This window comes from Perognathus longimembris, chromosome 13 (assembly GCF_023159225.1).
Source record: "Perognathus longimembris pacificus isolate PPM17 chromosome 13, ASM2315922v1, whole genome shotgun sequence".
In the NCBI taxonomy this organism is placed as follows: Eukaryota; Metazoa; Chordata; class Mammalia; order Rodentia; family Heteromyidae; genus Perognathus; species Perognathus longimembris.
Window position 1 is genome coordinate 16,960,053 of NC_063173.1, and position 284,273 is coordinate 17,244,325.

Sequence of the window (284,273 nt, forward strand, 5' to 3'; positions counted from 1 at the left end):
AGGACTGGCACCCATCTCCCCACCCCCAAAATAAATAAAATTTTTAAAAATACTTAAAAAAATAAATACAAAGATTTAATTTGGGATCATTTTTTTTAGAAGAGGCGATGGGGGTGAACAGGGACCCTACCACTTCCTGCATCCCTGCCCTGTTGGCCTGGAACACGGGCCTTCCTGCTTAGGTCCGCGCTCCCATGCCTCCCTGTCGTCTCCATGATCCTGCGCGGCCACACTGCTCACCAGACAGCAATCCCTTCTCCCAAGGCCACCGCGGCAGCAGCACTGTGCGGCCTTCCTTCGTCACCTCCACAGGCAAAAGTGGGGCGGCCTGTCCTTCCTCGCCTCCACAAGCAAAAGGGGTCTCAGGAGTGGCGTTACTCCCAGAATGTGGGCAGCAGAAAGAGGCCCTGGAGGCTCCCAAGGTTTGTAGCCCAGCAAGAAACCAGCGAACTTGACACCATGCTCACCAAGCCAGACTAGACGGCTAGTAAGACTTCAAAGGACCAGGCCCAGCACGGGAGGTCTTTAACTCAAACCCTAGCGCCCCGCAATTTGCCGCCAAAAACGCCGAGGGGCGGGGATCGTACGCGGGAGGCGTGGCCTAGACCCTAAATCCCGCCCACTCCTCCGCCTTCCGCCAATGGCCTGCTCGACCCTAAACTCCGCCCACTCCCCCGCCTTCCGCCAATGGCCCTTAGCGCCAGTCCCTGCCTCCTTCTCCGGGAGCACTGGACGCATGCGCGGAACGGAGCTGGCCGAGTGAGAGGTTCCCTGCCCGGGAGGTGGGGGGGGAGGGGAGCCGCCGGAAGTGGTGGGCGGGGCGCGGGCTGGAATGCGCGTTGGGGGCGGCGGGCGGGCCGTGGGGTCCGGCCAGGTCCTGGCGGAGACTCCCGGTCGGAGCTGTGCCGGGTCGCGGCGGCCCTGCTGACCCTCGGGTGTCCTATGTGTGTGCCTTGCCCTGCCCAGGGAGACAGACATGGAGAACTGCTTGGCGGCGGCGGTGCTGAACGGGGTGGACCGACGTTCCCTGCAGCGCTCGGCCAGGCTGGGCCTGGAAGTGCTGGAGCGGGCCAAGAGGAGGGCGGTGGACTGGCCTGCCCAGGAGCGCCCCGAAGGCAGCGCGGGGCGCTCTTCCCGGGGGCCAGCCCCCGGTCCCCACGGCCTTCTCCCCGGGGAGGTGAGGACCCAGGGCCCGGCGAGGCCTGCTGGGAGCCAGGAGCCCCGAGGGGACGCTGCCCTTGGCGGAAAGATGGAAAGGATCAGACGGTGAAGGGGAAACGCTTGACTTTTGACAGGTTCTTGTTTGGGTAGCTGAAGAATACAGTACTAGATCCTGGTTTGCTTAAAATACAAAACAAATTTGAGCAAACCTATATTTTAGATCCTGGATCAATGGCACATCTGTCTTACTAAGTTGAAAACTTTTCCCAGTAAGATCCTTACAACAGTTCATTTAAATAATTTTTAAAAAACCCTTTTAAAAATAAAGACTTTTTTCCAAAATGCTGTCATTCCCCAGTAAGGAATCCTGTATCTCACCTGTGCCTTGCCATTTATTCAACTAGAGAGAAGAAAGGCAACCAACCCTTAGCACTTCCTTCAGAACAATGGCTGAATTCATGGACTATGCTTCAAGTCAGTGTGGGGTAAGTTGGTGTGAACCAGAAGCTCTGCCTCTGATCACCTCCATTTAGGGAGAATGGACTTACTCCTGCATCCTCTGCCTTCATGAGCATAGTAAGAAGTGGTCAAACCATGTATGTAGTAAAACCAAGTTAGAATGCATCCAACAAATATTCAGTGAATTGCTAATCCTGCAATCTTTGAAGACACAAGCAGTATACAAGCCAAAGAAGGTCTCTCCACTCATTTTCAGTCTAGTGGGGGAAAATAACTTATTTGATGAATTCCCCAGTTAATACTAGGCTAAAAAACAAAACAAAAACTTTAGAACCACTCTAAACTGGAACTAAGCCTCAGTACTCAAGCAATAGTGAAACAAAAGTTGAAACAGTAAAACAAAAGGTTGAAATAAAGATCTAACATAGATCTTCTGTTTGTCTCAAGTTCTGATAATACATAGTGTTTATATCCCTGTGGGTCCATAAACAGTTGTAGGTGTGACGAAGATGGTCATGTGAGACAGATGGCTGGTCACTGGTCAGGGATGTGTGGTTTACTGGTGGGAGCTACTGCCTGGCAATCCATTCTTATTCTCTGCCACTTCCTAGCTGAGATGTCTTTGGCCCAGTTATTCTCTCTGTCTTACCCAAGGCATGTAACCAGAACAATGAGAAGCCGAGAATGCACTGCAAGACATAATGGTTAATGATGTATTTTAACTTTGTGTTGTAAAATTAAGATTTCTGAAGTCCCAGTATGTATAGCCTGTTTCTTTGGTTTCTACTGAAAAATAAAGAGCAGCATAAAATTTGCTTCCTTTTTAGTACCATAAATGCATTGATAGGTGCACAGAGGTTTTGAAGTTCCTCTCCTGAAATTTATACCCTTAACATCTTTAAGTACCCTGAGGGAAGGTTGATCAAGGCTAACCAACATTGTAGGAAAACACTTTGCTTCAATGGAAGGTAAGCTCCCTCTTGGTCTCACACCAGATTTGATATTTTGTGAGACCATTTTGGCTGTCAGGATACTGTCTTATATGGGAAGAGGAAAAGAGCTCTGTTTTTGCCCTGCTTTTCAGTTTCATATGCCAAGACCTCAAAAAATTCTAACCTTTTCCCATCTTTTATAAAAAATCCCTATGATTCCAACCAGTGAGAAATGGCTTGGAGTATATTTTTGTTTTTATTTGTACCAACGTTGTTGTAGAAAAATCTGTGACTTTAGCTCTACTGTAAAGTGATTAACTTACCCACTTGGTTCATGGTTTAGTAAAAGGAATAATATTTGTCTTTGGTTTGAGGTTTAGCAAAATTGGTGTTGTTAGAGTTGGTTTACAGTCATGCATCAATTTAAGTCTGTTATGAAATGGAGCCTCAGAACCCATTGGCTTTCTAAAGCTGTAGAACAGAATTCTGAGTTTGCTTCCACTATTTTGAACCAGTCTGTAAAATGTATAATAAAATCTATGTCCTGGGTGCATTCTCTGGCTTCTCATCCTTCTAGACGCGCATGCCTTAGTCCTACAAACATTCAAAAACAAGCAGGCTTTTGATGCTTTCCTCATTAGTCATACTCAGGGTAAATCCCAAGGTTAACTTGGGACAGAGAGGAAAAAAACAAGAAAAATATAACTGATCTTCTGATCCTTTGGATTATTCTTCAGCGAGATCCCTCTTCTACTCCCCTGCTTGGGAACCCTGGGGGGAAGGCCTGTATAGATAGCTCTTGGGTTTATATTTCCTGTCCTTCTGTATTTTTGTACCTTATGTCCTTATCTGAGACTTGGACAGTAAACATCAAACTGTTCATCAGAATTTCTCAGGAGGAAATAAAAGGGTATGCGTTCTTGACTTTGGGGTAAAGATGGACAGATTGTTTTATCTAGCAGAGAACGTGGGCCCTGCCCATCTTTAGTTGGCCAGAGTTCTTGCCCTACAAAGGCAGCAGGTGGCAGCAAAGCCTTGCCAAAGGCAGTTTTTTACGTCCCCTTCCCACAGATGAAGGCTTGTTCTTTGACTTCAGAGGTCTGTTAAAAGGACAAGTAATTTATCTTTGCTCTTTGGCCTCCCTCCTTAATCACACTTTCTCAAGTGTCAGAGGATATTTTGAAAATGTGACCAGAATATCTTGTTACTCTACTGTCTTCCACATTACTTTTCTAGAAATATTCTTCATCTAAGCCAGAGGAAGGAGGGGCAACCCATGTCTTTCGTTACCACAGAGGGACGTCAGAGATACAACTGTGCACAGATTTACACCATGGTCAGGTGTGTATCTTCACTTGCCCTGTACTGGGCCTGCAGTCTCTCAAGATTGAGATCCTGTGTTTGAAACGTGTGTGTGTGTGTGTGTGTGTGTGTGTGTGTGTGTGTGTGTGTGTGCGCGCGCATGCTCCTGAAACCTGTGTCCTGGGATCCCTTTCCAGGCCTGGCCTGATCACTCCATACTTCATTATGCCTGACCTCCAGGGGTAAGAAAATTGGCCCTGTCAGTCAGTACAGTCCTTTCTAGTTCCCCCACTCCTAGGAGAAGATTATTTTATTTTCTGAGAGACTCTTAAAAGTCATCACTTTCTCACTTTAAATCTTTCCTAAAAGCCAGTAACCCAATTCCTGTTTAGAAAACCAAGGCTCAGAGAAGTTAAGCAATCCCTCTTGGTAGGTAGCAGGAAATAGGATTTAAACTCAGGTCGTCTGACTCCAAAGCCTGTGTAAGAATAAGTAGTAATCATGGGACACATGACTTAAAATGCCTCTAAATTTACCAAAAAGAGCCTTGATAACTTAGATGACAGCTTTAAAAAACTTAGAAAGCCAGGCACCGATGTCTCATAGCTGTGATCCTAACTAGTCAGGAGGCTGAGATCTGAGGGTCATGGTTCAAAGCCAGCCTGGGCAGGAAAGTCCGTGAGACTCCTATCTCTACTAAACTACAAGAAAAGGCAGAAGTGGAGCTGTGGTTCAAGTGGCAGAGCACTAACCTTGAGCACAAAAGCTTAAGGACAGCCCCCAGGCCCAGAGTTCACGCCCTAGGACCAGGAAAAGGGGGGGGGGGGCACTTAGAGTCATTTTAATGAGATAGGAGAAAAATTCTTTGCACTCCAAAAGTCAAAGCTTGGGCCCTACTTCATCAGTATTTCTACTTGTCTCTTCACCCTGTCTCTTAGATAAAAGACAGAGAAAAGCCACCCCTCCATGCAGAAGGCATCCATCAAACATCAGAGCTTGCTTCAGAGGCATCCCATCTGGTGAATGCAGCCCGGGAGTGTGCTGGGCTTTCCCACCGTTGTCATCCCGTGACTCAGGTGACCTGCTGACTACAGAGCTCCCTTCACTAGATCTGCAGTGCTTTTCAATTGGGATGTTCTTACACATGAGGGGAAGAGTACATTTCAGTTCAGTGTAAAGTTGTTTTCTTGGTATCCTTCCTTCACTTGAAGCTTAGGGATGCTCTCTGGGCCTGAACTCATAGTTGTGGTTGGAAAGAATGTGAAGTATTCACATTTCTGTTCCTGTAGCTCAGCTGGGCTGGCAGTGGGTCCTGCTAGAATTCCACCATCTGTTCAAGCAGCAGGAGGGCCTGACCCTTCTGCTTGTAAAATGCAACCATTGCTGAAATTCTGAAACATATATATTTGGTGAGGTATCAGATTCCAAAGCATTTGGAGGTTATTTGTTCCCATTTTCCACAAATGTTATTTGTAAAAAAAAAAAAAAAAAAAGTTATGAGGTTTTCACCTTTAGGTTAAAGTATTCATTAGTTCATGAGCCCAGAGGATTTTCAGAACTTGGAAGGACTGGTATTTTGAGGAAAGGAACTTCAGCAATAAATTCCTTACTTTTGTTTATATACAGGGTAATAAAAGGTGCCAGGCTTTGGTAGTTTTTAGTAGGCTTAGATGCCACTAAATTTACGCTAATCTTCATGATGTCCCATAGTATTGGAGTCATAGATGTTTGTTCAACACATCATCTTAATGGAGTATCCTTGGCTTTCCGTTGTCCACCAATAGTGTGATATTCTGATATACATTCATATCAGTTAAGTGTTAATAATTTTGCAAAAGCTGGGCATGAAAGTGTAAAACATAAAGCAGCTTTTGAAAAAGAATGGCTTTAAATCTGGAAGACCAAGTAGAGAGGGAATTTCACAAAAGTTCCGGTGTTAGCACTTACTCCACTCATGGAGTTTGCTGGCCAGCGGTCCTCATTTCGTCCCATGTGTAGTGTTAGAAGTGACAGCTTCTGCCTGTGGCTCCTTCTGAGCGTTGAGAGAGCAAGCGTGTAGAGGCATTCAGCTGTCACTTTGGCTCTTAATAGCTTTTTCCTAATTTATAACTTTGCCCTTTAACCATTTGAACTGAGACCCATCCTCTGACTGTGTTCTTGCTATGACCTTGGTTCCCAGCCATAGGAAAGTATAGCCTTAGAGGATGGTTTGTGCTCACTTCAGTTCTAAACACAAATCTTTCAATTATCTCCAGCTTCCTCCAAAGAATGGCTTTTGCCAGCTACCAGACTGCCCACTTGTATGTTCTTAGCTTTAGGAGAAAGTGCTTCATCTTTCTGAAAATGAATTTACCTAGCAAAGCACTAATAAAGAGTAGTTCTTATCATTCTAAGGGACACTACCATTGGCTCTAATGTCTGCTCACAAGTGCTACTGTCTTACATCTGATCCTCTAAACAAGCAGTTTCCTCCCTTTACTCCAATTAGTATTATTTTTATTAATACCTCATATTAACACTTGAGCATTTACAAAGTATTTTCACAGCTTTTGACATAAGTCATCAAGCATAAAGGCTTTTTTTTTTTTTTACATCAATGACAGCTGCTATTATATGACCAACCAGAGCCTTGAAAACAGGGTCCATCTCCCTCATTAGAACTGCATTCTTTTTTTTTTTTTTTTGGTCAGTCATGGGGCTTGAACTCTGGGCCTGGACACTGTCCCTGAGCTCTTCCACTCAAGGCTAGCACTCTACCACTTCAGCCACAACGCCTTCCATTTTCTTGTGGTTAATTGGAAATTAGAGTCTCACAGACTTTCCTGCCCAGGCTGGCTTTGAACTGAGATCCTCAGATCTCAGCCTCCTCAGTAGCTAAGATTACAGGTGTGAGACACCAATGCCCAGCTTAGAACTGCATTCTCTCTTACCTCTGGCATGTATGAGAGGCCTGGTAGAGGTGCCATGATGGCACTGAGATATGAAGTGTCTAAACTGTGGTATCCTCTTTTTCCAGGCTGAGGACGTCTCTAAGGACCTCTACATAGAAGTATATCCAGGGATCTATTCTGTTACTGTGGGCTCCAGTGCCTTAACCAAGATGACTCATGTGGTAGCAGTTGATTCAGGACAAAGTGTGGACTTGGTCTTCCCTGTGTGATGCTGCCATCACATCCTTGTTTTTCACAAAGCAAGAATAGTCCACCATACGATTCTCATCATGATGACACATTAGGCCTGCTTTTAGTACTGACTGTAGAGGATCGGACTTGCTGGGACCTGGAGTCTGTTTTAGTGCCCATTTTAACCTGAATGTAGACAAGTCCCCCATCCGCATTTGCCTGAAAGCAATAATGTGATCATGCTGTCTGAAGAATTTTTACTGCTGGCTTCCTAAGTAGAGGTTAATTATGATAATAAAAGGAGAAATTTGAAAACAATTCATATTTACTAGTACTTAAAAATGGAAAACACAGTGACCCTCCTGTTTAGGCTCTCTGAAAGATTGGAGAAGCTATAGACACATGGGCCCAAAGCTGGCCACGTCACCGTGCTGCCAGCTTCTGGGCCTCTCCTGCTCATCTGCTGGGAGGTCTTAATGGGGTAAAGATGCTGCTGCTTATTGACTGTCACGTGACCTGTGCTCTACCTCCCTCCACCGAAGGCCTTGTCAACCTCTTTTTGTAATGCCTCCTCAAGTATTTACCATTATAATCATTTAACTTGCTATAATAAAAAAATGCTGGGTGTGTCATTCTGGCTGTAATCTTGAAAAATCATTTGTTTTAGCTGGGTAGAGTGCCATAAACCTATAATCTGTTACTCTGGGGCTGAGAAACAGGAGGATCATGGCTCAAGGGCTAAGCAAGGCAGTTAGTGAGATCCCAAGAACAAAAGGGCCATTGCGGTAAAACACTTGCCTAGCCAATCCAAAGACCTGTGTTTAATTCTTGGAATTGGGAAAGGGGGGTGGAAATCAATCATTTTTAACAAATCACTCACGTGTCCCAAACTTTGTTAAAGCTGTTGCACCAATAGTACCTCCAAGTTAACTCACTTTGAATTGAGCAACTCTTTCCTCAGGAAAAATCCCAACATAAGACAAAACAATTTTTGTTGTGGGGCTGGGAATATGGCCTAATGGTAAAGTGCTAAAGTGGTAAATGAAGCCCGGGGTTCGATTCCTCAGCACCACATATATAGAAAAAGCTGGAGTGGCGCTGTGGCTCAAGTGGTAGGGTGCTAGCCTTGAGCAAAAAGAAGCCAGGGACAGTGCTCAGGCCCTGTGCATTTCCCCCACCTCAAGTCCTCAGCTCCTCCCATTATCCCCCAGATCCACCCATACCTAAACTCCCTGCCAGAGCTATAATGGGCCAATCCTATTCACCTACTTCTCTTTTAGCCCCAGAGCTATATAATTAAGCTACCACCTGGATAAGGTGCAAAGGCCAGCCGCCATGTTGCAACCTCTCCCATGGGAGATATGGCCCCATTAACAAACCTCCTTGTAAACCTTCTTCTGTCCATGGCTATCTCCACATGGTCCCAGGGATGGCTGGGACATATTCTTTCAAAGAGAGCATCCTGAGGGGCTGGGGATATGGCCTAGTGGTGAGAGAGCTTGCCTTGTATACATGAGGCCCTGAGTTCGATTCCCCAGCACCACATATACAGAAAACGGCCAGAAGTGGTGCTGTGGCTCAAGTGGCAGAGTGCTAGCCTTGAGCAAAAGGAAGCCAGGGACAGTGCTCAGGCCCTGAGTTCAAGGCCCAGGACTGGGGGAAAAAAAAAAAAAAAGAGAGAGCATCCTGAGTATTTATTTATTTATTTAGCCAGTCCTGGGGCTTGAACTTAGGGCCTGAGCACTGTCCCTGGCTTCCTTTTTGCTCAAGGCTAGCACACTACCACTTGAGCCACAGCACCACTTCTGGCCGTTTTCTGTATATGTGGTGCTGAGGAATTAAACCCAGGGCCTCAGGTATACGAGGCAAGTTCTCTTGCCACTAGGCCATGTTCCCAGCCCATCCTGAGTAATTTTAACTGACTATTTTGGGGTTGGTTGGTTTGTTTTTTGTTTTTGCCAGTCCTGGGGCTTGGACTCAGGGCCTGAGCACTGTCCCTGGCTTCTTTTTGCTCAAGGCTAGCACTCTGCCACTTGAGCCACAGCGCCACTTCTGGCCGTTTTCCATATATGTGGTGCTGAGGAATCGAACTTAGGGCTTCATCTATACAAGGCAAGCACTCTTGCTACTAGGCCATATTCCCAGCCCTTTAACTGACTTTTTTTACCTTCAGAACTGAATTATCACATATCTAAAACCATGACCCGAAAGTCCAGAAACAGCCCAATTATCAAACCTCACCCTATAGAAAACTCAAATTAGCTAGAACATAAATTTCACAGTAGGGCTGGGGATATAGCCTAGCGGCAAGAGTGCCTGCCTCGGATACACGAGGCCCTAGGTTCGATTCCCCAGCACCACATATACAGAAAACGGCCAGAAGCGGCGCTGTGGCTCAAGTGGCAGAGTGCTAGCCTTGAGCGGGAAGAAGCCAGGGACAGTGCTCAGGCCCTGAGTCCAAGGCCCAGGACTGGCAAAAAAAACAAAAAAACAAACAAACAAAAAATTTCACAGTAGTCAAGTCCAGATAATTAAACATAATCCTTTATTCTAACAACTTTATATTAATTTTTTAAATAACAGTTATTAATATTCTTACAAGGAACAGTAATCCCATGAACAGAGGGCCTCATAAAACAGACCTGTGGGCTGGGAATATGGCCTAGTGGCAAGAGTGCTTGCCTTGTATACATGAAGCCCTGGGTTAAATTCCCAAGCACCACATATAGAAAATGGCCAGAAGTGGCGCTGTGACTCAAGTGGCAGAGTGCTAGCCTTGAGCAAAAGGAAGCCAGGGACAGTGCTCAGGCCCTGAGTTCAAGGCCCAGGACTGGCAAAAATAAATAAATAAAATAAAACAGACCTGTGCCCACAATGTAGAGCAGTGGGTCCTTTAAATGGGAATCTTCACACACACACACACACACACACACACACACACACACACAGCCTATGGTGAACTTCATGGATTCGGTCAGCTTTCTAAAATTGTGTGCAAAACTGTGGGTATATACAATTTTCTGGGAAAGGGTCTTACCATTCTCAAAGGGTAAGTCTGAAGATCCTGTGTTGCCTGGCTCTACAGGGGTTTTAGTGTAAGGGGAAATCTCATCCCTCTGATGCTTCCCCCCTCTTACTTTCGATGTTCAACTTCCTCGTGGCTTCACACAGTTGCTTTCAGGACTAGCTCGTGTAGCTCCCACTACCACAGTTAGTACTCTCTCCTTTTTGTGCTTCTCTTCTTTTCAGATGTTAGAACATCTTGTTCCTGAACACAAAATCAGTTATGTGAGTATGCCACTGTAGTCCCAATAACAAATGACTAAATCAATGATCATTCAATCTCTTAAGTATCTGAGAATGCCTAGCATTGTTCTCTGGTTGGTTTTGTGTGTGTGTGTGTGTGTGTGTGTGTGTGTGTGTTTGTGTCTGCCTGTCTGTCTGTGTATGTCCACACACACACACGCCCTGCTGGTCCCGAGGCTTGAATTCAGGGCCTGGGAAAGCTAGTGCTCTACCACTTGAGCCACAGCTCCACTTCTGGAGATAGGCATGTCATGGACTTTCCTGCTCAGGCTGGCTTTGAACCATAATCCTCAGATTTCAGCCTCCTGAGTAGCTAGAATTATAGGCGAGAGCCACTGGGACCCAGCTGTTGTCTATTTTTCTTTTAAAGGAAAGTTTGTGTTTGCCATTTCTCACCATTATGTTTTGTGGAGTTATTTATCAGATACTCCAATTTAGAGTTGAGAACAAGTTATCGCGTATTTCACAAGTAGCCAGTCGGTAAAGCAAAGGAGATCAGCTGCCATGTTTAAGGAGTTTCTCCTTCAAAAGAAGAGATAGTAGGCTAATGGAAAAATAAGTTTTAAGAAATTGAGGAAAAGAGAAAAATAAAAGGAAATAGGACTTCTATGGGATAGGAGAGCAATCGAAGGAAGGACATAAACGTGTGGTGGTAAACAGGCACTCTCAGCACTAAGAGGCTGAGGCAGGCGGATTATGAGTTCGTGGCCAGCCTGGACTACATTATGCTACCCTGTCTCAAAGAATACAAAACGAAGGAATACTTCAAATTGTGTTGTTGGTTCTAAAGTTTGAACTCAGGGCTGAATGCTTATAGGACAAATACTCTACTGCCAATCCATATCTCTACCCCTTGTTTGTGCTGGTTACTTTATTTTTATTTTTATTTGTGCCAGTCCTGGGTCTTGGACTCAGGGCCTGAGCACTGTCCCTGGATTCTCTTTGCTCAAGGCTAGCACTCTGCCACTTGAGCCACAGCACCACTTCTGGCCATTTTGTATAAATGTGGTCCTGGGGAATTGAACCCAGGGCTTCATATATATGAGTCAAGCACTCTTGCCACTAGGCCATGTTCCCAGCCCTTGTGCTGGTTATTTTTGAAATAGGATCTTGCTTCCTATCCAGGCACATGCGGTGACTATAGTCCACCTGAGACTCTTATCTCTAATAAAACATTCAGAGAAAGCCAGAAGTGGAGCTGTGGCTCAAGTGGTAGAGCGCTAGACTTGAGCAAAAGGAGCTCAGAGAAAGTGCCCAGGTCTGAGTTCAAGCCCCATGACCAGCCCCTCTTCCCGCCCCCAAATGAGCTGGAAGTTGAGCCTGAAATGGTAGAGCACTATCTATGGGCAAGAATGCCAAGCAAGCAGGAAGTCTTGAGCTCAAGGTCCAGTACGAGTAAGGGGTGAAAAAACCCTACAGCTTGAATCCTGTTTTGGTCATAGACAAGGCAGCATCATAAAGGCTGGCAGCCCACAGTCCGGCCTTCCGGGGGCTATCGGGATCAGTGAACATACTGAATAGAACGAAAAGTATGGAGGGCAGAGGACCCCCACACAAGCTTTTTGTTTCACAAGAGCAAGAACTCAAGATGGAGAGTCAAACTTCAGTACTTGAGAGAATTGACACCAAGTACTCCCTTATCAGGTACTGCTATCTAGTACCGATCAAATCCCAATCATATTTTGGAGAAGCAACACAGCACATTCCCTGGACCAGAGAAAGGAAACGCTCTGTTATTTACCATTGTTTCCAGCCCTGCCTCACACTGCGTTTTGTCTTTGTTACTGCATCTGTGACAAGGGATAGGGAAGGCCCCTTGCTCCACACCCCATCTTTAGCATAGTTCCCATAGGCTGGGGAACATGTCTGGTGATGTCATCCCTAGCAATTGACCTTATGCTGGAGTGTAACAAGATTCTTCACCTGAAGATCCTGTAGATCTTTGTAGCCAATTATTAAAACTTATTTTTGAAGAGTTGACTCACTTTGGAGTGAGTCAATTTAAATATGAGTAGTGTATGCTTAGGGCCACGGAGAATGTTGTTTGGATTTAATTGCTATGGAGCAGGTTGTAGCCATGGGACACAGACACGGTATTGGGGGCGTGTCTAACCCCATGTCCCCTCAGCTCTGGTGCTGTCTCAGTGGCTCCCACAAACTCCCCTCTGGGGGACAGGTACAGCTTCTCATTCTCCAGCCTGTGCTATGAGGCACCAGAAGCTATGGAGGGGGTAGCACACATCACCGCCAGTTGGAAGGGCAGCTCTCAGAAGCAGCTGCTTCCAAGGCTTACCATTGTGAAATCCAAGGGACCAATGTCACAGAAGCCCAGGAATTTCCCCTCCACTTTATATTTTTAGTTTTCTCATTGAGGGGCAGGAAGAGGTCAGCTGTGCAGAGATGGGTTCTTGTCCTTCTAAATATTTCCCTATCATTAGTGGGGGAAAGATCCCTCATCTTGGAATCTGGGGAAACCCTGTAACCCCCATATGAAATACCAATGCATGCTAAAGCTCAGCAGCCCAGAGGAATCCCCCAAGCAAGTGTTCCACTTTTGAAATAAGTACACCATTTTCTGGAACTGAAGACCAATAAGTCCTTATCCCCAGGACAAAAGTGAAGTCATCATGGGCTTAGCACACCTCCTGGTTGAGCAGCGGTCCCAAACAAGAACCTGAAATGGGGCTGGTGCCTCATACCTGTAATCTTAGCTACTTAGGAGGCTGAGATCTGAGAATCATAGTGCAAAGCTAGCCTGGGCAAAAAAAGTGTGTGACTCTTATCTCTGATTAATCTGCAAAAAGCCGGAAGTGGCTCAAGTGGCAGAGCGCCAACCTTGAATGAAAAAGCCAAGGGAGAGGATGAGGGCCAGAGTTTAAGCCCAAATAATGGCACGTGTGTGCTCATGCACCACCCTCCCCCACCCCACCCCCCCCAAAACCCCATGCAATGGGTTTGTGTGACTGTGACTTAGTGATTCCCAGGGAAGACACTGTCTTCCACCCCTAGCCATGGTGGTCTCAGCACTCACGTCATGCTTCCCCAGATGTCCTTTCTCTGAACCTAAACCAGTGACGGGGCCCCAAGGCTGGGCTTTATTCCGACACCTTCTTCATACTCCTCTGCCATCTGACCTCGGAGTCTTCTCTTTCTGAGCCCCACTGATAAGCTTGGCAGCAGATACTTGAAAAAGGCTGTTTCCTGAGAGCCAGGAGGAGAGCACGGTCCACACAGGCTACTTGCAGAACCCACCAAGGCACGTTTGTCCCATGGTCCTCTGCTCCATGTAGAGAAGCGTGAGGATGGCTGCCAGCGCGGTGCAGCACAGTCCCTGCAGGCAGGGCCTGGTCTCCCCACGCCAACCCACGTAGAGGTCCATCTGCAGAGCGCAGCCTGCTGGCCATTGTTTGAGCAGCAGTTCTCTGCTTTGCAAGACTGAATTGGCTAACTCCGTGTGCCCTTTAGAGAAAAATCAAAGCTCTCAAGATGGGGAGGAGGGAGCATCCACAGAGCGTGGCAGTGCCCTGTCTGAGCTCAAAGGCCAGCCCATCCTTCCTGTCTTGTTCGTAGCTTACATGGAAGCCTGTCACTTTTCTCAGCTGCTCCTTTCTTATGGCCAGCTCTCAGTTATCACATCTGAGCCCCAAAAGAGCACAGGTGCGTCCGATTCCTGAGGGCCACACGGAAGGGAGACAGTGGCCTTTGCCTTGGAAGATAGCCCAGGCCCTTGATTTACCTGGCTTCCCCCGAACGTGGCTCAGGCCCAGTTCTTCTCCAATACCTCCACGGGGGCGGGCAGGGGCCACGCTGCCTCACAGGCTTCACGGGAAGGACAGGGTCAGTGTTGACTGCTCTGTCCACCATGGGTCTCTGGGGAAGGCCCGTCTCCAGATTATTCTCAGAATCCTCTTCCTCCCCGGAAGAAGAGGACAAGGAAGGGACAGCCATGGGAGAGTACTCTGCTCTTGCCTCATCGTTGGGACCCTCTAGGGGCAGGAGCTGTGCCTTGGGCTCCCGTTCTGAGTCTGGGACTTCTCTAGCTGTGAACGCTGGCGTCCTAGTTAGAGGCCACCAGGTAGGGCCTGCCAGGGGGCACCGGCAAAGGCAACGCTGGTACAGCCGCTGGCAGCAGGCATGGGGGTGGCATGAAGGGCACAGAAACGGAGGGTCCGCAGGAGGCCCCTTGGTGGGGCATCCAGGGACCGGCCTCAGCAGGGAGCAGCAAGGGGGCCAGAGGGGTTCGGGGTGCTCCTGCATGCAAGGCTTCTGCAGCCTGTCCACAGCCCTCCTCCAGACCGCGAGGGGCACCCGCTTGACCCCAGCTAGAGGCACTTGAGCTGTCACGCCATTCCAGAAGTAAACGGTGATTTCTTCTTCCTTTGGTGCTATAGAATGGAAAAGGGAAACATTTTGTTATAATATCTTTTTAGGATGAGGGATCTCCTGTCCCTAGAGCCAAAGCTTCAGCCCCATCCCTCTACCTGCCTGGCTCTCACAGGCCCCCCTCTTCCTGGGAGAGCCTGTGGGAAGAATCTTTCCCACCTGGGCCACACCGACCACCACTTCCCCCTCCCTGTCTTCCGGGCTACAACATGGCGGAGGGACCCATTTTTCATGGGAAGCCAAAAAGCTGCCACAATAGAAAGCTCCTGTCATTCTGTGAGTGGCACTTGTGCTGCCTGGCATCACAGAAACGGCCAGGCGGGCTTGCGTGGTGAGGGACGGGCTCTCGTACGAGCCCAGGAGAACCCCGCCATACTGCAGTTCAGCTAGCCAATATAGACATGGTAGTTTTAGGTCATTTTCTCTGATTTGAAAAGAATTAGGGCTAGGAGTATGGCTTCGTGGTAGGGCACCTGCCAAGCAAGCATCAAAGCCTTGAGTTCAAACATCAGCACCACCAAAAAAGAGAGGGGAAAAATGTTCATGTTATAACCTGAAGATACAATCCCTGCATCTGTTGCCGCCTCAGAATTAAGATGTAAGTAGGTGTGTACATTTTTTTTTTTCCTTTTTCTGACAGCGCTGGAGATCAAGCCTAGGGCCTCATGCATATCAACCACGTGCCACTGTGTCAAAAGCCCAGGCCCAGAATTCTTTCTTCAATTGCTCTAAGATCTGACAGCTGTGGCCCAATCGCCAGCCTGGCTCTTGGGAATGGGTTGGTGAGAGCAGTTTCCTTTACCTCTCTGTGAGTCTCCTCTCCTCTCCAAGCCTGAGAGAACAGTGCCAGGGCCATACTGCTGTCGGTCCGGTCCCCAGGGAGCCAGCACTTTGTCCCCGGGTTGCAGTGAGTATGCCACAGATGGTGAGAACCGAATGACATCTTCTTCTAACACTATACTATGCCACTGGGCTGGCAGCTTTGGGCCTGTGGCAAGGGGAGCCTCAAATTTCACAACCAGGCCCCCTCGCCTCTCTACCTGTGTGTGGGAAGGAAAGCAGAATACAGTCTGGTATTAGCCAGAACCAATGCTCCAGAACAAGGCTCTGTGTCTCCATTATGAAGAGGACCCTGAAAAGAAGGGAAGAGGCTGGGAGGTGGAGAATGCTGCTTAGAGCCCGTTCAAGCAGAGATAAACAGCCTGTTGCGGTTCTAACTCCTTGCCACCTCCATCTCTGGTTTATCTCTTTCTGCCTTTCCTTGCCATTCTCTTCCTTTTTCTATTTTTCTTTCCTCCTACCAAATTTTTGAGCTGAAAAAAAAAAAGCTTCTTCTTTTTTTTTTTTTTCTTTTTTTGGAGTTACTGGAGATTGAACTCAGGGCCTCAAGCTCTTATCATCCAAGCCACATCTCAGTTCTTTTGTTCTTAATGTGTTTCAGAATCCATGCTTTTGCCTAGACTAGCCTAGAACTGTGATCCTCCTATCTCTGCTTCCTAAGTAGCCATGTTTACAGATATGTACCGTCACACCTAGCTGTAATTCTTGAGAATTCATCTTCCTACTGCTGATCCACATTCACATAATCTGACTCTGAAAAGTGCTGAGATCTGAGGATCAAGGTTTGAAACCAGTCTGGGCAGGAAAGTCTCTCTTTTCTCAAATTAACCACCAAAAAAGTAAGGAAGGAAGGGGGGAGGGAGGGAAGGAGGGAAGGAGGGAGAGAGAAAGAAGAGAAAAAAAAGAAGTCTGAAGTCGAGTTGTGACTCAAGTGGTAGAGCACTAGCCTTGAGCATAAAGCTCAGGGATAGTGTCCAGGCCCTGGGTTCAAGCCCTAGGACAGGGACTAAGATAAGAGAGAGAGAGAGAGAGAGAGAGAGAGAGAGAGAGAGAAAGAGAAAGAGAGAAAGACAGGTTTCTGTCCATTCCATTTATAACGCTTTGTTATCCTGCCCTAGCAAAGTAATCATCTCAGTGATGCTCCGTTCTCACTTCTACAACCTGGCCGGGGAAGATCTGTTTTGACCTTTGGCTGCACACCCACAACAAACCAGGTAATACAGGGCCACCCAGAGGAGCACTCCAGGGAGATGCTAGGAGCCGGGGGCTTACCTCTGGAGTGGCTTTTATCTGAGCCAGGTAATAAAAGCCATCTGGGTTCCTTCTTGCCAGGACCCAGTTTCCAGCAGCATCTCCAGCTTCTCCTGGCTGGCTGAGCCCCTGCCATGCCGAGTCAGCAGCGTGGAGACCAGGGTGATAAGAATCATTCCTGGGAAAAAAAATACAAACATAAAATTAGCTGGGTGCTGGTGGCTTACGCCTGTAATCCTAGCTATGCAGGAGGCTGAGATCTGAAGATTGTGGTTTGAAGCCAGCCTGGGCAGAAAAGTCCCTATGAGACTCTTATCTCCAATTGACCACTCAAAAACTGGAAGTGGTACTGAGGCTCAAGTGGCAGAGCACTAGCCTTGAGCACAAAGAAGCTCAAGGACAGCACCCAGGCCCTGAGTTGAAGCCCCATAGCTGACAAAACAAAACAAAGCAAAAAAAAAAAAAACCATGAAATTAAGCGGAGGAAACACAAGCCCTAGAGACATGGAGCAACTTGTTCCATACTTACATCTGAGTAGCACGATGTTCATGTGAGGAACACACAAGCTTATGACTGACAGAAAGCCATGTGGCATGAGATGAGTAAACTTGCAGGCGTAGTTGAAAGTGACGACAGGGAAGTAGACAGTTGTTTGGTTTTTTTGTTTGTTTGTTTTTTGCACTGGGGGTTTTGGTTCAAGGTAACCAAATGTAATTAGCTCTGATATAGTTAAGTTCATTAATGCTTGCTCTGAGATCGGACAATACACCAAGAAAAGGTGCTTGGCTAGGAGTCCCCAGGCAGTAGGTGAGATTCCAGGGTGCGGCATAGAAGTGTGGATGAAAGTGCCAAAGGAACTCAGTGGCAAGCCTGGGGCTGTGAGGCAGAGGAGGAAGTGCTGGAGCAGGGTCAGCAGTGCAGAGGAGCTGGCTAAGGGTTTGTGGAGCAAGCCACGGAGACACCCCTTCTGGGGAATCACGTGGACAAGGCTTGCTGGCCGCTCCCGCTAGAAGAGCTGGAGATGGAGGGTTTGGGTTTTTGAAGAAATTATTTTGTGAGCAAACATGTACAAAGATGCTTAACTTAGCCTTCAACAGGATGGTCCAATAGGTGAATTAAGGGAGCAAAGTGGGGGCTGGGAATATGGCCTAGTGGCAAGAGTGCTTGCCTCATATACATGAAGCCCTGGGTTCAACTCCCCAGCACCACATATACAGAAAACGGCCAGAAGTGTCGCTGTGACTCAAGTGGCAGAGCAAAAAGCCAGGGACAGTGCTCAGGCCCTGAGTCCAAGCCCCAGGACTGGCAAAAACAACAACAAGGGAGCAAAGTGGGTGCTAGTGGCTTACACCTACTGCATCAGCTACAAGGGAGGCAGAAGTCAAGAGGATCACAGTTTGAGGCCAACTCAGACTGAAAGACCCTATCCCAACCAATAGGTAGACACAGGTGTCTATAAGCCCAACTACATCAGGACACATAAAGAGAAGGATCATGATCTAGTCTAGCCCAGGCCTTAGAAACTGAGCCTCACTCTGGAAAATAACCCGAGGAAAGAGGCTGGAGGTGTGGCTAGAGTGGTAGACTGTCTACTCAGCACGAAAACCCTGAGTTCAAACCTCAGTGCCACACTCAGGAACACCTATATAAAAGGAGCAGTTAAGGACCATCGTTTTAGGTGGAATTTCCCTTCCTTGGGGAGACTGAATAAAATAGTAGCATGGACCTGATCCCAGGAACTCAACACAATTCCTGTGTGCTGCAGGCTGAGGTCCCTTCCCCTCCTCTAGTCATATTTTAGACGGCTGACTGAGAATACTAGTCGGGAAAATTGTGGGCAGTTGAAAATCCTCAGCTGCCATTTCGGCTTCGGGTCAGGACGCTGATGGCTGTGAGCTCACTTAGCCTCTGCGCGTCGGTTACCACTTAGCCGCGAAGAGCTGGAAAGCACCTGGCACATGCGCAGCTCAGTCTATGGGTGTGTCCCTCGCCCCCTACAGTGTCAGGGATTCCTGAGGGGAAGCCATTCTTCTCTCTACAACCTCCCAGCTTGATGACCACTGAAGTTCATATGGAATAAATGCCCCACCTTAGCTGAGAGTTGGAGAAAGCCTGATTTCTCCTGTGTACTACAGCGTGCCTCATAGTGGATGCCAAAATGAGCTAGAAACTGCCTGACTGCTCATCCCTGCCTGCCTTCTCTCACACAGGCCAGCCATGCCAGCCACAAATCGCCTGCATACAAGTGGGACAAAAGCCCCATCGCCTGGGGGTATGGTATAATCTGTGCTAACAGACTTAACCCCCCACTTAAATTATAACCCAAACAGTAGAGACCCTTCGGCCTTCCCAGGAAGCAAGTCAGCTCGCTCACGGAGCACATTTAGAAGCAGGAACACAGGAAAATGGGAAAGGGGGGGCAGAGGCTGGTGAGCGTGTACCTTGTGAGCGTGTAGTGCCTGGGGAGGCAGGGCGCTCGCAGGGCCAAGGGGCAGCTGAAGGAGAGGTCCCAGGGCGGAGTGGCCTTCAGCGTCCTGGCCACACTGCAGTATGTGGGCAAAGGCAGCCCAGCCTCAGCGGAGGGTTGCATGGCCTTAGGAGAAACCACCTGGAAAAGCACGGCCATTATCAGAGCGGCAGCCTATGGTCCAGCAGAGGGCGCCTAGGCGGGCGGGCTCCGCTCTGGGTTCATTGCATCGGGGCCCAGGCCTGTCATCCCCACAGACACCCAGAGTTTCCTCTTTGGATCATCTGCCTCAGAGACCTTAGGTCAGGAAGTAGCAGAGCAGAAGCTGTGGTTTTCAGAGAAACCCTGCTTTAAGTCCTTCTCAGGCTGTGTGCTCATGTAACTTCTAAAGCCCCCAAAGTTACTGCTTAGGAGATAGCACACAAGACACCTGGTGGATACGTAGGACAGTAGTCATTAGGCTTTTCCTCCTCCCCAGCAGCAGGGACTCCTGGAAGCAAGCCCATTCTTCTCTCCACAAACCCTAACCCATGCTTCAGACCCCACTCCCAACCCAGTCCATCTACGGGACTAACTCTGGCCCCAGACTCCACTGAGATCCAGGGCCATTCCCTCCACCGACTTGTTCACAGGTGACAGCTGCCACCCACAACCCAACATGACACTCAGCTGTGCTAGCCCACCAGAGTCCTGTTTGGGGTTGCCCCCACTCAAGTCTACAGACCTGACCCCCTAGGACTTACCCACACCCTCAGCTTGACCTCCTCCTCAGCCTCCGACCCTTCCAACGGTCAGGGCTCAGGGCCTCAACCCAACAGATTCCTGGTTGCTAAGCAGGGTGCCAGGCAGGTTGCCACGGCTGCTAAGCAGCAGGGAACACGGGGATTATGCAGGCGCTCGGCCGTGCAGAGGGGTGGCAGGAGGCTGAACATAGTCTCTTCCTTCCTTTCTGGAGAGAGGAAGAAGGAGGGAAAGGCCAATCAATGTACCTTCAGTTTCCGAAGCTCAGGCTGCCTGAGGAGGTGTTGAGATGTGTCAGGAGGTCCACAGAGACTCAGGGCTGTTATCTGCTGTGTGTTATCCGCCCTGTGTGGCCACTAAGCTGGGGTGGAGGGAGCCCCTGCGGAACCTAGAGACTCTAAGAGTTTACCCTACCTTAAAATAGAGAACCAAAGGGACTGGACATGTTCACAACAGAGAGAGGACTCTACTGAGGATCAGAGATGGAGCGGACCCCAGAAGTGTACAGAGGGGACACTGGTGAGCAAGGGAACGGAAGTCTAGATGGTGTGACTATTGGAACATTCAGGAGAGGAGGCTGCTATTTGAGGCCCCTGAAGTTTACACTGCCCTTGGAGAATACCAGAAAACTATGTAGGGATATTTGTAGTCTCACCCACATCCATTCCCTTCTTCACTAGTTCTGTGTTGAGATCCATGTGCCAGCTAGACCACCAGCTCCAAGGGTAAAATGTATGTGAAGCAGCATATCCCATCCTCCTGAGGACAGGGACTCAAGGCCTGGGATATTCCTGAGCCTCCCCAGTCAAATTAGTTTTATTTTATGTATGTGCCTATCCTGGGGCTTGAACTCAGGGCCTGGGCACTATTCCTGAGCTTGTGGGCTCAAGGCTAGCACTCCACCACTTGAGTCACAGCTTCACTTCTGGGGTGTTTTTTTGTTTGTTGTTTTTTTTTGGCCAGTCCTGGGCCTTGGACTCAGGGCCTGAGCACTGTCCCTGGCTTCTTTTTGCTCAAGGCTAGCACTCTGCCACTTGAGCCACAGCGCCACTTCTGGCCGTTTTCTGTATATGTGGTGCTGGAGAATCGAACCCAGGGCCTCATGTACACGAGTCAAGCTCTCTTGCCACTAGGCCATATCCCAGCCCTTGTTTTTTTGTTTGTTTGTTTTTGGTGGTGAGTTGGAGATCAGAGTCTCACAGACTTTCTTGTTGGGGCTGGCTTTGAACTGTGATCCTCAGATGTCAGCCTCCTGAGTAGGTAGGATTACAAGTGTGTGCCACCAGCACCCAGCAAGTCTCAAGACTTTAGCTGAGAATTTTGGATTATAGACTTTCTCTTTGTTTCTATGCGTAAAGAAGCATATACGTCTAAGAGGTTCTAACAGCCTTTTGGGAAGCGTTTTCCAGATAAAAGTCATAGAGGATAGACCTAAAGAAAACAGGTTGTTAGTATTAGTGTTGAATCCTCAATTGTGTTAATACACTTCTTTCACTGTGTGTGTGTTTTGTTTTTTGTTTTTTTTTTGCCAGTCCTGGGGCTTGGACTCAGGGCCTGAGCACTGTCCCTGGCTTCTTTTTGCTCAAGGCTAGCACTCTACCACTTGAGCCACAGCGCCACTTCTGGCCATTTTCTGTATATGTGGTGCTGGGGAATTGAACCCAGGGCCTCATGTATACGAGACAAGCACTCTTGCCACTAGGCCATATCCCCAGCCCTCCTGGCTTCTTTTTGCTCAAGGCCATTTGCTCTGCCACTTGAGCCACAGCGCCACTTCTGGCCATTTTGTTTTTGTTTTTGTTTTGTAGGGTTTTTTTTTTTTTTCAGGAAGAATGGGTGTCCTGGGAAAATTGAAGTGTAAATATTTGAGATAGGATAGAGAACTTTGAAAACTTAAGTACAAACATTTAAGCAACATGGCAGTCCAAAGGAAGTAAGAGGCATTTTGGCAACAAAGTGACATGAAGTGACTTAGAAAGAGCATCGTCTGGAGACATGACTCAAGTGATAGAACACCTGTCCAGCAAGCACAAGCCCTAAGTTCAAGCCTCAGTACTGCCAAAAATAAATAAGTTAGGAAGAGAGAGAGAGAGAGAGAAAGAGAGAGAGAGAGAGAATCAGATAATAGTGCTGGCAAGAACAGAGCCCAGGAGTTCAGAGGGAGATGGTTAACAATACCCAGACACACCCTGTAGAAAATGGAATAGAAAAGTAATAACAAGGCCCAGCACCAGTGGCTCATGCCTGTATTCCCAACTATTCAGGAGGCTGAGATCTGAGGATCATGGTTCAAAGCCAGCCCTGGCAGAAAAATCCCCGTGAGACACATATCTCCAATTAACTCCTCAAAAACTGGAAGTGGCGATGTGGCTCAAAGTGGTAGAGTTCTAGCCTTGAGCAAAAGAGCTCAGGGACAGTGCCCAGGCCCTGAGTTCAAGCCCCAGGACCACCACTACCAACAACAAAGAAAAGTAGTAACCCAAAATTTACTGACAACTATACCTAATTTGGGGCTCTTTGCAGGACATGGGGAATGTAGGATGAATAAGGATGATATCCATCTACTATATGGCAGAGGGGTATGTAATGTGTATAAAGATAGCAAGATAGGAATCACAAAAGATTGTATATATATATGTACATATATATATATGAGAGAAATATATCATATGCAAGTAATGGCTAGGGAGGCGGATGGGAGAGATTTCAAAGAGACCTGACAGTGGAGATGAGTGTGACCGGCAGGGCAGGGCGGAGGAAGTCCTGACTGGCCCTGGTGACAGATGGGCCTTGGCAGTTCAGGGAGAGCTGAGTAGCCATGGCAACAGAAACATTTTTTTTTTTTCTTTTGGCCAGTCCTGGGGCTTGGACTCAGGGCCTGAGCACTGTCCCTGGCTTCTTCCCGCTCAAGGCTAGCACTCTGCCACTTGAGCCACAGCGCCACTTCTGGCCATTTTCTGTATATGTGGTGCTGGGGAATCGAACCCAGGGCCTCATGTATATGAGGCAGGCACTCTTGCCACTAGGCCATATCCCCAGCCCAACAGAAACATTTTTTTTTTTTTTTTGGCCAGTCCTGGGCCTTGGACTCAGGGCCTGAGCACTGTCCCTGGCTTCTTCCCACTCAAGGCTAGCACTCTGCCACTTGAGCCACAGCGCCGCTTCTGGCGGTTTTCTGTATATGTGGTGCTGGGGAATCGAACCTAGGGCCTCGTGTATATGAGGCAGGCACTCTTGCCACTAGGCTATATCCCCAGCCCCAACAGAAACATTTTTGACGGCATCCTGCCAAGATGTGAGGTGGGGACTCTCCGAGGCAAAGGAAAGGCCTGAAAGCTGGAGGTTGCCCCTGGCATAGAGAAGATAGAGCTTGGAGAAGCTATGCACACCTATGATAAAGATGATGACGAAATGAAAAAAAAATGAATGGCTATGATTACTCACGAGGTGTCAGGCACAGTTAATCCTCAAAATAAACACTTGGGGAGTTGTTTTATTGTCAGTTTTGTGAGTGAAGAACCAAGACACTGAGAGGAGTAGGGGGTGATTCTGCCACCTGAGGCAGTTAGATTCCAGTTTCCCCTGTAGTAAGCTATCCTAGGATGTCTGCATGCAGGGAAAAAGATCTTCAAATGACAAGTTTTATACACTTTTGCCTTCACTGAGATGCTTTCTCCCCATGACTTCTTGTCTACGCCAAACAAATAAAATGCACCAAGCTGACAAATCAAGCAAGGTTCATTTTGATAGCTTAGCGCTGTCATGCCAGAGTGTCCCAAGCTCTGGTCAGACTTGTCATGCTTTGGGGAGAGCTTGTCACAGCTCAGACACTGGCCCAGTGGTGTGGGGGCACGGTGAGGTACACAGAACCCTGAAACTCCCACTCCCGTAGAGTTCTGGAAAGAAAGGAGCAATAGAACCAAATTATATTAGCTATATGTGTGGAATTATTGCAATGAAACCCTTCACATTGTACAACTACTATGTGCTACAGCAGTGCATTTTAAAGAAATGAGAAGAGCCTTTCCCCAAACCCATGCAACCCATACTTTAGCACATCTGAAAGGCAAGCAGGTAGTAACAGGCGAAGCTTAGCATGGCAGTTACTCTCTGCCCATCTGGAAATCCATTTAGAAGAAGCTATGGAATAATGGCGAAAGAGACTGCATTTTGTGAAATTACTTGTTTGGGCTTGGAAATGCTGACTCAAATGATTCTAAAAAGAGGGTCGGTGTGATGGCTGGAGGTGGCCATTAAGGAAGAGGCAGCCCCGGGGCGATTCTTCGCCTCGGCTTCTGGGTAGAGGAGAGACTGCAGGTGGTTAATGTACTTGATTGCAGCCCGGAGGGTTTCCACTTTGCTGAGCCGCTTCTCCAGATACTCCTCCGGCAGGTGATGTCGCAGCTGGGCGTAGCCTTCATTGACACACTTGACCCGCTGCCTCTCCCGCTCGTTCCTTTTCCGGATGAAGGCGGGCCCGTAGGAGTAGTCACACCTTCTGTAACTGGGATAAGGCATTGGGAAGGGGAAAGGGCAGGGGTCACAATAATTCTCCATGATCAGGGAGTCACTGGAAAAGGGCAGTAATGGCAACTCCTCTGGGTAAGGTGAGGGCCCCTGGGACTCAGGATAGAGATGGAGAGTGACCAGGGGGTCCAGGTACAAGGATCTGGACAGTGGCAAATGGGCAGATTCAGAGAAGACAGAAAGTTTGTCTGGCAGGTTCGAGTAGCTTCTATTGTCCATCGCTTCCTCTTTAACCTAGAAATACAGCCAAAGTTATTAAGTTTACCAGATCAAAAGACAGCAGATGTTTACTTCCTTGGAGATCAGTATTTTAAAGACTTCTGCGTTGATAGTTTGTGAACTCCTTTGGAAAAGCAGATAGGCAATATCTATATATCGACACACGAATAAATGTACTCACTGCTTATACATATGTATATGTGTATACACACGTTTATATGTATATATGTATATATATATTTATATTTGTGGAGTTCCTTTGCTAGTCCTGGGGCTTGAAGTCATGGCTTAGGCTTCTTTTACTCACTCTACCACTTGAGCCACAGTGCCATTTCTGGCTTTTTCTCTTTATGTGGAACTGAGGAATCGAACCCAGGGCTTCATGCATGCTAGGTAAGCAGTCTACCACTGAGCCACATTCCCTACCCTCGTTTTTGTTTTTAAGACAAGGTTTTTACTATGTGGCCCAGTCTGTCCTACAATTCATAATGTAGACAGGCTGACCCTGAACTCACGATCTCCTGCCTTAGCCTCCTGAGTGCTTGGATTACAGGTGGGAACCACAATACCAGAGGTCCATATAACCAGCAGTAAATAATATCAAATCACCTGTGAGAAAGTTCTTGCCCTTCCTGTCATCCTTCATTTCCCATAACTACAAGGTATAGCGTTTGTCTGATATATTTTTTTTTCCTCAAATTTTTATTATCAAACTGACGTACAGAGAGGTTACAGTATCATACGTTGGGCATTGGATACATTTCTTGTACTGTTTGTTGCCTTGTCCCTCATATATTTTCCACACCAATGGAATGCCTTGTAATCCTCCTGGGACAGTAAGCAATGTTATGTAGCAAGTATCTAATATTAACTTCTATTTATTGTGAAGATTTACAATAGTGATATAAAGTTCTATTTCAAACTGAATATCTGAGTGAAGAATGTGAATTGCTTAAAGAAAAATAGTAAGTAAATAATAATAAACACTACACAGATATACCAATGATCATGAAGCTGTATGCAAATAACGGAAGTTGGGAAATACTAAAACTCCACAATACTCAAATTATGGGGCAAATGATGTGCTAACTTCAGAGGCATAGCTTTCTTAAGTAATATCTGACATGCTGAGGTAATAAAAATAAGAAAGGAATTTTATTTATTTTTATTATTTAGCCAGGGTATCACTATGTGACCCAGGCTGGCCTTGAACTTTTGATCCTCCTGTCTCCTTCTCCTGGCTGCTGGGATTACAGGAATGTACTACTATGTCCAGTAGGAATCAGTTACTCCTAAAAATTGACTATAAAATTCCTTTAGGTGAGAACATATTAAAAACAGTCAAGTTTTTACTTCTATAGAACTTTAATTTTATTGGGTAACATGGTGAGCTATATTTAGGGTTTCATCTATTTCCTCTCACCCTACCCCATGGAATATGGTCTCTCTCTCTCTCTCTCTCTCTCTCTCTCTCTCTCTCTCTCTCTCTCTGGAGAGGCTTGTGCATAGTAAGTAGGTAGGTACTTCACCATTGCTCTACGTCACCTACCACACTGCATTTTTTCACACACACACCCTTTTTAAACTTATAACAGTAATAAAGTGGCCACAATAGATTTTCCAGGGCATCATAGTTACGTAGGAGATACAGTGGTATCATAGAACATTTCTTTTCTTTCAAGTACCTTTGGGTATTTAGTTTAACTTTTTTTTGGGGGGGGGCAGTCCTGGGCCTTGGACTCAGGGCCTGAGCACTGTCCCTGGCTTCTTCCTGCTCAAGGCTAGCACTCTGCCACTTGAGCCACAGCGCCACTTCTGGCCATTTTCTATATATGTGGTGCTGGGGAATCGAACCCAGGGCCTCATGTATACAAGGCAAGCACTCTTGCCACTAGGCCATATCCCCAGCCCCATAGTTTAACTTTTTCTTTGCTTTATGTTTTTAAGCAAGCCTCTTAACTCTCTGAGCCTCAGCTGCTTCCTGTGTCCACTTGAGATAGTACCTAACCAGGAGGGTGGTTGTGAAAAGTAAATGAAAACAAAACCCAACCATTTTGGAGTGAAGTAGCAAGTAGTAGAGTCCTTGTCTAGTAAGCGTGAGGCCTGGAGTTCAATCCCTACTACCTCCAGAAATACACACACACACACATACACACACACACACACACACACACACACACACACACACACACGTTGATACACCAAGCACATTTTCCTCTTTATTTCTTCATGGGTGAGTACTTTGTACAGTCTCCCTTTCTCTGCACCTATAGAAAATGGTTTTACATTTTTCCTCACTGTGGAGAATCAACACATTTGTTGAGCTCTGAAGAACACTGCTAAAATTGAAAAACAAAACCAACTTAAAATGTATGGACCCCCCCCCCCCCCCATAAAACAAGGACATATAGCTTTCTGTTAATTCCTGGGGGAAAGAGGTACTTTCCCGTGACAGGCATATTCAAAGGAAAAGAGGCAAAATGGGCTGGGAATGTGGCTTAGTGGTAGAGTGCTCGTCTAGCATGCATGAAGCCCTGGGTTTGATTCCTTAGCACCACACAAACAGAAAAAGCCGGAAGTGGCGCTGTGGCTCAAGTAGTAGAGTGCTAGCCTTGAGCAAGAAGAAACCAGGGACAGTGCTTAGGCCTTGAGTTCAAGCCCCAGGCCTGGACAAAAAAAAAAAAGGCCTCCAAAGCAGTGCTACCACTTATAAACAGGTCAAGATTAGATAACCGGGACACAGGAGGAACTATGAGGGCTGCACTACATAATGGGAGGAGAAGTTTCCAGGAAAAGCCTCTTTCTAAACCAGGATGGGGAGGATAAGTAGAATAGATTCAATTAAAAATAAAAACAGAGCAACAGGAAATGAAGAATTCCAATTCCTGACCCAACGGCCTAAAATAAGTCAAAAATCTCTAGAAGAGATTCTGTCAAAAAAAAAAAAAAACATTGTGAGAGAAACTAGTTAGGAGAAATTCATTAAGTCAAGAATTCTTTGCAGCAAGTACAAAATGAGGAGAAAGGGGACTGCCTGCATCAGTGCACTTCTAACCGCCTTCCGTCTCCCTGCAGCTGACAAGCCAGAACTGAGGAATGTCACCAAAGTCAGTTATGGGAAATGATTATTTTACGAAATAGTTCTACCCTGGAAACTACTTTAACTAGTATCTTACATCTTCATCTAGATGAAACTTCAACAATTTTTCTATACCACAGTGATTTCGTTTCTAAGTTTTAACAAGATAGTCACACAATTCAGTATCTTGTCCCTGGAGACACATTAATAAGAAGCTTTTTCTACTGGACATTTCCAATAAGCCCATCAGTCAGTAGCATTTAAATATGATCACCTTTCGATCAAACAAGAGAATTCAACCACCTGAAAAAAAAAAGATTAAAAGAGTGGAAAAAATTACAGTGATGAAGAAGGAATCGAGATAGGAAGTCTTGTTGAATCTGCAAGTGTTTCTGTGGGAAGTGAGTACACATTTATTTTAGAGGAAAACAACACAGATCACTAGTGCTGCAGTGTGTAGCTCCAGATACAGGGAATGCTAACAAACATACTATCTGGGGGAAAAAATCTCAGGTTTCTGTCTTCAAGCTCTTCTGGGAAATAATGAGGTCTTAATGATAAAAATCCTAAGAAATTCTTGATGCTCTACTGAGCATAAAAAGTTCAACTTTCATAGATTAAAGACCATATCTGGCATGTAAAAAAAAACAAAACAATAAAATGCTACCTCTGCACATGTAATTTAATTATGGAATGTTAGAGCTCGGAAGAAGTTAAAAAAAAAAAACAAACCTCTTCCCCCACCACTACAGGTTATGATAAGTTGCTAAGGTTTAACCAGAACATTTCCCACTCTTCCAGATGATTTAATCACCGGTAAATCTGTACTTTCCATGGCCAATAACTGATATCTAGCTAGTAATCAGGTTGATGATAAATTTAGCTTTTGTCAATTATGCCTATGGATTTTCTTTAAAGACCATGCTCCCCACTCCTCACAGGCCGCTCTGAAGTGTGTCTTACCTGACTTTTGTCGATCAAGGTGCTGTGTTTGGGGCTGAATCAGATTTAACCTGATTTATAAGTGGTCATTTAATAACAATATGCAAAGTAGCTTATAGTTAAACAGAACTGCTTGGTTCTGGCTGAGCTTTTTTTTTCTTCTTCTAATACATAGATATGACAACCCATAACAATACTAAAGAGAAAGGTTTGATTACAAAACTGGGAACTTGTAACACATTCTTTTGTTTAAAGAAAGCCCAATTCATTTGGGTTATACAGTTTTATATAAAAATGCTTATGAAAGTATTTTTAATAATATCAATATGTAAATACTGTCAATAGTCTTTTAGATAGATAAGAGATTAAGGCCAGAACTAAAAAAGTCATCATGAACTTACATCTTAGTGTGTGTGTGCGCGCGCGCGCGCGCGCGTGCTAATACTGGGGCTTAAACTCAGGCACTGGGTTCTGTCCCTTAGCTTTTATACTGAAGGCCATCACTCTGCCACTTGAGCTCCACAGCTCCACTTCAGCTTTTTGCTGGTTAACTCAGTCTTTCCTGCTTGAGCTGGCTTCAAATCCTGATCCTCAGATCTCAGCCTTGTGAGTAGTTAGGATTACACTAGTGCTTGACGTACATCTTATTTAAAAGTCCCACCGGTAGTATTTTTAAATGTTTAACTAGTTTTGCATGTCTGAGATATATTCTCTTGATCATGGTTGACTTCTTCCTTTGAGAGAGTGCCACTATGCCGGCTGACCTTGAGCTTGTTACGTAGCCCAGACAGGCCTTGAGTTTGTGATCCCTCTTAGCCTCCCAAGTGATATGATTATATGTGTGCACAACTATGTCCAGCCTAAAATTAACAATGAAAACAATTTTAGTATGTTTGTGGATGTTGGAAAACTCCATTTTTTGGGTCTTAAACCAAGCAACAAAACCATTAGCAGTTCCCAAACCTTATCCCTATGAACTTAATTGCAGTGTGTGTGTGTGTGTGTATTGGTTCTGGGACTTAACTCAGGGCTGGGGTACTGTCACTGAGCTTTTTTTGCTCAAGGCTAGCACTCTACCATTTGAGCCACACCTCTACTTCTGGCTTCTTGGTGGTTAACTGGAGATAAGAGTCTCATGGACTTTGCTGTCTGCACTAGCTTTGAGCTACAATCTTCAAATCTCAGCCTCCTAAATAGCTAGGATTACAAGCATGAGCCATAAGTGCCAGGCTGCAAGACAATTTTTGCTAAGAATGTCTTAGGACAAGTACTCCTTTAGGAATTTTAAATCTCAGTTTATCAGAACATTTGTAAACTTTATTTTTTTAAATGTTATTTTCTTTCTTTTTTGGCCACTCCTGGGGCTTGAACTCAGGGCCTGAGCACTGTCCCTGAGCTTCTTTTGCTCTAGGCTAGCACTCTACCACTTGAACCACAGTGCCACTTCTGGCCTTTGCAGTTTATGTGGTACTGAGGAACTGAATCTAGGGCTGCATGCATGCTAGGCAAGTACTCTACCACCAAGCCACATTCCCAGCCCTTAATTTTTTTTTTGTGCTGGTCCTGGAGCCGAACTCTGGGCCTGAGCTTCTTTTCCTCAAAGCTAGCACATGAGACACAGCTCCACTCCTAGTGTTTTTGCTACTTTACTAGAGATAAGAGTCACACGGATTTTCCTGCCTGGGACAGCTTCGAACTGTAATCCTCAGCTCTCAGCCTCCTGAACAGCTAGGATTACAGGCATCTGGCATTGGCACCTGGATTGTATACTTTTTAGAGACCCACCTATGAATCTATACATTCTTTTTTCTCTCTCTGTATATGCCCACACAGGGAATTTAGTGACAATACTTTATGATTAAACAGGTGTATACCAGGTTCACAACAGAGTACAAAATGTCTTTGTATTTTCAAGCTCACTGTACTGCAGAAGGAAAAGAAAGAGCCAGAGACATGGACACATTAATAACTGTTTCAAAAATTATTTTTATTATTACATTCCCAAGAGGACATAGGAAGAAAAAAAAACCCAGTTATTCAGTAATTGTTATGCTTTTCAGAGAGGCAACCAGAACCCCAGTCCTAGTTCAAAGCTGCACTCATGAGAGCTCCAACAGCTGCCTTTCAACATGACTGGAAATGCTGACCAATATGAGTATATCATCAACCCAGGGAGGCTTGGGTTTAAAAGGAAATTTCTTTATTGCAAGTGTCCAAGTCCTTAAGATACTACAAGATGAGGAAGACCACACACACCAAGACTATGTTTAGTCATTAAAGTAAACTAGCAAATGGCTAGTTTGTCCTGGGATGCATTGTATCAGACGTCACAGTACATGAAGAAAATCTGCATTTTGTGCAGTGCCGCCAGGCATTTCAGATCCAGTTTACCACGAAATGAAGCCACAGGCCAACCAGATACCTAGATAATATAGTCAGTGCAAAAGTCAAACGGGTAAGTCAGAGCTTCCGTGAGGTTGGCAACATCGGAACGTTACCAATGAATTTGAAAATAGAAGGTACGAACTATTTACAAAAGTTTAGTAAAGTGACTTAAGAAACATTTCATCAAGCATGTCCACACATCCCTCCTTTTGCCACAAAAAAAAAGAAAAAAGAACACCACCAAAAAAACAAAAAAAAAGCACCCTGAAAATTATCTTGAATATCAAGTTAAAACTATGTGGTGAAAAAGAGAGTACTTGTTTCAGATACTGGACTTCAAGATAATTTACAGGCAGATTTAATTTTATTAGTAAAAGTCACAAGTAGGAAAAGATTTATAGACTTTGAAATGTGTGCTTTTAAAAATGTCTTCATTAATACATTAATGAGAAAGAAATACTAAGCATAGTTTTGCTTTCAGTTTTGGGTCTTCCAGTACTTGGTGAACTCAACAGGTCACTATAACAAAACCCAGGAAGCTCAATTCTTTCTAATTGTCTGCCCCTTTTTTTTTTCTGGTCACTTTAACTTTCATTCCGAATTAGCTGAGGACAACATGGCGGTCAAAGACAGATTTTCGCTGTTCTTGAACTTGAAGCTTCCAACGCTGCTGGGCATACTCTACCTTGTTCAGAACATTGGCTCGACTGCGGGAACGGGCTAGCACATCGTGGGCGTTTGCAAAAGGCTGGTGATCCTGAAAACCCGGATGGAAAGCATCAGAGCCAGTGATATACAAACAGATACACAAAACAGCTGCTAGCGAAGCGCAGGAACAGGCACCCGTGTGACTAAGCACTCCTAGCCACTCCGCTATAGAAATAGGCTGATTCAAGAAACAAGCAACAAGGGAGGTTTTGGGAAAGAAATGTTTCCATGGGTCATCCTTAAGCAGAGACCAAGGCAAGAGCGGTGGTCAGTGGTCACTTGTGCTAAAGAGATATCTTCCTTTTTTTGAGACAGGGCCTTACTACATACATGCCTTACACATCATCCTGCCTTATAGGTACCCACCACCACACAAGTCGCGTGTGGTGGTGAATACCTGTGGTCCTAGCACTGGGAGGGCTAAAAAAGGCTATTTTCATAATTAATGTCTTCACATTATAGGAAGTAGGGTTTTTCCTTCTATTAATCAGCACTATAATCTGTGGCAGAGCAAAGATCTGTCTTTTGATTTTTTGACTCATATTAGAATTGTCTTGGGGCCACATTTAACATAGCAGATGAACTGAGATGGTTTATCTTGGTTTTAATCTCTCATCCACACATATATTAAATGAACTAGTTTCCAAGGGTTGTCTTATTTTCCCCCTTCTCCAATCATCTCAAGTGCTACAGTTACCCTGTTACTAAGAGGAGGGAGGAATGATTTACTTCAGCATCCCTGTTCCACAAAGACTTGAATCTTTATTACTGCATAACTGGAGGCTTCACTGTAAAGTATGCTCTCAGGAAAGAGGTTACTGAAAGGTTATTCTGAGATCCTGGTCAACTAATCTCTCCTAGTCAAAGTAAACTAGCACAACTCCATGTTTGTAGTCATTACACAGGAAACCACCAGGCTAATCCATCTATGAATGAGATATAAACACAGCTGCCTAAATGACAAAAAAGCATTCAGTAGTAATTGATTGTTTTTGTTTTGTCTTTTCCTTGATCTCTTTTTCCTGCACTCCATGTTAGCAAAGTTTCCACATGTTCTAATACTTAAACTTTTACCTCTAGGAAAGAAACACGGTTCTGCCATTCATGTTCAAAAAAGCTTTATCATACATACACCCATGACAGGAGTCAGCAAGTATGTTTACTGCTTTGCATAACCATATAACTCTGTATACAAGTCCAACTTGTTTGTGTAGTAAAGCATCTATATTTTCAAAGGGCTTTCTATAAAGAATCTTTTCTTGCCTTCTTAATAAAATGTTCTCGACTTTTCACTTGACTTAGGTAATGGCTTGTGAAAATTCCATTTATTTTTATTTTCAACTTTACAAATAAAAACAATACATAATATACCATTAGGTCCAAAACGTTCAAAGTTGTAAGAAGGAAGGTAAAAAAGGCAGAAGGCTAAAGTTGTAGGAGGACTTGATTTCCCATAAGCTAATAAACTAATGGAAGGTCATTTAACAAATGAGCACAAATACTAACACTTAGTTTGCCTAACCTTGACTTGTGCATCTTCTGAACACATTTTATTTAGGTAGATTAAAACAACACTACAGGGGGCTGGGGATATAGCCTAGTGGCAAGAGTGCCTGCCTCGGATACACGAGGCCCTAGGTTCGATTCCCCAGCACCACATATACAGAAAACGGCCAGAAGTGGCGCTGTGGCTCAAGTGGCAGAGTGCTAGCCTTGAGCGGGAAGAAGCCAGGGACAGTGCTCAGGCCCTGAGTTCAAGGCCCAGGACTGGCCAAAAACAAAACAAAACAAAAAAAAAAACAACACTACAGGAAAGTAGTGCTCGGATAAACGTGCGTATAAAATATTACCATTGTTTTTTTTGTTTTGTTTTTTTGCCAGTTCTGGAACTTAGACTCAGGGCCTGAGCACTGTCCCTGGCTTCTTTTTGCTCAAGGCTAGCACTAGCACTCTGCCACTTGAGCCACAGTGCCTCTTCTGGCCTTTTCTATATATGCGGTGCTGAGGAATCCAACCCAGGGCTTCATGTATATAAGAGGCAAGAGCTCTTGCCCCTAGGCCATATTTCCAGCCCCCTATTGATTTATTTTTATATAAACAGTACCGAAGACAAAGGATGTATTTTATCAGCACAGTACAGTTTTGTAGTCCTGTCATCTACTCTTAAAGATAAGAGGAGAAAAATATCTTAAGGAACAAGTTCCAAAGACTAAACAAACCAGTTAATCCTCTTGGTCTGTTCTCCACCTACTGGAACAAGATTGAACTAGCTGCTCATGGTCATGGATGCTGGGAGAATGCAAATAGAGCTTTACCCTTTTTATATGTTTGTTCTTTTTACACCTGATAACATTTCAATGAATACAAAACATGTTTTAATGTAATGCTTTGATAATAGTGATGATGTGTCATGGTTATATGATATGGTAAATATTATGACTATTTGCAATGAGCTTTTTAACTATTTGTACTTTTATTTGCCTTAAGATGCTCTATACTAAAAAATAGTACAAATGAAATATTAAAAAATGGTTTAAAAAGCATTATAAAAAGTATATAATGACGAACTCACATCTTAAATAAGCATCAAATGTAGGAATTTAAATTTAGCTTCTTTTTGTATAGTACCACAAATTTATAAAACCTTTCTCTGCCAAGAATCAGTTTCACAAATATCCAGGAGTCAGCAAGGCCTCAGTATTCTCAAATGGTCAATGTGCACGAAGAATTAACCACTAGCGGGCAAAACAACTACTGAGCACATGACCCTCTCAATCAAATGCCTATCCTATGTGTGTTTCATCTATACAGCTGTGCATCTTTTATGTTAACACGGCCTGTTTCCGAAATCAGCAATAGATATGTAATGTTGGAAAGGATATAGGTGAAGTCAGACTCCCAATCTATATGACAATAATGAAAATGGTTTATGAAGCTTTTGATACACAATGTTTCATGTCAGTAGTTCTCAAATGATTTCGTCCCCCACCCAGTAACATTTGACAGTGATTGTGACATGATTAGGGCAGCAACCTAGTGGTATAAACCATCTGATATCACTGGATACAGGCAAGGGATGCGACCGAATATTTAACAACTAAAAATTATTCCTAAATTACTTGTAGTGTTAAGGTTGAGAACCCTCATTTATAAGTGAAAATTAACACATAAGCAGTATTTGAGGCTCTAATACTTCTGATACATAATCTCTTTTTTTAAGGGGCTGGGAATATGGCCTAGTGGTAGAGTGCTTGCCTCGCATACATGAAGCCCTGGGTTCGCTTCCTCAGCACCACATATATAGAAAAAGCCAGAAGTGGCGCTGTGGCTCAAGTGGTAGAGTGCTAGCCTTGAGCAAAAGGAAGCCAGGAACAATGCTCAGGCCCGGAATTCAAGCCCCAGGACTGGCAAAAAAAAAATTAAAAATTAAATCTTGCTCAAATAAGTTGAATATGCATAATTGATATTCAGGAGACAATGTAGCATTGATCACTGGTTTGTAGTTATAACTAAAGCTATCTTTGGAAATAATCTCTCTCCTTTCCCATTTTTCCTAGTAGTTTACAAAGGCATTTTAGAATAAAAGAACTTTTGATTAGTTGGCAAGCTTGCTCTGAGTTTGGCTTTCACAATGTATTTTTTTAAGTTATAGTAAATTTTATCTACTTTCTGGAATAAAGCCCAAGAAAAAAATTCAAAAGAAAAAATATAAACAGTAACTATATATATTAATAAAATGAAAAATTCAGAAATAATCCCCAAAAGAATAATGATAAAACTAACAATATAAATCTTCAGCTATATTAAATAACAAGCTTGTGGACTATGTCAATTTCCAGACATTTTAAAATAATGTTAAAATAAAACAACAAAAAAAGACCACAGCAATTTACACAACTATACGTATAAATATGTGTTTTAAATATGATAAGAGGACCTGGAGGAAAACAGGAACACACGAATAAGGAGAGAAAGCTGTGTCTTCCCATACTCCTTCAGTAAGCCTTCTTTACCCTCTATAGTATTAGGTGATATTTTGGGAAAGGTTTTCAGGAGATTCAAGAAACTGAGGGGAAAACTACCTCAGATGCTTTTCTCAATGTAAACAGGGGGGCTGGGGATATGGCCTAGTGGCAAGAGTGCCTGCCTCATATACATGAAGCCCTGGGTTTGATTCCCCAGCACCACATATACAGAAAATGGCCAGAAGTGGTGCTGTGGCTCAAGTGGCAGAGTGCTAGCCTTGAGCAAAAAGAAGCCAGGGACAGTGCTCAGACCCTGAGTCCAAGGCCCAGGACTGGCAAAAAAAAAAAAAAAAAAAATGTAAACAGGGTAAAGTCTTACACAGCTCCATCACCAAGGAACATCATTTCCAAGTGCCACATTAATGACTTTTCAGAACAGTTCCCTCATATAGAGATATAATTGAACATTAAAATTCTCTTTAGCTTCTCTGCTCCAGCATGTGAATACATATATGCAACCATTTTTCATTTGCACTTTACATGACAAGACAGACTGGCTTTAAGCAGCTAGAGCAGGCTGGGAACTTACCCCAACATCATCATCACTCTGTATCAATTGTGAGTGTCCAAAGAGGCGTCTCTTCAGTATGGGCTCAATCAGTGTAAGATACACCATATACAGAAGTAGCAACCCCAAAATGGAGAGGTAAATTATAATGGTAACCTAAAAGAAATTAAAAGTAAATTACATTACATCTCTGTTCAAGCCAAGAAATCAGAATTTTGTATAATAGTAAAGCCACAATGGAGACTGATTCATCTGTTAAACTATTAAACAAATCCTATATATTTAATATAGGATATTTCTGTATCAACCAGCTTCCAATATAAGAGAGTCAACTTTTCACCAGAGTATTAGTGAAAGACTAAGGATCTCTGGGATCTTCTTATGAGTCTTCAGGACTCCATCTTCACTCATTGCTAATTGTCTGTCACCACCGCCAGTACAGCACTTCCTATTTCTGTTGAACAAGTGTTCTAGACTCAGTAGCAGTCTGGACCCTAATAAAAATGCAATTCAAGTGAATGGTAACAGACTACTCCTTTAGATCAACTTAGGGCTGCAAAAACAGATTTGGGCTAGCTCTTGTGATATTTTAATTCATATGTTAACTAAAAGTATTGCATTACACATTCCTTAGGATAATACACAATAATAAAACACATTAAATTGCTGGCATGGACATGGAGAAACAGAGCTTTCACATACTGCTGGTAAAATGGTACAACTACTTTAGAAGGGGAAACCTATCTACACAAAGACATGCATGCAGATATTCAGGCCAGCATTAATCAGAATAAGTCTGGAAACAATCCAAGTAGTCATCAACAGATGGTCATATAACGGGATACTATTTATCAATAAAATGAAGTAGTGATACATGCTACAACATAGAAAAAAATAAAACATTATGTTAAGTGTTTTCACTGGCTTCTTTAAGCCAGTCACTGACCACATAAATTCTTCCATTTATATGAAATGTTCAGATGTACAGAGACAAGCTGAAATAGGGATTGTCTGAAACTAGGGACTGTTTGGACAAGTTAAAACTCAATTTTAGGGGCTGGGAATATGGCTTAGTGGCAAGAATGCTTGTCTCGCAAACATGAACGCCCTGGGTTCGATTCCTCAGCACCACATATATAGAAAAGGCCAGAAGAGGTGGTGTGGCTCAAGTGGTAGAGTGCTAGCCTTGAGCAAAAAGAAGCCAGGGACAGTGCTCAGGCCCTGAGTCCAAGGCCCAGGACTGGCAAAAATAAATAAATAAAAATTCAATTTTAACCCAATTTCTTTTAAAATTTGATTTTAACCTGTAATCCTAGCTACTCAGGAGGTAGAGACTGGGAATACTGTAACTCAAGGCCAGCCAGACAAAAAGCAAGACTTCATCTTAACAAACTCTGCATGGTGATTCAAGCCTCTAATCCCAGTTATGCAGGGATGTAGAGGTAGGAGATCGTGTACAAACACAGCCTAGCGCAAAAAGCGCTAGACCCTATCTAAAAACAAAACTTAAGGAAAAGCCATGCGCTAGTGGCTCACACTTGTAATTCTAGCTACTTAGGAAGCTCAAAATGTGAAGAGAGCCAGTTCAAGGCCAGCCCAGGCAGTAAGTTGGAGAGCTCCCCTTCCTATGCCATACTTGGCTGTGATGGCATATACTTGGTATCCACCCTATGGCAAAAAGCCTAATAACAGAGACATGCCTGGGCAGGAATTAAGATCTTAACTCAAGGGCTGGGAATATGGCCTAGTGGCAAGAGTGCTCGCCTTGTACACATGAAGCCCTGGGTTTGATTCCTCAGCACCACATATATAGAAAATGGCCAGAAGTGGTAGCCTTGAGCAAAAAGAAGCCAAGGACAGTGCTCAGGCCCTGAGTCCAAGGCCCAGGACTGGCAAAAAAAAAAAAAAAAAAAAGATCTGAACTCAATAAAAGGACTGGAGGCATACCCAGCAGTCTAGTGCCTGCCTAGCAAGCACAAGGCTCTGAATTCAAGGACCACCACTACCACCACCACCACCACCAAAAAAAAAAAAAATCAGATTTAGAAAAATTGCTTCGTTGTTGCTTTTTTTTTTTTTGCCAGTCCTGAGGCTTGGACTCAGGGCCTGAGCATTATCCCTGGCTTCTTTTTTGCTCAAGGCTAGCACTCTGCCACTTGAGCCACAGCGCCACTTCTGGCCGTTTTCTGTATATGTGGTGCTGGAGAATTGAACCCAGAGCCTCATGTACACGAGGCAAGCACTCTTGCCACTAGGCCATATCCCTAGCCCCCGTTGTTGCTTATTTTTTGAGACAGGGTCTCACTATGTAGCCCAGGCTAGTCTCAAACTCACAATCTTCTTGCTTCAGCCTCCCAAGGGCTAGAATGACAAGTGTGTTTCATTATGCCTGGCTAAAAATCTTTTAAATTTACTTGTAGAACTCTAGACCTAAACAGAGTGAATTTTGATGTATATAAATTTTAGGACATGTTTATTATACATCCAAAGATCTGTTAACCCAGATGCTTATGGATCACACTTGTAATCTTAGCTATTCAGGAGGCTGAGATCCGAGGATCATGTTTTGAAGCCACCCAGTGAAGAAAAATCTGAGAAAATTACTTCCAACTATCAAAAAAGTTGGTCTGGAGGTGTGGCTCAACTAGTAGAATGGCTGTCTGAGCAAAGAAGCTGAGAGCAAGTCCTAGTACCAGCACAGGCACGTGCACGCATGCACACACATACACACACACACATACACTCACCCTCCCTCCCTCAAAATTTGTTAAAAACCTGTAGTGGTAGAACACTGTCTAGTACACATAGTCTCTGGATTCTATCCCCTACACTAAAAATAACTACAAAAACAAAATAACTCAAAATACAATTACGATTGTACTTCAGAACCACACTCTATTCAAACAGGAGCTTTCCTGCAAGGTCAATCAGAAAAGAAATCTTTTGCGACTCTTTAGACCACAAAGCCATTTTTTCTGCTCACGGGAGGCACCTAGCGTAGTCATGTCTCCCACCATTTTTTTTGGCCAGTCCTGGGGCTTGGACTCAGGGCCTGAGCATTGTCCCAGGCTTCTTTTTGTTCAAGGCTAGCACTCTGCCACTTGAGCCACAGCGCCACTTCTGGCCATTTTCTGTATATGTGGTGCTGGGGAATTGAACCTAGGGCCTCATGTATATGAGGCAAGCACTCTTGCCACTAGGCCAAATCCCCAGCCCCCACAAAGCCATTTTTTTTGAGAAAAGGAATGGGAATCAGCATATAAAATATTTATGGGAAAAAGCTAGGTGCCAGTGGCTCATGTCTGTAACTCTAGCTACTCAGGCTGGGATCTTAGACTAGCAGTTCAAAGACATCCTGGGCAGAAAAGTATGAGAGACTCTTATCTGCAGTTTACCAGCATATAACCATACTAACTGAGATATGGCAGATTCAAGGGAGAATTCAAGTAGAATAATTCCTTAGAAAAGGAAAATCAAGGGGAAAGGAGTATGTAAATGAAGAGGAGATGAGGAGAATACAGTGAAGAATTAAATTTATATCCTACAAAATTAAGAAAAGTGAGGGAAGGGGTGGGGTGGGAGAGCCGTGTGAGAATGTCGAAAGGGGTGACATTGATCAAGATGTATTCATGAAAAAAGAATGTGAAATAGTGTGGCAGACATGTCTGCCATGTAGTTAATTGTTTCTTGTCAATAGTTCATTTTGTTTCAAACAAAATTATTTGCAGTATTTTTTTTTTTTTTTTTGGCCAGTCCTGGGCCTTGGACTCAGGGCCTGAGCACTGTCCCTGGCTTCTTCCCGCTCAAGGCTAGCACTCTGCCACTTGAGCCACAGCGCCGCTTCTGGCCGTTTTCTGTATATGTGGTGCTGGGGAATCGATCCTAGGGCCTCGTGTATCCGAGGCAGGCACTCTTGCCACTAGGCTATATCCCCAGCCCCTGCAGTATTTTTAATAAGCTGAACTACGAGCTGGGCACTAGTGGTTCACACCTATAATCAGGAAGTGGACATCTGGGGATCATGGTTCAAAGCCAGCCTGGGCAGAAAAGTCTGTGAAACTCTTATCTCCAATTACTCATCAGAAAACCATAAATGGTGCTGTGGTTCAAGTGGTAGAGGACTAGCCTTGATCTGAAGAGCTCAGGGACAGTGCCTAGGCCCAGAGTTCAAGTCCCATGACTGACAAAAAAAAGCTGAACTAGAGGCATGGTTCAAGTGGTAGAGAGCCAGTGTTGGGTGAAAAATCCCAACCAAAGCATGAAGCATTGTTTATACAATTTTGTTCTTCAGTACTGGCACAAAAAATAATTAACCAAAATAAGATGTGTGTGGAGAAAATAACCATTGGACACCATAACAAAGTAAACAAACTCATTAGAGATCCAAAGTTGATGAGATATCTACATTCTATTTCCTACACTATTACAGAAGGGAAATCTTAAAATCCACAAGTAATACTTCTAGAATAGTTACTGTAAATATAAATTTATTCAAGCTGTTGGTGGGTAGGAAGAAGAATGCTTAATCATACTTCTGTCTCACTATTAGCTTATAAAGAGAGAAACTAGGATCTCTTTCTGGAATGTTCTAGTTAAATATAGCACATTTTTATGCAAATTCATAGTTCTATCTAACATATCCTAAATAATTTGGAAAGCATCTCAACTAGGCAGAAAGAAGGCCCGTTATTCCTTTTGGGAGAGAAGTCCATAATATTTTCTTACTTGAAGAGTGTGTGTGTGTGTGTGTGTGTGTGTGTGTGTGTTTTACCTTGATCGTAACAGAGCTTCTTTCCTCATATTTGCATTCACAGCGCAGACAATATGCTTCTACGTCAGGCCCCCGCACAGGCATGGGCTCCACAACATGGAGACAGTCACTGGAGAAACAGGAAAAAGAACTGCTTTAGCCTTGCTTGATGTTCGACTTTCACTGATCAGAAGTTTCCTGAAGTCCAGAATAATCCCTGGTTGTACCCAATAAAAAGAAAATTGTTTCCTATCTCAACAGTAGCAGTTTGCTAAAATCAACAGTCTAAGAATCCATAAAGACAAATATGCAATAGCTATTTATTTTCTATTCGTGTGTGTGTGTGTGTGTGTGTGTGTGTGTGTGTGTATGTGTGTGCTAGTCACGAGGCTCAACTCAGGACCTGAGCGCTATCCCTGAGCTTTTGTGCTCAAGGCTAGCAGTCTATTACTTGAGCCCAGCTCCACTTTTGGCTTTTTTTTGGTTGTTAATAGAGGTAAGAATTTCATGGACTTTCCTGCTTATGCTGGCTTTGAACTGCAACCTTCAGAGAACTCAACCTCCTGAGTAGGTAGGATTATAGGCATAAATCATCAATGCCCAGTAATTCTCAAATTGCTATTGTTAACAATTGTTGTTGTTAACACTTGCAAATAACTGGAAAATGCCAAGTGGCATAAAAAAACTAAGAAATCAACTCATATTTAGACTGTCTCAACTACCAAGTAAAAGTACTTTAAAGGATTTACAATGACAATGGAACATTGTTTAAATATGAGATTATCTCCTTTGTGAATTAACAACATTCTTAAGTGTCACAATACACTTAACAGAAGGCAAATTATGAAACTCTGGAAGTTGAATCCTTGAAGCCAGAGAAGGAATAATTGCTTTCTCAATGAACAAAAGACTAGAGAAAGAACAGGAAGTAAAAACAGGACAATAAACGCATTTTGACTTTCCACCCTGAAGGATATACAAAACAAGGATGGTATGTATGATGTATGTACATACATACGTACATGCCCAGATCCCGAGTTCAAGCCCTAAGACTGGCAATAAATAAATAAATAAATAAATAAATAAATAAATAAATAAATAAAAAGAAAAAAAGAAAAAAAACAATCTCCACAGGTAGAATTTTAGATAAAGTCTCACAATTCATGCCATAGGAGTGTGGTATCTGTCTCAGTAATACATGACCAAGCATGTATCTACCTCATTCAAGCATAAAATGTACAGAGGAAGGAAAAGTCTCTAAAAGACTCTCCATTTCAAAATCAGAGGGGTCATTTAGATCAACACCTGTACACAGGTACAAAGTAAATCAGTAGCTCAAAAAGGACAAAGATCCAGGTCTCCTGTATATAGGTAAACCCTTCTTATCTCTCTGAACCTCAGGAAAATGACACTTTTTTCCTATTTGTTCCTTATCCCAGATTCGTAAGTCTCAACAGCAATACTTATGGATTACTTACTAAGTGTTGAGTAAGTAGTATTTCCCTTGAACAAATACATTTTAACATAAAAGTTGTACAGGAGACTGGGGAAGGAAGATTGAGCTAGTTTTGACTTATAGAATAAGACTGTCTCAGGACAAAACAAAACACACACATACACACACACGCACACGAAAAGGAAAAAAAATTGTGTAGGGTTGAAGAGGCAACAGAAGGCTTGCTAAGACTGACTAGTCACATATACATCGCAACTACGTTTAGGAACTAGGCAACACCTCCCCCTAGTGCCAAATGGAAGACATTTTCAGCTTTGCATCCCAACAAACCAGAAAACTAACTTTTCCTGTCTTAAATTATCCAAAATAGGGCAGTAAAGAATTAAAGCTAACAATCGGAAAAATAGAGGGTCTTAGGAAACAGAAGGTAAGATGTGCTAGATTGATGCATCTGATAGATGAGGCGCAGCCCCTCCCCGCCCCCAAGCCATAACATGCTGATTGATCATAAATGCTCTGCCTTTTTTTTTTTTTTTTTTTTTTGCCAGTCCTGGGCCTTGGACTCAGGGCCTGAGCACTGTTCCTGGCTTCTTCTTGCTCAAGGCACTCTTGCCACTAGGCCATATTCCCAGCCCTAATGCTATGCCTTTCTAAAGCCAGTTAAAAATCTCCAGTATCAATTGGGAACCTACTCTGGTAAAAGGCTAAGTTGGAGGAAAGCAAGGGAAAGTGCGAAGGAGGGCAGAAAGATCCCTAACAATGCTGCTTAAGTGTTTCTTTTCAAAGCTCCCTATTCTGACTAATAACTTGACATAAACAACATATGGAAAATATTAGCATTAACCACTTGAAAAGTGAGTTCATTTGCCACTTGAATAATAGCCATCATATTTTATTTAGTGATAATAAAATAAACTGATGGGCAGTATTCAATATCTTTGAAAACTTTATAGAGGTAATTTGTTTTTTGGTGGTGTGTTTTTGTTTTTGTTTTGCCAGTCCTGGGGCTTGAACTCGGGGCCTGAGCACTGTCCCTGGCTTCTTCTTGCTCAAGGCTAGCACTCTATCACTTGAGCCACAGCACCACTCCGGCTATTCTATATATGTGGTGCTGAGGAATCGAACCCAGGGCTTCATGTATACGAGGTGAGCACTTTACCACTGGGCCACATTCCCAGGCCTATGGAGGTAATTTAAAGATTTGAGATCTAGGGATGTAATTTAATGGCAGAGTGCTTAACTAGAATTTGCAAGGCCCTACACTCTATCCACAGCAACACCAAAAAGGAAAAAAAGGAAGAGCATTTGAGCTTTATTTTTCATTATATACAGTAATTTGTTGATATAAAACCTATATAGCCAAATCACTTTGAAATATAAAACCTTTTAAGCTGGAACACAGAAGTCCACAAGAAGTTCTTAAGAACTAATAGATTGAACCTAAAATGCTTATCGTGGGGAGAATAAACAATGGCATCAGAGAAATCAAATACACTCATAGAATTCAGCGTTTTTAAAGTTAGTTTGGAATACTGTAACTGAAATCTTGTTTTGAGACTCTGCTGACTACTGAGTTGTAAAATCAGGTATATGTAAAAAAAAAAAAAAAAACAACCTAGCAGCATTTGGGGCTATTTTCCTTGGATTTCTACTAATCTTCCATTGTGATTACAAATCACTTATCACCCTAGTTCCACAGGAAGGAGCACATCCATCCGGCCATAACACAACTGGTTCCCAATTGTTTAAGGATACATATAGGAAAAGCTACCCTTTGTAAGGTCCACTAGAATGAACAAAGAAGGCTATTGTGGCTGGATAGCCAGTCAGGATTCCAGTCATTACTTGTCTGTCTGATTGCTTATGGACTCAAGAGATCACTATCTTTTTTTTTTTTTTTTTGCCAGTCCTGGGCCTTGGACTCAGGGCCTGAGCACTGTCCCTGGCTTCTTCCCGCTCAAGGCTAGCACTCTGCCACTTGAGCCACAGCACCGCTTCTGGCCGTTTTCTGTATATGTGGTGCTGGGGAATCGAACCTAGGGCCTCGTGTATCCGAGGCAGGCACTCTTGCCACTAGGCCATATCCCCAGCCCAAGAGATCACTATCTTGGCATACCTATAGCCTGTTTATACACATCAAATGAGAAACTCTGACAAATATAGTTAATTTCTTGACCCTCCCTTGTTTGGTAATATGGTGGCCTATGCCTATAATCCTAGTACCCTGGAGGTAGATGCAGGAGGACTGAGAATTTCAGGCCAATTTGTACTATATAGTGAATAACAAGCCAATCTGAGCTATATATCAAGACCCTATCTCAAAAAACCAAAGTAACAGCTGGGTACTTACTGGTGGCATGTGCATGCCTGTAATCCTAGCTACTCAGGAGGCTGAGATTTGAGAATGATAGTGTGAAGCCAGACTGGGCAGAAAGTCCATGAGACTTTTTTTTTTTTTTTTTTTGCCAGTCCTGGGGCTTGGACTCAGGGCCTTAGCACTGTCCCTGGCTTTCTTTTTGCTCAAGGCTAGCACTCTGCCACTTGAGCCACAGTGCCACTTCTGGCCTTTTCTATATATATGGTGCTGAGGAATCGAACCCAGGGCTTCATGTACACGAGGCAAGCACTTTTTGCCACTAGGCCATATTCCCAGCCCCTCCATGAGAGTCTTATCTCCAATAAACCACACAAAAAATAAAAGCCAGAAGTGGAGTTGTGGCTCAGGTGGTAGAATGCTAATCATTAGCAAAAACCACTCCATTTGTAGGCCCTAAATTCAAGCCCTAGAAATCAGCAAAAAAAAAAAAAAAAAAAAAAGAATCACACACACACACACAAAGAAAGAAAATAACAACAAAAAGCTGAACAAATAATACCAAAACAAACAACTCTAGAAAAGTTACAAACTGTAAAAACAAATTATAATAGAGCTGGGAATATGGCTTAGCGGTACAATGCTTGCCTTGCATGCATGAAGCCCTGGGTTCAATTCCTCAGCACCACATAAACAGAAATAGATGGAAGTGGCATTGGGGCTCAAGTAGTAGAGTGCTAGCCTTGAGCAAAAGAAGCCAAGGACAGTGCTCAGGCCCTGAGTCCAAGGCCCAGGACTAGCAAAAAAAAAAGAAAAAGAAAGAAATCTTCCATACCTAGGATTTATGGTTTGAGCTAACATATTCCTTTAGGTCTATATCATGTATTCCAGGCTTTACGCTCACCTTTCCAAATAGAAATTGAACTTAACACTTTTGATTAGAAATATTTTACAAGAATTATAAATTGGATGAATATTCTGGATTAAAAGGACAACCACAGAAAGAAATTTGGCAGGTAATTTAATGATCCAGAATACTTACCAATCTTTTTGTGATATGTTCTTATTATAAATTTGCCCAGAATTCTCTTTATAGGGAGGGCAGATACATTTACACCGGACATCCTCAAAATTCTGTAACCAAAACAGAAACAGTATAACTTGTTTATGGTTTATCACCATAATTTATCAGGTATTCTAAAACTTTATGTTTCTAATGATTACAAGTCTTGACCAGTGACTTATTAATCATATTTATGGATCACATGGCAATCAAATTGTGTTATCATTACCATCCACCTGCCAGTAGAAAGACAGATAGTTGACAAATAATTGTGCCTATAAATAAAGTTGATTAGTAAAGGATGAGGAAGAATCAAACTACAAATGACTCACAAGTCACAATTCCTGGGCTAGGAATGAACATGTGCTTAGCACACACACACACACACACACACACACACACTCCTCTACCACTGTTTCATAAGGTACTGATAAGAATTTTTTTTTAAAGGCTGGAGTTAGAACACCATGGAATGAGTAAAATTTTAGAGCCGCTTAACTATCAATTTCTAGTTTTTGTAGTAAATAGGATAAGTTGCTTGATTTTTAGCAGAGATCAGTCTGGTCTATTCCCAGGAAACTCTGCTTCTATTCCCTGGTTCATAGCTAAGATAACTACCAGCAAAACCAGTTTCAGGAGGCTGGGGAGGAGGTGATTATTTATTTGGATTGAGCGAGTAAGAGAAGCTTCCTTGGCAATGGGAATTCAAGAAGGCACTGGCTCAGTCCATACAGAGCCATGCGCACTGCTCCTATACGCAGAGCTGTTGACAGTTCATAAGCTTATTCATCAACCCCTTGCTCTGGGCCAGATCTTGCGTTCAGTGAGGCCGACTTAAGATAAGCATAAGGCATAGTTCCTGCCCTAATTTGGGGTACGCCCTACCGAGAGGAGACTTGACAAATACATGATGATGATATACTATATAAAATGATGGACAATAAGCAGAAGGTGCTGCAATGATTTTTGAAAGTCATGAGAGGCAGGCGTCATTACTGTCCCTATTTATGGTAGGCGGTCAGGAAAATCTCTAAAGAACCCGTCAAACACATCTGCCTGCCGGTAACCTGTCTTTCTCGGCCCTTGTATTTCAAGGCATTACGGATAAACGCTCCCCACTTTAAAAACTGCAATAGCATGTTTTCCGGTGATAAGTGAATTCCTCTATGTTGCCCAATCATGAGTTAACTCATCAAAGGAGAAGCACATTTGTACCTAAGAGTCAGGCACCAGAGAGCAGCATGATAGGACCAGCAAGTTAAAGAAATAGACAGGGGCAAAGACGACAGCCTCACTTCTGCAGTTTGGGTCTTCCTTTACTCCTTCAGTTACCAGCAAGAGGAAGGCGAGACCAAGCTGGTGAGACTCTGTGGGTCCTCTAGGGAAGGAGGGCTGGCCGGGGGAGGAGGCCCCGACCGGGAACGCGTTGAGGGGCGGGAGGTGGGGTTCGTTTTCATGGGGAAAGACGCCAGTGAGGTGGGCGCTTCCTGGGAAACGGGGGCGGGCGCGGGCTGGGAGGATGATGGAAGGGGTGCTGGGCTGCGGGGACGAACGGCCGCAAGCTCACGGCCCCCAGAGGCGGAACGCGGTGGGGTGGGTCTGTGGGGGCCGGGGGACCGGGCGGTCCGGAGGGCACAGGCAGGACCCGGGGAGGCCGTGGGGGGCTGCCGGCCAGGCGGTCCCGGCCGTGGGGAGAGCGCGAGGCGGCACTGGGAGGGAATGGGCCGGGGGCTGAGGGGAGCTGCCGGGCCTGAAAAGCCAAGGGGGGGTCGGGGGGATCTGGCTGCCGGGACTGAGGCGAGAGCTGGACGGCGGAGCAGGTGGGCTGCCGCAGCTTCCGCCAAACCGAAGGCGAGGGAGGAGCTCCTGTCAGCAGCCACGGCTGGGCGGGACTCACCTTGGCCGCGTCTGTCAGCTGCACCAGCAGCAGCAAGGAGAGCGCCAGGCGGGGCAGGCTGGACACCGAGCCGAGCCGGAGGAGGTCTCCCCACCACAGGGTCGCCATGGCGGCAAGCCGACCAGCCCCAGCCCGGAGCCCAGAGACCCGCTCCCGGCCCCGGGATCCGACTCCCGATTCCCCCGCCCGCACTTCCGCCTGGGCCTCCGCGTCACCCGCCCCCGCCGGGTCAGCTGCAACAAGTCTCCGCCCCGGAAACGGTTCCCGAGACGCCAGGCCCGGAGGCCGCGCGGTCCCGGCGCCCAGCCCGACCACAGCTCGCAGCTCGGCCCGGAGGAGTCCGCCCTAGGGTGACAGCCGGGGGGCGCTGGGGTGTCCTCCCCCCACCCCGCGCCGAGGCGGCAATTCGCTGGAAAGTTCTGGAACGGAGGGCGCCCTCAGTAAGCTTGGGGACGGCCAACCCGAGCTCTAGCAGGCCGTGCGGGGCCGGAGCCACTCGTGCCCCGCCCCTGGATGCGGGGTGAGACGTCGCTCCCCGGGCATGGCTGCGGGGACCGCGGAGGCCGGACGGAGCCCGCCTGGGGGACGCGGCTGGGACTGGCCGGGCGTCCCTTCCCGGGGAGCCCACCCCGGTGTTGGGTGGTCTCCGGCGCCTTGGGTACTCACCTGCCTTCCCCCCCCCCCCCCCATGCAGCTCCCCGCGAGTTCCCGGCCGAGTCCGTGAGCCGCGCGCGTGGGTGTGGCCTCCGCTCGGGCTGAGCGCCGCAGTCCGGCCCGCAGCCGGGAAGGGGCCCGCCGCGGCTGAGGCCCGAGCTGGGCTGGCCCGACCCAGGTCTGCTCCCCACGGTGCGGAGTTGGCCAAAGAACCGCCCGTCAGTATCCTCCGCCCAGGACTGCAGCTGGGGGCCGCTGCGCCCCAGAAAGGCAATGCTTGCTTAGGGCGCCTGACCCCTAGGCCAGCTAGGAGAGCGCCGACCTGACCTCCTCAGGGTGCGATGTCCCCTCAGGTACCCCAGCACCCTGGAGAGGACACGATGCCTCCTCCGGTTAAGATGTTTTTCCATGAGTGGAGGCGGTGGGAGGGATGGATGCGTGGCTCCTCACAACCTCTAGGGATTTTCCAAATGATCTTGGTCAAAGCACTACCCTTCAATGGGCCTCTGGTTTCTGGCTCAAAGGGAGGGGATTGAATTCTATGAATTTCAAAGTGCCCCATAACACCCATGTTTCTTTATTTCTCTTTTTACAAACAGGTGTTAAAAGTGATTTTCCCTCCCCTGGTCTGGCATGGTGGCTCAAACTTGTAATCCTAGCTACTTGGGAGGTGGAGATTGGGGAACCCATGGTGCCATTATCTCTGCGACTGAGGAAACCCAATGGCTGGGTGCTGTGGCATGTGCCTGTCATCTCCTAGGAAGCACAAACAGAGAACTTGCCTAACAATGTAAGGCTGGCAGTTCTATCTCCTGTATTTGTCCCTCCCTTCAAAAAATGTGTTCCTTTTCTAGCTTGTGACAGTGTTTTAATTAACACGTAGAACTTTCTCAGTAATTTTTTTGCCTCCCATGTGATTCTTTTTGATGCTTAGGCCAGAATCTAACACAAGGTGCTATTGCACTAAATATATTTGGCCGGTTTCATTCCCAAAGGACAATGGCAAGCCCCAACCAGAGCTAGATCAGCAGTGTTCAGTGCTTTCTTACCTTTTCTTGTGAATATGTGTGACATCTTGTGGTATTCTGCTGGTTCAAGGACTACCTAGAGAGACTCTGGGTCAAATGTTTTGGTGAAGCCCCCCACCCACACCATTGTGAATCTGATTGCCAAAATCTGATTTGGTAACAAATCTGTTTGGGATTGTCTAGAATCTCCTAGGCTTTCTCTTCCTCCAAAACTGTTTCCAGAGCTAGGTTCTAGCCTAGGTTCGTGAGTGTCATTCTAGCTACTCAGGAGGCTGAGATCTGATGATTGCAGTTTGAAGCCAGCCCAGGCAGAAAAGTTCAAGAGAATCTTATCTCCAGTTAACCAGTGAAAAGCCAGAAGTGGAAGTGTAGCTCAAGTTGTTCTAGGAACACCAGCCTTTATCAAAAAAGGCTAAGGGGGGCTGGGAATATGGCCTAGTGGCAAGAGTGCTTGCCTCCTACACATGAAGCCCCAGCACCACATATATGGAAAACGGCCAAAAGGGGCGCTGCGGCTCAGGTGGCAGAGTGCTAGCTTTGAGCGGGAAGAAGCCAGGGATGGTGCTGAGTCCAAGGCCCAGGACTGGCAAAAAAAAAAAGGCTAAGGGAGAGTGCCCTGGTTATTAGTTCATGCCCCAGTATTAGCACACAAGTTTTTTCAAAGTATTATTGGAGGTACAGAGGTTCACAGGGAGTAATGCCTCTGTTAAATGGGCCCATTCATTCATTCATTCATTCAGAGAGGAGGTCTGTGTTGCCCAGGCTAGTCTCAAGTTTGTGGGCTCAAGAGATCCTCCCGTTTCACTCTCTTTAATAGCAGGGACTACAGGCATGAACCACTATGAAAGGGTTGACCTCATCTGTTTAGTGGAGAAGCACCAAATAAGAGCTGCACTGTTTATTTCTTTAGGAAAAAAAAAAAAAAGAGCTGCACTGTCCAATTTCCATGCAGTAAAAGTGAATAGTCTAAGTAGGACTATGCTGTAAATGTAAAGTTATGTATGGCTTTCAAAGTCTTAAAGCTTAGACTTTAAGCTTTTAAAGACTGTGTAAAACTTTAAAATGCTGATTAAAGCATAAATATTTTGGAGATGTTGGGTTAAATTATTAAATTTTAGTGTTCTGACTTTTCAAATGTGGTTCTTAGACAACTTTATATTAGGTAGTGCTGTTCTAGAATAGATAGTGTGGCTTCCATTAATGAAGTGTGTCTATAAGATGACTGCCTCACTTCAGACTAAGTGAAGATTCTAGACAAGGTGGAAAAAAAGTTACAGGGAGGAACTGACACAGGTAGAACAACAGGTTTGAGGGATCTACATCTGCCCAAAATATGAGTGTAATTCCAGGTGACTGGATAGAAGTGGAAGGGTTGGGTCCTGTTTATACTTTCTGCTTTAGGCCAGTCATCTCTGAAACCAGAAAACCTTCCTAACAAGCATACTCTTCTGTACTAGTACAAATCTCTTGCCTAACTTAACTCTATTATACTAAAATTAGGTTTTCATTTATACCTTTGTATTCTCAATTTGCACCAAATATTGCTAGCTCTTTGAACATTGAGATCAAAACAATAGATGTGGAGAACAGGGAAAAGGAAAAGGAGTGGGAGACTCCTCTAATCAGTTTCAAAAAAAGTATCAAGCACTTACATGATTCATTTCTTTCTCACTTGATTCTTTCTAACCATGGGAGGTGAGACTAAGGTGTCCAAAGTACAAATGGTGGAATCTGGAACATGGCAGACAGTAGGTAGGTGGTAAAGATTACTGACCTAGGCTCAATCTGGAGTTTTATTTGTATGCTTGACTGGCTTTGGTATCTATTCTCCCTGTTTTTCTTGCTAACTTGTAACTAAGTTTCCCTACTCTATTTTTTTCTCTCCCATAGTGCTAAAGATCAACTCCAAGGTCTTGTGTGGTTTGACTTTAGCAGTAAAGTTGCCTCTCCAGCCTACTCCACTTCTCTTAAGTGACAGTGGTCCAGGTGTACCCTCTCACCTGGCCTGGATTCTCTCACTTTATGAGGTCAGAGAAACTCCTTTGTGGAGATTAAAAAAAAATGCTTTCTCTAAATTTAAATGAAGTGAGAAGGTTAAGCCAAAGTTACTGTAACACATACACACAGACAAAATTCTGAGACAAATGTCTCTGGGACCAAGGCTGTCTGCAGCTACCTTCCTCTCTAGTGATTACTTAGCTCCCTGCATGTTCCTTTCTTTCTTAATTCTCTGCCCCATCCTTTCTGATCTACCCCATACACACCAGTCCAGGAGAAAAAAATGGAGTCACGTATAGCATCAGTGATGATAATTTCTTTGAATTGTGTCTCCAGTAATGACAAAACACACTCCCTAAATACATATTATGGGTCAATCCCATAAAATAATTTCTTGTGGGTGTTTTTCAAAAAAAATAAATTTGAAAAAAGTACCACTTAGCATGATCAAGAAATTTTCAAGTGGGGCTGGGAATATGGCCTAGTGGTAGAGAGTTCACCTCGTATACATGAAGCCCTGGGTTCAATTCCCCAGTATATGGAAAACGGCCAGAAGTGGCACTGTGGCTCAAGTGGCAGAGTGCTAGACTTGAGCAAAAAGAAGCCAGGGGCAGTGCTTAGGCCCTGAGTCCAAGGCCCAGGACTGGCAAAAAAAAAAAAAAAAAAAAGAAAGAAAGAAAGAAAGATAGAAATTTTCAATTGTCAGGAGAAGGTAGGTCTTTTCTCTTGGAAAAGGAGATACATTTCTTTGGAGAAAAACTGTCAGAATTTCTAGCTGCTGGTCAGTAGCTAGTGTTCATTCAAATATTTGTTGATACCTCTGAGTACTGGGTATGGATCAATGACCAAACTGTGTTGGGAATAAACAATAAGTATTCTGTATTAACAGTAACAAAAGGAAAACAATATATGTATACAGATGCTAGTAAGAGGGCAGATTTTTATGAAGTGGTAAGTATTCTATTTCATGAATGAAGCTGAAAGCAAGGTTATCACAGTGAGAATTGGGAGGGAGGTATTAAAATCTAAGGAGAAAAGAGAAACTGAATTTAGAACATAGCATGGAAAACCATATAGCCTATAGCCAAATCCTGTTTCTGTACAACTCACAACCTAAAGATAATTTTAATACTTTTAAATGGTTGAGGCAAATAACATAATATAACATGTAAAAGATAGATATGGGAATGTAAATTTACATATTGCCTGTGGCTATTTATTTATTTTTTCTTTTGGCCAGTCCTGGGGCTTGGACTCAGGGTCTGAGCACTGTCCCTGGCTTCTTTTTGCTCAAGGCTAGCACTCTGCCGCTTGAGCCACAGCGCCACTTCTGGCCATTTTCTGTTTTTTTTTTTTTGTTTTTTTTTTGGCCAGTCCTGGGCCTTGGACTCAGGGCCTGAGCACTGTCCCTGGCTTCTTCCCGCTCAAGGCTAGCACTCTGCCACTTGAGCCACAGCGCCGCTTCTGGCCATTTTCTGTATATGTGGTGCTGGGGAATTGAACCTAGGGCCTCGTGTATCCAAGGCAGGCACTCTTGCCATTAGGCTATATCCCCAGCCCCCTGGCCATTTTCTGTATATGTGGTGCTGGGGAATTGAACCCAGGGCCTCATGTATACGAGGCAAGTGCTCTTGCCACTAGGCCATATCCCCAGCCCTGCCTGTGGCTATTTATGCTACTGTGGCAGAACTGAATAGTTACCAAAGACTGACCCACAGAGCCGAAAATATCTGGCCCTTTATAGAAAAGGGCTGTTGACCCTTGATCTAGGAAAATGGACTGGGGAAATAGGATTGCCCTTTGCTTTGCCTGCTGATATTGAACCTTGCCATTTCTGTAATTCTGTTCTTATGGGGTAGGCCCATCGAGATCCTCCTGCCATTCCTCACACTTCAGAAACAGGCCCCTTTCATAGACTCATGTGCTCCTCTTGGTCTTAAATGAAATCTGTTCACTTTAGTATACTTTCTATTTCCCAGTTGTTCCTGTTCACCAATGAGAAACTAGTATGAGTTCAGATTTGTGTGTGTGAGGGGCCAGCTTCTGTAGGACTTTCAAAAGAGGGTCATTGCTTCCTTAAACAGCACCAGTTCTCATGTCCATACCCATTTCTAGAATAAGCAAGATGAAAATCACTATAGCATATACAAACTTGTTCTCCAAGTACAAGGTCATTCATTGTATCCAGGGAGCCCAGATTTAAACAAAGCTGGGTTAGATGTCTGTCATCCATGCTCATGGTAGAGAAGATACCCTGGCAAATACAAGTATCTGTACTAGGTCAACAAAACCTATTCCTTTCCAACCTATTTCTCTCTTTAAAGTAATTGTCAGGGTTTGAAACTGTTAGTATTTGAATATCTAGGTTCCCTGATTAGGTTTTGGGTGGTAATTTCAAATTAGGGACCTACCGTGGCTTCAGTGAAAGCAATTCAAGACTGAAATCCCATTTCTGAGTATTACAGTGCTTGGATTTGCCAAAATGATATTGATAGGTCCAAGAAAGAATGTGAAAAGGTGCTGCAGTGGAAGAATGAAGCATATAGCCATTAGACTACTAGTACCATTTGAAAAGTCACCACCTAACAGCAGGCAATGACTTAGCCTTTTCTCATCAAATCTGGCAGTCTCAGCCCCCCTCCCCCCCACCCCAGTGCTAGGAATTGAATTCAGGGCCTTGCATATGCTATGAAGGTGTTCTACCACTGAGCCTATCACTAGCCTTAGGAATATACCAAACCCTGAAATTAAAGAGTTGTTGAGAAAAGTTAATTAAAATTTTTTTGTTCTTTTGAGTTGTGAATATTGTTTAAGAGACACATCAGATAAACCTGATATTTTTCATGATTAGAATAACTGGACAAAAAATAAAACTTTCTGAGACAAAAATAACAGTATCTTCTGAGTAGTAAAATTGTAATTCTAGACTATGATAGTCACTGTTAAAGAGTGCTGCTTGTTGACTTCTTTACCATTCAACGTTCACATTTAAAAGATAAGCTTCTATTATCTGTAAAACATGCTTATTGGGAATGCCATTTGGACAACTTGTCTCGCTTTTCCCTTTGAAGCTTCTCAGAATTGTTCAGGCTCTCCCACACTGTTGATTGACCAACCATAAAATTGTTCTTATAAATGAACTTGGGTGACTACCCATAAGCAGACCACTTCACTATCTCATTTGATCTTGTGGGTCCAGCACTATTATCACTTCTGTTTTGTAGACTATAAAACCTAGTCAGTGAAGTTCACTAATAGCCCCAAAGGTACAAAGACAGTACTTAGAGGGAGCTGCAGAAGTAGCAGCTAGGGAGGAACCCAGCACCTACAGCCTTGTGTTCAAATGATCCTAAAAGAGAAGTGCTGATGCAATTCACAACCTGGACGGTTGGGGCCCACCCTGACACAGAGACTGTGAGACAGGCACACAGAAGGGAATATTTCACTTTATTGTTACATCAGTCTCACAAATAAACTAACTCAACACAGCAGAAAAACTTAGCAGATAAAGTGCCAATGCAGAGAAGCCTGGTAACAGAAGGAGGGAGGAATCCAGTTCATCCCCTCCATGTCTCCAGACAGAAAAGGTATTTCTGTTACACAAGAGTGAGGGTGGTTGACATACTGGATAATCCATTCTATACACACTCATAGGGAATAGAAAATCATACCAGGTAGGGTTGGTACAGGACAAGGAAATAGAAAAGTTAGAATATTCATTCCTCAAATAAGTCAAGCATAGAAATACCAATCAATAAAAATATTTTTCAAACTTCTGTAGTGGAGATGGACATCTAATAAGAAATAAGTTTTCTAGTACTTCTTGTACTGCCTGTCATCATAACTATGACCTGGGTAGACACTTTGCCACACCCTCAGAGGCACTAGAATTTTCTAAGAATCAGGGAAGAACTAACTTCTCCCCCAAAGGTGAACCTTTTGATAGAGGCTACCAAAGTAATCAACCTGGCAGCATTTAAAGAAAGTTATGGATCTTAAGATCCCTGTAATTGTCTTTAGATATTTTTGTGTGCCTCTATCAAGTCTGAATCTTGATCTTCAATTATTTGGTTAGAGAATTTAAGTGATCTGAATACATAAAGTGAAACAATGGTGTCTGAAACCTACTTTACCCAGCTGCCTTTATCCCCAAACTAGAAAATCACAGAACAATTTCCAGAGAGCAGAGGAACACTAATGGTCATCTAGATCATTCCCCTAGTCCATACAGTCCTGAACTCCAAGGGCCAAAGTGAGTTCAAGCTTCCTAGAACCTGAGATTCCTTTTTTCCTTTTTTTTTTTTTTAATTTTTGGTCAAGGGGCTTGAACTCAGGGTCTTGGTGCTGTTCCTGGCTCTTAGGCTCAAGGCTAATGCTCTACCACTTTGAGCCACAGCTCTACTTCCAGTTTTCTGGTGGTTAATTGGAGATAAGAGTCTCACAGACATTCCTGCTAAGGCTGGCTTTGAAATGTGATCCTCAGATCTCAGCCTCCTGAGTTGCTAGAATTACAGGTTTGAGCCCCCAGTGCTCCCTGAACCTGAGATTTCTTAGCTTTATTTGGTCCTCAGGGGATCTGAGGGTTAAACCTGATAGAGCCTGTGCCTCACTTGTGGCCAAGAGTCAAGGCTTAGAGTAGAACTTTCAAGTAGGGGAGGATGAACTATTTCAGCTCTGTACTAGGATAAGAAGCAGGTCAGTGATACTTTGATAGACAAAGAGTATAGAGAGACCTTAGTGGAACAGGGAGGAGTGTAAGAGACTTCATGAGAAAGAAGCAGTTCCTCCAAAGTACGGAACTAGGTGTAGCTGGTGTACCAGCTGGCAGTCCAGGGACCACACCTACTGAGCATCAGGATAGCCTCTCCTGTGGTAGCTATGGTCAGCTTTCCATCTAGCTTCCTTTGTAGAAGCTGACGGGAAGGCAGCCTGGGGAATGACCCAATAACTGACTGCCTAGTTGTTCAAATGGGGGTTATCAAGTTCCTGGACTTTAGGGAGCTTCTGCAAGGCCAAAATGTTCAGAAGGCTTAAGTTTTCTGGTAGAGGCAGTATCTGGACATTAATTAAGATAATTGGTGCCATGGTTCAAAGTGAGATTCTTTAAATACCGGAGAACTACTGCTATGAACCAAGGATAGACTTGGGAATATACCAAAGGGATACTCACAGCTGGCTATTTTTCTGACTTACGCAAATATTTCTATGACCAAACTAAACAGGACATTCCACTGTAGGTACTTATATCCCTAAGTTGACAACCTGCCAACAAATTATTTCAAATCTTGATTTCCCCCACTCCATTAACAGGAATCAGGAAACACTGGGCAGTTATAAAAGGTTGTTCTTACTACTACTAGCTGTCCTGCTTCTTTCCTTGCATGGGGACAGAACTGAGGTGTTTTCTAACCTTTAATCATCTGCTTGGAATTCACTCCCTATCTCTATCCCAGGAAAGTTTTCCAAGGTAAGCCTGCCTCCCCACTAACTGGTTCTATTCAGTCTGTTCTCTTTCATTAAGGCCTTAGAATAGTATTTTTCCATTTCCCTTCCCTATCCCTATTTCCAGATACCTGAGCTTTTGTCAGAAATATAACAAGCTAGGCAGAATTGGGGAAGTAATATTTCACAGTGGTGTCCAGATTATTTATTGAAGTTTTAAATTGTATCTCAGGAATTACTATTCCTGTCTGTGATATGTTTCTTTGCCTTCCTCTTATTAGAGAAGTTCTAAGTGAAAAGACTATCCTATTTGTCTTTGTTTTGTTTTTGCCAGTCCTGGGGCTTGAACTCATGGCCTGAGCACTGTCCCTGGCTTCTTTTTTTGCTCAAGGCTGGTACTCTACCACTTGAGCACAGCGCCACTTCTGGTTTTTTCTATATATGTGGTACTGAGGAATCGAACCCAGGGCTTCATGTATACGAGATGAGCACTTTACCACTAGGCCACATTCCCAGGCCTCCCATTCGTCTTTGTACCCTCAATGTTTAGGCACCAAGATTTAGGGTCTAATGTATCATTTTAGGGCAGGGAACTTCTAGTGGGATTGGCACACAGAAAAGAGGACTACCTGCATCCTCTTTCCCTTAACATGCCTTTCCCCCCCTACTCTGTCACTTCCTTGCCTTCTCAAAACTTGGCAACAAATAAGTCCGGTTTGAGTTCTGGTACCTTCTGCCACTGATTTATTATGACTTTCGATTATTCACTTGCTTCTCAATGGTTAAAGAAAAGATTTGTACCAAATGATCTCTCTGGACTCTTTAAGATCATCTTTCATAAAAGATCTCTTTCATACTAGAGGAATCAATGATTCGGTTAGAAAAGATACTTCCAAGGTACTGGTTTTCTCACTTCTTGGAAACAGCTGAAAGGAGGTAAGGTCAGTTGCTGTTTAATATACATTTAGCTATCAGAAAGGAAGCAAGTATTTATTGAGAAATTGAAGCTGTATAGTTGACTAAAAAGCAAATTCTTGGAAGAAGCAGAGAAATAGGCCACAAGTGAGACCTGGCAGTGTTAAAAGGGTCTATGACCAAAGGAGTAAAAAACAATGGCTATATAACCAGACAAGATCTCTAAGCACAGAGTATAGTCTAGAAAGGTCTGAGTCTGAAGGAGCTCCTAGAGTATCTATTGGAGGGAAGGACTTGGTCCACAGCAAGTTGCTACTAAATTTGGTTCAAACCCAGTTTTCTCAATCTGTAACCTGGTATGTATGCTCACGTACAGACGTGCTGCAGGCTGTGGTTATGCTTCTGAAGTGCTGAAATGAGAAAGAAACACCAGAAGAAATGATACAAAATTTAAAGGAGTTATGCTGGGTAAGATCATTGCTGCCCATTCTAAAGTGTGGACTATACAGTTTTGTGGAACAGTAAACTCTGGGACTAGAAAGGGATAGACTTATGTATGATTTAAAACTGACAGCAGGATAAAATTTCACATGGTATCGAAGAATGTCCAACTCAGAATAAATGGATTTGATTTCACCTGACTACTTGGGCTACTCACTTGTCTTCATTCAGTGAAATTGTCTCCACAAAAGGGATTTCTTCTTTGTCTGTTTTCCCCATGATCAGCCGGTGCTTATCCAAGTTTATGACACACTAAAACAAAGGAGAACCATGGTCAATGTGCCCATTGACCTTCAGGGGAATATACATATAAAAAATACCAAAGGCTCACTTCTTATTTTTCTCCACGTAAGAAGAACCCAGCCTCAGAAAGGACATATCAAAAGGAAAAGGCAGTTAATGTTACCTTCAGTGATCGGAGTGTCTGGAGACCAAGAGATAAGTTTTTCTCATTATCATCTAAATAAAAAAAAACACACCAAAATTAAGATCCAGCCATTTTCATGCAGTCACTTAGATTCATCCATTCATTCATCCGCCCCCAAAGTATCTGTTCTGCATCTCTTATTAACTTTAAATAGATTATTATAGTTAAGAGCTGGTACAACTAAAATCCCAACCCAAGTCTTGTCATTCTAGTGAAATTTTTTTTAAATTAAAATATCTTGGGATAGCCTGGTATAGAATGTGTGAAAAGAAATGTAGGAAGAGAGTATAAATTATCAAGGGATTCCTGGTAAAGGAGTAGTAGATAGATGATCCTGCCCTTTGCCACTAGCTACTTACTTTATGGAAAGCTCTCATGGACATTTTTACCTACATATAAAAATGTTCTTCTCGTTTCATCAATTGTTTTGAGTTCCAATTTTTTTTCTGATTGATTCTCAGCATGTCTTAAATGTAGCTCAGAGCCCATCTGGTATGGGCAAAGTTGGGACAAAGTTTCTAGCACAGAAAAACGGGAACCGGAAATTTTGAAGAAGTCACTATTACAGATATGAAACTTCGTGAGGGTCTACGTTAGGGGCCATAGTTGCAGTCCCCAATTTTACTCACCAACCACAGCTGCTGGCAAGTCCAGGCGGAGGGAGCCCACTGTGATCACCAGGTGCTCAATATGGCCCACTACTTTGAGATGCCGGGGTAGAGAAAGCTTTTCTCCTTCATGCTTATGAGATTTGACATGTTCTTTGAGCCTGCATCAGGAGAGATCATATTCTCAGAATCTCTTTGGCAAAAGTTTCTGACCCACCACTGAAATTCCTAAGGAATTTCCTGGGATTTTATCAGAACATACAAGAATAATACCAACAAAAAGCCAGAGCTAAATAGCCTATGCTCATTTCAGCACTGTGTGCTAAACATTTCAGGGAGATATGTATAAAAAATACTAAAGGCTGACTTCCTATTTTTTAAAAAACTTGTGTCACTACCTGCATTGGTTAATGAGGGGAACTGATGCATTCTGTATTCTAACAGCCCTACTTTGTAAGTCAGTTGAGTTGACATATCTTCTTACCCATCTGTAGGTAAAAAACCACCAAACATGGCAAGTTAATCCTAATTTTAGAAGTTGCTTTATTCAATGTCTAATTTTCTCCTCCTTTCCATCTTGGCCTATTCTCGTCTGTCTTAGGCTATAAAGTTAGTGGGGGCAAGTATTTATTTGATAAAGCACTAATATTGGTATCATCAATGAATATTATAGAGAAAGCCCTCCTTGATTTGCCAGAGGAGGAAGAAAAGGAATAGCACCAAGGTTTCACATAATTATGTAAGCTGATTGGAATAGCTAGAACCAAGCTATTATGGGTTGGTGGATAAGTACTTAATTATGGACTTTCTGTGCCAATACTTCTGCTTTCCTCCATTTCCTCTCTTTTGGTGTTACAGCCCATCTAAAAGAAAAATAATTGCAGTTTTACAGATGGTTATTAAATCCTCTGGAATCATGGCATGCCTAATTACACATCGGGACATTATTAGTCTTTCTGGAACCGTCCTATTGCATCATAGCTCATCTCTTCACTACATAAAAAAAAAAAAACACTCAAAGGTTTTCCCACAAGAACACTTGAGTCTTAAGACTCCCCATTTACTCTCACCAACTCCCACCCTACATAGCAATCACAAAACCCATACAGCCAACTTGAAAGAGTCACAGTAGTAATAAGGTGTGAGATAGGACAGACACAGAAGAAACAGATCAAGTGGCATGGTCACTGATTATGTAACTAAAGCCCTGTATAACCCACACAAATGGATGCTTTGACAGTAGCTCAAAATGGGCCACTATGTCTATCTTGATGATTATTTATTTATAGAGAACTGGTCTGCCAAATAATTTATTGTACTTTGGGCTAGAAATATGGAAAATGACATTGAGTTGTTCCTACTGATTTGGGCTAGATCTCAGAGCCCAACTGATAAGTTTCCATGAGGAAAAAGAATAATAAGAAAAAAGTAGGGCTGGGAATATGGCCTAGTGGCAAGTGTGCTTGCCTCGTACACATGAAGCCCTAGGTTCAATTCACCAGCACCACATATATAAAAAAGGCCAGAAGTGGCGCTGTGGCTCAAGTTGGCAGAGTGCTAGCCTTGAGTAAAAAGAAGCCAGGGACAGTGCTCAGGCCCTGAGTTCAAGGCCCAGGACTGGCCAAAAAAAAAAAAAGTAGAAATGGAGTGAAAAGAAGTTAAGATATGGAAGTGGCGCTGTGGCTCAAGTGGTAGAGCCAGAGGGCTGGAAATATGGCCTAGTGGCAAGAGTGCTTACCTCCTACACATGAAGCTTTAGGTTCGATTCTCCAGCACCACATATATGGAAAACGGCCAGAAGGGGCACTGTGGCTCAGGTGACAGAGTGCTAGCCTTGAGTGGGAAGAAGCCAGGGATGGTGCTCAGGCCCTGAGTCCAAGGCCCAGGACTGGCCAAAAAAAAAAAAAAAAAAAAAAAAAAGAAGCCAGAGACAGTGCTTAGGCCCTGAGTTCAAGCCCCAGGACCAGCAAAAAAAAAGGAAGTTAACATACAGAATGGCCTTTTTGACTAAAAATGGGCCAGTCCCAATATCAGCTGCTGGAAGATCTGAAAACATTTAATATACTAAGTATCTGACTCATATTCAGTCTCCAACAGGGACAACAGTGGGATCAGATTGTACATTGTTCATACAGCAAGGCAAAACATTAAGAAACTCCTAGGTAGTCACCTCTATGAAGCAGTCCCAGTAGCCATAGCAGTGGATTTCTCTGTTCTGACTAGTATTTCTTAAGGATAGCCAGTGTGTCCTCCAGAATGACCTTGAATGAACTAAGGTCAACCACATTTCTGCTTTACTCATCAAAGGTATAACAATGGGACAATCACATCCAGTTTGCTGTCCTGGTGAATCAGCCAGTAGTCTCACACTCTTATCCAGAGTCTAGAGAGCGTTTCCTCAAAAGAGTTTTAACAAGAAAGTGTGTGGCTTTCTGCCTTACTGATTTCTCCCAGCTGCCTGATAAACTGTCACCCTCCCTTCATATGAAGACCCTGCTTCCAGCTGAGATCTGGGCTCTTTGTGTTTATGTGGTGACCCTCACCACCTGTAACCCCAAAATAGAGTAGAGAAAAGTGTGCATTCACATCTGACTTCCATCTAGCATATGTGGCTACTCACCCCAATCTGTCCACACAAGCTGAGGAGATGAGATTGTATTGACAGCCTGTGTCAACCAAGGCTTTCACATCCTTTCCACCACACTGTGGGAAGGAAACATACAATTCAAGAGAAAGACAGGTAAGACAGGAAGAGAGATGTAGAGAGCAAGTAGCAGTTATCAAATGCAACATATGGCTGGAAAGTATCTTTCCAATTAGATGGTAGTGTCCCATTTTTACCCACTGATAAATCTGCCTTTGACTACCTCTTTTTTTTCTACTGAATTCAAAGCTGTCACAATAAATCCAAAGGACTTTGGATTGTGTGTGTGTGTTGTGCGCGCGCGTGTGAATGTGCGTGTAGGTGCTTGTCCTGGGGAATCAACTCAGTGTCTGTACACTGTCACTGAGCTTTTTAACGCAATAGCACTCAACCACTTGAGCCACAGCTCCATTTCTGCATTTTTTGTGGTTAATTGGAGATAAAAGTCTCAAAGACTTTTCTGCCTGGGCTGGTTTTGAACCTTGATCCTCAGATCTCAGCCTTTTGCATAGCTAGGATTACAAGCATGAGCCACCTAAACCCAACTTAGGACTCTGGATATTTTCTATAGCATACAGCTTTTAATCTTTTTTTTTTCCCCCTAGAGATGGAGTCAAACCCAGGCCTTGTGCACATTAGGTATGTCCTAATATTTAGCTATATCTTCCAGCCCTTAATTTTTAAAAAATCATATACCAGCTTGTAAATCTAATAAAATTGTTAGTAATTCTTCCCATAAAGATGTATATGCACACAAATTATATTCACTTCTGGTGTATACAATAGAACTTTTTTTTTTTTGCCAGTCCTGGGCCTTGAACTCAAGGCCTAGGCACTGTTCTTGAGCTACTTGAGCCACAGAGCCACTTTTGGTTTTCTGTTTATGTAGTACTGAGGAACTGAATCTAGGGCTTCATGCATGCTAGGCAAACACTCTACTACTAAGCCACTCTACCAGATTCTCAGCCTACATACAACTTTTTTGAATTCCATAAGAACCACAGTCCATGAACTTTGGAATAAAGAGGTATACTATTGGAATAATAAAGACCCCAAAATCTTACTTCCCAGAAAACCTTGACAAAGCTCTTCTTTGAACATTACCTGGCAAGAAATCAAAATCATGTCATCATCTTCAGACTTCTTTAGCCCCTCAGACTTAGACTGGCTGAGTTTGTTGGTCTTGGAGGCCCATGGAACACGAGTGCTTCGGAGCTTAGACAAGTTGGTTTCCATGAGGCGCCTTTGCAGGATGTTATGAGGTTGCTTGAGGAATAGAAAGCAGAGGCTTCTTAGGAGTAGGCCACCTCTTCCGATTTCCCACTGTCTCCCAGGTGCCACAGAAATAATGAAAGAACCTCATACAACTGAATTCTACCTTTTTTTCTTGCTTGTTTTTCCTTCAGGTGGGGAATTCATTGGTATTTTCTGAGCAGATATTATAAACCAGTTTACAATAGGCCACCCTGAATGAATGAAAGAGCAAGGTAGGTAGGATATTGTACTGGGAAATGTACTGGACCAATGACTATTCTATGGCTCAATAGAACTCAATGGCTTTAGTAATATGATCTGTTGCCATCCATATCTTTCCAAAGGAGATTTGGAATAAAAGTGGCTTTCATCTTTCATATTTTTTAGATAAGCTAGTACCTTATAGCAAGGGCAGGTAATTCTCATAGATTGGAGAAACTTTTACACACTGGTAGTCAGAAGCTCTGTTTGTTTCTATGTCGTCTCAATTTATAGCCCAATCTTTTACATTTAGATTATAGATGCTTTGGTGGCCTGGCTCTTCTGGAAGCTCAGTCACCCATGGGGTCGCTGGATGGGATAAGAAAGGAATTCATACCTGCTGAGTAAGCCTCTCAACAGATACGCTTTGGAACCTGACAGAACCCACAGGAATCATCCTCACTGACATCATCTAGACCTGAAGCCACTGGCTCCTCTTGCTCTATCGTGTTGTCAACTCCCTTTTTCTTCTTCCTCCTTCCACCCCTCCCCCTTTTTCTTTCTTTCTGCTGAGGATAAATGCAGGATCTCATGCATGTTAGGCAAATGCTCTTATCACTGAGTTACAACCCAATCTCCCTCCCTCTTTAGTGGGCCTAAAAGTGGCAATATAAGAAGGCCATATATTGACCAAGAAGACCAGGACTTAATTAGACTAAATAGATGATTCCAGAATACCTAATGTAAAGAAGCAGAATAAAGAATATGAATTCAAGTCTGACCCTTGATAGAACTTATGAGTGTTTCTAGGGCAGATATATCAATGCTCTTCTGTTCCTACTCAAAGTAGCTTCTACAAAGTTTAAGACATTTCTTGAAAAGCTGTTTAACCCCAAAATTTTCTACATGTAAACATCTTATGTTTACTTTACAACCACATTTAAATTATCTCAAAGGATAGAGCTTATTGTTTATATCTAATGCATTTCATATTCCTACTCTGATTTTAGGAGGAAAGAACCACTCATAGAAGTCCAGTTTTTGGACTGTTCCTGGGAAAGAGTTAGTTTTCATAATATTCTACCTCACAGATTTCTAAGGAAGGAAGTAGTCAGAGCCATGACTCATGTAACCCTACTGAGGTGAAGAAATAGTTGCTCAAAACACACTGCTTCTTGGCAAAGCTGTTCTAAATTAGTGTCCTTGGGAAAAGGAGTGGGAGAGAAGCATTTAGTTGATAAGGGGCTAGAGGAAGTGCTAATTCTATCAAATTTTGTGCTGCAATACTGGGAGAATGTTTTGCTCTTCAAAAGAAGGAGAAATTTTCATTCTCACACCTCTCACCAATAAGCCCAGATTCCTAGCTCAAAAGGCATAGTTAAAGCACAGTGCTTATTTGTGTCAAGTCCATTCTTATCAGGACCAACTCAGACAAAGTAGGTTTGTAGAAGTGAAATTGTGTTCATCTAATCAAAGTCTTCTCACCTAAAGCTTGCTTCTTCAACATTGGTTTTTTGAACAAAATGTTTGCTTGTTCCTCTTAATCTTCCAGAGGACTTACTCATTAATAGACAGGTGAGACAAAAGATGAAATTCTGTAATCATTCTTCTTGAGGCCATCGCTCTCCAGTATTTGACTCTATTTATTCCTCCATAGACTAAGGAACATACTCAAAATTCCCAGATATTGGGAAGAAAAGTCACCCATAAAACTTCTGGTTCTCTCTTCAACACTTATTCTCTTCTAATTACATCCTTGTCTAGTCTTCTGTTTTTTTAAAGTCTTGTCTAGTCTTCTGTTTTTTTCTTTTTTTTGGCCAGTCCTGAGCCTTGGACTCAGGGCCTGAGCACTGTCCCTGGCTTCTTCCCGCTCAAGGCTAGCACTCTGCCACTTGAGCCACAGCGCCGCTTCTGGCCGTTTTCTGTATATGTGGTGCTGGGGAATCGAACCTAGGGCCTCGTGTATCCGAGGCAGGCACTCTTGCCACTAGGCTATATCCCCAGCCCCAGGTCTTCTGTTTTTTTAAAGTTTAAACCATTATGTTTATTTTCCTGACATCCTATATTTTCCTCACTGAGATAATTTTTGATCCCCTAATATCAGTTATGATGCCCTAATTCCCAAATCCAGTAAAAAAATATATTAAGCTTTAACTGACTTCTCCACTATTTTTGGCCTTGTAACTTTTCCTTAAATTGTTCAATTTGATATTGACTAAAAGAATGTTCAAACAAATGTTCAACATAAAGTACTAAAATATCAATGATGTATATAAAATTAAAGGTGAAAGCCACCCCATTACAGTAAATATATATATTTCCAGAAAAAACCAACCTTAATAAACATGTATAAACACAATTACAAAATTCTCTATTTTCATTTAACATACAAAAGACATTTTCTATGTCAGGACATATAATTCTCCTCATTCTCTTTCCATTGCTAGAGTAGAAATGGCACATTGGCTTCAGAACCATTTGAGTATATAACCTGCCTAAATGCTCCCCTATATTTTAAATAATCTCTAGATAATGGCTAATAAATGCAAATGATGTCTAAATAATTATACTGTATTGTTTAGGAAATCATAACAAGAAAAAAAGTAAATTTCCAATACAGACACATCTTTTTAGAATATTTTTGTCCCAGACTTTGTTGAATCCATAGATACCAAGAGCCAAATTATATTGTTACTTAAGAAGAAATAAAGTATTGTTTGGGCTACTATGAATATCTATAAAAGCAGTTTTCTCACTCAAACTAAAATTTTGGAAAAGCTGAGAACCTTTTTTTCCCCCAAAAACTTGAGGTATTTGGGTTTCAACAGTCAGAGGGTGTGAGTTAAGACTGGAACCAGTAGTTTAAAGCCTTCATGAGACTCTTGCTTTACTCAGACAACTGGGAAGAATTCCAAAGTTTATTCTTTTTGGAAGAGTAAATCAAAAGACTAGTTAGTTGGTAGTTTGGTTAGGTTTTCAGGTTTCTAGAACAGCAAAAAGATAGTATGGCATTCCATATTAAATCAGAACTTAAGGACATTAGCTTAAAGACTGGAAGGGATCCTGTAGAGCCTACAATAAACAGGAAAAAAGACCCATCTCAAGATACTACATCACTATTCAAAAATCATAGATAACAAAGATTCCAAAAATTTCCAAAGAGGAAAAAATGATCCAAATACAAAGGATCAGGACCCAGAATGGAAAAGACTACGAGAGAGTAATAGTGAATGTTAAAAGACAATATTGTATAATAATACCTTTAAAATCTGGCAGTCCAAAATTTTTACACCTAGTAAAGCTATCAACGAATATTTCCCATGCATCTTCAAGAAACTACTGAAAGGTATCTTCCACCAAAATGAGGGAAACAAACCAATAAGGAGAAAAGCATGGGAATCTAAGAAATAAAGGAACCAACAGAAGAGAGAAGCAAAAAAAAATCTGAAAATTGTAAAAAAAATCCAAGATATAATTTGTTTATTAAGTCTGAAGATCAGTTGGTCCAAAGTAAACTAAGAGGACAGAATCTCTAAGAAGTATGTCTCCAAGAAAAAAATGGACTTGCTAGATCATCTGTAGTTTTAAAGTACTGGGAGGTTTAAATTTTATGTTGGCAATTGAGTCAAAGAAATTAGTTTTGAGAAAAGCAAATACTTGTATGAAAAAAGAAACAATGACATTTGAGTTAGCTGTGAATAATATGACCACAATCATGATTTGACCCAAAATAATTATTTAGCAGAATATTAGTATAATAGGAGAAAGAATATGATGAGATGGTTTAAGAAGGCAAAGTCTATCTATTTTAACAAAATAAATAGATCAAGAAGCAAGAGTTAGCTGGTTATGGTGACATATGCCTACAATTCCAGGTGCTTAGAAGGCTGGGGCAAAAGCATTCCAAGTTTGAGGTAAGCCTAGGCAATACAGCAAGACCCTGTTTGAAGATAAAATGTAGCAATAATCGCCACTTACTTTGCACAATTACTCGAGATAGATAATTCCCTAACTCAAATAATAATTTTAAGTTTTAGAAAAGTTTTAAATTATATACATGTATATTTATGAAAATAAAAAATACATACTCCCGATAATAGGAAGGAGTACATCTACAAGAAATAATAGCTTAAATGGAGGATTTTCATACATAGCAAGAGTTTTGGAGGTAGGCATTACACACATTAACTCAACAAATTAATTGCTTCAAGGCTACCATCTTTGTAATTCTTTTGCACATTTCCCATGGTCATAAGATGGCTGCCCTAGGTCCAGATATAATAACCATATTTAAGAAATGAAGGAGGTAAAAGGGATTTTGCTAGGCTACCTTTTATCAGGAAAGCAAAAGCTTTTACAGAAGTTCTTTAAGCAGTTTAATGACTATATCTTCTTGGTAAAACTCATGTGGCCATATGTAGCTGCAGGAGTCCTCAGAAGAGAATTCAGCTTTTTAAATCTCTACAGACGAGTGAGACATATGAAAACAACTGATGATGTAGACAACTAACAATGTCTGTCAGGTCATGCAAAAATAAAGAAAGGAGAGAGAGGGAGGGGGAGAGCAAGTGAGCAAGAGACAGAGCATGCACACATATAAACAATTTAATTTAGACAGGTAAAAGGCCCAATTGCCCTAAAACCAGTTTAGTACCTATTTTTGCACATTTTCCTTACATAATGCTTCTTACAGGGAGGCATACTGGGAACTGAGGGCTTTGAGTTTGCTATATGAGTGCTTACTTTATATATTTTAAAGTATCACACCACTTACAGACATTTTAGTTTGTTGTATAGAGAGATCTCGATTTAACTCCTAATGGACATTCAGATTTTCTTCCACTCGTTTGTAATGAGAAATAATGCTACAATGAACTCAACATTTCATTTATCTTAAAGTTCTCTCTCAACTGACTTCTATCCCATTTCCCCATAAAACTTAACATTTTCTCCCTTATTCCCTTATCTTGGTAAGCAAAATTCTGCCTCTTTAATTTATATATAACCTCTTCATGTCTACTGTTAGTGATAGAAATGGTAAGCATCTGTATTCCTAAAACATTTTCATGGTCCCCTTCTCCTATAGTGGTTCTTTTGACAGCTGGATCAAACAAAAGCTCACCATTTAGCATTCAAAATCTCCTATTAACGGGGCTGGGGATATGGCCTAGTGGCGAGAGAGCTTGCCTCGTATACATGAGGCCCTGGGTTCGATTCCCCAGCACCACATATACAGAAAATGGCCAGAAGTGGCGCTGTGGCTCAAGTGGTAGAGTGCTAGCCTTGAGCGGGAAGAAGCCAGGGACAGTGCTCAGGCCCTGAGTCCAAGGCCCAGGACTGGCCAAAAAAAAAAAAAAAAATCTCCTATTAACTACCACTCCCACTTTCTTTTTTTTTTTTTTTTTTTTTTTTTTTTTTTTGGCCAGTCCTGGGTCTTGGACTCAGGGCCTGAGCACCGTCCCTGGCTTCCCTTTGCTCAAGGCTAGCACTCTGCCACTTGAGCCACAGCGCCACTTCTGGCCGTTTTTTTCTGTATATGTGGTGCTGGGGAATTGAACCCAGGGCCTCATGTATACGAGGCAAGCACTCTTGCCACTAGGCCATATCCCCAGCCCCCTCACTCCCACTTTCTAATGTCATCTGTTTATTCCTCCATATAGGTGTTCTACTCTTTGAAATTTACCACTTCTTACAAATTACTTTGAGCAAACCACTAATCTCCTGAGCACTGTTTTTCTCTCAGCCTGTACTTCATCAGTAATAAAAGAAATTAAGCTCCAAGTCTTCCTCATAATATTCAGGGTTACCTCCTCTCTGCCAACCTTAGTAAATGATACCACTATCCATTCATTTTTGTTTATTTGTGTATTTTTTAGTTTATTTGGAGATTGGAGTCTGGCTATGTTGCCTAAACTGGTCTTGAACTTTTGGACTCAAGTGATCCATCCCAATCTCCCAACTATCTGGGACTATATGTGTATGCCACTGTGCCCAGCTTATATATTCATCATTGATTCTTAGTCTCCTAACACAAGTACTGTTCATTTTGTCCTCCAAACCATATCTAGAATCAATCTACTCCCCATCTCTACTACCTCCAGTCTAACTAAACCACCATCACTTTTTGATTTTGTACTGCTACATTTTCTTTTACCCTTCAATGCATTTTCTGCAAAGCAACCAGAGTGAGTTCTTTAAAAATTCAAGTGAGAAAATATGCTTATTCAAAACTCCTCAGTGGCTTGCCATTGTTCTTCAACAAAACTTAAACTTCTTACCATGGTCTGTAGGTCTATGCGGCATTTGACCCTGGTCCTCTCTCCACCTCCCACATACATAACGTTCTCTCCTGTCCTTCCTTCTTTCCACTCAATCCACATTCCCTTTCTTGTCCAAAATCTTTTTTTATCCCAACACTTTCCACCTGCTGAAGTGCTCTTCGAGTTAACTTGCTCTCCTCTTTCAGGTCTCAGCTCAAATGTTACCTCCCCAGAGACTCTTGCCCTAACTGTACTACTCTTGCCCTAACTGTACTATTTAAAGTAGATACCTCATTTTTTCCCCTCTATATTTGGAACTAAACTCATGGCCACAAACTTGCTAAGCTAGCATTTTGTCATTTGAATCCCACTCCTAGCCTCCCTTTTGCTTTTAGTATATGTTTGAGATAAGATCTCCAGCTAACTTTCCCCAGCTAGCTTTGGACCTCAATTCTCCTACCTTTACCTACTGAGCAGTTGATTTCTGGGGTATACCACCACAACCAGCCTCACCTCACTTCTTTAGTTACTAAAATATTCTAGTGTAGAATCTTATTTGTTTACTGTTTCACTCTCTTCACTGGAATGTTCATTCCACAAGGGCAGGGACCTTGTCTTTGTGAATGTATGTGTGTGTACGTGCTGTAGTGTTCTTCCTCTGAGCTACATCCCAGCCATTGGTTGTTTCAGATGGAGTCTTGTTGTGTAGCTCAGGCTGGCCTTGAAGTTGAAATACTCTGCCTTATAATTCTGATTGCTAGGATTACAGAGTTGTGACACCATGGATGGCCTTAACTGTCTTGATCTCGGCTATACCCTGTGTCTTGAGACAACACTGTGTGCATAATATTGCATCAACAAATTGCTACTCTTTATTTCTTCAAAAAGCCTTTCTTCCATTTGCTTGTTTTTGTTTTACATGGTGTTGAGGATCAAACCCAGGTTCTCACATGCACTAAACAAATGGAAAAGCCTTTCTTGAGTACTGTCATCTAGTTCATTATTTTGGGACATAGTTTGCATTATATTTCCACTATTTGCTACTTCGTAAATGTGCACTATATTTCCACTCTTTGCTATTTCGTAAATGTGCTTAAGTGGTTTTCATCCGTTTAACTGGAATATTGACTTTCTGAGGGATGTTCTGATGTCCTTCAAAATACACAGTACTAATTTTCTAGATGTGTGTTACAGGTACCCTAAAAGCCTTTGGACATTCTTCTCAAGTCATCTTCTTGGACATGGATTTTACTTTATGCTAAACCTCAACAAGCAGTTACTAACCCAAGTAGTCCCTAGTCCTCTGTTTCTGAATGTGGCAGTTAAAAGCACCTAAACCCTAGTTCAATGTACTGCTGCCATCACAATCAAGAGCTTCTGAAGGAAATAGGTACTGCAGTGTTGCATTCTGGGTAGACATAGCTGAGGTTCCTTAACCAGGCACATACACTGCTTAAAGACCTCTTCCACCCATGCTTTTGAGAGCAAGGAAAAGTGAGGTGAGACAAAACATATTATACTGCAGGGTGCCACTGAGTCACAATGTGAACAAAAACTTTTTATTTCTTTTTGTTGTTGTGAAACTAGAACTCCAACTCAGTACCTGGCGCTTTGCTTATTGGCTGGTACTCTACCAACTGAGCTATACCTCCAACCCCAACGAACAAGAACTTCTAAAGCTGCTTTCTCCATGTAAGTACTAACCAGGCTCAACCCTATCTAGCTTCTAAGATCAGAGGAGACTGGGTACATTCAGGATGATATGGACATATACCAAAGCCGCTTTGTCAGTCCTTTTACCTGCCACATTGAACCTCAAATGAAATTAATGGATGTCTATAGTCCTCAGAAGAGTCCACACCGGAAAATAGATGACATGAACTATGAGATCAGAGTTAAACAGATGAGACAGAGGCTGTTCAGCTTGTAAAGCTGAAAATATTTGTTATCTGGTTCTCTATAATAAAAGTTTGCCACTCCTCATCTCAGGGTAGTGTTTAAAAGCATAAGTTTAAAAATTCAAGTTAGTCATTGTCCAAAAACATGTGTACTCATTACATGACTTATGTAATAGTAACTCCTCTGTACAGCACATTTACAATAGCAGTCCCAAAGGAAAAATAAATAAAATGAAATAGAAAAAAATTCAAGTTAGTAAGTATATCATAGTGTTGTAGTGAGAATTAAGTGAAAAAATATATTTAATACCATATCAAATATAAAGTAATAACTCAGCTGGGCGCTGGTGACTCACGTCTGTAATCTTAGCTACTCAGGAGGGTGAGATCTGGGGATTGTGATTCAAAGCCAGCCTAGGCAGAAAAGTCCCAGTGAAACTCTTATCTTCAATTAACCACTCAAAAACTGAAAGTGGCGTGGCTCTAGTGGTAGAGTGCACGCCTTGAGCACAAAGAGTTATTTAAGGACAGCACACAGGCCCTGAGTTCAAGCCCCACAACCAACAAAATATATAAAAATAAAATAATAACTCAAATGATACATATATATTCATGCATAGCCTAAAATTGAAGCTAGACTCTATTCTTTTCCTTTCTTTTCTTTAACTTCTATCAAAGTCTGTTGTAGTCCTCTAACTACATTTTAGTCCTCTGACCTTAGAAATCTAAAAGGACACTAATACTCATGCCTTCTCTTTCTTTACTTGGTGGCTGGATCTACAAAACATGACTCATTCTACCCTATGGGAACACAGACAGACTGTCCTTGGCTTTGCCATTGCTCAAAAATATTTGAGAATCTACCTAAGGCAGACTGTCAAACTGCCCTAAGCCTTCTGTGTTCTGCTTCTTTGCCTCTGCCTTGCAACCCAACAGGCATGTTAGCAAAGTAGCCTTTTTCTCTGATTTGTGCATTGGTCTGAGATTGGTCTCGGCTACACATGAAGGCTACATTTTTTTTGTCAGGAAGAATTCACAAGAGTAAGGAGCTGGAACAGATAACCTGTAAAATTCTTTTTACTCTGAGGTCTACAGAGCACATTCTGGAAGCAGCCTTCTCTTCATACCATCTCAGTCAACTGCTCACAGGGAATGTGTGAAGCTGTAATCAAAGGCTGATCTGTTTGTCCTTACACTAGACCAGAGTACTGACTTTTTCCACTGAACTATACCATTACATTTATTGACTGTAACATCTTGGCAACTAGCAAAGGCTGCCTAGTTGTGCTATTTATTTTCTAATGGAGTATCTGGTCAAAAGCTACATTTGAATAACGGGTCCCAAGTTGAACTTTTTTTTTTTTTTTTTTTGCCAGTCCTAGGGCTTGAACTCAGGGCTCAGGCACTATCCCTGAGCTTCTTTTGCTCAAGGCTAGCACTCTATCACTTGAACCAAAGCGCCACTTTTGTTTTTTCTGTTTATGTGGTACTGAGGAATCGAACCCAGGGCTTCATGAATGCTAGGCAAGCATTCTACCACTAAGACAACTTCCTACCCCTGAACCTTTCTTTTAATGAGTTTTTTTCTAGGTATATTGGCTCCTAGATGTAATCCCTATTATTTGGAAGGCAGAGATAGGAAGGATTATGGTTCAAGGCCAGTCTGGGCTAGAAGTCAGTGATATCCCTCCTCCCTCACCTCAACAAACAAACTGGATACAGTGATATATACTCTAATTTCAGTTCTGCAAGAGACATAGGTCGTAGCCTTCTTGGATGAAAATGAGAGACCCTATTCTGAAAAATAGGCTAAAGTAAAAAGCAAGTACACAGCTTAGAGTTTAAACATCAGTACCTCCAAAAAAAATATATCAACTCCTGGTTTTTTAGTCTTTTATTCCTAACTTGGTCCTCATTTTCTTTTTTCTTTTTGGCCAGTCCTGGGGCTTGAACTCAGGCCCTGGGCACTGTCTCCGAACTTCTTTTGTTCAAGGCTAGCACTCTGCCACTTGAGCCACAGCGCCACTTTTGTTTTTTTCTGTTTATGTGGTACTGAGTAATCAAACCCAGGGCTTCATGCATGCTAGGCACGCACTCTACCACTAAGCGACATTCCTAGCTGGCCTTCATTTTTTTAAAATCCATTTCAGTAAATGACAACTGAAGTCCTCCAAATGCTAGGTAAAAATCCTTGAGGTCATCCTTAATTATTCTTTCTTTTGGATTCTTTAATAATCCATCATCTGTTGGTCAGCTCTGCTTTCAAAATATAACCAGAACCTGGTCTTGTCATCTTCATGGTTGAAGATGAAAAGGCATCAACCGCCTTACCTGGAGGACTGAATAATAACCACGTGTTTAATGTTATGTCCTCTCTCCATCCTCCACCTCTGTATTGATTTTGCTCTATCCACAAATCTGCTGATAGAGTTCTTCAATCTTACCAAGCATACTGACTCCCAGGTGTTGTACCTGCTATACCTTTTTCCTAGAAACTCTTTCCCATGATATCTTTTTATATGTGTGGTGGGGGGGGGGGGGCTGAGGCCTGAACTCTGGGCTTGAACACTGTCCCTGAGCTCTTCAGCTCAAGGCTAGTGCTCTTATCACTTGAGCCACAGTGCCACTTCTGGTCTTCTGGTGGTTAACTGGAGATAAGTCTCACAGACTTTCTTGCTTGGGCTGGCTTTGAACCTCCATCCTCAGATCTCAGCCTCCTGAGTAGCTAGGATTACAGGCGTGAGCCACTGGCACCCAGCTTCTCATGATATCTTATACCCTCATTTTCAGTATCTCCTCAAATGTAATCACATCACAGAGACCTTCCCAGACCATCCTGTTAAAAAAATAGTAATGCTCCAGTCACCCCAACCTTGCCACTGTTCTCGTTACTCCCCTTACCTAGACCTATTTTTCTCAGTAGTATTGAACATTTCCTGAAATATATGTACTTGATTTTATTTTTTAAATTATCTTCCCGCAAGAATACAATTTCTATGAGGTCAAGAACTCATCTTTGTTCACTATTATATCTCCAGTGCATAGATTATTGTCTGACATGTAGTAGGTGCTCAAAAATATTTATGTAACATATTAATTTATCTGTCCTATCTTTCTCCCTCACTTACACCTCTCTCTCTCTCTTTCTCTCTCCCTCTCTCTCTGTCTCTCTCTCTCTGTTTCATTTTCCAGTCCTGGGGCTTGGACTCAGGGCCTGAGTATTGTCCCTGGCTTCCTTTTTGCTGAAGGCTAGCACTCTACCACTTGAGCCACAGCGCCACTTCCGGCTTTTTCTGTTTATGTGGTGCTGAGAAATCGAACCAAGGGTTTCGTGCATGCAAGGCAAGCACTCTACCACTAAGCCATATTCCCAGCCCCTCACTTATACATTACTTATAGAAAAAAATATATTTTCTATCTTTTCTTTCATGGCCCTAACACCTAGACTGAATTCTAAACATAGAAAATATATTAACACAATGAGAAGAATCTTTATGAAATAACAAAATGGAAGTCTGTTGAGATGGTTTGAGTTCTTACTTCAAGTAAGAACTATTCAATTAGTTTTAGCATTTTCCAAATTTCTATTCTAATGAGAAGAAATAGAATCAATGCTGGCCTAACCAACTAGATATATGTATAAACTGAATTGATAAGAATATATTTCTAGACTTCTGGAGTGGCCATGGTGGCTAATGCTACCTCTAACCCATCACAGCTGCTGCCTCTAGAGCTCGTGGACAAATGAATAGGATCAAGAATTCATATCGCGATGAAGAGTGACAAGGAAATTGTTGGCATAGGTCTAGGATTCGACAACTTTGTCAATATGGTGCCGGAAGATGTCACAGAGTTTGAAAGCACACCAGAAGGAAGACGGATTACTAAATTGGATCAGATATTGCTGAATGGAAATAATATAACCATGCTGGTTCCTGGAGGAGAAGGACCTGAAGTATAAATAGATTTCCTTGACTTACCTAGATTCTGTTTTGTCTTACAATGGCAAGCAAATGGGTTTTTTTTTAATCTTTCAATGTTTATATTCTAAAATGTTGTTTCCCGTTGAAGGGAAATGGTGTGACAGTGTATCATATGCCATTTTTCTAAGTTAACCATGAGTAACTTGGTAAAAGAATAGTTTGCTTTTTGAAGACTACAAAATAAAGATGTTTTTGGTTAAAAAAAAAAAAGAATGTATTTCTAGAAGTCAAAGGCAGGATGATCATCTATTTAAGGGCAGCCTGTGCAAAGTTAGTGAGACCACATCTCAAAAACAAAACAACATAAAACATAGCCAACTCTCATGCTTGCAATCCCAACTCCCCAGGAAACTGAGATCAGGGGATTAAGATTTGAAGCCAGGGGCTGGGGATATAGCCTAGTGGCAAGAGTGCCTGCCTCAGATACATGAGGCCCTAGGTTCGATTCCCCAGCACCACATATGCAGAAAACAGCCAGAAGCGGCGCTGTGGCTCAAGTGGCGGAGTGCTAGCCTTGAGCGGGAAGAAGCCAGGGACAGTGCTCAGGCCCTGAGTCCAAGGCCCAGGACTGGCCAAAAAAAAAAAAAAAAAAAAGATTTGAAGCCAGCCTGAATGGGAAGTTTCCAAGATTCCATTTCCAAAATAACCAACAAAAGTCAGGCTAGAGGCATGGCTCAAGTGATAAAGTCAACTAATCAAGCAAGCCACATAAGAATGAGACCCTGAGTTAAAGTCCTGGATAAACAACAAGATAAACAAAACCCAAAAGGGCTGGAGATTTAGTTCAAGTGGTAGAGTGCTTGGCTAAGAAGGCATGAGGCCCTGAGTTCAAACTTAAGAGACAGGAAAATAATGTACTCCTAAGGTCATTTCTAAGATTGCAGCTTCAGGCTCCAACATCAGATTCAAGGGAACTTATACAATGCTGTCTCACCCAGCACTTGCAGTTTGCTAGCCCTTCCTCAGTCTGCCTTGGTTTCTGTGACCTTTTCTGGCTCTTTTGTGCAGTCACTTTCACATTAAAGGTGTGAGAACAGTGAGAGAAGGAAATTAACTCCACAAAAATGGAATACAGAATGTGTGAAATGTAGTTCAGGGCTTCAAAGTCAACTGCTATGTATCACACCCATGGCAATACCCTGCTCTTCCAGGATGCTTCCTTTCTGCATCCTACCACTGTGTTCTATGCTATCAACTCCTTTGCCTTAACTGTGACAGACTGGAGTTAGAAAAGCAGGTGGAATTATCTTTTATAGCATGTCATAATATAAGGATTCCTTGGAGAAGGGGATCTCCTTAACCACCTAGAACAAGCAAAAGTTAATACCTCAAGTTCATCAAGGAAAAAATTTAAAAACGTAATTCTTCTAGTATCTGCCATATTGATTTTTTTTTTTTTTTTTTTTTTTTTTGCCTGTCCTGGGCCTTGGAGTCAGGGCCTGAGCACTGTCCCTGGCTTCTTTTTTTGCTCAAGGCTAGCACTCTGCCACCTGAGCCACAGCGCCACTTCTGGCCATTTTCTATATATGTGGTGCTGGGGAATCGAACCCAGGGCTTCATGTATACCAGGCAAGCACTCTTGCCACTAGGCCATGTTCCCAGCCCTTGCCATATTGATTTCTGAAGCTTCCAGGATCTAGAATTATTTTGGTTTGCAGGAAAGAAGTCTTGTATCTGGTTTGCTATGTAAATCTAGTCGATTTAAAAGTGAAAAAGGGGAAGAAAATTTCAGCCACTCATTATTCTGGATTAGCTTCAGGTTTGGTAGAAAAATAACTTTTTTGTTTTTTGTTTGTTTTCTCTGAGATAATCTCACTATGAAGCCTACACTGGCCTTGAACTAGTTATCCTCTTGCCTCAGCCTCCCAACTGATTATTTTACAGATGTGTACCACCATGCCTAGAATTAGGGGGGGAACCAACTTTTTAAAAAAACAGTGCTACAATTCACAATAGCTAAAATATGGAAACAACCCAGATGCCCCTCCACAGACGAATGGATCCAAAAAATATGGTACTTATACACAATGGAATACTACATAGCGATTAGGAATGGTGAAATATTGTTATTTGCAGGGAAATGGTCGGAACTCGAACAAATAATGTTGAGTGAGACAAGCCTAGAACACAGAAAACAAAGGGGCATGATCTCCCTGATATATGACTGTTAACAAAGGGAGACGGAGAGACAGTAGAGACCAAGTCTGTGAATACTGTATATGTTCTTGATACATTGTATATTGCATATATGTCAACCTGACCTAGACAAGGGATAGAAAAACAGGTTGTAAGATATCATAAGAAATGTACACACTGCCCTACTATGTAACTGCACCCTCTTTGCACAACACCTTGTAAAAAAAATTTATGTCCAATTAATAAAAAAAAAAAAATTAAAAAAAAACAGTGCTAGATGGGCTAAAAGTATGGCTCAGTCATAAAGCTCCTGCTTAGTAAGTGTGAAGTCCTGAATTCAAATCCCAGTACTCCAAACAAATTAAAAACAGAGCAATAAAACTAGATCTGATATCCCTTCACATAAGTAACAAATGGGTTGGGGAATAGTTAAAGTGGTAGAATATTTGCCTAGCATTTGTAAGGCCCTGAGTTCAACCCATAGTACTGGGAGGTGTGTGTGGGGGGGAGTTATGGCACAGAAGAAGAAATCTGATATTTATATTAATATGTTTATCCTTAGAGCTGCTTAAAAATAATAAAGACAATGCAGATCTATCTCCATTGCTATTCTGGGACTAGAAATGGGATTTTTAGTGGACTTGGGTCAAAATTCACATCCAAAATTAAACATTCCGAAAGTGTAAAATACAAAAATACTTTAAAAAATGTGTAGAACTCTTCATTTGTTCCTTTTTCTTTCTCCCACCTCCCTCACCCCCCCCCCCCAGTACTGGAGTTAAGAACCTAGAGCCTTGCACTTGCTAAGCAGGTGCTCTACCACCTACTGCATTTATAGGACATTTAATTGGTGTTTAATAAATAGCCCCCCAGATGAATTAAGTAATTGTGAATTAAAGAAAACTACAAAGTTATATAAATTCGACCCAGCAATCACTACAGTGATTGAGGAATGAGAATCTTATACAGTTCTTTGGCAACCCTTAGTCATCCATCCCCACTCTATAGCTAGAAGGTGGTCTTTGAACTCAGGAATCCATTCATCCTGGGCTTCTCCTACTTAATACCAAGAACAATTTGGATAGAGGGAAAGGAAAGAAAAGAAAAAAAAGACTGCATCAGCACAGCTCCAACCACATACACTCATTAGCGGGTCAGTGAGATCAAGACGTCTGTCTGGCTTCCTCCCTCCACCCACTCCGAGAGGATGATTGTGATAAAGAGATACATGGGGTTCAGGAAACCATGTTCGACCCATTTTCTCTCTTTCTTCTCAGGATGGAAGGTCAAGGGCAGATCAAACGGGGCGCGGGAAGGGGGAGGGGGAGGGAGGTGGGCGCTGGAGTCAACACAAGTCCTTTGGATGTGGGGGCTGTCAAGAAACCTCCCTTTCTTTCCTTGGCGCTCACTCACAGGGAGTCACCTCTGTCGCGGTCACAGGACCTGCCACGCAGGCTGTGAGGCAGCGGGAGCTGTCCTCGCTGCGAAGCTCCAGCCCACAAACCAAATCGGGTGTAAAGAATGAGCGCGAGGAAAGGAGAAAAAAGCACGGGGCAGGGGGCTCTTCTTTCTAGGGGAGAGGGAGCCGGGAAGGGGGTTAGGAATGAGGGGGAGAGAGAGGCTGGAGGGAGGAGGAGAACGTGCCCCGAGGGGGAGGGGGAGCCGGGAAAGGAGGGGAGAGGGAGAGGGGAAGGGGGTAAGGAAGGTGAGGGAACCGGGAGTGGGGACGCAGCTGGGAGGGAGAGAGGGAGCTGGAAGGGGAAGATGCAGCAGGGAGCACGGTAGGGTCGGGAGAAGGAGACTGGATGGGGCGCAGGCTACGAAGCCAGACAGACCCTCGAGAGGGACCAAAGCCCCGAAGCGCGGCTGGATGGAGAGGAAGCCCAGCTGAGCACCGGCAGGCAGTGGAGAGCGGCGGCGGACGGGGCCGGGCGGGTGACTCAGTGAAAGCGGCCGCTGTCGGGCCTCCGGGCAAAACCGCGCGGAGGTGACAGGGCGCAGAGGGCGGGTCCCAAGGCGGCCGCGGCCGCGGGGGCCTCACCGTGTCCTTGGACGAGCCCAGCTTCTTGAGACCGTCCAGGGGCAGCAGGTCCGCGGAATCCTTGTGGATAAACTGCACCGCCTGCTTCATCCGGCGCTGCTGCCTCAACGACGCCGCCTCCCGCATGTCCGTCTCTTTGCGGCCGCCCTCGGTGAGGAGCCCTGAGTAAAACATCGCTGAGGCGTCCGCGGCCCGGCGGCCCCGTCGCTGCAGCGGACGGCCAGCGCGCTCAGCCTCGAGCTCCTTCAGCGCCTCCCCGGCTGCGCGCCGCACCTTTTATAGCCGAGCGTGACGTCACGGCCCTTCAGCCAGTGCGCGCGCAGGGGGCGGGGCCAGCACGGCGCCGGGGTGGGCACAGCGCCCCGCCCCGCGCGCGACTGCCTTCGGGGTGCAGCGTCCGCCGCTCAGCGCCGCACCACCACCTGCCCTGGGGGAAAAGCCACCGAGGAGGGGACCACGCCGGCGGGGCTGACCCCGAGGGCCGAGGATCCGCCGCGGCCGCTTACCCCAGCTGTCTGCATCCTGGGATGGGCTAGCCTCTTCCACCTGAGCCGCCACCCTGGGCTTCCCACTCACCTGTCCACGCCACGGCCGAGCCGGGGACCACTGACAGCTGGGCCATGCCGGGAGGACAGTCGCCCGCACCGGTTCTCGGCTTCGCGGACTCCCACTTCGGCGAGTCCCTTTCCCGGCGTCCCAGAGCCGGCCGGGGACCGAGGGAGGGCGGCGCGCTCCGAAGTTGGGAGAGCTCAGGATTTCTCCAACTCCAGGTTGGTCCCCACCCACAGGGCCACGTGACCACGGGGGGGCCGCCCGTCGGGCCGGCTGAAGGAGACCTTCCGGGACCCTCCCCCCACTTCCCTTCCCCGGGCACCTCTGCCATCAGCCCATCAGCCGTGCATCCTAGCCGAGGAGGAGGTCCGCTAGAAAGCCTGAGGATGGGCCCTGAATTGGGGAGTGGAGAGGGTCCCCGCCTCCGTGGGAATGGCACGAGATAGCCCTACCCACCTACTCTTTGGAACAGCGACAGGCCAAATGTATCTGTCTTTTTCAGCAAAGTCTAGGGCTTTCGATTGGGTCTGTTTGTTGGGGGCCGGGGGTTCACCTATCTTTCCAGCAGTTGTTCTCCTGGGAACAATTGGGACTCGTTTTTTCTTCGTGAATCATCACACTTTCAATCCATTCTGAGGGGGGCCTTCTGACATTCTGGGTTTTGATCATAACGTTATAACTTGGTACAAACCACTTTTCCACCCTGGAAACCACCAGAAATACCCTTGATTCCATCTCACAGAAATAGGCACAGAAGGATCTACACCCTGACAGGAACCAATAATAAAAAGTAACAATACCAATGTGTATTGAATCCTTACTACAAACCAGGTCCTGGAAAAAATACCTAAAATCTAGTATCTCACTGGTTCTGGCAGCAGTTTGGGAGACAGTATTATCAAAACCTTATTTTTTTTTTTCCTGGCAAATGCCTGAAACCTCCTAAAGGGCCTTCTAGCTGGCCTGAATGCCCACTCTGCTTATCTGTTGTTCATCAGGCTAGCAGAGTAATCTCAAATTGCAAATGCTATGGTCCCCTCTCCCAGATAAGAGCACCTCAAAAGGCACCTGAGGGTTCCAGAAAGATGGATATTCTTGTGTCTCCACCTTCTCCTGCACCCTGACCTTCAGCCTCATGAGCATTCTCTCCAGTTCATGGAGGAATCATTCCCTCTCTTACCAAATGACTTGCCTTTGAATTTTCCTTCATTTGGAATGATCCTTCATACCCTCTTCAGACCTCAATTGCATACATATTATTTATTTAACAGACCCATTTCTAACCTTAGAGAGAGGATGAATAGACCTTGGTTATATATGTATCTCTCTGGGGTGTGTGTGTGTGTGTGTGTGTGTGTGTGTGTGTGTGTGTGTGTGTGTGTGTGTGTATTGTTTGATCAATATTTTTCCCCTTCATGAGTGCAAACTCCAAGAAGGTGACTAAGTCCGGTTTTGTTTTGTTTTGTTTTTGCCTAATATTGAATCTCTAATACATAGAAGTCTGGCAATGAATACTAGCAAATGTTTAGCAAAAGTTAAGGCTGTGTGTAAGAAAAGTAAGCAATAGAGCTGTGGGATCTGCCCTTAGAACTTGTGCTGCACTTGACAGGTCTAGAAGAGCTATGTTTGATTTCACAAGCCTGCTTCTCAACCTCTGCTTCCTTCATTATGCCCCAGTCTACCTGTGGGACAATGAGTCCAGAAGACTTTCCACCTGGCTTCAGGAAAGTCCCAGGAGCTGGAGTCTTCCTCTGTCCTCCACTATATGGAGGGCAGGGATTTCAAGAAAATGGGTTGGATTGGTGCCCATCTTCCAGCCCCTAGCATACCTCCAGTAGTGAACAGCAGTGGCTGTCCTGGTTCCTACTGTGGGTTACCCAGGGAACCACAAAAGGCAGCTTTGCCTTGTCTCTCTAGGACAGGTGCCTTGAGCTTGGCAAAGCAACAAGGCCTGGTCCTCACTGGGCTAGGACAAATGAGTCCAGAAGACTTTCCACCTGGCTTCAGGAAAGTCCCAGGAGCTGGAGTCCTCCTCTGTCCTCCACTATATGGAGGGCAGGGATTTCAAGAAAATGGGTTGGATTGGTGCCCATCTTCCAGCCCCTAGCATACCTCCAGTAGTGAACAGCAGTGGCTGTCCTGGTTCCTACTGTGGGTTACCCAGGGAACCACAAAAGGCAGCTTTGCCTTGTCTCTCTAGGACAGGTGCCTTGAGCTTGGCAAAGCAACAAGGCCTGGTCCTCACTGGGCTAGGACAACTACTTCCTTCAGGAGGGAGCCAGAGAGGTAGAATCTCAGGAGGGAGGTCCAAGAGGATATTGGGAGAAGGTGGAGAGTTGGAATCTCTGCTGCAGTTTAGCTTAACTCTGCAGTCTTTTCTTTCTTTTTACTAAGGATGTCCTGACAGAAGAAAGGGACTCTTTATAGCTAGACCCCCCCGGGAATACCAGGAAGCTGATTCTCGATGGCCAAACTGGAATCTGGCCCTATCAGGTGTTGTTGAAAAGTAAATGGGGCCTGGCTGAGCTGGGAACCTCTTTCATGAATTCAGAGCTCTGTGCTATTGTGGATTTGTTTCTGCAATCAGATCTGAGGCCACAATACTAGTTGGTCCCCTCACCTGTGAGAGACCTTCCTTCCCAGGCTGGTACTAGCACTTTCCTAAAATATGGGTCAAAGTGGTCAGGAGACCTACTTGAGCATGCACACCGCCCCCCCCCCCCACCCCACAGAGTTTCTGCAGACTGTAGAATGGCTGCTTGGCTCTGCTTGGGTCACTTCTGGGTAGTGTATCCAGCTTACTCAAATGCTTATCCGTTGTTCATCAGGCTAGCAGAGTAATCTCAAATGGCAAATGCTATGGTTTCCTACAGTGAAAGTGCATATTCAATTATGCTTTGTAAATTCTCAAGGGCTATACCAATTTTTTAAAGGATTATTATTCTCTCTGAGGACTGATGGCTCACACCCATAATCCTAGCTACTTAGGAGGCCAAGATTTGAGGACTGAAGTTCAAAGCCAGCCCAATTAGCCATTAAAAAGCCAGAAGTGGAACTGTTGCTCAAGAGGTAGTACCCTAGCTTGAGCAATAAAGCTTAGAGACAGTGCCCAAGCTCTAAGTTCAAGTCCCAGGACCAGCACATGCGTTCATGTGTGTTCATGCACGCGCGTGCGCACACACACGTACGATTATTATTCTCCACATGACTGAACTCACCTTCTCATTGAGCCATCATGGAGGAAGTCTAGAGTAATTTATAAGCAAAGATTTTGGAGTCCAGTGAATTAGATTTAAATTTTGCTCTGCCACTCACTAGGGCCTTGGTATTTTACCACTATGGCATTTAATTTCTCAGCTAGAAAATAGTGCCAGAATTATCTCTCTCAGGCTGATATGAGGATTAATTGAAGTAATCTACATAGCACATTGGTCAGTAGTGGAGCTTGCTAAGAGGTAGCTAACAAGCATAACTTGGGGAAGCCTCAGAAATACCCATAGATTTCCCCAAAGTGAGACTGGTCTGTGTTTCCCTTACAAGTCAGATCTCAGCATTTTCCTCAGTCTCTGGGGCTGAGGCTTCCTGAGGCAGGGGCCAGGCACTTCTTTCCCTCTCTTCTATGTCTCCAATATTTAGATTTACTTCGACCCTTAGCTTTATTGTAAAGGCCCTGCATTCTCCCATAGTTGTTGTAGATGGATCATGCTTTAAACATGCTTTACACTAGATAAGCCAATGCTATTTCAGTTAGTATTGTTTTCTCCTCCTCTTCCTCTTCTTCCCCCACTCTCTCTTCCTTCTCTTCATTTTCCTCCTCCTCCTTTTCAGTACTCAGGGCTTTGTGCTTGGTAAGTTTTAGGCACCCTACATGTCCGTAGCCTTTTTTGCTCCGGTTATTTTTGAGATAGGGTGTCGCTCTTTACCCTGGGTGCCTGGAGCTTGATTCTCCTATTTATGCTTCCTGCAATAACTGGGATGACAGGTGTATACCACTGTACCCAGCTATTGATTGAAATGAATTTCTTGGCTTGTCTCAAATGTAGATAGGATTACAGGTATTGACTCTCTCTCTCTCTCTCTCTCTCTCTCTCTCTCTTTCTCTCTCTCTCTCTCTCTCCCCTCCCTTTCTCTCTTTCTTTGTGTGTGTGCTTGAACTGGGGCTTGAACTCAGAGACTGAGCCCTGTCCCTGAGCTTTTCTGCTCAAGGCTAACACTCTACCACTTGAACTACAGCTCCACTTCCAGTTTTCTGGTGGTTAGTTGTAGATAAGCACTTCATGGACTTTCCTGCCCAGTCTGGCTTTGAACCTCAACCCTTGGATGTCAACCTCCTGAGTAGTTAGGATTACAGGTATGAGCCACTAATACCCAGCTCATATTATTTTCTATACAGGACAAAAACCCAATTGCAAATTTCTTAAGCACAAATGCAAATTTGGGGTTCTGTTCATTAAAATGTACAGAGGCACTGGCTAGATGCAAGGACTCAAATGGTGTCCCTGTGTCTCAGCTCTGCTTGCTTCTGAGATGAGCTCCTAATAGGCAGGCTATTCCTCTCTTACAGCTGTCAGCAATTCTGGGTTTACAACTTCTTGTCTTAGAAACCCTCCAAGGTATTAGATTTGAGCTAAGGAGCTATGACCTTGGCCATACCTGGGAAGGTAGAATGGCCACTCCTTGGAGCTCTCTGCACAGCACCCCCACAACTTTCTTTGGTAGGAAGATCCTTTGAATGGTTGCCACTGCAGGTACAAGATATGTGCCAGGATCTCTGCACAACACTTGGCACCTAGTCCTGAAGACTGTGATACTTTGGTAGCATAAAGTAGAGATTTTTCTGTCTTTTTCCTTCAGAGGGAATTCCGGGCATCACCTTGGCCTCAAAAAACAAGGCTGATGGCAGCTCTGCTAGTGTTTTCCAAAGTTGGCTGAGTCTTTTGGATCCATTCCTGTTAGCAGTGATTTGATAGGACTTCATTTCATTTCCTGGGATAAGGACAGATTTTTTGACCTCAAATCAGACAGCAAGAAGTGTGTGGAGGGGCAGGGGGTAGAATCTCAGTATCTAAAGCAAGTGTCTGTAGACCTAGTAGGGAAGAGGTTTGGCTGGTTCTGAGTCTAGCTCACCCCTTGCTTATTGTGTGTGGGACCTTGGTCAAGTAAAACAAGCTCCTCTGAGCCTGTTTATTCATCTCACAGGGTTCTGTGTGATTCATTAACACAATATATAGCTAGCACTGATGCCTCATTCCTATAATCCCAGCTTCTCAGAAGGGTGAGATCTAAGTATCGTGGTTCAAAGCCTGGGCAGGAAAGGCCATGAGACTCTTATCTCCAGTTAACCAGCACAAAGCTGTAAGTGAAGTGTGGCTCAAGTGGTAGAGTGCCAGCCAAGAGCTAAAACTGAAGTGAGATCATGAGGCCCTGAGTTCAAGCCTTAGTAAAAATAAAATAAAAAAATAACTTTAAAAGATAATATGTAGAACACAGAATGGACCCTCAGTAAACGAGTCCTGTTCTTTCCTCATCTTCTTCAGCTCATGTATGGAATCAGACTGATCCTCTTGAGAACCCTTTGGTATAAAAATGAGAATCCAGAGATGCCCAGGCTTGACCCGCCCACCCCACTTCACTCTATCAGCCCCAGAGTGGGCATAGCCAGCCAGGCTGCTCACCTTGCACCAACTGCCCACCTGGGATCACAGACTCCACCTCCTTCTCCCACAGAAGCATGGTGCCAGGGTATAACTATGAGTGGGTATAACCATTTGCCAATGGTCCTCAAAGGGTCTGGGGAAATGCAGCAAAGATGCACCAATGCACTCTGTAGAACATGTATAGATTCCTAGGCATGTAGACATAAACACATACTCACTTTCAGAGTTCACTTTGACCTATTTTCACACAGCTCTACATTGCCCTGCAAGAAAAATAATTCACATATATATATGGATTGAATTCAGGGCCTAGTGCTTGCTAGGCAAACACTCTACTACTATTTTTTTTCCTTTAGTTATTTAGTTTTAAGATAAGGTCCTGTATTTTTGTCCAGGATAACCTTGAACTATGATTCTCTGGATCTCTGCCTCCTAAGTAGTTAGATTACAGAAGTGAGCCACTATGTCCGGCCTTAACATTTTTTATTTTGAAATAATTTCCAAAGTTGCAAATAAAAACACTACAATAAATTCTTATAATACTTTAACCCAGATAACCTGCTATTAACATTTTACTCCATTTGGCATATCATTTTCTTACCCCAATACATGCACACACACACACACACACACACACACACACACACACACACACTTTTTTCTGAATTATCCTTTATTTGAGGATAAATTACATAAATCTAACTCTTTAAAACTAATATCTCATTTTGTACTTACTAAGAATAGGTATTTCTCTTACATAACCACAGTACAGATATAAATTTCATAAATTTACATCGATATGGTATTTTTGTCTAAATTACTATTCATGCTCTGATTTTTGTCAGTTGATGTGAAGAAGTTTTTTTTATAACACATTCCTCCAGTAACTGAATCCAGGCTATCATCAGGTAGAAGAATATTTGATTGTCATGTCTCTCAGTAGTAACTGTTTTATTGTGAAATACTATATATATATAAGTCATATGGTCTGCATTTACCCACTTTAAGTGCACAGTTTGATAACTTAAAAAAATACACTCACAAGCTGGATATGAGTGGTTCGCTCCTGTAATTCTAGCTACTCAAGAGGCTGAGAACTAAGTATGACAGTTCAAAGTCAGCCCCAGCGGGAAAGTCCATGAGACTCTTATCTCAGATTAAGCACCAAAAAAACTGGAAGTGTGGCTGTAACTCAAACAATAGAGTGCTAGCATTGAACAAAAAAGCTGAGGGTCAGTGCCCAGCCCCTAAAATTCAAGATCCAGGACCAACACACACACACAACTCAGGGAGCTATACAACCATCATCATAATCAATTTTATATTTTCCCAATACTGCAAAAGAAACTTGCATTTTCTCCCAATTCCTGAGCCCTTGACAACTTTTCTGTCTCTATGGGTTTACCTATTCTAAATTTTTTTTTTTTTTTGGCCAGTCCTGGGCCTTGGACTCAGGGCCTGTGCACTGTCCCTGGCTTCTTTTTTTGCTCAAGGCTAGCACTCTGCCACTTGAGCCACAGCGCCACTTCTGGCCATTTTCTGTATATGTGGTGCTGGGGAATCGAACCCAGGGCCTCATGTATATGAGGCAGGCACTCTTGCCACTAGGCCATATCCCCAGCCCCTAAAAAATTTTAAATTATTGGAATTATATGATGTATGGTGTTTTGTGATCCTTATTTTACTTAGAATAATGCTTTCAAAGTTCATCTATATTATAACATACATCAGTAATTCATTATGGCTGAATGTTTCATTGCATGAATACCTTGTTCTTGTTTAACTACTCATCAGCTGATGGGCATTTGTTTCCACATTTTATTTTGCCTCAAAAAATACATATTCCAGTCTGGCCTCAAATTCACAATCATCCTACTTCAGGTTCCCAAATCCCTACCTTTTGGGATTAGTTGGATTACAAGTGTGATTAAAGGGATTACAAGTATGTGCCATAATACCTGTCTGGTTTCCACCTTTTACCTAGTACAAAAAATGTTGCTGTAAATGTTCATGTATATGCCCTTTTGTGCCCATCCATGCGTGGCTCTTGGAATAGAATAGTACTTCTTTGTTTAATCCTGTGGGGAGTTCACAGACTGCGCGCCAAAGTTGCTCCATTCTCTCTCTCTTGCAGTGGTATTTGAGGGTTCTGTTTCTCCAAATCCTAGCAGGCAGTCTTTTGGGTGGTAGCTATCTCAGCAGTGGTGAAGCCGCATCTCACAAGGATGTTAAGCATCTTTTCAGGTCTATTGGCTATTTTGCCTTTAAGAAAAATCTATTCAGCTTTTTGTTTATTTTAAATTGAGTTTTCTGTCAGGCGCCAATGGCTCATGTCTGTTATCCTAGCTACTCAGGAGACTGAGATCTGAGAATTGTGGTTGGAAGCCAGCTGGGGCAGGAACGTCTGTGAGGCTCTCATCTCTAATTAACCACCTAGAAGCTGGAAGTGGAGCCATGGCTCAAGTGGTAGAGCACTAGCTTTGAGCAGAGAGACCCCTGCAATAGGTGAAAATCTGTGAAGTAGCAGTGTTACATAGTTGTCCCTCACTATATTGCAGTTCATTTATTGCTTCTTTCTAGACAGTGGTCAGGCCTGCCCTCGCCAGTCCTCATGTTTCAAAAATGAGTGTGCTGGATATAGTGGCACAAGCCTGTAATCTTATCACTTGGGTCACTGAGGCAAGAGGATCTTAAGTTCAAGACCACCCTGGTATACATGTCTCAAAAAAGTAAAAACATTTAGGATGAGGGTATCTGTTAATCTGTAGAACGCCTGATTAGCAAGCACAAGAGGACTAAGTTTAAACCTCAAATAATTAAAATTATTTTTTTGCCTACTAACCATATGACGTTATGCAAATTACTTTTTTCTGCTAAAATGACTCTTCCCTGACCTTACCTTTATGGCAAGGAGCCAGAAATTGGACTTGGTGTGGAAACATCCCATTTGAAATGGAATTTTGAGGATTTTACTGCCTGGTTGGCTTCGTAAATCAATCTTCCAGATTCCCAGCCTGTAGCTAATACTATATGCCGTGAGCCATCCTGACTCAGTCTACCCTAGTGCCTACACCTTAAAAGGGAATGAATGAGTATAGTGGTTTTTTTTTGTGTGTGTATGTGTAGAAGAGACAATGACAGAGAGATTCATGGTATTGTTGATAGTTTGAAATCACTTAAATCCATATCTCCTTTGTCATTTAGCTTTTAGGCTAAGCAGAGAAAAGAAATGATCTGAACAGATTCTCTCTGAGGGATGTGTCAAAAAAAAAACAAACAACAAACAAACATGCAATAAGCCAGTTGTCAAATGACAGCCCTGGTCCTCAATGCCCGCCCGCTTAGGTAACATTTTGTTTTGGATTATAGGTAGGTAAACTCCCAGGCAATTAATAGGATTTGTGATTTAAACATGAGTCTACTGCACTTTACTATCACCAGGTGGCGCCTATTCTAAGAATTACTCATTCACTGATGCCCTGGTCAGCCTAGTGGGTCAGGCAATGCCAAGCTTGCTGAGTGAGCAAAGGGGGTTGCTAGGGTCTTGGCTGTCAGGCTTGGTTTGAGGAACCTTAGAGTAGCCTACATTTATGGTTCCAATGATAAGGCCACTCCTACCACTTCCTCATTTTTTTTATCCTTACTTCCACTTTCTTTATAACAATGCCACTTAACTTTATATCAGACATTTATTTCTTTATTGTCTCCTCTGACCAATGGAATCGAAATTCTACAAGAGCAGGGACTTTATTTTTCTCATTGCTATATTCCCAACTCCTACAATGTCTAGCATTTAGTCCTCACCGAATAAATGTTAGCAAACACATAACAAAAAATTATTAGTAACTAAGGACTATAGTCTTATCTCCTTATAGGATATCTGAAAACCAAGCAATATTGAATTGTGATTGTTTAGAGTAGATGGTTTCATAGAGTAGTGGTTTCATTTCCTAAATCTATTTTGATCTTACTGCATTCACTGAGAGGAGATCGCCATACCTCTATAGCTACCTCACCATCTTCCCTCACTGGAGCAGCTTTCCAAGACACTCCTGATGGGAGGAAGACCATGAGAAGCTGGGCTTCCTCTCCTTGATGAGAAACCACTTGACCTCAACCGATCCATTTGCCTGCCCAACACTGCCTAGAAGGAGTATAGACATAGCAAGGCTTTGAGGACCATCCCCCTGCAGGGTAGGAAGCACAGATGTGCAGTGTCCTAAGTGAGAAGCTTCAGAAGATTGCAGCTGGGCCTGGCAGGGGACCCGTGGGCTTCCCCCCAGCATGGGCCCATCAGCTGTAACATCTGCAGTAGCAACAGCCCTGGTCCCTCTTCTCAGAGAGATGTGCCAGAGGGCAAGTGAGCCTTTGCTTCATGCTGTGCAGAGAGCACAATGCCTTTCCAAGTTATCACATGACATTTGAAAATCACCTGCAAACCTAAATCCAGTGAGTGCCTACAGACTACGCACTTAACAGCTCAGAGGATGATTCAGAGGAAGCAATTTTCCCAAGTGAAGATAATCATCTGTTAGTGTGAAAAGGCAGACTCTTTCATTAGCATTGGAAGCTCGGGGGAAGCAGTGCTAAATCCATAGATACAGCAGCACTTCAATAAGTGGTTAGAACAATATCCACAGCTGGAAGGAAGGGCTGGCCCAGCTTCCACCCTCCGGAAGCGCTCCCCCACGGAACACAGGAAGGAAGGTGGAAGCTCAGCTCTGGCCTCTTCCTGTTTCCTTGATCCACCAAGTCCTTGGTTCCTGGAAATCTAGAATTCAGTTTCACTCTTTAGGGGGGAATGGGGAGGGCAGGGTCCAGCAGCTTGAATTCAGGGCCCTGGGTGCTGTCTCTGAGCTTTTGTGCTCAAAACTAGTGCTTTACCACTTGAGCCATAACTCTATGTCTGGCTTTTTGGAGATAAGAGTCTCTTGGACTTTTCCTGCTCAGGGTTGGCTTTGAACCTTGATCCTCAGGTCTCAGCCTCCGAGTAGCAAGGATTACAGGCTTGAGCCACTGGCATCTGCTTCCCTAGTCTTTTTATCTATGACAATCCTCCCTTATCCTTGGGATATATGTCCCTAGATGTCACACAGATGTGACAGCCACAGTACTAAATCCTATGGAGATGACATTTTCCGCATTCATATGACCTACACACCAATGGTGAACTTTACTTTATAAATTAAGAGCTTAGCAACATGAATTAATAGTAAAAATAGAACAGTTATAATAAAACTTACTTTAAAACTATTTATGATTTCTGGAATTTTCCACTTGCTGTTTGGGGACTTGAGGGGATGTGATGAGAGGACTATTGTGCTTTTCTCAGGTGACCTTAACCTAGGAAAAGTCCCATAACTTTATTTTGTGACACTGAAATTTATATTTCAGCTCTGATCTTTCCCAGGGCTTCATATAACCACTCGCCTATCTTCTGGATCCATTCCACTGAGATGTCTCATAGTTTCCTCGAACCTAGAGTGGTCAAAATGGAGCTCAGTCTTCTCCAGTGTCCCATGGCTTCCTAAGAAATCTAGAACTTTAAAACAATGATAATCACTGGTTTTGTTCACAAAGTTAATTTCTGTGTGGCTCCATGAGGACTGCTCTGCAAAATGCCAACTGGGATGGCAGGACTAGGGGATGGACAGTCCATTTCTCAGATGGCTCACTGGCCATCTTCTCGACACGCAGCTTGGCCTTCGAGGAGGGGCTGAGTTCCTCCGCACAGGCTGCTGCGGCTTCCTCTAGGCCTGGTGTCTGCACTGAGTGGGAGCATCCCAAGGAGGTGAAGTAGATGTGGCTGGCACCTTAAATCCTGGGCCTATAGCAACAAGGGGTTCCTTCTGATATGTGCTCTCCATCCGGCAGTTACAAAGCCCAGATGTGGGGACAGAATCCACAGCCTCTTCTTGGAAATAAATTTAAAAATTTGAGGTAATAGTTTAAAATTAGCACAAATCCTAAATCTGTTCCTGTTCCATCTACCAGTAGTTCAAGCAACTAGGCGTCATCTCTGACTGCCATCTTTCCCTCACCCTTTCCATCTAATCCTTGTCAGAAACTTCTGCTGCAGGTCCAGAATCCTATTTCTCTCATCTCCATTACTGTCACCCAAATCCAGATATCCCCGGCCCCCAGACCTCAGGTTGAGGTCTTGATCTATGTTAACAGCTTGTCCCTTGCCTGGTCACCAAGTCTGTTTAAGCCCATCTAAAACCTCACGTGTATTGGAATTAAACCCAAACTCCTCCTTGTGTATCCCAGAGCCAATGGATTCTTCCCTGTGTGGCTTTCTGGGGCATCTGGTGCCACCTGCCTTCTGACTAGACTTCAGTGCACACCCAGGCCTGCCCCAGTCCATACTTCAGTGCTGGGATGTCCTTCCTCCAGTCCCCCCAGGTTGCTTCTTTCTTGCCATGTAATTTTCAGTTGAAATGTCATTTCCCCATAGAGCCCATCGATAGCCCCTAAATCTAAAGTAACCATGCAGCCAGTGGGTTTTAATTTTCAGCATAGCATTTACCAATCCTTTTTGTGTTGATTTAGTTGCTCATGGTCTGTGACTTCCTATTAAAGTGTCATAAGGGCAGCCACCCTGTCTTATCTTGTCTACCTAGGGCCTAGAATAGTGCCTGGCACAGTGGATGTTCAATTAAGATTTATTAATTTAGTAAGGAGCGACCGTGGCCACAGCTATTCAGTCTTCCAGCAGGACCATTTCTGAAGGTGATGGACAGAAAGAGAGAGGAAGCTGGTCTTAGGGACTCAAGCGTGTACCAGGAGCACAGCTCTGGGGCACAGGCTATTCCTGGAGAAGGCGACTTCAGGACTATGCCCACTCCCTTCAACTCTCGGTGTGCCACCCCCAGCCTTCTGAGGAACCAGCAATATAGAACCTCACCTCATGGGCATGGTGTTATTACTGTGCTTAGATAAGTGGCATAGCTCAGCCCACGTCACCTCCACAGTAGTCAAAACACTAAGTCAGATTGGGTTACACTGAAATCATCGTGTTTCCATAAGACTCAGAAAAACAGGCCAAGTTCCAGGATAACAAATTCCAAGTCCTTGTTTTAACGATTTTTAAAAAATGTTCCCACACTTGACACCTGAGAAGCGGCATTTAGGACCCATCCAAATAAAGAAGAAAAGTTTCATTCGGGCTTTAACAGCTCAATGTTATTAATAGATTACAAACAACATTGAGGTGAAAAGCAAGTTCAATAATAATAATAATGAAAGTCCTTTTGGTTGTTTTTTTTTTTTCCAAAAAGCTCTTGTTAGGCTTTTTTTAAAGTACTTTGGTGTAGAGAATTGGTTACACAATTAACAAAATATGAAATAACAAAACCCTGTGTCTATGTACAGTTAGTCCCTCTGTTAGGGACAGGGCACTTATTTTTTTTTTTTTTTGGCCAGTCCTGGGGCTTAAACTTGGGAGCTGAGCACTGTCCCTGGCTTCCTTTTTTGCTCAAGGTTAGCACTCTACCACTTGAGCCACAGCACCACATCTGGCTTTTTCTGTTTATGTGGTACGGAGGAATCGAACTCAGGGGTGCATGCATGCTAGGCAAGCACTCTACTGCTAAGACACATTCCCAGACCCCAATGGCAGTTAATTTTAAGGGATTCTTTTGTCATTCATTTAACTTTTTTTTGTATGTGTATGTATGTGCTGGTACTGGGGCTTGAACTCAGGGTCTAGTGCTCTCTCTTAGCTTTTTCTCTCAAGGCTAGTACTCTGCCACTTGAGCCATATCAGCACTTCCAGCTTTTTGCTGGGTTTGTCATGGATTTGTCTGCCCAGGCTGTTTTGACCCTTGATTCTCAGATCGCAGCCTCCTGAGTAGCTGGGATTACCACCATGAGTCCTGGGTGGGATTACAGTCATGAGCCGCTGACACCTTACTATCGATGTCGATCATCGATACTAAGAACTCAAATTCATGCAAGAAGGAAGGATGGAGAGGTCCCACAGCGTGAAGCGGTCATAACCGTGTGGCAGAGGCCTGTGTGTGGCTGCTTCCCACAGTGGTGCCGCCATCAGAGTATGAGGCGCTCTGAGCAGGGCTACTCACATCTTGGAAGCAGTCAGCTCTGTTCTTGGAAGTGGGGAAGGAAGGCACACACAACAATCTCACCTACCAATCCCACCTGGACTTTGGCCTCCCCCTGGGGTGAGAGCCTCTTGGTAGACAGGCACCTTGGCCGGACTAACTCAAGACGGGGCGAAATGCTTTTCCGTTGACGGATGAGTGTCATCCACCACCACAGGCAAGCAGACAGACCTGAGTCTGGGGAGGTAGGGAGATGAGGGAGGAATTAGCTCTGTACCCTGGGAGGGTACCAGCTGGTGACAAGGAAGACCGGCAGCGTGTGTACATTAGTATGTCTTCAGAAGGGCTTCATTTTTTAAATCTAATTCTTTCTTGTTTTAATGGTCACTGCTTAGAACTCAAGCTCACTGCTTAAAATCAAACTGACATCACCAGGCTATGGGGAAAGTCCTCCAGGTCAGAGGCTGGGCGAACGATGCCTGGGGGTTACCCCACTCCCAGCTGTTCTGCCTACAGACAAGCAGCCCCTTCTGTGACCTCTTTTCCTCTGCAGGCTCTGGAGGAGGTGTGAGAACCAGGAAGGACAGACAGATGGCTGAGTGTCATCTACACAGACTGAGGTCCAGCTCAGCTGGCCGGCACTGTATCCAGCACATCTGCCCACTGCATCCAAGGAGCCCGAGCCACCCAAAGCCCTTCTCAGTCTGCATCCATAAGGCTGGGAAAGAAAAACCAAGTTCTGTTTACCAAAATATCTGTATTATCTATAAAAATTGAACTCTGACGAGTCACCACTTCTGGAGGCGGCGATATCCAACTGTGCTGGTGTGCAGAAGGCAGACAGCTGCAGCCCACTGAGCCCACACCACGACATTCACACGGAGTGGCACACGGGCACAGTCACTTGTAAGGCCTCAAAAACCTGGACACTTTGGAACGTAGCAATCGGATGAAAGATCTTGGAAACATCTCTCGGGACTCTTGGGCCGTATATTTGAAATAGTTTTGGGGATGGGCCAGGACATCAAACAGAGCCTTGATCAGTTTCTTATCCTAAAGAGAACAAAACTTTGTTACCAGGCCAAAACATTGTTTTAAACATTATTTAAACATTCTGACATTGTGCCAATGGAAAAATAATGACAATAATGACATAGTATTAGGCAGGAGGTTGACTAGCTAAAAAAAAACCACTGGTGTGAAAATTATTTCCTCTGATTTTTATCTTCTTTCCAGTTTTTCATTTTTCTTAATTATCCATAATAAGTATGCATTACTTTTATAAAAAAAATAATATATTAAAAAAACTGGGATTTTCTTAACCAGCAAAAATATCTGCAGCACAGGAGTAGAAGTATTAATATGGGAGGTAGTATTGTTAATTACTTATAGGAATTTAAGATTTGGTGGACTTTAAGCTTCAAGGATAAACAAGGAACTGAAGGACCAAAGGTCTTTTACTATTTAGAACTTATTAATGTTTATTATTAGCATATAAAAATATTATATGTCCCTGGCTTGGATTTTTTTTTTTTTTTTTTTTTTGGTGCTAGTACTGGGACTTGAACTCTCAATTTCCCTTAGCTTTTTCCACTCAAGGCTGGCTCTCTATCGTCTGAGCCACACCTCTACTTCCAGCCTTTGGCTAGATAATTAAAGACTTTTCTGTCTTAAAAAGAAAGATGGACTTTTCTGTCCAGGCTGGCTTTGAACCATTATCCTCAGATCTCAGCCTCCTGAGTAGCTACGATTACTGGAGTAAGCCATTAGTTTCTGCTCCTGGTTTGGATTTATAAGCAAGTCCCTCCTCCAACCCTGTCCCTCCACAAACTTCCTTACTTGGAAGTCACAAATTCACTTGATGACACTAAAGACAGAAACTTGATTTTTCTTTTTCTTTTCCTGTCTTTTCTTTCTTTCCTTCCTTCCTTCCTTCTTTCCTTCCTCCCCCTCCCCCCTTCCTTCCTCCCCCTCCCCCCTTCCTTCCTCCCCCTCCCCCCTCCCCCTCCCCCCTTTCTTTCTTTCTTTTGTTGATAGTCCATGGAACTTAAACTCAGGGCCTGGGCCCTGTCCCTGAGCTCTTTTTCGCAAGGCTAGTGCTCTACCACTTGAGCCACAGCTCCACTTCTGGTTTTCTGGTGGTCAATTGGAGATGAGTCTCATGGACTTTCCTGCCCAGGCTGCCTTTGAACTGTGATCCCCATATCTCAGCCTCTGAAGTAGCTAGAATTACAGGAACAAGCCAACAGTGCCTGGTGATTTTCTTGTTTAAAAAATTAAGTTTGGGGAAGGGGCAAAGCTGACCCTGGCTGGGGACAGACTCAGTGACTGAAAGGTGGCAGTAAGGAGCAGGTGGAGAACCTGCTCCTGGCATGAGGAGCTCAGGGGCACAAGCCCGCCTCACCTAAGTGCTCACCTTAAGTATCTCCTGATGGTTCTCAGATGCATAGAGCCTTCCATCTCGAACTATGTCTTCAATGAGTTCCTGGTAGTCTTCTGTTGGAATAAAGGACATGTGATATAAACCTCATAGTTTATTTCCAAACTGACTCATTTTTGATAAGCTTCTGAAAAGGACCCATCTATGAGTGTTTCAAAATACTCTTAATCAGCAGAGAACTTCATATACTTCTCACCCCAACGTGCACCCAACTCTGTCTCCTAGTTCAGATGAGCTCTCTGTGGGTTCCCTCGGGGCCTGCACCTCTACTGGGCATGCCAGATCCATCTGCTCTCTCCAGATCAAGGGCAAAAGTGCAGATGTGCCCGCATTCCACACTTTTTCCTATGAACATTTTATCTCTATTGAGCATGTAAGCATAAATTCATGACTCTGATTTTTTTCTTAAAGGCCCCCATCCACCGTGACTTTCATCCCTCCTGCCAGTTTCCATCCTATTTCTTTGCAAAATTTTATAACCAAAGTTTTGAGTTTTGTAGCACAACTCAAAAGAATAGTCAATGCTTACTGTCTCCGATTCTTTCTTTTCCTCCTAGCCAAGTCCAAACCTCTTTGGCCCCATCCCTCCCCCCCACCAAACTACTTTTTGTTGGTAGGAACTGAAGTCAACTCTGTGTGTGTGTGTGTGTGTGTGTGTGTGTGTACGCGCGCACGCACGCATGCATGCATGCTCATAATGGGGCTTGAACTCAGGACCTGGGTCCCATCCCTGACCTTTATAGCTCCAGGCTAACACTCTACCATTTGAGCAACAGCTCCATTTTCATCTCTTTTGGTGGTTAATTGGAGATAAAAGTCTCAAGGACTTTACTGTTTGCATTGGCTTTGAACTTTGATCCTCAGGTCTCAGGATCTTGGGTAGCTAGGATTACAGGTGTGAGCCACCCATGCTCAGCTAAGCTCAACTCTTGGTTTTCATCCTCCTAGACCCATCAGTAGCTTTGACGTGACTGCTTGCCTGGTCCTGCTCTTAGCTTCCAGGACACTGCTCTTTGGTTTTCCTCCTATTTCACTGGCTGTTCCATCTGAGAAGTCTTCGTTTATCTTCCTCTCCCTGGCCTTTTACAGAGAAGGAGGCTACTTCTACAGAGCAGGGGCCTATGGCTCTGTCCTGCTCTGCTCTGTCTATGCTCATTCCCTTGTGAGCTCTCCCAGGCTATTTCTTTCCTTTCTATTCCCTGCTCCCCTGGTCTATAAAATAACCAAGCCTCTTACCCACCAAGCAAGACTTCTTTGTTTGAACAGGGATATGGGTGAAGAATTCGGTTGGCTAAAGAAGAAGAAAGCTGTTCATTCACTTTCTAACAGCTTTTGCTTTTGTTGTTTTTTGGGGGTTTTCTGAGACAGAGTCATATGATGTAGCCCAGGCTGGCCTCACGCTTGCCATCCTCCTGTCCAAGCTTCCTGTGTTGGAATTCACAGGAGCTCGCCCTCATGCTAGACTTGTTTATAGATTTTTGTCTTGACTTACACATTTAATGCTGAGCACATAGTATTCCTTCTCCAAATTCCCCACTTTCAAGTCTAGTCTATTTCCCACAGTCATAATTCAAATCAAGCATATGCAAAACTCAAATCTTTTCCAAATCCCAGACACATTAAAAACTGCCTCTTTGTATGCTTGTCATGTGCTACAAAGCCACACGAATTATGAGAACATTGTTAGAAGTGTTTGGGAGGAGCTCTGGGAAAGTTTCTCCAGTAAAGAGATGACAAATAGAAATTAATACTATCCTATTCATAATGACTCATTTAATACATGGACAAAGTCACTGGTACTCTACTAATGTAAGTTTTTCTTATTTTTTTGTTTTAATCAATATAAAATGAGCAAGGATACAAGTCTTAAGCCAGGTATAGTCATACATATTTGTAATTTCGGTCCCTGGGAGGCTAAGTCAGGAAGATTTTGAGTTCAAGGCCAGCCTGGATTATACAGTGAGACACTATCTCAAAAAATAAAAATGAAAGAGTACAAGCTTATTTTATTTTTAATCTTGAATCCCTATGGTACAATGTGTTTACCTTGGAGCCTGGGCTCCTTTGCATGATGAGAGATTAGCAGTAGAAACTTACGTCGCTATATACTATGGTATAATAGAAAACAGGACAATAGTTTGCCACTACAATAGTTTCCAAGCTACTGGGGTGTGTGTGTGTGTGTGTGTGTGTGTGTGTGTGTGTGTGTGTGTGTACTTATGCTGGTACTGGACCTTGAACTCAGAGCCTCATGCTCTTGCTTGGCTTTTAGCTCTACCGTGTTAGCCATGCCTCCACTTCTCGCTTTTTGCTGGTTAATTGGAGAGTCTCATAGAAGAGTCTCATTAATAAGAGTCTCATAAATCTGTCTGCCTGGGATGGCTTGGAATCAGCCTGGTTTGAGTCCAGTCCAGGCAAAAAGTTAGTGGGACCCCCATTTCAACCAGTAAGTTGGGTGTGGTGGTACATGCAGAAGACCTAGTAGGAGGACTATAATCTGAGTCTAGCCCAAATGAAAATGTGAGACTCTACCAGATAAAATAACTAAAGCCAAAGAGGGCTGGGAGTATAACTCCAGAAGTAGAGCATCTGCCTAGCAAGTACAAGTTGCTGCATTCAAACTCCATTACTGTCAAAAAGAAGAAGGTGGAAGAGGAGGAGAAAGAAGAGAAGAAGGAAAGAAAAGGAAGGCTATAAATGGTAAGCAATATACACAAATCACAGGAGAAATAATAGCTGTGTCCGTGTTCTCACCCATCAGGCTCTGCTTGCTTTTATAGCTTTCCTAAACCATCTTTTCAACCCTATAGTCAGTGTCCTCAAATGCCCCTCTAAAACGTGGCATGGTGAAGTCAGTGATGTCCTTTCCCCCCCTGCCCGCCTTGCTGAGCGTGAGTACTTGTCAGCAACCACCAGCTGGCTCTGAAGCTGGTTCTGTCCAAAGCAGAACTCGCCCGCTGTGGGCCGCTGCCAGCGCCTCACAGACCTTACCATCATATGTCACGTAGGGGACCTGGAACCCACGGGCGCTATTCCCTTCGTTGGACTTAAACTGAATCCACAGCTTCTTTGACCTGGAGGTAAAGGCGATGGGCCGTTCGTAGGTCTGGCAGGTTTCATAGGTTGTCACAGAATTGGATGAGGCTGCCAAGAGAAGTTGGAAACAGTTGGGGTTCAATACACATCACCAAAACACTCAAACCATAGAACAAGTATGCTCAAGAGCTTTTCCAACCCAGCTGATCCATCTGAACAGTGAAAAGTCCTAGAAATAGACAAGATCTGGCTGGGAATGGTGCGCCCCCAGGGAGGGCTAAGCCAGAGGAATACGTGGGCAGGCAAAAACAGCAGCCCCAATGTCCTCCTTGTGGGGGCTGGAACGCCACAGCCAAGATGCTGTCACCTGACAATCATCACCACTGAGCACGGCTTCCTAAATCTGCAGTGTGCTGAAGATTTGGGCTTAATCTAAGTCCTCCATAAACCACAGAAAGCTGACCAGGCATTGCCTCTTTTACATAGGCAAGAACTTGTCTAGAACCAGCCAACAGTCTGTGGGAAGGCCAGGATTCAAACTTCACGTGACTTCAAGCACTTTAATAACTGATATAAAGAGGATAGACCATATATGTGTATATGTATACATAGAGTAAATATATATGTTTGTATATGTGTGTATGTATGTATGTATCTATCTATCTATCGCAGTGGCTCTACGTGGTGCCCTGGTTATTCTAAGTGCTTTACAAATCGGAACTCCTAATAACTCCTAATAACTACACAGTAGCAACTTTTATTTTCCTATTTTGAAGTCTAAGATTGCAATCCAGAAGGCTTGAAATGTACACCCAGGATCATAGACTCAGAAAGCAGTGCAGCTAGGATTGAGCCCACTCCTGGCGCTGCCATTCAACTGTATTGGTAGTAGCGTCCCCTTATGGACACTGGACCATAAGGCAGACAGAGGCTCCACGCCCCACCCCTCCATCTCCCTGATCCCTACCCTACCAGCCCCGCTTGAACCATGGATTTGGCCTTGTAGGTCCCAAAGTCATGAAGCTACCCAGTCTGGAGCCAGCACTGTCTCACCCCAGTGGACTCAGGAGAAGGCTGCCCTGCTGGCAGCCCTGACTCTAAGACTTCACTAGAAGCTTCCATATGGCTTTAGTCTAAGTTTTGTTCCTTGGCAACTCTATAACTTCATAATCCATCTCTGTTTTAACATAGAGGTGTCAGTTGAGGCCTGCTCCTCACGTGGAAAGCGTGGGGAGCAGGTTGGCCAGCTCCCCAGCTGGCCATGGAAGGGGACAGAAGCAGAGTGAGACGCACAGGTTTTCCGCATCACCAGGTAGTCTCCACAGTCGTCCTCTATGGGCAGAAAGATCTCAGGGACCACAATCAAGATGCGGCGCTTTGGGGGCGGGTTGATGGTCCAGGTACACTCAGTATTGGCTGGGTAGTTGCCTGGGTAGTTTGGGGATTCAATGTATCCTGTGAAGTCTCCCAGCTCTCCGCCGCATCTTCTGTCTGGAAAGAAAGGCCCATGCGTGATGAGGAGCACACCAACCTGTCATCTCTCTGTCAGGGCCACTGCTAGCTTGGCTGAGACCTGCAGCACCCGCCCACTCTCAAATGACACCAGCTCAAGGATAAGTGTGTCCTATGCCAGGGCCCTCTCTGGAGTCAACCTAAAGGAACTCTCCACGTAGCCCACCCTTTTCTCATTGGCCTGAAGGCACTACACTCAACAAATTTAGCTTTTGATATTTTGTCCATGTGTCAGGGGAACCCATTATATAGGACTTCTAGGCCTGTCAAAGTTGGGGAAACAGAGCAAAGTTGGGGGAACAGAGCTTGTTGCTCAGTAGAGAGACTGAGACTTTTGAGGAAAATAAGACAAACTTTTTTTTTTCACTTTTCTCTAGTTAGCAGTATTTTAATATTATTTTATCAGTAGTATTATTATCATTAGCAGTATTGGGATTTGAACTCATGGCCTCATGTTTGCTAGGTAGGTACTCTACCACTGAGCTATGCATCCAGTAGCACATTCTATTTTTAAGTACAGAAGAGTTATCAGGCAATCATGGGCATACAGGGTCTCTGGCACCAAAGGCGAACAGTGCATGTGCAAACATATAGTCCTCGGCCCTATCTTTGTTTGCCCAATTCCTCCTCATCTAGTACATGTCACCCAAAGCAACAGAAGCCCAGAACCAAGAAAGACAGAGTCTTTGCTCTCAAAGAGTTTATAGTTTAACACTATTAGGTAAACCTGTACAAAAGAAATTCAATGGTTCTGACCCCGGTTCCCACATATACACTCTGCCCACACTGGGCCCAGATACTTGCTCTCTAACTCAGACTGTGCAAAGCCTTCAGGAGAGACCTACTTTTACACTGTGTTATGTTTGTGGCGCCATCAAAGTCAGTCGTAGTGTTTCCTGGGCAAGAAACACAGTTGTTTTTTCCAAATTCAGGCTGGTATGTCCCCGCTGGACAACGGATACATCGGTGAGTGGTGGTGTTGTAGAAATGACCAGGGGAACACTGAACTGTAACCCAGGGAAGGGGACAAGAATGAAAACAAGAAGACTTCTTTTAAAAAAGCAAAAAAAAAACCAAATGCAACACAAAAGCTTTCAACGTTTGTGAAGTAAATTAGTATGTTCAAGCGAAATAATGCTTTCCTATCAATCTGGGGCTGTCAACCCTTCCTTCCCTAAACAGCCTGTGTAGGAGGGACTTCAACACTGAAATCCAAAGGAACAGGGAGGCATGTGGATGGGGAATTGTGATATCAAAATACATTGCGCCTAAGAATGAAGATGGCAAAATGAAACCCACTAAAGCTACTGAATAACGTGGGGGGGGGGGGGTGAGAGTAAATGAGAGGTCGGTCTGATGATTACTGTATATGTATATGTAAAATAACAGTGAAACCCCTTTGAACAAGTAGCATACACTAATATGTGTGTGTGTGTGCGCACACGTGTGCATGTATATGAAGGACAAGAATGTAAAACATCCTTCTGAGATGGAGATATTAGTAGTGGGGAGGGAAAGTGGGGTAAGGTGAATATGGTCAAAACACTTAATGTGTGAAACGCAATGAGGAAGCTGAGGTTGGTTTGGAACAAAGGGAGGAGGGAAAGGGGTGAGTGATGGAGGGAGGGAGTCTGTATATTGTATACATGTATAGACATGTCAAAATGAAACTCTTTTATAACCGATGGATGTGATAATTAGTTTGTGTGTGTGTGTGTGTGTGTGTGTGTGTGTGTGTGTGTGTGTGTGTGTGTGTGAAGGGGGGAGAGAGAGAGGGAGAGAAAGAGAAGAGCTACATGTCTTCTAAGAGCCCATGTTCAAGCAGCAGCAGTACACTGAAGCAGCACGAGTAAGTGGATCTGAGTGGAGAGGGGGGCACCAGGAGGTTAAGTTTGGACTTGGGCTTCCTGGAAGAAGCAGTGGTAGGAAGGTTCTGGAAAAGGGGTGGGAACTGAATTTGGAGCTCAGAGCTCTAAGCCAGAGCACTGAAATGGAGGACGGTATGAAAGCCCAGGGAACCAGTATGCAAAATCTGCACAGCTCTCCCTGATTATCCTTACTCGGCCCTGTACAAAGGGGCCAAGGTGGCTGGGGAGATCTGTCCCAGAGTCCGGGCAATCCCTGTAGGGACCTGAGTCCTTTGCCCCTCGGGTGCCACACATGTTCTTATGGGCTGGGTTGACAGAACTTTCACCAGACTCCCATGGCACTCAGAAGGAAATTCAGTTCTACAACAAGGCAAGCAGCCAAGTGCTCACCTCTAGTCTCACAGTCCTGGAAGGATGTGGCTCCCAGATGTTTGGTGGGGAGGCCTCCTCCACAGGGGAAGCAGGAAGTACGGCCAGTGTCGGGCTGGAATGTGCCCAGGGCACAGGGCTGGCAAGGTGCAAAGCCATCTGCAGAATATTCACCAGGCTGGCACAGACCTGTGGGGGATCAACGGTCTTAGGTACGTGAGATCGCTGGGCAGACCTTTTCCCCACCTCTCTGCAGATGAGGTCAGCCAACTGTGGTGAGCTCCGTTACCCTGGGCTAACCTGAGATGTCATGTCAGCGAGAGAGGCACAGAGACAGCCCTGCTCTGCCACTGCCTCAAGTAGGAAGCAGGTAAGCTGAGGTATTCTACACAGGGATACATAGTACTACACAGTGTACACCAAGGAGTCAAGTGACTCATGCTTCCAAAGCATGGGAACGGCCCCCGTATGGTCTTAGGTCTACGCCAACACCCTGTCCAGAGACCTTTGCCAGGAAGAAAGCTTCTGTTCTGGAATCAATTTGCTAATTAGGTCCACAAGTGTGCCCTCATCTGGCTGATTAACTCCTAGTGACAGAAAGAGTGACTCGAAGAGTGCCCTGTTTTAACCAATTACTTTGACTATGTTATCGCACTGTGGTATACCCTGGCATACCTCAATTAGGTTACCAAATACAACCAGCCATGGTGCACATCAACAGAGGGACCTAGTGATGTTCACTTTAAGCACTGAATTACTTTTTTTGTTCAGTGTTAGGAAAGAAAGTATAGTCACCAACAAAAAGATTCCTAAAAGTACATACTTAGGAATTATCATGGCATTGGCAAGGTGCTATAAAAATCTGTTCTCACCAGGCATCAGTGACTCATGCCTGTAATCCTAGCTACTCAGGAGGCTGAGATCTGAGGATTGCAGTTCAAAGTCTGTAAAATTCTTTTCTCCAATTAACCACCAGAAAACTGGAAGTGTTGTCACAGCTCAATGTGGTGGAGTGCTAGCCTTGAGGAAAAGTGCTCAGGGACAGCATCTAGGTCCTGAGTTCAAGCCCCAGGACTGGTAAAACAAAACAAAACAAAGACCTGTTTTCACTTATAATCCTAATCATCTTGCTTCTATTTATTTATTTTTTCTGTGTGTATGCTGATCCTAGAACTTGAAATCAAGGCCTGGGTGCTGTTCCCAAGCTGTTTTGTTCAAGACTAGCATTTTACCACTTGAGTCACAGCTCCACTTTCTGGCTCTTTCTGGTGGTTAATTGGAGGTAAGTTTCATGGGGCTGAGAATATAGCCTAAGTGGTAGAGTACTTGCCTAACATGCATGAAGTGACCATGTGGCTCAAGTGGCAGAGTAGAAGCCTTGAGCAAAACAAAGCTCAGGGACAGTACCCAGGCTCTGAGTTCAAGCCCAAGGACTGGCAAAAAAAAAAAAAAAAGAGTTTCATGAACTTTCTTGCTCTAGCTAACTTGAAACCATGATCTTCAGATCTCAGTCTCCTGAGAAGCTATGATTATAGGCATGAGCCATTGGTGCCTGGCAACTCTATTAATTGGAATGGTCTTTTTACCCATACGTTGTAGGTATCATGGTATCACTCAACGTAGGATCCTGGAGGTGGTCAGATCTGGGGTCTGACTCCAAATCCTTTGCATTGCCGTGTGATCTTGAACCAGTTACTTTATCTTCACAAGGATGATTGCAGTAATTCAACTACCTCATGAATAACTCATGTTATATACTTGGCCTGGCAAGTGTACATGTTCAATCAAAATTACTAACATTACTACACATTTTCTTATTGCTGTAAGTATATCTTAATAAGATCACATATAAGGATCAACTGATGCCTGAAAGTTCACTCTTATCAATTTTGCAGTTGGCTGTGAGTTTCAGAACAGATTTAAGATATGGTAGGAATACCACAATCAAAGACCTTTTTTTCGGTCAGTCATGTGGCTCGAACTCTGGGCCTGAGCACTGTCCCTGAGCTCTTCAGCTCAGGCTAGCGCTCTACCATTTGAGCCATAGCCCCATTTCCAGTTTTCTGGTGGTTAATTGGACATAAGTGTCTCACAGACTTGCCTGCCCAGGCTGGCTTTGAACCACGATCCTCAGATCTCAGCCTCCCGAGTAGCTAGGATTACAGTCATGAGCCACTGGTGCCCAGCTTATGGCCTTTTGTTGTTGTTCTTTGTGTGTGCTGGTCCTAAGGCTTGAATTCTGGACCTCAAAAGCTCTGGCTTTTTTTGCTCAAGTCTAGTACTCTACCACTTGAGCCACATCTCTACTTTCAGCTTTTTGGGTAATTAATTGGAGATATAGTTTCATTGGCTTTATTGCCAGGCTGGCTTCAAACTGGGATTCTCAGATCTCAGCCTCCAAAGTAGCTAGGATTACAGGTGTGAGTCACCGCCACCCAGCCCAGAGACTGATTTTTTAAGCCAGAACTGGGCCTTCCCTTGAGTTTGGAGTCCTTTTAGTCATTCAGTGATTTGGAGTCATTTAGTCATAAAGCTGAGGCTGAGAAGCACTGGAAGGAGAGCCAGGGGGCAGTACAGGAATTGAGCCAGCTGCTGTGTCCACCAGCTAGAACTGCCATGCAGATCACACTTTTCACGGAAGCCCATAGGGTCCAGACAAGCCAGCTTCCACCCACTTAATAAGTAAACAGAAACAGCCCACATTATCAACAGAATGGCTTCCAAATTAGCATTGCAGAAGAGATCATTAGAAACGCTTCAGAGGAGGCACTAGTGTAAACAAAATAACCAGAAGGATAGATTTGTTTTAGATAAAAGAGCTCTGAATTTGAGACCAAAGCTGGAAAAAAAAAATCACTTACTTTCTCTGTTTGATGTTTTCAGAGTCCCTATAGATTGAGAGATCATTCAGGTTTAATTTGTACATATTTAAAGCAAAGAAAGCATGAAGTCGTTAGCCTTCTCTGCTATTATATCCTTCCTTCCTTCCTTCCTTCCTTCCTTCCTTTTTCCTCTCTCTCTCTCTCTCTCTCTCTCTCTCTCTCTCTCTCTCTCTCTCTCTCTCTCTCTCTCTCTCTCTCTCATGCCAGCCCAGAGGCTTGTTGAATTCAGGGCCTCATGCTCTCTCTTGGCTTTTCTCCTCAAGGCTGGTATTCTACCATTTGAGCCACTCCTCTACTTCTGGCCATTTGCTGCTTAATTGGAGAGAAATATCCATTATGATTTGTCTTCCTGGGCGGGCTCCGAACTGTGGTTCTGAGATTTCTGCTTCCTGAGTAGCTATGATTACAGGCATGAGCCACCAGCGCCCTGCTCTATCCTATATTTATTGCACAGCATGAACATCAGCCCAGCATGTCCGGTGCTGATCTAGGCACTGGAAAACCAAAGATAAACCCAGCATGGTTGCTATCTGTAGGAAGCCCAAGATGTAGTGTGCATCATCCAGTGTCCCTGAGCTGCCACCATGTCTTAGCTTCAACAAGAGCAGTGCAGACGAGAAGCGTAAGCAGCGGCGACAGCATCCTTACCTCCACAGTCAGAAACATTCCAAGCTTCTGAGATCTTCAGAGCCCCAGGATTTTCTGGTCTTGGACAAGGTTCACAAGTGAGTTGTCCTTCCTCATTATGGAAGGTTCCATTTGGACATAAAATACAGCGTTCTTGTGCTCCATCATTGTATGTCCCAGGCCTGCAACTGACTAGCCAAAGGAGGGACAATCTGGTCAGTGCAGGGGCAATGGCCGAGGAAGGATAATCTGAGTGTGAAGGGAAATAGATGGTTTGGACACACGTTCCCCATGCAAACCCTCTGTATATGGTCTAGTCCGCACTGTCTCTTGGTTCCTGATTGCTATCACCCCAGCTCAAGGCATTTACAGATGTCTTTCCCCGTGCCACGAGCTCTCTGGGGGAGGGATCATAGGGTTCTAATTATTTTGTAGCAGAAGTGTTCAATGGTTGAAGTGATTGTTTTTAAATCCCCGAATCACCCTATTATACAGGACTATCAGAGAACTATAAAGATGAAAGCCACTCATTGAACATAAGCTTAGTGCTAGAAAAACAGAGAAGAGACTGTTATTAGTTCTGGCTGGCAGCACCCCTAAGGCTTCCTACAAGAGCAAAGGAAAGGAAAGAAGGTTGAGAATAGTTTGCAAAAGTTCTTTTTTTTTTTTTTTTGGCAGTCCTGGGGCTTGAACTCAGGGCCTGAGCACTGTCCCTGGCTTCTTTTTTCTCAAGTCTAGCACTCTGCCACTTGAGCCACAGCGCCACTTCTGGCCATTTTCTGTGTATGTGGTGCTGGGGAACTGAACCCAGGGCTTCATGTATACGAGGCAAGCACTCTTGCCACTAGGCCGTATCCCCAGCCCTGCAAAAGTTCTTGAATGAAAGGTATTTGGATTTTATTCTGCAGGTGAAGGTGCCACTGAGCTGGGCGCTGGTGGCTCACGCCTGCAAGCCTAGCTACTCAGGAGGCTGAGACCTGAGAATTGCACTTCAAAGCCAGCCCAAGCAGGAAAGTCCACAAGACTTTTCATTCCAATTAACCACCAAAAAGCAGGAAACGGAACTATGGCTCAAAAAAATAAGCTTAGGGACAGAGCCCAGGTCCTGAGTTCAAGTCCCAAGACTGGAACAAAAAGCAACAGTAACACTGTCCATGTGTCTCCATATTTATATAAAATTATATATATATAATAAGATATGGAAACAAGAGATCTCTCTTTTTTAATGTTTATTTTTTGATGATTCTGTCTTCTTTCTTTTATGTATGATGTATTCAAGTGTCTATCTTCAGGGGGAGGGTACAGAACTGGAGCGAACTGTAGGAGATGGGAGGGAGAGACGGGAAAAGAGGGAACAAAAGACACTGTAGGAAAGGAAATGTACTCATTACTTGTGTAATTGTAATCCCTCTGTATATCATCTTTATAATAACAATAAATTAATTATAAAAAATTGACTTAAAAAGGCAACAACAAAAACATCTTATTTGTAATAAAATTTCTTTTTTTTTTTTTTTTTTGGCCAGTCCTGGGCCTTGGACTCAGGGCCTGAGCACTGTCCCTGGCTTCTTCCCGCTCAAGGCTAGCACTCTGCCACTTGAGCCACAGCGCCGCTTCTGGCCGTTTTCTGTATATGTGGTGCTGGGGAATCGAACCTAGGGCCTCATGTATCTGAGGCAGGCACTCTTGCCACTAGGCTATATCCCCAGACCCTGTAATAAAATTTCTTACAAAGAGCAAATCTGTCTAAATGTCTCCTGAAAGAAGAAATAGACCATTAACAAACTGTGCTTCTGGTTGCATTTCCGATGTCATTAGTAAAACAGAATTTATACTTTATTTTAGGGTGTGAGCAAGAAGTAAATGTATTGACTTTGGCCTCAGAACAGCCGACACTTGCTGAGCGCTTACAATGTAGCAGCCACTGTGCCAAAAGCTTTACCTGCATCATTTCATCTGATCCTTGACCTAGCCATAAGGAGCGGGGGTGATGCTGTTAGCTCCATTTTACAGAAATAGACATTTAGGGAAGTTAAAGAATTTGGTCAAGGCCTGACTGCTGATTTGTGAAACATACTGATGGTAAGATCAAGAGCTTTGAGTTTAAAATGGGAGAAAAGGTTATGTAAGCAAAGTGCAGACTAAAGCACAATTCAAGGCTTTGTCAAGGATTCTCCCTGGGGTTAGAAGAACTTGACTGGAACAAACATACTCTCTTTCATAATTAGCTGCCAAGAAAAGAGGGAAGAACCCACATTATAAAGGTGGCTGCCATATCTCTCACAATGTCTATAAGGGAGATCCTTTTTAATGCTATCCTACAAATGCAATTTGCATATGAAATCTTAAGGTGAAACGCTGCCAAGTTGTCTATCATCAGTAATAAAAAATGTGTTTTCAGTTGGGGTGGGCATTGGGAAAAATGTGTTTTTGCTATTCACTCTGTAGTCTTTTGAAAATGAGGTGTTTTGAGGGGCTCAAAATGAAGAAATGCCATGATTCGAATATTTCTACAAGTAAGTCACTCAGCCAGCTCTCTGAGCTAATGTCTAAATTGCATTGCTTTTCTGCATTATTTGGATTTTCGTCTTCTACTTTTCTATTAGCATAAACTGTACAAAGGGGTTTCATTGTGATATTTCCATGCATGCATACATTACTTTGATCAAATTCATTCCCTCTATGTTACTCTTTCCTACTTCCTCCCTCTCCTTTTAAAGTTTTTAGTATGCTTCATCATACTATTTTTATCTATATATCTACTACTATGCTATTCATAGCCCCACAGTCACCTTTTCCTTTTCCCTTAGATTTTCTTTTATAATATCCATGTATCATTTTATACAATTTTCTAATTTTTCCAATTAAATTATTTAAAGTGGGAAACAATACTCAAACGAGGAGGATATATATTGGTCTATGGCAGACAGAATTATTTCCTCTAAATACAGCCCTGTGGATAATGGTTTCTATTCTGCTTCCAGCCCCTATCCCGTGAAAAAGTCAGGCTGAATTATGTACTAAGAAGTCATGACATGTCATGCTGTTTCACCTGTCCATCCCAGTGCCTATAATTACTCGCTAAAAGAAAATAACAACTCCTTTATGGCTCTCATGGGCCAAGCTGTCATAATACTCATTCATCTAAACGGAAATTCTTTCCATATGGTGACTGTGACTCCAGGAAGCCCAGGAATCCTAACACAGAGGCAGATCATGGGGACCTCCACTTGGCTCCTCCGGCAGAAGAGGCCTCCCCTCCCTGGTGACAAGCCCAGACCCAAGGATCCGCAGGGCTTGGGACTGCGATTGGTGTTGCTTCTCCTTGGAACTATTTAAACCCTGCAAAGCCTTTTCAAGAGTCCATTTTGAGAGGCTTCACAATATCCCACATCTGCTGCAATTTCTTAAGTGATCAAAGGGCTGAAAATGCCCCTCCGACTGCCCTGTGCACCGTTCATTTTCCCCCACAGTGAAAAGCCTGCTTCACATAAACCACCTCATAGTGTCCGTCACAATCTCCATTTTCCTTCCAGAGAGAAAGACCTATGGAAATAATTCATGCCAAGCACTTTCCAAAAATGCATTTGTTTCTTTCGCAAGATAAAAACGAGCTGAACACTAAAAACCAACTCTGAATATCATGAAGAGATGTCTGGAAAACAGTCCTTTGCAAATGTTCTGGAGGATCTGGCCTCAATCACACGTTCCAGTTGCTTTTCTCTTCTTGAGCAGCCAGCTTGTGCTGCTGCCCCAGACAAAGGAGGCAATTGCCCCCAGAATGCTTCACTATCACAGCGGAGCTTTTGTGCATCTGCAGTGACCATTAAAATCCCATTCTCAAATCCTGCACAGCTGTTTTTGCCTTCTCTTTAAAAAAAAATACAAGAAAGCTTTTCTAATGCAAAAGGGAGAAACCAGCAGGGACCAGGATTAATGGTGACAAAGAGACCTAAAGGCTTGCCCTCTTTTCAGCACTGTGGCCTTTGAGTATTCCAGGCTATGGACAAACTCTATGGTCTCTCTGTGGCTAAGATGGTGAGCCTAATAAAAGGGGTCACTCTGGAGCATTATCACTGTTATCTTAAGAATTGTGCCTTGACTTCTGAAGGAGAGCCATCAGCGGCCCCTGCGGATTCCCAGGGTGTCCTGTGGCTGTTGCTTTGTCAGCTCAGAGGACACAGAGTCCCAGGACGGCTGTGGCCCCAGGATCCTGATCTGAGCCCTCTTTAAATGAGTGCCCTCAGAAAACAGGGGACAGCATCTCCTTAGACTGAGAGGTTGCTTTTTCATTGTTGCCCAGGGTTTTGGTGTGTGCTCAGGTTTGCTATTCACAGACGTGCTTATCATTGGGGTAGAGAAAGGAGCCCCATTTGACACTTTTCCTGGCCCTGTTTCCAAATGTGAGTGATGTTGTCTTCATGCCAAAGGGTTAACTGGGGCTCAAATACCAAGGGCCTTTGTGCCCTCAATTTCAATATTTCTCTAAAAATTTGTGCTTTGCCTTCTGGCCTTCTGTTCATCTTCTCCAAGTTCCTTGGGATTTTGCCTATTGTTCCTGTGAAGATTCATTCATTCCTTCATTCAAGCACTATTATTGTTCTTGTGGAGAATATGAGCCAAAGATGGGCAAGCACACCAACACATAGTAGAATGTCCAAAAGTAGTGTGATAGAGAAAATAGGGTAGCGGGACAAAGTGATGGCTTGTATGCATGTTGGTTCAGAAGAGTGACTACAAAAGGCCCCTCTGGTCAGAAACCAGCACAGAATGAGGGAAACAGCCCCACATCAGGTCTGTGTCACAGGAACATGGCAAAAGGTGATGCGAAATGCATTTTTAAAAAGCAAGGAAGGGCCAGCTTGTGCAGGTTCTAGAAAGCTACAGTGAAGAAAGGCCTTGTTAAGTGTTGGAACTTAGGAGATCTGAGGATCATGCTTTGAAACCAGTCCAGGAAAGAAAGTGTGTGACTCGAATCTCCATGAAACTACCCCAAAAGCCAAAGTGGAACTGTGGTTTCAAGTGACTGAGTGCTAGCTTTGAGCACAGCACACAGGCCCAGAGTTCAAGCCACAGGACTGTCCCCCCAAAAAACAAGTGTTAGAGGTGCTAAATGAGGGAGCAATGCAATATGATCTGTGATTCTAGGGGACCTAGCTGCTGTGGGAAAGGGACGAGGGCAGACGAGAGGAAGGACTTTCAGAGCCTGTCACAACAGACAGGCACAGAAGGAAAAGATGCTGGTGGATTAGGTGAGAAACGTGGTGAAGGAGCTGTCAAGAAGATGCCAGGGTGCTCAGCCATTCAACGAGCTTTCATGCTCAAGGCCACCCTCACTCATCTTTCATATCCTTTCTTGCTCTCTCATCTCTCCTTCCTCCCCTCCTTCCTTCCTTTCCTCCTTCCATCTCTTCTTTATTCTTTTCTCCTTTCCCTCTTCCTCTCCCTTCCTTCCTTCCTTCCTTCCTTCCTTCCTTCCTTCCTTCCTTCCTTCCTTCCTTCCTTCCTTCCTTCTTTCTTTCCTTCCAATGTGTAGAACAAGAAATTATATCCAATTTTCTGGCTACTTCAAAGCGCTTCTTTTTCCTAGATTTTTACACTTTCTGTCTGCTTTGTATGCCCAACTGCAAATCCACATGCCTAATACCTATTGATTGTTGTTCCAAGGCTCTGCTCAACTATTTCCTCCTTATAGGAGCCTGCTTTTATTATTAATTAATGTACTTATTTATTGTCAAAGTGAAGTACAGAGAGATAACAGTTTCATATCTAAGGCAGTGAGTACATTTTTTATCAAACGTGTTACCTCCTCCCTCATTTTTCTTCCACCTTCCCCCCTCCCCTAATTTCTTCCTCCCCCACCCCCATTTGTGCATTTGGTCAGTATATTGTCTTGAAAGTATTGCTGTTGCATTGGTTCGCCTTTTACCCTTTGTCTCTCCATTTTGATGTTCCCCTTCCCTTCCCTAGTTCCAATAAACAAACATATTTACAATTAAAAAAAAAAAAGATGCCGGGGGGCTGGGGATATGGCCTAGTGGCAAGAGTGCTTGCCTTGTATACATGAGGCCCTGGGTTTGATTCCCCAGCACCACATATACAGAAAACGGCCAGAAGTGGCGCTGTGGCTCAAGTGGCAGAGTGCTAGCCTTGAGCAAAAAGAAGCCACGGACAGTGCTCAGGCCCTGAGTTCAAGGCCCAGGACTGGCAAAAAAAAAAAAAAAGAAGATGCCAGGATTTGGGCGGAAGCAAACAGAGGTATCTTGTACTGAAAGGAGAAGACAAGAGGGGAGGTCTCCCTGGGAGGAAGGACAAAGGCAAAAATAGTGAGTTTGAGATACTTGTTGGTCATCCAAATTCACTGCTGTGTGGAGGAGGCCTCTGAGATAGAACAGTGTACACTCGGGAGTTCAGACGGTGGCTATCTGTGTGTATACATTCTTACATCTACAGGTATTCACTTCTGCCTAGTTAAACAGGAGCCGCACGAAGCCCCACTGGTAAGAATATGGTCACTCGTTCTACTTCTCTACCAGTCAAGGAACATGTGTGGGGATGAAAGATCTCCAAGCACAGAGAAGGTCTGGCATCCTACAATCCTGGGGGGGTGGTGGTGGTGTGTGTGTGTGTGTGTGTGTGTGTGTGTGTGTGAGATGATCCTGAATAAAACACTTCCACCAAAGGTTGCACCAGCAGTGTAAATAAGCACGTGGGAAAAGCACATCATAAGAAAGAACCTGGCTGATCTCAAACATGAGATCCTCTTGCTGCAGCCTACTAAGTGCTGGGATTACAGGTATGCACCACCACGATTGGTTTAAAATCATTTTTCAAGTCCTCATTGCTTTTGGAGTTTTTACCTTGAGATAATAGATGTACTTTGTGTATGTGTGTGCACATGCATGTGTGTGTATGTGTGTGTGTGCTTAAGGTTTTAACTTAGAACCTTGAACTCTCTCACATGGCTTCTGTGCTCAACGCTAGTGTTCTACCACTTGAGCCATACATCTACTTCTGACATTTTGCTGGTTATTGGAGATAAAAATCTTACGGATTTTTCTGCCCAGACTAGCTTCAAACTGCAATCACACGGGCTGGGGATATAGCCTAGTGGCAAGAGTGCCTGCCTCGGATACACGAGGCCCTAGGTTCGATTCCCCAGCACCACATATACAGAAAACGGCCAGAAGCGGCGCTGTGGCTCAAGTGGCAGAGTGCTAGCCTTGAGCGGGAAGAAGCCAGGGACAGTGCTCAGGCCCTGAGTCCAAGGCCCAGGACTGGCCAAAAAAAAAAAAAAAACAAACTGCAATCACAGCCTCTGGAGTAGCTCAGATTACAAGCTTGAACCACCAGTGTCCGGCTATTTCTGACTTCATTCTTTATAAAGAGCGCCTGTTACCCTAGCTAGCTCCAGGTAACAATCTCTGGTTTCCTCCCTGCTCCATGGCTCAGCTCTAGCATCCTTAGTTGTGTGTCCTTCCTATGCTCGCCCCCCACTCCCATTCCTCATCCCCATGGCACATGTCCCCGAGCTCCTCACCTTCTCTTATTTGTATTATTTCTAGAACTTTCCATTAGTCCCCCTGCTTCAGGTTCCTCCTGTCTCAGCTCTTCACAGCCTGCCATGGGATTTACCTTTCTTCCATGGTTTTTGGCTGCCTTCACTTCCTGACTCGATTCCCTGCACTCCTCTCCATTTCTTTGACTCCATCTTCAGCTCTCTTTCTGTATTTGAGATTTCATTTTTCTCAGGCTTCCAGAGCCTTTCTCTTTTTTTTCTTCTTCTACTTCTTCTATAAATCTCTTCTGATTATTTCTTCCCCAGTGATCACATTCATCTCACCATTCAATCAACCCATTGGCTTTTTCTCAGTGCCTTTCTCTTGCATATGAAACAGGGTGGGAAGGCAGGGGGAAGGATCAGAGGCCAAGGCTTCTGAGCTTACTTCAACATGCCCTTCATTGTACGCCCTGATCCACATTACCTAAAGGCTGCTTATCTGCCTCCTCCATGTTTCTCTGACCCACTGCCTCCTGTCCACTCCCACTAGGGGCTTCATGGTGTCAATGTCCCTATGTGACACTCTCAAAAGCCCCTCCCCTCACCATCGGTCTTTCTTGTTTCCTTTGGGAAGTCATCTCTGACCTGCCCTACAACTTCAGAGATGGGTTCTTATTTACCCAGGGCAGGGCTGGGATGTAGCTCAGTGGCAAAGTGCTTGCCTAGCAAGTACAACGTCCTCGGTTTGATCCCCAGTACCAAAAACAAAACAACAATAAAGAAAAACAACAAAAGACAAACAATACCCAGGGCTCCTCAGTACCCACCAGAGCTGGCCCACGGAGGGCTTTCCATCTGAGTGCAGGGTATAAGAAAGACCCCAGGAAAAGTGAGAATATATGCACATCTCACAGGAGAGGTAAGATTATACTCAAATTGAGAGTTAGAATGAGACTCTTGAGTCAGATCTGGATTCAAATTCTGCCTCTCATTTAATTCCTGGGTAACACTGGGAATGCTTACTTTCCCATGCCTTAGATTCCTTTATCTGCAGGAAGACATATGTGAAAGGTATGAAAAATGAATAAGATACTAATACTAAGGTACTTAGGATAGTGTTGAAGTACTCAATACACGTCGATATTTTACTCAATTACGTTTTGCTGTAGTGCTGAGAGAGTATCTCACTATGTAGACTAGGTGGGCCTCAAACTCAGCCTCCTACCCCAGCCTCTCAACTGTGTTGGAAGTATAGACCTGTACCACCACATACAACTTTTGTTATTTCGTTATTTAGTTGTTGTTTGTGTTGGGCTTTCTTTGTACATGATAAGCAGGTAATGTGCATTAAGCTATATTCTCAACCCTTCGATTATGTTGTTGTTGGTTTATGTATGTTGTTGTTAGTTTAAACTCAAAGCCTCTCACTTGTTGGTAGGTACTCGACCACTGAGCAATGTCTCTATTTCTTTTTTGAATGGGTTATTTTCGTTTTTGTTTTTTGCCAGTCCTGAGGCTTAAACTCAGGGCCTGAGCACTGTCCCTGGCTTCTTTTTGCTCAAGGCTAGCACTCTACCTCTTGAGCCACAGTGCTACTTCTGGCTTTTTCTGTGTATGTGGTGCTGAAGAATCGAACTCGGGGCTTCATGCATGCGAGGCAAGCACTCTAACACTAAGCCACATTCCTAGCCCTGAATTGGTTATTTATAAGATAGGGGCTCCCGTCCTGCTTAGACGCACCTGAGCTGTGATCTGCCTATTTTAGGCTTCCAGTTGTAGCTAGGATAACAGGTGTATGCCACCTCACCTAGCTGTTTGTTGAGATAAGATCTTTTGAATTGTTCTGCCAAAGCTGACCTCAAACTGTGATCCCACAACCTCAAGCTCTTAAGTAGCTAGAATTTCAGGCATGAGTCATCTGTGCCCCGCTTCTTAAATCATATTTTAAATAATTTCTATTGTTTTTATTAGCCTACATTAATTATACAGAGGAAATTTCATTTTATATTCCTTTTTTTCTTTTTGTCAGTCCTGGGTTTCAAACTCAGGTCCTGAACACTGTCCCTGAGCTTCTTTTGCTCAAGGCTAGCACTCTACCACTTGAGCCACAGCACCACTTCCAGCTTTTTCTCTTTATGTGGTACTGAGGAACTGAACCCAGGCCTTCATGCATGTTAAGCAAGCACTCTACCAAGCCACATTCCCAGCCCTCATTGTTATATTTCTACACATTCTTATAAACAGATTCCTAATGAAATGGATGAGCTACTCAGTCTATGTAATATGTATTACACTTAGAGATAGCTTATTACTCAGTGTGTGATAAATATATATTTGAATTTATGGACTAGTTTTGGTCTATACAGCCAATAAAGAGTTCATCATTTCCTTAAAAAAGAAAATTTTCTCCTGTTTGAGTCCATCTACTTTCTCAATTTTGGAAGAGCAAGAATAGAGTGCCCAGCTCATTCCTCTCTCCCGCCCTCTGCATTTGCTGTCCTCTCTCATCATGGAACTCCCACCGCCATCAGGGCTTCGCCAAGCCAGTTCTTCCTCACCCACCCAACCCACTCACCAGCTCCTGCCCTTCCAGCCCTCTCAGCTTTATTATCGTCACAGCACATAAGCCTTTGAAATTATTTCTTTGACTTTTGTGTGTGTGTACCTGCACTGTGGCTTAAACTCAAGGCCTGGGCACTATCTCTTAGCTTTTTTGCTCAAGGCTGGCATTGGAGCCACAGCTTCACTTCTGGCTTTTTGCTGAGTCTCCTGGACTTTCCTGCTCAGGGTGGCTTCAAACTGTGATCTTCAGATCTCAGTAGCCTGAGTAGCTAGGATCATCGGGATGAGCCATCAGCCCCTGACTTTTTTTTTTTTTTTACTTTTAAATTTCCATCTCCACCTCCCTGTAATTCAGTGTGATAATAAAAATAAAAAATAAAAATAATAAATTTCCATCTCCCTGTTAAAATGAGAACTTCATAAGCACAGGCCCCCCTGTTCATTATGTTCCCACAGCTTCTTCTGAAGCACATGGAGGAGACAGAATGGTAGTTCGATCAATCCTGGTTGGATTTGTTTTCCAAAGTTGGTATTATTGTTAAAAATGGAACTAAACTTCCTAGCCCAGGCACTAAAAATACTTCTACCAATTTGCCAGTTATGTGGCTTGTATTTAAAAAAAAAACTCTCAGCAAGTTTTAAGAATATAAAAATAGATATGCTATCAAGTAGGATATATGTAAGTGCATATACATCTCTCTATATTTTTTGAGACAGGGTCTTACCATGTATCCCAGGCTAGCCCCAAACTTGCAATCCTCACGTATCAACCTCCTAAGTATTGGGATTACTAGCATGAGCTATCATTATTTCTTAAGTAATTTGTCCTTTAGCCTGATATTGTGAATGTATAGCTAGAAATCTATGTCATAGCTAATTATGCTTTAGCTATGAAGGATTTCCAAGTGCTGTGGAGTTTAAGGAAATTGTTCCTTATAAAATAGAATAGCATTTTCCCCCATCTTGCTAAAAAATCCATCACAGATGGTACAAAGGTCCCTTGAAGAACAGGCTGTTCTCAAATGCCAAATTAATTAGATTGTATTATATACAAATGACAATAAGAAAGTTCTCAGTTTGATCAGAAGTAATTTTTTTATAAAATTTGAAACTAGTGAAACATGTCTTGTCTAGGGTAGTGGGGCTAATGGGAGAAGGGGCGAACAAATGGAAGGAAGGAGGGGGGGTGAATACAGTCATCATAATGACAAGCATAAAATGAGAGACTTGAAAGAGGTTGGGATGGGAAAGGTGGGGGGATGATGGAACAGGTAAGAGCAAGATGCCCTTACACATAAGTTGATGTGTTAAATTGAAACCTCCTTGTACAAATTATCTGAACAAAAAGTAATCTGGGACTTTAGTTTTTTTATTTTTATTCATTTTTTGGCACTGGTCTAGGGCTGAGGAATAGCAAAAGATGGAGAGTCTTTTGCTCAAGGCTAGCACCCCACCACCTAAAATAGCTCCATTTCTGGGTTTTTGGTAGTTTTAGGGGAGATAAGAGTCTCATAGACTTTCCTGCCTGGGCTGGCTTTGCACCACAATCCTCAGATCTCAGCCTCCTGTGTATCTATGATTACAGGCGTGTGCTATTGGGTACCCAGCTACATTTTATTTTTAGTGATGTTAGAAAGACAAATAATGCAATGGGAAAATGGAGACTATGGATACTTTCAGAAGAAATCCAAATGACTACAGAACTAAGACAACATGCTAAGTCTTACTGGTAATTAAAAGAAAGCAGGCTGAAATCATTTCTTTTTAACTTTTGCTTCCCCATTTTACAAAATTTCCAAGGATCTAAATGACAAATAATTCATATTAGCAAGATGTGGGTCAATAAGCAGTGAAATATGATGTTGGGGAATACACACTGATATTGGTTTTTGAAAGATAATTTGGCAGTATCTTAATGTTTTGCATAGAAATGTTCTTTGTCCCAACAATTATACTTCTTTAAATCTAGCCTTTATACATAGTGGCATGTACACAAAAAGGATATTCACAAATACCCTGTTTATAATAGAAAAATAAGGAATAACTTCAATTTGAGTAATAGAGGTAAGTCTAACATAGACAGATGTCTTAAAAATACAGATATACAACGTAACTCAGTGGTAGAGCACTTATTCAGTATGTGCAAAGCTCTTGGTTTGATCTCCAGCACCACAAAAAAGGGGGAGTAAGCCCTCAAAAACCACAGAGTGGGACAGGCCAATGGCTCATGCCTGTAACCCTAACTACTCAGTAGGCTGAGATCTGAGAATCACAGTTCAAAGGCAGCCTGGATAGGAAAGTCTGTGAGTCTCTTATCTCCAATAAAACACCAAAAAGCCAGACATAGAGCTGTGACTCAAAGTGGTAGGGTGCTAGCCTTGAGTGAAAAAGCTCAGGGACAGTGTCCAGGTCCTGAGCTCAAGGCTCACAACAGACGAGAGAGAGACAGAGACAGAGACAGAGACAGAGAGACACACAGAGACACACAGAAAGAAAGACAGACAGAGACAGAGAGGAGAAAGAGAAAGGCTAGAAAAAGAAGAGAGAAAAAAGGAAAGAAAGAAAAAGAAAGGCAGGAAGGAGAGAGAAAGAAAGAAGGAGGGAGAAAAAATGAGAGAAAGAGAAAAGGGAAAGAGAACAAGAGAAAGAAAGGCAGGCAGAAAGAGAGAGAGAGAGAAGGAAGGAAGGAGGGCAGGAGAGCAGGCAGGCAGGTAGATCTCCCCTGTTAGCCTGATGCCATCTGTGATATATCACATATATCACACAACACTAAGAAGTAACTAAACATAATACACGAACATATTTAAATTAGGTTAAGATATTTTTCAAATAGATGTACCTCTATTTTCCACATAGTAGCCAGTTGTTCTTTTCCCAACCTAAGTCAGAACCCTGTTGCTCCTCCACTGGCTTCTTTTCTCCAAGGGGAGTCCAGTCCTCACTGCCTATTCCCTGAGTGATCTGGGTGTCTGCTACTGCTCTATGTCCTGCTCCCCCTCCTCCCTCAGCCCTCATTACCCTGGGCTTCCTTCCAACCTTCCAATACCTCTGGGCTGGGAATATGGCCTAGTGATAAAGTGCTTGCCTTGTAGACATGCAGCCCTGGGTTCGATTCCTCAGCACCACATCTATAGAAAAAGCCAGAAGTGGCACTGTGGCTCAAGTAGTAGCATGCTAGCCTGGAGCAAAAAGAAGCCAGGGACAATGCCCCAGGCCCTGAGTTCAAGCCCCAGGACTGGCAAAAAAAAAAAAAAAAATCAATACCTCTGGGATTTTACTTGCTGTGGTCTTTGCCTGGAACTCTCTTCCCTCATGGCTTGGTCCTCTTTCCTTGACACTTTGCGATGAGGCATTTCCTAACCACCAGGGGCATCCCTTCCTCTCAGCCTTCACCTTGCCTGGGGACTTTCTAGTCCACTCTGCAGACTTGTCCTCCCATGCTTGTTACTCTCTACCAATGATATGTGTTCTTACTTCCAGGCTAGCTACCTTCTTTCCTCCTGAAGAATTAAAAGCTCTGCAAAGGCTAAGATTGCTTGTTTTTCTTTTCATTTTATTTATTTTTATATGCGCACTGAAAGAGATGTGAAGCTGGGTGCCAGTGCCTCATTCCTGTAATCCTAGCTACCCAGGAGCCTGAGATCTGAGAATCATGGTTCAAAGCCAGTCCAAGAAGGAAAGTCTGTGAGGCTTTCATTTCTAATTGACCACCAAAAATCCCAAAGTGGAACTGTGGCTCAAGTGGTAGAGCACCAACCTTGAGCAAAAAAACCTAAAAAACTTAGGGACAGTGTCTAGACTCTGAGTTGAAGCCCCAGGATTGGCACCAAAACCATTTTTTTTAATATTTAAAGAGATTAACATAATGGTTCTATTTCTCCTTCTAAGTCACTCAAGACACTTTCTTGGGACTCTGCTATGGCCTGGATGTGTTGTGTCTCCACACGTTTCTGTGTTGAGTTTAATCCTTATCATGAGATACTACGAAGGTGAGAACTTAGGTGAGTGTTTCCAGATGGGCCTTTGGGAGGCGATTGAATCCTGAGGGCTTCAGAAGAGAGGACAGTGTCAGCAACTCAGAAGGCCAAGATAGGAGGATCTCCTGAGTCCAGGAGCTCAAGATCAGACTGGGCAACCCAGCAGGCCCTACCTCAAATAAAACAAGAAAAAGGGGAAAAGAGCAGAAACACATATGTGTGCCATCTCCTCTCACTGTGTCATGTATTGTGCCATCTCTAGTCTCTGCCAGCAAAGAAAGCCATCACCAGATGAAGCCCATTAACTTTGAACCACCAGAACCAGGAACCAACATAAACCTCTTAAAACAAAAGTTACCCAACCCCCAATACTTTATAGTAGTAACAAGAACAACAGACACTGAGAATCATTTTCAAAAAGAATCAAGAACTCTCCTAGGCTTGTGTCCATTATATGAACAAGTTCAGAAAATACCAAATAAACTACAAATATAAGACGTACACCCTCCACCATGTGCCTTCTGGGTAAAAATCCCCTCTAATTTATATAATTAATATACCTGACGCTTCTTTGTACCCACTTCCTCCCTATAGCAGAAAGAAGGAATGTCACTAGCAATCCCTACACAGTATAATCTTAAACACTTCTGTCAGACGGGGTGGACCTGATGTGGTCCCGTGTGGCTCTTACATTCATCTCGTGTTAGGGGGAGCTCTTGAGAGAAGACATATTGTCTCTCTTAGACACAGAACCACCAAAATGAGCATGACAGGCGTCTCCAGGACACATTCACATACCACAACAGTGACGTAGCCCTCCATCCTCTGCCCACCACAGGCTGTCATGGCCACGAAGCCTCTTGCAGGTAACTCCTGCTCCTTGTCCTGGGCATTTGCTCCCCTGCAGCAAGCCTGCAGTAGTGCTGGTAACAGCTCCCTGGAGGGGCCTGTTGTCCCTTACTACTTTTCCCTTTTAAAAAAAAAATACTAACCACAAAGACTTCTTGATGCATCTGCAAAGCTTCACCGTAACAAGAAAGCAAGGTGAGTGCAGGTTAATTCTGAGCGACCAGAAGGAGGGTTTGCCTGCCCCAAGAGTTTCTTAACTCACCCTAGAAAGTAGGGCAGTCACAGTCAGCTCGCACAACTATTTTGGTAAGATAAGAAATCTGGAACTCTTAAAATTTTAAATGGGAACAAACCAGCTCTCTTCTTCCTCCTCCACTTCTTTCTTCTCCTTCCTCCTTCTCTTCTCCATCTTTATCTTCCTTTACTTAACAAAATCAGCCAGACTAAAAGTCAAAACTAGCCAGGCACTGGTGCCTTATGCCTAGAATCCTAGCTATTCAGGAGGCTGAGATCTGAGGGTTGTGGTTTGAAGCCAGACCTGGCAGGAAAGTTTGGGCGACTCTTCCCCCCCCAGATCTAAGGACCAAACTCCGGGCCTTGCACTTGCCAGGCAGGTGCTCTTCCGCTGAGCTAAAGCACCAGCCCCTGGGAGACTCTTATCTCCAATTAACCACTAAAAAAAAGCTCAAGATGGCGCTGTGACTCAAGTGGTAGAGTGCTAGCCTCGAGCACAAAAAAACAGGAATAGTGCCCAGACCCTGAATTCAAGCTCCGGGACTGGCACCGAAAAAACAAGAGTCAAAACTATCCTGCAGGGGCTGGGGATATGGCCTAGTGGCAAGAGTGCTTGCCTTGTATACATGAGGCCCTGGGTTCGATTCCCCAGCACCACATATACAGAAAACGGCCAGAAGTGGCGCTGTGGCTCAAGTGGCAGAGTGCTAGCCTTGAGCAAGAAGCCAGGGACACGGCTCAGGCCCTGAGTCCAAGGCCCAGGACTGGCCAAAAAAAAAATAATAATAAAATAAAATAAATAAAAAAAATAAATTAAAAAAAAAACTATCCTGCAAACAGACCCTTGTGGATAGTTACACCTGATTACCACTGAGCTCTGGCAAAGCAACAGCTCTGGAGCTGTGGCACTGCAGGTGACAATTCTCCAGATCAAAGCTGGGTATGGCGCTGCTTATTCAGAAACGCTGACTTATTACTCCCACTTAAGCTGCATTTTTTTCAAGATTTTAATAACTCTTCAGAAAAGACATTTATTTCCTCTGGAGAAGTCTGATTATTAAACTTTCCATTACTTGGGACCAGAGTACAGGCTTTAGAATTGTATCAATGACATCTTGAGCAAGGGAACTTAGTTCTCTGGGATTCAGTCTGTTCATCTATTAGATGCACATAACCAACCCTGCCTGGTGAGGTCACCATGAGAATTAAATAAGATAATGCAGATACAGAGCTTAGTGCTGTGCTTCTAATAGATTAAGTACCCAATAAATGACCAATATCTCTATAAAGTGAGACCCACCTAGCTTTCCTAATCTAAAACTTCCATAATTGCTCAGAATAGTCTCTCACAACAAAGCTCACAACTCACCACTCTCTTAAACACACACACACACACACACACACACACACACACACACACACACACTAAAATGGACCACTTCAGAAATCTTGTTCTGGAACCACTTGCTGGATTTATCTGATGTATAGAATTGACATTTGCTCTAAAACACGTACACACACACACACACACACACACACACACATACACACCCCAATAATATAGCATGAAACTGATGTTACTAGGAGCTTTGGCCCTCACAAGGCAACTGAGTAACCCCCAATTTTGCCTCTTGTACAAAACGATGTCCAGAAATTTGTTTATTCCCATCAGCAGTCAAGCAAAAGGGAGATGACTGACAGGAACGGTAATAATAAAGTGTGGATAAGACTTGGAGTTGCTTCCTAACCCCAAGTACTGCCTGAGCCTAGGAACAGTGATCTAAAGGTTCTCAGACCTTCACAGGGCAGCATTTTTCTCTCTAACCCTGCCTCTTCCCTTCTGTCCTTCAGGTCAATAAACACTGACTTCAGTGCCCACCACAAGTCAAGCATGTTCAGCCTAGCCCCGGTGGATATGGCATGACAGTGACCAGATGCGAAAGGACATGCAGAATGTTCTCTGGGGTGAGCCAGAAGGAAGAAAAGCTGTTAGTGACCTTTAGTATCTATGGAGCTCAAGGCAAATGTCGCACAAGAATGGCCTGACAACTCACCACACTGGTTCTCTGCGTGGCCCTGGCCCCCTCCGCACGACTCTGCCCGCTGTTCAGATGTTTTGGGAGACTTTTTAGCCACATCCAGGTCCATGCCTGAGAGCTGGAGGTGCAACTGCTCCCTGTGAGCCGCCTTCCGGAGTGTGCGGATGGCCTTCCGCAGCCGCTTCTCCGTCCGCTTCGCCAGGCAGCTTAGGTCACAAGACGCTGCGGAGACGGGAGGGACGGGAGCAGGGACCCAGGTCAGGCCGCAGCATGCCAGGGTGCCCAGACCAGCCGCAGGACCCACCGCCACCCTGAGCTCCCGGTGCACCGCAAGGGGAGAGGTCTGGAGGTAGACACCTCGCAGGCTGGGCAGCATTTGATTCAAACACAAATTTGTGAACCCAAATGGGAGCTTTGGGTTTGGACAAAGAAGAGAAAACCACTAGGTTGTAAAAATCAATTCAATGTAGTTGGGGGGTTGTGTGTGTGTGTGTGTGTGACAATAAAACAGGAGATACTTCAGTGTTTGTCTTACACCCCCCTTCCACCCCCAGGAGCGATGAAACATGAAAGGCAAAGACAAAAGGAGCAACCTGTGAGAGAAGCCTGGCCACTTAGACACCTTTCAGACCAACCTGTCACCTCCTTTGGGTAAGTTTCCCGTTCAAACTCAACAGTGAGAAACATTTCCTTAGGGGCACTCAGCCGGCCAGGGGTTCCCGGGACTTGCTTGCTGGAGATGCATGTAAGGTTTGCGTAGCGGAAACTCTCTTTTACTGAGCTGTGCTTCTCTGTATGGAGAAACAAAATTATCGGAAGCCAAGTCCTGGCAAAGCACTCAGTTGAACATTCGCTAGAGCTCAGTAAACATTTCATTAAAACAATTCTCCAGGGACTACATGATGAACTCCACATGCTGAGCCGCTCCAAGTCCCCCCCCCCCAACCCAGCTTGGAGCCTGATGACATGTTCATTTTGAAAGGCCCGTTTTGCCTCCTATATAACTTTATAAGTCAGTGCTTGAAAATTCTTTTCATGGATAAAGGCTGGGTGTGTTTCTGACTGACCAGCATATATATATATATATATATATATATATATATATATGTGGAAGACAGATTCCCTGCCAATGGTGCTGCTGAGGGGCACGTGTGTTCGCACAGTTGGTTTTCCTAAAGCTCGGCTGTGATGGCCCAGGGCAGGGGCTGAGGCTTCCAACAGGGAAGGAAGGCAGCAGCAGAAAGGAACTCACTCCTGCTTTTAGGCAAATGGTTCTTGGTGCAATTCCAACTCAAAGGGCAAGCTGGAAAACACATCAACAGTGATGTGTCTTTTTTCAAATAAGCAGGAACCAGAAATAACACAAAGAGTCAACAAAGTCAGGCGCTGGTGGCTCACATCTATAATCCTCGCTACTTAAAAGGCTGAGAGGTGAGGATTGAGGTTTAAAGTTAACCTGGGCAGAAAAGTCCAGAAGACTCTTATCTACAATTAACTAGCAAAAAGCTAGAAGTGGAGCCGTGGCTCCACTTTATGCCTTGAGAAAAAAAAAAATTAAGCAGAAACACAAGACCCAGCACTGGCACCAAAAATTAAAAAGAAGTAACAGAACCAGGCAGTACTATGAATCCATCTCAGATGACAGCAGGATGTTTGGTAAGATGCAAAACAGGGCTTTGTGCAGCCCTGTTCCTGACTTTGGCTTTCTCTTCTTCCCTGTGACTTCCAGGGAATCTAATGACTAAGGATTGTCAACAAACCAGACCAAACTGAACCAAAGAGCAGGTCCCATATCCACACAATTAGCTTGTCTCTACCTTAAAATCTCACTTTACTAAACGGAAGAATTATTTATATCACAGTCTTCCTTAATATTACAAGTATGTTCCAAGCAACCAGTAATCTGGGGCCAAAGGAAAGAAGAAAATTTATTTCCTTACTATATTTTCCCTCAAAGATCTATTTTTTGCCTTTTCCAAAAGCTGACTTCAAATCTTAAACTGATATTCATTTTGAACTTTTTAGTTTTTTCCATCTATTCTCAAAACATTTTTTTTCTGGGTGGTACTGGGATTCGAACTGAGGGTCTTATGCTTGCTTGATAGGCTAGGACTTCACTACTGAGTCACGCCTCGTGTGTGTGTGTGTGTGTGTGTGTGTGTGTGTGTGTGTGTGTGTGCTGATATCTGGACTTGAACCCAGAGCCTCCAGCTCTTCCTTAGCTTTTTTTTTTTTGCTCAAAACTGCTACAGCTCCACTTGTGGGGTTTTGGTAGTTAACTGGAGATATGAATCTCTTGGATTTTTCTGCCAGAGCTATTGTCAAACCTTGATCCTCCTGAGTAGCTAGGATTACAGGTATGAGCCACAGGTGCCTAGTAGCCCCTCATCCTTTTTGTACTGATCACCTTCCCCCGCCCCTCCCCCTTTTCTAACAGCTTTAGCAAGGATTTTAGAATAGAAGGGCTACAGTAGGGAGAAGTAGGAGAAGAGAGAAACATTTTACTCCCCACAAAGGAAACAGGCATCGACGACCTGCCCTGGTTATCTTGAGACCGGGTCTTGCTTCCTGCCCAGGCACATGCCCATTCCACAACCCTCCTGCTTTTTGTGTCCTATTGTAGCTGACATGACAAATGTTTGCCGCCATGCCCGGCGTCTTCTATTCAGAGGAACTCTCTCAGGCTTTCCTTCCCTGGCCTGGCCTGGCATGGAACCCCAGTTCTCCCAATCCTAATCTCTCAAGTTGCTAAGATGATAGGCATGAGCCACTGACACTCTTACCTTGGAGAAAGTAACTTATAGAGGAGTGGCTTAGAACAGTTACCCTACGCCTTTCACTCAGTTTCCTTTAAGGTTCACGTGTTACATTAACATCAAATTTATCAAAACTAAAAAATTCGAATTTGGTAAAATCCCATCAAGTAAGCTTCTGGTCAAATCTTGGTGGGTTGGCTGGTTGGTTGGTTGGGTTTTGGTGCTGGAGATCTAAGAGCCTTGCACATGGTGGACAAGTGCTCTTCTGAGTCAACTATATCCCCAGACCCCAAATCTATTTTAAAATAGTATTTTCCTCCAAATTTAAAAGTGGAAAATGCAGAAAAAGTAAAGTTCACTCATCAGCTATAACCAATACGAATGAGCTGTCTTTTTCTACTTCCTGCTTTCATACACAATTTGCATTGTACTAGACATAAAAATATTACTACCACTTTTTCCTTCTCAATAATATAACAAAAACATTTTCCTATGTCATTAAATATTGTTTGAATAAATATAGCCAATAGCTGGATAATAGTCCATCAAATGGAGATACCAAAAATAAGTTTAATAGTTGCAAGTGACTAGAGTCCTAGCTACCCAGGAGGCTGAGCTATGAGGACCACTGCTTGAAGCCAACACAGGTAGAAAAGCCTTTGAGACTCCAAACTCCAATTAACTACCAAAAAGCCAGCAGTGGAGGTGTGGCTCAGGTGGTAGTGACAGACTTGAGTGAAAAGGCTAAGGAACAGTGTCTAGACACTGAGTTCAAGCCCCTCTGGCATGCAAAGAGAAGTAACTAGAGAGCTTTAAGCTTATTTGTATGATTTGAGAACAGATTGAGGAAAAAAACTTAACATATAAATCTTGACTTTTTTATCTCTAAAATTATCTCCTGAAATTGATGAAATGTGAGCTAAGGAAGAAAGAAGAGGAATGGATTCTGCTTGCTTCAGTCAGGCCAGTTATACTTGGATGGTATTCATTTTGCTGAAGCCAATGGAGTCCCAGCTTCCAAAATACTAGGCCAGGAATGCTGGACATACACCTTGCTCATCAAAGCTATCATTTATGAGCCAACTCCCTTTTATTTCCATTTCTAAATTCAACCCAACATGACTGTGAGTTGCTAATTTGTTCTAAGTTCTTACTGACTCCTGTAAAGTCACGTTTCTTGAGAGCGTCACCAACTACCTCCTAAAGGAAGCCCCCCCGCCAAGTGACCCCAGAATTACACAAGTGTGCAAAGTCAAGGTCTGCTGCCTCTAATGAACCAAGTCCTGGGCATTCTAAATGGTTCCATCTCATCTTGAGTGCGTATGAGTCAGCCATCAGAGCACAAGTCACGGGCCCCTTTCCCACGTGGCGAGGATGCTTCCTATGCCAGCCGGCTGGCCCCATACCTGGTAGTACTGGTCGCAGACCCTCAGGAAACAGCTCAGCCTTTTTCAAACTACACTTGCCTTCATTTAGCTTTAAGGTTACACTTGTCCTGATGGTGGCGACATCTTCAGAAAGAAATAAGTAAGAAAAGTTATCTTCAGAGCAAAGGAATGGAAACACTAGGTGGGTGGTGGTGAGCTAGCCATTGATCGGGGCCCTCCATACATCTCCTACCCAAGACCGAGAAATGTTTGGATCATGAAGTGCCCATTACCCTGGGCACTGGGGACACTTAGAGTCTCTTCAGAGTTATTCTTATCCCCTCATGGGACAGATAAATTGAATGTTCAAATATAATAATAAAAAAGAGGGTCCCAAAAGTGAAATCAATGATTAAGTCATTGTTGTGTCTTCTTGAGAAGGAAGGCTAAGTGTCCTTCAAGTGTGGGTAAACTCGAAGGAAAGGGAAAGAGAGGGAAGGCTTGTATACCTGGGGTTGGGGAAGGACAGGGCTGAGGAAGCTGCCTCTATATATGTGGTTAGGATTTGCAGGGTCTGAGAGACAGCAAGGGCCCCACTTTGAAGGGTTGATGTTCTTCCAGGATCAGTGTTAATTCTATTTTAGGTTCTGGAGCTCATGCACCAGATTGGAATTCAAGGGCTTTGCATTGTGGTAAGCAATTTCCTTAATTTCCTACCTCAGTTTCCTCATCTGAAAATAATTAGAATAATGCAGTGAGTGAGAGAGAGAAAAAAAAAAGGAGAGAGCTTAACTTACTGCCTACTACATAGACAGAACTGGGTAACTTTGAACTATTTGCTTATCCATTCTTGGGGTATCTCAAATCACCAAGGAATCATCACTTAGAGATTTGATTTTATGCACCAGGTTGTTCTTTTTAGCTTGATCCATTTTTTCCCCCACAAAAATGGCAGTGGAGAAGAGAGCTTTAGACTCTGAATCTAGACTGTTTGGATTCAAGCCCTGGTTCATCTGTTTCTTACCTGAGTCATTTTGAGTAAGCTGTTTCACCTGGTTGAGCCTCTGTCTCATTGTGGTGTTAATGAGGATAATAATAATAAAATTGATCCAGGTGTTGTCATGTAGATTAAATCCACACATGCAATATGATGGTTGGTATATTTTCATTACTCAGATATAGTCTTGCTTTGAGTCTCTACCTTGCACATCTTTTTTGTGTTTTGTTTTTGTTGCGTGTGTGTGTGTTTTGTTTTGTTTTGTTTTTTGCCAGTCCTGGGCCTTTGGCTCAGGGCCTGAGCACTGTCCCTGGCTTCTTTATGCTCAAGGCTAGCACTCTGCCACTTGAGCCACAGCACCACTTCTGGCCATTTTTTATATATGTGGTGCTGGGGAATCGAACCCAGGGCTTCATATATACAAGGCAAGCGCTCTTGCCACTGGGCCATATTCCCAGCTTTCTACTTTGCACATCTATGTGATATGTACATCAAGATATGATGTGGAGGGGGGAGGGGGGAATGAGGGAGGAGGTAATAAACAGTACAAGAAATGTGCCCAAGGCCTAATGTACGAAACTGTAACCTCTCTGTACATCACTTTGACAATAAATAAGAAAAAAAAAAAAACAAAAAAAAAGATATGATGTGGACCTCATTCAAACATTCATTCTCATGACATAATGGCCAAGATCTCCTGAAAACTGTGGATTTCCTACTCGATCTTCTGACAAACTAGAAAGGGTTTGGGACCCTCTCTTAAGACATGATCAGGGCTCTTCCCTTCTGCCCAGGCCCATTTCTATGAGTTTCTTGTGCCCCAGGCACATTTCTTTTTTTCCTTTTCTTTCTTTCTTTTTTTTTTTCTTTCAGTCTTGGTGCTTGAATTCAGGGCCTGGGTGCTGTCCCTGAGCTTCTTTTGCTCAAGGCTAGTGCTCTACCACCTATGCCACAACTCCAACTCTGGCTTTTTCTGAGTGGTTTATTAGAGATAAGAGTCTCACGGACTTTCCTGCCTGGCCTAGCTTCAAACCATGATCCTCAGATCTCAGCCTCCTGAGTAGCTAGGATTACAGGTATGAGCCACCAGCACCCAGCTCCCAGGCAACATTTTGGCTGGGTGTTTGAGGTGCTCTTGGGTGCAGAGAGTTTAGGAAACCCGAGTCTCCTGTTTCCAGAGCTCTGTGAGGCTCTGCCCAACACCATGACCCACTGTGGCTGCACAGGGCCTTGGAGCACACAGTGGACACTCCATATATGTCTGTTATACAGGCGAGTCAGATTCCAGGCACCATGGCTACAGGCAAGAGCACGTTGTGACATGCTTACAGCATTGAGATTAGGAAAGAAGAAAACAAAGCCCGGGCCCAGGAGCCCCTAATGAAGCCCGCTGCATACAATAAGCTCCAGAGAGGTCACACAGATTTGTAATTACCCCCAAAAGCTGAGTCATTTGTTTTTTGCAGTTTGCTCCTGGGAGGAGAGGAAGAGCCGCAGGTGACAGAGTAGGCCTCTTGCAGTCCTGACAGACAGAATGTGGGTTTTCAAATGAGTAAGCAAATTATAGGCTATTCTGGTAGCAGCTAAAACCACCCCCACCCAACCTCACTAGAGAGGAGCCCATGACATGAGCTCTCAAAGCCTGGGCCTCTGGTATCTGGCCAATGTCCTGAAATCCCTTTGAGTGCACCTGATACCTCTAGGCAAGGCCTGGCCCTGGCATGAGGCTCTGCCCCGGGACTGGGCCCCACTCACCTGAAGAGAGGTGAATGCCAGAGTGACATCTTAGGAAGCACCTGTCTCCTCCACCACTCTTACTGCAGTGCAGGGATACGTGGGGTGACACACTAGTGGGCAGGAGCCCCTTCACTTCTAGGTAGGATAAAACATAGAAACTTACGGAAAGAGAAATACATTTCCAACTTGGGAGAAGGATGGCAAAGTCCTATGTACCAAAAACCTCAAGAAAAAGAGGCAAAGCTGACACCCGGACAGAAAAGATTCCAGGCCTCATTTCCCACCAGGGTTACGAAAGCCCCTGTCTCCTATTTATTCATGCAGAAAAGCAACCAGGAACAGAGAAGCAAATTTCAACCTATGCAGAAGCACAGAAAGAAATGCTAAAGAGCCTGCAAAGTATCTCCTGTTTTTAGACTCTTTAAAGAGCGGTTGCTGCCACGGATGGAGGGGAGGAGAGCTCAGTGAAGAAGGTCAGGTAGGTTCAGGCCCAGTGGGAGGTGAGAGCACCCACAGCCGTGAACTCTCTGGCCCCACACTGAGCCCCAGGGCTGGGTCTACCCCCACGCAATAGGCTGGCGCCCCTTACCCACACAGTCTTTTTTATTCCAGTGGAGCTTATACCCTGGATGGCACTGGCATTCGTAGCTGCCCACCGTGTTCACACAGACCTGCTGGCAGCCCCCGTTGTTGATGCTGCACTCGTTGGTATCTGTAGAACAAAATGGTCCCCGTCACAGCAGCATATCATGGGCTGTCCCATCTTCCCTTGAGGAAGGAGTCACACACCTGGTTGGCCTTGAGTTTCACAGCAAACACTTGGCACGGGCTAGTTACGCATCCCACTCCCCATTGACATAAGCCCTGCTAGGGAGACTTCAAGTTCCACTCATCGTCCCTGAAAGACCACTCAGAGGGGACCAGCTACACTGTACTTTCAGATGTTCAAACTTAGACAATACATAGGCTTCTAATTTAAAACTCTACCATCCTGTGGGCTCCACACCAAAGTAGACAGACAAACAGAATAAAGACTTCAGATTGGACCATTTCCACAGCTGAGATACAGAGAAGGGAAATGGTGTACACTGTCCCCGTCAACCTGAGACTGAGCTCAGGTTGGAAGGTGTTTCCTACCTAAGTCCACACTCACATCATAATGGGTCCCTTCTCATTGGGGTTTCTTAGTAGAGTGTGTTTTCAGCCATGCTGGCGATGTGTGGAGAAGGGAGACAACCTGATCTATAACAAAGCACAACTATCCATTCTGCTTAAACTCAGGACATGAGAAGAGCAGGAAGTATTCCAATCAGTGGTTCTACCTCCTTCAAATCCTTACAATCACTTTGGAGGCCCTGGACAGTTTGGACTGGAGTCTGCAACAGTATCCTCAGTGATTGTGGGTTTGATGATTGAGTGGATCTGATGGATAGGAGAGAGGCATGCACATTCACTTGACATCAAGTCGGATTTATGCCAAACAACCTTCTCAATCATAAGGCTGTAAGACAGAGGATATAAATGGACTGAGAGTGGAGGGAGAAACTCAGCTGGTTTCACTTCTTGCTCCAAAACCTGTGGGGTTGAACTAAGACTTTGTAGCCATAGCCCATTCACAAGAGGGCTGTGAATTTGGAGGTGCCCTACCAATGCTCTCCGAGGACTTTACCATCTTTGGGGAAGGCCAGATAAAGTCTCAGCTCAGAGACACCCTTCAGTTCTCAGAATACAACTGCAAGTCAGTAAAGTCAACCTATAACACCTCCCTGTTCCATCCTTAACATGTTCTAAAAGAACAATAAGCATGGGCTTCCCTTGAGTCAATAGACTTGTAGTCACTGGACAGAATTTTATCTTTCACCCCATTGTAGGAAAACAAAACTCAAGGAGGACCATGGTTCCTCCAGACCCAGCCTCCACCTCGAGGAGCACACACTCACCTCCACAGTGGGTGAAGCCATACAGAGTGTATCCTAAGTTGCAGGCACAAGCGAATGTCCCCTGGTGGTTGATGCAGCTGTGGTCACAGGTCCTATCCAAAGAGCACTCATCCACATCTGTAATTGCCAAAAGGAGAAGCCACTTCTGATAGGTGAATGGAGAGGTTTATAATAAATATTAGTTGCTGACTGGTATTTAATCCTGGGGTTTAATACCCTCTGCATTAAAAAAAAAATCCATGAATATTGCTGTCTTCAGTACTTCTCTATGGCAGACATTGAAAATAGGCGGTTAAGCACCCAGCTGCTCCACAGTCAATCTCTTGGTTTTGTTCCCTTGCATAGCACAACCCCACAAGTCCTCAGCCTTCCTTCAGTTGGATGCACTGCTGGCTACAGTTTGGACTCATGCAAATTAACCTCTGGAGGCTACATTACCTGTCTGATCCTGTTTTCTTTCCTGATCTGGCCCTCATGTCTATCCTACAGATTAGTATTTCAAACTCTTCAGGGGGTTTTAATAGTTACAACTCGTGGCTCCAAATGGACAGGCCGGGACCAGGGCAGCACTCAGTTGAAGCCTACCAGATCATTGCTACACCACTTTTCCAACACTGAATGTGCTACAAGAAACTACATTAATAAAAAACAAATATTTGGATGGATCAGGAAGAATGAAAAAGCAAAATAAAAAGGGCGAATTCTTGCAAAACCTCTTCATTCCTAGCTTTTCCCAGAAACCCTGGCAATTTCTTCAGTACATTTCTCCTATGCAAATATTTGTTCTACTAAGACTGATCACTAAAAAATGAGAAAAAGTCCTTTTCTTTCCTGTTAATTGATGCTATTCTACAGAATCTGTTATTAATATCAGCCTGTTGCTGAGAAAGTGGACGCATTCAGTAGCTGACTTTGGCTGCTCACCATGGGTGCTTGCTTTGCCAAAAATAATGAGATCACTTTCCTAATTTCTTTTTAATGTGTTTACACAGCTTAAATATACTGCTGGCTCTATACATTATAAAACACTATGTGGAACAGCAAATTTGCTTTCCAAGTCAAACTGAAGAAAACCACGAAATAATAATCTAGAATGAACTCAGTGGATTTAAAGGAAAATATGCTTGAATTGCCTGGAAAATTATGTGTTAAGGAGAACAAACCATGAGGAAAGAAAAACCCAATTCATAACATAAAGTATACTTAAATTGCCTGGCAAATTATTTATTAAGAAGAATAAATCAAGAGGAAAGAAAGTTCTCACTCATACTATAAAGATAAACATATATATATATATATATATATATATATATATATATACATATAATGTTGTGTTGTGTTGTGTTGGTGTTTATTTGCTTGTTTTTGCTTTCTGTCATTCATAGGTATTTTTTTTTTTGCCAGTCCTGGGTCTTGGACTCAGGGCCTGAGCACTGTCCCTGCCTTCTTTTTGCTCGAGGCTAGCACTCTGCCACTTGAGCCACAGCACCACTTCTGGCCTATTCTATATATATGTGGTGCTGAGGAATTGAACCCAGGGCTTCATGTATACGAGGCAAGCACTCTTGCCACTAGGCCATATTCCCAGCCCCTCATAGGTCTTTTTTGACTCAAGGCTAGTGTTCTACCATTTTGAGCCATAGCTCCATTCCAAGTTTTAGATGGTTAACTGGAAATAAGAGTTTCTTAAGGACTTTCCTGCCCAGGCTGGCGTTAGCCATGATCTTCAGATCTCATCCTCCTGAGTAGCTAGGATTACAGACATAAGGCACCAGCACCTGGCTCAATCCTGTATTTGATGTGTGAGATGAAATCAGATTTTATGTTATGATTTTGATCTAATGCTAAGATTCCTAAAAAGAGGAAAAATAAAGTGGTCTTCATTCTCAGAAATGAGATAAAGGACAGCCCATCTTTCCTGACAGCTTCTTTCTACGTATCAGTAGAACATAAATGGTGCTCATCTAAAAATATAAATAATGACATGCCTCCAAACAGCTTCCAATCACCACCCAAAACAGTTGTTAATAGCAAGTCACACAGGGAAGTCCCTTTGCTGCCCTCCCCCTTGTGTGGGAAAGATGAATTTTTAAATGGACAGGTGGTCCTGACTAAGGATCAAACAGCATCCCTTTCCCATCCATCTTTCTCCTCCTCCATCCCTCCTTCCACCTAGCATCAGAGGCTGGTTATTCGAAAGAAAGTCTACAAGGTGGAAAGGCCAATTGGTCCATGGTCTTAGAAAACTATGTTATCTAAACCTACATATTTTTCCCTCTAATCTTGCCAAGTAGTCAATGCTATTCAAAGACTTTTTATTTATTTATTTATTTTTTGCCGGTCCTGGGCCTTGAACTCAGGGCCTGAGCACTGTCCCTGGCTTCTTTTTGCTCAAGACTAGCACTCTGCCACTTGAGCCACAGCGCCACTTCTGGCCATTTTCTATATATGTGGTACTGGGGAATCGAACTCAGGGCTTCATATATATGAGGCAAGCACTCTTGCCACTAGGCCATATTCCCAGCCATCAAAGACTTTTTAGAAAAGGAAAATTATTTATGATCTTAGCCCCATTCCCCAAATGCTTTCATTCTGTGTTCTGTTCCAATTCTAAGCAGCAAGCTCTGTTGCAATCATGCCTCCTCATGGGTTCTTTAAAGTGTTCTCTAATTGTTAATAGCTTAATTTCCAAAATATACCTTAGTCCAAGTTGGGCTGGATTAATGACTGCCTCTACCACACTGGTGGGAGGTAGGGGGAGTTTCATCTTGTCTCTTCCAACCAGAGGGTCCTACATAGCACAGCTATCATTTTGGCACATACCTTGACAAGACTTCTCATCAGTTAATAACTTAAATCCTTTTTTGCAGCCACAGTCAAAACTGCCCACTGTGTTTTTGCAGAAATGGTCACAACCTCCATTTCGTGTTTGGCACTCATCAATATCTGTAATAAGCAAGAACTAGTAAATCAAACAGCAATGGTTGCTTTGAGATTCACAAAACCCTGAAATGCTTTAGCGCATGTGTTCATTGTTGTTTGAAATAAAAACAGACCCATAAAAGCATTTAAGAATGTTCACTGATGGTTCTAATATTCTACTTTTTCTTGTCTGGCTGAACCAGTTTTTTTGTTGTTTGTTTTTTTTAAAGACATGTGTCCCATACAGTCGAGAACTCTTGACTTCCACCAATGCCCTGGATAAGCACTAAGGAAACACGCTGGGAAAGAGTGGTGATATCCTGTTATATTCTCATCCTGTATGCTCTCTCAAGATAAGATAGCTCCCATTAGTATACTTTCTATTCTAGCTTAATGATTAAAGCTATAAGGCGTTAGAGCATTTGTTGGCAAATCACACTATGATCAAATAGCCTCAATGTTTTCTCAGTGATTTCTTATACTCAATCTTATCTTTTCTGTTTCATCTCATATCTGGTTAGCTATTTTTTTTTATCATGCTAAAGAGCTAATCCTTTGTACCCTTGCCCATGGAATACTAGCAAGTCACTGTAGTCTGTCTTCATCCAGTAAAAGTTAATGGTACAGTTATTCATTAAGGGTTCTGGATAATGATCTTGGCTGTTATTTACATAATAATCTGAAGGCTATTATTTATGATAGGTTGATAATATCTCCTGCCAATGCATGTTTCCCTGAACCCTTTTTCTAATAAGGCCACTGCTTGCAATGGTTTATTTGATGCTTGTAGAGGCTGACCTTCTCAACAGTTAGTGTAATTATGTTTGTTCTAATTAAGCTTACTCAATTATAACCGTCCACTAGCCCAGGGAAGAAAAATCCCCATCACTATGAATCACAGGCAAATGCTGAGTCATTCAGGAGGTACAGAGAGGAAGAGCTGCCTCTGCCCCACACATCAGCAGTAGGGGGCTCCCACATGCTCGACAGGTGAAAGGTACCTTTGCATGTCTTCCCATCCAGCTGCAGTGTGAATCCAACAGGACAACTGCAGTGAACACCTGTTGAGGTATCCTTACAGGTGCGATCACAGCCTCCATTGTTGACAGCACATGTTTCTGACAAGGAGGGAGAAAGGGCAGTCAGCTTCCTAGAGACATGCTGATACAATTGTTAATATTTGACAAAGTTCATGAAAGCCAAGAAGCATGGTACTCCTGGTCACACCCTAAGTCTCTGCCACCTGCAGATGAGATAGAGGGAGAGCACATGAAGCTCCTATCCATCGAAAGGGGTTGTATTTCCAGAGGAAGCTAGTTACCAGGATCAGAGGGGTAAAGATGTCTTCCAACTTCCAACAGACCAGAGTTATTCACATACTCTCACAGAGAGACAAGTTTAAATTCACTAATGGTTCGTGTTAATCCACAGCAAGCAACCTGCTACGTGTGATCATGTTTGGCAGGTTAGATCGAGTGTAGACAGGGCAAAGGAGGATGTTCCCTTCTTAATCCTGAACCACCTTCTTTCAGTCAGAGTGATGAGCATGCTCAAGAGAGTAAGAATTGCCCACCACAGTCATTCTTGTTTCAGACTAATGACTCCTTTGTAACATCCAGTTACTCGGAAGTTTATCTTTTTTGAAAGCTAGAAATGCCTGTCATAACTACATGAAAAAAAATACACCCCACAGTTGTTAAATTACAAGCATGGAGATGAGGAACAATATACAGTTGCCCTTCCAGTTCTTCATTTCATACAGTTATTCCAAATAATGGGCAAGGCCTATTCCCATTGTTAGCACCTAGACATCCAGAAGCTTCCATGGCTCCCTCATTTTATAGTCTGGAGAAATGAGGTCAGTTCTAATGAGATATGACAACTATAATATGTATGTTTATCTATGCTTCCATCTCATTAAAATAAGAGAAAATATATTTTTAAATGTGAAAATCCTTAAGGACAAAAAAACACAAGCAGATAAAAGATGTCAAATATTCTGAAACTGGCATATAACCAAAAGAGCAGCAACTCACATAGCAGAAGCTACATCTTAAGGGTCTATAGAGGAGCTACCAATAAGTAGTAAAGCTCATGTGAATCACAGAAGCCCAGGAAGCTCTCAGCAATTAGAAATATCAAGTTACTCCAGGGGAAAAAAAAGGTGAGGTGAAAAAGATTGGTTAAGAGCTTGTATAAGAAACAAATAAGGTTATCAGTGGCTCATGCCCGTAGTCCTAGCTATTCAGGAAGCTGGGATCTGAGGACAATGGTTCAAAGCCAGCCTGGGTAGGAAAGTCTGTGTGATTCTCATTTCCAATTTACCACCAAAAAGCCAGAAGGAGAGCTGTGGCTCAAGTGGTAGAATATTAGCCTTGAGCAAAATAGCTCAGGGACAGTGCCCAGGCTATGAATTCAAGCTCTAGGACCAGCAAAAGAAAGAAAAGAAAAGCCAAGAGAAGAAACAAGAAAAAATGAGAAATGAGGAACAGAGAGAGAGAGAGAGAGAGAGAGGGAAGGAAGGACGGGAGGGAGGGAGGGAAGGAAGAAAGGAGGAAAGGAGGGAAGGAGGGAGGAAGGGAGGAAGGGAGGGAAGGAAAGAAGGAAGGAAGGAAGGAAGGAAGGAAGGAAGGAAGGAAGGAAGGAAGGAAGGAAGGAAGGAAAGAGAGAGAGAGGAAGGAGAAAGAAAGAAAAAGAGTGGAAGGAAGGAATGAAGGAAGTTAGTTCGTCCTAATTCTATGTACCCATATGACTACCCCTTTCCTATTTTAGCTGCAGCAGAGAAATTTATACTCTGAAGAAGTTGGACTAGAGAGGGGCCAAGAATAGCAGAGTAGGATAAGAGACAAAGTCATGTGGAAATGTGACCCCTGGCAAGAAAAATCTCAAGTCTATCCCCCACAACTGCAGCTTCACAATACGTGCAGCTGAGCCTATATCCTACCCAGGCAGAAGAGTGAAGGGTGCCTTTCCAACTGAATGACCTGCCCAGGTGAGAACACCTATAGACACTGGCATCTGAAGATCTCCAAGTGAAATGGCTAGGTCACCGCCACTCACCCAAACATGAAGTTTAATATATTATCCAACTGGCCCCTCACTATTAAATATGAAAAACTAGTCAGGAAATCTCTGGCTGGGTGCTGGTAGCTCATGCCTATAATCCCAGCTACTCTGGAAGCTGAGAGCTGAGATTGCAGTTCAAAGACAACCTGAGCAGGAAAGTCCCTGAGATTCTTATCTCCAATTAACCATTAGAAAACCAGAAGTGACTCAAAATGGTAGAGTGCTCACTTTGAGCAAAAAGAGCTCAGAGACAGTCTCCAGACCCTGGGTTTAAGTCCCACAACTGGTTTTTGGTTTTTTTTTTGCTAGTCCTGGGGCTTGAACTCGGGGCCTGGGCATTATCCCTGAGCCTCTCCATGCTCAAGGCTAGTGCTCTTCCACTTGAGCCACAGAGCCACTTTTGGCATTTTCTGTTTATGTGGTACTGAGGAATCCAACCAAGGGCTAATGCATGCTAGGCAAGCACTCTACCACTAAGCCACATTCCCAGCCCACAATTGATTTTTTAAAAATGATTATCTGGTATTTTAAGGAATCCCTTAACATGAAACATACACACCAAGTCAAAGAGGCAAAAAGAAACTAGGAGGGAGCAAAAATAATACATAGACAAAGAGAAGTTACAACCTTATAATTAATTTCCTTGGGAAGTTAAGGAAACACAAAATAAGAGCAGGTTTCTACAACAAAAGATCAAAATAAAATTCTGGAAAAATATAAAAACATATTTTTTTTAAATCCTGCAAAGATTAGAAGAGAAAATGAAAAATCTCCTAGAATGTACATAGACAAAAAGCACAAAGATAAAAGAAAATAAAATTAGAGGATCAATTCAGTAATTACAGCAGCCAACTAACAGAGGTTTCAGATAGAAACAGAGAAAAGAATAAAAGAAATTATCAAAGAACCAAGGGATCTGAATGTCCATCTTGAAAAGATGTACTGAGTATCCAGAACAGAAATAGCATCACAGTGGATATTATTGTGAAATTTCAGATCACCAGGGACCAAAAAAAAGTCCTAACAATTTCCAGAGAAATTTCCACCAGTTTCTCACAATGAAAACAGTGTTGGGCATTGGTGGTTCACATCTGTAATCTTGGCTACTCAGGAGGCTGAAATCTGAGGATTGCAGTTTGAAGCCAGCTCAGGCAACAAAGTCTGTGCGACTCTTAACTCCAAATACCTACCAGAATCCAGTAGTAGAGCTGTGGCTCAAGTGGTAGAGCACTAGCCCTGAGCAAAAGAAGCTCAGGGACAGTGCCTAAGTCCAAGCCCTAGGAGTGGTGTGTACACACACACACACACACACACACACACACACACACACACACACACGAGAAAACAGTGGATCACTAAAATCTAAACTAATAGAATATTCTTTACAACTTGGAATTCTGAGTCAAATTCTCAATGAGGGGTGAAGGTAGAATATAAAGACATTGGGGGCATGCAAAGCTTTTAGAAACCTGTATCTTGTTCACCATGTAAAGTGACAAAGGACAAGACATGGGAACGAACCTCCCTCACATGAGAGTAACAAAAGGAATTCCCAGGCCCATGAGAACAGCTCAACGGAGACTCTCAATTGAGCTCTCCTAGAGCTGCAGCAAGCCTCAGAAGAGATCCATCAAAGAAGAGAAGTTGAGAAGGGCCCTGCTGTATGTATCCGATCACACTGGAAAGGTTTTAGAGAGTTCTGGCACAGACTTGCAAAAGAATTGGTAAGAGGTACTTAAGAAAACTAAACAAAGAAAATATATTCAGCAAATTATGTAATACTAGGTTGAATCATATATTGATATTCATAGTTACAATAATGTGAACATATAATATTGATTAAATGGTGATGAAACTATATTAAGGATACGGAGGAGAAGTGAGTGCGTATGTGCTGGGAGAAGGGGATCAAGAAGAGATAATGGGGCTGGGGATATAGCCTAGTGGCAAGAGTGCCTGCCTCGGATACACGAGGCCCTAGGTTCGATTCCCCAGCACCACATATACAGAAAACGGCCAGAAGCGGCGCTGTGGCTCAAGTGGCAGAGTGCTAGCCTTGAGCGGGAAGAAGCCAGGGACAGTGCTCAGGCCCTGAGTCCAAGGCCCAGGACTGGCAAAAAAAAAAAAAAAGAAGAGATAAAACCTAGACTTCCATAGTCGGGAATCAAAAGCTACTATCTAAACAGATATGTCAAGAAACAGTTGCGAAAGCTGGGTGCTGGTGACTCACGCCTATAATTCCAGCTACTCAGGAGGGGCTGAGATCTGAGGATTGCGGCTGGAAGCTAGACCAAGCAGGAAAGTCTGTGAGGCTCTTATCGACAATTTGCCACCTAAAAAAAATGAACATGGAGCTGTGGCTCTAAGGGTGTACATAGAGCATTAGCCTTGAGCAAGAAAGTTCAGGTACAATGCCTGGGCCCTGAGTTCAAGCCCAACAATCAACAATAACAACAACAAAATGTTGTAAGCTAGGGTTATAGCTCAGTGGTCAAGCCACTGCCTAGAAAGAGTAATGAAAGAGAAAGAGTAAGGTTAAGAGTTTAAATCCCAGTATTGCCCAAAGAAGGAAATAAATAGGTGGATGTACTTCATTTCTCAGAAATATGGAGGAGGGTTAGCAAAAGAAACAACCGGGAGAGTTGAGAATCACGGCTTCTGGTAATGGGAGGAGGAGATGGGACCTTATGAGATAGGGAGATGACATAGCCACTGTAAGCTAGGTGGTGAGTGCTCCTATAGTATTCATATGCACAGTTTTAGGTCATTAAAAAAATCACTTTTAAAAGGGAGACTCGGACTTAGAAAGGTGATCTGCTTTGTGATCAATGGTTGCTCAGTATCTTACCTGACTAGCAAACCCAGAAGCTTTTCAAAGATGATTTTTATTCAGAATGAGCCAAAATCTCTCTAGAATGATGTGTCAAAGGATCTGTCTGGTCGTACCCCATAAGCCCTGCCTCGGCTCTCTCATCTCCAGCTCAACTGTCAGGCCTGCTGGCCAGCCTTGCCATATCCACGGCCAAGTGCCACTCTGCCCCATTCATCCCTAGGCTAGCATTTGGCTGAGTCAGAAATGGAAGACACGGTAAGTACAAAAGTGGACGCATCACCATGTTAAGCTGGAGGCGACCCAAAGTGCTTGTCATTACAGTGACTCAGAAAGAAGGGAACTGACATTCTCTGGCCACCCACCACGTCCCAGGCACTAAACTCTGGTACTTTTGCACATTATTATCTTTTTGTGTGTGTGTGCCATTATTCTATGTGTGTGTGTGCACGCAAGTACTTGGGCTTAAACTCCAGTCCTCCAGCCCTTCTTTAACTTTTTTGCTTAAGGCTAGCACTACCACTTAAACCACAATTCCACTGGCTTTGGGGGGATTTCAAAAAAATAATTGATTTACTTTATTGTTTTTATAGAGGTGGTGTACAAAGGAATTACGATTTCATGAGTCAGGTAATGAGTGCATTTCCTTTTGTACAGTGTCTTCTGTTCCCTCACTGTCTCTCAGTCGCTCCCTCCCATTCCCACCCACGAACCATACAGTTCACTTTCACCAGTGTCCAGTGAGCTCCACTGCTGTTTGCTCATCATTTTTCCCTCAAGTTCTGTACACTTCTGGCTTTCTAGTAGTGAACTAGAGATGAGTCTCATGGAATTTCCTGCCCAGACTAGCTAGCTTTGAACTGTAATCAGATCTCAGCCTCCTGAGTAGATTAAAACCTTCCTTCCTTCCTTCCTTCCTTCCTTCCTTCCTTCCTTCCTTCCTTCCTTCCTTCCTTTCTTGCTTTCATGCTAGTCCTAGGGCTTGAAACCCAGGCCTGGGTGCTGTCCTTGAGCTCTTTTTTGCTCAAAGCTAGCATTCTACCGGTTGAGCCATAGCTCTACTTCTAACTTTTTAAATTGGAGATAAGAGCCCCACACTTTCCTGTCAGGGATGGCTTAGAACCACAAACCTCAGATCTCAGCCTTCTGAGTAGCTAGAATTACAGGTGTGAGCCACAGGTGACCAGCTGACACAGATTTTATTACCCAATTTCCCCTGATTATTCAGATAGATGGCCAGCCCTCTTGCACAGTTCTGGGGTTCTTGGCTGGCAACAAAGCAACAGCAGTGGGTAAAGAAACCACATGATCTGCTTCCAAGAGCTGTTCACCCCAGTCCCGCTGGCCTGAGGACATGTGGTCCCCAAGCTCAGGCCTGGCGCAGTGAGCTGAGGAGATAAAGGGACAGTGTCAGGGGTCATGGCAGGGAGAGAAGGTGCCTACCCATGAGCAGCCGCCGTTTCACCCGCTTATCCCCATCTGCCACTGATGTGGCATTGCTTTCTGTCCCCTCTGGGGCAGTGTCCTCTCGTTCTGTAAGGGAATCAAAAGATCTCAGTTCTCAGTTGCATGAGTCAGATCATTCATTGCCCACATAACCCTTTCTGCTGAAATCCCAGACTGAAAACAATGTTAAGATACGTGACTGCTCACTCAACCAAAGTGTATCCTAATGAAGCTCTGTAAGAAACAGCACATTAAACCGTGGCCAATCCTTATAAACATTAAATACAGACATTTTTGGAAGTACATTGCAATGAGACACTAAGGAATGCAAGCTTAAAATTCACTCTTAGGTTACTCTTAGGTTAGGACAAAAGGAAGCTAGGCTTAGAATCCTCTACAATAAAGTTATATATAAATGGCTTGCCACAAAAGGCAGGGCATCCCAACAGGAATACTTATCTGTTGACTACAATGGCTGCTGTGTCATCCCAATCAGCTAGCCTTAACTTCTTACCACCCTGGCCCTTTGGGAACGTATTCTCCCCATCTCCAGAATACCAGCCTGTCAGACTGGAAAAGAGGGACCTCCGTCCCCAAATTAGGGCCCTCCCATAGCAATATGTGAAGTGTATTGCTGGGGCCTGTTTGGGAGCAGAGAAATCAGCAACCCCGGTACCTGGGGCTAAACACCAGGAGGGTTTTAAGATTCGGGTTTGAATTCACAGTGGATAGGCTGGAGCAGATCCTCATCCAGAGTGAGGGTCACCACTCACCAAAGCAGCTTCTTCCATCTGTGTGCAACTTATACCCCGGATGACAGCTACACTCGGGGCCTTCCGCTGTGTCTTCACAGGAGTGCTGACACCCGCCGTTTCCATGGTTACAGGTCACTGAGTACAACATGAATCAATACATAAAGCATCACCGAGGTTTCCACAACCTGGAGGAACTGTGACTTTTTCATTCAGAGAGCATTTGAGTGCCTAGAAGATGCCAGGCACTGTGCATACTAGATAGAAGTCCCACTCAGACCCTGACCAGGTCTGTGTAAGCAGACAGGCATACTATAGACAGCAGAGATTTAAACAAGATTCTACAGTAGGATGGAGACAGGAAAGTTGAGAGTGGGGCAGATTCTCATGATTTAGAAGGGATTCTAGACTCCTTTGCTCTATCTGGAGAAGTTTCCAGTAGCACAACTTGGGGAAATTCTGTAGTACTTCATGTCTGGAAAAAATGGACAATATTTCACTTGCACATATATACATATTAGGATTTCTCTCATCAGATTCCATCTGGATTTGTTAAAAGAGAACTTAACCAGAGGAACAGCTAATGCAACATTAACCAATAATTATGAAAACGGTGTGTGAGTGCATTGATGAGAGGCCAAAACATAAATTTAAGAAGCCAACTATAAAGCTATCTACTCATCAAACTGTTAAGAGTTACCTCTGGCAAGGGAAGTGAGAGGAGGAGATTACATGTTTTCTTTACATACTTCCGAGTGTTTGAATTCTTACATAAGCCCTTGTAATTTTTCTAATTTGGAGGAACTAATTACATATTTGCAATGTGCGAAAGGAGCTGTTCTGTGATTATACTTACATAAAAATTGTATATATGCATGAGTGACAACTAAATAGGAATGTGAAAAAAAATCAGAATAGTTGGTGGTGTGGTATAATTCACCTTTGTTTTTCTTTTTAATGCTTCAACTATTATAACAATTTTATTTAAGCAATAATATCTTTAAAACATTTAATTTTCTAAACAAAAGTAATAACCTATGCCAGGCACTGGTGGCTCATGCCTACAATCCTAGCTACTGGGAAAACTGAGATATGAGACTCGTGGCTTGAAGCCAGCCCAGGGAAGAAAGTCTGTGGGACTCTTACTTCTAATTAATCACCAAAAATATGGAAGTAGATGTGCTTAGCACTAGCCTTGAGGAAAAGAGCTAAAAGACAGTTCCCAGGCCCTGAGTTCAAATCCCAGTACCAACACACATACACAAATAATAATAATAACTTATAAATGTTCTACCTGTATCAACTGACACCTGAAAAACTAAAATTCTAGAAGTTATGAGGCTGGGAATGTGGCCTAGTGGTAGAGTGCTTGCCTAGCATGCATGAAGCCCTGGGTTCGATTCCTCAGCACTGCATACACAGAAAAAGCCAGAAGTGGTGCTGTGGCTCAAGTGGTAGAGTGCTAGCCTTGAGGAAAAAGAAGCCAGGGTCAGTGCTCAGGCCCTGAGTCCAAGCTCCAGGACCGGCAAAACAAAACAAAACAAAACAAAAATATGTTAAAAAAAAAAATCTTGCTCCACTAAGTCTTGGGAGAGCCTGGGTTCTCCTTTCACGGTCTAAAGGCAGAGGAAGTGTCTGTGCTCTGCTCAGCCCCATTGAAACCCCAGAGACAGTCTTACTTGGTGGGGAGGGGGTAAGAGCCTGTCAGACTATTGTTTGAAGGTGACAGCCATGATTTGGCAGGCTTAGAGGCTGCCCTCTGCTTCAAGATGGAAATAATGGAGAGAAGTGTCTCACCACGGAACCATCTTCTCACTGGAAAGGAGGAGTTGCAGCACACTGCAGGAGTGTCAGGCCATGGCTTTAGGAAGAGATCCTAAAGGAAAATCCTGTGGTGTGCATGTGGTTTAGAAACCACTCATTGCCAGTTGTTTCTTGTTCCCTATTGGGGTTTTGTTACCACTGTCGTGTGGCAGCTAAGTCAATTCTGTGTACACCTCCATTCAACCATTCCTTGAGCAGCGGACATGAGGCAAGGACTGAGAGGCAAAGACAAAGTTCCTGACATGGAACTGCTCATAGAATCAGACCCTTAATCATACAATCTACCTCAGAGTGTCAGGCACTGTGACTAAGGGATAAACTGTGTTACAGAGCCAACACACAAAGTGGCTTTTGAGGCAGTGCAGTGTGGTGATGAGGAGATACAGCTTTAGAGTTTGGCCTAGGGTAGAATACTGGTTTGCTACTTCCTCCCAGTGTGACCTTGTTGCTTTACCTTTCCCACCATTTGCTTAACTGAAAATGAGAATAAGAATCCTTAGCTCAGAGGGTGGTGCTTATAAGAACTAAAGGGGACATGGTACATCTTGAGACAAGCCTTTGGCACATAACAAATGCCTCAGAAAGGGTAACTGTGATCCTTACCATCATTACCTAGAAGTTAAGTGGGATGTTGAAGGCTGAGTAAAAGCCACCATGCTAAGAAAGTAGGAGGGCCTGAAAAGCCTCAGAAGCATCAAAGGACATGGGGTGTTCCCTCCAAAAGACAAGGAATTTAGTGTTTGGGAAAAGGGGGGAAGATAGGCTTAGAAAGGAAGCAGAGATCAGGTAGCAAAGTAGCTCTGATTTCCAGATGAAGAAATTCGATTTTCCTCTGAGGTCTAAGGGAATCTCACCCTCCCAGTGGTCATACGCTACTTCCTTCTGATTAGTTCCTTTTAAAATGTTTAATTACAGGGCAACGCATGTAGCTCAACGACAGCACTCGTATAGCATGTGCAGGACTACGTTAAAGCCCCAGCACCGATAAATAGACATTATCAATGCAGATTATTATACAAATTATTGTACAACGCGTATTATGGTACTGTGACATTTCTGCATATGCATAAGTCATCCTTTGGTGGCATTTTACCCTCTCAACTACCCACTCTTCTCCTCTCCTCTCCCTACCCCAATTAATTCCCTTGAAAATGTCTCCCTTCAGCAGCAAAGTAAGCACTTGGCCCACAGTTCTCATGCCAGATGCCTTCTATGAGCTGCTGCTGTGCCCTGTGGTGGTGTTTCTATAGAAAGCAGTGCAACTAAATACCCGCCTATACTTACAGACGCAGTCTCTCTGGTTCTTAGCCAGCTCAAAACCAGGTCTACACTCGCAGGCAACACTGCCCCTTGGGGCCTCCTTGCAGATGTGACTACAGCCGTGATCCTTATTCATACAGCTCAGGCCCTCTGCAAAACAGCAGCATGCAGCAGATGACCAGGCTGTAGTCAAGAGTCCTGAGCTGCAGGGGAGCTGCGAATGGTAGGGTAGAACACAGATCTGTCCTATTAGGTCCCCATCCGCTCCATATGTCATTACATTGAGATAGGTCCATTCATAGAGACAAGAGAAGGTTCTTGTATCACTCAAGAGCTATGATGCCTCAACTCGCCTAAAGAGTAGAGAGCCTTCCCAATACACGGGAGCTCTATGCTTGCTGTGGGATCAGAGCCTGCCGATTCCAGAAGCAGGGGCCCAAGACTTTTGTGTTTTCCATACCTTTATTCATTCACTGCTCAAGAATCTAAAGAGACAAGGAAAATCCCTCGAAGCAAATTTACCAAGTAAAGGATGGGGAGTCCCAGCCTTTTCTCATTCTCTTCTCTTGAAGGTCTTTTTCTAAAAACCATCAACCTTCCTTTCCACCCCTACCCTTCCCGTACTTTGAAGGTGAGTACAACGTCTTTCTCACCACCCCGACACCCTCAACATTACATGGACAGGGCAGTGTATTCTCAGAGCAGACAAAACCAAAGTGGAATGCTCATTTTGAGAGCCTGAGTGGCCATGAATAGGAACAAAGCCAGGCTGGGAGTGATGGGCTTCTCTTAAGCCCATACCTATTACATGGGTGAAAACACACAGCTCCTTCCTTAGAGCTCGGAGACCTCTGAAGGTTTCAAAAAAAAATCAATGGCTGGAGCTTTCCCTCGGAATCAGTTATTATGATCTCCTGTATTGAAGGATGCTTAATAAATAATATTTTTAAGCATCACTAGAAAACGCTTGCCTGAAGGCATCGGCTTCTTTTAACCATTTTTAGAGTACCAACTATGGGTTTTAATTCCTTAAGAACTTAATACATGAAGATGGAAGAAGTCTCAAACACACTCTTTATGGGTTGCTGTAGTTGAAGAACTAACATCCTGGTACGGAAGGGGTCACCTCTAGAAATTGCCACAATCTGGTAGCTCAAACTGACATGCATTTGCCAAGCAGTCAGGTTGAAATGCAGCAGAATATCACAGAAAGAACTTCCAGACCACAACTTAAATTCTTGGATTTTGGTTTTTACCTCCAGACGAATATGTTGATTTTAAATACTCTTCAGGGGATCCAAGAATGTCTGAATTGTAGAAAATTTAGAAAACACAGCTTTGCAGGAAGGAACTGCATTGGTATTTGCCTCTGTCTAAGGAGCCTGGCTCTCTAATCAGTCTAGGGGCTGATGGGGCGGGGGGCGGGGGGGAGGAGGAGCCAGGAGCCAGGGGTCTGGAATACAAGGCTAAGAGAGAATATGAATTTTGCTCAGTAAGGGTGGGAGGGAGGGTCCATAGTGGGGAGGTTCAAACAGTAGCTTTACCTACAGGTCCCTTTCTCTCTCTCTCCAGCCATGAGAAAAGAAAGCCGGAGCTATTTACCATGGAGGGCAACCAGAAGGAGAGATTCCCTGAGATTCAGTTCACCCTCTGCTATTGGCAGCCCAAGTCATTTCCACCTCTGTTCTGGTTGCTTCAGAAAAGACTTCGGTACACGCCAGAGTCCAGAGAACCAGGCAGGAAATGAGACCCAACCACCATTCTATCAAGAGCCACACCTAGCAGAAGATAAGAAATCTGGGTGATTAGACCTGGTGCATAGGACACTTGGTCCCCCAAACACTGAGAATGAGCACAGTTGTCATAAGGACAATCAAACCTGCTGACCTCTGGTGGCTTCTCTGACCCTATTTACATGCAAGCAAGCATTCTAATTTAGAGGTAAGGGATAAGCCATCGGTCTCAGAAAATGAGACAAAAATAATTGTCCCTGAAGAAATCATTGAAAAGGCACTAAGACCATGATAAACACTGAATCTATAAATTTTTGGATAAATAGTAGAACTTAAAATGATCCCACCCTTGAGTTATGGGAATGAATACAAGGCACTGCTTAAAAAAAAATAACTTAGTAGGTTAGCACTTAGGGCACTTGTTCTTAAAAAAAAAAAAAAAAGGAAAGAAAACATGCAGATGCAACCCCCAAAGAAATATCACTACCACCATGTGGCTCTGTGGCTTAAAAAGGGCAGAGAACTATTAAAAGGATGACAGTTAAAAATAACTGATTGGCCACCTGCCCTAATGCCTCTTCCTTCCAAGACTGGGACAAAGTAAAAGGAATAAAGAAAAAAAGAAAGGTATGAACTCAAATCAAAGAGAATGAAAGGGAGGCCATTAGAAGGGTTTTCTGCCCATTTGCAAAGGACTGCATGTACATAGTGACACAGATGAAAGAAACCACAGCACAGAGCCCAGCTGAGGGAGAACCAGTCCTCCCTCCTCCCTCCTCCCTCAGCCCAAAGACTTGGAGATCAAAAATGCAAAACACAGAGAAGGGCCAGAACTAGCTCAGGGCTGAAGAAAGAGCAACACGTGGCCAGCCTCCTTGGGAAGACCCTGCCCCCTCCCTGCCCCACCTATACAGCGAGGGACAGGCAGACCCGGGGTGGTGGTTTTCAGTACTCTCTGGGGGGGGGGGGGGGGAACTTTGGCAGATCCTCCAACCATCTATGTCTCCAGAAACATCTAGACAAGTTTGAAATGCACTCTATTTACAGAATTAGGGTCAGAGAGTGCAAACACTTGCAAGGACCTAGCAGTACCCCCAGGTAAAGAAGGTGAAGTCTCCCAGCAGCAGGGTCTGGACTTGTCCCCTGGCCTCCAGAGTTTCCAGAAGCTCCACTTCCCTGCAGAAGTCATTATGAGTGCGGGGAGGGGGAGGGGAGCTCTCAGATGCCACTCTGCCCAAGGCCCATCCCCCACAGCCCAGGTACCTTCCAAGCGGTGAATGCACGTGTGCTGATTGTCACTCAGGAAAAAGCCCTCCTTGCAGCGACACTCGTAGCTCCCCATGACATTGACACAGGTGTGCTGGCAGCCGCCATTGTTGTCCAAGCACTCGTCCACATCTGGAGGGAGAAGAGGATTGGTTTGTACAGTTATTTCAAACACCCTGTCCAGCCCTGAAACTGGGACCCCTGTTAAGCAGAGATGAACCTCCCCGCCACCCACCCCAACTTCAAATCACAAACATTCTCTAAATCAAAGTCCCCTGGCACAGGCAAACTATCATCAGTTCAGTAACACTGATGAAATACCTTCACTTTCCAAAGTAGCGTGAGATGGCCAAGATACAACAACCCCTCCCCAAGAGCATGCCCTTCACAAGAGGGAAAGAGACAATATCCAGATGATTCTGAGGTAAGGTGAAAGGTAGATGATAGAGAGGTCACATCTGGGTGCATAGCATCAGCATAGGTTTCTGGGAAAACTGATAAAAGATAGACCCCTTGGATTTCTTCAATTATAAACCAGGGGAGGCAAGAGAACAAGCCAAGGGGTGAGCATGGGCTCTTGCTTAGAGGGAAGAAGGGAGCATACTTGGATAGCAGTGAGTCATCGCATTTGGCTGGAGCACAGGGAACGTGGAGGAAAAGCCAGGAGATATACAGCTGGGAAGATAGACTGAAGTCACACTTCAGGTTCTTTGAGTTCCAGGCAAAGAATCCCTTCAAAATTTGGGAGGCAGCTGCGAAGTACTGCAAGCCGTCGATATATTCAGGCCCTCACTTTGGGAAAGTAATGGCACAGGGAAGGGGAAGAGAGAAAGCCTGAGAAGCCAGCTGCACACATGCACCTGAAACAGCCCCACCATCAGTAGTGCCCCGGTGTAGTCCAGATTGGCTGGTAAGGTTTGCTGGGAAAGCAGACTTCTGTAGAAAATTACATGTGGACAGGGCTCATGTCATGTTTCATTATTCCTAAGAGGAGGGAAAGTTGACACTGAGGACTTCTAGAAAAAGAAATGTGGGATGTATCTCATTGATGTAGAAGTGGGGAGAAGACATGATTGGCCTCTTCCCCCCAAGGCTGACATCCTGCAATTCAAGTCCAGCCAAAAGAAAGAAAGAAAATAAGGGGCAGGTGAGCCTCAAATAGTGGTGTTAGCACAGCTTTGAAAGCCATTTACTTGGCAGATGCCATAAGAAGTATAGCTATAGGAATTGGAGGCATGGCTCAAGTGGTAAAGCGTTAGCCATGAGTAACAAAATCTGAGTGTTCCTTGAGGACCTAAGTGCACACCCCAGGACTGGCATAAAAATAAAATAAAAGGAAGAGAAGTAGTGGCCGTAGATGAGAGAGACAAAAGCAAGAATGTGAGGAAGCAGATAAAAGAGATGTCCAGAGGTAGAATTCTGGACAGTATCGGGTACACAGAGGAGGTAGGGGAGACAACAGGAGTCCCAGAGCCCCCAGGAAGGAGCTGTCAGAAAGGCAGGGATAGAGAGAAGCTCTCCTGACCTGCTCTTGCACTCAATCCAGGCTGACCTTAGTGGCTCTTCCTTCTCCTATGGTCACGAGACCACATGTTATGATATGTGCACAGCTGTAGTGATGATACACACACCCTTCACCTAGCCATCTCCACTAGATTACAAACTTCTTGTGAATAGGGGTTTTTCTTGTAATTTGCACATCACATCTCTAGAACACAGCACATGCTCATGAACTGGTCAAGGCATGAATAAACAAGCAGGAGAATGTAGATCACCAGAGACAAAGAAGAAACTTCCAGAAGAGTCTCGGATATCACAAAGACTTAAGGAGATTTTTTTTTTAAGCAATTGATTTTCTCTAACCTAATTTCTTGTGTGCCTATCACTAGCTCCTGGGCATATCTGGAACCAGAAAAAAATCACATTTAAATATCTGTTAACTGGTTTCAAGTCTCAGATCTTAACAGGCATTGGTCCTCCCACACTACCAAGCAGATGTTTGCTTAAACTGATGGGACTCCAGCCATCCCCTAAAGCCTAACAAACTCTCACCCTTGTCTTTGCCAAAGGGTGAAGGAAGCACATTCCAGTGGGTGCTCTGGGCTGCACCTGGCCTCCGTGTTGTTCCATGAGGAAGACACAAGGTGAGCAGGAAAGATGTATTTCCCTGAGTGTCACCTCCTAGACTGTCCGTGAGCTACAATGTCCATGCCCCATGTATAACTTATGTCTTTTCTCTAGAGCAATCAGCAATGTGTGTGTGCGCGTGCGTGAAAATGCTCCTCTGTCCTGGGGCTTAATTGAACTCATAACCTGGGCACTGTCCCAGAGCTTTTCTGCTCAAAGCTAGCACTCTCCCACTTGAGCCAGAGTTTCCACTTCTGGCTTTTTGGTGGTTAATCAGAGAAAAGAGTCTTATGAACTTTTCTGCCCAGGCTGGCTTTGAACCACAATCCTCTGATCTCAGCCTCCTAAGCAGCAAGGATTCTAGGCATAAGTCACTAGTACCCAGCTAGCAATGTGTCATTAAGTTGTGTGACAGATACACCATGATTGAGTAAATACAATAGTGTGTGCTCACATCCACATACATGTGTCACCAGGCTGGTGACTTTCTCTAGATCATGAGACAAGGATTGTCAGCCCTGCCAACATTCGTTATGGTGCCTAGAGGCCTCCCCCAGAAATGCAGATATAAGTAGGCTTGAGTAAGGCCTGGACAAGGGTGTTTGTTGAAATCTCAGGAGATTCTCATGTGTAGCTGTGGTTGAGAATCACTGCTACAAAGCCAAATGGCTGTGATGAGCTCTCAGATCCTCCATAAGCAGGAACGGAGCCAGTGGGGTGGGCTGTGCAGAAGTGCTGCTTTGGTTTCCCAATCTGCAGGCATTCTGGACATGGGAGCACCCTGGGTATAGTGCCAGAGCTGAATGGTGTTTGTACTCCATATTCTTGCTGATATATGAGGTTAGGGGGCTAACCAATTAAGAGACACAGGAAGCCACCACTCCTGAGGAGCTTCTTTCCTGCCGCAAAAGGTGCCAGCCCTTCCAGTCTGAATGGCCGGTCCTGCTTTTCCAAATGGGCTTCATCTTCTCATGCCTTCCTTTTAAGAAATACATACAGACATGCGCAGTGATTGTGTAGGGTCTGTGCAAGGCAGATTCTTGCCACTGAATCCACAAAGAGGCCCGAAGGAGGGGAGACAGAGATATTAAGCGGAAATGTCTGTGCTATCCATTATAAGGCAAGAAAAGGCTCTAGACTTCTAGGCTTCTGAGGAGGCCTTGACTCACAAAACCCACCCAGGCCTGGCTCACACTTTCCCCCAGGCTGTGGAGCACAGAGCCACAGTGACTCCTCTACCATATGAACCCTCAAAACACTACTATTGACAAACAAAAGGGATTTTTCCCCCCTGAAATTGAAATTGGAAATCAAAACAGAACATATAGCAACAGCAACAACAAATAACTATGTCACACACCTGCCAAGAAATTGTTCCTGTGTTTAATTCATCACCTTTCTCTCTCTCTCCCCCCCCCCCCCCTCTCTCCTCTCTTGTGCTGGTCCTAGGGCTTAAACTCCAGGCCTAGCTGCTGTCCTTGAGCTTTTGTGCTCAAGGCTGGTGTTCTACCACTTGAGCCACAGCCCCACTTCTGTCTTTTTGGTGGATAATTGGACATGAGTCTCACCAATTTTTCCTGCCCAGGCTGGCTTTGAACTGCAGTCTTCAGACCTAGGCCTCCTGAGTAGCTAGGATTACAGGCATGAGCCACCAGCAATCTGGCTCATTGCCATTTATCTCAACTCTCAAGATTGTCTCTTGACAGCAAGTCTGCGGAGGGGGCCATTCCTCCCCTAGCCATGAATCAAAGCCTACTAACAGCGGCAAGCTTGAGAGGCCACATTACCTGTGCATCCACAGCCTGACCTTTCTACAGAGTTCAGATAAGAACAAGACTTGGTCTGGGAATATGGCCTAGTGGCAAGAGTGTTTGCCTCATATACATGAAGTCCTGGGTTCGATTCCTCAGCACTACATATATAGAAAATGGCCAGAAGTGATGCTGTGGCTCACGTGGCAGAGTGCTAGCCTTGAGAAAAAAAAAAGAAAAAAAAAAGCCCTGAATTTAAGGCCCAGGACTGGCAAAAAAAAAAAAAAAAAAAGAACGGACAGCATGATACCAGGGTGGAGCTCCAGGTGATCGTGAAGTGGGCAGAAAGTCACAGAGGGTTGAGTTCCAAATGGAAACACTTCCCTCCCCCACTCCACAGGCCAACCACTCAGATCACAAGTTCTGTCTGGACTTTTCTAGGGCCTTTCATGCTGATCTCAATCATTTGATTAAGTGGCCATTCCTATCACACCATAAACGAGCAGTTGAATAGCTGTTCCTAGTTGGCCAGGTAGACTTCAGTAGATCAACCAGCCACATGTAGGGTCATGAGCATCAGAAGACCTTGAGTACCATGTGTCCCCCATAATGTCCCTTCTGTATGACAAATAACACTAGCCTTAAAAAACAAACCACATGCCATTAACCAGAGCTACTTGGGAGAACATACTAGGAACTGGAGTTGAAGGTCAGCCAAGGCAAAAGGCAGCAAGACTCTCTCAAAAACAAAATCCAAAATGTCTTGGTAGTGGGCAGTGGGGGTGGAGTTCAAATGGCAGAGCACTTGCCTAGCACACACAAGGCCCTGGGTTCAATCCCTACTATTGAGAGAGAAAGAAAGAGGTGGGGGAGGAAAGAAGGAAGGAAGGAATAAAAAAGAAAAAGAAGGAGGGGAAAGGAAGGAAGGAATGAGAGAGAAAGAAAGGAGGGAGAGAGAGGGAGGAAGAGAGAGAGACCTACCTGCTTCTTCTAGGTATGCTTCATCCTCTAAGACTATCCAGCACTCATTCCTTGCCAGCTGCTTCCTATTTCTAAGCTCTGTTTGATTCCTCACATAAGGAACCAATGAAGATAATTCTCCTCACAGCCTCTAATTCAGGGATGGGAACTCCAACTCCAACAGATGTTTCTGTTTCTGTGGAATCCAGGAGGATACTCATGGAAAGTTTCTGTTTGATTTTCTTTTTCAAGAAAGAAGAGGGGGATCAATATGGCTATGACCCAAACATACATCTGAGGCTTTAAGACAAGAAGTTCTAATTAATTTCAGAATAAAGACACCTATAGCATTAAAGAAATGATTATAATTCAAGATGCTTTCAAACACAAGACCTAATATTTAAATAGTGAAAAGTTAAGGCCAGAAATTCAATAAATAGTAATTGATTGATATGTCCATCCATTTCCTTGCATTGATGAAGGATTTGTGTAAATCCTTGTTTCTCTGTCTGGTAATCTGATTTCTTTTTCTTAGATTTCTGAGACAGAATCTCTACATAACTGAAACTGGCCTCAAACATGTGATCCTCCTGCCTCAGCCTCCTGATCCCAGGAGTAGTCTGCCCCAGCCAGAGTAGTCTGAGTGCCAAGGAGCCAAAATCATAAGTCCTCTTGTCTTCAGATTACACCAATAAGGGGTGACATTGACCAAGATGCGTTAACTGCTGTGTTAAATGCCGACTCTTTTGTACAACTACTTAAAGAAGAAAAAATTTTAAAGATTTCATCAAAGGAAAGAAAGAGGTAGACATGCTAGGTAGGGAGTGGATAGAGAACGGTATCATTTCCAAATGTTTCTCTTACCCAGACAGTTATGACCGTCATGAGCCAACATGAAGCCATCAAAGCACATGCAGCGGTAATTGCCTGGAATATTCAAGCAGTCATGGACACAGCCTCCATTGAATTCATTCTCACATTCATCAATGTCTGAGGACAGAACAGAGGTAAACCAGAAGATGGGTGCTGTTTCTTTGGGAGATACATGCATATATCTTTTATCCAGCTGTTCTACATCTCAAAATGCACCTCAAAATGAGGAAATAAATATGCAAAAGGATATTCATGACTGCATTGTTTGAAATTACAAACGACTGGAAACAACCTCAAATCCTATACATAGGAAAGCAGTTTAATAGATATGAGATATATACTTGGCAGAGTACTATGCAGTTGTGAAAAAAATAGAATGAAGAAAGTCTCTATCTGATTTAGGGTAATTCACTTATGGAACAGAGTATTATATGGAAAATACCATAGTGTACAAAAAAGATCTGTAATGTATTGTATAAAGGATATGAAAACACACTAATTTCAGCATGTTTTTTTCCCAGAACTTGAAAAACTATAATTTATAGGAGAATACAAATTACTCAGAAGAGCCAAAATAATTTGGGAGGACACATTTGGAGGAATTTAACTTACTAGAAAGCTGTACTTACCAAGAGAGTGGGCAGGGTAATAAAGACATATATAGATGAATGGACCAGAACTGAGAGTGCAGAAACAAGCCTTTTGTTTGTTTTGTTTTGTTTTCTCCCAGTGCTGGGGATTGAATCCCAGGCCTTGCACATGCGAGGCAAGCACTCTACTCTGAGCTCTTAAACCTTTTATTTATGGTCACTTGCTTTTAGACAAAAGTGCTAGGGCAATTCATTGGAAGAAATAATAGTCTTTTCAACAAATGATGCTGGGATAATTGAATATCTGTATTCAATAAGATGACTTTAGACCTAGACCAGAGTCCTAAACAGAAGAGCTAAAACTTCTTAGAAAATTTTTAAGAAAAAAATATAATAGAGAGGTCTCTGAGACCTTGGTAAAGATTTATTTGATTACAATACTAAACACGCAATCCATAAATTTAGTGTACTTTATCAAAATTTAGAACATTTACACTTCAAGAGACATCATTAAGAAAACAAAGACAAGCCACAGACTGGCAGAAAATATTTGCAAGCCATATTCCTTATAAAGGACTTACAAAGGACTCCTACAACCCAAATACAAAAAGACAAACAATTCAATTTTAAAGTGGACAAGAGATTTACATAGATAGTTTACCAAAAATACTATGCAAATGACTAATGAGCACCAGGAAAAATGCTCAACATCATTAGAAGTTAGGGAAATTCTAATAAAAATTACAATGAGCTAGGCACTGGTGGCTCAAGCCTGTAATCCTAGCTACTCAGGAGAATTGAGATTTGAGGATTGCAGTTTGAAACCAGCCCGGATATTCATTCAGGAAGGTCCATGAGACTTTTATCTCCAACAGACTACTCAGAAAAAATCCAGAAGTGGTGCTGTGGCTCAGTAGAGCACTAGTCTTGAGCACCAAAGCTCATGAATAGCACCCAGACCCTGAGTTCAAGCCCCAGGACTGGTCAATAAGTAAACACATACATACATACATAAATAAAATTACAAAGAGATACCATTTCATAATCACTAGAATAATAATTAAAACAGACAATAACCAATGAGTATAAATTGCTCATGGGAATGAAAAATGATACACTTTGGGGAAAAAATTGGTCATTTGTTTTTCAGTGCACAATTCAGTATTATTAAATCATTCATAATTATCTGCACTCATCACCACAATTTATCCCCTGAATTCTTCATCTCGTAAAACAGAAATGCTTTCTTCATTTTCCCCTCTCCAGTCCCTTAGCAACCAGCATTCTACTGTCTCTTTGGTTATGACTAAATATTATATGACATATATACTTACTGTATTTTTGTGACTGGTTTATTTTATTTAGCATAATATTCTTAAGATTCATTCATATTGTAGCATATGACCAGATTTCCTTTTCTGTTTGTAATTAGGGGAGGCCGTAGTAGGGTTTGCACTCAGAGGCTAATACTTGCTAGGCAAGTACTCTATTATCTGAGCTATGTAGCCCCCACATAAGTCTTTCCGTTTGTTTTTCAGATGATCTTGAGCTTCTACCCACCCAGCCTTAGGCCTTCATCTTCCTGCCTCTACTTCCCAAGTAGTTGGGTTTACAGCCATGCACCCACCAAACCACCCAGAATTTCTTCTCTGTGAAGGATGAGTATTATTCCATTATCCATATTTGCTACATCTTGCTTACCTATTTATCCATTAGATGGATACTTCAGTTGCCTTCCCTTTTAGTTACTGTGAGTACTGTTGCAAATCAGGGTTTAAAACTATCTTATTAAGAGTGAAATGGAATACAGTGTGGAGATGCAATCCCATCCTGTATAACTGACACACGCCAATGAAAAGCTCATCAAAACTCTTCTGCCTGTTCTTTGAGGTATATACCAAGAAGTAGAATTGCTGGACCATATGGGAATTGTTTTTTATTTATCTTATTTTTTGTGTGGTACTAGGATCTGAACTTAGGGTCTTGCACTGGCTAGGAAAGCACTCTATTACATGAGCCACATCCCCAGCCCTTTTGACTTTAGTTTATTCTTTCAGTAAGGTTCCAGACTTTTGCTCAGAGACAGCCTTAGATCTGTTTAACTGGGATTACATGTGTTTACCATTATACCTGCTTGTGTTTGTGTTTGTGTAACCTGTTATTTGACATATACATATGCAGATGGAATAAAGAATAATGTAGATGCACATATGTGTGTTAGTGTGTGTGTGTGTGTGTGTGTGTATGTATGTATGTATTTCCTAGCTCTGTTCACTGAGATGTACTAGGAACAAGGACAGTAGTAGTGAGAATGCCAAACATCATATCTTGGTTTCTACATAATTTTCCAACCAAAGGAAAAAGACTCACTGGAGAAATGGTTCAGTCCTTTCCTGTTCTAGGGTCAGAGAACAGAAATTTTGTTTCTGGAGCATCATGTGGTAGCAGAAAATCAGGACTTTGTTTAAAAAAAGGAAGGATGTCAGAGCCAGCACTGGTGGCTCACACCTGTGATCCTGGCTACTTAGGAAGCTGAGAGCTGAGAATCAAGGATTAAAGCCATCCTGGGCAGAAAAGTCCATGAGACTTAACCATCAAAAAGCCAGAAGTGGAGCTGTGGCTCAAGTGGTAGAGCACACTAAGAGAGAATGCCCAGGGCCTGAGTTCAAACGCAGTATCAGCAAACACACACACATACACACACACACACACACACACACACACACACACGAATGCTAGGATGACAACAGGAAAGACCTCCTAATGGCTAAAATTTGAAACAATTTAAAAAATAAATAACGTCTCCGTACTACCAAAAAGAAAAAAAGGAGATATAATAAAACTAACACCCTAATACCCATAAGTGTATCGTGGAAGAAATGAGTAGATGGATGAATGAGAAGGTGCAATTCTTCCTTACAGAAGAATCCTAAGTAACAGATATAGAGGGAGTGATGGGAATTCAACATTCTCCTCAATAATTGTGAGAAAGATGCACAGTTGGATGCTAACACCAGTAGGTGAGGATATTAGGGGAAATGGAATATTGGCATGACCTCAAATTATCCTCCCCCAAATATATTTCCATTGTAAAGGTAAGAGAAAAAAAAAACCACCCACAGAGCCCGTCTGAACCCAAAGATGAAGGTGACCAACACCAGGCATGGGCCCTGGTGCCAACATGGCCCCCTGCTGCAGCGCACCACCAAGGAGGACATGAGCGTGCTACCGTGACAGCTTTAGCAAAACCGCCCCATCATATCGTGAGAAAACACAAGATTGTCTCTTATGTCAATTTGGATCGTGGGAACCCTAAGGTAATTGAGCACAACTCCTAAAAAGGGTAGATGTCACGAAAAAATAAGGAAAGACTGAGGCAGACAGAGGAGACATGACAGATGAATTTAATGTGGACCTCAGACTGGATCTGGAACAGAAGAACATCAGGGGAAAAAAAACTGATGAGATTTGAATAGTGTTTCCAGTTTTATTAATAATACTGTGCCAATGCTGATTTCCTGGTCTTGGTAACTCTAGTGTGCTTTTATCAGCTAATACCTAAGGGTAAGATAAAGGAAGAGCATTTTTGAACTCCAAACTGCTTTTGCAACTTTTCAGAAGTCTACAATTATTCCAGAATAAAAAGTGATTTTTAAAATGAAGACATACAGCTCCTTACACCAAGGCTAAGTTTAGATTCATCTTTGTTAAACTTGATTTAGTTCCTTAAACCTAGAAATAAAGATATATATGAATGTTGGCCACTGAGTTCCTCTGAAAACACTCATTAAAAAGAAAATATTTTACCTAATGCCACTTCTAAATCACATTATTTTTTAAACTACCATTTCAGGGCCCTTACTTTCATTTCTCCAAATTGTGGTATAGCTAAATTTTTGGAGGATAAAATTCTTGGTCACCCTGGGCAAACCCAGTTCCCATCCTTGAACTTAAATGTTCAGTGACACTGACAATAACAATCACAACAAGGAATAACACAGTTGGGTCTCAGAGGCTCAAAATTTAATAAACTGGGGCTAGGAATATGGCTTAGTGATAGAGTGCTTGCCTAGCATTCATGAAAACCTGGGTTCAATTCCTCAGTACCACATAAACAGAAAAAGCCAGAAGTGGGGATGTGGCACAAGGTCTAGAGAACTAGCCTTGAGAGGCTCAGGGACAGAGTCCAGGCCTTGAGTTCAAGCCCCGGGACTGGGAAAATAGCAACAACAACAACTGCAACAACAATAAACTGCTAGGTGCTGGTGGCTCATGCCTGTAATCCTAGTTACTTGGGAGGCTGAGATTTGAGGACTGTGGTTTGGAGCCAGCCTGGGCAAATAAGTCTGTGAGACTCTTCTCTCCAATTAACCACCAGAAAACTGGAAGTGGAGCTGTGGCTCAAGTAGCAGAATGCTAGCCTTGAGCAAAAAAAGCTCAGGGACAGCACCCAGGCCCTGAGTTCAAGCCCTATCAGCACAATAAAATTTAAAAATTACTAAGCTAAGGGTGGGGATATGGCCTAGTGGCAAGGGTGCTTGCCTCATATACATGAAGCCCTGGGTTCAATTCCCCAGCACCACATACATAGAAAATGGCCAAAAGTGGTGCTATGGCTCAAGTGGCAGAGTGCTAGCCTTGTGCAAAAGAAAAAAAAAAAAAAAAAAAAGAAACCAGGGACAGTGCTCAGGCCCTGAGTCCAAGGCCCAGGACTGGCCAAAAAAAAAAAAAAATTACTAAGCTAAGAAACACAGAGAAAGGAGTTATGTGTTTGAATCTTTACAATTTTAATTTCTTCTCCTTTGCCTTCTTGGAAGAAAACTTCCTTTAGCAAGAAATCCAAATTCAGATCCTTCTTCACTAGGCTAATATGAGTATTCAGAAGACAAATTCTTCTAGATTTCAACTGAAAATGACAGTACAAAGCATGTGTGTTTGCTGCTAACAGTAACTGTAGAAAAAAGGATAAGAGACTCTTTCATTTTCTCTTATACATTTTTGCATTTTGACTTTTATAACAACAATCATATATTATTTTTAAACAAATTTAAATATATAAAAGCAACAATGCCAATCATTTTTGTTTTGTTTTTATCAATTGTTATTTTAAACAATAAACTTTTCATCTGTAACAAATCAATTTTATTTATACTATGCCAAATTCAAGGACTCAGAATAAGGAAACACTTGCCAGTTGTCAATCAACATTGTTTACATATTTATCTACAAGAAATCAGTGGCATAGCTTTGTATCCCCAAAGTTGACTTCAGCAACTGGAGACATGAAATATCCACTTTTTTTTATTTTTTAAGTGAATTTTTGCCAGGTGTGGTGGCACAGGCCTGTAATCCCAGCAATTGGGAGGCTGAGGCAGGAGGATTGTGTGAGTTCAAACCAACCTGGGCTATATAGGCAGAACCTGTCTCAAAAAAATAAGATGAAACTCTTTTGTCTTCAATCTGAGTGCCAGCATATATAAACTCTAGCATGACAGGAGGGAAGGAGGAGAAAGAGAGAGAGAGAGACAGAGAGAGAGAGACAGAGAGAGAGAGAAAGAGAGAGAGAGAGAACACACAAAAAGACAAAGCAAGTGTGTGGAAATATGGCTGCCTATCTGTCTCTGGAAAAATCTGAACTTGGCTTCTGATACACAAGAGTTTCCGGAAGAACTACCAACCCACTGGCTGTGAACCTGAGCAGGAGCACAGCTCTTCTGATGGGACAGGCAGGAGCTGTGCTCCTCTGGCACAAAGCAGAGCTTCCTGAATGATTTCCCAAGGGGTGTCCTTTACCTACCCCAAGATGCAAATTCACATGTTATCCTCCCATATTCTCCTCATATTTGCTGCTGATATTTTCCTTTGCTCCTCTATTCTCTTTCTAATAAGGTTCATTTTTTTAGATCCTAATAAGTGTCATTCAGTGGCAAAGGACCTGCCTAGCATGTACAAAGGCTCCGGGCACTGAGGGAACAGAGAGGCGATTGGTCTTTGAAAGCCAGGTACAGTGGCACAATCCTGTAGTCCCCAGCACTTGCAAGGGTGAGGTGGGAAGAACCCTTGAAGCCAATAGCTTAAAATCAACCTGTGCAACATAGTGAGACCCCCCATTTCAAAAACAAACAAAAAGGGGCTGGGAATATGGCCTAGTGGCAAGAGTGCCTGCCTCGGATACACGAGGCCCTAGGTTCGATTCCCCAGCACCACATATACAGAAAACGGCCAGAAGCGGCGCTGTGGCTCAAGTGGCAGAGTGCTAGCCTTGAGCGGGAAGAAGCCAGGGACGGTGCTCCAGCCCTGAGTCCAAGCCCCAGGACTGGCCAAAAACAAACAAACAAACAAACAAATAAAAAGTTCAGCGGTTGTTGGAAATGAATTATACAACTTGGGGGGAAAGGGAAGGAAAAAACATGGGAGGAAATGAAGGAGGTGACATTGTTCAAAAAGAAATGTACGCATTACCTGATTTATGTATCTGTAATCCTGCTGTCCATGAGCTGTAGAATATTTTTAAGTAAAATAAATAAGTCCAGCTGTCTCAACTGTGCTAGGAAGACAAGGAAATGGGACTGAGGAGACGGGGCTATTACTCCAACAGTACAAAGCCTGACAGTTACCCACCTACGTGGTCAGTTACACAATGTATAGCTAGATATTTCCCTTGTATTTGTAAGACATTGAGACAGGGGCTGGGAATATGGCCTAGTGGTAAAGTGCTCGCCTCGTATACATGAAGCCCTGGGTTCGATTCCTCAGCACCACATTAACAGAAAAAAAAAAAAGACATTGAGACAAAGTACAAGTGATTGAGCTCATCTCTCATAGTCATTGTGTGTGTGTGTGTGTGTGTGTGTGTGTGTGTGTGTGTGTATGTGTGCACCAGTCCTGGGGATTGAACTCAGAGCCTGGGCACTCTTTCTGAGCTTTTTTGCTGGAAGGTATACCCTACCACTTGAGCTGTAGCTCCACTTCTGGCTTTTTGGTGGTTAACTGAAGATAAGAATCCCACAGAACTGAGACCCTCGGTTCTCAAACTCCTGAGTAGTTAGGATTATAGGTGTGAGCCACCAGCACCCAGTACATAGTCATTTGCTTAAAAAAAGAACCAAAAACTAGACACCAGTTCACACCTCACACCTGTATCCCTAGCTACTTGGAAGGCTGAGAATGGGAGGATCAAGGCTCAAGGCAGGCCTGGGAAGAAGTTTATGAGACCTAATTTCAACCCACAACTAGACACAATGGTGTGTACTTATCATCCTAAACTACATGGGAGGATGAGGATGGGAGGGTCACAATTCCAGCTCAGCCAAGTAGAAAAGGACTTTTATCTCCACTAACCTAACAACAACAACAACAACAACAACAACAACAAGCCAGAAGTGGAGCTGTGGCTCAAGGAGTAGGATGCTAACTTTGACAAAAAGAAGCCCAGAGACAGCACTCTTCAGTCCCTGAATTCAAGCCCTAAGATCATCAGATTCTCTACTGGATCAGCAATAGAACACTTGCCTAGCAAGCAGGAAGCCCTGAGTTCCAACTCCACTACTACCAAAAGTAATAATAATAGAAAGAAAGAAAAGAATGAGTTTCTACCACATAGCAGACAGCACTAGACATGACACACTGTTCCAATACCAAGAATTTCATAACTCAGAGGCCACAAGATGAAATAGTAGATAGATATAAACACTAGGTTATTAAATATCCCCAAAATAGCCATCTATTAAGTTTCCCTCCTGTCTAAAGAAGTTAATGTGTTTTTCAAAGTACTTGGATGGGATTTTCTTACTCTCTATGTAGGTTTAGGTTCTGCAAGTACTCAGATCAATTCGCACCAGAAGTAAGCCCAAATTATAAAGAGCTTAAAATCTGTTGGAGTGAAAAGGGACTATCAACATGCTTATCAGGGGCAGGACTGAAGGAAGGAGAAAAAGGTAGAGATGAATTCAATGCACCTCACATTTTAAACTCCTGGCACAAAAAGGCCAGCAGTTGGCTTCTACAAATAGGATCGAGGAGGTAGAGTTGGGATCAAGCTGGGACAGACACCTGACTTTCTTTCACCTGCAAGTTATTTGTATGATCATGGCCACAAGTCCTATGGGGTTTAGTGTCCACTATCTGTAAAATGAGTGATGGAATTGACTCCAACGTGCTCTGGTTTCCATGATCAACTTCCTCCTATGAGGGCCTCGTCTCCAACCACTTTTGAACTTCAAGATTCGAACACTGAGCTGATCCCTAGTGGGCTGCATGCAGACTTTGGGCTCCCAGATCTGAAGCACGAAGTGCTAGAGTGGCCCTCTATGCCTGTCTTTCCAGAGGAAATATGCAGCTCAAATAAGGCAAATAGCTCTAAATGCCAAGTCACCCCAAGCGTTGGAAAGGATGGAGCTTCCAGAGCTGCAGCCGAAGGCAGGGTCGCAGCTCCCAGTCTCCAGGGTTGGTGTACAAGCTGCACCAGAAACTCAGGACCAGCGCTTCGGGCAGGTATCGCTCTCGATGAGATGGCCATTTCTGCCCCCAAACTGAATGGGAGCAAAAGAAACTAAAAACATCTCTTTTTCCTTTCCAGAAGCTAGACAAAAGACTATTCCAGATAAAACTGTAGGGTCAGTTCTGGAGAAGACCTGTGCTGCTTGTCCTTTAGGGATCTGGGATGTATCTCAGAGAGCAGGGATGGGAATTGGCAGTCAGGGCAAGCCTTTCACCATCATAAGCCATCGCCACAGAGCTAATGGGCTTGGGGAGCTCCTGTGGTCCTCAGATCACTTACCTTCACAATGCCTGCCCTCTCCTTGGTAGCCAGGCTTGCAGGAGCACTTGTAGGAGGAGGGGGTGTTCTGACACAGAGCATCGGTGTGGCAGTCATCCAGCCCTTGGGCACACTCATCCACATCTGCAAAAGAGCATGGCAAAGCCCTTGGGGTGCTTCCCAAGTTGTGTATGACCTGACTTCAGCCTTCTCCAGTGTCACCTCCAACCAGCTCACCGGAAGAGGAGCCATACCTTGTCCAAACCCTTTTCCAGGTATAGCTTGCTAACCCCCCCATCAACCAGAATTACCCCCGCCATTACCAACTGGCTTTCATGACTCAGCTCTGATCACTTCTTCCTAGGAATCTACCAGAACACCCCCCACTCCCCACTCCCCCCCACACACACACACTGGATAGGAGAGCTGCCCCCACCCCGTGTTGCCACCTAGCCATCTTCTTTCCTAGCACATCTCATTTCCAGGCTGTGGCTGTCTTATCTCCACTAGACAATATCCTTTCAACAGCTCATGCCCTTGGATGCCAAGCCAGTACAGTGCCGGGCACATGAGAACAGAGTTCGTGACTGATATTTAAAAAAAAAAAAAAGGAGAAAGACCCGGGTTAGAAGAAGAAGAAAAGAATATAATCTGAAAGCCAAGTGTCTGTCTCTCGGCTTTCTTCGGTTTGCAGGAATGGGGGTAAAGCTGGCCCGGGGCTCCGTGCAAACTCCATCTTCAGCTCCAAAGGTGCAGCGCGGGAGCAGCGTGTCCGCTCGGCTCCCGTGCCCACTCCTGCCCACCCTGGCCACCTGGAAACCTGCCTGGCCCGAAGGAGCTCCCGAGTGGACCCCACTCCGCCATGTTCATTAAGACAAAAGAGTTTAAGGATCGCCAGTCAAGTGAGTGCAGCACGTCCAGAGTTCGGAGCCCAGGCCGGCGGTGGGCGGGCGGACGGACAGACGGACGGACAGGAGCTGGGGCGGGGGGGGGGGGAGAGGCTGGCAGAACTTCGCGGAAAAGAAGGGGGCGAAGCTGCCAGGGTCTCGCGGACGGACCCCCCCACCAGCCCAGCCCTCAGTTTCCCCATCCACACAATGGAAACTCTACCGCGAGGCCCCTGGACCACCAGACCTGCAGCCCCCACTCCACTCCGGGAGATCCCGGACGGCCGGGGCCGGGCGGAGCTGTCACCCGGGCCGGGTCCCCCGCGGGGCCGCACGGCTCGGGCCCCCACGACGGTGGCGTCTCGGCCTGGACGGAGGGCGAGGGCCCCGGGGAGCGAGGGGGTCCCTCACGTTCCAGCGGCGACCCTCACCCCGGTCCCGCCCGGCTGGCTCGAGGGGTGGGGGGGGAACCCCCCGCGAGGGGACCCGGCCGCCCTCCCCCGGCACGCACGCACGCACGCGCCCTCGCCCCCGGGGCCAGGTGCGCCCCCGCGGGCGGCCGGCCACTCACCCTCGGGCGGCCCGGCAGCGCGGCCCCGGCGCGGCGGGACGGCGGCCGCCAGCAGCAGCGGCGGCAGCAGCAGCAGCAGCGGCAGCAGCGCGCGGGCCGCCCCGGGACGGCCGCGGCCCGCGACCCCCATGGAAGGCGCGGCGCGGGCGGGCGGGCGGCGGCGGCGGCGGAGCGCGGGCGAGCGCGGGCGAGCGCGGCGGCGGCGGCGGCGGCGCGGGGAGGTGAGTGCGGGCGCCCTGCCCGCCGCGCGCTGACACCCCGGCCGCGCCCCGCCCGCCCCCCGAGCCCCGGCCTCATTTTCACACGGTCCTCCGGGTCGGGCAGTGCCGCCCCGCCCGCCCTGCCCCTCCCCGTCCCGGGAAGAGGGGGGCGCGGCCGCCGCGGCCCTGAAGGGGCTCCGGTCACCTCCCTCCCTCCCCCGCACAGTCCCCGCACCCGCCCCGCTCTGCCCTACAACTTGACCCAGCCCCTCCCGCACGGCCCGGCCCGACCACCGACCGGGGTTCCCGCCAGCCTGAAGTGCCCCGTGACGGGGCGGCCAGCGGGTCCTGCGTGGGACCCCAGCGCCACAGCCGGCTTGGGGCCATTTCCACCCACTTCTCACCCCCACCACGCGTGGACACGGGTAATTGAGTGGAGGGGGCCACCCCAGTCTCTTGCTCACCCCCACCACACTCTCTGTGCCCTTCTCCTGAGTGTGCCCGGCCCAGGCCCTCTGGGATTCCCCACGCCCCCCAGGGCATTGGACCCTTGGCCCACGAGTGGGGCACCCCACCCCTGTCCCCAACACTGCAGGACTCGGAATCCCTGCAGAAGAGTCTCGTCCCTCTGAAACCCCAGGTGAAGGACCTTCAGAGAAGCCTCAACCATGGGGGCGGGGGGGGGGGTGGCAAAAGGGTCTAGGGGTCAAGGGTGCGCCACCAAGGACAAGAGACAGGCTCCAGCTTTGCCTAGGGCACGGGGGACAGTTAGGACCACCTGAACTCCTAAACACCAGGTTTGACCAGGAGTGAAAAGAGGCTGGGACCTGACACCTGGATACAAGCTACACGCCCTTTCAAGGTCACACAGCACACGCTCCCCTAGGCACAGGTGGCCGGAGCCCACAGCCCTCTGCCCCCCTCCAGAAGCAGAATCAATACCATACTCAAGAGATATCAGTGTTCTCTAGTGAGCTTCTCTATGCAGCCGTTATTCCATTTTCACCTATGAATAGATACATACATATTCATGTGTGTATATCTATATACACAAATTCCTTTGGTGATTAGAATATAATCTATATTCTGAATCATCTAAATATCACACTCACACATACAACCACCTAAGCCAGGCCTTGGTGGTCACTCCTGTAATCCTAGCCATTCAAAACGCTGAGATCGGAGGACTGCAGTTTGAAGCCAGCCCAAGCCATTAGAGTCCAGGGGGTTCTTATCTCCAATGAACCAGCAAGAAGCCAGAAATGAAGCTGTGGCTCAAGTAGCAGAGCGCCAGCCTTGAGCACGCGCATGCACACACACACTCCACCTAGCTAAATACAAAAACACATGTCTTCTTGGTCCCTCTCCTGTAGCTCCCAGCCTCAGCGCCTCTGTCTGCAGCCACAGCCTGTAGATTGGCCAAGCTGGCCCAGCGGTACTACTTGGGCCACTGCTGCTTGTTGGCGAATCTGAGAAAATCACTTTTCAGTGGTTGTTTTTCTTGTGACCTTTTCAGCCACAGCAAGGCAAGCAGGTTGCATCCCTTTTTCTGTCTTCAGTTCTTCCCTCCTACCCTTTTTGTGTTTGGTAGGGAGAGAGACACTCAGCTATTTCTAGTCATAAGGGTGTTGTGTTTTTTTAATACATTTGTAAATCTTCACTTAGTGAAACCTTCGCTCCGCCTTTGTCTTTGTGTCCTTAATGGTAGCCATAAATTACTGCCTTCTTTTCTTGCTGCTGCATCAGGCTTCATTGCTTTTGAAATGATCAAAGTTATTTCTTTTAAAATCCAACTAGAAACTGCCCATTGTGTGGCACAGAGCTCTTTAGCTCCAGTCAAAGCATATAAATATATAAAGCTGCCCATTAAACTCTAGGGAGCCGCCTCCAGTCCTCTTGTCCCTGGTAAAGACAGAAGACCTTGCTGTTCTTTCTCCTGTTTCTCCAAGTTTGTGTAGCGGCAGGAATACAAATTCAGAATAAGGCCTAGTGCTTTTTGCCTTAGAGGGTCATGTTTCCCTGAAAAGTTCACCACTGGCACAGATCTCAAAAAATGTTCTGAATCCTATTTTGTTTGCCCTGACTTCCATACAAGCATGCTTTCCTCTGGTTGGCTCCCAGACTCCTGGGCAACCTTGCTGACACTTGAAATTAAAGTCAATATGTTTTACAACTGGGAATTTCCATAGGGGAAAGGCAGGCCCCAGGGGGGAAATGGTGTTCAACTGTCACTGCTTTCAGTGTCAAGAGGGACCTGGTTGGCTCTGCCTAGCTGCTGTCTGCCCTCTATTGTCCAACTGTGGTCCCCAGCAACTTCTCAGACAGGCCACAGACAGAGACTGGACAGAGGCGGAATTGCCCCACCACCCCCAGGCAGCGAGGCTAGTAAAGCAGGCCTGAGGGGGCAGTCTCACCACACTTTTGAGCTTCTGCCAAGCTTGAAGAAAGACTGGAAGTGTCCTGTAACCAGATTAAACTTGGCGTTCCCCAGGGACCGTTCACTGCTCATCTTTGCAACTCCTGAGCAGCTTCTGAAGGACTGGTTACCTGCTCCCTAGGGAAGCTCTACTTCCCATGGTACATGGGCCCTTGCTTTTCTTCCTATCCTCTCCATCATCTTTTGGGGATTCTCTATGTCTTTTCCTGGAAAGGAGAATTTCTTCTCTTGATTGCATAACATGGATCATCAGTCTGGAGTGTCCCTTAGCGTCAGCCCCAGGCATCCTATCTACTGGATGCTACCTTGGTCTCCCATAAGTCCTTCCACCTAGACATGCTCAGAACAGAGCTCATGGTCTTCCTCAACGCTGCTCTTTCTCAAGCACAGCTTGAGAGTCCTGGCAGTCACATGGCCTCCATTCTCTCCTTTCTCATAGCATCGAAACAAGATTATCATTTCTGCCTTTTTCTATTGCCCTGACCGGCCTCTTCTTGCTCTGTGTCTGATGCCTGAGCTCAGGGCCTCACCTGGTTGCTGCTCCTGCCTAGAACTCCATCCCCCTTCAGGACAGGATAACTAATCTAGGGGGTCCCCCAGCTCCTTTGGTACAACCACTCTGGGGAGCAGATCTTCTAGACCTAGTAAGAGTGGACCATGCCTGCCCCCTTCTACATCTAAACATGATCAAGGAAAAAGAATGCATCTGGTCCCCAAAAGACATATATAGGATGGTGCCCAACAGCTGAATTTTCACTAGCACACAACCAGAAATAAATCAAATACCTGCCACCTAGAGAATGAACAAATCATGGGCTAGTTATTCACTGGAATAATAGGAAGCAATAACAGGCATGTCATGACCATCCGGTGGAGTAGAAGAAGCCAAGGTGCAAATAATTCCAGGGTGTGTAATTTCACTTCTATGCAGTTTAACAGTAGGCAGAGCTAAAGATAAGGGTCAGAATGGTGGTTCTTTCTGGGGATGGGTATCCTAAAAAGAACTATGTCAGAACCTTCTAGAATACTGGATGATCTATATCTCCATCTTTGTGGTGACTATTTGGTTTTAGATATATGTAAATATTTGTTGGACTGTTGTTTTAAGTTTAATGTGCTTTGCCATAGGTATGTTTTTACTAAAGAATTTGAAATAAAAATTGCCTACCCAAAGACTAGTAATGCAATCCCATTCTACCTTTCCATTCTTCTTTCCTGCCACTCCGTTACTCCAGCAATGTCAAACCTGGTCCTCGCCCTGCACTGGTGGCTCACACCTATAATCCTAGCTACTCAGGAGGCTGAGATGTAAGAATCAAGGTTTGAGGACAGCCTGGGAAAGAAAGTCCAAGAGACTCTCATCTCCAATTAAATGGCAAGAAGCCAGAAGTGGAGGAGTGGTTCAAATGGTAGAGCCCCAGGCTTGAGCAGAAAAATCTCAGGCTAGCCCACAGCCCAGAGTTTAAAAGAATATTGTCACCAGGCCCTGATGGCTCACACCTGTAATCCTAGCTTCTCAGGAGGCTGAGATCTGAGGATCACAATTTGAAGCCAGCTCAGGCAAAAAAAGCCAGAAGTGGCACTATGGTTCAAGTGGTAGAGTGCTAGCCTTGAGCAAAAGAAGCTCAGGGACAGTATCTGGGCCCTGAGTTCAAGCCCCAGGACAGCCAAAAAAAAAAAAAGAATATTTCTCTACTAGATGGAGGCATAGCTTAATTGATAGAGCACTGGCCAATGAGCAAAAGTGTCAGGTACCAGGTTTGAGTCCCAGTCTTGGACCTAAGACAAAAAAGAAAAAAAAAGAGGGAAAAGAAAAGAATATTATCCTAATGTTCCATCTCAGATCATAAAATGTATCATTTCCCCACAAAATCATTTTTAACTCATCAAAATTTATAGCTTTGTTTTTTCTTTTACCAGTACCAGAATTTGAACTCAGGGCCTCAGGCTTGCTCAGCTTGCACCCTCCCACTTGTGACTTCCTCTAGCCTGGCACCTGGTGGGTTAATTGAAGCTGCGTCTCCTGGTCCTCCTGCCTCCGCCGCTGAAGTGTTGCCACCACGCTCGGCCTTTATAGGTACTCATTCCTATAACTTCAGTTATGAGGAAGAATTAATTTTAACACTGTCTTCCTCATTAATGAGGCCTCATATAAGAATGTTTTCCCCCATCTCACACAACAACTTTTATGTTTGATTTCTATTTCCAAGTCTGCAGATATTTGCTTTGTGATGCTCTGGCATGTTTAAGCACCAGAGTTTCTAAACTTTCCAAGGACTTCTTACACTCCACATTCTGCTTTATCACAGTGTCAAGGTGTTTGCTGACCGAGTTTACTGTCTGAGTGCCAGCAGCTCCTGCCTCAGTGCTAAGGCCAGAGAATGAATATTGGTTCAGACATCACCGGAATGGGCAGACAAGCCAGCTTCCTACTGCGCAGCTCCACATGGGCCCGTGCAAACTCCCTTTCTTCTGTGGCCAGTGCTGCCACCACAGTCTCAAACTGACAGCCAGGGCCCAGGGCCTGGCCCAGCTGCCTGGAGGCCCCGCTGAGCTGTGTATTCTCAGGCAGCAGGCCTGAGCCTATGTGTGGCCGCACAGCCATTCAAAGTGTTTCCACGACTCACATGCAGACTCTGCCATCCCAGCAGATTTCATTTCTAAGACAGAAGTTTGTCTGGGTGACGTGACACACGCCTAGGGTCCCAGCACTGGAGAGGCTGAGACAGATTGTGCTATCTGCTGTGACTGTTTCAAATAAACAAGAAAACACACACACCCCTTCAAGACTGACGATGACAGCTTACCTTCTGAAAACATGACCCTATCTGCCTAATACACAGGATTTATATAGTGAAGTCATGAGTACAGCAGTCAACTAAGCGAAAATAGAAGCATGAAAGTTTAAAGAGAGGAAATATTGCACATGATTGGTGGAAAACCCAAATTAACTTTAAAAAAAAAGACTACTATAGCGAGAAGAAAACACAAACAACAGGGAGCAAAAGCATTATACAAAAAAACAAGACGTTTGAGGGGGAGTAAATACTCTGTGCTAGCAACAAAAATGATTTTAAATATCTGGCATTAAACTTAGCAGGTAACACTCAAGACCCATGTGGGAAAACATTCTAAAACATTATTCAACACAATCCAAAAAGAAACTTGAACAAGTGAAAATCCAACATGTTCCTGGATAGGAATATCTAGTACTGAAAAGGTATGAGCTCTCCACAACTTTATTAAAAATGTTTAATGTGGGGCTGGGAATATGGCCTAGTGGCAAGAGTGCTTGCCTCATATACATGAAGCTCTAGGTTTGATTCCTCAGCACCACATATATAGAAAACGGCCAGAAGTGGCACTGTGGCTCAAGTGGCAGAGTGCTAGCCTTGAGCAAAAAGAAGCCAGGGACAGTGATCAGGCCCTGAGTCCAAGCCCCAGGACTGGCAAATAAAATAAAATTTTAATGTGAGCCAGGCACCAATTATTCATGCCTATAACCCTAGCTTCTCAGGAGACTGAGATCTGAGGTTCATGGTTCAAAGCCAGCCCAGGCAGGAAAGTCTGTGAGACTCTTATCTCCAATTAACCAACAAAAAGCTGGAAGTGGAACTGTAGCTCAAGTGGTAGAGTGCTAGCCTTGAGCACAAAAGCTCAGGGGCAGTGACCAGACCCTGAGTTCAAGCCCCAGGAGTGGCACAAAAAAAAGAGATTAAATGAATATACAAACAAGCTTTCCACTTACTGGGCAAATGATTCTAAAGTTCAGCTAGAAAAAGGATGGGAGACATATTAATAAAACAAAATGTGAAAAGGCAGGATGATGTCAGGGGAATTGGGTCAACACTTCTAAATGTTAAGGGACCTTTTGAAGCCTTGGTGATGGGAACAGTATGTAGAGACAGGCCAGCAAGTGGGGAGGGCCATCATAACCAGAAATAGCCTCAAAATCATACAGGGATGCAACACAGCAAGGCTGACTTCTCCAGCCCCCAGAAAAAATACGAACAACCAAGTAAATGGTAACAGCGCAAAAAAATGGTGTTGAGTCTATTCCTCAGCCCTCACTAGATTCACTTCAAATGGATAAAAGCATTTAATTTGGGGGGAAAAAAACAACTCAAAAATAACTACAAAAGAAAAAGTAGCAGTAGGAATACCTTTCATGTTGTGGTGAGAAAATTTCCTATCATCTGAAATCCAAAAGCCATTAAACATCAGTCAACTCAATGGTTCAAAATTAAATAAAAATACCATATATGCTGGGGATATGGCCTAGTGGCAAGAGTGCTTGCCTTGTATACGTGAAGCCCTGGGTTCAATTTCCCAGCACCACATATATAGAAAACGGCCAGAAGTGGCGCTGTGGCTCAAGTGGCAGAGTGCTAGCCTTGAGCAAAAAAGAAGCCAGGGACAGTGCTCAGGCCCTGAGTCCAAGGCCCAGGACTGGCAAAAAAAAATTAAAAATTTAAAAAAATTTAAAAAATTAAAAATTGACGTATGATTATAACTATGTATGTAGGGTTCCATGAGATATTTCAATAATTCTATATAATGTGGATGATCAAATAAGGGAACTAGCAAATCCATTACCTCATATATTTGTTCTTCTTATTGGGAATGTTTGGAATTGACAGTTTATCCCACACACAGACCTTCTCAGGCAAAAGGTTGCCTATACAAAGCTCTTCTCACAGTATTGTTTGCTATAGTAAAAGGTTAGAAGCTGGGGATATGGCCTAGTGGCAAGAGTGCCTGCCTCGGATACACGAGGCCCTAGGTTCGATTCCCCAGCACCACATATACAGAAAACGGCCAGAAGCGGCGCTGTGGCTCAAGTGGCAGAGTGCTAGCCTTGAGCGGGAAGAAGCCAGGGACAGTGCTCAGGCCCTGAGTCCAAGGCCCAGGACTGGCCAAAAAAAATAAATTTAAAAAAAAGGTTAGAAACAACTCACTAGGTCTCTGGTGGCTCACACTTATTATCCTAGCTACTTAGCTACGGTGATCTGAGGATTGCAGTTCGAAGCCAGCCCAGGCAAGAAAGTCCCTGAGACTTTTATTTGCAATTAACCACCAGAAAACCCGAACTGAAGCTGTGGCTTAAACTGGTAGAGTTTTAGCCTTGAGCAGAAAAGCTCAGGGACAGCTCCAAGGCACTGAATTCCAGCCCCACAACCAAGAACAACAACAAAAAGATTAAGAACAATTCAAAAGGCCATTGATAAAGGGCTAGAAATATAAAGTACATGACACTCACAAAACGGAACATTATGCCACTGAAAAAATAAATGGAATTGGATGCCAGTGGCTCAGATCTGTAATCTTAGCTCCTCAGGAAGCCGAGCTCTTAGGATCGTGAATGAAAGCCCAGGCAGCAAAGTCCATGAGTGTCTTATCTTCAATTAACCACCAAAAGCCAGAAGTGAGCTATAGCTCAAATGTTAGAGTGCTAGCTTTGAGAAAAAAAATCTCAGGGATAGTACCCAGGCCCCTGAGTTCAAGCCCTAGGTTTGGCAAGTGTGCACACATGCAGGTATACACACACACACACACACACACACACACACACACACACACGGAAGGATTCTACATTCATTCAAATGTTCTAGTGTGGAAAGATTTGTCAAGAAACTTTGCAAGCAATATTAAAGAATATAGCTTTTTTTTGTTTTTGTTTGTTTTGTTTTGCCAGTCCTGGGCCTTAAACTCAGGACCTGAGTCCTGTCCCTGGCTTCTTTTTTTGCTCAAGGCTAGCACTCTGCCACTTGAACCACAGCACCACTTCTGGCCATTTTCTATATATGTGGTGCTGAGGAATCGAACCCAGGGCTTCATGTATATGAGGGAAGCACTCTTGCCACTAGGCCATATTCCCAGCCCTAAAGAATATAGCTTTAAGTGGGGAAATGTGAACACTTTGGTGCCTTTTATGTCAAGAAAGAAGAAAAACAAGAATCTATATTTGTGTTTGCTTGTATATACTCAAAGAATTTCTAAAAAGATGTATAGGAAATGAAGAAAGTGGTGCTAGTGAAGGGATGAGCCCCTGGTAATGAAGGTTAAAGACAGGAGGGACATTCTGTGGTTATCTCTGCACTTTTTAGCTGCTGACAATGTTAATATATTGTCATAAAAAGAGGAGGAGAACCAGAGTGGAGGTGATTTTCATGATCACCAAACTGACAACTGAATGAAGTTCCAATCTCAACCAATTTTGAAAAACAAGAAATTCCTATGGCCCTTTCTTTCTTTTCTTCCTTCCTTCCTTTCTGTCTCTCTCTTTCTTTTCTTTTGTTCCTTTTTCCTTTCTTTTTTTTTTGGCCAGTCGTGGGCCTTGGACTCAGGGCCTGAGCACTGTCCCTGGCTTCTTCCCGCTCAAGGCTAGCACTCTGCCACTTGAGCCACAGCGCCGCTTCTGGCCGTTTTCTGTATATGTGGTGCTGGGGAATCGAACCTAGGGCCTCGTGTATCCGAGGCAGGCACTCTTGCCACTAGGCTATATCCCCAGCCCCCTTTTTCCTTTCTTCCATCCTCTTTTTCTTTCTTTTTTTTCCCTTTCTCTCTGTCTCTCTCTGTGTCTGTTTGTGTCTATCTGTCCTTCTCTTTCTCTACCTTCCTTTCTTCCTCCATTGGGACTTTTAAATGTAAGATTTGCTCACAGTTCATTTTTAGCCACAGAGTTCATTGTTGACTTTCTTCTCTTGCCTTAGAATTAATAACTCCATCATGGTGAATTATTGTTCTGGACCAAGTTAGGCTAAATAGACAACGGATAACATCTTTTAAATTCTTGTGGGAACATTGGTAACTTGCCTGCAGCTGTGGGAAGATAATAAAGAATCAAAATACACACACATACACACATGTACAACACTTTGGTCAGTGTGATTTTTATGTGATAAAAGTCATCATATAAGATTACAGATAATAGAAATGTTGTAATCCTTTTAAATGAGCTCATAGAGCTAGTTAGTAAGATAACAAGGTAAGATGTCACCTGTGATTCCCTGCAATTATCTGTTATCTGTGTTGCAATTTTATTGCCAATAACTGACAATGCTCTTTCACTTAATAATAGGTCAACACAAAGCCAGCTTGTCAACCATTTATCTTTGAAATAGTTCATGCCAGTGTTCAAAGGCAAAGAAAAATGTCGTTCATAAATCTTAGATGAAAACCTGGGCAGCACATGTGATGGAAGAATCGGGAACTTTACAGAAACAAATCTGTAGCAAAAGGAGCCCTGCTTCCATCTTGCCACCCTGATACAAAGGGTGTGTGTGTGTGTGTGTGTGTGTGTGTGTGTGTGTGTGTGTGTGTAAGTTTCTGTGGGAATATGCATTACCTTTGTAATTAGTGTCTGGCACTCTGGTGGTCCACTTCTGTAATCCTAGCTATTCAGCAGGCTAAGATCTAAGGGTCATGGTTCAAAGCCAGCCCAGTCTGGAAAGTCCATGAGGCTCTTATCTCCAACTAACCACCGAAAGCTAGAAGTGGTAAAGTGCCAGCCTTGAGCATGCCAGTCCTTGAGTTCAAGACCTGGTGCCAGCACCTCCCCTGAAAAAAAAAAAAAAGAAAGGAAAGATGGAAAATGTAAACAAATATAGGCTGAGCATTCAAGCAGACCTGCTTGAATTCAAGTCACCTGGTTTGTGAACGTGCATTCTGCCATGTATTTTCTGGAGCATCTTGGGCAGGTTGCTTTCATCTTTCTGAGTCTGTTTCCCATTGGTGTTCAGGATAATCATGTCTCCTTTGCAGGATTGCAGGGTGGTGTTTGAGGTACCAAGTTCCAGCTCTGATACATAGAAAGCACATAGGAAAAGGAATTTCCCCTCCCCACTCCCCCACCCCCGGAAATTCACCTCCTGGGTGAGGAGACTCATGGAAGACAAGCTAAGCTGGGGGTCTTGGTTCCTCAGTTCCCTCACTGGGCTATTCAATGAATGTGCCAAAGAACAGACATTTGCCACTGCTTGTTGGAACCCGATTATTAATCTGTACCCATGGCGTGATTTAATTAGGAAGCCTGGAATTGTTGGAGATAAGCTAGCAGTGTCCAGATCCTAGAAGGGTGTCTCCCTTATTGAACTAGTGAGGTCTCAGGGCAGGAAACCAAAATGGTTCTAGATAGTTAATGCAGAGAAGCGTACAATAGAGAGAACTGAGAGTCTGAAAAATGATGAAGAACTGGAGGGGTGCATTGTAGGCTGGGCTTTCAGGAAGGATACCCAGAAGATACCCAACCTGGACCCAATGGTGAAGCCATGCATCTGCAGCTGTGAATTCACACACAGAACTTGAACCACACTTGTTAGCCATGTAAGCTTGGTCATGTCCCTTAATCCCTCAAGCATCAAGACAAGGAAGCTGTCATCCCAGCAACTGCTTCTCTGCACCTCTTAGCTGGCTAATAGACTCATCTCTAGAATCTTCCTAATACACAAAAACAAACAAAGCCAAAAATCAGCCAGAAAATAGCCTGTGCCTCACTGTGACCTTTCAACGCTCACAGGATTAGCAGAAAATAAGTCATATCCAGAACCTGAGATGCAAGGGAGTCTAGAAATGTTATATTATAGCTCATCAAGCGTGATGCTGGTGGGTCACGCCTGTAATCCTAGCTACTCAAGAGGCTGACATCTGAGGATCGCAGTTCAAAGCCAGCCCAGGCAAGAAAATCCGTGAGACTCTTATCTCCAATTAACCACCAGAAAACCAGAAGTAGTGCTGTGGCTCAAGTGGTAGAATGCTAGCCTTGAGCTGAAAAGCTCAGGGACAGGCTCCCAGGTCCAGAGTTCAAGCCTCATGACCGACAAAAGGAAAGGAGTCAGTGATAACTGTCACCTAAACTAAAGCATCACAGAATATTTGAAACCTTGGCAAATACCTTTTTGTGTTGTATGCACCCAAAGACCAGACAAGGCTTTAAACTAATTGTACTCATTATGGTCTCCACCCAGAACCCTACACAGACCCTAGAAATGAGGCCAAAGATGAAGATTTACTCAAACCAAAAAGATGCTTGTGGTATCATTAAACTTAAAAAAACAGCACATTAGCAGATGCTGTGCACCTAAAATCCCATCATCAAAATTGGACACAGAAATGATACATGTGCATAGGGAAAAAAAATAAAGCCTGAAAGATATACACCAACATGTTTGGAGAGGGATTATTTTCCCCTCTCATTTGTGTCTGTTTGTAGTTCGTTTGTCTGATGTCCACGCATCTCCCCAAATCTTCCAGAATTGCAGATTCATCCTTCCTCTGACATTTAAACACAAGTGGCTGGTGTCTTCACTCCGTAGAGTAGGCACTTTCCCAGGTCCTCCCCACACCGCTGACTTCCAGGCTAGATCTCATGTTCGCGCCTGTTTCCTCTTCCTGCAGCTCTTGACGTTCCCTGGCATCCTGCTCTCCGCAGCTGTTCCCTTCTCTCTGTCCCCAGTTAACCCAAACCCGGAACCCTTTTCCTTGGTGTCCTCCAAGGAACAGCTTACACCAGGTGTCGCCGAGGGGTCCCTAGATCCATGTCCTTGTAGCCCTTGCTTCTAGAAGATTCTCCCTGGCCAATCTTCTCTCCACCAGGCCTCGCATGCAGGGAGGAGGATGGTGGATGGCCTCACTTCTGCTGTCAGGACCTACTTGGGGTCCTTGTCTGCCACCAAGCTACCAAGTTACTCATGGTTTTCATTTTCTACTGTACAGAATGATGCCTGTCTCTGGAACCTGTGTTTTGTGGTAGGAAAATCTTGACTTTGCCTATTTAAGAGATTGCCAAGCAATCTTTCACCTCCTCTAACTTGAACAAGCAGCTGAAGTCAGTCTGCTTGTTTCCTTCCCACTACTGTTTATGACGGTACATTTTCTGTGATGACTATGCATTGCTTTTGTAACTGAGTCGTCTTAAGTAACAGAAAGGAATCATGGGGCTGGGGATAAAGCATGGTTGTAGAACATTTGTCTAGTGTGCAAAAGTTCTGGGTTCAATCCCTGGCACTGTTAAAAGAGACAAAGAAAAGAAAGTGAAAGAGAAGGCATGGGGGAAGCTGGGAATAGATTCAGTCCCATCCTTTCTTTTTCAGTTTAGTTTGTTTTATGTGCATACTGGGGCTTGAACTCAGGGTCTCAGGCTCCCAACCTGGCATTTTCCCTTAAGGCTGGCACTCTACCACTTGAGCCACAGCTTCACTTTTTTTTTTTTTTTTTTGCCAGTTCTGGGCCTTGGACTCAGGGCCTGAGCGCTGTCCCTGGCTTCTTTTTGCTTAAGGCTAGCACTCTGCCACTTGAGCCACAGCACCATTTCCAGCTTTTTCTGTGTATGTGGTGCTGAGGAATCGAACCCAGGGCTTCATGCATGCTAGCAAGCACTCTTTACCGCTAAGCCACATTCCCAGCTCTCAGCTTCACTTTTTGCTGGCTAATTGGAGATAAGAGTCTCAAACATTTCTGCTTTGGGCTGACTTCAACCTCGATCCTCAGATCTCAGCCTCCTGAGTAGCGAGGATTACAGGTGTGAGCCACCAGTGCCTGGCTAGCATTGTTCATTTTGTTTTCCTCACCAGCACAAGTGCCATCCCAGAACCTGTGCTCAACACCTACTTGACAAAAACTTCGGAGAGAAGAAACAGGCCAGCTAAGAAACCACAGGAGCCTAACTGTCCTGATGCCCTAGTCAGCTTTGTTATGTTCTACTAACATCAGTGGATAAGTAGAGGTGATTCTAGGATCAAATGTACAAGTGCCTGCCCTCAGGGCAGGCCTGTGACTTCCCAAGCCACTATTTGGGGAGGAGCCACAAGGGAAAACCTTTAATTTTGAACCACCTAAAAGCCTACCCTATTGGATAATAAAACCTCAGGCCCTACCAACTTTGATGCAATATGTTCTTATCCCAGCTGCCCAGCTCGTCCCTTGAGGTGTACTGTCTCCTCTGCTTAGGCAGCCAGGCTTTTTCTCCTGAACTGCCTGCTCACTCCACAGTTCTCTCCAGGAGCATACTGTTACTTCTCATAAAAGGCTCTTTCTTTTCACAATAAAAGTCTCACTATTGTGCTTTCCTTTGCTTGACCATCTGCCCTCTGCCTTACTGGAATACTGGAATGATACTCTAATTTTAGATACTGTTGTCCAAGAACCAGTGAACATCTGGGACACCAATGATAACAGTCCTTTCTTAGAAAATTGCTTTCTTTCCCTAGATGTGGTCATCAATGCAAACCAGATTTCTAAAAGACCTATCTTTCAGAGAGATGTAAGAAAAAGACAAGAAGGGGGCTGGGAATGTGGCTTATTGGTAGAATGCTTGCCTAGCATGCATGAAGCCCTGGGTTCGATTCCTCAGCACCACATAAACAGAAAAAGCCGGAAGTGGAGCTGTGGCTCAAGTGGCAGAGTGCTAGCCTTGAGCAAAAAGAAGCCAGGGACAGTGCTCAGGCCCTGAGTTCAAGGCCCAGGACTGACCAAAAAAAGAAAAGAAAACGGCACGTAAAAGAAGAAATTTCTAGGCCTAAGACATGTCATGTTGCAAAGGGAATTGCTATATTCTTAGAAAAGGAGTAAGAATTTATCTAGAAAAAAGAAGAGTCATAACTTATACCTCTAAGTGAAATCTATTTCCTTCTAAGAGCAATTCCCAGGACTCTCTGAATTGTTCTGGGCGGGGGGTGGGGGGGCAGTTTTCGTCACCAGATGAAGCAACCCTACCCGAGCTGGGTCACCCACCTGTGTCTTTTGCTCTCACTGTGTGCCACACAAATGTGTATGTTGAAGCTCTGCCCCCTAATGTGGCAGTGAGGGGGAAGGGGTCTTTGGGAATTAACCCAGATTAGATCATGTCATGTGGGTGGAGCCTTGGTAAATGGATTAGGGTCCCAAGAGAGCTTGATTCCCCCACTCTTTCAGGTAAAAAAGGGGGCTGAAGGAAGAGGAAGTGGGCCCTCACCACACACCAAATCAGCAAATCAGCTTGCTCTTAAGACTTCTCAGCCTCCTGTTGGTTGTTTAAACTACTCAGTTTGGCAGCCTTTGGAAAAAAGATACACATCTCTATGCCCAGGATTTAGAGTGTGTGTTTAAGCAAAGGAAAACACTCCATTTGTGTTTGCCACCTGGGAGTATCCAATGGCCGTAACTCAGAGGTGCCCAAGTGTTTGTTGTACAAAGAGGTTTCATTGTAACATTTCTATGCATAACCTCAGCTCCTCTATCACTCTTACCCCACTTTCCCTTCTTAAAAAAACATCTTTTTTGGTGGGTCATGGGGCTTGAACCCATGGGGCAGGACCTTGGCACTGTCCCTGTGTTTTTCTGCTCAAGGTTAATGTTCTACCACTTTCTTCAAACAATCTTAACAGGTTTCATCATTCTATATTTTTGTACATGCAAATGAAAGGTCACTGACTTCTTGCTCTTCTAGTTGCCTGGCTATGAGACGGCCCTCTAACTGCAGTCCTGGGCATCCCCACTCTGTGGCCATCCTGAATCGGAGCTGGATGGGTGGTGAATGGCCTTCCACCGGCCATGTCTCCCAGGACCTGACGAGAAACACATCATGTCAGCCCCAGGACAGTTGGCTGTGTCACATCAGTTAGGGTCTGAGAGGGCTGAAGAACCAGTCAGTAGTTTAGCCAAAGAGCTTCTGCGCACAACCACAGAGCTGGTGGCTCTTGCCTCTTATGTGGGGATAGCTCTTAAGTCTGCAGAACAACAGGGCAGCTGCTGGGAAGAAAGCTGGGCTGAAACAGGAAAGAGGGAAGACCAAGTACGCAGACCACCACCTGTGCCTCTTTCTGCCTGACCAGGACTGGTTACATGACCCTGCCTAGCTCCTGAAAGTCCTGGAGAATATATGTGAGGAAAAGGATGGTGAGTCAATGTAAGGACCCCTGTCAGGAAATGGTGATCGTTACTATTATATGGATGTAACTGAGAGTCCTGACAAAATGATTCTCTCAAAGGCTTTCTTTCTGGTTTTGTTTTGCCTCTTTAATTATAAGGCATGTTTTGCTGCTTGAAAGATTTAAGAATATTTTTTCCACCACACTGGGCCTCCTCAAGAACAAAGCAGAGAACAGGACAGTCCCTGCAATTGCCCTCTTTAAGGTCAGGCAGATCCTAAACCCCATCCCTAAGGAATGTCCCTTAGAACTAGGATGTCCAACTCATCCTGGTTTCTTTAGGAGTTACCAGATTTTACCACAGATTGTCCTGCATCCTGGGACCCTTAGTCTCAGAGGAACAGCCTACGTAAAAGGGTGATGAACCAGACCTAAAGAATTTGGAACAACTACAACAACATGCATTTGTTAATTGCTTTTTTTTTTTTTTTCAGTGCTGGGGATTGAAGCCAGGGCCTCACACATGCTAAGCATGTGCTCTGTCACTAAGCTACATCCAAGCCTCTGCTGGGAAATAATGGTTTTATTGGAAGTAATAGTTTTATTGAGATATAAATCACATGTCATAGATTTCACCACTTTAATGCATAGAAGTCAATGGTGTTCGTATATTTACAGAGTTGTGCAGGCCATCATACTGACTTTTAGAACATTTTATTGCCCCAGAAAGAAACCCCAAATCCACAAGTCTTACTCCTCATCTCCTTTCTGCCCCTGCAGATGGGCCTATTGTGGGAATTTCATATGAAGAGAATCATACTACAATGGTCTTTTCAAAGTCATCCCTGTGGTACTATGTATGCGTATTTTAGCTCTTTAGTTGAATGCTGGATAACATCTCATTGCATGGAGACAGCAATTTGTTAGCCCATTCCTCAGCTGGCTGCTCCCATATTTTGATTATTATGAATAATACTGTTATGAGCTTTATGAGCTTGCATGTACAACCTTTTGTGTCAACATGTGCTTTCATTTCTCTTGGATAACTACCTAGGAGAAATTTCAGGGTCATTTACTCTATGTTGAGCCTTCTGAAGAACTGTTAGATTGGTTTGCAGATCTGTCTGCATGCATTTACATTTCTACTGGCAATGTATGAGGGTTCCTCCACAGCCTTGCCCACATTTACATCTGTGTGTGTGTGTGTGTGTGTGTGTGTGTGTATTTGTAGTGCTGTGGATCAAACCCCAGGCTTCACACATGCTAAGCATATGTTCTACCACTGAGAAACATCCCCATTTCTAAGTATTTTCCCTCTTCGCACTCTCTCTCTCTCTCTTCTCCTTGCTTCTCTCTTCCCTCCTTCAGAGTCTTGCTATGTTGCCTTCATCTTTCTAGTAATGTGACTGACTACAAGCATGGTCTACCATGTCTGACCATTGTCTTCTGGATTATAGACATTCTAGTGCATATAAAGTAATATGGATGGAGGACTGGGAATGTGGCTTAATAGTTTAGTGCTTGCCTAGCCTGCACAAGGCCCCTGGGTTTGATTCCTTCGTACCACATACACAAAAAAATTAATTAAAAAAATAAACACGGGGGGCTGGGGATATGGCCTAGAGTGCTTGACTCGTATACATGAGGCCCTAGGTTCGATTCCCCAGCACCACATATACAGAAAATGGCCAGAAGTGGCGCTGTGGCTCAAGTGGCAGAGTGCTAGCCTTGAGCAAGAAGAAGCCAGGGACAGTGCTCAGGCCCTGAGTACAAGCCCCAGGACTGGCCAAAAATAAATAAATAAATAAAAATAAAATAAACACAGGGCCCTCCCCTTCTCCACCCCTCTACCCAATGGTTCCTCCCTCTCTCCCTCCCTCCCCTTCGTCCCTCCCTCCTCCTCTTCCTTGGTGAGGCGCTCCTCTGGCAGGCAGGCAGCATGGCGGCCGTGGAGACGCAGGTGTGTGAGATGGATGGATGCAGCAGCGAGGCCAAGCTCCAGTGTCCCACCTGCATCAAGCTGGGCATCCGGGGCTCGTACTTCTGCTCGCAGGAATGTTTTAAAGGGAGTTGGGCTACTCACAAGTTACTACATAAGAAAGCAAACGATGAAAAGGCCAAGAGAGACGCATCCTCGTGGACTGTTGAAGGGGACATTAACACAGACCCATGGACAGGCTACTGCTATACTGGCAAACTCAGACCACATTACCCACTGATGCCAACGAGGCCAGTGCCAAGTTTTATTCAGAGACCAGACTATGCTGATCACCCCTTAGGAATGTCTGAATCTGAACAGGCTCTTCAAGGTACTTCTCAGATCAAATTACCCTCCTCTGAAGATATAGAAGGGATGCGACTTGTATGTTGGCTTGCTAGGGAAGTTAGGGATATTGCTGCTGGCATGATTAAACCAGGTGTAACTATTGAAGAAATCGATCATGGTGTACACTTAGCATGCATTGCAAGAAATTGCTATCCTTCTCCCCTGAATTATTATAATTTCCCAAAGTCCTGTTGTACCTCAGTGAATGAAGTCACCTGCCATGGAATTCCAGACAGACAACCTTTGCAAGAAGGTGATATTGTTAATGTGGACGTCACTCTTTATCGCAATGGTTATCACGGGGACCTGAACGAGACGTTTTTCATTGGAGATGTTGATGAAGGAGCACGGAAACTAGTTCAGACCACGTACGAGTGCCTGATGCAAGCCATTGATGCCGTGAAGCCTGGTGTTCGATACAGAGAATTAGGAAACATTATTCAGAAGCACGCCCAAGCAAATGGATTTTCCGTTGTTTGGAGCTATTGTGGGCATGGAATCCACAAGCTTTTTCATACAGCCCCCACTGTGCCCCACCAGGCCAAAAATAAAGCAGTTGGAGTGATGAAGTCAGGCCACGTGTTTACAATTGAGCCAATGATTTGTGAAGGTGGATGGCAGGATGAAACCTGGCCTGATGGTTGGACTGCAGTCCCGCGGGATGGGAAACGGTCTGCTCAATTTGAGTACACCCTGCTGGTCATGGACACTGGCTGTGAAATCCTCACTCAGAGGCTGGGCAGCGTGCAGCCTTACTTCACGTCCCAGTTTTAATTTCCCACCATGGCACTTTCTTACTGACCTACACATTTTATTGAGAGTATAGAAAGGAAGAGGCAGGTTTTTTTTTTTCTCTTTTGTTTTTAAATCACTTGTTTTGACAATAATCAGAAAGGACTACAGCCTTTGGTGGGTGTCCTCATGAGTTTGTCTTGGATCAGAAAAAGCTGAGAAGAATCAAGGAAATGTTGCTCAACTCCTTTCGGTGCCTCACCAAGCCCTCTCCCTCCCAGCCCTGCAACACCAATTTCTTGTTTGCCCCTTGAGCACTTTGACGTAAGCCTGCTTCTAGTTGCTTTTATCACTGCCACCAACCGGCCGTCCAGAGCCAGCTGCTTTCCAGGGGAATGTTGAAGATGAGAATCCTTGAAACCAGCAACACAGGATGCTCCAGATTTTTTTTATTATATATGTGTGGAAACATATATGCATACATTTTAAACTCCATAAATGCAATTACTGAACACTATGAAAACAAAAATAAACGCAGGGCTGGGAATATGGCCTAGTGGCAAGGGTGCTTGCCTCGTATACATGAAGCCCTGGGTTCGATTCCTCAGCGCTACATATATAGGAAAAGGCCAGAAGTGGCGCTGTGGCTCAAGTGGCAGAATGCTAGCTTTGAGCAAAAAGAAGCCAGGGACAGTGCTCAGGCCCTGAGTTCAAGCCTCAGGACTGGCAAAAAGCAAACAAACAAAAAAACAAAAAAACAGATTTGAGCACCACTAACCCCAAAACAGAAAGTCCAAACTTTTTTTTTTTTTTTTTTGGTGCCAGTTCTGGGGCTTGAAGTCAGGGCCTGAGCACTGTCCCTGGCTTCTTTTTGCTCAAGGCTAGCACTCTACCTCTTGAGCTACGGTGCCACTTCTGCCTTTTTCTATATATGTAGTGCTGAGGAATCGAACCCAGGGCTTCAAGTATACGAGACAAGAACTTTACCACTAGGCCATATTCCCATCCCCCTGGCTTCTTTTTGCCTCTTAAGCCACAGCACCACTTCCAGCTTTTTCTGTTCATATGGTACTGAGGAATCGAACCCAGGGCTTCATGAATGCTAGGCAAGCACTCTACCACTAAGCCACATTCCCAGCCCTGTTCAAACTTTTAAAATGTTGAGCAATTCCTCATGTGTTGGCTCAGACTATTTGAAGAAACAACTATTCAGATTCTTTGCCTGTTTTTAAATTGATTTGTCTCTTATTGGGTTGTAGAGTTCTTTATATATTCTGGATACTGGCTCGTTGTTAGACATATAAGTGACAACTATGTTATTCTATTCTCGGGGCTTTTTTTTTTACTTTCTTGAGCAAGTATCTTTTGTAGCATGAAGTTTATAAATTTGAAGAAGTCTAATTTCTTTTGTTGCTTGTCTCTTGGTTTTCATAGCTAAGATACTATTGCCTCATGCTAGGTCACAAAGATTTATATGTATGTTTTCTTCTGAGAGTTTTATAGCATTTGCTATTATGTTTAGCTCTTTCATCAAAGTTTATTTTTATGTATGAGCAGCAAGGGCCCCACTTCACTCTTTTGCAAGGCAAATAATCTACCACTAGACTATACCCCCAGTCCCTTAACTTTACTCTTTTATATGTGGATTTCCCTTTGGTGAAAACTTTTTTCCCCCACAATATTGGTACTATTCCAAAAAAATCAATTGACCATAAATATGATGGTTTCTGTTTTGTTTTGTTTTTTCTGCCAGTTCTGGGGCTTGAACTCAGGGCCTGAGCACTGTTCGTGGCTTCTTTTTGTTCAAGGCCAGCACTCTACCACTTGAGCCACAGCACCACCTCTGGCTTTTTCTCTTTATGTGGTGCTAAGGAATCGAACCCAGGGCTTCATGCATGCTAGGCAAGCCCTCTACCACTAAGCCATATTCCTAGCCCAAATGTGATGGTTTCTTTCTGTACTTGGTTCCTATTCCATTGACCTATATGTCTGCAGTCTTGACTACTACAATAAGTTCTGAAATAGGGAAATCCATCTTCCAGCTTTGCTTCCCCCCTCCCCATGGTAGGGATTAAACCCAGGGCCTTGTGCATGCTAGGTAAGCATTCTACCACTGAACTAAAACAGCTCCCAATTCGTTCTGGGGGGAAAAAAAAAAAAAAAAAAGAACAGCAGGGTGTCAGTGGCTCACACATGTAATCCTAGCTACTCAGGAGGCTGAGATCTGAGGAATGCAGTTTGAAGCCAGCCCAGGCAGAAAACTCCATGAGACTCTTATCTCCAATTAACCACCAGAAAACCAGAAGTGGAGCTGTGACTCAAAGTGGTAGAGCCCAAGTCTTGGGCAAAAAATTTCAGGGACAGAACCAGGCTCTGAGTTCAAGACTGACAACCAACCAACAAAAATAAAAAGTGATTGATGGAATAAAATAGGTGAATATGATTAAATTACATTATATGCATATACAAACATAGCACAATGAAATTCATTGTACAATTAATACATGCATATACTTATTCATTTATATTTAGATGACTGGTAGGGCAGGTGCATTAAGAGGCTGAGATCTGGAGGATCATGGTTTGAGGCTACCTCAAGCAGAAAAGTCTGTGAGATTCCAGCTCAAAAAAATTAAGCTGGGGGGCTGGGAATATGGCCTAGTGGCAAGAGCGCTTGCCTCCTACACATGAAGCTCTCGGTTCAATTCCCCAGCACCACATATATGGAAAACAGCCAGAAGGGGCGCTGTGGCTCAGGTGGCAGAGTGCTAGCCTTGAGCGGGAAGAAGCCAGGGACAGTGCTCAGGCCCTGAGTCCAAGGCCCAGGACTGCCCCCCCCCCAAAAAAAATAAATTAAGCTGGGACTGGGAATGTGGCTTAGTGGTAGAGTGCTTGCCTAGCATACACAAAGCCCTGGGTTCAATTCCTCAGCACCACATACACAGAAAAAGCCAGAAGTGGTGCTGAGGCTCAAGAGATAGAGTGCTAGCCTTGATCAAAAAGAAGCCAGGAAGAGTGCTTAGGCCCTAAGTCCAAGCCCCCAGGACTGGGAAATAAATGAACAGATGAATGAATGAATGAATGAATGAACAAATAAACAAACAAACAAATAAATAAATAAGCAAGCTGAGTTCTGGTGGCTCACACCTGTAATCCTAGCTACTCAGGAGGCTGAGATCAAGGATCATGGTTCAAAGCCAGCCCAGGCAGGAAAGTCTATGATACTCTTACCTCCAATTAATCACCAGAAAACTGGAAGAGGAGCTGTGGCTCAAAGTGCTAAAACTCTAGCCTTGAGCAAAAGAGCTCAGAAAGAGTACCCAGGCCCTACGTTCAAACCCTATGACAAACATAAAGAAGGAAGGGAGGGAAGGAGGAAAGGAGAGAGGAAGGGAAGGAGGGAGGGAGGGAGGGAAAAAAGGAAGGGAGGGAGGAAGAAAGGAAGGAAGGGAGGGAGAGAGGGAGGGAGGGAGGGAGGGAAGGAGGGAGGGGGAGGGAGGGAGGGAGGGAGGGAGGGAGGGAGGAGGGAGGGAGGGAGGGAGGGAAGGAGTGAAAACCTAGGATGGAGATGTGTCAACTGGTAGAGCACCAGCTGAGCAAGCAAGCCCAATAAACGTGCATTACCTTAAAAAAAAAAGCCGCACTGATTACATAATATTTTACCTAAATGAACTAAAAAACAAAAATGCCAGGATATCCCTCCCACCCCACAAAAGTGACTTTTCTTAGGTCTGTAAGACCTACTTTTAAAGAAGGGATCTCTGAGGACATCTAAGTAGAAAACGGAATCAAATAAAGGCACAGTGTCAATGCCATGTTGTCAGACATGGAGTAAGACTATACTGGTAAATGCAAACTACCTTGACAAGTAATTAAAAACTCTCAGAGCTTATTTCGAACCTAGGATACTTTATGCTTGCTTTACAAAATTATGAAGAAAGGGAAGCAGTATGTTTATAAAGCTCCTAGCTTAAGGTAAACCCAGACCTAGCTGAACAATAACACACAGCTGAGTCCTATGCTGCCTTTCTTGTTTGAACAAGAATCCTCCCTCCCCTCCCCTATCACCAGAAGAACTGAGGACTCTGGCCTTCAGTAACCAGTTATGGTGCAGCCTGCTAATGCCCCCCGCTGGCAGCATGCTGTACTGCAGCTCTCCTGGAGACCCATGTTCCTCATCTCTTCCAAGGAAGTCATTACTTAAAGGGCATTTACCACCTGCCAGGCAAGGGATGGAGATAGACAAGGGATCTTCTTTGTCCTGCAAGAGCTCATGGGCCCAACATGAGGCAGAAAATGAGGACCTAGAGAGGCTGAACCAACATCTGAGAAACTACCTTGAAACAAGAAACGGGCAAAGGAAAGGCATTCCAGGCAGAGAGAACAGTACATGCAGACCAGGGCCGCATGTGCGGGCACTGACTGGTTTGAGGGGCTGTACTTGGATCATCCTGTATTTTCAGAGCTTCCTGCCAAAACAGAATAAGAATAAAGGCAGCTAGTTTCTAGGATCTCATAGAGCTCTACACTTGAGATATAAAACCTTTCTCTCAAGAAAGGATCTTTTTCCCCAGAGAGAAGACAGAGTCACCCTCATCATCTCAAGAAACACCCACTCTGTCCAGTCAAGTAATGATCTTTGTAACACTGGCCAGGTCTTTTCTCCTTTGTGCTGCAGTCCCCTTCTTTGTGATATGGAAAAGTAACCCTTCCCTCCACCTCTCTCTCTCTCTCTCTCTCTCTCTCTCTCTCTCTCTCTCTCTCTCTCTCTCTCTCTCTCTCTGCCACTTGGGTTGGAAATGAAGGCTCCTAACACTGCAAGGGAAAGGACCATGGAGATGCCAGGCCTGGGGGGCATCCTGGGAAGTCCACACCCTAAGCCAGCAGCTAACAGGCAATGAACAACCCCAGACCTCTCTGCCTGACCAAGGTACACCCTCCACCACTCACTGCTCACCAACCCCAATAAAAGTCCATGTCCTGTGCAGTTCTGTTTCAGGTGTTTTATTAAGTGGGCCATATTGTAGCTGGTTTCTAAGTTGCAAAACAATATAAATTTAACAGTAATAACATAGCCAGTTAGAGTGTGACAAGCTTTATCTTTCCTTAAAAAAAGAAAAAAGAAAATAATACTTAAAACACACAATGTAGAGTTAAATAAATAAAATATAAGAGAAAAAAAAGAAAAACCTGTTAAAACATGCTTCTGTTTACTTCTCTAAAGTGTGCCACCAGGAAATGTAACTTTCCACACGATGACAGCATGATGACACATCCAGGCATGTCTTCTTCCCAAATAATACTGACAAAAAAAAAAAATGTGGGGCTGATTCCTCAGTGCTCGCTTAGAGGCACTACTAAAAATCCCTTTGATGGAGCAGGGGGCTTCCCACGCAGCACAACTGTGTGTGGTCCGTGAAAGCCAAACATCCATAATAATGTTAATGTAGAAAACATCGGTTAAAAACAATGTGGAATGGCCTCATGAATGCAGCACAGCAGGGTGGAGAAGAGCCCTGCCTGTGCGCAGGCTCAGTCCAGGAGGCCCAGGCTCCCAGTGCATGGCCCCACGAGGGAGGGCACCAGCTTCAAAATAAGCGGCACCAACCTCGCTCCCTCTCCCTATCACTCTTTCACATGAAAGTGTGTAAAAAGTAAATCAGCAAATAAACTCTAAAATAGATTATTTTTTTTTCCAAAAATCCTCTAGTTTTCTTTTTACAGTGAGTGTACATCTCCTCTCTGTCCCCCGCATAGGTCTCCCTTTGGGAAGAAGGCGCAGAGCTGCTAGGGCGTCTTTTCCCAGTGCTGCTGCTGGCTGGTGCTCAGTCAGATGTCGATGCCCTTGACGAGGGATGTCTCCAGCGTGATGTTGAACTCCTGCAATGTCTGCAGCACTCGGATCAAGGAGTTAACGAGTGTGTGGTCTTTGATCAGTGCCACATCCTCATACATGTGTGCGGTGATGGGGCAGTCGGCCAGCAGGGCAATCCAGTGGTGCAGGAGGTGGTCCCTAGCAGGCAGGCACGGTCCAGGCAGGTCAGAGGAAACAGAAAAGGAAGAGACAGGACAGGCCAAGAGGGAACCTTGAACTTAAGTCTGAAGCCGAAAATGCTGGCAGCTCCCCACAGCCCCCCCTCCCTCCCTAAAAGGGCTTGTCTCCCACTAGGGGCTGCCCTACCCTAGGGACCCCAAGCCAACCTGACCCCAATTAGCACTGTCATCTGTCCCTCCTCCTCTACCTTCCCCTTCTCCCCAGACAATCCCACCCCCCCCTCGCTAGACACCAGCTGTAGTCGAACAACACTCTTTCCATTTACAGCAATCACTCCAGAGCATCTCTCACTTCCGCCTCCCTCCCCAACTACCGCTACCTAGAATAATAAGCAGTAACTTCTCATATGTCAGCACTGTTATGAGACTGAACCTTCAGGAGAAGCCCCTAAGGTATCATTATCTCCACTTCATTAGAGGAGAAACTGAGGTACATAAAGATTAAACAATTTTCCCAAGGCCATACAATAGTGACACCTGAGATATGAACCTAGAAATTCTGGTACTAAAGTATCTGGGTTGTTTTTATTTTTTTTTTTTTTGGCCAGTCCTAGGGCTTGAACTCAGGGCCTGAGCACTGTCCCTGGCTTCCCTTTGCTCAAGGCTAGCACTCTGCCACTTGAGTCACAGCGCCACTTCTGGCCATTTTCTATATATGTGGTGCTGGGGAATTGAACCCAGGGCCTCATGGATACGAGGCAAGCACTCTTGCCACTAGGCCATATCCCCAGCCCCTGGGTTTTTTTTTTAAACTATTGTTGAAACAGGTCTTGCTACAATGTCCAAGCTGTCCTCATACTCCTGGACTCAAGTAATCTTCCTGCCTCAGCTACTATGTCAATTGCTTCATTTACATGGCCCAAATCAACTACCATCGGAGGTCTAATTTGAGCTTCATACTCTCCCATCTATCCTACTGGAATAGCCTCTCACAGTCCTGTCCACTCTGAAACCCACAATCGATGTTAGATTCATATTATTTCAGAGCCTTGATTAAACAAGGTTGTCCTATCATGTGAGAAATTTTTCTCTACTCCAGGTCAAGGTCTCTAGCTTCTTTCAACTTTATTTCCTACTACTGCTCTTAGTAAGTACATTCTCCACTAAAGGTTTGTTCAGATGCCATCTTCTCTTTGAAACCTTTGATCTCCCTCCTCTACATTTTCAGCATAGTTTAAGAGTGAATACGTATCTTTTGGCTTCTGATAACTCTCTGCTTTTTAAAATTGGGACAAGAAAACTAGGCACAGTAGCTTGTGATTAATTCTAAATCCTTGGGAGGTGGAGATTGGCAGACTATGCCAATTCAGGCAAGAAGCCAGTCCAGGCAATAAGTCAGTGAGACCCATTTCAATCAATGAGATTGAGGCATGATGACACAGGCCTAGCACCCCAATTGTACGGGAAGCATAAATAGGAAGATCATGGTCCAAACTGACGTAAGCCTAAAACCAAAAACTAAATAGTTGAGAGCACTTGTCTAGCAAATGCAAGGCCCTGAGTTCAAGGCCCAGTACTGATCTCCACCCTCAAGAAAAAGGACAAGTGAACTTCTAAGTACCAGGAACCATGTCTTATTTATATCTCTTCCCACCAGTTTTCATTAAGACTTAGCACATCCAAATGTTTACTGAAGGAATGACTAATTATTCTGCTTCAAGGCGAGCACTTTATCACTAGGCCATATTCCCAGCCCCTTATTCTGCTTCAAATTCCACCAGTGGGATAGTTCTGTACTTTATCATCATAACATGAGCCTACCTCCTTCATTTATACACTCTCTTCTATATAAATGTTTCTCCTACACACACACACACACACACACTCACACTCACTCACTCATGTGTTTTACATGATGGAAGTTAATGACCTCTAGAAAGAGCTCCAGGTATTCTCTTCAAGGGTTGCCACACACTAGCCATTTCCCGCCCCGTATCACATTAGGACTCTAACACTATCCTCCAAGGCTGGCCTGCTACGTGCTCTAGTCACTGGGGCTGCAATACCTGGCTCCCAAGCACACCAACATCTGAAACTTGCCGTCCTTGCCAATGTTCCGGGGAGTATTGTTGATTGCAGTGACAAATCGGCAGAAGTTTCGAGCCCTTGTATGCCAATTTTCTTCAGGGACCGCTTCATTCTGCTCCAGTGTCTCATAATAGGTTTGTGCTTTTTCTGTGAAGAGCAGAAAAGTTTGCCAGTGGCAAATGCTTTCAGAACCCACCTGATTCTGACTGTCCTGAAGGCCACTTGCTAGGTGGCTCTCCCAAATCCAGTCAAGTAACTTCATGAGAATAACATGAGTGTCCTGATGTCACTGATCATATTTCAGACACTTAACATTTTTATTTATATGCCCTTTGGTATACTAGTTCAAAGATACACGAAAGCTCTGAGGACAGTTTCTTGCATGAAAAATTTGTAGTTGAGTACCAGAGGACTTGGGGCTCCACTACTTTCAACTAGCTGTTTGGATCTATAAAGAAAAAGTGTGCGGGGCTGGGGATATGGCCTAGTGGCAAGAGTGCTTGCCTCGTATACATGAGGCCCTGGGTTCAATTCCCCAGCACCACATATACAGAAAATGGCCAGAAGTGGCGCTATGGCTCAAGTGGCAGAGTGCTAGCCTTGAGCAAAAAGAAGCCAGGGACAGTGCTCAGGCCCTGAGTCCAAGCCCCAGGACTGGCCAAAAAAAAAGAAAAAATGTGCATAGTCAGAACTAAATCCATACATGATTTTTTTTTTTAATGGCCAATTCTCACAGGGAAGGAAGAAGAGGAATCTGGTCATTCTCCTTAAGAAAAATCAGAGCAAACAAACAAAAAGATCATTTGAGAGCCACCCGATTTGTGTTCTAAACTCAAGACCTCAAGAGTCAGCATCACACTATGTTGGTAAGCCCTCCTATGCCTCTGCAAGCTTTTTGTACCCTCATGCCTTAGCTCAACTCACCCAGGAAATCCCAGATGAAGACGTTTTTGAAGAGCCGGGGCGATTTAAATCCATGCTGGAAAGCCTGTTCCAGAGCTGAGACAAGACCACATTCTCCACAAAGCAACAACGTGAGACTGCCTCGCTAGTTAAAACAACAGGAATAAATCACAGGCTGGTCATAGCTGAGTTGCCCTCCCACTACTGCATCCCTAAACCCACAGCCACAACCAAGGGGGAACAGAAGAGTGCAGGAGCTTTGTCTGCTCCCCCAAACACTGGCACAGTGCCTGGCTCAGAGCAGTTTTTGGTGCTGAGCAAATGAAAAATGAATAAAGGAATATATAATTGATCTGGGTCACATACAAGAAGGTCCCTCACCAAGAGCCAAAAGCCCATACAGCTATAATTTGGAGACCCAAGCAAATCTGGAAGTGGATAGGAATAGATGTTATTTTGTGGGGACCTCAGAGATTCCACTAGAAATCATCAATGTGGAGAGAAGACACAGTGACCCGAGTCAAACACCCTCTCCCCCCCAGGAAGGAGTCTGTCAATCTCAAACTAGCTGAGGCATACACTGTACAAGACTCTGGGCTGTTCACAGCACATGGTAGTAGACTACAAGGTATTACAAAACCAAATGGCTCTTTCTATTCGACACAGGCTGTGGGTTGGAGAGTAGGAGGCTCACCTCTTTCTCAGGCTTATGGAAGTGCTTCACAATGCCATTGACTGCCTCCCCAATGGATTCCTGGATCTGCCCGGTGTTCAGCTCTGACAAAAATCAAGCAGACATCCTAACCCATCTCAGAGGCTAACAGTGCTTGGCTGACTAAGTAGGAGACTGACATAGGGAAGAGGGCCCATGGGAGGGGCAAGGCAGCTAGACCTTGGGAAGCAGTGGCTTGCTCCCTCAACTTTGATAAGCAGTAAGTCTTCCCAAAATCTTGGGGGAAAGCCAAAGTTACCTTGTCTTTTAAATATTCTTTCTCTAAAAGATGCTGGTAACATTTATCTTCTATTTTACTCTAGAAATTTTGGCCACCAAAAGAGGGGCAAGATGACTGTGAAGCTGAGGCACCAAAAAGGAGGCCACCAAGTATACTGCTCACCTCTGCAAGATCATGAGGAAAGAGCACAGAGCCACAGATTGTGCTGACTCCCCCTTCCTTCTGGACCTCTAAGGAAATGGGTACATTCCTACCTCTGATCATGAGAAGAGGTGCCAAGTCTAAGCTGGGTTTGTCAGATGGCTCCTGAGATAGCTGCACAGCTGGGATTAGGGATGGAGGACATGAAGGTCTGATCCCTCCTACTTACTAGGCTTGTTGTTGGGTGAGATGGCTACAAGCCTCCGAATGACACTGGGGGACTGCTGCAATGGGGGGGTCCGGCATGGTCTCTCATCCACCTCAGGTAGGGATGTGAGCAGCTCCCCAACAAGGACCCGTTCCAGGCTTCCATCGTCCATACCTTTCCCCAACCACCGGCCACAAGGAAACCTAGAAATCAGGCAACGGTTTGTCAGAGCTGCCAGCTTTTCCAGTGTCCTTGCCTTTGCTGCTCAGCAAGAGCCATCAACAAAGTCCATATCTGGGGATAGGTTATAAAAGCAGGCTAAGTACTCCCCTGAGAACCTGTCATCTACCATGTGTCATCAAAGAAGCTACCCAAACAGCATGCTGGGCTGGGACCTGTTCACAGCAACGTGATACATCTTTACTTAGAAACCTTCCTTCTGTTTCTTTTCAAGTGCGTGAGGCAGAGCCAACAGGAAGCTGCCTCAGCCTGCCAAACCTTAAGAGGCTCCTTGAGAATGCACATACCCACGCATACCTGAGAGTGCACAGCTGAGGGATCACTCACTTGTAGGTATGTCCTGTGATCTCATTCCTGACCATCACATACTCCACCAGCCATTTGGCATACAGCCCTGTATTGTCATGGCCAATCTGGACAGTAGTGAGCTTCCCTAGGTTCTGATACTGTGAGAGAACAGAAATAATGAGGAAGGTCAGGAAAATAGCAGAAAGGAGTAGCACTCCTGCCAGGCACCAGTGGCTCATGCCTGTAATCCTAGCTACTCAGGAGGCTGAGATCTGAGGATCTCGGTTCAAAGCCAGACCAGGCAGGAAAATTCGTGAGACTCATGTCCAACTAACCATCAGAAAACCAGAAGTGGTGCTGTGGCTCAAGTGGTAGAGCACTAGCCTTGAGCTGAAGAACTCAAGGACAGGCGCCCAGGCCCAGAGTTCAAACCCCATGACCAACAGGGGGAAAAAAAAAAAAAACGAGAGAGAGAGAGAGAGAGAGAGAGTAGCTTTCCTTTGGAAACACAAATCTGACCAACTATTTGCCCTCTGGCCTCTCAGCATTTACAGGGGAACACTCTTCCTGAGTGGCCCAGGTTCGGAAAGAAAATGCTACTACTTAAGAGGAAGAAAAGTCTGAATGCAAGAAGCTTTGAAGAGGGTCCTGAGGTCTCCAAGAACACTTGGGCTCAACAGCTGAAAGAAATCTTGGAGATCTCTATACCCCAAACATAGGGAGGGGGCTAAATCCCACAAAGGCCTCCACAAAATCTTGCAGAAAATTCCCCCACAGCAGCTCTTGCAAACTCAGGTCCCCACAGATTTGTAGACTCATGTAACACCTACCTCAAAGGTCATCTCCAGCACGTTTCTGGGAATCTGCAAGATTTGGGTCTCTCCCAGTTCTCCCGAGATACAGATCCAAGGGTTTGCAGTGAACATGGAGCCCCCCAGCTTCTTGCTTGGTACAATCAGAATATGGTATGGAATCACTGTTTAGGGGAAGCCACAAAAGCATTGAGGGGGATCAGGAATCCTTCCCATACCTAGTGGGGCCTGGACCTACCCCAAGAATGCATCATGAGTATAGTCCTGGCTATACCAGCTCCAGTGGAGTTGTGGACAGCAGAGCACCTGGATGGCCAATCTACCCTTCAAAATCACTCCTCCAGGATTACCACCCACTCAAATATCAAAATCCAATCTGCTGGCTCTGTGAATTGATTAAATAATGTAACCAACTTCTGGCATTCTAATGAAATTCATTATAGAGCACTTTTCACCACTCATCTCATGAATTCTATTAACTGTCATAATAATCTTAGCAAAGTCCATATAAATATCATCTCTTTTCCAAGGTACACAGTGAGAAATAGTTTTCCCTGAGTCTTTTTTTTTTTTTGGGGGGGGGGGCAGTCCTGGGCCTTGGACCCAGGACCTGAGCACTGTCCCAGGCCTCTTCTTGCTCAAGGCTAGCACTCTGCCACTTGAGCCACAGCGCCACTTCTGGCCGTTTTCCATATACGTGGTGCTGGGGAATCGAACTGAGAGCTTCATGTGTAGGAGGCAAGCACTCTTGCCACTAGGCCATACTCCCAGCCCCAGCCTGAGTCTTTTAAGTTCTAGTCTAGTTACTTCTATTGAGCCTACAACTCTAGTCTCTAAGAATGAAGATGGGATGTTAGACAGAAACAAAAGAGTCCAGGCTGCTGAGGCAGTAGAGTGGCTGGCCAAAGAACTAGCCATGGGACAAATTCAGAGACTATCCAGTCAAGAATCTTGGCATTAGAGGAGGTATGAAGGTTCTTACTGAGCCCTCTTCCTCACTCTGAAAATAGGGAGATTAAGGACCAACCACAGCAAGGTGGACTTTGCTTGCAGACACCTAACAAGTTAGGAGCAGAGCCAGCCTGGACTCACACTTCCTCCTACCACCTACTTGCTACTTCAGGAAGAGATCTTTCTCCCTTAGGCTTGCTCAAAAATCTGTAATGCCAAGTAACCTCTCAGGGAGAATCTTTACAGGTACACATAGTGGGAGAATAACTGCACCTCTCATCCCTACCCCAGTCTACTCATTGCCTTAGACTCTTAAAGCATTACCTAGCACAACACTGCCAACAATATGATGGCCAAGGAACCGTAATCCTCAATTTTAAACAGAACAAGATTCAGAGAGAACATGACCCTCAAGGAAGGCACTGCTCCTCCTTGCTTCTCCCCACAGAGGCAAAGAATAAAGTATAAGGGAAAAATATCTCCTTAAAAAGGGGAGTGAGGGCTGGGAATATGGCCTAGTGGCAAGAGTGCTTGCCTCATATACATGAAGACCTGGGTTCGATTCCTCAGCACCACGTACATAGAAAAGGCCAGAAGTGGTGCTGTGGCTCAAGTGGCAGAGTGCTGTTAGCCTTGAGCAAAAAGAAACCAGGGACAGTGCTCAAGCCCTGAGTTCAAGGCCCTGGACTAGCCAAAAAAGGGGGAATGGGGACCGTGAGTGAGGCCAGGATTTGTTTGCAAGACTGCCTAGAGCAGGTCAGTAGGGAGCACAGAACTACTCACAGATTGTTGTGAAGACATTGGTGAAGCAGAAGTAATCAACAGCATTGAAAGAGAGCAGGTGATAGAGGAACTGCTCCTTTTCATCATCACAGCGCAAGAAGGCATAGCGCTTGTACAATTTCCTGTTGGAGAAGAGGCAGCATATCAGTCCCCATCAAAAGGGAGGAGAAAAAAGACACTCAGTTCCAGAAGTAGACAGGAATAGAAATCTCAATTCCTTAGAGTTACTCTACCAAGGTATAAACCTTGATACTCTGTGTTACTGAATCAACAGAGAAAGTAGCTTAAGCCACAGCAGGAACAACAAAAATTAAACACCACCAAGGGTTGATGTTATACTGTCCAGTGCGAGAGGCCAAGTAATCTTTCCTAAATTATCTAAGGCTGGATTAAAAGCCTATCAAAGTGACACAGGTCCTCTCAAGCTTCTATTTAAGCTGTCATGACACCCAATTTATGGACTGTAGGTAGTAATGCAAGAGGTCTGTAGTGACTATTTATTACAAGGCAGAATCTCAAACACTTAAACAGACCTGAGAACCATAAGTCAAAAAGAACACTGCTTCAAAGGTGATTGAGGGCAGGTTCTACTTCTGCCTCTGACCCAGGTCACAGACAATGAAGAGCTGTGTAGATCCAGACATTCCTCTCTTTACAAAAAATTCTCACTTTATCCCTACTGCCAACTCATTAAAAGGCAACTCCTTTGCCTGATGTTCCAGGCCCTGGGAGGCTGTACAGCAATGACATCAGATAACAATGAGAGCCAAATTTTCAGGCCCTGTCAAAGATTAATACACAGAGAATACAGGATGGCATCTGTCCTAGTTTTTCCCAGAACACAACTGCCCAAGCCTGTAAGATCTAAGATTCAATCTGTCTGTCTGTGAAGGTTTACTTTGATAGGGTGATAAGGCACCTTCAAGAGGTAATTGATCAACTGAGGCTTATTACACATAGATGCTAGAGAAAGACCTACCCTCAAATATAGGCTAGGTGTATAAATTGGGTAAAGAGCCTACCCTGAAAAGCAAGGGTAGAGTCAAATATAGAAAGGCCCTTATTTTCAGGCTAATCACTGCAACTTGCGCAGTTAAATAATGAATTTCTTTAATTTTCCCTAGAAGTAAAGGGACAGCCACAACCAATTTCAAGAAATTTAAAGTTAATGAAGGTACAGGGTAAAAGAAGACGGCAGTAAAAATGTTAGGATCCAGGTGCGGGCAGAGGCTAAGGATTAGAAATGCATATGTGGCAGGCAAAATAGAGCAAGGAGCCAAAACTGACTCCAATTTTGGAAAAGAGGTGGAAAGAAGTGGGGGAAGGATGTTCCAAGAGAACAGTGATGACGTTACAAAACCGAAAGGCAGTTATAGTGAAAATACTGCGAAGCTTGTTTGTGTTTTCTCTGAGTAACAGCTAAGATAGCTGAATGGAAACAAATTCATGATGAAAGCTCAGGAAAAAAATCATCACAGCTCGGAGCTTTAGAGGTGGGAGTCTCCCACTTAGAGGTGACAGAAATCATTAGAATGAGTGAGATCACCAAATGAATGAAAGAGAAGGGGGGAGAGAAAGAGGGAAGAAGGGAGAAAGGAAAGGAGGGAGAGAGCGACAGTGACAGAAAAAGGGTGTGCATGCAGGAACTAGAAATCAACATCTGGAAAGAATAGGGCAATGGAACAGGAGGTAAGGTCATAACAGCCACACAATCTTAGATACAAGGGAAAGGGAGATGTACAAAACTATTAGTCATTGCAAGGAAATCAAGGAGAAAGAATTTGGGCTCCCTACAAAGAACCAACTTACTTGTGTCATTAGAACTTACAATTCACTAAACCTCTTAAATTTGATGAATATATAAGCTCTCTCACCCTGACTCTACCTTATACCCTGATTCCAAACTGTATACAGTCTTGAGAGTTAATTGGAAATCCTAGGGACTGAGTAACATTCTATTAAGAAAACACTCTTCCAAGGCTAGTGTCCTCCTCTCACCTGGGCAGCTATGTACACATTTTATCTGCACTGACTGACCTACTAGATGCTTGGCAACATGCTCAGCACTGGAACGGTACATGGTTAATGGCCTCAATGTAAGCAAATTTTAGTAAGCAATAACCAAGTAGATAATAATAAGCCTATCAGTGGTAAATTAACAATGAACAAATAATGTAACAAATGCCATGCATAAGGCTGGACAAATGCCTCACCCTTGTAACATTGGCTACTCCAGAGGTGTAGATAGATCAAAGACTTTAGTCAGTCCAAGGAAAAAGCTCTCAAGATCCTATCTAAGCACATTATCTCAGATATGTGGGAGGCGAAAATAGAAGGATCACAGTCCAGGCTATCCTAGGCAAGAAAAGTGAGGCCCTACCTGAAAAAATATGGTTCAAGTGATACTGCCTACCTTGAAGCCCTCAATAGAGGTTGAAAAGATTGGACCAGCTGATCTTGGGCATTCAGCTTCCCAAACTTCAAGCTAAACAAACAAACCTCTTTTCTTTATATAGTATCCAGCATAAGATACTCTGCTACAGCAACACAAAATGGACTAATATAGGATTAATATTTGATAAAGTACCCCTTTCGCTCTATACCCCATTCAAAGTGTAATTTTTCAAGGCAAAAACCCCTTTATTTTCTACTCATTGAAATAGCAGAGGAGTCAGAATACCGGGGAGGAAGGTGTCTACTGATTAGATTCTGAGCATACTTCTTCTGATAGGGCTACTAAACAATAACAAAAATGAGCTTCCGGGGCTGGGAATATGGCCTAGTGGCAAGAGTGCTTGACTCATATACATGAAGCCCTGGGTTCGATTCCCCAGCACCACATATATAGAAAATGGCCAGAGGTGGCGCTGTGGCTCAAGTGGCAGAGTGCTATCCTTGAGCAAAAAGAAGCCAGGGACAGTGCTCAGGCCCTGAGTTCAAGGCCCAGGACTGGCAAAAAAAAAAGAAAATGAGCTTCCTCTTCCCCAAGATCTTTCCCATTTGCTGTGCTGAGACCATTAAGCTCAGATGCTCTAGGACCATCCATGTTCTGGCTTTCATAAACTTCCTGTTTGACCCCTCCCTCTGTGCTTAGGTGGTACATGGAGGAGGGAAAGTGCTTTAGGATTACTATTTGAAAGTCCTTTTAAGCTTAAGGGAGACTCGGCAGAATCAAAAGGGAATATCAAGGAATTGGTTGCTTTAGGTTGGCTTTGGGCTCAAGAGAGAATAAAAGAAATAAAGGAGATAATTCTGATGTTTTCCTTTAATTCTCCACAAATTGCTCTTTAGGGCAGGAATAGACAGAGGAAATGCCTTATGACCAAGGAATGTCCCCTGAGTACAAAAAGGAGCAGAGAATCCCATTGTTTTGTTATCTTTAAGACAGTTTTAGGAATGCAAATTAGAAAAGGGAAAATAGATTGTATTGTTTTACAGATAAAGATCAAGAAGAAATACAGCAGAACTTTCTAGGCAATTTGAGTTTATAGCTCATGACATACTGAATATTCTTCTGACACAGGGGTTTCCAATCTCCCCCACCAACCCTAGGAGCTTGTTTCTACTCCAGGTGGAGTGGTCTTACTTGGTGAGCTCGTGGTCTGAGAGTAGTTGCTTCAAGTGTCTAGAAAGCAACTTTTTTTCCATGGACAGTCGCACCCATGCTCTGGCCTTTCCCACATCGGTCTTGATTTCCCCAATGTTCTGGATATGCCTTAAAGGGAAATAAACAAGGAAAGAGGAGGATCAGTGATGAGATGAACTCACTGTTAATACCTCACCCATAAAGCCAATGAAGTTCTCTCTTCTCTCTTCTTCTCCAAATGCTTCCACATGGCATTGTCATACAAGGTAGCCATAATTTTAGGAAGCATTATAAACACCCCCAAAATAAACTTCCTAAAAAAATAAAAGGAGGGGCTGGGGATATAGCCTAGTGGCAAGCGTGCCTGCCTCGGATACACGAGGCCCTAGGTTCGATTCCCCAGCACCACATATACAGAAAACGGCCAGAAGCGGCGCTGTGGCTCAAGTGGCAGAGTGCTAGCCTTGAGCAAAAAGAAGCCAGGGACAGTGCTCAGGCCCTGAGTCCAAGGCCCAGGACTGGCCAAAAAAAAATAAAATAAAATAAAAGGAGCTGAAAGTGGTGGCTCAAACTATAAACCAAGCTACTCTGGAGACAGAAATTAGAGGATTGTGGTTTTCAAAGCTAGACTAAGCATAAAATTTAAAGAGTCCCAATGGCTGGGCACACACCTGTCATCTCAAGCTACAAGAGGAATACAATGGTTAGGTACAGTGTATGCACCTATCATCCCAGCAACAAAGGGTACCAGTGGATTACAGTCTAGGCTGACCTGGGCAAAAAGTGAGGCCTTACCTTGAAAATAACCAACACAGAGCCGGTGCAGGGGGCTCATGCCTGTAATTCAATTAACTATCTGAAAAATGGAAGTGGAGCTGTGGCTCAAAGTGTTAGAGTGCTAGCCTTGAGCAAAAGAGCTCAGGGAGAGTGCCCAGCCTGAGTTCAAGCTCCATGACCAAAAGAAAAAGAAAATAACCAACATAAAAGGGGGCCTGCAGAGTGGCTCAAGTACTAAGGCACCTGCTTAGGAAGCATAAGGCCCTGAGTTCAAACCAAATGTATGAATAAATGAATTAATTAATATAAAAAGAGGGAAAGGACATTGTAGGATGGTACAAGAACAAAGAACCAGAAGGTACCCTAATCCTGAGCTCTAGAGCCTTGAGATAGTTTCCTATGCTCCTTCACCTGGTATGGTTCTCAAGAAATGCCAGGAGACCTAAGACATTATAAAGAACAATGCCACTAAAGAGGGCTTCCTGTTTAGGCAATATGCTCTAACAGCCACTTGCATTGAATCATCTAAAGTAGACATCCAGGCTAAGTAAGTACAGTGAATCAAGCTTGCAATACCAGCCACAAAGGGGATAGATACAGTAGAATTGTGCTTCAAGGCCAACCCAGGCAAAAAAGGTTGCAAGATCCTGTTTCAAAAAACAAATTGGGGGGTGGGAGATAGGCGTGGGACTATGGCCTAGTAGTAGAGTACTTGAAGCCCTAGGTTTGATTCTTCAGCACCACATATATATTAGAAGCTGGAAGGGGGCACTGTGGCTCAAGTAGTAGTGTGCTACCCTTGAACAAAAAGAAGCCAGGAACAGTGCTCAAGCCCTGAGTTCAAACCCCAGGACTGGCAAAAAAAAAAAATTAGGCCAGGCACTGATAGCTCACTGCCAATAATTCTAGCTACTCATGAGATTGAGATCTGAGGATCAAAGTTTGAAGACAGCCTGGGCAGGCAAACTCTTAAGACTCTTATCCCCAATTAACCAGTGTTGGTACTGGAAGATTGGCTCAAGTAACAAAATGCCATGAGCTAAAAAAGCCCATTGAAAACTCTAAGCCTTGAGTTCAAATCCCAGTACCAACACACACACACACACACACACACACACACACACACCACCACCACCACCACCACCACCACCACCACCAACAACAACAACAATAACAATAACAAATGATAATTAGGCATGGTGGTATATGCCTAAATCTCAGCTTCACAGGAAACAGAGATAGGAGGATTGAGGTCCAATGCTGGCTCAGACAAAAGTAGAAGACTCCTACTAGAAAGTAAACTAAAGCAAAAAAGGGGTATAGGTTTGGTTCAAGTAACAAAACACTTGCCTAGCAAGCACAAGCCACCAGTACCACCAAAAATAAACAACAGTGAACACCAAAGCAACATCTGTAAACAGGATAAATAACAGTGGCTTCTTACATATGAGCCCAGACTGACCTCATATCCTGAATCAGAGAGATCCTCAGGGGAGACATGGCAGCGCTGGCATCAGACTTCCTCCGTTCTGAATCAAGAAGTATTCCTACAATAACAAGGATGACCATGTCCAAAGAGATCTGCATAACCTAATAGCTAGTACCCTCCTTACAGAAAATCACAAATTTCTTGAAATGCTCGAAACATTAGTGATATCTTAAGCAATCATTTCATAAATATTTATTTAGCTCTCATTAGAGATCAGACATTATATATATACACACACACACATATGTGTATGTTTGTTTATTTATTTATTTATTGCCAGTCCTAGGACTTGGACTCAGGGCCTGAGCACTGTCCCCGGCTTCTTTTTGCTCAAGGCTAGCACTCTGCCAAATTGAGCCACAGCACCACTTCTGGCTCTTTCTATATGTGTGGTGCTGAGGAATCGAACCCAGGGCTTCATGCATGCTAGGTGAGCACTCTACCACTAAGCTACATTCCCAACCCTAGATTTTATATTTTATACATATTATTTCATTTAATTTTCAAAAAATTGGTAAGATAGCCATAGAAGGTATCATAATTTCCCCACTTAACAGAGGAAGAAACAAGTTCACCAAAGTTAGCTGCTTTTAAGATGTGCTCATCATAATCCATGGAAGCAGTGCTTCCACTTGAGCTACTGCTCATCTCCTGTTACTGTTTCAAATGAGCTACTAAAGAGACAAGATAAAGATATTATCCTAGAATGCTTACTTAGGTCCTCTAAAAGAGACATTAAAATACCTTTATATCCTCATGTCTGGCTCAATGTTTAAAACTTACTTTTATCATCAAGCTGATGAGAATATCTAGTTATACGTTATCTCTTAGTGGTAACTTCTACAGCCTTCCTGAGAAGACTATTTGCTTTCACATCCAGCATGGGGCGGGGAGGGGGGAACTCCTCATAAAGTTACCTATGAAACGTCTGTTCCATGTTTTCAGACAGTTATTTTCCCAAGTTCAGTACTAATTCAAGAGCAAAGAATTCACTCCCATCTTTTTATACCATCTGACTTACCTTTACCATTAGGACATTAGGATAAGTACATCCAAGAAAAGTCAACTTTAGTGCCTGGCAGGAAGGGGTAACAAATGCTAGTGTAAAAGGGAGATGTGGCCAAGAAGTAAAAGGAGGCAAGGGACACTGTAGGATGATATAAGGAACAATGAAGCAGGAAACAAGATACCTGGTTGCTAATCTGGGCTCTTCTAGTAATTTACTGCATGATCTTAGGTAAATTAATTTCTTCTCTGAACTCCATTTCTTCTCACAAAAATAAAATGGTTAGACTATACGATGATTCCTGGAGTCCCTATAAATTCTAATATTTGTGTTTCAGTTTTGTTTTATATTGTCCAGTGCTGGAGATTGAACCCAAGACCCTGTACAGGTTAGGCAAGGAAGTATTCTACTAATAAGCAACATCCTCAGTCCTGCTATTTACATGAAATTAGAAACAGGAAGAATAAGGTCTCCTTCACTTTTTGGTCACTGGTGGCTCATGCCTATAATCCTAGCTACTCAGGAGGCTGAGACCTGAGGATCTGGGTCCAAGGCCAGCCCAGGCAGAAAATTCATGAGATTCAAATCTCCAGTTAATCACCAAAAAGCCAGAAGTGGAGGTGTGGCAAGTGGTTTTGTGAGGAAATAAAAAGGATTGCTTAAATAAAGCCTTTCTTTGGCTTAGAGTTTCAAGGAGGGACACCGGCTTGACTATGCTCTAAAAACAGCTTTCCTCAAACATAGGATGGATATCAACACCATAGTAAAATTCAGTATATAAGACTGGCCAATTGCAAAATACCTTTTCTAGGGCTGGGAATATGGCCTAGTGGTACAGTGCTTGCCTCACATATTTGAAGCCCTGGGCTCGATTTCTCAGAACCACATATATAGAAGAAGCCAGAAGTGGCACTGTGGCTCAAGTGGTAGAGTACAAGCCTTGAGCAAAAAGAAGCCAGGGACAGTGCTCAGGCCCTGAGTTCAAGCCCCAGGACTGCCCCCCCCCAAATTATATGTATGTATGTATGTATGTATGTATGTATGTATGTATGTATATATCAATATCTTTTCTATTACATTTATAGAAAGGGTATGAAAACACATAATAAAAGCAAATTTCATGGTTTTGGTATGCTCAGAGAGCCTGGTGGTTCCCTATTTAAACCAAAAGATCCCAGAGCAAAAGGTCTCACTGGCTTGCTACAGATGATCATTCCAATGAGGGAAATTTCTGTTCAGTGGTACAGAGATTTTTTTTACCTGAGGTACTGAGGCTTGCTGATGTAAGTTTCCTCTGCCGGTTTTCCTGATAATGTAACAGGTGAGACCACAAGGCTGATTTCCCCTAGAACCAATGTGAAAGAGAAATAACTAACAGTTTAGATTTTAGAGTACAACTTTTAGTATACAGATATAGACTTTTTAGCTGGGTGTGGTGGCACACATCTGTAGTACTAGCACTCAGAAGGCTAAGGCCAATGAATTTAAGGCCTGTTTAGGGCACATAGTGATTTTGAAGCCAGGTAGGGATACAAATTAAGACTATCTCAAAAGGACAAATAAATAAGATGGATTAAGATGGGTAGATGTGGTGGTTCATGCCTCTCATACTATTCAGGAGACTGAGACAGGGAAGATAGAAATGCAAGGCTAGCCTGGGCAACAAGTCTACGAGGCCACATCTTAACCAGATCATCCCCACTACATAGGAGGCTAGACTGGGAGGATGGCTGTTTCAGACCAGTCCAGGACCTCCCCACAAAAAACTGCAAGACCTCATCTAATAGAAAGAGCTAGTGTAGTGGTACATGTCTGTCATCCCAGTTATAGTGGGAAACAAGAATTTCATTCCAGCAAGACTCTATCTCAAAAGTAACCACAGCAAAAAAACCTGGGATGTAGCTCAAGTGATAGAGTGCCTGCCTAGAAATGCAAACCCCACTAATGTTTGTGGTGTGTGTGTGCGTGTGTGTGTGTGTGTGTGTGTGTGTGTATGTGTGTGTAGCCTTGAACACAAAGAGACAGAAGACAGAGCCCAGGGACAGAGCCCAGGCTCAGAGTTCAAGCTCCAGGTCAGGCAAATGAATGAATGAAAAATAAATAAATAGACAACTTTATGAGGTAAGCCAAGATCAGAGAGACAAATGGTGCATGTTTCCCCTGATATGTGAAAGTTAGATTTAAAACACACTGGGCTATAACAAATTATACAGAATTCTAGATACTCATATACAGTCAGACCAAAAGAGGACAGTCTTAGGAAAAAAATCACAAAGGTACAATACCCAAGGACCTCTTCATATGTATATAAAATAATATACATACATACTGAAACAAACTCCAAAGAACTTTTTTAATTTTTTTTCTTTTTCAGATGACTGTATTCTTTGCCTTATATACAGGGTATTCATGGGCACATCTGAGGGAGGGAGGGAGGGGGAAAGGCACAGAATCTGAGGGAAAAGGGTGGAAAAAGTGCAGCAGTAGAGTACACCAGACATTGATGAAAGTGAACTATGCAACTCATGGGTAGAGATGGAAGGGAGAGAATAGGAGATAATGAGGGAACACGTGATACTGTGCAAAAGGAAATATATTTATTACCTGACATATGTAAATATAACCACACTGTATATCACCTCTAAAACAACAATAAAGCAAAATTTTTAAAGCAACTGTAGCCAGGTATTGGCAGCTCACACCTGTAATTCTAGCCAACTCAGGAGGCTGAGATCTCAGGATTGAGGTTCAAAGGCAGCCCAGACTGAAAAGTCCATGATATTCTTATCTCCAATCACACACACACACACACACACACACACACACGCATGCACGTGCAAGCGTGTGTGCACCAGAGGTAGAGCTATGGCTCAAGTGGTAGAGTGCTAGTCTTTTTTTGTTTTGTTTTGTTTTTTTGCCAGTCCTGGAGCTTGAACTCAGGGCCTGAGCACCATCCCTGGCTTCTTTTTGCTCAAGGCTAGCACTCTACTACTTGAGCCATGGTGCCACTTCTGGCTTTTTCTATATATGGTGTGCTGGGGAATCGAACCCAGGGCTTCATGCATGCTAGGCAAGCACTCTACCACTAGGCCACATTCCCAGCCCCTAAATGTTCAACTTAATTTTAAGAATTTCTCTCAAATCTTTAGATGGTTAAGCCATCTGTTTGCAAAAGAAATATTAATGGCAGACCTCTTTCCACTGGGAATGTACAATTAGTGAAGAATCCTTACAGTATGCATAGTACTTACTGAGCTCAAATTCTTTCTCTCTCTCTCTCTCTGTTCTACCTCCAATCAAGAGCCAATTGTCAAATAAAATCTATGAGGTTGACTTGCAATTTACTTTCAGAAAGAAATACTATTTTTAAAATTCTGGTAAACACACAGTTATAAAACTATTTTTAAGAAAAAAAATAGTTGGAATCATATTTGTTTAGCTATTTCATATTCATTCTAAGTGCGGTTATACACCATTTTCAAAGCTGGATAGAGTGTGATAAGTGAAACCAGGAAGAAAGCTGGCTCAACATGGAGAGGCCAGACATGTATTACCTGTTTTACTTGTAGTCCATGACTCCAGATCCTTTCTAGAAGGTCACAGAGGCTGGCAATCAAGGTATTCTCTTCTACTCCAGTGATGTTCACTTCCCCATGCCCTAGCTCCACAGCCTCACGTCCCATCTTCTCCACCAGCATCCTCTTTGTCTAGAAATCAGTAGGATAGATAACCGCATTAAGTAGAAGCACATGCCACCAGCTGTGGCTGCCTGCATGAACACGTGCTGGCTGAATAAGTCCCTAAAACGCAGGATACTGATAGTCATTTAGGTCAGGTTATGGGTACTGCAGATTTTGAAAGGAAATGAGAACACAACAATCACCACATGACCCTGAGCAAGAAATTTCATCACTCCAGATTCAATTTTTGTATTTATGTTGGTGGTTAAATAAAATTCTTATATCATGCTCACCTATGATACTCTCTAATTCTGACTGCTTAAATAACTTCAATAAACAAACCACCAAGCCAGGCACTGGTGAATCATAACTGTAATCCTAGCTACTAGTTCAAATCCTAGTTCAAAGACAGCCGGGGCAGTAAAGTCCATGAGACTCTTATCTCCAATTAACCACCAGAAAAACAGAAATGGCACTGTGGCTCAAAGTGGTAGAGTACTAGCCTTGAATGAAAAAGCTCAGGGACAGTATCCAGCTTTGAGTTAAAGCCCCACAACTGACAAAAAAAAATATATGAAATAAACAAACCTTCAGTCATATATACAAAAATACCTGAAATAATTTTCAAAGGGATAAAAAAAATGAGGAAAATAATTAAGCTAAAAATCCTCAATGTCTATTGTAACCAAAAAGAACACAAATAGTATAATGCTAACCACAGTTTTTATTAAAAATGTGTCAGGACTGTACTAAGTGTTGCATTAACTCATTTAAGCCTAATTTGTTAAGCCTGTTTTGTTTTGTTTTGTTTTTGGCCAGTCCTGGGCCTTGGACTCAGGGCCTGAGCACTGTCCCTGGCTTCTTCCCGCTCAAGGCTAGCACTCTGCCACTTGAGCCACAGCGCCGCTTCTGGCCGTTTTCTGTATATGTGGTGCTGGGGAATCGAACCTAGGGCCTCGTGTATCCGAGGCAGGCACTCTTGCCACTAGGCTATATCCCCAGCCCCTAATAACATTCTTAAGTGATAAGAATTATTATTATTTACAACTTACTAATAAGTTGAGAGCTTAAGTAATTTCCCCAAAACTACACAGCAAAGGAGTGGCAGATCTGGATTTGAACCCAAGTCAGCCTGAACTTTAAGTACAAATTCTTTTTTTTTTTTTTTTGGCCAGTCCTGGGCCTTGGACTCAGGGCCTGAGCACTGTCCCTGGCTTCTTCCCGCTCAAGGCTAGCACTCTGCCACTTGAGCCACAGCGCCGCTTCTGGCCGTTTTCTGTATATGTGGTGCTGGGGAATCGAACCTAGGGCCTTGTGTATCCGAGGCAGGCACTCTTGCCACTAGGCTATATCCCCAGCCCCTAAGTACAAATTCTTAATATTTAATTACATTGTAAATTTTGATACACAAAAAGTAGGAAAAAATCATCCCTAATGCTAGCTTGAAAAAGTAACTCTTATTATTCTGGCGTGTTTCTTTCCAGTGTTACTGTTTTGGGGTTTTTTGTTTTGTTTTTACTATGACACACAATGCACACACGCGTGTGCACATGTACGTGTGCACATGCACCAAGAACTAGGTTAAGAAATAAGCCAGGGGGCTGGAAATATGGCCTAGTGGAAAGAGTACTTGCCTTGTATACATGAAGCCCCTGGGGTTCGTCAGCACCACATATACAGAAAAATGGCCAGAAGTGGCGCTGTGGCTCAAGTGGCAGAGTGCTAGACGAGCAAAAACAAGCCAGGGATAGTGCTCAGGCCCTGAGTTCAAGCTCCAGGAGGAGGAGGGAGGGGGGAGGGGGAGGGGGGAGGGGGGAGGGAGGAGGAGGAGGAGGAGGAGGAGGAGGAGGAGGAGGAGCAGCAGCAGCAGCAGCAGCAGCAGCAGCAGCAGCAGCAGCAGCAGCAGCAGCAGCAGCAGCCAGGCACTAGTAGCTCACGCCTGTAATCCTAGCTACTCAGGAGGCTGAGATCTGAGGATTGCGGTTCAAAGCCAGCCTGGGTAGGAAAGTTCATGGGACTCTTATCTCCAATTAACTGGAAGTGGCACTGTGCCTCAAAGTGCTAGAGCACTGGCTTTGAGCGAAAAGGCTCAGTGACAGTGCCCACGCTCTAAGTTCAAGCCTCATAACTGACGAGAGAGAGAGAGAGAGAGAGAGAGAGAGAGAGAGAGAGAGAGAGAGAAATACTGTCCATCTCTAACCACTGAGGCCCTCTTCCAATCACTTTCTTACCAGAAATGACAACATATATAATAAAACTACAGAAAGGCATCTATATTTGTATTCCTAAATAATACAGTTTAGCTATATGTTTTTCTTCTGTGACTTGCTTTTTCACTCAACTTTATGTTTGCAATATTCATCAAAGTTGATGGACACCCTGGTTCAGTTTCACTGCTATATAGCATTCCACTGGACACTAGTTATCCTACTGACTGGCCCTTGGCTTTTTTAGATTTGGGAATATTACAAAGAATGCTATACTAAACTAACTGCCACATTGCAAAAATGACCATTAATTGACACATTGCAAAAGTTTTCTCTAGAGAATATACCTAGGTGAAGAATTGCTACATAATGATATGCTGTTTTCCAAAGTGATCATATCAATTTCTACTTCCAAGAGCAAGAGTATTCTATTGCTCCATGGGCTTTGTGTTCTTATGACTGCTTATAGTATTTCTTCAGTCTTTAAGATGCACATTTTCCTACACAGTAGCAAGTCACAAAATGGTATGTCTTGGGCTGGGGATATGGCCTAGTGGCAAGAGCGCCTGCCTCTTATACATGAAGCCCTCGGTTCAATTCTCCAGCACCACATATACAGAAAATGGCCAGAAGTGGTGCTGCGGCTCAAGTGGCAGAGTGCTAGCCTTGAGCAAGAAGAAGCCAGGGACAGTGCTCAGGCCCTGAGTCCAAGGCCCAGGACTGGCAAAAAAAAAAAAATGGTATGTCTTTCACTCATCATTTAGCCAAGCACTGGACACTGAAAGGAAGGTGTCACTGCCTAGGAGCATAGCTTAAATCCTGAGAATGAATGGCAAGACAATGAAGGAATACTCTTTGAAAAAAAAAAATGGAGCATCAATTCTCTCAGGATAGAAAAAGAACAGTGCACAGAAAATCACAGAACTCAATGACTCAAGAGTGGTCAGACAATTTTAAAAACCTGAATTTAAAGTATTATTTCTACAGAGAGAGAAAGGGTAAGTGAATACAGTCATAGTATTCAATGTGGAACCAGGCAACTTGAGGGGATGGGTAGGACTTAAAAAGATGGGGAGAACAATGGAAAGGGTAACCTCAATCAAGATGCATTGTTCTCATACAGACATGTTGAACTAAAGCCCCTTTGTACAACCACTAAAGATTATTTTTCAAGTTATATATGTAAAAAATAATAAAATATCTGCCCTGCAATGTGCTGGTGGCTCACATCTGTAATCCTAGCTACTTGGAAGGTAGAGTCAGCATTACAAGGAAGAGCACAACTCAAGGACAACCCAGGCACACATCTGAGTCACCTCCTCAACCAATGGTGTGCATATGTTATTCTGGCTATGAGGCTGAGATCAGGAGGACTATGCTTCCAGGCTAGCCTAGGCAAAAACATCCTCGAGACTTCATCTCAACAGAAAATGCTGAGCATGATAACATGTGCCTATCCACCCAGCTAAAAATATAAGCCTAAAACAAGCTGACTGCAGGCTAGCTGTGCACCCCAGACAAAAATGTGACCCTGTCTTTAAAAATAACCAGTGCAAAAAAGCACTGGAGGTGTGCCTCAAGTGGCAGAGTAGAACAACAACCTAATAAGCATGAGGCCTTGAGTTTCAAATCCCAGTATTGAAGAGGGGAAAAAATCACTTCTGATATAAAAATCTAACTTTCAAAATAATAAGAAGTTTCTATAAGAAAAAAACATTTTATTTCTCCCTAAACATTACAGCCTCTCTGAAAATACAGAAAGATCTTTTCATTTCATTGGTAAAGAGGAGGTAATAAAGACTATGTTAGCAGATTTACCCTAAAAATCATGACATGTTGATTTTGTTGACTCTACTAGAAAGTAAATTCAAATGATAATTAAGAATAACCATCCTGGGCTGGGGATATAGCCTAGTGGCAAGAGTGCCTGCCTCGGATACACGAGGCCCTAGGTTCGATTCCCCAGCACCACATATACAGAAAACGGCCAGAAGCGGCGCTGTGGCTCAAGTGGCAGAGTGCTAGCCTTGAGCGGGAAGAAGCCAGGGACAGTGCTCAGGCCCTGAGTCCAAGGCCCAGGACTGGCCAAAAAAAAAAAAAAGAATAACCATCCTCCTAGCTGATTTTCACATGTACCCTAGAGTGAAAGTCAGGGTGCAAGAAGAATTTAAAAGGGAGGCCTGGAGGCCCAGTTTTAGGAATCTCCTATTCTAACTTAACCCACAAAATACATTTTGAAAAGGAATAGAAGAATTGTAATTTAACAATTAACAAAAGTTATACTTTGAAATAAGACTTTAGTAAACTTAAGTTAAAGGATAGAAATTATAAGAAAGATTACTTAGTGGTTTATGTAGAAAAGATTAAATGTACCATATAGAGGATAAACCAGAAATTATAAAATTGAGGAAGAAGCTATCTGATGGAGAAAAATCCCTATATTTATGAAACTCAGAAAGGCATTAAAAAGAAATCATCAGCCAATGAGAGATGGGGAAGATTGTGAAAAAAGTGACACTGACCAAGATGCATTTTACTCATAAGCTTACATGTTAAATTAAAATACCTTTGTAAGGTGTAACTTTTGGACAAATTAATTTCCTCCCTTTCCAGAAGGGAAAGGTTAGAAGAGCCTACTTTTAAAAAATGCAATAGCTTTTCACAGTAGAATTTTACAGAAAAATAAAAAGTGAAAGTTGAAAAAAAAATCTTAGTAATAGTGATCCAATACATTAATATAAATAAATCTGTGAAATAAAATCAAGAGTATTCAATCTTATAAGATTTCCAAGTAAGAAATTGTTTTAAGAAAAAAATACCTTTGTAAACTACTTAAAGATTTTTTTTTTAATTTTAAAGAAATAAACAGAAATTCATAGCACCCACAGAGAAGGGTCCATAGCTTACCTTGTTGCGACATTCTTTCAGCAGGCCCTCAACAAACTTCCAGTTGGTTTGAGCAATGACTGATGGAGAGAGGTTAGACAGTTTGGGTTGGCGGATAGTGCTGCCCATATTCCTAGCTTCCTGGATGTATTTCTGCATCAAACAGAAAAATTGAAGACCTTTTGTGTCCATTCACGCAAACCATAGGCAACCAATACTGACAGGTGCCTGAAGAGGGCATTACTACCTCATATCTTCTCCCATGGCTCCGATAATATTGAGAGCAGTAGCTTGAAAATGCAACTCTTGCTGGGTGCCAATAGCTCACAACTGTAATCCAAGCTACTCAGGAGCCTGAGATCTGAGGATCAGAGTTCAAAGCCAGTCTGGGCAGGAAAGTCTCTTATCTCCAATTAATCACAGAAAAGGAGGTGTTGTGGCTCAAATGGTAGAGAGCTAGCCTTGAGCAAGAGGAGCTCAAGAACAGTGCCCAAGCCCTGAGTTCAAGCTCCATGACCTACCCCCCAAAAAAGCAATTCTTGAGCTGGATGCTGGTGGCATCTAGCTACTCAGTAGGCTGAGATCTGAGGTTGCAGTTTGAAGCTAGTTCATACAAGAAAGTCCATGAGACTCTTATGTCCAATTAACCACCGAAAAGCCAGAAGTAGAAATGTGGCTCAAAAGGTAGAATGAGCAAAAAAGCTCAGGGTCAGCACCTGAGCCCTGAGCTCAAGCCCCAAGACTGGCGCACCACCCCCCCCCCCAAAAAAAAGCAATTATTGTACCAAAGGCAAAATCTGAGATGATACAATTTCTAGTTTTGCTGATATAAAACACTTCATAAGTACAATAGTTACCTTTGATTAAAAATACAAGGGGTAGACTGGGAATCTGGCTTGGTAGTAGAGTGCTTGCCTTGCATGCATGAAGCCCTGGGTTCGATTCTTCAGTACCACATACACAGAAAAAGCTAGAAGTGGCACTGCATGCAGCTCAAGTGGTAGAGTGCTAACCTTGAGCAAAAGAAGCTCAGGGACAGTGCCCAGGCCCTGAATTCAAGCCCCAGGACTGGGGAAAAAATACAAGGGGCAAAAAAATAAATAAAACCAAAAAGCATGGCTATAGTACACATAGCTCACCTCAGTGTACAAACCCATCAAATTTGAAAAGTACCACTGCAAAAACCCTTTTCCCAATCAAGTTAAACAGAATTTAATTCTTCTTCCCACATTAAAAATACCTATTCTTGGCTGGGAATATGGCCTAGTGGTAAAGTGCTTGCCTCACATCCATGAAGCCCAGGTTCGATTCCTCAGCACCACATATACAGAAAAAGCCAGAAGTAGCACTGTGGCTCAAGTGGTAGAGAACTAGCCTTGAGCAAAAAGAAACCAGGGACAGTGCTCAGGCCCTGAGTTCAAGCCCCAGGACTGGCAAAAAAAAAAAAAAAAAAGATACCTATTCTTTCTAAACTTGCTAAATTAGAGACTGAGAAAATAAGGCTGCACACTCAAAACAACTACATTTCCTGCTTCTCTACAATATGCTAGGATTGCTTGTTTTAACATAGGCTCAAAGCACTGTAGTAACTACACATAAACATCATCTCAGTATTTTCAGTTCATGACCAACATTTTTTCCGTATTCTTTTCTTTTCCCTTCCACCAAATTTACTTTAGTAGCACAACTCTCCATTCTGTTCGACCTCCTTAACTGGCCCCTTTCTCCCACAAAGTTAGGATTCAACTCCTATCACTTAGAGCAGTGTTACCTTCCTACTCATTTGCTAACTATCTCTGTAACTCACTCCTCCAAAATATTCTGTCCAAACCAGCTTTACACAACATAAATCAAGCTTTAAGTCCTACCATTCATTTCCTACACTTGAAATGCTAATCTCTCTAAAATCCTATCATTCTCCAAGCTTATATGCTGACTTCTCCAAGTAGTTTTGTTGGTTACTCCAAGTAGAACTGATCTCTTTCTCTCACCAATAATCATATGGCCAATTCAAGTGATTCTTTTACAGAAATTATTTGTGTTGCACTTTTTATTCTAAGGACAGATACCTCTCTTATATTTCTAATTGCTTACCACAGTGATTTCTACCAAAAAGTGTACTCAATAGTCTCTGCTGAAAACAGTAAGATTCAGGCGCTCATGGCTCATGCCTATAACCCTATCTACTCAGGAGGCCAGGATCTGTGGATAAGGGTTTGAAGCCAGCCTATACAGTAAAGTCTGTGAGACTCTTATCACCAATAAACTACAAAAAAAAAAAAAAAGAAAAAGAAAGAAAGAAAGCCAGAAGTGGATCTATGGCTCAAGTGGTAGAGTGCTAGCCTTGAGGAAAAACAAAACAAAAAACCAGAAGCTTAAGGACAGTGCATGGGCCCTGAGGTCAAGTTCTTCAACTGACCAAGAGAAAAAAAAGAAAAGCCAGGTCAGGGACAGTGCCTAGGCCCTGAGATCAAGCCCCAGGACTGGCACAAAAACTAACAAAAAACTAGACTTATTATTTATAGGGAATAGTCATGACTGGCACACATGAACTGGACCAGAGGCTGAGGAAGTGGTAAAAAGAAGGCATATGGAGCATGATATTAGGGCCATTCCTTGACAAAGTTGAGATATCATACCTCTCTCTGGTCATTATCTAAACGCAGGTGTTCTGTATGCTGCTTCTGCCGATCTTTCCGCCTCCACTGAGCAGGGGCATTCCTTTTTGTCCACCTGAAAATATCCAAGCAAGCAATTAAGAACATCCTAAAGCCACCGACAGGAGAAACTTGAATGTTTGAGAGACCAACAGTGGATCAGCAGAGAGTTCAGAGACGTTGAGGAAATGCAGCTCAAAAAGCAGTGACTAGAAGCTGGGCACTAGAGGTACCTGCCTACAAATCGTAGCTACTTACTTAGGAGGCTGAGATCTGAGGGTTGTGGTTTGAAAGCCAAGCAAGAAAGTCTATGAGACTCTTATCTCCAGTTAACTACCAAAAAGGTGGAAGTGGAGCTGTGGCTCAAACTGTAGAGTGTCCAAGCCCTGAGTTCAAGCCCTAAAACCAGCACATATTGGGGACCAGTGACTGAACAATGAAGAAGAGATTATAGCTCCCCAAGGGATATCTGTCTCAAAAACATGTACAAGAACGTCACCTGGTGATCTAAAATTGTCATTCATTGATAACTCATCTCCAAAAGTAAAGGAGAGTAATCCAGCTTAATTATCTACTTTCAGTTTGATTATTTCAACTACCACTTACTGAAGATACAATGGTAGCTAGCTTGCTATTTGAGATCCAAGCATGAGATGACTTTAACCCATCTGTAGCCTGGCTTTTTGCAGGTCCTGAGCATATTTGTTATCTTAAATTTTCATAGTGAAGACAGGAGCTGGCAGATATTCTAAACTATTTTCTTGCTTATAAGTGAATAATCTTCTAAACTACTCTCTTGCTTATAATTTACAGGTACTGGTTTTTTCTTTGTATTTATTTCATAAAAATCTAAGGGCTTTAGGGGAGGGGTACTAAGGGTTGTCAGGTGACAACCCTGACTTGGAACCTCAGCCAGGGATTTGCAGGGTTGACTCACTTGTTGCTAGCTGGTCCAGTGGAAAGCACATCAGACTGCAGCTTAGGGAAAAATCCTGGTTCATACTTCCCTTGTCCAATCTTCATGTCAAGTAAATGGGGGTGAACTGCAGTATGGTCAATTTTCACCAGACGTAGTTCAATTGCTTTCTCTGAATGAGAATTTAAAAAATCAGGTCAAATATTTTTCAAGAAGCAGCTATGCTTCCATTTCCTGCCAAGATGAAGTAGCAGGAGCTGGTACTTATTACCTTCCTTCTTGAAACAACAGAAAGAAGGGAAGAAATAGAATATATATATGTGTGTGTGTGTGTGTGTGTGTGTATGTGTGTGTGTGTATATGTACGAATAAATTTCAAAACACTAGACATCTGGCAATGGAAGGCAGTAGCCCTGAGAAAAAGAAAACAAATGAGGTAACTCCTAAAAATGCCTCTGCTAACTGCCTAGAGAGTTTCTAATTTGTGGCACAGGGAAGGAAACAGAAATCTAGGGAGATTCTGATAGACTCCCTGAGTTTAAAAAAGCCAAATAGAGGCTGGGGATGTAGCATAGTGGTAGAGGGCTTGTCTACTATGAGCAAAGTCCTCAGTTCAAAAGGAGAGATCCAAGTATGTTTATTTGGCCTCTGAGAAGCCAAGGTGGTAGCATCAGTAAGAAACAGTACCAGAAAAGGGAATTGCAGAGGGTCCATCCTGAATATTTGCCAAGGTAACTGACCATTTCATACAAGTAAAGCAACTACTAAAAACTGGAGAAAAAATCAACTGAAAAAACAAAGGAAGGGGTGGCACTAACCAAGAGGCAATGTACTCATAACTTGATTTATGGAATTGTAACTCCTTTATACACATACATCATCACTACCATCATCATCATCATCATCATCATCATCATCATCATCATCATCGTTATAAAACATTCAGAGCCAGGCACCAGTGGCTCACGTCTATAATCCTAGCTACTCAGGAGGCTGAGACCTGAGAATCGCAGTTCAAAGCTAGCCTGGGCAGAAAAGTCCCCATGAGACTTTTATCTCAACCATTCAAAAACCAGAAGTGGAGCTGTGGCTCAAAGTGGCAGAGCTCTAGCCTTGAGCAAAAAGAGCTCAGGGACAGCAACCAGGCCCTGAATTCAAAACCCATGACTGACAAAAAATAAAAATAAAAATAAAAAAGATGGAGACAGACAGACAGACAGACAGAAATTCATTTATTCTAACAATAAAAGAACCACCTGAAAGGTTTAGAAAGAACAGTACACAATTCTTATCCAGGACTAGGAAATCTCATCATTTTGGGGGGCTTTGAGAATTCAGAAGACTCTTTCCTCAGTAATAAAGAGTAATAGTCAATAGTCAATATACTAAAAGATTCTCATCCTACCAAGCAAATTTCAAAAGCACAACCAGAAAGAATCAACCTATTTCCAAATAACTTAACAATATCCCAGAAAAAAATCAAGAATATGTCTACAATTCAAAAGGGTAAGATTCATCAAATCAAAGATGTCCAGACATGCAAAGAAGTCAGGTAGTATATAACACATGACGGGAAAGGAAGGGGAAAAAAATCATGACAGAAACCAGCCCAGAATTGACACAAATGACAAAATTAGCAGACAGGAATATTAGCAGTTATTATAACTGTATTTACTATATCATATTTAAGTTAACAATTACAACATAAGAAACATTTTTTAGGGTAATGGGTATGTTTACCAGTTCTTGATATAAATCTAAGCACCTGCCAACACTAGGGCTGGAGGTGTGGCTCAAGTAGTAAAATGTTTGCTTAATATATGCAATATTGGGTTTAAAACTGGATTTAAACTGCAATGCATAAACAATGCTTACTATATGCTAATTACACCTTGAAAGTTTTAGATGGCTGTGGTGTGGCTCCACTGTAGAATATTTCCCTACCATGAATGAGAACCAATGTTTGATCTCTACAACAGGGAAAAAAAATTAACTGTAAAAAAAATTTAAAGGCAGTAATTCTGTTATATTCTAGTCACAGAAAAACAAGACAATATGTTGTAAACTAAATGTACATCTGGGGGGATTGAGGAGGAGGGAAGGTGGGAGAAAATGAGATAGGAAGTAACAAGTTTGACAAGAAATGTACTCACTACCTTACATATGTAACTGTAACCCCCTCTGTACATCACCTTGACAATTTAAACAAAAAACATAAAACATTTCAATCTTGGGACTTTGCTATGAGTTCCAGGTCCAATCTCATTTTCTTTGGGCCTTCCTCACTTCTCCCTACCCTTGTTCTCAATTGGTCAAACTTAGTAAAAGTCTAAAATGTGCCTGCAATATTTGTGGACCTGTCAATACAGTGATGAGCCAAAGGACCTCTTTATGTGTAAAATTATTATGCAGGTGCAGTAGATTGCCAAAATATACCCTTGTAAATTGTGACATTTTAAAAACTCTTCAATAAGATGTGTTTATGTTGTTTCTATTTTCTAGTGGGACTGGTTTAAGAAGCTCAGGTGTCTGTTGAATGAATGAGATGGCTAAACTATTCCCACAGGCTAGGGATATGAGGCTAGTGAGAGGAGCTCTGCTCTAGTGGATTTGTTGTGTGTAACACTGGTATGTATTTAAGGGATATGTCAATGGCAAGCACATTCCTATGTTCTGAGAACAAAACAGAGTCATCTGAAACATGTTAGAATGCTCATTTTCTTTGTTTTTGTTTTTTTTGCCAGTCCTGGGCCTTGGACTCAGGGCCTGAGCACTGTCCCTGGCTTCTTCCTGCTCAAGGCTAGCACTCTGCCACTTGAGCCACAGCGCCGCTTCTGGCCGTTTTCTGTATATGTGGTGCTGGGGAATCGAACCTAGGGCCTCGTGTATCCGAGGCAGGTACTCTTGCCACTAGGCTATATCCCCAGCCCCTAGAATGCTCATTTTCTGAAATAAGCTTTACAACTGAGAATTAGTTAATTCTTCATACCATATTCCAAAACCCACATCGTAAGAGGACCATGTCACTACATATTCTGGCCATAACTGAGACTGGAGTAATTCAAATTGACACATTACAGTATTTAACATATGGATTACAGATGGGCTAAGAATTAACTGCCTCTCTCTTATGGAAAATAGGTAGGGCCTCAAGTGATTAGAGCTTCTGACTTTACTGCCTGTGGTTATAAGCAGAAAACCCCATTACTCATGGTATGTCAAGTACAAAGACTGCCATGAAAATGGTTAAGAATCCTAACTAAAACCATAATTTGGGATTGTTTCCTAAACTCGCAGTCCCATAGAAATCTCTTTCAAGGTGCCCAGGTCCAAACCCTGAAGCAGGGTTCAGGAATTTGAAGACTGCTGTGTCCAAGAGGCAAGAATGACTGTATTCAACTAATTCACTCACATAGAAAACATGTGAGCCTAAGTCATGACTTTTCTTTTCTTTGGAGGGGGGGGCGGTGATACTGGGGTTTAAACTCAAGACTGCATGCTTAGGAAGCAAGCACTGTACCATTTGAGCCTTCTTGCTTTAGTATGCTGTTTTGGTTTTGGATTTTTTGGCGTGCGTGTGTGTGTGCGTGCGTGTGTGCGTGCGTGCGTGTGTGTGTGTGTGTGTGTTAGTAGGGCTTGAACTCTGGGCCTGGGCGCTTTCCCTGAGCTCTTCAGCTCAAGGCCAGAGCTCTACTACCTGAGCCACAATGCCACTTCCAGGGTGGTTAACTGGAGATAAGAGTCTCACAGTCTTTCCTGGCTTTGAACCTCAATCCTCAGATCTCAGCCTCCTGAGTAGCTAGGATTACAGGCATGAGCCACCAGCACCCGGCTTGTTGTGTTTTGTTTTGTTTTGTTTTAAGATAAGGTAATTACAGGCATGAGCCACCAGCACCTGGCTTGTTGTGTTTTGTTTTGTTTTAAGATAAGGTCTTGAGCTTTTGCCCAGGCTGGCCTGAAACCATAATCCTACCTCCACCTCCCAAGCAGCTGGGATTACTAGTGTGCACCACCATGCCTGGCAAGAAGACTATTATCCCATCTTTTTTTTTTCCCTCTTCCTTCCTTTCCTTCCTCTCCTTCCTTCCCTACTTCCTTCCATCCTTCTTTCCTTCCTTCCCTCCCTTATTCTTTTTCTTTTTTTCTTTTTCTTTCTCACTCTTTCTTTCTTTTTTTGTGCCAGTCATAAGGTTCAAACTCTGGGCCTGGGTGCTTGCTGTCCCTGAGCTCAAGCTCAAGACTAGCGCTCTACCACTTGAGCCACAACACTTCTGGCTTTTTCTGAGTAGTTAATTGCAGATAAGAGTCTCATAGACTTTCCTGGCTGAGCTGGCTTCGAACTGCAATCCACAGATCTCAGCCTCCTGAGTAGCTAGGATTATAGGTGTGAGCCACGAGCACCTGGCTGAGTACTATTATCTTAATGAAAGGACTGAAAGGTAAAGATAGAAATTAGAGAGTGTAAGGTTGATGAAGACAAAATTCTAGCTTCAATATCTAAAAAACAAAAGCCTAGTTGGTGCTGGTGGATCACACTTGTAATCCTAGCTACTCAGGAGGCTAAGATCTGAGGATCAGGTTCAAAGCCAGTCAGGGCAGAATGGCCCTGACTTATCTCCAATTAACCACCAAAAAGCTAGAAGTAGAGTACTAGCCTTGAGCACAAAAGATCAGGAACAGTACCCAGGCCCTGAGTTCAAGTCTCAGGTCCAGCATACCAAAAAAAAAAAAAAAAGTCTGACATATTCATTCATTTGGCAAATATTGGGTAAATATACATATGTCGGACATAGAGTAGTAGGTAGTTATAATGGTAAATGAATAAACAAACTATACTAAAGACTAAAGTAAGGACACAGAGCATCCTATAAGTAAGCACACTACTTACTCTAACGTTAAAAGCTGAGGCCATCCTCCAAAACTAAGCTGATCTAGCTGTAGCCCTCAGTGAACAAAAAGGCATGGTCAATCATTTGTGTAGTCTACAATTTTTAACATTTGTGTGACTAAGCACTACGCTAGAGGATTAGGGACAAGAAAGTGAGTAAATACAGACTTTGCACATCAGCTATTTTCTGATAACAATTCAAAGCAGATTATAGAGTGGAGGTGAAAACAAAGTACCATAGGTGCACAAAAAAAGAATCAACTGACTCAGCCTGGAGCATGAGAGACTTCACAGAGAAGGAGATATATGGGCTAAGTGTTGTTTTGAGCTTATGTGTTTTGTTTCATTTTCTGACAACTATCAATTTCTTACTCATACTTCATTAATCCCTTCTTTTTTTATTGTGAAGATGATGTACAGAGGGGTTACGGTTCATACTTAAGGTTGTGAGTACATTTCTTGTCATACTTGGTACCCTCTTCCTCATTTTTCTCTGTCCCTCCCCCAACCCATCCCCTCACCCCCATCCCCCACCTGCTCTCATCATTTTTTTTTATTTTTTTTTGGCCAGTCCTGGGCCTTGGACTCAGGGCCTGAGCACTGTTCCTGGCCTCTTCTTGCTCAAGGCTAGCACTCTGCCACTTGAGCCACAGCGCCTCCTCTGGCCGTTTTCCATATATGTGGTGTTGGGGAATTGAACTGAGAGCTTCATGTGTAGGAGGCAAGTACTCTTGCCACTAGGCCATACTCCCAGCCCTCTCATCATTTTTTTAACCTTTCCAATGATGGACATCATCATTCTAGTCTACAATGCTTATGAACTCTATGAACATTAACAACAAAATAATTTCTCCCAGGTCGGGTGATCATTTCTTTCCTTTTACTTAGCATAATCGCTTCCTTCTTGTTCTCTCATTTCTTCCCCCCACCCCCGTTGCCCTTGAGTTAGTTCACTTTCATCAATGTCCATTGCAGCTGTTGGGTCCCCTCTACTGTGGTGCTGTTTTTTTTTTCCCACCTACTTTCTACCCATTCTGTGCCCTCCTCCCAGCTTCCCTCGGATGCACACCTTATGTGAGGTAAAGAATATAGAGTCCTCTAAATACTGTAAGACTAATTAAGAAGAGGTCCTTTTTTTCCTTATCTTTGGAATTCTTTTCAGTCTGTATATTGTTTTAGGTACATATGAAGTAGTGCTTGGGTCTAACTTTTTGGTGCATTTCTCCCAAGACTGTCCCTTTTTGGTCTCGCTGTGTATCGGTATCCCTGTTTGCTTTGTCACATCTCTTTGCGATTTGATTCTAACACCCACAGATCAGGAAGACTATGTACCGTTTGTCTCTCTGTTCTTGGCTTGTCTTGCTCAACATGATTTGTTCTACTCCTATCCATTTCCCTGCGAATGCCAGTATCTGATCCTTTCTGATAGCTGTGTAGAATTTCATTGTATATAGGTACCACATTTTTGGGGATCCATTCATCTGTAGTAGGGCATCTTGGCTGTTTCCATACTTTGGCTATTGTGAACAGTGCAGCAATGAACATGGAAGTGCAGGTGTCTTTGTTGTATCCTGGATCCTGTTGCTCAGAGTATATGCCTAGGAGCAGTATGGCTGGGTCATAGGTTATACGAGGCGAGCACTTTACCACTAGGCCACATTCCCAGCCCTGGGTCATAGGTTATGTCTATGTTTAGTTTTTTCAGAAACCTCCAGATTGCTTTCCAGAGTGGTTGTACTAGTTTGCATTCCCACAAGCAGTGTAGTAGGGTTCCTCTTTCTCCGCATCCCCTCCAGCATTTGTTGTTGCCTGAGTTCAGAGTATAGGCCATTCTGACTGGGGTAAGGTGGTATCTCAGGGTTGTTTTTATTTGCACTTCCTTTACAGCCAGGAATGCTGAATATTTCCTCATGTGTTCCTCATTTTTATTTCTTCTTCTGTGAAATCTCTCTTTAGATGCCTTGCCCATTTAGTAATTGATTTATTAGGTTTCAGAGGGATATGTTTCTTGAGCTCCCTGTATATGATGGATTATAGGCCTGTTGCATTGCTGGTGAAGATCTTTTCCCAATTGGTTAGCTGTCTTTCTAGTTTAGTAGCTATGTCTTTAGCTGTGCAAAAACTTTTTATTTTAATTTAATCCCATTTGTCAAGTCTCTTTCCAATCTGCTGTGCCCCTGAATCCCTTCTTTCTTGATTAAAGAATTCTAATATTGTTCAGAGTTGTACTGCACCCAATTCAATGTTTACTCCCTAGCTTTAAAGGCAGTAGCATAATGAAATCCTACTCTATGAGAACATGGAAATTGTTGGGAATTTCTGGGAAATGCTTTCTGATAAATGGGGAGAAATAAAAGTGATATCAACTCTCCCTCTTCTTCATGTAAATGTGAATATAAAAAGTCTCATAACTGGCTGGGCACTGGTAGCTCACACCTGTAATCCAGTAGCTCAGGAGACTGAGATCTGAGGATTGAGGTTTGAAGAGGCTCTTATCTCCAAATAAACACCAAAAAAAAACAAACTGGAAATAGAGCTGTAGCTCAATGGTATGGTGCTAGACTTGAGCAAAAAGTTCAGGGACAGCTTCCAGACCCTAAGTTCAAGCCCCAGGACTGACACTGACACTGACACACACACACACACACACACACACACACACACACACACACACACACACACGGTCTCATAACCATGACTCAACATCATTACTACAAAAATAACATACTAAAATGGAATCTCAATTTCTAATTACAGTGGTAAGTCACTGAGCAAATAACAGCAACCACCACTTCTGTTCTTGCTAACATGAAAAAAAAAACACCTCTATTTGTTTTACCCCCTGCTGCTTACATTCCCTGCTACTTATTTCAGGACCTGTTCCAACTGACACAATGTTAAAGTATGAAAAGAAGACTGTCAGATTTTTATTTTAAGTCAATAATAAGGAAGAACACTGCAGGTGATGTACTAACAATAGGCAAAGGCAGAAACAGGAAAAGAAGTTGGCATGTTTAGGAACAAGGACATGTTAGAAATGTAGCTCAAGAGGCTAAACATATAGCTCTGGGGAGGCCTTACCTGCTTCATCCACAGTAGTGCATTTCTGGTACATGGATGTGCGGAGCGTAGGTGTCCGAACATTTAACAGCCTTATCTTGTCTACCCGGGAATCAAATACCCGGAGCACAGGGTCTTTATCATCATCATCATGACACATAATTTTGTTGTCAATAAAAGAAGCAAACATTTGGGTTTCCAGGAATCTTGAGAGAAAGGGCAGGTAGGGCTCAGGTTGATCTGACAGAAAAGATGCCTGATGGGAAAAAAAACAGCCATTTGACCAACACAAGCAACATACCCAAAAGATATAGTAAGATAATTCTTCTCTGGACTTTCCTAAACTTTTATGAAAAGCAAACTGCAAAATCCCTTCACTCCTTTAAAAAAATTTTTTTCAGGAATTCTGACCCTAGGGCTGGGAATATGGCCTAGTGGCAAGAGAGCTTGCCTCATATACATGAAGCCCTGGGTTCAATTCCCCAGCACCATATATATGGAAAACGGCCAGAAGTGGTGCTGTGGCTCAAGTGGCAGAGGGCTACCCTTGAGCAAAAGGAAGCCAGGGACAGTGCTCAGACCCTGAGTCCAAGGCCCAGGACTGGCAAAACAAACAAACAAACAAACAAAAAACAAAACAAAACAGAAATTCTGACCCTAGAACAAACTTATGCTGATAATCTACTTAGGCAACCAATCAGATTGGGGAGGGGGGCAGGGGGCAGATAGATGTGCTCATGGTACTGGGTCTTGGACTTGGTCTTGACCTCTTGGTTGACATTTTTCTTTGTGCCTGTCCTAGGGTTAGGCCCTGTCCTGAGCTTTTTTGCTCAAAGCTAGTGCTCTACCACTTGAGCCACAGCTCTACTTCCCACTTTTTTGGTTATTAATTGGAGATAAAAGTCTAACACTTTCCTTCCCTTGCTGGCTTCAAAGTGTGATCCTCAGATCTCAACCTCTTCACTAGCTAGGATTACCAGCCACCAGGGCCAAGCTTGCTTGATTATTTTGCTCAAGGCTGGCTATCTGCCACTTGTGCCACATCCTTCACTTCCGCCAAGCTTGCTTGATTTTTTTTTTTATTTTTTTTTGCTCAAGGCAGCTATCTGCCACTTGAGCCACATCCTTCACTTCCAGCTTTTTGTTGGCTAACTGGAGATAAAAGTCTCTCAGATTTGTCTTCCTTGGCTGATTTTGAATGGGTCAATCAAGAGTCCTTTCTCTTTCCCCAACACTAACCACCCCTCAAAAAAAAGACAAAGGGTGAACAAATGCAACAATGGTGCTCACTGAACACTACGTTGAAAATGAACTATACAACATATGGGTGAGGATGGGAGGGAAAAACTAGGAGAGAGGCAGGGAAGGGGTGACACTGCTCAAAGACTTATGTAATTTTAATCCCTCTGTATATCACCTTTATAGTAACAATTAAAAAATTAAACAAAAAAATCTTTTTGGCTGTAGATAAATGACTAGATAGTAATAATAAGTACATCAAAAGACCATTATAGGCTGAGTAGTGATAACTCAAGTTGGTAATCCTGGCTACTTAGGATTCTAAGATTTGAGAATTGCAGTTTGAAGCCAGACTGAGCAAAAAAAGTCCATGAGACTCTTCAATAAACCAGCAAAAAGCCAGAAGTAGAGCTGTGGCTCTAGTGTTAAAACAGCAGCCTTGACCAAACCAAGTAAGAACACGAGGCCCTAAATTCATGCCACCACCCCACAAAGGTACCAAAAGGTGGGTACCAATGGCTCCCATCTGTAATCCTAGTTACTAAGGAGGCTGAGATCTGAGTGCAGGGGCAGGAAAATCTGTGAGACTCTTACTTCTAATTAACCATCAAAATGCCAGAAGTGGAGCTGTGGCTAAAATGGTAGAGCACTAGCCTTGAGCAAAAAAGCTCAGAGACAATACCCAAGCCCTGTGTTCAAACTGCAGGATACCACACCCCCCCCCCCAAAAAAAGAAAAAGGCACACAAGCCGAGTGCCAGTGGCTCACATATGTAATCCTACTCAAGAGGCTGAGATCTGAGGATCACAGTTCAAAGCCAGCCTGGGCAGGAAAGTCTGTGAGACTCATCTCCAATTAACTACCAGAAAACACAAAGTGGCACTATGGCTCAAAGAGGTAGAGTGTTATGCTAGCCTTGAGCTGGGACAGTGGCCAGGCCTAGAGTTCAAGCCCCACAGCTGATTAAAAAAAGACACACACACACACACACACACACACACACACACACACACACACACACAAAGACCATCATACTTGTTCTAGTAATACATATAAAACAAAACAAAAAAAAATAATTACTCAACTTTTTCAAGGTGTAACCCAAGTTTTCATTCTTTATCATCCAGCCAGACTATACTTACTTTATCAAAGTTTTGCATTTGCTCCCTGTTGGTAAACCAGGATTCCTTATCCTGACTGGGCTGAATGACAAACACTTCATAATCTGCAAACATCTGAGTAAAACGATTTGCAAAAACTTCCCGAATCTGAATGTTTAGCTGATAAATCCTAAGTTCTTCTTCATCACATTGAACTTTGAGATCCTTATTGCTACTGGAATCTTCACGTACTTCTAGCTACAAAAGAGAAAAAAAAAAAGCTAAAAATATAGACACCTGTTCTTTTATGCCAAAGAAATGTGACAGGCACCAGTGACTCAGTGACTATAATACTAGCTGCTCAGGAGGATAAGATCTCAGAATCATAATTCGAAGCCACACCAGGCAGGAAAGTCCACGAGACTCTTATCTCCAATAAAGTGCTCAGAAAAGGCCAGATAGGGGGCTAGGAATGTGGCCTAATGGTAGAGTGCTTGCCTAGCATGCATGAAGTTCCTCAGCACCACATATACAGGAAAAGCCAGAAGTGGCGCTATGGCTCACGTGGTAGAGTGCTAGCGCTGAGCAAAAAGAAGCCAGGGACAGTGCTCAGGCCCTTAGTTCAAGGCCCCAGGACTGGCAAAAAAAAATAAAAATAAAGCCAGGATCAGTCCTTGGGCCCCGAATTCAAGCCCTAGGACTGGCAAAAATAATAAGAATAATAAATAAGGGGGCTGGGAATATGGCCTAGTGGCAAGAGTGCTTGCCTCGTATACATGAGGCCCTGGGTTCGATTCCTCAGCACCACATATACAGAAAATGGCCAGGAGTGGCGCTGTGGCTCAAGTGGCAGAGTGCTAGCCTTGAGCAAAAAAGAAGCCAGGGAAAGTGCTCAGGCCCTGAGTTCACGGCCTAGGACTGGCCAAAAAAAAAAAGAATAATAAATAAGTATTTTTTTTTAAAGCCAGATGTGGCACTGTGGCTCAAGTGATAGAGCACTTGCTTTGAGCAAAAGAAATTCAGAGACAATGCCCAGGGCTGGTGTGTGTGGGTGTGTGGGTGTGTATGTGTGTGTGCGCACACACACACAAATAGAAATGCAACTAGTCTAATTTTTTCCATTGGTCTTTTAGTTAACCAACAGTGAGAAGCTGAGAATAAAACAGTGAAAAAATAAACAAGTTCTAGGGACAGGGAGTTTAGCTCAATGGAAGAGCATCTGTCTAGCATATGCAAAGGAGGAGGAGGAAGAGCAGGAAGGAGAGGAGAAGGAAGAAAGGAAAGAAGAGAAGAGAGGAGAAGGGAAACCAGAGGGTAAGAGAGGAGAGGGAGGGAAGAGGAGAGGGAGGGAAGGGAAGGGAAGGGGAGAAAAGTGGGGAATAGAAAGAAAAGAAAAAGATTTTGACACAAAGGAAAATATAGAGTTCCTTTTAAAGATAACCAACAACTCAATGGTCCGAGAGAAATTTAGCCATGAAGAAAAAAGTGCTAATTATTTCAAGTGTTAAGGACAAATGAAGGAATTTATAAAAGTCAATGAAGAAGCCAGGTGCCAGTGACTCACACCTATAATCCTAGGTACTGAGAAGGCTGAGATCTGAGTATTGTAGTTTGAAGCCACCCAAGCTGACAAATCAAAGACTGTTATTTCCAATTAGCCAGAAAAAAAAAAGCTAGAAGTGGAGGCATGGTTCAAGTGGTACAGTGCAGTATGGAGCAAAAAATGCTAAGGGAGAGCAAGAAGCCCTGAGTTCAGGTACTTATACAGGCACAATAGATAGATAGATAGATAGATAGATAGATAGATAGATAGACAAACATTTACAAAAGAAAGCAATGAAAAATGGTTTATAACCATTTTTCAGTGAAGTCACTTTGGCCAGTTCATAAGTAATTTATAAAAAGTAATTTAACAATGAAAATGAGGAAGGTAAAGAGTAGGTAAACAGTACAGAAAGCTTAATTCCATCAAAGTCAGAAAATGGAAGAGCTAAGTACATTCCTAGAAATAGCACATGACTAGAATCCAAGAGAATCAATTCTAGCCTCTTGCTCAGCTACTTGCCAGACATCAAACCTTCAGCAAAAACAATGCTTAGGCTTTCTAAGCCGCATTTTCTTTGGCCATAAAAGTTTACATTTAAAAACAACAACAGGGCTGGGGATATAGCCTAGTGGCAAGAGTGCCTGCCTCGGATACACGAGGCCCTAGGTTCGATTCCCCAGCACCCACATATACAGAAAACGGCCAGAAGTGGCGCTGTGGCTCAAGTGGCAGAGTGCTAGCCTTGAGCGGGAAGAAGCCAGGGACAGTGCTCAGGCCCTGAGTCCAAGGCCCAGGACTGGCCAAAAAAAAAACAACAACAAAACAAAACATGCTCTATTGGGCTGCTGTGAAACTCACAAGGACAATGGATCTGAATAGGTCTAAATACAAGGAGTGCCACCATCATTGTCTTAAGAGTCTCTGTCACAGGTTCACACAGAATGACATCAAGCTGTCCTGAAATTGCACATGAGAAACTATCCACGTTTAGATCTAAATAACATTTGCTAGAATAATGTGTGCAAGAGCTGAATCTAAGTCGCCCATGCAAACCTTTCTTTCACTGCTTACAAATATGTCTTGTCCTGAACTAGGGCCTTTCTCCTCCATAACCAACATAATTTCAACAGATCCATTTACAGCATCTTACTTTTTCCAAGCTCACTCCAGTCCTCTTGACCAAGGCTTGCAGCCGGGCAATAGTTTCATTCTCCTTAAGGAGCTCATAGGAATGCAAAGGAGAGCCAGCAATGTTCCCATTCTTCTTGTCAGACACAAGGTCAGAGGCCCGGAGTCTCTTCAGCTTGGAGGCGCTCTCGCTGCAGTGAAGGTTTCCTTCAGGGGGAATGCCAAATGCCATGAGAATCTCAGAGACTTCCTGGACAAACTCCAATTTGTTGGGAAACTGAGGCAAGTCCTCTGGAAGCTCAATAAAGTGGTTGTCAACATCCACAAAGCAGAGATTAGCCTGGAAATCAAAATAGGATAAAAAGCATGAAAAACTCCAGAGCATCAAAGAAAGAAGAGAAAAAGAAAAAGAAAATCTGAAAGAGGAATACATGAAACACAGTATAAAGAAAATGGGGCTCAGAAATGAGATAGACCCCTTTCTACCTGTTCAAACTTAGTTACTCTCTTTTTACTCTCTTAGTTTCTCTCTTTTTCCTTGGCTATAAAGTATAGAACTAAAAAGACAAAAAGCCTTATGTTAGAGTGGTAAGGATATTAAGATGCCATAGATGTTAAGCTCCTTACAAAAATCTCACATACATAGTACATATTTGTTAAAGCTATACCATCAGTGAAAAGAACAGTAGGAATGAGTTAGTTAGAAAGTATAGGTTCCAAAGCTTACATTGCCACTATCTTCCTATTGAGTTCACTGAGTGTACTAACATTTCTAAGACTAAGCCCTGATTTGTGAGATTTAGTGGCTGATCTTAGGGCTGCCCCTGCTTCCTTTTGGCTTTAAGATTGCCTCTGAGAAGATGCAGACAGATAGCATTCTCATACAATGCTGAGGAGATAAGTAATGTGGATTAACAACAAAAATTGGCTCTAGCTAGGTGTCCCAAGTAGATGGAGAGGATAAATAACATGTCTGAAGTCATACAAACATTTAAAAAGCTAGAATTTAAACTCCCCTAGGCTGACTTCAATAATAACTTTACATTCATCACCATTTCTTCTGTTTATCACGGATCTTGCATATCTCTAGTCAATTTAACTTAACATTGAACATTTGTCCTTGTTAGACTTTTCTTGTGGCTATGAATTAGAAAAGCCATTTATTTTTATGTTTGTCTTATAACAATTAACTTGTTCTAGTCAAGATAACAGTCATTGCCTTCATCCCAAAGCATTAGTAAATGACTATGGGTATGTCCATTTCACTTCGGTAACACAGATAGTAATATTACCTATGTTATACTTGTTTTAAGGGTTACAATAAAAATGCCAAGGGTTTGGAAGAGTGTAGAACACAGAAGAAATAATAAATGCTAATTAAAATTGCTATCACTGCAGATAGAAGATTTAAAATACACACAAATATTGCTATACAGGAAAATTCCTTACTGAAAAGATGCTTTTTAAAAATCTCCTAATTTATTGTGAATTTAATGCAAATATTTCCAAAATCTTAACAAGATTTTCTCTTTAAATATAACTGATAAAGTTATTGCACATCATGCCTAAAAGAATAAAAGAAAGGGCTGGGAATGTGACTTAGTATTACAGTGCTTGCCTAGCATGCATGAAGTTCCTCAGTACCACATAAACAGAAAAAGCTGGAAGTGGCGCTGTGGCTCAAGTGGTAGAGTGCTAGCCTTGAGCAAAAAGAAGCCAGGGACAGTGCTCTGGCCCTGAGTTCAAGCCCCAGGACTAGCAAAAGAAAAAAGAAAAAAAAGGAATAAAAGAAAAAAGTCAGAAAAATTCACAGAGACATATTCTAAAATAAACATAAAATAGTAATCCCCAGGAAAAGAACAGTCTTACAAGCCTAGAACACAGAGAACAAAGGCACATGGTCTCCCTGATATGTGGTTGTTGGGGCGAGGGTTGGGGGGAGCACAGTAGAGATCATGTCTATAAAATGACAAACTTCTTTTCAAATGGTATTTCCACATGTTTTGGTCAGCGACTTTACAGTATGTCTCTAAAACCAAATAATTACTAAATAAACATAAAAAGGATAGACCTATCAGAGTATCACAAGTAGCTCAACGGCTATGTACATATAATTATATAAGATGAGGCTAAGCAAAATGAACTCCAAGAGATGGAAACAGGAGGATTTTATTGTTGTCGTTATGTTTAATGCACTAGGTGAATTTCCTTTGATGTCCCCCTGTGGTCACTGTATATGATTTTGGTACACTGGATATTGTATATATGCTTATCTGAACTAGGAAAGGGAAAGAAAAATGAGGGAGGGTGTAACAAATAAGACAAGAAATGTACTCACTACCTTATTATGTAACTGTACCCCCTCTCTACATCACCTTGTCAATAAAATTTAATCTTAAAAAGAAAGAAAAGAACAGTCTTAAATAAATTAACATATTATAGATGAACTATTCAATAAACATTTTCAGAACAAATGACTGCCCATTTGGAAATGTAAAACTTGAGAGAGATTGAAGCTTTAAATATACGAATAAAAATCATTTGTATTTTAAAAGTCATTATTTTTGGGCTGGGGATATAGCCTAGTGGCAAGAGTGCCTGCCTCGGATACATGAGGCCCTAGGTTCGATTCCCCAGCACCACATATACAGAAAACGGCCAGAAGCGGCGCTGTGGCTCAAGTGGCAGAGTGCTAGCCTCGAGCGGGAAGAAGCCAGGGACAGTGCTCAGACCCTGAGTCCAAGGCCCAGGACTGGCCAAAAAAAAAAAAAAGTCATTATTTTTTGTTTGTTTGTTTGCCAGTCCTGGGGCTTGAACTCAAGGCCTGGGCACTGTCCCTGGCTTCTTTTGCTCAAGGCTAGCACTCTACTTGGCCACAACTCTACTTTTGGCTTTTTCTGTGTATGTACTAAGAAATCAAACCCAGGCCTTCATGCATGCTAGGCAAGCACTCTACCACTAAGCCACATTCCCAGCCCCAAAAATCATTATCTTTTAAAGATATATACTTAATAAATTTGGATGACATAATGCTATATGAGATTTGTTTTCAAATAATCCAGTAGGAAGGGTAGAGAAATGACTCAACTTATAGAGTACCTCCTTCATGCATGTGAGGCCCCAAGTTCAAACTACAGTACTAGCAAAAATCATTGTTCTATAAAGAGGGTAGGGAGAGGGAAGATATAAAAAGAATAGGAGCTAGCTGAAAAGTGTAGTTAAGTATTTATGCACAATTTTTATGCTGATTCAATCTCTAACCTGGGTGCATAATGCACACATACACAAACACAGAATGGCCATGAATTGATTATTGCTAAACAATGATTGGAGCTACTCTCTTTACTACATGCATTTGACATTTTTCATCACAAAGCGCATAAATTTAAAGCAACACATAAAAGTACATACACACACACACACACACACACACACACACTATTCTGCTAGGTGCCAATGGCTCACACCTATAATCCTAGTTGCTGATGAGGCTGAGATCTGAGGATCAAGGTTCAAAACCAGCTTGGGCAGGAAAGTCCTTGAGACTCTTATCTCCAATTAATCACAAGAAAGAAAGGAAGGAGAGGAGAAAAAGTATAAATGCTATCAGCCCATATCACCTAAAAAGATGCTAAAAACAAAATTAATTCATCTCCTCATGAAGATCACTTACTACTTTGTAGGCTTATTCACACTGCTAACAGAACAAGGCAATGTGATCCAGACATAATCACTTTCTCCCTTGGTTCGCCCGTCTTTAGGGGGAAAAAGCAATTTCTCCAAGAGGAAACATGAAGGCAGCTAAAAATAAATAAATCCCCTCAACAATGTTTGGCTTTTTTCCCACTGCCATGAGCCAAATATAGTGTCGGTAAAGAATTTTAAAACTTCAAATTCTATATCTACATTGTGGATAAACCTCAGGGACAGCTATAGAGAGAAAGCAGCTCAGGAACATTTCAGAAATGGGTTAAATCACATAGGAGACTCAGAACACACACCACTAGCCTTTAAAGCTGGGCTGGAACTTTCTCACCACCCGGACATCTTGTCAGCTGCTTTCGGTTGGGAGCCCTCCCGCACCTAAGGCAGGAAGATAGTGGTTGCCAAGAAGAAGAAAAAGTCTCTGGAGTCAATCAATTCTAGACTCCAACTTGTTATGAAAAGTGGAAAGTACGTGCTAGGGTACAAGCAGACCCTGAAGATGATCAGACAGGGCAAAGGGAAATTGGTCGTCCCAACAACTGCCTAGCCTTGAGGAAATTTGAAATAGAATACTATGCTATGTTGGCCAAAACTGGTGTCTGTCACTACAGTGGCAATAATATTGAACTGGGCACAGCATGTGGGAAATAATACAGAGTATGTACACTGGCCATCATGGATCCAGGTGATTCTGATATCATTAGAATCATGCCAGAACAAAGTGGAGAAAAGTAAACTGTGTAATTTTTCTTTAATAAAACTTGCCAGAGCTGGTTTTAAAAACAAAAAAGCTGGGCTGGAAAAAAAAAAAGAGTAAAGTAAGAAGGCAAAGTATAAAAGAAGACCATTCAATTTCTAGGCTAATAGAACAGCCTCATGCTGTTTTCTCCCAGCATACAGGGAGAAGCAATTAACAAATCTACCACCAACTCCTTAGTTACCCCTTTTCTTAGCTGAGAAGAAGTGAATTCTTGCATAATAGTTTTGGGGAGAAGCAGTAGCCTGGATGAGGTATTAAATTTCAAGTGATCATTTCTCCTATATTAACTTCCTTCTTGTGGAAAGAATCATCAGAACTTATGTACAACAAGATTAGCAACCATCCAGATCTCCCAAATCTCTTCCTGCAGGGGGTCACAATGCCCATTCTAAGTTCCTAACACTAAATCACAGCCACCTCCTCCCCCCACCTCAACCCACTATATCCTTATTTACTGAAGGAAAGCTCTGTTCTCAGATTAATGGAAAAAACTATTAAAAGAGTGGCCTGGGGGCTGGGAATGTGGCTTAGTGGCAGATTGCTTGCCTAGCATGCATGAAGCCCTGTGTTCGATTCCTCAGTAACACACAAACAGAAAAGGTCAGAAGTGGCACTGTAGCTCAAGCAGTAAAGCATAAGCCTTGAGCAAAAGAAGCTCAGGGACAGTGCTCAGGCCCTGAATTCAAGCCCCAGGACCGGCAAAAGTATCCTGAAAGGGGCCAAAAATTAAAGCTAGGTGCTGATGACTCACACCTATAATCCTAGCTACCAGAAAACTGAGACCTGAAGATTGCAGTTCGAAGCCAGCCCAGGCAGAAAAGTCCATGAGAGTCTTATTTCCAATTAACCATCCAAAAACCTGGAAGTGATGCTGTGGCTCAAGCTGTAGAGCACTGTCCTTGAGCATGAAAGCTCAGGGGCAGGACCCAGGCCTTGAATTCAGGACAAATGGACAGACAGACAGACAGACAGACAGACAGACAGACACACACACACACACACACACACACACACACACACACAAACATACAAAGGGGGTGGGGGGAAAGGAGAACAAAGAGAAAACAGAATCTAAGACCAAAAAAATGTAACACCCCCTTCTACCATTCTACTCTAATGTCTTTTTGCTTCCTTCCTGAGATAAATGTAGATTCAGACAACGAAACCCCAAAGAGAGGCAGAGGACAAAGGATACCTCACAAAGGCAACTCAGCACCCTGACTTGCTCAGAGTGCTAAGCTCATGTGATGGTATAAAAAAAGAACAAAGGGCTTTCTACAAAGTTCTAATGCCCAAAGATGGGGCAGCAACTAATGAACTATGATTTAGGGGTGGGGGCAGTACTAGGAACTGTATATTCTCTGTTGTTCTGAAGAAAGTCTATTTTCTAAACCAAGACTGCCCTACTGTGATGATGCTCCCTTATACAACCCAGGTAAATGTTGCTAGTCTTATTGCAAAACTTCTTCTAATACTAGAGTTTAAAGACACCACATAGTTTAAAAATGTCAACCAAAACACTGGGAATTATATATATGCCTACCTGATCTAGGGAAGGGAAAGAAAAACAAGGGTGTAAGATATCACAAGAAATGTACTCACTGCCTTATGTAACTATACCCCTTTTGCACAACACCTTGTCAACAAAATTTAATTAATAAAAAAAGTCAACCAAAATACTAAAATTAATTAACTATGGGTAACAAAATTTGAAATAATTTTTGTTTTATATTGTACTTTGTAGAAATATGTATCATTTCTTTAGACATCTCAAAATTGCTTCAATGACACTTCTAGTCTACCTTCATTGTGTCTACCCTTCAGGGTACTTCACTCCTTTAGAAAATCAGCTGTGGCTGGGCACTGGTGGCTCACATCTGTAATCCTAGCTACTCAGGAGAGGCTGAGATCTGAGGATTGCAGTTTAAAGCCAGCCCCAGCAGACTCTTACCTCCAATTAACCACCAGAAAACCGAAGTGAAGCTGTGGCTCAAAGTGGTAGAGCACTAGGCTTGAGTTTGAAGGCACCTAAGCTCAGAGTTCAAGCCCTACAATGGACTAAATAAATAAAAAGAAAACCAGCTGTGCCCGATGCTGGTGGCTCACATGGAACCCAGGCAAAAACCAACAAAGATCCTATCTCAAAATAACTAACCCAAAAAATGGCTGTAGGCATGGGACAGTGCCTGCTACCTGGCAAACAAGAAGTCCTGAGCTCAAACCCCAGAACTTTTTTTTTTTAAGGAGGGGGTGAATAATTTTCTCAAGGTTTTCCTTATCTTTTTTTTTTTTCTTTACCAGTTCTGCTCAGGGCCTGAGCACTGTCCCTGGTTTCTTTTTCGCTCAAGGCTAGCACTCTGCCACTTGAGCCACAGCACTTTCTGGCCTTTTCTACATATGTGTGCTGAGGAATCAAACCCAGGGCTTCATGTATGCAAGGAAAGCACTCTTGCCACTAGGCCATATTCCTACCCCCAGTTTTCCTTATCTTGAACTAGAAAACTTCAAAGCTAGCCAGGAGCTGGTGACCCACACCTGTGATCCTAGCTACTCGGGAGGCTGAGATCTGAGGATCGCAGTTCCAAATAGCCCAGGCAAGAAAGTCTGTGACACTCTTATTTCCAATTAACCACCAGAAAACCAAAAGTGGTACTTTGGCTCAAGTGGTAGAGCACTAGCTTTGAGCACAAAGAGGCTCAAAGACAACACCTAGGCCCTGAGCTCAAGCCCCACAACCAACAACAACAACAACAATAACAACAACAAAAAAGCATGATTGAGGGGCTGGGAATATGGCCTAGTGATAGAGCGCTCGCCTCAGATACATGAAGCCCTGGGTTCGATTCCCTAGCACCACATATATAGAAAACAGCCAGAAGTGGTGCTGTGGCTCAAGTGGCAGAGTGCTAGCCTTGGCCCAAGTGGCAGAGTGCTAGCCTTGAGCAAAAAGAAGTCAGGGACAGTGCTCAGGCCCTGAGCCCAAGGCCCAGGACTGGCAAAAAAAAAAAAAAAAAAAAAAGCATGATTGAAAATATGTCCAGGAAAAAGGCAACTCAGCCAGGCACAGTGATAGACACCTGTATACCTATAATCCAGCCTCCAGAGGTTGTGGCAAGAGGATCACAATTTAAGGTGACCCTGTGCTAGCAAGACATGTTCTAAAAAAGAAATACAATAATAATAATAATAATCAGCAGCAGTGCAAAAAGAGAATGAATGAATAATGTATGTAAGTCAAGTGATAAAGATGATAAGTATCTCTGGAATGATATAAATTGTATTTAATGTTCATTTTTTTAACTTTTTCTCTGAAAGGTTATTCATACCTCCCAAAATAAATGGAAATAAGTTTAGTGACAACATGGTAAGCTCATCTCAAGAGCTTTGTCTTCCAAACACTGGATGGCAACTAGAGGCACAAATACTCAGGGTCTCACCTCTTGGGGAAGCTCCAGCTTTGACCGGTCATCCAGGCCATTGGAATGCAAGCCCATCAGGTATGGAACTGGAGCATCTAAGAAATGCAGGAGAGAAGCCGGGAGAATAGGGACATAGACATGCTGCCACTGGAAAGGAAACATGAGAGCTGTAATCGTCTCCGCCACAGTCATCAGTCTCTGGTAATCTAGGTTGAAAAAAAAAAAGCAGACATTCAAACCAAACAGTCAAAAATGCAGCACTTCCTAAATACTAAGTTAAACCTTCAATACAATTTCACATGCAGAAAGATCAAGATAAAATACAAAGATATGCTTAATATGATTTCCTTGTATCAGAAATTCAAGAGACTGGTAGACCACAAGTTGAAATACCACACCCCACATAGCCACACACACAACTCCAGCTAGTAATAAAATCGAATATAGAAGAAATAATAGCACCTTGCTTCAGATACTAACTATCTCAGAATATGTTAAGAAAATTCTCTTAAGTAGAAAGGGTAGGGGGAAAAGCTAGAACTATAACCACAAAGAACAGTGGTATGGGGCTCTACTGAAGCAATGAAACCAAAACAGGCTCATTTGCCTCTCCGACACTTTTGCACAGTAGTAAAGCTCTGTGTGTGTTTGTGCGTGCATGGGCATGCATGCACTTGTGCACATGTGCTATTCCTGGGAATTGAACTCTGCCTGGACACTGTCTCTGAGCTATGTGCTCCAAGCTAGTGCTTTACCACTTTGAGCCACTACAGAATTTCTAACTTTTTTTTTTGGTGGTTAATTGGAAATAAGAGTCTTATTGGACTTTTTTGTGTAGGCTGGCTTTGAACCAAAATCCTTAGATCTCAGGCTCCTGAGTAGCTAGGATTACAGGGATGTCAATGTCCCCACGTGTAAAGGCTCATGCCTTCAATCCTAGTACTTAGAAGACAGATTTAGGGAAGACTCCAATTCAAGGGCAGCCCTAGTAAAGGTTAATGAGACCCTGTTCTCAACAAATAGCATGTTAGTCCAAGCCTGTCATCTCAGCAATGCAGGAAACCTAAACAAGAGGATCTTGGCCTGCCTTGGCACGAATGCATCACAAGACCTTATCCTCAAAAAACTAAAGAAAAAAGGAAGAGAGGGAATGGCTCAAGTGGTAGAGTGCCGGTCTATCAAGTGCAAGACCCTGAGTTCAACCCCAAAAACAAGAACAGAAAGGACACTACTGTCAAGAAAGATAAATACCTAAAAAGCTCAGAAACTGACAACTAAAACAATGCACGTTACTGAACTAGATCTCAGATCAGGAATTTTAAAAATTATTTTAAGAAACATTCACAAAAATGAAGCTAGAATATAGTATTGCATCAATGTTGAATTTCCTAAATTTGATAATTATGCTACAGGAACATAAAGGTGTAACGCCTATGTGAAGTTTATCATATAAAATAATATTTATAGAAATGGGCTGGGAATATGGCCTAGTGGCAAGAGTGCTTGCCTCGTATACATGAAACCCTGGGTTCAACTTCCGCAGCACCACATATATGGAAAAGGCCAGAAGTGGCATTGTGGTTCAAGTGGCAGAGTGCTAGCCTTGAGCAAAAAGAAATCAGGGACAGTGCTTAGGCCCTGAGTTCAAGCCCCAGGACTGGCAAAATAAAAATAGAAATGAACTCCAGGAAATGAAAATGAGCTTTTTTTTTCTTTGTTGCTGTTTTTGTTTGCTTTTCTTTTTGTGTTCTTTGTTCATTTATCTGTCTTTGGTAGGATAAGGGGAAGCACAGAAATGAAGGGACACATGGAATGTAGCAATGGTACTCCCTAGACACTATGTCTAGACACTATATGAACTATACAACTTGTGGGTGGTGATGGGAGGAAAACTGGGAGACAGTGAGGGAAGGGGTGACACTGTACACAAAGAAATGTACTTTTTACCTGACTTATATAACTGTAACCCCTCTGTACATCACCTTTATAATAATAATTTCTTTAAAGTAAAAAAAAAAGAAAAAAGAATAAACTGGGAATTTTTATTTCCCAAATACTATCCCTTTCCCTGTTTTATTTTCTTCAGACCTCCTTATTAACTACTTTCCACACTGTATATTTTGTTTAATTACTTCCTCTTGTCCCACTAAAATGTAAGTTCCACTGCAAAAAAGATTTTTCTCTATTTTTGTCCATCACTGTATCTCTAGCCCTTAAAACAATTCATGGTACACAGGTACTCGATAAATACAAACAGAATAAATGAATTTTATGACACTTATCTGGTTCATTTAATAAGCATCTGTTTCCTTCTTATCTCACCTTACTAATTAGTCAAATTTGCTGGACAGCCAGTGGCTCACATCTGTTATCCTATCGATTCAGGGAGCTAAGAGCTGAGGATCATGGTTCAAAGCCAGCCCAGGCAAGGAAGTCCATGAGGTTCTTACCTCCAATTAAACACCAAAAAGCCAGAAGTGGGGCTGTGGTTCAAGTGATAGACTGGCAGGCTTGACTAAAAAAGCTAAGGGACAACATCTAGGCCCTCATACATACATACATACACACACACACACACACACACACACACACACACACACTCTCTCTCTCTCTCTCTCTTTCTCTCTCATTTAAATAAAGAACAGAAAGAACAAACAGCTCATATTTTCAAAATGTAAAAGATCATCCTTTTTGAATTCTTGCTTTTACCATCAGTCTGAGAAAGGAATAGAAATAACTTGAGAGGGTTGGAAGTATGGCTCAGGTGGTAGAGCACCAGTTATTTCTGCTTTCAGCTTCAATCAAAAGGGACATCAGTAGACAGAGTTGTCCGCCCAACCTGGAGTGCTTAACAGAAGGCCAACCAGAAATGCTAGCTCTGTCATGTTACATCAATTTGCCACCTACTTGCAAAAGATCTCACTTTTGACTTTTATAGTCAAACCCACTGTATGTGAATATGGAAAGCAGGGAGATCCTATATGAGTACTATACAAATCCTATGCAGAGAACTCTAATAAGTACTGACTTACGCTGTGAGTAGAGCAGAATTTGAAACTCCAGAAGGGCACAAGTAAAAAGCTGAAAGACATTCTCCACCCCAAGCAGTTCAAAGACTTCTTTGACAGGAAAGTCGAATAAGGGAAGCTCATTGGTACTTGGTCTCTGGCAAATTATTGGCCCATAAACCCCAGAAAATTTCAAGGACCGGCCAGGAGGTGGGAGTGGCACCTCATAAAGTACGTTGTATATGTAGCTCTCAAGAGGCAGAGGAGGGGGCTGAGGTGAAGTAACTGCCTGGTGAAGCTGTTCCAGTACACTCCGGCATGCCTTCATGAAGGACATGGGTGTGATGAGGCAAATACACTTAGAGACATAGAGAGTATCCCGGCTAATGTCATATGAGTTGAAGCGCTGCAGCTTGGTCCCAGGAGTGCCTTCCCCATCTTCCATGCCACACTGGTCTCCACCATCGGCCACAGGAGTGTGTAGGACATCATACTCAGCATTGTGCATGTGGTACAGGGTCTGCATTGCACTGCAGATCTGCTTGCTAGTCACTTCTTCATAAAATGTGAGGGCAAACCCAAATGTTCGAGAGCCATCCTCTCGTGTGATAATAAAGGCATGGAACTGGGGCTCCCTAGGATCAGCCTGGGTCTTGAATGCCAGCCCTTTGGGCATGCACAGCTGCAAAAGAAACAGGACAAGCAGTGAGAACACTCACTGCTAGTCATCTTCAGGATACATTGTCTATATATCTATCTAGCACTTACTGTGCTGGATATATACCTGCCTTAAAGCTTTCCTATTCTAATGCAATACACATGTAAACAAAATTACAGTACAGTTAATATACAGTTATCTACATCAAAGTATATGAAAAACACTAGAAAATACTTAAAAGATAATTCAGCATGGGAACTGCAGGAAAAAAAACTTCAGATACGAGGTGATACTAAAAGTTTATCAAGTAATATAAAAATTAGGAAATTTTAGGGACAAGAAGAAAATGCACAAACATATAAAAAGAAAGCCTAAAGCAGGGCTCTGGTAGCTCACACCTATAATCCTAGCTACTCAGAAGACTGAGATCTGAGGACAGCAGTTCAAAGCCAGCCCAGGTAGCAAAGTCCTCAGACTCTTACCTCTAATTAGGCACCATAAAAGCTGGAAATGGAGCTATGGCTCAAGTGGTAGAGTGCTAGCCTTGAGCAAAAAGAAGCCAGGGACAGTGCTTAGGCACTGAGTCCAAGCCCCAGGACTTTGAGACTCCTTTCTTCAACAGACTATTCAGAAAAATCAGGAAGTGGTGCTATGGCTCAAGTGGTAGAGCGTAGCCTTGAGCAAAAGAAGCTCAGAAACAGCACCCAGGCCCAGAGTTGAAGCCCCAGGACCAACAGCAACAACAAAATGACAGTATCTGAAATAAGACTTATATATAAACAATACAGAATAAGAAAAACTATTTTAGAGCTGGGAATGTGGCTTAGTGGTAGAGTGCTTGCCTAGTATGTATGAAGCCCTGGGTTCGATTCCTCAGTACCACATAAACAGAAAAAGCCAGAAGAGGCACTATGGCTCAAGTAGTAGAGTACTAGCCTTGAGCAAAAGAAGCTCAGGAACAGTGCTCTGGCCCTGAATTCAGGCCCCAGGACTGGGGGGGGGGGGGAGGGGCGGGGAGAACTACTTTAAGGAGGGTGCTGATGGCTCACACCTGTAACCCTAACTACTCAGGAGGCTGAGATCAGAGGATCACAGTTCCAAACAGTCTGGGCAAGAATGTCTATGAGACTTCTCTCCAATTAACCACCAGAAAACCAAAGTAGCACTGTGGCTCAAAGTATAGAGCACTAGCCTTGAACAAAAAACAACTCAGGGATAGCACAGCACAATACACAGGCCTGAGTTCAAGTCCCAAGACTAAACAAAAAAAAAGAAAGAGAGAAAATTACTTTAAACTTCATTCATAATGTATTCTTGATGTAAAAAGTAATCAATAGCTTAGTATTCCAAAATAAGCTCACTAAATCAATACTATATATATATATACATATATATTTACATAGCAGAAACATGTGATTTTTAACATATTTTCAATATTTGAAAGACTCACAAAATACAATATATGCAATATATATAACTCCTTCTTCAAAAGTTATTGGTACTTGATGAAAAAACTGCTACCACAGCTGGACTCATAATCCTACTATAAATTATTTGTAAACTATCTCATATCTGTAGCTATAAAATACTAACCATTCCCACTGCATCTTGGTCAAAGGGATTCCATTCAACATTCTCAGGATATCGGGCAAGGACCTTAGATTTGAATGTTCGTCTCAATGGTGTCTGCTCAAAATTTTCTCCTGTAAAAAAAAAAAAGAATAAAACACATCATCTCCACAAAGTCCTTTAAACCATAGTGTTAGGAATGTTTTAACTTGGTAGTCCAGCAAATACAGAAATGAAGGCAAGGAAGTTAGTATGCCAAACATTTAAGAATAGAAAAGATACTAAAATGTTAACATGTCAGTAAAGAAGCTGAAAAAGTGTAGCATGGTTAATAGTAGACACTATTAGCTATCTCTGCTTCTCTTTAAATCAAATATTATTAAAAAGAAATATTTGTTAATATTTCTACAAAATATTAATTTTCTTGAAATAGAGGGGAGAAAGTACAAATGATTATAAAGGATTATTCATCTTTTCCCCACTGAAAGCCACAGTAGTTGGTTAAAGTCAACTGAAAATATAAAATTAGCATACCTAGGAAAAACTATCCATTTATATAACAAAAAGTTTCCTGAGAATGAAAATATATACAAAAACATAAAGGAAACAGATTTGAGGGTAAATATAATGAGTACAGAATTATTGAAATATCTAGAATTCTCCTGTTTCTCCCTTTTCGCTCTTCAAACAGTATACTGAACTTAGAACATTAACATGAGGAGGAAAGAACCAGAGAACCCACCACCTAGAGGGATGCCAATATGAAAATCTACTGTCAAAAAAGCACAGGAAGGTTAGAAGGCCAAAGGACACAAAATGCTATTGGAGAGACACAGGTAAGAACCACCAGAAAGCTTTGGGTGTTCTCAGGTTGGTTTGTTTGTTCTTTTACCTTCAGTCGTACTTGAAATGAAAGGGCTGGCACCATCCCTGGCTTTAGAAGCCTGAATGTACTGGCATAATGCTATATGATAAACGAAATAACAGAGTATTACAATAAAGCAGTGTTACTTAAATTTTGACCATGACTCCATTACAAAACACATTTTACAACATAAAACAACACATACATTTATGTGTATATGTAAATTTACCTAAAATAAAAAATTTTATAAAACAAAACTTACCCTTACTATTGAGGCCCTCTCCTATTTTCTACTCTATACTATTAAAACAAAAAATAATGCTTGCAGGCCTACATTCACAGTCATCATTCATAGTTTGAAAAACATTACAACAGGATATAATAAAGAAGTAAATTGATACGAAGTTACTATAACATCATTAGGGTTTGCTCTGAAATAACATACCCCAAAATATTATTTTCCTAGTGGGTTTAGGAAATGAGAGGCAAATTAATTCCAGCTAAATAGTTTAAAATAATTTTAAGGGGAAGATAAAGGAATGGATAACATTGTAATGTACTCATTATCTGACTTATGAAATTGTAACACCTTTGTACAACTCCCTAATAACTAAAAAAATACAAATAAAATAATAACTTACTACATATCATAAAAATATACAGAAAACTTAATCAAGGACAATTTAATTTAATTATACCTTATTTGTTGAATAGTCATATTATATAAGGGAACCTGGTAGTACTTGGGGATAGAGATGACAATGTGTCTTCCACCAAGGATCTTACTGTCAAATGCACAAGAAAAAGAACATACTCAAGCCATCAAAGTTATTATCTGGGAGGATTCAGATCTTCAGCTATGTGGTATACAATCAGAGCACACTTACACAGAATCCTTTTTATGTGCTATAGCTGACAGAATTCTGTTCCAACTAGTTTTTCTAAAGAGGTTTGGAATTCAAGTGAGCTAATGATTATTAAGACAGATGACCAGTTCATCACAGAATGACATGGGCAGAAAGTCAGAAAGTCCCTCACCCTAATGCATTCAAGGGGGACAGCACAGGTTTCTTGTATGTATGTATTTTTTGCCAGTCCTGGGGCTTGTACTTAGGGCCTGGGCACTGTCCATGATCTTTTGCTCAAGGCTAGCACTCTACCACTTGAGCCACAGCACCACTTCCAGCATTTTCTATTTACGTGGTACTGAAGAATTGAACCCAGAAATTTCATGCATGTTAGGCAAATACTCTACCATTAAGCCACATTCCCAGTGCCCTTCTATTTTTTTAACTAAAAGGGTTTATAATAATTCTAAGTTATCTGTTCCAAAAGATAGTAGTTCCAGACAGAGTTATTTAGTTAATAATTAAAGTCTCTCCTTAATTTAACCTGAGCTTTTGTCCATCCTTGGAAAAAGCAGCTCGTTAATTAGTAATTTTCAATTTCTGATAAAACCCAACCTTCTTCATTAGTAAAACAAATTTCAGTTCTTCTTACTTCTTGATCCCTTCTTCCAAACTGATTCTTCAGAAACTTTCTTTTTAAGCATATGTTCTCTCAAAGTATATTTGATAATGTTTACTCAAGAAGCCTAGCAAAATCAACAAATAGCTGGCAAAAGCTAAAGTAAAACTAGTTCTCAGTGCTTGGGCAGCACCTGCTAGGAGCCACCCATGGAAGGCCCGCCTTGCTATACTCAGTAATTAAGCAGCAAGTAGCTGACATAATGGTCTAGTCTACAGTCTGAAATTCTCGGAATGTATTTTTAAACTGCCTTCAGTTCTGAAAGAAGATAACTATCTCTTCCTCCTAGGCTTCTTCATTTTTAGTTGTGAATTTGCACATTTCTTCCTAACTCACCTAGAAAATCACCTCAGTTCAATACATATATCTGAACATATACAAGAATCAAGCCAACTACCACTGTAATATATGAAAGCTCCTGGAAAAAGCTGTCTTCCTTAGACTGCTGTGAGGTTCCCCTAAGATATGCCATGTATTCAGATGATAAAACCAGGGGCTGAGTAGGGAAGAACCCATACAGCCATGGGATCAAGAGTAGAGCAGAGGGGCTGGGGATATAGCCTAGTGGCAAGAGTGCCTGCCTCGGATACACGAGACCCTAGGTTCGATTCCCCAGCACCACATATACAGAAAAAACGGCCAGAAGCGGCGCTGTGGCTCAAGTGGCAGAGTGCTAGCCTTGAGCGGGAAGAAGCCAGGGACAGTGCTCAGGCCCTGAGTCCAAGGCCCAGGACTGGCCAAAAAAAAAAAAAAGAGTAGAGCAGAGGTGAGCATGAAAGCCCATCTAGAGTACGGCTGAAGAGGAGAGAGAAGTGATGGTTAGAACCTCTGTCTCCTCCCTCCACCCTGCCCCTTCTTTGAACATGCTGAGGAAAGCAAATTTTGTCCTGAGTACAGGTGCCTCTTGGGGTGCCAATTTTATATAAAAGTCCTATGAATTAGATGGGACCAGCACAAAAAGCACAGTAAAGTAACTCCAAGGGGAAGTGTACAATTTAATCTGACCTTTATCCACCCTTGGATGAAGCAGCTCATTAGTAAAGAAGAACAAGGGCCTTGGGAACAAACCACATTCATATCAGCCACCCTATAAAGAATTTAAAAAGTAAAAGGAAGTTGGTCATCAGTAGCTTATTTCTGTAATCCTGGCTACTTAGATGGCTGAAATCTGAAGATCTGGGTTCAAAGCCAACCCAGGCAAGAAAATCCATGAGACTCTTATTTCCATAAAACCACCAAAAGCCAGAAATGGAGCTATGGATCAAGTGTAACTAGCCTTGAGGGGAAAAAAAAAAAAAGCTCAAGGACAGTACCTAGGCTCTGTGGTCAAGACCCAGGACCAGCACAAAAAAGGAAATAACAAGGGCTAGAGGTATAGCTCAGTGGTGAAAGGGCTTGCCTAGCACATACTAGACTCTTCAATCCCTAGCATCTTAAACACACACACACACACACTTTAGGGTGAAAAAACAAAAGCAACGAACAAAAAAAAAAAAAAAAAGGAAAGACAGTAGATATAAAAGAGCAACCTCCATAATAGAACTATTATGTATCTTGACTATACCAGTACAAATACCTTAATTCTGGTAGTATGCTATAATTCTGCAAAATTTTACTAGCTATGCACACACTCCTTTAATAGTATTCAGAAAGATAGGGCAAAAAGATCACGTTTGAAGCAAGCATGGACTACATAGTAAAAAAGAGACAGTGGCCCCAGTGGCATACACATAAGTACACACTCTGCAAGTCAACAGAGGCCCCTCCTACAACACTAACCCAAGAAAGCTGCCCACCAAACTTCTCAATGGAAAATTAAGAAACCATCTGTAACTCCTTTGATTTCCCCTGGAGGCAGTTTTGTTCTTTTTTTGGTCAACATACTTTATTTATCAGATTCTTATAGGTTTGTATGTGTGTACTTTTAATATAAATGTTACTTTTATTAAGGCCTTGCCTCCTCCTATTTATTATCTTCCAGGCACTGCACCTAAACCAATTCTTTTTCCTACTATCCTAAAATTTTTAATTTATTAAGAAGATTTTAAAAACTCACATCTCACATCTGTAATCCTTGCTACTAGGAGGCTAAGCTCTGAGGATCACAGTTCAAAGCCACCCTGGGCAGGAAAGTCCATGAGAGTCTTATCTGCAATTAACCACCAAAAAGTTGGAAGTAGAGCTATGATTCAAATGGTAAAGTGCTAGCCTTGAGCACAAAAGCTCAGAGACAGCACCCAGGCACTGAGTTCAAGCCCCAGAATTGGGCAGGGGCGAGGGGGGCGGGGAGAACAACCTTTATATCTCATTTAAATAGAATATCCAAAATAAGCAAATCTAGAAACAGACTTGTTTCTTGTCTCATTCCTTGAGTGAGGAGACACAGAGTAAATGCTAATGGGTTGATTGCACAACTCTGTAATTATACTTAAAAAAAACAAAAACACTGGGGCTGGGGATATGGCCTAGTGGCAAGAGTGCTTGCCTCATATACATGAGGCCCTGGGTTCAGTTCCCCAGCACCACATATACAGAAAACGGCCTGAAGTGGCGCTGTGGCTCAAGTGGCAGAGTGCTAGCCTTGAGCACAAAGAAGCCAGGGACAGTGCTCAGGCCCTGAGTCCAAGTCCCAGGACTGGCCAAAAAAAAAAAAAAAAAAAAAACACTGGAACCAGGCCACTAATACTAAATACTCAGGAAGCTAAGAACTAAGAATCTCAGTTCAAAGCCAGACTGGGCAGGACTGGCCCAAAAAAAATAAATAAATAAAATAAATTTGGCATGCTAGTAAAATATATTCTCCCTCTCACACCGCCTGTATCATTTCCAAAAAAAATCTATTTTCCTAGCCAAGTGCTAGTGGCTCACACTTGTCATCCTAGCTACTCAGGAGGCTGAGATCTGAGGATCACAGTTCAAAGCTAGCCTGGGCGGGAAAGTCTATGAGACTCTTGCCTCCAATTAACCACCAGAAAACTGGAAGTGGCACTGAGGCTCAAGTGATGAGAGCTAGCCTTGAGCAAAAGAGCTCAGGGATAGCACCCAGGGCCTGAGTTCAAGCCCCATGACTGACAAAAAATATATATAACCAAGATATGGAAAAACGTGGTTTTTCATTGTTGTTGTTATTTTTAATGTACTATGTGAAATTATTTACTTTTTTGTGTTGTTCTTCCCTAAGCTTTAGCTCTTGTTGTCACTGTATCTGATTTTGGTATCTGATTTTGGAAGGGAAGGGGACCATCAAAATGGTGAGACAAAGGATAAAAGGCAAACCAATGCAACAGTGATACAATATGTTGTAAACTAACTGTACAATTAGGGGGGGAAGAGGGAAGGTGGGATAAAAATGAGCGAGGAGGTAACAAGATGGACAAGAAATGTACTCACTACCTTATGCATATAACTGTAGCCCTTCTGTATGTCACCTTGACAATAAAATTTAAAAAAAAAATTTTTTTTTTTTGGCCAGTCCTGGGGCTTGGACTCAGGGTCTGAGCACTGTCCCTGGCTTCTTTTTGCTCAAGGCTAGCACTCTGCCACTTGAGCCATAGCGCCACTTCTGGCCGTTTTCTGTATATATGGTGCTGGGGAATTGAACCAGGGCCTCATGTATAGGAGACAAGTACTCTTTGCCACTAGGCCATATCCCCAGCCATAAAATTAAATTTTAAAAAAAGAAAAAAATATATATTTTTTTCTGTATACAAAAAATTACTATCACAAATATCTCAGGAAAAAAAGATGCTATATAGTACATTTAAAATGTTGGCATTTTTTTTTTAAAGAACACTAAGGAAAAGCCTTTGGGAATTACAAAAGTGTTTAAAAACTTGAGAACTCTTAGCAAACATCCACAGCAGGAGAGCAAATAAAACGATCATTGGAGAAAATAATATAGGAAAATTAGTCAGTTCAGAATGTCTAAATGCAAACAATAGTATCTAATAAAAGTAAAATAGAGAAAATAAAAAAGAAATTATCACTAAAGGAATTCAACAGAATACCCCACAAATAAAAGGCATGAATTTCCAAACTGAAAGTATTCTCCAAGGATCTATACAATAGATAAAAACAGCCCAAAACATTTCAGAATGCCAGGAACAAAAAGAAAATTCTAAACATTTCCAGAAAGAAAGATGTACTTGCAAAGAACAGATTGGGAATACAAAGAATAGATTGGGTTTTTCAAGAACAACATTGGGAACTGGAAAACAATAAAGCCATGTCTTCCAAATTCTAAAGGGAAAATTATTTCCATCTAGAATTGTATACTCAGGCAAATTATGGACAAAGTGTAAGGATTTTTTTTTAATTCACAGACATTTAATTTCTTTTTTTTTTTTTTTGGCCAGTGCTGAGGCTTGAACTCAGGGCCTGAGCACTGTCCCTGTCTTCTTTTTGCTCAAGGCTGACACTCTACTACTTGAGCAACAGCACCTCTTCTGGCTTTTTCTATGTATGTGGTGCTGAGGAATCGAACCCAGGGCTTCATGTATGCTAGGCAAGCACTCTACCACTAGGCCATATTCCCAGCCCCACATTTAATTTTTAAAAATGTATTTTCCATGCATACTTTCTCAGGAAGGCTATGCTCTTCTAAAACTTGAATTAACTGAGCTGGTGCAAGTGGCTCAGACCTGTAATCTTAGCTATTCAGGAAGCTGAGAACCAAAGTTCCAAGTCAGCCTGGGCAGGAAAGTCCATGAGACTCTGATCTCTAATTAAGAAGCAAGAAGCCAGAAGTGGAGCTGTACCTAAAGGGGTAGAGCACTGCCTTAAGCAAAAAAGTTGAGGGGTGACACTCAGGCCCTGAGTTAAAGCCCCAGGATGAGAAAAATAAAAATAAAAACTTGAATTAACTAAAAAAGATGTATTTATGGGATATAAGAAGTGGCATCTTTGGGCTGGGAATATGGCCTAGTGGCAAGAGTGCTTGCCTCGTATACATGAGGCCCTGGGTTCGATTCCCCAGCACCACATATACAGAAAATGGCCAGAAGTGGCGCTGTGGCTCAAGTGGCAGAGTGCTAGCCTTGAGCAAAAGGAAGCCAGGGACAGTGCTTAGGCCCTGAGTCCAAGGCCCAGGACTGGCCAAAAAAAAACAAAAAAACAAAACAAAACAAAAAGAAGTGGCATCTTTGTCACTGGAGTGACTAACTCCAAGATAAAATTATTCTTTCCGGATTTGAGGATAGCCTCTGTACATCACATTTACAATAACAATTTTTTTTAAATTTTTAAAAAGAGGCTGGGAATATGGCCTAGTGGCAAGAGTGCTTGCCTCGTATACATGAAGCCCTGGGTTCGATTCCCCAGCACCACATATATAGAAAGCAGCCAGAAGTGGTGCTGTGGCTCAAGTGGCAGAGTGCTAGCCTTGAGCAAAAAGAAAGCCAGGGACAGTGCTCAGGCCCTGAGTCCAAGGCCCAGGACTGGCAAAAAAAAAAGATTTAGGGACAATATCCTGGCAGGCTGTAATGTCAAATAAGCCAAACTGAGGCAAGATCCAATTTGCACCAGGTTTTCAAAGGAATCTGTGAACAAAAAGAACCTTAAAAATCACTGCTTTGAAGCATCTATTACAGGCCAGATACAAAGGATATATGACAACAGATTTCTATAAAATATAATCCTTTAAATGCTGAAAGTCTCAGAGAAAAAAAATTGTAGTATTACATTAACACTTTTCCTGGCTGGATGTTACCACATAAAAATAAAAAAACAAAGGCCAGGCCAGATGCCAGTGGCTCACCCCTATAACCGTAACAACTCCGAAGACTGAGAACTGAGGATCATGGTTCAAAGACAGCCAGGGCAATCTCCAATTAGCCACCAAAACTCCAGAAATGGAGCTATTGCTCAAGTGGTAGAGTGGTAGCTTTGAGCAAAAATTTCAGGGACAGGGTCCAGGCTCTGAATTCAAGCCCCAGGACTGGCAGGTGCACAAACACATACATACATACACACACACACACACACACACACACACACACACACACACAATTGTGATTTATGTTTTAACTATCTCAAAGTAAGGTGTGAAAACAAAAAATCAGAAGGCGATATGGGGGGGCGATTAGGAATATATTAGAGGACTAGGAATGTGGCTTAATGTTAAGAGTGCTTGCCTAGCATGCATGGTTTGATTCCTCGGTACCACATAAACAGAAAAAGCTGGAAGTGGAGCTGTGGCTCAAGTGGAAGAGGGCTAGCCTTGAGCATGGAGAGGCTCAGGGACAGTGCCCAGGCACTAAGTTCAAGGCCCAGGACTGAAGGGGATATATAGATAGATAGATATAGATATAGATAGATCTATATCTATATCTATCTATCTATATATATGAATCCAAAGGCATAACTCTCCTGGAAATGTAAAATACTTTTATCAAAATGAGTTCCAGGAAATGGAAACATGGGTTATTTATGTTGGTAATAGTGGTAGTAGTTGTAGTTTTGGTGTATGTGTGTATTTCTGGGTTTTTTATTTTTCTTTTTCATAGTAGGGGGAGGGAGAAGAAGGGGTACAGAAAGGGAAGGACCAAGGATGACAAATGCAATTATGATAGTCAGTATACACTATGTAGAAAATGACTTATGCAACTTCTGGGTGGAGTCAGGAGGGGAAAACTGAGGGAAAGTAAAAGAAGGGGAGCCATTGTCCAAAAGAGAAATGTACATATTACCTGAATTGTGAAATAGTATTCCCTCTGTACAACACCTTAATAGTAACAACTTTAAAAAAAACTACAGAATATGACTGGGCACCAGTAAATCACATCTGTAATCCTAGTTACTCAGGAACCTGAGGATCGCTGTTGAAAGCCATCCTGGACAGGAAAGTGTGAGATTCTCATCTGTAATTAACCATCAAAAAGTTGGAAGCAGAGCTATGGTTCAAGTGGCAGAGTGCTAGCTTTGAGCAAAAAAGCTCAGGGACAGCACCCAAGCCCCAGAACCTTAGAGGGAGCGAACTTGTTTAAAGTACACTACCCATATCTATGGAGTTATAGAGTTACCAAAATGAAACCTCCTTATACTGTTAATGTATGCTCCTAGAAAAACAGAAAAGAGCCAAGCTCTACTGGCTCACACTTGTAATCCTAGCTATTCAGGAGGCTGAGATCTGAGAATAGTGGTTCGAAGCCAGTCTGGGCAGGAGAATCCATGGGTCTCTTATCTCCAAAGCCTAAAACACTATTAAGTACTGTTATTTCTGAAAAGTGAGAGCACACATGATTGCTTGTTTTGTTTATGCTTTTCTGTATTCTCTTAATTTCCTATAATAAACACATAGAGATTATAACGAATAATTTAAGTGTACATTTCTCTAACTAGTAGTTTTCTTTTTAAACCTAGGATTTAGAATATTAACATAAGTCCTAATTTCTATACTACAAAAATTTAACTGAGGGGCTGGGAATATGGCCTAGTGGTAAAGTGCTCACCTCATATACATGAAGCCCTGGGTTCAATTCCCCAGCACCACATATATAGAAAAAAGCCAAAAGTGGCAGTGTGGCTCAAGAGGTAGAGTGCTAGCCTTCAGCAAAAAGAAGCCAGGGACACTGCTCAGGTCCTGAGTCCAAGCCCCAGGACTGGCAACAAAAAGAAAACAAATAAACAATTTAAACAGCCACATCAAACTATGACTTTGGAAGAACAACTATGTCACCCTAAAATATAGTTATTAGGCATATTTCCAGCTTATTTGGAGAAACTGATCACAAAAGAGAAACTTTGAAAAGCTGTCCTTATATAAAGAAAATTTACATTTGTATGCAAAATCTTCATTAGTAAAAGTATCTGAGTCTGAAAAAGGGCTGTTCCCAGACTACTTCAGAAATATTTTGTCTGCATAGCAAGACAACCTTTATTCACCATGCATTTCCCCTTGCCCTCCCAGAACTCCAGCACCTGCCATACTCCAGAAGACTAAAGCCTTCTGCCTTCTATATAGATCAGACTGCTATGAAGCTTCAATCATCTAGCTGTTCTTCAAGTCTCAAATTTTGTAGAATTCTCACATGCACATATATAAAATGGCTTTTATCCTTTTAATCTGTTTTATGTTCATTTAAGTTGGAGCCCAGCCAAAAAGAAAACTCCATAGGGTAGAAGAAAGCTCTTCTCTCCTCTACAAGAATGTAGACTATAAAAATAAGTCTGGCTGGGCACCATTGGCTCCTGTAACCCTAGCTACTCAGGAGGCTGAGATCTGAGGATCTCAGCCCGGGGAAGGAAAGTTCATGAGACTCTTATCTCCAATTAACCACCAGAAACCTGGAAGTAGTGCAGTGGCTCAAAGTGTTAGACCACGAGCCTTGAGCTTAAGAGCTCAGGAACAGAGTTCAAGCCCTAAGACCAACAACAACAACAACAGTAATAATAATAATAATTCTGCTTATTTGCATCTAATTCAAAGGCGAATTACAGGACTAGCATATTATATATTCCCATTAGGTCATAGAAACGGGTACCATGGTTATACAATATTAACAGAATATTTGAAAACACACAAAAAAACTTAAATTCACCTCACTGACAAACAAATGTAAGTGTCCTGACTCATCACCTGAAAAGAAATTTGTATAGCCAGAGTATCATTGACAGCAAAAATACCCATCATTCTCTGTGTAGATTTACTAAAAATCACTCCTGTAAAGAGGAAGTATATGGAATTCATAACCTAGTACTCTGTAGTAGCAAGTCTACCAAATCTGGATTTAAGTTTCCAACTTAAGTTAGCATTGGTCTCCTTTCTGAAACTACCTCAAATTTCCTCAAAGCAAGATCCTCTCTCATGAATAAAACTTCAAGATAACAGTTACTTCCTTCTGAGATTTCTCCTCACCCAATGTCCACTTTCTGTGTTTTGCTAAGATTTCCCAAAAAGGAAAACACAATCTTAACTTGATTTTGCAGGCCAAAAGTTAGACAGAAAGAGAAGGAGGATGCCATTCTAAATTGAGTATGTCAAGCTCTTTCCTCTTCCCAGTTTTAAAAATGTCTTTCTATGGTAATTTTGTGTCCTTAAAGGTAACTGACAATGACATTTCAAAATTCTCTGGAACTCTACTGTGTAATTCATCTGGGTCAAGATTTTCATTCACAGAAATTAAATGTTTCTGTATAAATCTAATAATAATCTGTTTCAGTCTTTCTACTAACTCAGTTCTATCATTTCCAACCAATAGCAAATAATCTGGACAATGCAAGAAAAAAGCTTCTGGACCATTTTAGTTTTTGAGCGCCTTTTTTTAGGTCTGACATGGGACTCAAACTCAGTACCTGTCACTTTTGCTTATTGGCTCTACCAACGGAACCATGCCTCCAACCCCTCTATTTCTCTTTGACATGCAGTTATTTGGAGTTTCCCTTCATATAGCTTATCATAACTACCCCCAACCTGTTTTTTGGAGATTGAACTCAAGGTCTACTTGAGCCATGCCTGCAGCTTCTTTTATTTTGCTTCTGAAATAAGAGCTCACTATTTCAAACTCTCCTCCTATCTCTGCATCCAGAATAGTTGAGATTATGATTGTGTACCACAATGCTCTGCTTAAATACAATCCTTGAAAAAAAATATTAATAAGGATAAAAGCTTTTTTTTTTCAAGTTCTAAAACTCAAGTTCGTGAAACTGTTTACAGGAAACAGATACTTTATTTTTCCTTGTTTTTTTTTCATTTTTGTCAGTTTTACTCAGAGTTTGGGCACTGTCGTTAAGCTTTTCGCTCAAGACTACCTTCTACCACTTTGAGCCACAGCTCCACTTCTATTTTTCTGATGGTTAAATGGACTTTCCTGCCTATTCTGGCATTGAACTGTGTGTGATCCTCAGACCTCACCCTCCTGAGTAGCTAGGATACAGGCATGAGCCACCAGCACCCAGCATTGGAGATACTATTTTTAATACAGTTAAAGAAGCAAAAGCCAAACTAACCAATCTAATATAAAATGAGCTAAAGAAAAGTTCTGCTCCCCAGTATATCAATAACAAGAGTTCTAAGAGTGAACACATCTCTAATACCCATAGAGAAAGAAAAGAGGGCTCAGTGGCAGGGTACGTGCCTACCACTCACAAGAACCTGGGTTCAATTCCCAGAAAAGAAGAAGGGGGAAAAAGATAATAATAGAATGTATCAAGAGGGGCTAGGAATATGGCCTAGTGGCAAGAGTGCTTGCCTCATATAAATGAAGCCATGGGTTCAATTCCTCAGCACCACATATATAGAAAACGGCCAGAAGTGGTGCTGTGGCTCAAGTGGCCGAGTCCTAGCCTTGAGCAAAAAGAAACCAGGGACAGTGCTCAGGCCCTGAGTTCAAGCCCCAAGACTGGCCAAAAAAAATAAAAAAAAAAAGTAGAACTTTCCCCACAATTCACCTATTATCAGCTCATAGATACTTAATGAATATGGAAGGCATTTAATCAAAACAACTCACTCTAAAGTTCATACCATTTCAATAAAAATTCAAGCCAGGTGGACACTGGTGAATCATGCTTATAACTCTAATTACTCAGGAAGCTGAGATCTGAGGATCACAGTTGAAGCTAGTCCAGGAGGAAAGTATGTGACGTTTACTTCCACAAAGAAAAAAGGGCTGGGAATGTGGCTTATTGGTAGAGTACTTGCCTAGCATGCATGAAGCCCTGGGTTCGATTCCTCGGCACCACATAAATAGAAAAGGCCAGAAGCGGCGCTATGGCTTAAGTGCTAGCTAGCCTTGAGCAAAAAGAAGCCAGGGACAAGTGCTCAGTCCCCGAGTTCAAGCCCCAGGATTGGAAAAAAAAAAAAAAAAAGTAGACTTGTAGCTTAAATGGTAGAGCACAAGCCTTGAGGAAAAAAGAGTAAGGACAGTGTCCAGGCCCTAAATTCAATCCCCAGAACCGCCCCCCCCCACACACACACCTGTCTCTCTTCTATAGATCTTCTATAGATCTATAGATCATCATTTGTATTGTGGAGTTAGTTTTATCAACCTACTGAAAGAACTCAGTGACTTGATATTAAGTAAAGCACATGGTCCATATTTGTATGGACCACAAGGGATATTCTACAAATACTAGAAAATATTAGCTCCTCTCTCCCCAAGAGGACTGCCATATGTTCAAGAGTCACCTCCAAATCTGCAACTCTGAAAAAGACCTGTAAATGCCCTGTACATTCCCAAATAATCCCCAAGAAAAAGTTAAGTCTACTATATGAAAGTGGGAACATATACCCACTTCACAGATATATACCAAGGCAGCCAATGTGGTTATTCCAAAAACACTGACATGTCTTAAGTCCAAATTTCAAACCAGAGCTTTAAAGAGATACCTAGCAAAAATTCTTTACTATAACACATTAGGAAAATTAAGAACCTAGATGCCTCGCATTCATTTAGCCTCAATAACAGAAAATTTTCCTATATTAAGACCTTCTATAGTAGTAAGTTTATTTTTTTCACTCAACACTGTCACCCTCCCACTTGAGCCACATTGCCAGCTTCATAAATTCTTTTTTGTTTTTTTATTGTCTTTGGTGCTGGTACTAAAGCTTAAACTCAGAGCTAGGGTGCGTTCCCCTTAGCTACTTCACTCAAGGCTGGCGTGCTACCACTTGGGCCACAGTATCTTACTTCTGGCTTTTTGTTGATTAATTGGCGATAAAAAGTTTCACAGACTCTTCTGCCTGTTCTGGCATTGAACTGTGATCCTCAGATTTCAGCCTCCTGAGCAGACAGGATTACAGGCATGAGCCACCAATGGCAGGAAATTCTTTTTTTTCCCAGCAGTTTTCTAAGCCACTAAAAATTTATAAGTTAGTACAATATCAAAGCACAAAGACTAGCATTTGTTTTATAAAATGTGTACTAAACAGTACTGTATTGGTCATATCAAAGCCTTGTTGTACTTCAGGCCCAGCTGTGACCAATGGAAATGTTTCTCTTTTACTCTGTAAAATACTGAAAAACAGCCAACAGCAACAACAAAAAAAAAATCAGGGAAGTTTTTTTCAGCAGAACAGAATTAGAGCAAAGTACTTAATAGGGCTCTGGGATTACACATCTAAACATGAAGATAAAACAAAAAATTGTTAAAGATAGCTCCAGTGGCAAATATACAAAATGGACTACACAAAAAGAAAAAACTGATAAATATTATAATTTAAAATATTTTTTCCTTGCAAGTCACCACTAAAAGAATGAAAAAAGAATGGATTATAAGAAGGTATCTATAGTCAAGCATAGATAGGAAAGACTTTTAAAGAAATATACTACACCTATAACTTCAAGCTTTCCTTAGGTTTGTCCACTCAAGGCTAGTGCTCTACCACTTGAACAACATCTCCACTTCTAGCTTTTTGGTAGTTAATTGGAGGTAAGAGATTCTTATTTTCTGCCTGGGCTCCAAATCTTGATCCTTGGATCTCAGCCTCCTCAGTAGCTAGGTAAATAACTCTATAAACAATGGGTCTTGGGGCTGGGGATATGGCCTAATGGCAAGAGTGCTTGCCTTGTATACATGAGGCCCTGGGTTCGATTCCCCAGCACCACATATACAGAAAATGGCCAGAGGTGGCGCTGTGGCTCAAGTTAGCCTTGAGCAAAAAGAAGCCAGGGACAGTGCTCAGGCCAAGTCCAAGCCCCAGGACGGGCCAAAAAAAAAAAAAAAAAAAAAAAATGGGTCTTCAGGAGGCTATGTGATAATATTTAGAAGAAACATGATAAAACACCAAGAAACAAAAGTCAAAACAGAATTTCATATTTTGCATTATCACTGTTAAAATACACACAGAGTAAAAACTGGGGGAAAATGATATGAGTGATGATAACATGCATAGTTACATGCATAAAACTATATTAAGGGCTGGGAATATGGCTTGCCATAGAGTGCTTGCCTTGCATGCCTAAAGCTCTCCCTGGGTTCAATTCCTTAGCACTACAAAAACAGAAAAAGCCAGAAGTGGAGCTGTGGCTCATTGGTAGAGTGTTAGCCTTGAGCAAAAAGAAGCCAGGGACAGGGCTCAGGCCCTGAGTCCAAGCCCCAGGACTGTCAAAAAAAACAACAACATATATATACATATACATATATATATATATTGAGCTATATACAAGATTTGTACACTTGAAGGCATTTAAGTTATATTACAATTAAATACTGAAAGGAACCCCTTGAGGCATTAAAATACTCAATGCTTATAGAGCTTAATTCTTAATAGAAAAGTTATAAGTAACTTACTCATGTATTTTGCTGTAACTTCTAAGTTATCTGTAAGAAATATGTTTTTTAGGGGCTGCATACCTAGCAATCATGAGGCCTTGTGTTCACATGCCAGGCAGAAAAGTCCATGAGTTTCTTATCGCCAATCAACCACCAGAAAACCAGAAGCAGAGCTATGGCTCAAAGTAGTAGAGCACTAGCCCTCTGCAAAATAGCTCTGGAACAGTACATAGGCTCTGAGTTCAAGCCCTACAATTGACAACAACAACAAACACAAACCAGTAATGGTGGCTCACACCTGTAACCTTAACTACTCAGGAGGCTAAGATCTGAATATTGAAGTTTGAAGTCAGCCTGAGTAGACAAATCCAAGAGGCTCACATCTCCAATGATCCAGCAAAAAGCTGGAAATAAATGTATGTGGTAAAACCACAACCTTCAGTGAAAAAGAACAAAGCAAGAAAGCAAGAACAAAGCAAGAGAGCAAGACCAAAGCCAGACACTAGTGGCTCCCACCTATAATCCTAGGTCAGGAGGCTGAGATCTGAGAATTGCAGTTCAAAGCCAGCTTGGGCAGAAAGGGCTATGACTTTGTTTTTGGTTTTGGGTTTTTTTTGCCAGTCCTGGGCCTTGGACTCAGGGCCTGAGCACTGTCCCTGCTTTCTTTTTGCTCAAGGCTAGCACAATACCTCTTGAGCCACAGGGACACTTCCTGCTTTCTGTATATATGTGGTGCTGAGGAACTGAACCCAGGACCTCTTGTATGCAAGGAAAGCATGCTACCACTAGGCCATACTCCCAGCCCCAAGGCTATGACTCTTATCTCCAATAAACTACTCAGAAAAAGTTGGAAATGGCACTATGGCTCAAGTCATAGAGCACTGGTCTTAAGCAAAAGAAGCTCAGAGACAGTGCCTAGGCCCCTGAGGTCAAGCCTCAAGACCAGCAAAAAGAAAAAGGGAAACCAAACAAACAAAAAAAAAAATGGAATGCAAGGAAAGGAGTTCAGAGATGATACTCTTGATTTTGAAAAAAGAATGGAGTGCGGTGACATCATAGAAATTTTAATGTATTTTTAATGCCTGTAATTTTCTACAAATTGGGTTTATTTACTTACTGTCATCAGCTGTGTCCTGTGGTTATGATTTCTAAGTCATTTCCTCCTGTCTTTATGACTGTAAAAAATTCTCAAAGTTTCTAGGTAGCTTCCTTTCATTATAAAAATGCAGTTAATCAGAAGGCATAGCCAAACCCTAAAATACCAACACAAAAGATACAATGTACAGATTTTCTAAGGTTAGCAAATGAATTTTTTTTTCTTTAAAGAAAACAGACTTCAGGCAAAAAGCATAAAACACATGGAAACATGAGAGGGGAGAGAGAAAAGAGATTTCAGAAGGAGAAAAAAGGAAAAGGGGAAGGGAGGAGGGATGACAGGAGGGGATGAGACAAGCAGAAACATGCTCTTTCAAAAGCTTCTGAGAAGTCCTACTAACCACTTTGTCTACGAAAAAGATTTCCAGAAGTGATAAAAGAAGAGAGAGACAGAGACAGAGAGACTTACAAAATAATAACCAGCCTTAACTACAACTCAGGAAAAAAAGCACTGTGGGTTGAGGAATGAACCACAAAGAGGACATTCTAAGAAATACTACGCCAAGGGGCTGGGGATATGGCCTAGTGGCAAGTGTGCCTGCCTCATATACATGAGGCCCTGGGTTCGATTCCCCAGCACCACATATACAGAAAATGGCCAGAAGTGGTGCTGTGGCTCAAGTGGCAGGGTGCTAGCTTGAGCAAAAAGAAGCCAGGGACAGTGCTCAGGCCCTGAGTCCAAGCCCCAGGACTGGCCAAAAAAAAAAAAAAAAAGAAATACTATGCCAAGGGTTGGGAATATGGCCTAGTGGTAGAGTGCTTGCCTTGTATAAATGAGGCCCTGGGTTCAATTCCCCAGCACCACATATACAGAAAATGGCCAGAAGTGGTGCTGTGGCAAAAGAAGCCAGGGACTGGTGCTCAGGCCCTGAGTCCAAGCCCCAGGACTGGCAAAAAAAGAAAAGAAAAAGAAATATTATGCCAAAACCCCTGCAATCCAATGATTAAGCCAATTTCCCTGATTTTTTTTTTTTTTTTGCATCTCACAGACACATTTTATTCCTGCCATATAAGAGGTGGCGCTCCTACAAGTATGTGTACAGCGACATTCCGTGTTCCCATCTAACAAAGCTTGCTCAAAGGTCCAGGCAGACCAGCATGTCACTTCCTGCGCTCAGAGGGGCTGGTTAGTGATGGCCAAGAGAAGATGCAGGAGTGGAACCTTTCAAAGCCTTACTTCTTTTTTTGTTTGTTAGTTAGTTTTTCAATTGTGTTTATTATTTTTTCTTTTTTAAATTTAATTTTATTGTCAACATGATGTACAGAAAGTTTACAGTTACATACATAAGGTACTGAGTACATTTCTTGTTGACCATTGCTACTCTCTCCCTGGTTTTTCTCTCCCACTTTCCCTCTCCCCCCAAGGGCTCCTATCCCAACTTAAAAAGTTCATTTGCAACATTGTTTTGTGAGTAACCCTGTTGCATTGGTTTGCCCTTTGTCCTTTGTCTCACCATTTTGTTGTTCTTTCCTTTCCCAATTCAGATAAATGTATATACAGTGCACAGGGTACCAAAGCAAATACAAAGACAACAGTGTTTAAACCAAAGGAGGAAAATGAAAGAAAAAAGAAATAACTTCACATAGTACATTATAAACAACAAGAAAAATCTTGCTTCTACATCTTGGAGTCATTTTACTTAGCATCATCTTATACAGTCTTATGTACATAACTATTTAGCTGTTGTGTTCCTCTTCTCAAACTATCCTAGACGTATACTAGTTGTTATAAATGAGGGAAACTATGGAATCTGTGTTTCTTTGGGTCTGGCATACTTCAGTTAATATGATTTTTTTTTCAAGTCTTTCCAATATATACTTTAAAGCAAAGCTCACCTCCTTTTCTTTTTTTTTATAATTTATTTATTAATTAAACAAAATTTTTTGACAAGGTGTTGTGCAAAAGGGGTACAGTTACATAGTAGGGCAGTGTGTACATTTCTTGTGATATATTACACCCTGTTTTTCTTTCCCTTCCCTAGGTCAGGTAGACATATATACAATACACAGTGTACCAAAAACATATACAGTAGCCACATGGCATATGCCAAAGGAAATTCGCCTAGGGCTTTAAATGTAATGTCAGCAATAGGGTTTGCTTATCCTTGTTTTATATGAACAATAGCTTTTGAGCTATTGTGATACACTGAGAGGTCAATTTTTGACCTTTATATGTTGAGTAATTGTTTGGTTTTAGTTACATAATGTAGGGTCACTGACCCAAACCTGTGGGAAATACCATTTGACAAGAAGTTTTTGGTTTCACAGACCTGGTCTCTACTGTCTCCCCCTCCTCCCACCTTAACAGTCATATATCAGAGATCATGCCCCTTTGTTTTCTGTGTTCTAGGCTTGTCTCACTCAACATTATTTGTTCAAGTTCTGACCATTTCCCTGCGAATACCAATATTTCACCATTTCTAGTCGCTATGTAGTATTCCATTGTGTGTAGGTATCATATTTTTTGGATCCATTCATCTGTGGAGGGGCATCTGGGTTGTTTCCATATTTTGGCTATTGTGAATTGTGCAGCGATAAACATGGAAGTGCAGATGTGTTTTTGATATCTTAAGGCCTGTTGTTCAGGATAGATGCCTAGGAGTGGTATGGTTGGGTCATAAGGTAGGTCTATGTTGAGCTTTTTGAGGAACCTCCATACTGTTCTCCAAAGTGGTTGTACTAATTTGCACTCCCACCAACAGTGGAGAAGAATTCCTCTTTCCCCACACCCCCTCCAGCATTTGTTGTTGCCTGAGATCAAAGTATTGGCTATTCTAACTGGAGTGAGGTGGTATCTCAGGGTTGTTTTTATTTGCATTTCCTTTACTAGCAGGGATGTTGAACATTTCCTCATATGTTTCGTTGCCATTTTTATCTCTTCTCTTGTTAAGTCTCTCTTTAGCTCCTTTGCCCATTTCCTAATTGGTTTACTGGGCTTGGAGGGGCTTAGTTTTTTGAGTTCTCTGTAGATGACAGATATTAGGCCTTTGTCTGTTGCTGTGCTAGTAAAGATCCTGTCCCATATGGTTGGTTGTCTTTCTAGTTTGGTGGCTATGTCCTTAGCTGTGCAGAAACTTTTTATTTTGTAGTAGCGCCATTTGTCGAGTCTCTCCCCTATCTGTTGTGCCCCTGGGACTCTATTCAGGAAGTTCCTTCCTGTGCTTATAAGTTATAGCTTCTTTCCTACTCTGTCCTTCAGTAGTTTCAAGGATTCAGGTCTGATGTTGAGGTCCTTGATCCATTTTGAGTTGATCTTGGTGCATGGTGATAGGCTTGGGTCTACTTTGAGTTTTCTACATATGGCTGCCCAGTTCTCCCAGCACCAGTAGTTGAAAAGGCTGTTTTTTCCATTGTATGTCTTTAGCTCCTTTGTCGAATATCAGCTGACTGTAAGAGTGTGGTTTTATTTCTGGGTCTTCAATTCTATTCCATTGGTCTTCCGGTCTGTTTTTATACCAATACCAGGCTGTTTTTGTTATGATGGATCTATAGTAGAGCTTGAAGTCTGGTATTGTGATACCTCCTGCACTGCTTTTTTTGCCTAGAATTCTTTGGCTATTCTAGGTCAAAGCCTTACTTCTTTTATCAGCACTTCTGATCTTATAGATGATATAGCTCATCAACCCCATCCCCACCCAGATCTCCTGGTAAACCTGGGGGTAGTAGGGTTTCGTGGGGAAACCATGAAACATTCTTAATCAAGCTTTGGAGCATCGCGACAGGACCAAGGGCTTGGACCCCTCTAGACCCCAGCATTGTCTGCAGGCCACACAGGCACCGTGCGGGGCCCCTCCCTGATTTTTTAAAAAATATATATTAATTAAAAATAAATCAATAGGAAAACAGCAGCTGAGTATAATGGTACCTGCCCATAATTTCAGCAGTTGCCTGTCACGTTTCTTTTTTTTTTTTTTTGGCCAGTCCTGGGCCTTGAACTCAGGGCCTGAGCACTGTCCCTGGCTTCTTTTTGCTCAAGGCTAGCACTCTACCACTTGAGCCACAGCGCCACTTCTGGCCATTTTCTGCCTATGTGGTGCTGGGGAATTGAACCCAGGGCCTCATATATACGAGGCAAGCTCTCTTGCCACTAGGCCACTTGCCAGCCCCGCCTGTCACGTTTCTTATCCAGCAGAGGAAGGAGGATAGGAGGGTTGATGTCAGCACCAAAGTTATCAAGACCCTATCTGAAAACAAAATATAAACAGCTGGAATTATCTCCAGTAGTAACAGTGCTTGGCCTGGCATTTGCTAAGCCCTGGGTTCATTCCCCATATGGGGAGGAACAAATGGTGAGGGAGTGAAATAGCAGAGACTTTGTTTCTAGTAATTCTTTTTTTTTTCCTGGGGGGTGGGGGGGAGTGTGAATGTGAGTGTGTGTGTGTGTGTGTGTGTGTGTGTTATTATTTAATAATAAGGCTTGAGCTCAGGGCCAGAGTGCTCTCCCTTAGCTTTTCTGCTCAAGACTGATGCTCTATCCCTTGATCTATAGCTTCACTTGGAGATCTCTGCCTAGGCTGACTTCAAACCTCAATCCTCAGATCTCAGCCTCCTAGAAGCAGGGGTGTGAACCAGGGCCCACCTTTTTTTTTTTTTTTTTCCAGTGCTGGGGCTTGAACTCAGGACCTGGGCACTGTCCCTGAGCTTCTTTTGCTCAAGGCTAGCACTCTGCCACTTGAGCCACAGCTCCACTTCTGGCCTTTTCTGTCTATATGGTACTGAGGAGTTAAACCCAGGCCTTCACAGCATGCTAGGCAAGCATTCTACCACTAAGCCACATTCTCAGTCCCCCTGGCCCTATTTTTTTTAAAGAAGATTTTGCTACATAGCCCAGGCTGACCGCAAAGTAGTAGTCCTCCTGCTTTTGTCTCCCCAAACTCTAAAATTATAAGCTATTACTACTAGAATTACTACTACTACACCTACCTTGTTTTTTACTTTCTGGGTAACAGTGGACAGAAAATTTTATTTTAAGTTGAAAAAACTTTTAAGTGATTTAAAAGTACACTGCAAAAACTCAAAGTAGACCCAAGCCTATCACCATGCACCAAGATCAACTCAAAATGGATCAAGGACCTCAATATCAGACCTGAATCCTTGAAACTACTGAAGGACAGAGTAGGAAAGAAGCTATAACTTATAAGCACAGGAAGGAACTTCCTGAATAGAGTCCCAGGGGCACAACAAATAGGGGAAAGACTCAACAAATGGGACTACTACAAATTAAAAAGTTTCTGCACAGCTAAGGTCATAGCCACCAAAATAGAAAGACAGCCAACGATATGGGAAAGGATATTTACCAGCACAGCAACAGACAAAGGCTTAATATCTGTCATCTACAGAGAACTCAAAAAACTAAGCCCCTCCAAGCCCAATAAACCTATTAGGAAATGGGCAAAAGAGCTAAAGAGAGACTTCACAAGAGAAGATATAAAAATGGCAAAGAAACACATGAGGAAATGCTCAACATCCCTGCTAGTAAAGGAAATGCAAATAAAAACAACCCTGAGATACCACCTCACCCCAGTTAGAATGGCCTATACTCTGAACTCAGGAAACAACAAATGCTGGAGGGGCTGTGGGGAAAGAGGAACCCTTCTCCATTGTTGGTGGGAGTGCAAATTAGTACAACCACTTTGGAGAACAGTATGGAGGTTTCTCAAAAAGCTCAATATAGACCTACCCTATGACCCAGCCATACCACTCCTAGGCATCTATCCTAAACAGCAAAACCCAAAATATCAAAAGGACATTTGTACTTCCATGTTTATCGCGGCACAATTCACAATAGCCAAAATTTGGAAACAACCCAGATGCCCCTCCACAGACGAATGGATCCAAAAAATATGGTACTTATACACAATGGAATACTACATAGCGATTAGGAATGGTGAAATATTGTTATTCGCAGGGAAATGGTCAGAACTCGAACAAATAATGTTGAGTGAGACAAGCCTAGAACACAGAAAACAAAGGGGCATGATCTCCCTGATATATGACTGTTAACAAAGGGAGATGGAGAGACAGTAGAGACCAAGTCTGTGAACACTGTATATGTGATTGATACATTGTATATTGCATATAGGTCTACCTGACCTAGACAAGGGATGGAAAAACAGGTTGTAAGATATCACAAGAAATGTACACACTGCCCTACTATGTAACTGCACCCTCTTTGCACAACACCTTGTAAAAAAATTTATGTTCAATTAATAATAATAAAATATATTAAAAAATAAAATAAAAATAAAAGTACACTGCAAAACTACAAGGTCGGGGCTGGGGATATGGCCTAGTGTCAAGAGTGCCTGCCTCATATACATGAGGCCCTGGGTTCGATTCCCCAGCACCACATATACAGAAAATGGCCAGAAGTGGTGCTGTGGCTCAAGTGGCAGAGTGGTAGCCTTGAGCAAAAAGAAGCCAGGGACAGTGCTCAGGCCCTGAGTCCAAGCCCCAGGACTGGCCAAAAAAAAAACTACAAGGTCATATGTGTGTGTGAATGCGTGTATATGTGTACGTGTGTGCACCTATTTGTGTGTATATATGTATGTGTGTGTATATGTATATGTACGTATATACTGTGTGTGCACACATACATGCATATGCATAGCATCCTGGCTTGAACTCGGGAGTCCTTGAGCTTTTTTCTTTTCCCAGTCCTGGGGCTTGAATTCAGGGGCCTGAGCACTGTCCCTGGCTTCTTTTTGCTCAAGGCTAGCACTCTACCACTTGAGCCATAGCACCACTTCTGTCCTTTTCTGTATATGTGGTGCTGAGGAATCAAACCCAGGGCTTCATGCATGCTGGGCAAGCAGTCTACCACTAAGCCACATTCCCAGCCCTCCTTGAGCTTTTTTGCTCAAGACTGGCACTCTACCACTTGAACCACAACTCTACTTTGGATTTTGGATGATTACTTGGAGATAAAAGTCTCACATAAGGCTGGAAATGGGCCTAGTGGTAAAGTGCTCACCTCATATACATGAAGCCCTGGGTCCGATTCCTCAGCACCACATATATAGAAAAAAGTTGGAAGTGGTGCTGTGGCTCAAAAGGTAGAGTGCTAGCCTTGAGTTAAAAAAAAAAAAGCCAGGGACAGTGCTCAAGCCCTGAGTCCACACCCCAGGACTGGCAACAAAAACAAAACAAACAAACAAAAAGTCTCACATACTTTCCCACTCATGCTGGCTTCAAACCATTACCTTCACATCTCAGCATCCTGAGTAGGTAGGATTACAAGTGTGAACCCAGTGCCCAGCTCATTTATAAATAAGAAACATCATTTTCTGTCGAAAGCAGTAGCTAGCCAATTTTTAGCTCTGACATTTCTTATTCCGTGACCAAAATAAATAAATGCACAGTCATATCATATTTGCTTGGCCTACTGGGAACAGTTTAGGAGCCATACTTACAGAGAAATGAAGCTGAATGAGAGGAACCTCCACAGACATCTCACTGCTCAGGTTTCTCAGCATTCTTTGAAAGCATTTTAGACTAAATCAGCTAATTCATTCTATATAGTAGACCTCAGATGGGCTAGCAAAATTCTGACCTTATCTACTCATCCATCATATTAATGAACAAAAGAAAAAAACTTTGACAGAAAGCTCTGATAGAGTGGCAAAAAAAGGAAAAGGAAAGAAAAACCATACGCACAATGCTTTGGGATTACAATGCTCTATGCTAGATGCTAGTGGCTCAAGCCTGTAATCCTAGCAAGTGAGCTAGGATGAGAAGATGGCCAGCAAAGGGAGAAGTCCATGAGACTAACTCCTAAAGAACCAGTCAGTCCAGGGTTAAAGGCATGGCTCAAGGCATAGACCACCAGCCAAGCAACTGTGAAGACCTGAATTCAAACCCCAGTACCAGCAAAGAAAGAAAATTAAAATTTAAAATAAAAGAAATACAATGGTGTAAACTATACCTGTTGCCATCTATTTCCTGGAAAAATATCTGATACTCTAGGAACATGCTTAAAATAGCTTTTCTTTTTCTTTGCCAGTCCTGGGGCTTGAACTCATGACCTGAGCACTGTGCCTGGATTCTTTTTGCACTCTACCTCTTGAGCCACAAAGCCAATTCCAGCCTTTTCTGATTATGTGGTGCTAAGGAATCAAACCTAGGGCTTCATGCATGCTAGGCAAGCAGTCTACCACTAAGCCACATTCCCAGTCCTTAAATTAGATTTTGAGACACATACACTTTCCATTGGTATGAGACCGTCTCATTCATTATACTCAGCCCAATAATCACAAATACACAAACTACAATCAATCGTAGAAGATGTGCAACACATTCAACTGATATCTGCCTTACCTAATAAATTTAACAGCAAAAATCTAAAAAGCTGGCAATGATCTTTTGTGTTTAATCACCAAATTCCACAAGAAGATGTCATCCCCTTCTGAAAGGCAATCCTTTCTCTTTCTCTCATTAGACCCCATGTCATATCCAGCAGTAACTTAAAGTATAGGTCCTTGCATGTGAACCCAGCTCTCAGTGACCTCTAAGACCATCTGACAGTGATTCCAATCCAAGAACAACAGGAATTGAAGAACTGAGCTAAGCCAAGCCCAAGTACATCTTCCACAGTGCTTAGTCAAAAAAAGTAAGTTTATGAAAGGATATAGGCCTAGAAAAGGATGTTGACAAAGGAGGCCTTAAGCAAAGAAAGAAAACTATTTTTAACCTAGGAAGGAAGGGCTGAGCAGAATATAAGAGAATTGGTTTAAGCACCAAACACTGTGACTCAGGATTTCCTCTAAGAGCAGAGTTCCAACTATCATTAAAGTAAAATCCACTTGTTTCCAATGTGACTTTCCCTACCTGAGGAAGTCAAGTGGGGTTCTCTTATGTTCTAGGAATATATTGTCTCTCAAAATAAATTCAGCATGTGTTTTAAATTCCCTTAGGCTGCTATATAATTATTTCCTGTATGTTTCTCTCTTCTCTGCACTTCTTTTTTGTACTCCTTGATGGAAAGAAAAAACAAACAAACATGACCTAACTTGGGAAATCTCCCCATTGCCCTCTGGCAATATCCACTGGTGAGTAAGATAAGCCATAGAATTTGAGTCTTGCTGCAGCTAGTATAATCTGAGCTTCAGAATGGAGATGCTTCTGGGCTGGGAATATGGCCTAGTAGTAAAGTGCTTCCTTCATATACATGAAGCCCTGGGTTCGATTCCTCAGCACTACATATATAGAAAAAAGCCGGAAGTGGCGCTGTGGCTAAAGTGGTAGAGTGCTAGCCTTGAGCAAAAAGAAGCCAGGGATACCGGGACTGGCAACAAAAACAAAACAGAATGGAGATGCTTCTATATAAAAATCGTGAGAAAATTGGCCCAGAATCAACCTGACTGATAGGAAAACCAAAAGTGAGTGTATACTCCCAGTTGGAAACTGGTTCGTTAAATTATTTTTTATTATGGTGGTAATGGTGCTGGGGATTAAACCCAGGGCCTTTCTTTTGTTGTTGTTGTTGTTGTTGTTTTGCCAGTCCTGGGGCTTGGACTCAGGGCCTGAGCACTGTCCCTGGTTTCCTTTTGCTCAAGGCTAGCACTCTGCCACTTGAGCCACAGCGCCACTTCCAGCTTTTTTCTATATATGTGGTACTGGGGAATTGAACCCAGGGCTTTATGTATACGAGGCAGGCTCTCTTGCCACTAGGCCATATTCCCAGCCCCACCCAGGGCCTTTCATATGCTACGCAAGTGCTCTATCACTGAGCCACCATCAACAAGTTGGGGGCGGGGGAGGAGCAAAGGGTGTATGGGGGGGTACTGAGGCTTGAACTCAGGGCCTGGTCACTGTCTTTCAGCTTTTTCACTCAAGGCTGGCACTCTATATTATTTGAGCCACAGCTCCACTTCCAGATTTTTGATAGGTAACTGGAGATCCTGCCTGGGCTGGATTTGAACCATGATCCTCAGATCTCAGCCTACTGAGTAGGTAGGGTTACAGGCATAAGTCATTGGCACCCACTCAACAAGCCTGATATAGCCATTTCCTCTGTAGAGGGAGAGACAGCCCTTACTTATTTTTAAAAAGATGCCCTTCTTTAGTGATCATGGTATGAAATCAAACCAACAAAGATATCACATCACACACATGAGGGTGGCTACAATAAAAAAACAATAGATAATGGCTGGGCATTCTGGCTCAAACCTATAACTCTACTTGGGAAGCTAATATTGGAGGAGGCTCACAAATCAGGGCCAGCCCAGGCATAAAGCAAGATCCTATATCTAAAATAACCAAAGCCGGGGCTGGGAATATGGCCTAGTGGCAACAGCACTTGCCTCCTACACATGAAGCTCTCGGTTCGATTCCCCAGCACCACATATATGGAAAACGGCCAGAAGGGGCGCTGTGGCTCAGGTGGCAGAGTGCTAGCCTTGAGTGGGAAGAAGCCAGGGACAGTGCTCAGGCCCTGAGTTCACCAAGGCCCAGGACTGACCAAAAAATAAATAAATAGATAGATAGATAGATAGATAGATATCTAGATAGATAGATAGATAAATAAATAAATAAATAAAATAACCAAAGCCGTGGGCCGAGGATGTAGAAAAGAGGTAGAGTGCTTGCCTAGCATGCACAGGCCATGGGTTCGACTCCCTGCACTGAAAAAAAGAAAATTTCAAAATCAAAATAACCAAAGCCGGGGCTGGGGATATGGCCTAGTGGCAAGAGAGCTTGCCTCGTATACATGAGGCCCTGGGTTCAATTCCCCAGCACCACATATACAAAAAACAGCCAGAAGTGGCGCTGTGGCTCAAGTGGCAGAGTGCTAGCCTTGAGCAAAAGGAAACCAGGGACAGTGCTCAGGCCCTGAGTCCAAGGCCCAGGACTGGCCAAAAACAAACAAACAAACAAACAAAAAATAACCAAAGCCAAAAGAGGCTTTGTCAGAACAGTTCAAGTGATAGGGTGCTCAACAGCAAATATGAAACTCTGAGTCTAAATCTTATTACCAAAGGCGGGGAAGGGAGGGGGCACAGTGGCAGGAAGCATAAGTTTTGGTAAAGATATGGACATAGCTGATGGGAATGTAAACTGATGTGGCCATCTTGAAAAATAGACTGTCAGGCAGACATTCAAAAAGTTAAGCCATATGACCCAACAATTTCATTCCTAAGTATGTAAGCCAAGAGAAAAGAAACCATATGTCTGCTGGGAATATGGCCTAGTGACAGCGTGCTTGCTCTGTATACATGAAGCCCTGGGTTCAGCTCCTCAGCACCACATATATAGAAGATGGCCAGAAGTGGCACTGTGGCTCAAGTGGTAGAGTGCTAGCCTCGAGCAAAAAGAAGCCAAGGACAGTGCTCAGACCCTGCGTTCAAGCCCTAGGACTGACAAAAAGAAACTATATGTCCACAAAAGCATGTTCACAGTGTTCATAATAATAAAAAGTGGAAGCAACCCAAATGTCCATCACCTAAAAATAAACAAAATGGGGGCAGGGAATATGGCCTAGTGGTAGCGTGCTTGCCCTGTGTACATGAAGCCCTGAGTTCGATTCCTCAGCACCAGCCGGAAGTGGTGCTGTGGCTCAAGAGGTAGAGTACTAGCCTTGAGCAAAAAGAAGCCATGGACAGTGCTCAGGCCCTGAGTCCACACCCCAGGACTGGCAACAAAAACAAAACAAATAAACAAAAATAAACAAAATGTGGTACATTCATGCCAAGAAATATTACTCAATTAGAATAAAATAATTACATACTGATATATACTACAATACAGGAAATCCTGAACTTCTTTGAACTTTATCCTAAGTAAAAGGAATTAGTCATAAAATCATACAATCTAAGCATGGTGGTGTATGCCTGTAATTCCAATACTCAAGAGCTGAGGCAGGAAGATGGCACGTTTGAAGCTATCCTGGACTGCACAGACACTTCGAGAAAAAGAGAGAAACAGGGGCTGGGGATATAGCCTAGTGGCAAGAGTGCCTGCCTCGGATACACGAGGCCCTAGGTTCGATTCCCCAGCACCACATATACAGAAAACGGCCAGAGGCGGCGCTGTGGCTCAAGTGGCAGAGTGCTAGCCTTGAGCGGGAAGAAGCCAGGGACAGTGCTCAGGCCCTGAGTCCAAGGCCCAGGACTGGCCAAAAAAAAAAAAAAAAAAAAAAGAGAGAAACAGACAGACCAACATATATCACATACAAAATGTCCCAAACAGGCAAATCTATAACGATCAAAAATTAGATTGGTATGGTCTGGGGATATGGCCTAGTGGCAAGAGTGCCTGCCTCGGATACACGAGGCCCTAGGTTCGATTCCCCAGCACCACATATACAGAAAAACGGCCAGAAGTGGCGCTGTGGCTCAAGTGGCAGAGTGCTAGCCTTGAGCAAAAAAAAGCCAGGGACAGTGCTCAGGCCCTGAGTTCAAGTCCCAGGACTAGCCTAAATAAATAAATAAATAAATAAATAATAATAAAAACAAATTGGTCCTAAGCACTACAGAATGAAACTTTCAGGTAGAAATGGTAGGATGCACCAGTAATAGAAAACATAAATCAAAAGCACTTCTTCCGGGGCTGGGGATATGGCCTAGTGGCAAGAGTGCCTGCCTCATATACATGAGGCCCTGGGTTCGATTCCCCAGCACCACATATACAGAAAATGGCCAGAAGTGGCACTGTGGCTCAAATGGCAGAGTGCTAGCCTTGAGCAAAAAGAAGCCAGGGGCAGTGCTCAGGCCCTGAGTCCAAGCCCCAGGACTGGCCAAAAAAAAAAAAAAAAGCACTTCTTCCAGATTTCAGCTTTGTTTAGCTGAAAACCAATAAGCAGACACCAATTTCTAAAAATTATTAGATTAGTATTCCATCTAATGGATTACCTTCCTGTCTTTCCAAACTAAAGTACTTCCTCAACTAATCTAAAAGGAAAACAAAATTAAAATGACACCTGTCCCAGTTCCTTGCACATCAAAGAATGTTTAAACGCCTAAGACTGAAAGGGGAAAAGATGACAAGACACTGACACAATTCCAGTGATCTGACTCTACATTCAACACAGCAAGCTCTATGCTTACCGTTATAAAGAGATTGATAAATTTCAATCCTCCTACAGAAAACCAGAAGGAACTTCTTTGATTTGTCTGTTCTGGGTATGCTTGAGACTTTTAGTGATAGCTGAGATAACTTACTGTGCTTGGAATGTAGACTCTTTAGTACCTCCCCAGCCAACCTGAATGTAATACACAACTTCCTGTAGTTTCACTGACTATGACCTCATCAGTTGGAGAGCTTATAAGGCAGGCAGAAGAGAGAAAATGCACCCTGGAGAGTCTCAGCATGGATTGCACAGTTATTTGTGTTCTGTTTTGTTTTATTCAAAGATTCCCCCTGGGAGGTCCACATTCCCCTATCAAACAACAAGAAATGAAACAAAGAGGAAAAAAATCCTTCAATCAGTGTCTATTGTAACAAAGGCCATCTATTGAATAAGTGGTCTTGGCATTAAGCTATTTTAACTACATTTAAAAGACAGAAAATATCCTTCTTAACACACTCATCCTTCTTTTTTACTTCCCAATAAACTCGCATAGGGATATAATCTTAGCTTACTAAACCAGATAATTAACAGATATTAAAAAAGAATCACATTTCTCTTTCAATGAAAGTGTTAAATGTCTCTTCTTTTTTTTTTTTTTTTAACAATTTGGGGGTCTACTTATACAATGGTTTTTTTATTTATGTCCTCCTTTTCGTAGCGAAATTATCTAGCTTGCTCCCAACCAAAGAAATAGTCAAGAGTAACTAGGCACTGGTGGTTCACACCCGTAATCCTAGCTACTCAAGAGGCTGAGATCTTGGTTTGAAGTCAGCCCAGGCAGGAGAGTCTGTGAGTCCCTTCTACAATTAATCACCAAAAAGCCAGAAATGGAGCCATGGCTCAAGTGGTAAAGCACTAGCCTTGAGCAAAAAAGTTCAGGAACAGTACCTAAACTCTGAGTTCAAACCCCAGGAACACGAACACAAACACAAACACATGAGCAAAAACAAACACACATACACACACACACTAGTCAATAGCAGCACTGGGAATGTGGCTTAGCGGTAGAGTGCTTGCCTTGCATGCATGAAGCCCTGGGTTTGATTCATAAGCACCACATAAACAGAAAAGGCCGGAAGTGGTACTGTGGCTCAAATGGTAGAGTGGTAGCCTTGAGCAAAAAGAAGCCAGGGACAGTGCTCAGGTCCTGAATCCAAGCCCCAGGATTGGCAAAAAATTTTAAAAAAAAATAGTCAATAGCAGATTAGGAATTTTTAACTGTATTTTTTTATGTGTTTTCTTTTTTGGTACTGGGGATAGAACCCAGGACGTTGCACTTGCTAGGCAAGCACTTTGCCAGTGAGCCCAGATTAGGAATTTTTTTTTTTTGGCCAGTCCTGGGCCTTGGACTCAGGGCCTGAGCACTGTCCCTGGCTTCTTCCCGCTCAAGGCTAGCACTCCGCCACTTGAGCCACAGCGCCGCTTCTGGCCGTTTTCTGTATATGTGGTGCTGGGGAATCGAACCTAGGGCCTCGTGTATCCGAGGCAGGCACTCTTGCCACTAGGCTATATCCCCAGCCCCCAGATTAGGAATTTTTGACCTCATAACTCACGGCCTCACAAGAAGTAACTTCCTGGCTTCATTTCTATGTTTTAGCAATTGTAAATCAACGTTCTTATCTTCTAAAACCAAGTGGCTACACAATTTAACAGATGTGTAGGATAGAGTATAGGATAAAAGAACCTTTAGTAGGCTGGGGAATAAATCTCAAATGTTAGAATGGAGGCAAACACAAGGCCCTTAGCTCAAACTCCATAACTAATAAAAGAAAAAACACTGGTGTATTTCACCCTTAATTTTCCTTAATTAAAAACCACTGCACTATTTTTTTCTTTTTGCCAGTCCTGGGGCTTGAACTCAGAGCCTGGGCATTGTCCCTGAGCTTCTTTTGCTCAAAGCTAGCACTCTACCACTTGAGCCACAGCCCTACTTCTGGCTTTTTCTGTTTATGTGGTGCTGAGGAATCGAACCCAGAGCTTCATGCAGGCTAGGCAAGCACTCTACCACTAAGCCACATTCCCAGCCCCATGGCACTATTTTTTTTTTTGCCAGTCCTGGGGCTTGAACTCAGAGCCTGAGCACTGTCCCTGACTTCCTTTACTCAAGGCTAACACTCTACCACTTGAGCCACAGCGCCACTTCCATCTTTTTCTGTTTACGTAGTGCTGAGCACACTAGGCCAGTACTCTGCCACTAAGACACATTCCCAGACCCAATGCACTACTTTTAACTTTTCTTAACATGTGTTTTCTAAAAACCTCTAGCCCATTCGATGTGATGCAGATGAAAGGAGCACTAGACCAAGAGTCCAAACAATGGACTAGCAGGATATAGGTCCTGCCATCCTTCCTGGTCTTCATTTTCCTATCTGAGGTGCCTTCCAGCATCAATACCTAAAAATGAACTCCAACAACTACACATCCCAAAGCCACAAATTGTACGTAAGCAAGATGATAACATTTGCAAAAATCTTAGGACCTAAAAAATGAGCTTAGAAGAGTAAAGTTACCCTGACAAAAGGCCAAGTATTAATTTCATTACTGCTTCATGACTTATTTGTCACCAACCTATACTAATCTGAGGAAAGCTATTTGGCCTTTGATAAAATATTATTTTTGGTCAGTCATGGAACTTGAACTAAGGGCCTGGATGCTGTCCCTGAGCTTTTAAGCCACAGCCACTTCTGGTTTTCTTGTAGTTTATTGGAAATAAAGATCTCACAGACTTTCCTTCCCTGGCTGGCTTTGAACTTCGATCCTCAGATCCTGAGTTACTAGAGTTACAGGCACGAGCCGCCGGTGCCTGGCTGCCAATTCCTTTTGATCATTTTAAGTGTGCATCAAATCTTTTTCATTAGAAACACTGGAATTTTTCTACTCACAATAAGACCATACACACACACACACACACACACAGCCAAAAAATCTGTCCTGTCATCTCTGAAGCGAAATCAAATTAGTCAACAGGAGGATGACTTTCAAAACAGAAACTTTACAGTGAACAGTGACCACATCGTGACAGAAAAGCAGAAAGGAGTTTCCCCCATCAGATCGTAATGACATAACTTTGAAACACAACATAACCACTGAAACCCACTAAGTGGGCACTCCACACACACACCCGAAAAAAAAAAAAAAGACACCTTATCAAACTGGTGTAGTTCAAACGCTTCGATAATGCCACCGTGGAATTCATGGGAATTGTATAATGCTGACACGTTCCTGCCGTGAGTGTTAACTCTGGTCAGGGCCTTATCATCACTGCCTCCCCCTCCATCACTTTTCCTTTGAAAGGCAACTTGAGAAGCATCACAACACAGCCCAGCTTCCCCAACCAAGATGCTGCCCTTTTACTCATAAAGGACATCAGTTACTTTTCATAAAACGGCCTGGCTCCCCGGGTGCGAGCCCTGTCTAGGGCCAAAGGGGTTCCCATTCTTCTTAGTGCGACCCAAGTTCACGCCATCACTTCGTGTCCCACGCAGATGGGCAGAGCTGCAATCTGTGGGCAAACCCAGGGGACCCAGCCCAGGGCCCAGTGATAACGGTTTTTGAGAAACTGGTCTCACAGGTTTCTTGGGGGAAGAGTGCGGATCAACTCTCCAAGTTACCGCTTTGCTTTTTATTTATTTTTATTTTTTTCAAAGTCTGAGTGGAAGTAACTTTCCCCGGGACGTGGGGTGCCTCTTCCCTCCCCAGTGGAAGTGCTGGAGGCCGAGCTTCCCCGGATTCTGTACGAAGTCACTCAACCTCCCGCCAGGCTGAGCGCTCCACCCGTCGCTCTTCCCCGTCGCTGTTCCCCGCGGCCGTCGCCGACGCGCAGAGGACGGCCCCCGAGGCCGCGCGGCCCCGGCGGCGCCCGGCCCCTCGCCCGGTCCCCCACCTCCATGTCAACGCCCCCCCTGGCCGCCGCCCACCCTGTGTCCCGCCATCCGACCCTCGCCCTGCCCGGGACAAAGCAGGGATGGCTGAGGGGAGGAGGGGGGTGGGAGTCCTACGGGGTCCTCGCAGGGCCTGGGCGCGCACTCACCCGACAGCTCGTCCGGCTCCAGCCCGGTCTCGGTGTCCAACCCACAGATGACAAAGTAGTCGGCGAAACGACTGGGCGCCGAGCCCCCTCCTCCTCCTCCTCCTCCTCCTCCTCCGCCGCCGCCGCCGCCGCCGCCGCCGCCGCCGCCGCTGCCGCTCATGGCGCCCAGGCCAAGCCGGGCGGGCCGTGCGGTGAGGCGCGGAGCCCCCACACCCGGGCGCCCGGCCGCCCTCGGCCGCCCCTCACGCCGCCGCTGCTGCCGCCGCTACCGCGGCTCTGCTGACCGCCCCCGGGCCTGGCCCGGTCCCCGCGGCCGCCGCTGCCGTGACGGGGCAGGGGGGCACCGGGCTGCCCCGCGCTGCATCCTGGACGCTTCTCCTCCGCGCCGCCGCCTGCCGAGAGCGCCGCGGCCCGAGCGAGCCAGGGGAAGGGCGGAAAGCGCCCGGGAGCCCCCGCCGCGGCCCCCTCCCGCCCGCCGGCCGCGCTGCGCAGGCGCAGTCGGGGAGGGGCGGGCGCCCCGGCGGAAAGGATGACGTGATGCTCTTCGGGCCCCGCGGGCCTCCGCTTTCCCTCGCGGCCGCCGCGGCGCTATCCGCAAACCCCACCGTCGCCCCTCACCAGGACTGGACTGCGCCTCCCTTTGGGTGGGCTGGGCTGAGGAGATGCGAGGAGAGTGGGCGCTTCCCCCAGACCCGCGCCCTCACCCACCAGTCAGACGCTGGAAGTCTGCAGATCTCAGCCTGGCCCTGTTATGTGGATAGGGTCGCTGGACAAACCTTCCCCGTAAACGCAGCCTGCCCTGTCTCCAGCCCCTAGACCTTCTCGTCCCCGCCTTTTGGTGTCAGTGATGGGCCTTTTCCCCTGTGGTGCTATGGAAAACCTTTGTTTTGGGGGAGATGGATTAGCCTGATTAGCATTTATCTCTAATTGACAGGGAAACCAAGGCTCCAAGAAAGAGCAAGGTTAAATTTGAGAGACAAAACCTGCATCAGGACCTGTGCAAGGTCAGCTCATGGCTCCCCACTGGCTCATCCAGAATCCAGAGCTTTTCTCATGTGCAAGGAGCTCCCCACCATCTCACTGGAAGCCTCCAGAGACCGCTGCCACCTGGAAACTCCCTTTTCTCTCCTGCACCAAGAATTGTGCATCCATTCCTGAGCCAGTCTACCTGCGTTGACAGAAGTGAGTGGGTGCCACAGAGGGGAACTTACTTCCCAGTCCCTTTTTCCTGGCTTAGGAATGGCCTCACTGATTTCTCACATAAGCTAGATAGGTGTGTCTTTATTAGGAAAAATTCAGAAGGCAGGGAGGCAATACAGTATAGTTGTTTACTAGCGTGGGCTCTAGAAACAGAGCTCACAAGTGACTCTCTTGATTTCACCATTTACTGTATAACCTGGGGCAAGTTACCTAATCTCTAGGTGCCATCATTCAGTTTTTAAATGAAGACTACATGAGACAAATGCACGTGTAGATAGATGGTTGAGAATCGTGCCTGGAGTATAAAGGCACTCAGTAACTGTTACAGAATAGCATCACTGCACCAGAAAGAGGCTTGCTCAAGCTCTGTTCAGGGAAGCTGCCACTAAGGGTCATGGAAAGCAATTGGCTTCCCCACGGGCTGAAACTGGGCTCTCTCTTGGGTTCTCTCTCCTGTTCTTCTCTCAACTACTAGTTCCCTTGGGGAGGATGGCCTGGAGGTCACAGAAAACATCGCTAGAAACCATGGCACTTGCTCCCCTCTGTATCTAACCTATCTGAACTGGTGGGAGAAAAGTAAGCAGTACTTCACAATGTCTATTGAAGGTGATGCCAACCTATCCTGTCTGAGAGACAGTAAAAGGGGATCAGAGAGCTAAATACTTAAATTACAGAAAGGGAGCATGCTACAATCTGAGGACTGGGGCTTGAGGCCAGCCAGGGCAGGAAAGTTCTTGAGACTCTTACCTTCAATTTAAACACCTAAAAGCCGGAAGTGGAACTATGACTCAGGTAGAGCACCAGCCTTGAGAAAAAAAAAAAAAACCCTCAGGGGAAAAGCCCAAACCCAGATTCAAACCTCATGACTAGCTCCAAACAAAAGAAAAGTCCCAAAGAAACATCAGCAACAGCTTCAGGCTGCATCTGATAACCTATGTATGGGGAAGTATGAGGTTTTGAGCAATAGGAGCAGCAAATGCTGATAATATCCCCAAGTGATTCAACTTTCACAAAAGCAGTGCATGAACATGTGGATCTAGGTGTATGTCTGAATTTATTTCTATGCAACTGAACATTTGTCTATGGGAATAATCATATATAGCAAATGTATGTGTATCTGCTATCATAAATTGTGTGTGTGTCTGAAGAGCCAGCCTAGTGTAGACAGAGTAGTCAAATCTGAGAAAGTCCTATCTTTGGCTCTCCAAGCACAGGAATGACTTAATGGGTACTTCTCTCAGCCTATTCCTCCTCCTGTGTCCCCCTGGATTAAGAACCTTTTCAGAGTCTAAGTGGATATCTTTGTATGTGCTGCACCCAACTCTCTCCCTTAGACTATGAACACAGCAGCCTTGTTATTCCCATCAGCTTGGAGCCAAAAGTCCTGGGAAAGGTCAGATGGTATAGTAAGGGAGAAGTGTTGAGACCCTTGGACTGGATCCCAAAAGGATGATATATTTAGCTGTAGCTGAGGGCTCCAAGATTTAGAAGACTGATGGAATCATCATGAACCTTGACTGCGGTGGTGATTAGTCACCAAAGAAAGGAAAGGGATCCAACTATAAGAGAAGACAGGCAGTCCTCAACTCAGTTTCCCAATTCCCAAAGGAATACACAGGTAAAAGTTTAGCAGGGCTTTTATTTAGCAAAGTAGGGTAAAGAAGGGAGGAATAGGGCTGGGGATATGGCCTAGTGGCAAGAGTACTTGCCTTGCATACATGAGGCCCTGGGTTCAATTCCCCAGCACCACATATACAGAAAATGGCCAGAAGGGGCGCTGTGGCTCAAGTGGCAGAGTGCTAGCCTTGAGCAAAAAGAAGCCCGGGACAGTGCTCAGGCCCTGAGTCCAAGCCCCAGGACTGGCCAAAAAAAAAAAAAAGAAGGGAGGAATAAAGAAAAAGAGAAGCACTTCCTGATTCACACTCAGAAGAGCAGAGAAACCCAAAATGACAGCCCTGGTCCTGGGTATATGTACAATATCTGAGCTAGAGGCGTTCAGCTTGAATTCTTACTAGACATCAATCATGTTGTTTAACAACTGTCAAATCATTTCACTCAATTTGTTTTATTATTGTTTTTTATTATTTATGTATTTATTTTTGTGTTTTAACTCAGGTCTTTGTCACTGTCCCTGAAATTCTTTTTTCTTTTTTTTTTTTTTTTTTGGCCAGTCCTGGGGCTTGGACTCAGGGCCTGAGCACTGTCCCTGGCTTCTTTTTGCTCAAGGCTAGCACTCTGCCACTTGAGCCACAGCGCCACTTCTGGCTGTTTTCTGTATATGTGGTGCTGGGGAATTGAACTCAGGGCCTCATGTATACGAGACAAGCACTCTTTAACACTAGGCCGTATCCTCAGCCCCTTATATATCTTTTAATAGTTAATGTATTTATACAGACAAAAAAGACAATCTAAAGTTTCTCTCACTTGTGTGGCCCCCAGAAATCCACATGGTTTACTTTCCCAGAGTAAACCAATGTGTAAGTACTGGGGCTTGAATACAGGGCATCCTGAGCGCTCTCTCTGTTTGCTTGCCCTGTGGCACTGTACCAGTTGAGCCACAATTAAAATGTCCAGTGTGTGTGTGGCGGGGGTGGGGGGGGGCGGTACTAGGGCTTGAACTCAGGACTACCTCTGAGATTTTGTGCTTAAAGCTAGCAAACCTCAAACACTTGCTTGGCTTTTTTGTTCCAAACTTGTGCTCTACCACTTAAGCCACATTGCTACTTCTAGATTTTTTACTGTTTCTCAGATTCATCTACCCATTCTGGCTCTGAGTCACCATCTTCAAATTTCAGCCTCCTGAGCAGCTAGAATTACCAGCATGAGTCAATAGCACCTGAATTATTGTTATCATTATTCTTTTTCCTTCTTTTCTTCTCCTTCTCCTCCTCCTCTTCCTCCTTCTGTATGTACAAGTACTAGGAAATAAATTCAGTCTTGTGTTTTCACTTTTTCACCCAGAGCTGGAGCTTTACCACTTGAGCTATCTCTCCAGTCCAAAGCTTTTCTTTCTTTTTTTGCTAGTTAATTGGAGACAGAATCTCAGACTTTTCTTCCTTCAAAATGGTTTCAAACTGTGGTCCTCAGGTCTCAGCCTCCTGGGTAGCTAAGATTACAGGTGTAAGATGGGGAGGTCTCTCAACTTTTTATCTAGGCTCAGTTTATCAGGTTACTAGCATTTGAGTCTCTGACCCAGAATCTGAGAACAGGCAGGGTTGATTGAACCAGGGGACATAACTCATTGTAGGTATCGCTAACTTATATGCAATAACCAGTAGCTTATTATGACATTTCCCAACAGATAGCAGTCAAGTATCTGAAGAAATCTTTTTCTAGTTCACTTAAGTAACCAGTGAACTAGCCATGGAATGTACACTACATTGTCCTACCTGGGACTGGAAATAGCCAAACACAGGACCTATCTACAACATCATTTCTGGTTTTTGAGTGACAAATTGGAGATAAGAGTCTCAGGAGGACTTTTCTGCCTGGGCTAGCTTTGAACCATGATCCTTAGATCTCAGCCTCCTCAGTAGCTAGGATTACAGGCATGAGCCATTAGCACCTGGCTTTAAATGGATTTTTTTTTCCTTTTCCTGGGATTTGAACTATAGGCCTGGGTGCTGTCCCTGTGCTTCTTTGGATAATTGCTAGTGCTCTACCACTTGAGCGACAGCACGATTTCTGGCTTTTTCTGAGTAGTCTATTGGAGATGAGTGTCTCTCAGATTTCCTTGCCTAGGCTGGCTTTGAACTGCTGTCCTTAGATATCAGCTACCTGAGTAGCTAGGATTATAGGCGTGAATCACTGGCACCTAGTCTTTGAGACTCTTCTCTCCAATTAACCACCAGAAAACTAGAAGTAGAGCCTGTGGCTCAATGAGCTAGAGTGCTTATTGGGTTACAGTGCTAACCTTAAGCAAAAGAGACCAGAGACAGTGCACAGGCTCTGAGTTCAAGCCCTATGACAAAAAAGAAAAGAAAAAGGTAACAAAGGAGTTGGGCATGGTGGCTCATGCTTGGAATCCCAGCACTTGGAGCACAAAGGTTATGAGACTCTGCCCCCCCCAAAAAAAGGAGGGAGGGAGGGAAAGATAGAATAGAGGACAGCAAGACGGCAGAAAAAGGGAAAGAAAAAAGTGAACTAAAGTCTAATATGGCAGAACACATCTCTGCAGTCCTAGCGATTTTTAGAGCCCTAGATGATCATTTGAGCCCTGGGTAACACAGTGAGAACAAAGGGTGGGGGGGCCTGCCGAGCCAGCTGGCAGTGAAAAGGAATCCTGAATGAGGGGGGCGAGGATTAAAGAAAAGGAAAAATACAAGACAAGAGAAAAAAGACAAGAGGCAAAGATGGGGTACAGGAGGTCTGCATCTTGAGATTGAAACTCAAGACTGCAGTCCCGTTTATTCTTAACATCCAGCTTTTATGCAGTTTGGGAACCAGGGAATGGCATAGGGTTACCAAAGTTTAAGAAAATAAGAAAGCTTTTAGGTCGGTAAATAACAGGAGGCAATAAAACAAGACAAGGCTGAATGGTAAATATAAACCAGGCGCCTATGGACACAGTAAAACATCTTGGTAAGTGCTGGCTGTCAATTAAGCCAAATCTTACCGCATTCCTTGTGATAACAGCACAGCCAGAGGTCAGGATGAGCTTAGCTGCTAGCTCGGCTCCTGACAGGGGGGCAGCACAGGTGCCAGTGGCTCACACCTGTATCCTAGCTACTCAGGAAGCTGAGATCTGAGGATCGCAGTTCAAACCCAGCCCAAGTAGGAAAGTTCATGAGACTCTTTTTTTTTTTTTTTGGCCTTGGACTCAGGGCCTGAGCACCGTCCCTGGCTTCTTCCCGGCTCAATGCCAGCACTCTGCCACCTGAGCCACAGTGCCCCTTCTGGCTGTTTTCCATATATGTGGTGCTGGGGAATCGAACCAAGAGCTTCATGTGTAGGAGGCAAGCACTCTTGCCACTAGGCCATATTCCCAGCCCTTCATGCGACTCTTATCTCCATTAAACTACCAAAAAGCCAAAAGTAGAACTGTGGTTCAAGTGGTAGAGTGCTAGGCTTGAGCAAAAGCACCTAAGGACTGGCTCCCAAACCCTAAATTCAAGCCCTAGGACCTGATAACCACACAAACACATGAAAAAAAATGAAATAAAAACAATCAAGGGGCTGGGAAAGCAGCTCAGAGACAGTGCTCAGGCCCTGAGTTCAAGCCCCACAACCAGAAAAGGATAATTCAAGTTCCTTTTTTTCAGCAGTGCAGCATTTTCACTATCCTGAGAGAGGGAAATACACATGCTTGAGAAAGCTACAAAGTAGAGCTATGCGATTTCCATGATTTCATTATGTAAGTTATTCTACATACATTTTTTTTTTTTTTTTGCCAGTCCTGGGGCGTGGACTCAGGGCCTGAGTACTGTCCCTGGCTTCTTTTTGATCAAGGCTAGCTCTCTACCACTTGAGCCACAGCGCCACTTCTGGCCTTGTCTATATATGTGATGCTGAGGAATCAAGCTCAGGGCTTCATGTATGGGAGGCAAACACTTTACCACTAGGCCATATTCCCAGCCCCTCTATATGCATTTTAAACTGCCTCAACACAATGTAAAGATGAAGGTAGA

General features: G+C 43.4%; 9 protein-coding genes and 1 pseudogene across 13 annotated transcripts; 4 read left to right on the forward strand and 6 right to left on the reverse strand.

Annotated features, from left to right (window-relative positions):
* The first annotated feature begins 833 nt into the window (after positions 1-833).
* Akip1 (A-kinase interacting protein 1) lies at positions 834-7,608 on the forward strand. 2 transcript variants are annotated; one of them, XM_048360611.1, is made up of 5 exons: positions 834-1,177; positions 1,566-1,646; positions 3,789-3,893; positions 4,793-4,930; positions 6,871-7,608. In XM_048360611.1, exons 1-5 carry the CDS (start codon positions 977-979, stop codon positions 7,012-7,014), a joined length of 669 nt encoding a protein of 222 aa, XP_048216568.1. In that variant the 5' UTR covers positions 834-976; the 3' UTR covers positions 7,015-7,608. The 2 variants fall into 2 exon arrangements, with proteins under 2 accessions (XP_048216568.1, XP_048216569.1); XM_048360612.1 differs by lacking the exon at positions 4,793-4,930.
* A 2,446-nt stretch (positions 7,609-10,054) lies between these two features.
* On the reverse strand, positions 10,055-19,347 carry C13H11orf16 (chromosome 13 C11orf16 homolog). The gene is made up of 5 exons (XM_048360373.1): positions 19,199-19,347; positions 16,778-16,934; positions 15,468-15,705; positions 14,019-14,667; positions 10,055-10,244 (listed from the first exon to the last, which is right to left on the reverse strand). Exons 1-5 carry the CDS (start codon positions 19,345-19,347, stop codon positions 10,229-10,231), a joined length of 1,209 nt encoding a protein of 402 aa, XP_048216330.1. The 3' UTR covers positions 10,055-10,228.
* Positions 19,348-24,171: 4,824 nt separating this feature from the next.
* Positions 24,172-24,711, reverse strand: Ascl3 (achaete-scute family bHLH transcription factor 3). Its single transcript, XM_048361051.1, has one exon. The coding sequence runs from the start codon at positions 24,709-24,711 to the stop codon at positions 24,172-24,174; it is 540 nt and encodes a 179-aa protein (XP_048217008.1).
* A 5,987-nt stretch (positions 24,712-30,698) lies between these two features.
* Positions 30,699-48,635, reverse strand: Tmem9b (TMEM9 domain family member B). Of its 2 annotated transcripts, none has more exons than XM_048359881.1 (5): positions 48,505-48,635; positions 45,921-46,012; positions 41,130-41,238; positions 36,380-36,514; positions 30,699-31,874 (listed from the first exon to the last, which is right to left on the reverse strand). In XM_048359881.1, exons 1-5 carry the CDS (start codon positions 48,526-48,528, stop codon positions 31,719-31,721), a joined length of 516 nt encoding a protein of 171 aa, XP_048215838.1. In that variant the 5' UTR covers positions 48,529-48,635; the 3' UTR covers positions 30,699-31,718. The 2 variants fall into 2 exon arrangements, with proteins under 2 accessions (XP_048215838.1, XP_048215836.1); XM_048359879.1 differs by lacking the exon at positions 48,505-48,635 and adding an exon at positions 47,839-48,106.
* A 9,040-nt stretch (positions 48,636-57,675) lies between these two features.
* Nrip3 (nuclear receptor interacting protein 3) lies at positions 57,676-80,062 on the reverse strand. The gene is made up of 7 exons (XM_048359878.1): positions 79,829-80,062; positions 63,160-63,321; positions 62,032-62,114; positions 59,433-59,572; positions 58,783-58,835; positions 58,534-58,628; positions 57,676-58,285 (listed from the first exon to the last, which is right to left on the reverse strand). The coding sequence occupies exons 1-7, from the start codon at positions 80,000-80,002 to the stop codon at positions 58,270-58,272; spliced, it is 723 nt and encodes a 240-aa protein (XP_048215835.1). The 5' UTR covers positions 80,003-80,062; the 3' UTR covers positions 57,676-58,269.
* LOC125361408 (U6 snRNA-associated Sm-like protein LSm5) lies at positions 75,385-75,848 on the forward strand. Its single transcript, XM_048359882.1, has one exon. The coding sequence runs from the start codon at positions 75,441-75,443 to the stop codon at positions 75,627-75,629; it is 189 nt and encodes a 62-aa protein (XP_048215839.1). The 5' UTR covers positions 75,385-75,440; the 3' UTR covers positions 75,630-75,848.
* Positions 80,063-94,355: 14,293 nt separating the features above from the next.
* Scube2 (signal peptide, CUB domain and EGF like domain containing 2) lies at positions 94,356-166,539 on the reverse strand. Of its 2 annotated transcripts, XM_048360840.1 has the most exons (23): positions 166,410-166,539; positions 164,973-165,095; positions 155,595-155,720; positions 149,890-150,024; positions 146,918-147,043; positions 143,831-143,947; positions 143,055-143,144; positions 136,717-136,833; positions 135,617-135,739; positions 132,794-132,910; positions 131,443-131,565; positions 130,872-130,988; positions 130,552-130,638; positions 128,159-128,263; positions 124,632-124,787; positions 124,012-124,218; positions 106,856-107,026; positions 103,347-103,514; positions 101,934-102,095; positions 100,870-101,067; positions 99,532-99,684; positions 96,517-96,596; positions 94,356-95,153 (listed from the first exon to the last, which is right to left on the reverse strand). In XM_048360840.1, exons 1-23 carry the CDS (start codon positions 166,537-166,539, stop codon positions 95,001-95,003), a joined length of 3,084 nt encoding a protein of 1,027 aa, XP_048216797.1. In that variant the 3' UTR covers positions 94,356-95,000. The 2 variants fall into 2 exon arrangements, with proteins under 2 accessions (XP_048216797.1, XP_048216798.1); XM_048360841.1 differs by lacking the exons at positions 124,632-124,787; positions 128,159-128,263; positions 130,552-130,638; positions 130,872-130,988 and having other exon boundaries at positions 94,357-95,153.
* Positions 166,540-183,830: 17,291 nt separating this feature from the next.
* On the forward strand, positions 183,831-185,462 carry LOC125361538 (methionine aminopeptidase 1-like). The gene has a single exon (XM_048360062.1). It carries the CDS (start codon positions 183,831-183,833, stop codon positions 184,989-184,991), a length of 1,161 nt encoding a protein of 386 aa, XP_048216019.1. The 3' UTR covers positions 184,992-185,462.
* A 4,475-nt stretch (positions 185,463-189,937) lies between these two features.
* Positions 189,938-277,856, reverse strand: Dennd5a (DENN domain containing 5A). Of its 2 annotated transcripts, none has more exons than XM_048359577.1 (23): positions 277,447-277,855; positions 244,487-244,558; positions 243,619-243,728; positions 241,392-242,049; positions 238,378-238,565; positions 230,498-230,815; positions 227,844-228,059; positions 225,484-225,718; positions 217,536-217,686; positions 216,581-216,674; positions 213,963-214,094; positions 208,723-208,875; positions 206,429-206,513; positions 204,136-204,220; positions 201,897-202,025; positions 198,311-198,432; positions 196,595-196,740; positions 195,804-195,922; positions 195,258-195,439; positions 194,629-194,711; positions 193,956-194,079; positions 193,010-193,178; positions 189,938-190,962 (listed from the first exon to the last, which is right to left on the reverse strand). In XM_048359577.1, the coding sequence occupies exons 1-23, from the start codon at positions 277,604-277,606 to the stop codon at positions 190,779-190,781; spliced, it is 3,915 nt and encodes a 1,304-aa protein (XP_048215534.1). In that variant the 5' UTR covers positions 277,607-277,855; the 3' UTR covers positions 189,938-190,778. The 2 variants fall into 2 exon arrangements, with proteins under 2 accessions (XP_048215534.1, XP_048215535.1); XM_048359578.1 differs by having other exon boundaries at positions 190,883-190,962; positions 193,044-193,178; positions 277,447-277,856.
* LOC125361149 lies at positions 231,723-234,955 on the forward strand (annotated as a pseudogene).
* Positions 277,857-284,273: the final 6,417 nt, after the last annotated feature.

Excerpts from the sequence above, each read along its gene's own strand:
- Akip1 (XM_048360611.1), top strand. The coding sequence starts at position 977 with ATGGAGAACTGCTTGGCGGCGGCGGTGCTGAACGGGGTGGACCGACGT. Across the intron at positions 1,647-3,788 it reads ATGCTTCAAGTCAGTGTGGG|AAATATTCTTCATCTAAGCC; the intron begins GTAAGTTGGTGT and ends TTACTTTTCTAG. Across the intron at positions 3,894-4,792 it reads CAGATTTACACCATGGTCAG|ATAAAAGACAGAGAAAAGCC; the intron begins GTGTGTATCTTC and ends CCTGTCTCTTAG.
- C13H11orf16 (XM_048360373.1), bottom strand. The coding sequence starts at position 19,347 with ATGCAACCCTCCGCTGAGGCTGGGCTGCCTTTGCCCACATACTGCAGT. Across the intron at positions 16,935-19,198 it reads AGGCACTACACGCTCACAAG|GAATGATTCTTATCACCCTG; the intron begins GTACACGCTCAC and ends TTTTTTTCCCAG. Across the intron at positions 15,706-16,777 it reads AGATAAAAGCCACTCCAGAG|GTAGAGAGGCGAGGGGGCCT; the intron begins GTAAGCCCCCGG and ends TCCCACACACAG.
- Ascl3 (XM_048361051.1), bottom strand. The coding sequence starts at position 24,711 with ATGGACAATAGAAGCTACTCGAACCTGCCAGACAAACTTTCTGTCTTC.
- Tmem9b (XM_048359879.1), bottom strand. The coding sequence starts at position 47,946 with ATGGCGACCCTGTGGTGGGGAGACCTCCTCCGGCTCGGCTCGGTGTCC. Across the intron at positions 41,239-45,920 it reads AACATATCACAAAAAGATTG|TGACTGTCTCCATGTTGTGG; the intron begins GTAAGTATTCTG and ends CTGTTTCTCCAG. Across the intron at positions 31,875-36,379 it reads AGAGTGATGATGATGTTGGG|GATCACCAGCCTTTTGCAAA; the intron begins GTAAGTTCCCAG and ends CCGGGTTTTCAG.
- LOC125361408 (XM_048359882.1), top strand. The coding sequence starts at position 75,441 with ATGAAGAGTGACAAGGAAATTGTTGGCATAGGTCTAGGATTCGACAAC.
- Nrip3 (XM_048359878.1), bottom strand. The coding sequence starts at position 80,002 with ATGTTTTACTCAGGGCTCCTCACCGAGGGCGGCCGCAAAGAGACGGAC. Across the intron at positions 58,836-59,432 it reads CTTGCCAGCAGCTGTGGTTG|ATGATAATGAGAAAAACTTA; the intron begins GTGAGTAAAATT and ends TTTTTTATTTAG. Across the intron at positions 58,629-58,782 it reads AGACACTCCGATCACTGAAG|TGTGTCATAAACTTGGATAA; the intron begins GTAACATTAACT and ends CCTTTGTTTTAG.
- Scube2 (XM_048360840.1), bottom strand. The coding sequence starts at position 166,539 with ATGGGGGTCGCGGGCCGCGGCCGTCCCGGGGCGGCCCGCGCGCTGCTG. Across the intron at positions 130,989-131,442 it reads GAATAAAAAAGACTGTGTGG|AAGTGAAGGGGCTCCTGCCC; the intron begins GTAAGGGGCGCC and ends TATCCTACCTAG. Across the intron at positions 96,597-99,531 it reads CCCCTACGTGACATATGATG|AAGACTACCAGGAACTCATT; the intron begins GTAAGGTCTGTG and ends TTATTCCAACAG.
- LOC125361538 (XM_048360062.1), top strand. The coding sequence starts at position 183,831 with ATGGCGGCCGTGGAGACGCAGGTGTGTGAGATGGATGGATGCAGCAGC.
- Dennd5a (XM_048359577.1), bottom strand. The coding sequence starts at position 277,606 with ATGAGCGGCAGCGGCGGCGGCGGCGGCGGCGGCGGCGGCGGCGGCGGA. Across the intron at positions 243,729-244,486 it reads CATTTCAAGTACGACTGAAG|GAGAAAATTTTGAGCAGACA; the intron begins GTAAAAGAACAA and ends TTTTTTTTACAG. Across the intron at positions 190,963-193,009 it reads TTGGTGTGCTTGGGAGCCAG|GGACCACCTCCTGCACCACT; the intron begins GTATTGCAGCCC and ends CCTGCCTGCTAG.